Source organism: Mytilus californianus, unplaced genomic scaffold (assembly GCF_021869535.1).
Source record: "Mytilus californianus isolate M0D057914Y unplaced genomic scaffold, xbMytCali1.0.p SCAF_4, whole genome shotgun sequence".
NCBI lineage: Eukaryota > Metazoa > Mollusca > Bivalvia > Mytilida > Mytilidae > Mytilus > Mytilus californianus.
Genome location: NW_026262690.1, coordinates 122,341,099 through 122,629,456, shown reverse-complemented (window position 1 = coordinate 122,629,456; position 288,358 = coordinate 122,341,099). Strand labels below are relative to the sequence as shown.

General features: G+C 32.4%; 7 protein-coding genes and 1 long non-coding RNA gene across 9 annotated transcripts; 3 read left to right on the top strand and 5 right to left on the bottom strand.

Moving 5' to 3' along the window:
- Positions 1-33,621: 33,621 nt before the first annotated feature.
- Positions 33,622-39,906, bottom strand: LOC127737216 (peroxidase-like protein). The gene is made up of 5 exons (XM_052247751.1): positions 39,852-39,906; positions 39,135-39,221; positions 38,116-38,830; positions 34,365-34,534; positions 33,622-33,728 (listed from the first exon to the last, which is right to left on the bottom strand). The coding sequence occupies exons 1-5, from the start codon at positions 39,904-39,906 to the stop codon at positions 33,622-33,624; spliced, it is 1,134 nt and encodes a 377-aa protein (XP_052103711.1).
- A 69,688-nt stretch (positions 39,907-109,594) lies between these two features.
- On the top strand, positions 109,595-209,266 carry LOC127739295 (uncharacterized). The gene is made up of 10 exons (XM_052250963.1): positions 109,595-109,817; positions 113,145-113,376; positions 114,175-114,426; positions 116,813-117,217; positions 120,801-120,916; positions 199,220-200,467; positions 200,847-200,883; positions 201,852-202,123; positions 205,476-205,503; positions 205,916-209,266. The coding sequence occupies exons 2-10, from the start codon at positions 113,172-113,174 to the stop codon at positions 206,203-206,205; spliced, it is 2,853 nt and encodes a 950-aa protein (XP_052106923.1). The 5' UTR covers positions 109,595-109,817; positions 113,145-113,171; the 3' UTR covers positions 206,206-209,266.
- On the bottom strand, positions 156,178-158,331 carry LOC127739298 (uncharacterized). The gene is made up of 2 exons (XR_008000382.1): positions 158,247-158,331; positions 156,178-156,644 (listed from the first exon to the last, which is right to left on the bottom strand). It is a non-coding gene; the product is annotated as an uncharacterized LOC127739298 (long non-coding RNA).
- Positions 167,494-170,805, bottom strand: LOC127739296 (E3 SUMO-protein ligase KIAA1586-like). Its single transcript, XM_052250964.1, has one exon. It carries the CDS (start codon positions 169,418-169,420, stop codon positions 167,579-167,581), a length of 1,842 nt encoding a protein of 613 aa, XP_052106924.1. The 5' UTR covers positions 169,421-170,805; the 3' UTR covers positions 167,494-167,578.
- Positions 176,347-181,121, bottom strand: LOC127739297 (uncharacterized). Of its 2 annotated transcripts, none has more exons than XR_008000381.1 (2): positions 179,404-179,902; positions 176,347-177,697 (listed from the first exon to the last, which is right to left on the bottom strand). XR_008000381.1 is itself a non-coding variant. In XM_052250965.1 (2 exons), exons 1-2 carry the CDS (start codon positions 181,114-181,116, stop codon positions 177,693-177,695), a joined length of 813 nt encoding a protein of 270 aa, XP_052106925.1. In that variant the 5' UTR covers positions 181,117-181,121; the 3' UTR covers positions 176,347-177,692. The 2 variants fall into 2 exon arrangements, 1 of the variants encoding a protein (XP_052106925.1); XM_052250965.1 differs by lacking the exon at positions 179,404-179,902 and adding an exon at positions 180,309-181,121.
- An 8,643-nt stretch (positions 209,267-217,909) lies between the features above and the next one.
- Positions 217,910-250,593, top strand: LOC127739294 (BTB/POZ domain-containing protein KCTD3-like). Its single transcript, XM_052250962.1, has 18 exons — positions 217,910-218,013; positions 219,547-219,600; positions 222,211-222,256; positions 222,665-222,738; positions 230,652-230,710; positions 233,771-233,851; positions 234,270-234,366; positions 235,059-235,195; positions 235,673-235,760; positions 236,182-236,372; positions 237,405-237,520; positions 238,147-238,234; positions 238,652-238,768; positions 239,605-239,775; positions 241,191-241,346; positions 242,862-242,958; positions 244,676-244,808; positions 248,318-250,593. The coding sequence occupies exons 1-18, from the start codon at positions 217,973-217,975 to the stop codon at positions 248,597-248,599; spliced, it is 2,028 nt and encodes a 675-aa protein (XP_052106922.1). The 5' UTR covers positions 217,910-217,972; the 3' UTR covers positions 248,600-250,593.
- A 1,623-nt stretch (positions 250,594-252,216) lies between these two features.
- On the bottom strand, positions 252,217-271,338 carry LOC127739293 (signal recognition particle 54 kDa protein). Its single transcript, XM_052250961.1, has 15 exons — positions 270,975-271,338; positions 267,851-267,942; positions 267,020-267,104; positions 265,741-265,845; positions 265,198-265,322; positions 264,256-264,406; positions 263,512-263,571; positions 262,903-262,991; positions 261,509-261,609; positions 260,845-260,931; positions 259,041-259,114; positions 256,971-257,079; positions 255,577-255,747; positions 254,526-254,621; positions 252,217-253,152 (listed from the first exon to the last, which is right to left on the bottom strand). The coding sequence occupies exons 1-15, from the start codon at positions 271,050-271,052 to the stop codon at positions 253,067-253,069; spliced, it is 1,509 nt and encodes a 502-aa protein (XP_052106921.1). The 5' UTR covers positions 271,053-271,338; the 3' UTR covers positions 252,217-253,066.
- Positions 271,339-271,555: 217 nt separating this feature from the next.
- Positions 271,556-282,983, top strand: LOC127739292 (acyl-CoA:lysophosphatidylglycerol acyltransferase 1-like). Its single transcript, XM_052250960.1, has 6 exons — positions 271,556-271,648; positions 272,983-273,202; positions 274,581-274,795; positions 275,680-275,816; positions 278,117-278,235; positions 282,088-282,983. The coding sequence occupies exons 1-6, from the start codon at positions 271,646-271,648 to the stop codon at positions 282,519-282,521; spliced, it is 1,128 nt and encodes a 375-aa protein (XP_052106920.1). The 5' UTR covers positions 271,556-271,645; the 3' UTR covers positions 282,522-282,983.
- The last annotated feature ends 5,375 nt before the right edge of the window (positions 282,984-288,358 follow it).

Sequence of the window (288,358 nt, the reverse complement as noted above, 5' to 3'; positions counted from 1 at the left end):
CACCCTGTCCGTGCATCTAGCATAAATCCGCTCAAGGCAGTGTATGGCGATTCATTTATAATAGTGTATGTTTGTATGTTTGGAAAGCTCTTCTTTAACGATATACATTACGAATTAATGCATATATTTCTTTTATATTAAAGTATGACAATGCACATTCCAAAAAGTAAAAAATATATATCCAGCTAGTATCTCAATTGTTTGTAAGACAATTGAAGGGTATTTCCCTTAAAAGTCTGAATTTTGAGTTTTTGCACTTAATAACCCCATCCAACTTATTTTTGGAGAGACAGGAATTTTATATTTGAAATGCACACATTACGACCTTTCATTTGATATGAGACAACCTCACCTTCTAAGACAATTGATTTGGTGTGTACTCAATGACCCCACCCTAGCCATTTTCTTGGGGGACAGAAATTATTTTTTATTTTTGCACTGTATGATCTTTGACCTTGGGAACAATTGAAAGGTCACATGAAATAAAAATTATTGGTGAAGATATCATGTCTCTAAGACTTTCGGTTCTCCAAATAAAAAGAAATTGTGTATAATATTTCAAGGGAAACAACTCTTTTAAAAGTCGATACCAAATAATTGTTAATGTTTATTAACATTGACATCAGTTACTGTATATGTTGTCATTTTCAGATCAATTCTATCTGTAACAATATCTAAGATATATGCAAATAAAAGAAATTGGTTCAAGGGGCTATAAATAAAGGCAACAGTAGTATACCGCTGTTCGAAACTCATAAATCGATAGAGATAAAAACAAATCCGGGTTACAAACTAAAACTGAGGGAAACGCATCAAATATAAGAGAACAACGACACAACAAAAACACAACATTAAAATGTAACACACACAGAAACGAACTATAATATAACAATGGCCATTTTCCTTACTTAGTACCGGACATTTTAAGAAAAAAATGGTGGGTTGAACCTGGTTTTGTGGCATGCCAAACCTCCCGCTTTTATGGCAACGTCAAACACAACACCAAAACGACAACATCACATGACAGGACCACAATACAAATAAATGGGAGAACATATAGGACAAAGAAACACACGAATAATAGCTAGCAGAAGGTACTAGGCTTAAAATTCAATACGCCAGACGTGCGTCTTGTCCACACAAGTCTAACCAGTGACGCTCAGATAAAAAAAGTTTGAAAGCCAAAACAAGTACAAAGCTGAAGAGCACCGAGGACCAAAACTTCCAAAAAGTTGCGCCTAACATGGCCAGGATTTTCTGCCTGGGACAAGAACATCCTTATTATTTAGAATAATTTATAATTTTGCAAACAGTGAATATTATAAAATGACTATATAATAGATATACATGATAAAACCAAAGTGGGGACTAACTACAGAATAAAAACGGATACATTACATAAAACAACTTAATCCAACATATAAAAATACACAGCCGAGTTAGCTAAAGCCTCAACGCACAAAGTGACGTCACATTTGAAATTCTAAAAAAACACACAAAGTGACGTCACATATGAATTTGTAAAAATATTTCCCAAAAATAAGATAGGATTAGGATTGATTCAAGATAGATTTATAACTTTTACAATAAAAAGAACAGGCTTCTTTAATTGGATCAAATTGATTACTAAGTATTGAGCACAATTAAACATCAACGGATAATGCACAATAAAGAGATCAACTAATTGTTATCGAAATTAATTTTATTTTTTTTCAGTTTATTTTAACACCTCTTAATTTTAAAGTTATTTCAATGTCAGAAATAATTCTTTTGATTTCAACACTGAAGATATTTTTTTCTTCTATTATTCCAGGAAAGCAGAATACTCAGTTCGTCGTGTGAATCTTATAGTCTTATATGTCCACTTTTTATAAAAATGGAAATAGCTATATATTTGAGAGTCAAGTGCAATGGTCTATCTCCCTATACAACTATAACATAAGATTTCTACACCTCACAAGTTTTTGTCAGAACTTCACTGTTCTATCACCACATTCCCATTTGCTTATTCATCTTGTTATTTCAGACACAAATATTTTTATAGTGTTATATCTCTATTATTTTTCGGGTATTTTTCCTGTAAAATAATTGTTTTCAAAATTATCTAAGTAGTGCTATGCTTCTTTCTATGAATAAAACTCAATCTATGAGCAAATTCCTAACAAATCGAGCAGTCCAGAATTGGGAATATTACAGACTCAGTTAAAAAATCCATGGTCTGTTCCCTTTAGAAAGAAAAGGAATAAATTTCTAAAACAAAGTTTGTTTTAGTGAAATGTTCTATCTCTAGAAAAGGGTATGCTTTATTTATCTTAGTTGCTTCTCTATTAAAAACACAATCGAACAAAGAGTAAGTCTTCATGTACGTAAACTCGATTCCCATATAACATGTATAATTTTTTATGTCTTACACGATGAACTATTTCTACTTGTCATTGATAATTGTAATTCATCAAAGTGATTTGTGCATTTCCGTTCACTCATGTGACAAGCAGAGAGAAACGTAGAGGGTTATAAATTGCACCAAAAGGTTCATTTTTACATAATGCTAACTACCTATTATCTTGTAATTTGATATTGATATATAGGGCACTTGGTCCGTGTAACACTTATCAATTCGAAATTTTAAAAAGTTTTCAAATTTTAGATTTTTGGATTTTTGATCAAAGTTTTAAAATATCAAAATTCCAAATTTTTGAAATTTTTGAAAAATGGAAATTTTCACCAAATAATTAAAATTTTAAAACTCTAAAAATCATTTGAGAATTTGATAGTTTAGATATTTTTATCAAACTTTAAAAGTACTAAACTTAAAATGCAGTTTTGATTATTTCGCTTTTTGAAAGTTTTATTTTTTATATTTTTGATTAAGATATTAAAAAAAGAAAACGGGCGAAAAGAGAACATACGTATCAGTATTGCGCATCGGGTACCTGTAAAGTGCGAAATGGAATAAAGTGGAACGAATCGAACGAAACAAAAAGAAAAGAAACGAAACAAAATGAAATGAACAGTTACTGTTACTCAAAATGTAATGTATAAGATAAAACAAGAGACAGATAGTTGTAAGCGGAGAAAAATTGAATAACAAAATAAATATTTCTCAAAAGTAGAGAATCATTTTTAAAACAAGAAACACGGCTCTGATTATGATCATTCCAGTTAGGAATAAAAAACACGAAATATATCCAATTATTTTCAATTGTAGAAAATGAATAATTTAAAGATGTCGTTTTTCTTTATACAAACTGGAAACCACTAATTCATAGCCCATTGCTTTCTGTGTTGAATTTTTCAAGCATTAATGGCTACTTTGTCCTAAATTTAAATAAAGTGTTAGCCATTTCTGACTTGTGCTGAAAAATTTAACATACCTTTAATTACATATTAGAGCGTAATGGTTCACGGAAGTTTGATGATACAAAACATGTACTTCTGGTCAGAACAACAGGGCAAATGTGCCCTCATATGATAATTGTATATACTTTTTTTATCTATTCAAAAAAAACTTTCAACAAAAGTTGTACATTGATCCCAAGTCCCCATACTTTCATTTGATACCAAACCGACTTATATTTCACATATTGACAAAGATACAGCTATGCGAAGGAACTATTTTGTTTAAAAATTGTACTATGTTAATACATGTTCTTTCTGACCTGGCTCGAATTAGGGGTTCTATTACTATAGGAGATAAACTATGGATTTTTTAACTGTGTAATATTTCAAATTATGGACTATTGGATTTCCTATAAGCTTAGAATTTGCTCATAGATTGAGTTTTAAACAATGCAAACAATTTAAGCATAGTACTATTGAGATAATTTTGATAACAATTATTTTACATCAAAAATACCCGAAAAATAGTGGAGATACAACACTATAAAAATCTGGTTAAACTTATTTGTCTGCCACAAATATGAAAATAAGAAGATGTGGTATGATTGCCAATGAAACAACTCTCCACAAGACACCAAATGACACATAACAATTTACAACTACAGGTCACCGTACGGCCTTCAACAATGAGTAAAACCCGTACCGCATAGTCCGCTATAAAAGGCCCCGAAATGACAAATTATGTAAAACAATTCAAACAGGAAAACTAACGGCCTAACAAAGCAGGTGTCATGCATACTATCATGTTATCCTAAATATGCATACTATTTGCCATTTGATGTATAGATCATCAATCATTTAATCAGAAAGTTGAACATGTCATTGGCTTGTATTTGGAATTTGGAATGCACATTACCTTCAATAAAATAACATGGATGCCACATCAAAGTGTAATCATAATCACAAGATACAAGATTACAGATATTTTCTATCTTGTCTGTGTAACCAATTGGAAAATTACGATAACAAGCTAACATTATAATATTTCATTAGAAAACCCTTTTGATTATTTTTGTTGTGCTCCCCATATGACCCCAAGATGTATTTGAATTAGTGTCACGATAATCCAATCTAGCATAAAAGAAATTATGCATAAACATGATAAACAAAAGTGGACATGCCGAAATGTCTCGCCTGCTTTACAATATATTTTGAAAGTCTGTGTTATGAAAGTTGTATTACAAGTATCACATAATTGATTGACTAATGAACCCTGAAAATGAGATTAAGTCAGATGAGTCATGTCAGATACACATGTACAGCTTACAATAATTCCATACACCAAATATAGTAGACCTTAATGCATTTTTTATAGTATACAATAAATATACAAAACCATGAAAACGTATCTTTACCAATGAACAATGAAAACGAGGTCAAGGTCAGATGAAAACTGTCAGTCAAGCATGTACACCTTACAATCATGCCATATACCAAATATAGTTAACCTACATATATTGCTTATAGTGTCTGGGATATGGACTTGACCATGGAAACTTAATCTTGATCTCTCATTCCATGAAATGAGGTCGAGGTCAGGTGATCTCTGTCTGATGGCCACGTTCACCTTGCAAGGATCTTACATACCGAACACACAGTTATCTTATTTTCATAGTAAGTGAGTATTTCACATGATAAAAGAAGCTAAATTAATATTTCAACAAGTCGCTGAACCATAAAAATGAGGTCATGGATATGCGACAGGTAGAAACTAGGTAACATAAGACATCTGCAAACAAGGTATAAAGCATCTAAAAATTCTACATTCTGAAATATTAAGCTTTATACAAGTAGTGTACGCCACTGGCTCCGGATAGTAATAAATGTTTTTGTATTCAGTGGCTTCCTTGCAGGCGAGACAAAAACTGATTCAAAGAAGAAAACCAGTGACTGCCAGTGTTGATAGAGATCACTATGTGGCGTCCTAAAATAACATTTGAAAATTAAATCAATTAAGGCTATGATCCAATAATTCGTAGATGGTCATGAATCCCATTTTTATGGCCCCGCCACAACAGTTATACAGACTTTTAACGACTTCACCTATATTGAGCTGATTTTTAGGAAAGAGTCTACTATGATTAGTTACAGATCGAGTTTATTGTTAGTTCCGTTCCACTGATTTATGCTGAAACTACGGGACTTCGATTTCGTGCAAAAACAGTTTTACGGACTTTCATTCCAAAATTTCTATTCTCCCAAAAATGGCTTCAAGCTTTCTTGCGAGCGAGGCCATTTGTGTTGTTCTGACACATCTAGTTTATTTCATTTTTTAAGGACAAAAGCACATTTTATTTTCAATTTTTGTCATTACCTGAGAAAGTCTCTATGGCAAAAGAAAGCAAATACCAAAAGTAATGATCTTTAAAAAAAAACGCCTCAATAAGTATGAGACCGTAAAAAGGAGTTAACTCCTTGATATCCTTGGTGAATAAAGCTTATAATATACACAAAGACTATAAATATGATAACAAAAGGATATATCGAGTATGCTAGCCTACTATGATGAGACATCAACCCAACAACTAAATAAAAATAAACGTCATCTAGAGGTCAACATATACGAGGGTTTAGATGGGATTTACAGAACGAAGAATAATGGTACAATACTGCAGAAAATTTGCCACAAAATTAAGTATAACAAAAATGAGCAAAGAAAAAAATAAACATTAGAGAAAAATGGCCCAAAAATTTCAAGAATATAGAAATGAAGAACCCCACTTCAAGACCCCCAAATACATATAGTGTTCAACAACAAAAACTAAATGTCTTTATGTTTTCAATGTCATAAAAGATAAGAAGATGCGGTTGCAAATGAGACAACTTTCCACAAGAGACCAAATAACGCATAAATGGTAGAAATTATCACTCATAGGTCGACGTACGGACTTCCCATACCGCATAGGAAGCTTTCGGCTAATAATCAGCAATCAATATAACCTAATAAAATTGTAGCGCTATACATTATGAGTAAATAAAACTTCATGCATGTACGTTTGTTATTTTCTCATTAAGGGTGTATAAACTGTGGGAATGGAAAAAATAGTATGTCCTACATAAACTTTACGGTTTTTGCATTAAAAAATCGTATTTTTTGTCCCGGTTTCTTGTTCTGTCTTTTTGTTGGTTATAAAATTAAAAACAAAATGCATTTTTGCCTTGTTATTCGTTCCTCATAATTTCTGACCAATATAGCCAAAAAAACTAAACTATTTACAAATTCATGCGTGTAATATCCCCATTTGAGTATCATTTCTACGAATTACAGCAGTGTATAATTGAAATTTAGAAGCAAAGCATGTACATGCAGAAACATTCTCTTTTAAAAGAATAATATCAAATAATTTGTCTTTGTTTGTGGAAAACAGAGTATTTGAAACAGGAGGCCAATACCTCACACCTGGTCGCGCTTGACCTACACAATATATACTAGTATTACACATGCAGATATGATAAATGATTTGACGACAAAATTAATGGGTGTCATCTATTGAGGTGGGAAAACGAAATTGGTATTATTTAGACATGAAATCGTATTGGATGATTAAGCAATAGCACAATATCAAAGGCAACGGCTTTACTTATATCCTAGATTCATCATTATATTGTGTCACAGTTGTATGACAATACGAGGTAGCAGATTCACCTGTCATGGTCGCGACAGTCATAGTCATAGATCTACAGATGTGTGATATGCCAAGCATAAAAATACAATAAATACTAGAATAGTATACATGAAAAACAATATTCAACTTTTAAGACAATTTTGTTATCTAATATGGTCTTTTGGAATATTTCTATAGACATGGAGTCATGAAGTGTGTAAATTCTATATTGTAAGTCGGCACTTATATGCTGTTTGTAGTCAGTTTGTCTTTGACTTGTAAGTTTGAATATCACTTTGGTAACTAAATTCCGCCTTTTTTTTTACAATACTCATGAGCTTTAAAGACGATAAGTTTTAAGGTTATACTATAGAATAAACCGTATACACATCCGTATAATGTTATGGGGGTCTTGAACGGGGGTAGGGAATTTTTCATTTCTATATTTGTCAACTTTATTAGGTCAAAATTCTCTTTTCTACACTTTAGCGCACAATGTATTTTTCGACAGCTAGGAGAGTCAGTCGTTCCATCAATAAACATTGTTTTGAATCGATCTTGAATAGGCGTGTTTCACTCGAGGCGAACATGCTACCGCTGAATCATTTTTGTAAAAATAAACATTTTAGATAAAATATCATTGCCTCGGTAAAACCTATGAAATGAAACATATATATATACGGCTGTTTCAACAAAGTATTTTAAGTTAAGGAATGCTCTGATTTTAAAATTGTATACTAACTTTCTGTTATCATTTCGATATATGTCACACGGTATAGCAAGTGATATTGGTGGCTCAATGTTAGTAGGGTCACAGCAGACATAGTACCAATAATTTTTTTTTCAGGTTATATTAACAACTCATCATTTTAAAGTTATTTCAATCTTAAAATTTAATTTTTCAGTTTTAACACTAATATAAAATTGAGAATGGAAATGGGGAATGTGTCAAAGAGACAACAACCCGACCATAGAGCAGACAACAGCCGAAGGCCACCAATGGGTCTTCAATGCAGCGAGAAACTCTCGCACCCGGAGGCGTCCTTCCCTTCTATTAGATATACCATTACTTGTTTTAAATTTCTTAAACCAATGCATATACGTAAATTCGATTCTTATATATCTTTGTATGTCTAAGTCAAATATTTAAGATATAGCGCTTTTAACCTTTAATCGAAATTTTTACCACTATTACCAAATGGGAAAAACATCATTATTTTATTCACACGATGAAATTTTTTTTTAATTTTGATTGATGATTATAATTTATCAAAGTGATTGGGACATTTCGTTTTACTATGTGACAAGCTAAGAAAAAACTTAGAGGGTAATAAACTGCAGTAAAAGGTTCATTTTAACATAGTGCTAATTATCTATTATCTTGTAATTTGATAATGATATATAGGGCACGTGTCATTTCAGATAACAATCAGACAATTGTGCAACACAACTTTTTTCAAAATATAACATCAAGAATGTTTTTATAATTTTTTAGAATATATTATTACTATACATTCAATTTTGTGTATTTACATCTAACATATGTAAAAAGTCATGACATCTTGAATCTTAACATAATACTTCCATGATTATAGAAAAAAAAATATAAACACTTACAATACTGGAAGACAATACTGGAATAAGATTTCGTTGTTCATGTTGTTAACAATTCTAGTATATCAGTATTGTGATATCTAAAGTCAGATGATCTATATTATGTAATGATGTTTTAATTCAACTAAAATAAATATTAAATTAGATTAATGAAAACATTTAAACAGAAAATACCTATTGCATTTTATGGCAATATTTCCTTTAATATCTAAATGTTTTGAACAAGATATGTTCTGCTGGATATAAATAAAGAGGACCATACGATATTACTTTAATTATGGTTTGAGTGCGAACTCTGACCCGAGTCGGCTTTCATGTTCGTCAATTAAACTCTGGTAGATAGTTGTCTCACTGGCAATTAAACCTCATCTCCCTATTTTAATATGAAATAGAAATTAGATTACCTCTTGCAATATTTCCAGCGGTCTGTCATACTTGTTGATATTGGCCCACTAGTTGCAAAAGAGAAGCGAAAGATACCAAAGGGACATTCAAACTCATAGGTCGACAATAAACTGACAACGCCATGGCTAAAAAAGGAAACGACCAACAGACAAACAATAGTACACACAACACAACATAGAAAACTAAAGACTGAGTAACTAGAACCCCACCAAAAACTGGAGTTGACTTCAGGTGCTCTGGAAGGGTAAGCAGATATTGCTCAACATGTGGCACCCGTCGTGTTGCTCCTGTTAGTACAAACCCGGTAATAAGTCTAATTCGGTAGGTCACATTCAGGGAAAAGGGGACGGGATTGTATTGACGACATTTGGAATATATCCGCTATCATCTGTAAAACTTATATTCCATAACGGTCAACCAACTCGTGATGGCGTCCATAAAATTTATGAACGGGTGATTTCAACTTCACCACTTGAAACTCTTGGTTTAATAGCTTTCTTTTGAGCAGCAACCCTCTATCAAGGAAATCAAGATAGGAAATACAAGCCCTGGAATATCGTATCAACTGGGAGATATATACTCCGTATGCAGGCGCTGCTGGAATGTTGCTACATAGAAATGAAAAGTTCACAATTGAGAAACTGAAATAATCTCTTTTGTCGTAAAGTTTTGTTTTCAACCGACCTTCATTGTCAATTTCTAGATGTAGTTCAAGATATGAAGCAGACATAACTGTATCTGTTGTATCCTTTATCTCAAGTTCGATGGGATAGATGCGTTCAACATAATAACTAAATTTTGAATTATTTAGTGAGAGAACATCATCTATATAGCGGAAAGTAAATGTTAAAGGATACTGCTAACTTCTTTTCTTTCTTCCTAAGAAGTTCCTGTAGGAAGTCAGCCTCATAAGAATAAAGGAACAAGTCAGCCAGAAGAGGGGCACAGTTGGTTCCCATCGGAATGCCGATTGTTTGTTAAAAAACACGTCATCCAAACGTAACAAATATGTCGTCAATCAAGAAATCAAGTATCTTGATAATGTAAGTTTTAGAGAATTTTTTTGTTTGGATCAGAGTGATTTTTTTTACAAAGTACGATTTATCCCTCCCTTAGACAAGATACTTGTTTCAATGTTGGTCATTCTTTTTTATGAAACAAAGGAGGACCAACTCTTTCAATTAGTCTTTTAGTTTGGAATGGGGAATACTTGTGTAAAGTGTAGAAAAGTCAAATGTTTTAATACTATTGCAAGGTGAAAAAAGTCTTAGATTGTATGTACTCTAAAGGATCTTTTTTTCCACATCTGATTTCCACCTCTAGAATAGGTAGTTTCACAATAACTTTGAAGCCCGGTTTTGATTGCTGATAAAATTTATGTTAATAATTTAGAAAGAGGTTTTGTGGAGCATTTGGAAGACCCAGCAATACAACGTTGTTTGTAAGGAAACTTATGTAGTTTAGGTATCCAATACAGTGATGGAAGATCCAGTTCTTTATCTTTGGTTAAAATTCCAAAGGAACATAGAACAGACCTATGATTATCCTGAATTTCCTCTTTGGTAAGAGTCTAGAGGGTACATGCTGAGTTTTCAAGTGAATTGTCAATACCTAATTCATTTATCAAGCAGTTTATGTAAAGTGATTTACACACAAAACAATGTTGTTTGGGGCTTTATCTGCGGGGACAACAACATATTTATCATGGAGGTAGGAAAAGTGTATTGCAACTTTTGGATCTTTAAAGATTGATGTAGCATGGGTATTCATAGACCCATTCAGTTTCTTATTCTGATTTGTATCAACGACCTCGCAGCATTAATCAATTCGGAAATAGTATCTACGTCTTCTTGCTCAACCCATTACTTGGCATAATCCTCGACTGAATCCATCAGTATTTTGAAGTTGTGTTTCCAATTGATGGATTTAGGCTCACGATATTTCGGGACTTTGGAGAACATATTTCGCAGAGAAGTGTTATTGACAATATTGAGGTCTCCAGTAATAACGTGGCCAGGCGGATTATATATGAATAGGAAACTACAACAGGTGCAATCAGGAGGTTTAGACTTGAAGTCGTCAATATTGAGAAACAGCAACACGTGTTTGTAATTGAAAATTTTAATTCTTAATCGACTGAATTTACCGCAAGTAATAAACGTCAAAATTTTTTCAGACTATCAGACGCCATTCCGATCAATAATCACCATAGGTAAGACAGTCCGTTCGGGCATGTCAAGATAAACAAGACGGAATGTTCTAACGATCGATTAAGATCTGTTAAGACGGGTTAAGACCAAATTAGACCAAACCTAAACAAAATACGTTCAAATTTGTCAGATCGTTTTCAGATCCGTTCAGTATGCTAGTTATATTACTACGAGTTACGCCCCTTCTACTTGATGATATTTTTTTAATTTATATATATTAGTATAAGTACCGAAACAGTTGAAGAGCTATATGACAAAAATACATAAAAAAATAGCAAAATTCATCTAAGATCAACTTTGGCTGAGGGAGTTGAAACCTTAGTTTCTTTATAATTTCAAAATTTATAAACGGACAATTTTAGAAAGGTTTGTTATAAATCATGTCAGTACCGAAGTACTGACTACTGAGCTGATGATACCCTCGGGGATTGATAGTCCACCAGCAGAGGTATCGACCCAGTAATGTAAAAAATTGAAAACAACACGTTTAATAATTTCATGCGTCAGAAGGGCTTTTCTGGATTTACCTTCATCAGGAACGCTCAAAGCCAAACATTTGAAATCCAAAGGATGTATAAGTACCGAAACAGTTGAAGAGCTATATGACAAAAATACATAAAACAAATAGCCAAATTCATCTAAGATCAACTTTGCCTGAGGGAGTTGAAACCTTAGTTTCTTTATAATTTCAAAATTTATAAACGGACAATTTTAGAAAGGTTTGTTATAAATAATGTCAGTACCGAAGTACTGACTACTGAGCTGATGATACCCTCGGGGACTGATAGTCAACCAGCAGAGATATCGACCCAGTGATGTAACAAATTGAAAACAACACGTTTAATAATTTCATGCGTCCGAGGTATAGGTTTAACCATAGATATAATGGCTATTATAGCTTTGGTTTAACTTTGTCATTGTAGTGTTTAGAAAGAAGCCATTCAAATATTTTTAGAACCTTAAAATACACATACTGCTATGATACTATGAAAGGTGTAATTGTAACATAGTCACACACGTAACTGCCATCTCTAGTTTATACGTAATGGATCATTGATTTTATTTTCTGTTGACCAGGTTGATTACTATCGCGTGCCGTTGAAATCAATCTTTAAAAACATAAAATATTGAATTACTCAAAACTACTATGGGTACTGAAATAAAAAAAAAGATAAAGTGTTTTATTGAAAAGCTCTATCCGATGGTATTTTATTTATAATTTTGACACTGTCTCATCACGGATAAGTTGCAGGTCAGAAGATTAATGCATTACCAACTATTAAGGCGGCCTTTGTGGTGAACAGATGCACCACTGTGTGAAGTAAATAATTGTTCAGGAATATACATTGTACAATACAAAGCTAAGAAAATAGAAGATTACCATATTCAATTCACAGAAAACCTCGTACGACAATACCAAATAAATACTCCAAAATAACGAGGAAAGTATCGACAGAAAACGAATTGAACTTAATACGTGTGAACTTGCTTACAGCAACTTCAGGTTAACATCATTTTAGGTTTAAGTGTATAACATACATGTTTTGTGAGTAACAATAGCATAGGAAACCGATTTCTCCAATACAATACAATTCCCGTTTATTGCAAATCTGTTGTAATACGATAACTTTAATATCCTTAGTAAATATAGATATAACAAGATGTGGTATGAGTGCCAATGAGACAACTCTCCTACCTAGTCACAATTTGTAAAAGTAAACCATTATAGGTCAAAGTACGGCCTTTAACTAGGAGCCTTTGCTCACACCGAACAGCAAGCTATAAAGAGCCACACAAATGACTAGCGTAAAACCATTCAAACAGGAAAACCAACGGTCTAATCTATATAAAAAACTAGAAACAAGAAACACTTATGAACCACATCAACAAACGACAACCACTGAACATCAGGTTCCTGACTTAGGACAGGTGCAAACAAATGCAGCGGGTTTAAACGTTTTAATAGGCGCCAACCTTCATCCTAACCTGAAACAATAGTGTAACATCGCAACATAGAAATATACATGTATAAATTCTTTAATATGAATTACAAGTTTCAGCAAAATTTGAAAAATCCCTGAAGAGACATTAATTGTCGAAATCCGGATATGGTGTACAAATTTTTGGACCTCATGTGTGCGGTATACCATCTTTTTCGCAAGTTTATTGTTTTCTGTTTGGTATTAAATTATAATTAAGATCCATTTTATTACATCTTGTGATCCGTTTATTTGGCAATCGCCAATGGCAGTCAGCAGGGTTTAAGAACATCAGTTGTTCGACCTGTTAGTCAAATGCGTTTTGTTAAAATATACTTTTTCACTCATTTGGTCTTTTGGAAAATGTTGTTTGTGCTGTATTTAGACCCCTCTACCAAGAAATTTGTTTTGCATGCACCCAACAATGTCAGATCTGTAAACTTGCGGAAGCTACAGATCTAACATTGTTGGGCTGTTATTTAGACGAATTGTGTATACAGAATGTGTTTTAAGCATTGTATCACCATCACTGGTGATCCGATGGATAAAATCTGTCGTAGAGTTGTCACTGGTTCAGACGTACTTATAATATAATTATTTCTGTGACTGCATCCTACATTAATTTGTAAGGTCCTCTAAGATAGATAATTCAGCTGATCTGTAATATTCCATCTTTATGCCTTATATATCATGTACTGTGTTACGACGCTAGATAAAAACTGACGAGAAAAGGAAACACCCGGCCACCGAAAGCTGGATTTTTGTCGAGCCTTGGTGGTCGAGTAGTCTAACGCGTCGGGCATAGTGCAAGGCGATTTGGTGCCACGGTGTCTCAGTAGCATGAATTCGAATCCCGGACAGGGAAGAACAAAAAAATTGCTTTCGCAAATTTACAGATCTAACATTGTTGGGCTGTTATTAAGAAGAATTTTATATATAAATAATATATATATATATTCAATAAATATCACCAAGTAGACTCGTAGTAATATAACTAGCATACTGAACGGATCTGAAAACGATCTGACAAATTTGAATGTATTTTGTTTAGGTTTAGTCTGATTTGGTCTTAACCCGTCTTAACAGATCTTAATCGCTCGTTAGAACATTCCGTCTTGATATCTCGACATGCCTGAAGGACTGTCTTACCTGTGGTGATTATTGATCGGAATGGCGTCTGAAAGTTTGTAAAAGTTTTGACGTTTATTACTTGCGGTAAATTCAGTGGATTAAGAATTAAATTTTTCAATTACAAACACGTGTTGCAATTTTTTAAATATTGACGACTTCAAGTCTAAACTTCCTGATTGCACCTGTGTTAGTTTTCCCATTCATATATAATCCGGTTGGCCACGTTATTAGTGGTGACCTCAATATTGTCAATAACACTTCTCTGCGAAATATGTTCTCCAAAGTCCCGAAATATTGTGAGCCTAAATCCATCAATTGGAAACACAACTTTAAAATACTGATGGATTCAGTCGAGGATTATGCCAAGTAATGGGTTGAGCAAGAAGACGTAGATACTATTTCCGAATTGATTAATGTTGATGAAAATCAGAATAAGAAACTGAATGGGTCTATGAATACCCATGCTACATCAATCTTTAAAGACCCAAAAGTTGCAATACACTTTTCCTACCTCCATGACAAATATGTTGTTGTCCCCGCAGATAAAGCCCCAAACAACATTGTTTTGTGTGTAAATCACATTAAATAAACTGCTTGATAAATGAATTAGGTATTGACAATTCACTTGAAAACTCAGCATGTACCCCCTAGACTCTTACCAAAGAGGAAATTCAGGATAATCATAGGTCTGTTCTATGTTCCTTTGGAATTTTAACCAAAGATAAAGAACTGGATCTTCCATCACTGTATTGGATACCTAAACTACATAAGTGTCCTTACAAACAACGTTATATTGCTGTGTCTTCCAAATGCTCCACGAAACCTTCTTCTAAATTATTAACATAAATTTTATCAGCAATCAAAACCGGGCTTCAAAGTTATTGTGAAACTCTTATTCTAGAGGTGGCGTGAATCAGATATGGAAAAATCTTTTAGAGTACATACAATCTAAGACTTTTTTCACCTTGCAATAGTATTATAACATTTGACTCTTCTACGCTTTACACAAGTATTCCCCATTCCAAACTAAAAGAAAAATTGAAAGAGTTGGTCTTCCTTTGTTTCATAAAAAAGAATGACCAACATTGATACAAGTATCTTGTCTAAGGGAGGGATAAATCGTATTAATCGGACATTATCAAGATGCTTGATTTTTTGATTGACGACATATTTGTTACGTTTGGATGACGAGTTTTTTTAACAAACAATCGGCATTCCGATGGGAACCAACTGTGCCCCTCTTCTTGCCGACTTGTTCCTTTATTCTTATGAGGCTGACTTCATACAGGAACTTCTTAGGAAGAAAAAAAAGAAGTTAGCAGTATTCTTAAACATTTACTTTCCGCTATATAGATGATGTTCTCTCACTAAATAATTCAAAATTTAGTTATTATGTTGAACGCATCTATCCCATCGAACTTGAGATAAAGGATACAACAGATACAGTTAAGGTTGCCTCATATCTTGACTTACATTTAGAAATTGACAATGAAGGTGGGTTGAAAACAAAACTTTACGACAAAAGATATGATTTCAGCTTCCCAATTGTGATTTTTTCATTTCTATGTAGCAACATTCCTACAAATTATAGATCATCTGACTTTAGCTATCACAATACTGATACACCAGTATTGTTAACAACATGAACAATACTTGTGTGAAATTTTATTCCAGTATTGTCTTCCAGTATTGTAAGTTTTTATATTTTGTATTCTATAATCATGGAAGTGTTATGTTAAGATTCAAGATGTCATGACTTTTTTCCATATGTTAAAAGTAAAAACACAAAATTGAATGTACAGTAATAGTTTTATTCTAAAGAAATTGTAAAAACATTCTTGATGTTATATTTTCAAAAAAGTTGTGTTGCACAATTGTCTGATTGATATCTGAAATGACACGTGCCCTATATATCACTATCAAATTACAAAATAATAGAAAATAAGCACTATGTTGAAATGAACCTTTTACTGCAATTTATTACCTTCTATGTTTTTTCTTAGCTTGTCACATAGTAAAACGAAATGTCCAAATCACTTTGATGAATTATAATCATCAATCAAAATTAAAAAACAAACTTCATCGTGTGAATCCAATAATGATGTATTTCCCATTTGGTAATAGTGGCAAAAATGTCAGTTAAAGGTTAAAAGCGCTATATCTTAAATATTTGACTGAGACATACAAAGTTATATAGGAATCGAATTTACGTATATGCATTGATTTGAGAAATTTGAAACAAGTAATGGTATATCTAATAGAAGGAAAAATATTAGTGTTAAAAAATGAGAAATTAAATTTTAACGTTGAAATAACTTTAAAATTAAGAGTTGTTAATATAACCTGAAAAAAAAATTAATTTTGATAATTATTAGTTGATCTCTTTAATCTGCATTATACTATGATTTTTAATTGTGCTCAATACTTATTACATTTTGTAGTCGTAAATTTAATCCAATTCAAGAAGCCTCTTCAGTTCATTAATTGAATAAGCACAAGCTTGAAGTCCAATAAATAAGGCCCCTTAACTTGATCTCTTCAGTTATTCATAACATGGCTAACTTCTACACGCACTTAGCACCACAGATTATTTTCAACAAAGATCTTTCAACAGTCATGGCTACTTTAGAGAATTTAAACTGTATATATTCCTTGGTGATAAAGTAAAATAGATTGAAAACATAAGAATTAAATGCTATAGAAATCAAGATCTTTCCCATACGTTGGGAAAGACCTTATTGCCTTGGGTCTTCCAAGTACTCCACGAAACCTATTTCTAAATTATTAACATAAATTTTATCAGCAATCAAAACCGGGCTTCAAAGATATTGTGAAACTTCCTATTAAAGAGGTGGCGTGAATCAGATGTTGATACTAAAAAAAATCAAAAGATCTTTTAGAGTACATACAATCTAAGACTTTTTCATCTCGCAATAGCATTAAAACATTTGACTTTTCTACACTTTACGTAAGTATTACCCATTCCAAGCTAAAAGACAAATTGAAAGAGTTGGTCCTGCTTTGTTTCATAAAAAATAGTGACCAACATAGATACAAGTATCTTGTCTTAGGGAGGGATAAATCATACTTTGTAAAAAAAATCGATCTGATTCAAACAAAAAATTCTCTCAAACTGACATTATCAAGATGCTTGATTTCTTGATTGACAATATATTTGTTACGTTTGGATGACGTGTTTTTTAACAAACAGACGGCATTCCAATGGGAACCAACTGTGCCCTTGTTCTTTCCGATTTGTTTCTTTATTCTTATGAGGCTGATTTCATACAGGAACTTCTTAGGAAGAAAGAAAAGAAGTTAGCAGTATCCTTTAACATTTACTTTCCGCTATATAGATGATGTTCTTTCACTAAATAATTCAAAACTTAGTGATTATGTTGAACGCATCTATTCCATCGAACTTGAGATAAAGGATACAGAAGATACAGTTAAAGTTGCATCATATCTTGACTTACATTTAGAAATTGACAATGAAGGTGGGTTGAAAACAAAACTTTACGACAAAAGATATGATCTCAGCTTCCCAATTGTGATTTTTTCATTTCTATGTAGCAACATTCCTACAAATTATAGATCATCTGACTTTAGCTATCACAATACTGATAAACCAGTATTGTTAACAACATGAACAATACTTGTGTGAAATTTTATTCCAGTATTGTCTTCCAGTATTGTAAGTTTTTATATTTTGTATTCTATAATCATGGAAGTGTTATGTTAAGATTCAAGATGTCATGACTTTTTTCCATATGTTAAAAGTAAAAACACAAAATTGAATGTACAGTAATAGTTTTCTTCTAAAGAAATTGTAAAACATTCTTGATGTTATATTTTCAAAAAAGTTGTGTTGCACAATTGTCTGATTGATATCTGAAATGACACGTGCCCTATATATCACTATCAAATTACAAGATAATAGAAAATAAGCACTATGTTGAAATGAACCTTTTACTGCAATTTATTACCTTTTATGTTTTTTCTAAGCTTGTCACATAGTAAAACGAAATGTCCCAATCACTTTGATAAATTATAATCATCAATCAAAATTAAAAAACAAACTTCATCGTGTGAATCCAATAATGATGTATTTCCCATTTGGTAATAGTGGCAAAAATGTCAGTTAAAGGTTAAAAGCGCTATATCTTAAATATTTGACTGAGACATACAAAGTTATATAGGAATCGAATTTACGTATATGCATTGGTTTGAGAAATTTGAAACAAGTAATGGTATATCTAATAGAAGGAAAAATATTAGTGTTAAAAAATGAGAAATTAAATTTTAACGTTGAAATAACTTTAAAATTAAGAGTTGTTAATATAACCTGAAAAAAAAATAATTTTGATAATTATTAGTTGATCTCTTTAATCTGCATTATACTATGATTTTTAACTGTGCTCAATAATTATTACATTTTGTAGTCGTAAATTTAATCCAATTCAAGAAGCCTCTTCAGTTCATTAATTGAATAAGCACAAGCTTGAAGTCCAATAAATAAGGCCCCTTAACTTGATCTCTTCAGTTATTCATAACATGGCTAACTTCTACACGCACTTAGCACCACAGAATACTTTCAACAAAGATCTTTCAACAGTCATGGCTACTTTAGAGAATTTAAACTGTATATATTCCTTGGTGATAAAGTAAAATAGATTGAAAACATAAGAATTAAATGCTATAGAAATCAAGATCTTTCCCATACGTTGGGAAAGACCTTATTGCCTTGGGTCTTCCAAGTACTCCACGAAACCTATTTCTAAATTATTAACATAAATTTTATCAGCAATCAAAACCGGGCTTCAAAGATATTGTGAAACTTCCTATTAAAGAGGTGGCGTGAATCAGATGTTGATACTAAAAAAAATCAAAAGATCTTTTAGAGTACATACAATCTAAGACTTTTTCATCTCGCAATAGCATTAAAACATTTGACTTTTCTACACTTTACATAAGTATTACCCATTCCAAGCTAAATGACAAATTGAAAGAGTTGGTCCTGCTTTGTTTCATAAAAAATAGTGACCAACATAGATACATGTATCTTGTCTTAGGGAGGGATAAATCATACTTTGTAAAAAAAATCACTCTGATTCAAACCAAAAATTCTTTCAAACTGACATTATCAAGATGCCTGATTTCTTGATTGACAATATATTTGTTACGTTTGGATGACGTGTTTTTTAACAAACAATCGGCATTCCAATGGTAACCAACTGTGCCATTGTTCTTTCCGATTTGTTTCTTTATTCTTATGAGGCTGATTTCATACAGGAACTTCTTAGGAAGAAAGAAAAGAAGTTAGCAGTATCCTTTAACATTTACTTTCCGCTATATAGATGATGTTCTTTCACTAAACAATTCAAAACTTAGTGATTATGTTGAACGCATCTATTCCATCGAACTTGAGATAAAGGATACAGAAGATACAGTTAAAGTTGCCTCATATCTTGACTTACATTTAGAAGTTGACAATGAAGGTGGGTTGAAAACAAAACTTTACGACAAAAGATATGATTTCAGCTTCCCAATTGTGATTTTTTCATTTCTATGTAGCAACATTCCTACAAATTATAGATCATCTGACTTTAGCTATCACAATACTGATAAACCAGTATTGTTAACAACATGAACAATACTTGTGTGAAATTTTATTCCAGTATTGTCTTCCAGTATTGTTAATTTTTATATTTTGTATTCTATAATCATGGAAGTATTTTGTTAAGATTCAAGATGTCATGACTTTTTTCCATATGTTAAAAGTAAATACACAAAATTGAATGTACAGTAATAGTTTTATTCTAAAGAAATTGTAAAACATTCTTGATGTTATATTTTCAAAAAAGTTGTGTTGCACAATTGTCTGATTGATATCTGAAATGACACGTGCCCTATATATCACTATCAAATTACAAGATAATAGAAAATAAGCACTATGTTGAAATGAACCTTTTACTGCAATTTATTACCTTTTATGTTTTTTCTAAGCTTGTCACATAGTAAAACGAAATGTCCCAATCACTTTGATAAATTATAATCATCAATCAAAATTAAAAAACAAACTTCATCGTGTGAATCCAATAATGATGTATTTCCCATTTGGTAATAGTGGCAAAAATGTCAGTTAAAGTCTAAAAGCGCTATATCTTAAATATTTGACTGAGACATACAAAGTTATATAGGAATCGAATTTACGTATATGCATTGGTTTGAGAAATTTAAAACAAGTAATGGTATATCTAAAAGAAGGAAAAATATTAGTGTTAAAACTGAAAAATTAAATTTTAACATTGAAATAACTTTAAAATTTAGAGTTGTTAATATAACCTGAAAAAAAATAATTTCGATAATTATTAGTTGATCTCTCTAGTCTGCATTATACTATGATTAATGAAAAACCCTTTAACTTGATCTTTTCAGTTATTCTTACCATGGCTAACTTCTACACGCACTTAGCACCAAAGATTATTTTCAACAAAGATCCTTCAGCAGTCATTGCTTACTTTAGAGAATTTAGACTTTATCGATTCCTTGGTGATAAAGTAAAATAGATTGAACACATAAGAATTAAATGCTATAGAAATCCCATACGTTGGGAAAGACCTTATTGTTGTTCTTAAATTTTTTGACATGGCCTTCCCCCGTTTCTATTAATGCAATCATGACCAAATTTAGACCTTCGATATACCTCATCATGAAGTATTACCAGATGACCCTGTGTAGGATTTCATCATCCCATCCCCTTTTGTTTGTTTGTTTCGACTGCCCCTTCCCCCATACCCCACTACCCTCGTTGTTTCGGAAGATATCAAGACCTTATTTGGACAATAGGTAGATGTCATTATGAAATACTACCAGATGAGACTGCGTAGGTTTTCCGTATCCCCTTTGAGAGTTATATCCCCTTGAACCAATTTCTTTTATATATATCTTAAATATTGTTTAAAAACGATCTGAAAATGGCAAAATTTACAGTAACAGATATCAATGTTAATAAACAGAAACAGTTATTTTGTTATCGACCCTTATAAGATTTGTTTCCCTTGAAATATTATACACAATTTTTGAAAAATTATATTTCGAAAACCGAAAGTCATAGAGAAATGGGACCTTCAATAATAATCTTTAGTTCATGTGACCTTTTTAATTTGCACCAAGGTCAAAGGTCATATCGTGCAAAAAAAAATGTATGCTTTCATATCAAGTCTGATTAAGAAGAAAATGAAAAGAGATAGCTGTAACACAAAGCGTAATAAATGTTCCATTCGAAGAGCTCTACATTTTATACACATGAATAAAAACTGTCCGATCATCTGTTCAAAAGTTACGACGAGATAATTCTTTATGTGTTTTTGTGTATATCTTTGAAATGGTAACAGATAAGAATCTACTATAAACTGCAAAATTGATCATTATTTTAAGACCTTCAATGTCAAGGTCATGAGGAAATTTCACCTTAACCTTTTAAGGGTACTATAATCTTGACCTTGTGATCTTTTTGAAGGTCAAGTGGTCTTGAGTTGAATGGTTGTAGTCCCATGTCTCTACGACTTCCGATTCTCAATTTCGGTATTGCATCATATATTTAATTATTCATTATGCCCTTAATGAACTATGGAATAGCCCTAATTTATTGTGACAGTGTTGTACTTCATCTGCACATCATCTCACACTAAGCAGATTTGAGATATCTGTTGTCAACCGCCTCGGTGGTCTCGTGATAGCTTGTTCGCCTCGAGTGCGGGAAGTCGTTGGCTCGAACCCCGTCCTGGTCACACCAAAGACCTTAAAAATGGTATTTACTGCTTCTCCATTAGGCACGCGGTGTTAAGGAATGACAGCAAGGAGTGGTTGGTTCGGAGCCAGAATAATGTGTCCGGGTACCTATTGAGCTGATTTTCAGAATAGAGTCTACTAAGATGAGTTACAGACCGAGTTTACGTTTGGTTCTGCTCCACTAATTTGTGCCGAAGTTACGGGTTTTATACTCCGATTTCGTGAAAAATAACAGTTTTACGAACTCTCATTCTCAAATTCCCACTCATAAAAATGGGTTCAAACATTTTTGCGAGCGGAGCCATTTGTGTCGTTCCGACAAATCTAGTTTATTTTATTCTTTAGGGCAGAAATTATCAATTATATTTTATGTTTGGACCATCATATTTATATTCAATGAACAATCTCTGGTTAAAATAAGACATGAAGGGAAAATCATTATTATTTGAGTAGCTATTAACAATAAGAAATGGTAAATATTGAAAAAAAAAACATATTGGTCATTATCCTTTTCTTGTATAACGCATATGTTACTACCAGTCCAATTCATATCAAATGAAAGCTTGGGGACTTGGGATCACTGTAAAACCCTTTTTGAAAGTTTCTTTCGAATAATAAAAAAAGTATACAGAATTATAATAGGAGGGCACCTTTGCCCTGTTGTTTGATCATGAGTACCTTTTTTGTACTATCATACTTCCGGGAACCAGTACGCTCTAATATGCAATCAAAGGTATGATGAATTTTTCAGCACAAGTCAGGATAATGTATAGTTTTACTTGAAATGGCTAACACTTTATTTGCACTTAAGACAAAGTAGCCATTAATGCTTGAAATTGCAGAATTTAACATAGAAAGCGATGGGGCTATGAATTTGTGGTTTTATTCCTATAAAAATTTAGGGATAAATTTCTAAAACAGCATTGTTTGTAGTTAAATGTTCTACCTCCAGAAAAGGGGAAGCTTTATTTATCTAAATTGCTTGCTTATTAAAACAAAACAATCAAACAAAGGGTTACTCTTTATGTGCGAAAATCTGATTCCTATATTACTCTTTATGTCCCATTCCTATATAACGTGTTTATGTCCCATTCAAATATTTAAGATATTGCGCTTTTAACCTTTAATTAAAATGTTTACACCTATTACCAAATGGGAAATACATCGTTATTTGATTCACACGATGAACTGTTTTCGATTTTTATTGATGATTATAATACATCAAAGTATTTGGCGCATTTCTTTTCACGTATGTGACCAGCTGAGAAAAACATGGAGGGTTATAAATTGTATTACACCCCAGTTCTATTGTTATTCTTCATAGTTTCTATTTCTGAAACAAGTGTAAATTGAATAGATCTATTGTTACGAATAACAAAGGATTTTGACCACAGGGTGTGACGAGCGGGGTTTCTGGAAACCCCTGCTTCTACATCCCGCAAACAAAGTCCATTGTTATTCGTAACAATAGAAATTGATTATTTTTTAAATAGCATGAACATAAGAAATTACTAATAGTGTTCACTACAAATTGTTTCAAGATATTAAAAAAACACATTTTATGAAATTCCAATAGCGAAAAAAAAAATTAAGCATCTATTTTGAATACAAAAATAATCCTTTAAATACTACTTAGCTTGAAGGTAATTTTTTTTTAATCCCAGTCATATGTCTCTATTCTAAAGCATTAAAGCATTGGTCTTTAAAAAAAAATAGGGATTCTAACTCCCGGGACCCCCCCCCCCCCCCCCCGGTTACCCATTGGCCGATCTGGGGGTGGGGGTTCCGCGGTTTGGACCCGACTTTTATTTAAAAGATCAATGCATTTAAATGGTTAGACCCCCCCCTTTTTTTCTCTTGAGTTGGGAACCCCCAGCTGGATCAGCTACTGTTTGCCCCCAAAAAGAGAGTTCCTAAATATTAAATCTGTATCTTTGTATGTTGAGCGTGTCTGATAGTCGGGTCACACATATCCCTTAGTATGTCCGAATATGAATGTTTGTTTATTCTCGAGAAGATGGGGGGGGGGGGGGGGTTATAAAATCGTCAGATATAAAATACAGTTATGATTACCTTTATTAAACTGATACAGGTAAATACTTTGGTTATAATATTGCCTTTATCTTAATTCTCTTCTACCAAACCCAACGCTTGCCACAAAATGTCGTCCGTCTTATACCCGTCCATATTGACAACTGTATACAAGGAGCATGATGTATTTTTTGTTTGTAATAAGAATACACGAAACGGTCAACCTTGACCCGCTGATCCATTTTAGCACATGGATTTAACGGGAATATGCAAAACAACTTTGACATTTGTAAAATATACTCACTTGTCAAAGTTTGAACCAAGATACCTTAAGAAAGGTTACTAGTGGGGTTTCATTTAAAAAAAAAATTCTTATAAATCATGGTTTGATATTGTCAATAAATATGCTATCGTTTTTTTTTTTTTTTTTAATAATCAATGTTAACAAATGTAGGGTTTAGAATGGGGTGTAAGTTAGTTATACACCTCGGGATACGGCGTGTCTGGATAAGAAACCCCTCCGGCCTCCGGCCGACGGGGTTTCTTATTCAGACACACCTATCCCTCGGTGTATAACTATTACTTGAAAGGTTCATTTTTATATAGTGCTAATTATCTCTTATATTGTGATTTGAAAGTGATATATAGGGCACTTGTTTTTTCAGTTAATACGCCAGACAATAGTGCAGCACAAAGTTTTTAAAAATATAACATCAAGAATGTTTATACAATATTTTAGAATAAACTTATTACTGTTTATTCAATTTTGTTTATTAATTTTCAACACATGTAAAAAAGTTATACATAATAATTCCATTTTATAGAATACAAAATTTAAAAACCAACAATGCTGGAAGAAAAAACTGGAATAAAATTATATGCCCGTATCGTTAACAATACTGGTATACCAGTATTGTGATCGCCAAAGTCAGGTCATCCATATTATGTTATGATGTTTTTCAACTAACACAAATACAAAATTAGATTAATTAAATAAATTAAACAGAAATGACCTATTGCATGTTATGGCAATATTTCCTTTAATATCTAATCGTTTTGAACAAGATATGTTCTGCTGAATATGAACAAAGATGACTATACGGTATGGCTTTTTTTTTTCATTGTTTAAGGTCGTATGGTGAACTGTAATTGCTTTTATCTTCGTCTAGTAGACTGTTGTATCAGTGGCAATTATACCACATCTCCCTTTTCTAATATGAAATATGAATTAAATTACCTCTTGTAATATTTCCAGCGAACTGTCATACTAGTTGATATTGACCCACAAGTAGCAAGATTTCAGTCTAAAACGGTCATTTTTGTCTGATCAAGTCTTAATCGACTGAATTCACCGCAAGAAATAAACGTCAAGACTTTTTTAGACTTTAAGACGCTGTTCCGATCCATAGGCACAACAGGTAATTAAGTCCGTTCAGGCATGTCAAGATAAACAAGACGGAATGTTCTATAGAGCGAATAAGATCTGTTAAGACGGTTTAAGACAAAATCAGTCCAAATAGTCCAAATCTAAAACAATTACGTTCAACTTTGTCAGATCGGTTTCAGATCCGTTTAGTATCCTAGATATGATAATACGAGTTACGCCCCTTCTGCTTGATGATACATTTTAAATTTACTGATTGCCAATGAGTCAACTATCCAACAGAGACTAATGGACGAGGAAGTAAACATCATTAAACGGCATTCAAAAGTGAATAACACGTATACTGTAAGTTATACAAGGCCCCGGCAGGAAAAAATCGAAAACAATTAAAAAATGAAACCAATGACTAGATTTATGCTAAATGCAAAATGAAACATATTTGACAAAATTACATTAACTTGTTCTTGCCCTGAATATTCATATTAATTTGCCGCTGGACGTTAAGCAGCCATCCATCATCATCATTATTATATCTGTTGTCGTTTTAGAGATATTGAAATTGTGTGTGTGTGGAGGGGGGGGGGGGGCATATATTTCTGAATCAACAACAGCTAGCCATCTATGTGTTCTACATTCTGAAATATAAAGCTTTATAGTGTACGCCACTGGCGCCGGGTAGTAATAGATGTGTTTGCATGCAGTTGCTTTCTTTGCAGGCGAGACAAAAACTGATTCAAAGAAGAAAACCAGTGACTACCAGTGTTAATAGAGGTCACCATGTGGCTCCTCAAGTCAAATTTTTATAAAAATTAAGTCAGTTAAGGCTATGATCCAATAGTTCGTAGATGGTCATGTCTTCCATTTTTATGACCCCACAACAACAGTTATACAGACTTTTTCTCTAAACGACTTTACCTATTCAGCTGATTTTCAGAATAGAGTCTACTAAGATGAGTTACAGACCGAGTTTACGTTTGGTTCTGCTCCACTAATTTGTGCCGAAGTTACGGGTTTTGTACTCCGATTTCGTGAAAAATAACAGTTTTACGAACTCTCATTCTCAAATTCCCACTCTTAAAAATGGCTTCAAACATTTTTGCGAGCGGAGCCATTTGTGTCGTTCCGACAAATCTAGTTTATTTTATTCTTTAGGGCAGAAATTATCAATTATATTTTATGTTTGGACCATCATATTTATATTCAATGAACAATCTCTGGTTAAAATAAGACCTGAAGGGAAAATCACTATTATTTGAGTAGCTATTAACAATAAGAACTGGTAAAAATTGAAAACAACCATATTGGTCATTATCTATATAGTGTTTTTCTTGTATAACGCATATGTAACTACCAGTCCAATTTGAGCTTGAATTCAGTGATATTGTGTTTCGACAAAAGCTTTATGTGTTTTGCTTTGCTAACAATAGATCATAAGAGAAAATCAAGTAACGTAGAAATCAATATAACAAGTTTAGTGCTATTAAAGGTATAGAACCATTAATTCGGTCCCGGTCAGAAAGAACATACAAGAAAGTAGTACATGTTTTAAACAAATTAGCTCCTATGCATAGCTGTATCTTTGTCAATAGGTGAATTATTTGAGTAGTTTTGGTATCAAATGAAAGCTTGGGGACTTGGGATCACTGTAAAAAAATTTTTGAAATTTCTTTTGAATAATGAAAAAGTATACAGAATTATAATAGGAGGGAACCTTTGCCCTGTTGTCAGATCAGGAGTACCTGTTTTTGTACTATCGAACTTCAGGGAACCAGTACGCTCTAATATGCAATTAAAGGTATGATGAATTTTTCAGCACAAGTCAGGATAAGGTATAGTTTTACAAGAAATGGCTAACACTTTATTTGAACTTAAGACAAAGTAGCAATTAATGCTTGAAATTGCAGAATTTACCATAGAAAGCAACATTAGCAATGGGGCTATGAATTAGTAGTTTTATTCCTATAGAAATGTAGGGATAAATATCTAAAGCAGCATTGTTTGTAGTGAAATGTTCTACCTCCAGAAAAGGGTAAGCTTTGTTTATCTAAGTTGCTTGCTTATTAAAAAAACCAATCAAAGAAAGGGTTACTCTTTATGTGCGAAAATCCGATTCCTATATAACTTTTTATGTCCTATTCCTATATAACGTGTTTATGTCCCATTCAAATATTTAAGATATTGCGCTTTTAACCTTTAATTAAAATGTTAACCCCTATTACCAAATGGGAAATACATCATTATTTGATTCACACGATGAACTGTTTTCGATTTTTATTGATGATTATAATACATCAAAGTATTTGGCGCATTTCTTTTCACGCATGTGACCAGCTGAGAAAAACATGGAGGGTTATAAATTGTATTAAAAGGTTCATTTTTATATAGTGCTAATTATCTCTTATATTGTGATTTGAAAGTGATATATAGGGCACTTGTTTTTTCAGTTAACACGCCAGACAATAGTGCAGCACAAAGTTTTTGAAAATATAACATCAAGAATGTTTATACAATATTTTAAAATAAACCTATTACTGTATATCTGTATATTCAATTTTGTTTATTTATTTTCAACACATGTAAAAAAGTTATACATAATAATTCCATTTTATAGAATTTAAAAACCAACAATGCTAGAAGGAAACACTGGAATAAAATTATATGCCCGTATCGTTAAAGTCAGGTCATCAATATTATATTATGATGTTTTTCAACTAACATAAATAAAAAATTAGATTAATTAAATAAATTAAACAGAAATGACCTTTTGCATTTTATGGCAATATTTCCTTTAATATCTAATTGTTTTGAATAAGATATGTTCTTCTGAATATTAACAAAGATGACTATACGGTATGGCTTTTTTTTTTCATTGTTTAAGGTCGTATGGTGACCTGTAATTGCTTTTATCTTCGTCTAGTAGATTGTTGTCTCAGTGGCAATTATACCACATCTCCCTTTTCTAATATGAAATATGAATTAAATTACCTCTTGTAATATTTCCAGCGAACTGTCATACTTGTTGATATTGGCCCACAAGTAGCAAGATTTCAGTCTGAAACGGTCATTTTTGTCTGATCAAGTCTTAATCGACTGAAGTTACCGCAAGAAATAAACGTGAAGACTTTTTTAGACTTTAAGACGCTGTTCCGATCCATAGGCACAACAGGTAATTCAGTCCGTTCAGGCATGTCAAGATAAACAAGACGGAATGTTCTATAGCGCGATTAAGATCTGTTAAGACGGTTTAAGACAAAATCAGTCCGTATAGTCCAAATCTAAAACAATTACTTTCAACTTTGTCAGATCGGTTTCAGATCCGTTTAGTATGCTAGATATGATACTACGAGTTACGCCCCTTCTGCTTGATGATACATTTTAAATTTACTGATTGCCAATGAGACAACTATCCAACAGAGACTAATGGACGAGGAAGTAAACACCATCGAACGGCATTCAACAGTGAATAACACGTATACCGTAAGCTATACAAGGCCCCGGCAGGAAAAAATCAAAAACAATTCAAAAATGAAACCAATGACCAGATTTATTCTAAATGCAAAATGAAACATATTTGATAAACAGAAACCAACGATTACTACTGAATAACAGACTCCTTACTTGGAACAGGAACATAAACAAAGTGGTGGAATTTAACATTTCAGTTAAATCAGTTGAAAAGGGCGTGTCTCATCATATATAAACAAGGCACAACAACAAAAACCATAAAGACGAAAAAACACAAGGTAAAACTTTTAGAGTACTTGCAGTTAGTACAAGCTAGTTAAAAGCCAATTTCAACTTAAAAAATAAACTTATAAACATAAACACAAACACACATAGTTATTTTTTAACAAACATCAATGCGCATTATCAAACATCCTGCACTCATAACCTGTCATTTATCATTGACACAGTGTTATTCACTACACTTTGATTGTCCTTTCATTTAGACAAAATACATCTCTACACAAACAGGATATGACAACTTCGTTTTCAATTACATGGATACAAAGAATTAAGGCATAAACAAATGTCGACAAAATATATTTTACAATAAATACTCAAAGAAAAAATAAATGTAGTTCAGTTTTACAAAGAAAAATCCATTACAAAAATTTACCACATGAGATGTTTTGTTTCCTATTTTTAAATTCTTTTTTTTTATTGTGATTTGTCATTTGCCCCTTTTTACCTTGTGTATTTATATTGACAAACTCGTTCGCTATGTCCGTGTCTGAAGTGACGTTTTTTAATTTCAATGAATGTAATCTGGCCTGTAATGGCGTTTATGTTCGTCATTTTAGGTTTAACTGGTTATTTAAAAAGACAGTGATTTCATTACACAAAATATATTTAAAACATTTACTAAATTCTTTCATAGATACAAAAATTTGGTTTAGAAGTTTGACTGTACCTGTAGAGATGGGATGTTACATCCTAGTTTGCTATGATGTTGTTTATTTAGCCTGTAAATGTGAATACGACCCATCATTTGAATACTCTTACAGGTTGGAAAATTAAAAAAGTGCTTAAATGTAGTCTTTATCGGTACACAAATAATGATTATGATATTAATCAATTAAAACATCACTAAATATATATTGATATACAGTTATTAACAATTTTGGATTATATCCTGCCGGTACTTATATTTTAGCATTGCGCAAGGTCAATCTTTTCTCATACTGTTTTATAACGTCTGTAAGTTCAGTACTGATTAATATTCTAGTGTGGGAAATCTTGGTGTATTCATAATTTGTAATTGACTTCAACTAGCTTTCAGTAACTGCGAGTACACTTTAATTGGTATTTTTGTTTTTCTTGCTGCTAGATTTCATTCCTGGTGCAAATATAACAAAGAAAGTCTTTAAAAACCATTTTTTGCCATTTGGTTCCTAATTTGAACTGTTACATCAATGTCCACGTTAGGCGTTGAGCTCTCAGAAACATATTTAACCCCGCCACTCTATGTTTAGGTCCAAAGTCAGGACCCTGTAATTCAGGGTTTGTCATTTGTCGCTGTCTGTCATAATTATTTTTCATTGATTGTTTTATTATAAATCAGATTTTGTGTTTTCTTGTATGAATTGTTTTACAATTTGTCACATGGGATTCTGTAAATGCTCTTTGTACGGTATGTGTTTTGCGCTATGTTTAAGGCCGTACTTGTTCAAATAAGTGTTCATCCTGTATAAGACTGAATTGTGCGTATTTTATTGTGTTTTAATTTTACGATTTCATTGTTTATATAAGCACAAGGGGAGGTTTGTGAACATACAACTGGTATATTCCGAACACATTTGGGTGTACAAGTCCATTTTATCTGAACTTTATGTTGTTTGTGGTTGATAATATTTCCCCATGGTGTCCTTAGATGGTGTTCTGTGTTGTTGTTTGTACTGTTGATGTTTTGGTAGATCAAATTATCTTGTACCATTAACACATTTGTCACAATGATGAATATTATTTGATTTAAACATTATAAATTGTAGGTATTATATTTTTGGCTACTCAATGTCAAGTATTTTATTCAGTAATATTTTTTCAAAAATTGCTTTTATCATCAATATTTCCTTTATAGACGATAGTTATTTATAATGAAGCTACAACACAAAGGATTCATATCGGTAAAGGTGACCCATCTCTTACACGTCCCATCATGACCGTTAACGCAAATCTATTACACAATTGACAACGGATATATAATACCAGATTTGACTAGTCAAAAACAAAGCGACGCTTGCCACTAGTTCCACAGGAAGTCAACTAACAGTTTTTTGATCGTGTTAGTGTTGCTGAATCCTTGATTTACTGTATATTTGTTCAGTTGGTTTGGTTTTGTTTTCTCTATTATAATGAAAAATAGAATTTAAAAAAGCAAATAACAAATTATATTTTGAAACCCTTTATTATGATTTTTTTCCAACTTCTGTTTCTTTTATCCCTATCTCTTTGTTAACCGGAATGGTTTATTTTACTCCATGGTCTTAGATCTAGTCTAGAAAAATCTTGACAAGGTAAACGTGGAGCTCTAAAAAAAACATAAAAAAATATATTTAATGAAATGATTATTTCTCATACATGTGTAACATCAAAACAAAAATTGTTTCTCAAAATCATGTAATTAGTCCCTAACCGAGGACGTGATTGAAGGTCAGAAACTTATGACAACAAATTTTACGAAGGCAGTGTATTTTGAACCGGATATTGTGGTATATACACTAGACTAGTTTGATCCAGCTTAAAGCATGAAATGCATAAGATGGTGTTTTAATTCTTGGCACAAAATTCCTCTACACAATCGACAAATACATATTCTAATGAATAGCGCAAACTTACTGCTGTTCACTATCTAATGTAATATTGACGCTTTTATCACTAAAAAAAAAACTCACACCTCACAGTAATCTCAGGTGCTCCGAAAGGGTAAGCAGATCCTGCTCCACATGTGGCCAAACTCACTCCTCACAGTAAGGTTCTTAATAGATTTGATATTGATTCATCTTTGAATTGAAGCTAACATATGTTGTTTTATATCTCTAATTTTTAAGACAATAACGAGCAAAGAAATGTATCAATGTTCGATTAATCTACATTTTCATTTATAAGATATACGTATATTACAGACACAATACAAATATGAAATCAACAATCGGACATTTAAAGATTATATCTGGCAAATAATTCGAATTGATCGCATAACAATGTCGATAAACATGCATATCTAAAGTAAAAGTGCAGCAATACATATAGAAGCTGTTGTTTCAAAATTAAATACGTACTACTGAAAAATATAAGAGCATAAGATTTCCTGTTGAAAAAATAGTATAATTTTATATGAAGAGAAAAAGAACAAACATATACAGTGAAACTTGTAAAAATCGAACTCTGATTAAAAGAGTTAAAATAACAGAAATATCGAACTCCAAGGAAAATTCAAAACGGAAAGTCCCTTATCAAATGTCAAACTAAAAAGCTCAAACGAATAGAAAACAACTGTCATATTCCTGACATGATACAGGCATTTCCTTATGTAGAAAAAAATTCACTTTAAATCGAACAATTTCCAAAGTCCCATGAAATCTCCCTATAAATTAATGTTAATTCAAACTGAAAAAACCGAACCCTCCCGATACCGAATTCCATACGCCTTATGAAGACTCGTTAGTGAATGTATATTGAATGTTTACCTGTCAAAATTGATCGATAGTAAGCAAAACATTGAAACTATTTGATATTGTTTGCATAATCGATTAAACACACATACGCTGGCAAAGAATTCCGGAGGATACTTAAAGTGCAATATAATGATTAGTTGTTTTATAAAATAATTAGCTTGTAATTAATTGAGTTTAAATGATAAATAAATGTACATGTATACAGTAGTTAAATTGCAGTTCATAACAAGAAACTGAAATTGATAAAAAGGATTAACATTTGCATAGCCGAAAAGGGACAGGGCAAAAATGGGACTTTCTCTTTAACTAAAATTGGAATTAATTCAAGATTCGGAGCCAATTTCAAATTATTCACAAAATCATTTTATTTTGAAATATGGGTCGGTGAAAGCTACTGCTTGTGACAATCTTAAATGAAAAGATTCCCTTTAGAGACCCCATTGAATGCAAAATGAAGCTGAAGCTCCTGATAATGACGTTTCGTTATCCGATTTATTTCAATATGAATGTCTGGGGTTCAACATTTTGAGGGACCTGAGTGTGCAGATAATTGAAACCCGATTTTGATGAAAATTAAACGATGGAATCAGAATTTGACAGGGATTGGGAAACACTCAAGCCTTTTTTTCTTTTAAGAAAGGTCCAGTTGAGTTGCAAATTCTTATCATTATGGCCATTTGACAAAACATGGTTGATAAACACGTTGCTGTTTAGTCGATTTCGTTCAAATTGTTTGCCGGCTTTTTGACTTGATTTTCAACTGTTCCATGAAGCTTAAGACCTTTAGACTTATATCATCTATATAAATGCCATAACAGGACTGATAAAATCTTCTGACGTTTTCAGTTCTCTATATGCATAATAGAATCAATAAAAGACTACAATCTAGTATTACCCAGTTAACGGAGACACAAACGGATTTGAAGGCATTAAATTCACACCCAGAGTCCTACAATAAAGTGCTGACAATGACTGTCTTTTGATCTGTTGCAATTGAGCTGAAATAAAAAAAAAAATAAAACGTTTGTGTATACCTCAATTTGGCTCCATGTAATTCTTGTACTTGATGATTGACAGTTTACGTATATCTTAACTGTTTACACTTAGCAATTCCCTTTATTGACAAATTAATGCATTCATTTCTTTTAGAATATAAAATAATCGATTGTAAAGAAAGTTTAAGGACGGTTTTGTAAAATGATATTAGAAAACGTTTTTACTTGCATTTTTTTTTATTCAAATGTGCATCAAAAATAATTCACATATAAGGATTAAACGTTTATTTAAGTACTAATTTTTTTCTCCATTTTAATTTAACAGGGTAATGTACAAAAATTTAATTGAGAAGTAAAACAGTTAAATTTTCCATCAACTTTCAAAAAAGTTATTTGTTTGTTTAAACATATTTTATTGTTAAACAAACCAAATGGACCATATAATGTTCATGTAAATTCGACATAGTATTGTTATTTAAAAGGAATAATAAAAAGAAATATAATTCCCGTAAGAGAAATAAATCGTCATTTTCAGCTGTTCTTGTCATATTTGCTATTGCAATATTATTTTAAAAGTTAAATTGTATTAACAAATAATGACAAGACATAATTTGTGATTAATACAACATATATACTAACCAGCAGTAAAACCAGTGGAAGCAAATTCGTTTTCATAAAAGAAACGGTCACCAATCTTAAAAAACTTGAACTGAAGTCCAATTATACATCTGAATGTTGGTCCCACCAAGGCACCTGCTACTGGTGTCTCTGACAGTCCACCAGCAAATAAATCAATATCATCAGGGTGGCTAAAAGAAATGAAACGTGATTTCGACTACGATTGATAATATTCTGTCACACTTATCATGCATATTGTTGCAGTGTAACATTGACTTTTGTCAGGAATGCAAACTTCAAATACTGCTTTACCTGAAAATGTATTTCCTAATATCCACATGATGAAATTGAATATAAAAGTTCAATCTTCCCATTCATTGTCTATGTACCTTTTCTAGATTAGGTATTCTGACTTTAATGTCCTGCTTGGAGGTAAAAAAAAAAGAAAACTGATAATGAATTGGGATTAATGTGGTTGCCACAATATAAATAGTATAGACCGTACATATGAACTATAAACATGCATGTGTATAGACTCCTTGGTAGATAAAAAATACTGCCATATCAATTTTTATCGGCTTGGTCTGACATTAATGCTTCCCAATGAAGACAGTGATGTTAAATAGGGATACCCTTGTATCAAATATGACTGTTAAGTCTGACAAACCAGAAAATTATCAAAGTCATAAGCGAGTCTACATTCACCATGTTCACCAATCCCAACCACGGTATAAAATTTGTAGTAATTTGACCAAGGAATACTAAAGCTACTAGCTAGTGCATGGCATTTAAAGAGTGCATTTATTTGTATGACGGTCAAAGTCCCAACACTCTGAAATGACATATCAGAATGTTTTTGATAATCGAACAACGCGTTATGTTCATTAATTTAACCAACTATATAAAGTTTCAAGTAAATCAAACCAGGTAACTCGATTTATTGTATAACATGTGAACAAAATCTGAAAATTAAACTCCTTTAACTAGGACAATATCGAAATTTAAAAAAAAACAAGAGCTTCCTTTAATCAATCCCAACAATAACGTTAGGTGGTCACAAATTGTCAAAAGACAGGGTTACACGATTACTTCTTATCAACAGACAGTTTATTTAAAATTTGATGAAAACACATTGTTTTATAATTACAATACATATATGTTTTCATAAGAATCGGTAGGGTTGATTGGCTGACAACAATCTCAAGGCACTCCAATATAATATTCTATGTCCTCATAAATACAACAGGTATAACTCAGGTGTCAACCCCGAAAATGTTAAATTTATGCATTGAAAAACAAACAAAAAGCTTGATAAAACTCTTAATTTCATGATTGTAGCATAGAAATGTAATTATAACAATTGAATGCTCCGGTTTGGAATAGTATAGGGTTGTTAAAGCGTTTATCGCGTGCTTCATACAAAATGTGCTTCGGTCAACGCTTTTAAACCTCAATAAAATTATAAAAAGAAGCATTCAATTTTTTTAATGTATTTCTTTACTTGGCAAATTATTGTAATGCATTACTATTTCTTTTTAATGCTATTGTTTAGCAACGTATATTACCGCTTTTCTATCTTTAGTCATTAACGTTTTAAAGACTGTATGGTCGATTTGAAGTAGTCTCTTGTCGTCTTTCCGTTTCATTCAGATATTACATATATTCTCCTTCGGAATTTAATGTTACATCTGTTCATTTTGTATTGCTAAATCAGTTTGCTAGATTTGTCAATTTTTAATCAAAATACGATGTATGTGATCTTTCAACCTTAGAATATACACAAATTATGATAATATTTAATAGAACCATGGTTATCAATTTGCATTCATCTATGAATCAAATTTCGCAATTCTTTACATTTTAGGCTTTATAAGAGATTTGAAGCACATTCACCTTTCGGCAAGGTATTCAAATCTATTAACTTGGTTTATACTCCCAATACTACCTTAGGGAAACTACACAATCAAAATAATTCACCTGTAGACGGATACTAATGCTCTGGCAGTAGAAACACAATAATTGGTTAAACCTAAGTGTCCTGATTCAAAATGTAAAGCAGGCTGTAGTCCACAGAACTGTCGCCATCTGTTATATGATGGAATGCCATGGTCTCTACCACGCTGAATGTTAGGTGAATCAAGGTCAAAAGCCGTTTCCTGGCATTGTCTGAAATAGTCTGTTCCTTATTGCAGGAGTCAGAAAACGGTCTGATCTGCTCTTGAACTGTGTGGTCATCCATCTGGCTATTGCATCTGAGAATGAGGTGGGATTAATGTGGTTGCCACAATATCAATAGTATAGACCGTACATATGAACTATAATCGTGCATGTGTATGGACTCCCTGGTAGATAAAAAATATTGCCATATCAATTTCGATCGGCTTGGTCTGACATTAATGCTTCCCAAAGAAGACAGTGATGTTAAATAGGGATACCCTTGTATCAAATATGACTGTTAAGTCTGACAAACCAGAAAATTATCAAAGTCATAAGCGAGTCTACATTCACCAATCCCTACAACGGTATTAAATTTGTAGTAATTCAATCAAGGCATACTAAAGCTACTAGCTAGTGCATGGCATTTAAATAGTGCATTTATTTGTATGACGGTCAAAGTCCCAACACTCTGAAATGACATATCAGAATGTTTTTGTTAATCGAACAACGCGTTATGTTCATTAATTCAACCAACTATATAAAGTTTCAAGTAAATCAAACCAGCAAACTCGAGTTATTGTATAACATGTGAACAAAATTATTCAAATCTGACAATTAAACTCCTATAACTAGGACAATATAGAAATTTAAAAAAAAAACAAGAGCTTCCTTTAATCAATCCCAACAATAACGTTTGGTGGTCACAAATTGTCAACAGACAGGGTTACACGATTACTTCTTATCAACAGACAGTTTATTTAAAATTTGATGAAAACATATTGTTTTATAATTACAATACATGTGTTTTCATTAGAATCGGTAAGGTTGATTGGCTGACAACAATCTCGAGGCACTCCGATATAATATTCTATGTCTTCACAAATACAACAGCTATAACTACAGGTGTCAACCGCGAGAATGTTAAAATTATGCATTGAAAAACAAACGAAAAGCTTGATAAAACTCTTAATTTCATGATTGTAGCATAGAAATGTAATTATAAGAATTGAATGCTCCGGTTTATAATTTTATAGGGTTGTTAAAGCGTTTATTGCTTGCTTCATACAAAATGTGCTTCGGTCAACGCTTTTAAACCTCAATAAAATTATAAAAAGAAGCATTCATTTCTTAAATGTATTTCTTTACTTGGCAAATAATTGTAATGCATTACTATTTCTTTTTAATGCTATTGTTTAGCGACGTATATTACCGCTTCTCTAACTTTAGTCATTAACGTTTACAGACTGTATGGTCGATTTGAAGTAGTCTCTTGTCCGTTTCATTCAGATATTACATATATTCTCCTTCGGAATTTAATGTTACACCTGTTCATTTTGTATTGCTAAATCAGTTTGCTAGATTTGTCAATTTTTAATCAAAATAAGATGTATGTGATCTTACAACCTTAGAATATACACAAATTATGATAATATTTAATAGAACCACGGTTATGAATTTGCATTCACCTATAAATCAAATTTCGCAATACTTCAAATGTTAGGCTTAATAAGAGATTTGAAGCACACTCACCTTTCGGCAAGTTATTCAAATCTATTAACTTGGTTTATACTCCCAATACTACCTTAGGGAAACTACACAATCAAAAATAATTCACCTGTAGACGGATGCTAATGCTCTGGCAGTAGAAACACATTGATTGGTTAAACCTAAGTGTCCTGATTCAAAATGTAAAGCAGGCTGTAGTCCACAGAACTGTCGCCATCTGTTATATGATGGAATGCCATGGTCTCTACCACGCTGAATGTTAAGTGAACCAAGGTCAAAGCCGTTTCCTGGCATTGTTTGAAATAGTCTGTTCCTTATTGCAGGAGTCAGAAAACGGTCTGATCTGCTCTTGAACTGTGTGGTCATCCATCTGGCTATTGCATCTGGACCAAAGGTAGAAAAGTCTCTTATCAAACGAGTACTGAAGAAATGGTTTTTCATAGGTTCCCTGGCGCGTGGTGTGAAGTCTTGGTTAAACGATTCAACAAAAGAACCAACAAGAGAATGACCAAATCGATACGCTGCGGCTCCAAATGCATTTCTCGTAGATGGATTTGCAGAAGAATTATACAATGTATTAAACCCAAATCGATTACTTCGTAGCCCGTACATGTTCATACCTTCTTCCCCAAGTACTACAGGAAGATATTCAGTGTAAATAATGTGCTGATAAATTCCTGTGAGAATTTTTTTGGCTTCTTGATACAATTCTTCTCCATCATTCCACCCAAGTGCTCTCAACCTTTCAACAATATTGTTATGCTCACGCAGAAATGCAGTATGCACGACTGTCAGCATTGGAACTTCTGCTGGTCTATTGTCCCCTAGAAAAGAAATATTCCTCTGTTTCTATTCACAAAGGTAAAATGTACTATTTCTCGTTCGTGTATATACAAAAGACTAGAAGACAACTTAATAGTAGCAAGGCTGATTTTACATTTTACTTTTCGTGTACAAGAATTTCATACGTCTGAAAATATCTCGACAAGGAATGACGAAAACTCAAATGTAATACACTAATATTCAGACGATCATATCTCATTAAATTTTGTGTGCGCTTCAATAATTCGCTTACTATAAGAAACAGAATACCAGGGGAAAGAAGTAAAAACTGCAGTCATTGCGTACCAGATTTGAAACACTCTTCCCCTAATAAACATTCAGATCCTGGGGGACCATTAGGCAGAAGTCTGTTAATGCCTTCTTGAAGTCTGCCTATAAAATAAATATAAAAAAACAACTATACAAACATAAATACAATAATATTACCTTTCCAAAAATAGTTCAGACATAATTGAGAATGCTTAAAGTTTTATAACTGGTAATGGGTTAAATTATAAAAATAAGAAGATGTGGTATAATTGCCAACGAGAAAACTCTCCACAAGAGACAAAATGACACAGAAATTAACAACTATAGGTCACCGTACGGCCTTCAACAATGAGTAAAACCCATACCGAATAGTCAACTATAAAAAGCCCCGAAATGACAAAATATAAATCAATTTAAACAAGAAAATTAACGGCCTAATTCATGTACAAAATAATGAACGAAAAACAAATATGAAACAGAAACAAACGACAACCACTGAATTATAGGCTTCTGAATTGGGACAGGCACATACAGAATGTGGCGGGGTTAAAGATGTTAGCGGGCGTCCAACCCTCCGCCTACACTATTTTACTTTCAATTCAATTTCCTCTCGATCTAATCATAGTTGCGCAAGTTAGAAGTTGATAAGAGCTTAAGAACAAGTCCTCTTTTTTGTCACGATGCATACACTTTACAGTAACTATGAAGACTAAGAACGTTGGAATCATTGTACTGGTCTGAAGTATGAACTACATGAATTATCTACTTCCTTATTGTTTTCGTTTAGTTTGAAGTTGACATTTTTCATGCTTTAAAGCGTCGAAATAAAAATAGCATTACATTATGTATATACCTGTTCCCAATTCGCGTAGGTCATTTTGTCCATCGAGTGTGTTTCCATACGTCACAGACAGATCAAGAAAAGATGTCCTCTGATTAATTTGATTTCTAGATTCTGATGAAAATGTAAAAGGTTTATTATGTTAAGTTAGTGTTTTTCTTTATAACATGTTAGTCGATACATTTTCACAATTCTGGTTTATTAACACGACCCCTTTTTGCAGATTTGCTAAAACTATGTTGAGCTATGTAAATGAAAACATATTAAAGAAGAGGCGAAAGATCCCAAAGGGAAATTCAAACTCATAAGTTTAAAATTAGAAATTAGAATTAAAATAAAAAAGAAATTCTTTAAAACAATTTATTCAGATTCAATCACAAGTTAGGGTGATTATATATACACATTGTAATCTTTTCTCGATAATAAATATATGAAAATATGATGTGGTACAATGTATGATGTGACAACTATCCACCAAAGAACAAGAAACGAATGTGTAATCAATTACAAGTAACCATACGACTTTCAATGATGAGAAAAACTGATCAAGTATGGTGAGCAATAAAAGTCCCATGACAAGCAGAATGTAAAACAATTCAAAATGAACAATTACATGTACCGATATGATTCAATCGAATAACCAAAAAAAATGTATTTTGCTATTTGTAACCTTTACAAATCCTTTTGGCATCAGATATGATAGGAGATAGATAATGCTATAAGGAAAGAAAAAAAATCTATGAATGTTTCATCGAAATGCGAACTACAGTTATAAAGGTGTTGCAGAAAAAGGGCTGGCAACTATAAAAATGTTTGTAAGAACGAGTTCATCAATCATTATCAACCTTTTAAATCTTTAAGCATAAGAGGATTCACTTTACTACTGTGATGCGCCCAGCATTATAATTTTTCTTTTCATATCCAAATGTTTACAAATTGTGGGTACCATATAAAAACGACCAGCAGAAGTAATTTGCAATATTGTTCACAAAGTGCAATTTAAGGAGTCTAATTTGACGTCATTTAACTATTTAAAAATGGCTTGTTTATTGAATGTTTCGAAAATTTTAAAGATCTATTCTGATGTTCTAGTGCATGTTCTAATGACATCATACCATTCATATTTTACAAAAATAAAGCGATAATTATATCAGAAAGAACCACTTTAGTTTAGATTTCTTCACAAGTTGGATGGTCTCCATCACAGATTGGTAAATCAGTAGAGGGTCTGTGTATCTTAGATTGCAAGAGTTGTGTTGTTTTTTTAAATTTCAAATGGAAAGTTCTTTGTTGTACATGAAACGGATTTATCCAGAAAATGCATAATATGGAAGACCACCATTCTAAAATGGAGAAGAAGAAGAAGGACAACAACAACAACAACAACAACATATTTAACATGCATAAATCTCATGATGGAAACATGTTCGTGTGATAAGAATATGGACCTTGCTTTGTACTAGACCCGCATGCAGATTTTAACGGCTTATTCATAAAGTAATCTCCCGCACTCGAAGCGAGCACACTCCCACAAAACCAAAGTGGCGGTTCCGATACGTATTTAGAAATACGTATATGTTTGTAAGATTGCCAAGTATAACCTTTGAATTCTTTAGTCAAAAAGTCAAAATGGTTTATTTTGTTTATACTTTATTAACAAAACTTTGAATTTAAAAAATCCTTACCTGGTGGACATCCTGGGTTAACACCAAAGTCCGATCTTACAAAATGCATACAAGTAGTCTTGAAATCCCCTGGCGGCGTTCTAAAGGGAAAACACTCTGGTCTACAAAACAAAGACAAAAAACAAATATGTGAATACAGAGATGTCTTTGTTTTTAAACAATGTGTCTACTTTTGTTCACATTCTATGTACACGAGATATATGCAGACAGAATTGTCGCAAGCTCTCAAAATAGATTAAAAAAACTCGAATATTTACATGGTTCATGAGAGAAATAGCAAACTATTCAAATGTTGTAAAAAATTATTTACACAAAACATTCTAGTTTCCCATGTTGATCTCCAATTAAAACGGTATTTATATATCCAACATTCATGTATTTAGTTATGATGTTTCTTTTGTAAGTCCGGTTAGATATTTGGTTATGTCTTTTGTTCGCTGTTGGAGACGACGTGGTTCGGTATTTATATATCCCGCTTTCGAACATGTTGTTGTTATTTTCTTATACGTGTGGTCCTGCTGAGTTGTTGTCTGTTTATTTAATTTTTGGTTTGAATTCTATATTTTCGGTACATTTCACATATGTCTCATTTGTCAGTATAGTCGAGTTACTCGTGGTTCGTCTACAGGGTTTTTGTTTTATGTTGTTTGTTTTCGTGTGTGTTTACTGTTTGGTCTTACATGATCTTGCATTGTATTACAGTTATTTTATTTTTATTTTTATTTTCTATATGTATGTTAAAGTTAAGATAAAAAATCAGCTACTCCATTTATATGATTTTAAGTTTAAAACAACTATATGCACAGAATTTTTTTTTTTTTTTATACAAAGTTTTGATTTAGAAGAAAAACAACATGGTTAGAAAATACAAATAATAACACCATTACAAACACAATTTCATTTTAATATTCCTGTCATGGTTAAAAAATACATAAAATAACACCATTACAAACTCAATCCCAATTTATATTCTTGTACGGGTCTATAAATTAAACAAATCTCTTTTAGTTTTAGAAAGCGAGCTGTAATAATATAAAATTCACAAAAAATACGTCACCTTTTGTGACGTTGATCCATTCATGTGACGCGCAGTTTATATTTCGTTTGTGGTGTCCTGGTGTGCTGTCGTAAATTCATGGGAGGTGTCCGTTGTTATTCTGCGGTTTACATGTTGTTATGTACTATTATATTATTTATTTGTGTATTTCTCTGTGCTGAGTGTTCTTGCGTTTGTTTCTACTGTATTCCTGTCACGTAGTGTTGTCATTTTAGCTGTATTTTTAACATTGCCATATAAGCGGAAGGTTTGGCTAGCCATAAAACCAGGTTCAACCCACCATTTTTTCTAAAAAGGTCCTGTACCAAGTCAGGAATATGGCAGTTGTCATCACAAAGTCCGTTTCTAAGTATGTTGGCGTTTGCTTTTGTTTTAGTTCAGTTTTTCTGTTGTTCCGTTGTTTTCCTCTTATAGTTGATGTGTTTCCTTCGGTTTTAGTTTGTAACCCGGATTTGTTTTTGCTTAATTGAATTATGACTATTGAACAGCGGTATACTACTGTTGCCTTTATTCATTGAAGTCTATTATTAATTACCCCTAAAATAATAATGTAGATTGTTGTGTTTTTACAACTTTTGTTAATTTGACATGTTAGCATAATGTAATTACATAGTAAAGTGTAATCTAATATACCTAAAATGTTCAATCATAGCTTTTAGGTATCTTAGTGCGATACGAAATCTCGAAACTTCCAAGTTGGAACTGAAAGATGTCAGGTTGGATGTGAGAAATGTCGTTCTACTATGATTAAGATACTATTGCAAATCGTTCCCTATTTCAAGAAAGTTGTTAAATCCCAATAAGTATTTTCATACATTAACTGGGAAAAATTTATATTTCTGCATTGATATTACACTTGATAACACGAATCATGTTGTAGTCGGATGTAACTGAACTAAAGAAATTGAGATATGCAATTATTTCAATTTGATTAACACATAATTGGAAAAATTAAGAAAAATGCAAAATGCCGTTATAGTACTTATTATTTGAATTTCATCCAAACCAAATGGTTTGTTTACATGCTTGCTCTTTACACTGAAATTACCTGACAACCGGAACATCTCCGTTGCAGCAAAATATATCTTGGTCACCATCTACAAAATAATAGTAAAAACAAAATTTCAATTACGCAAACAATTATGATATCTAAACATACGTTAACATTAACCTTTGGGTATATATGTGGGATATATGTTTCTTATACGAGTTTGATTTGCCAGTTTGTAGAGGGAATTCGTAAACACCAAGTGTTTATTTCCATTATTTTTGCACACAAAAAAACAGGAAATTTGGAAACCCTAAAGTAGCAGTGCTGTCTTAAAATTATCTGTTCAGGTTGTCTAGACGTAAATTACTTGAGTAACTTGTTCATATTACTACCAAAAAAATAAGGTTATAGAGCAAAAAAAAATTTCGCTTGAAATATTATACGTCTTTTATACCGAAACAATATTAGAATTTACCTTTAAGTAAAGGTGTTGATATAAAATCGTGGTCGACAAATTGTCCAAAATGAGTTAAGGATACACTAAAAATTGTACTTCTAGGAGGAGATACACCACCATCCAGGACAGCGTTAGATACGTCACGTGGACTAGGAAGGAGGGGTCCAATCACACTGCGTATACGTGGAACAGAGCCAGTGTTATATGCTACAATGAAAAAGATAGGTCAAAACTGTGTTCTGCATGTATATCAATTTACATGTATACATGTTTCAAATCGCATTGAAAACAAGAGTCAGAAAAGTAAACAATTCATAAAAGAATATAAAGCTAAACTCAATACTAAGCAAGACATTACTAGTAAATATTTGAAATATTATCGATGAAATATTGATTACTTATTTTATATCCTTCAATTTTTCAACCCCGTTGAAATAATTAACTTACGATCACCGTATGAAGGGGAGAGAAATCTTGCTTGATTTGTTATAGAGGCTCCCCATAAGGGATTGTTTAAGTTGTTGCAAGAGCCATCTGCTGTTCGGTAGCGGTCGTTAGGATTACATACAGGGCAACGAACAGCACAGTATGGAGCCATCTGTCTGATGAATTCAGCTGCGTCAGGTGCAACACCTCCAGATCTGTAATTTATTATATTTTACATGCGACAGAAGGAGACAGATAGGATGTTGGGGGTTTGGGGTTTGATGTAGGAGTAAACTTTTTTTGATTATCTCGAAATTACTTTTTTTTGTGTCTTTGTATTGCTGTCTCATTTTCACATACCAAATATCTTTGTTATGGTCATTCTGGTATGAATGAAGCGGATTTAAAGTGTCTAATATTCTTTGAATATTTATATGAAATTATAGGTTCTCAGATAATAAATTTGATTTGATTTTCAAATTAGAAATATTTTATTCAAACGGTAAAGGTTATCATTGTTCCATTCATTTGCTCATTTATCATTTTGTTATGAAATAAGCAAGTCTGAAATTAAACATACCCTCTTGTAAGTTAAACTTTGTGTCATTAAAGAAGACTAGGGGTATACATCAATGAGGTAGCAACATTGCGACAATTGAAACCAAAGAATAGACATCTATAGATCAAAGTACATTCCTCAACAATAGACAGGTGTCTAAACAACATGTCAAGCAATAATGTATGTATGTACTGGTTGATTTCTCTGTTATTCGGAGCACCCTTCGAGAGATGCGAGGATACAGTGGAATCCGTGTATACTCTCTATCGGGATTGATGGAAATGTGTCACTAACATATTTACAACAGTATTATTTACAAGAACAATCCCTACCCAACTATCTACACAAAGGGAGTGCTAGGACACCGCTCTTAATCCTCCCGAGTTTAATAATAAGTTGTGAATACATTAAAGGAGACATGACACGATTTTTAATTTTTGTTCCAAAATGTTTATTTATACATAACTTTCCCCAATTATACATCAATAGCAGTATAAGTGTCACATATTTGCAACGATCTATCGACCTTATAAATATGCTTATTTCCATCCCGGAAGTCAATCAGAACAAGGCTGCTACGTCAAGGGTTTCAAATTCTTCATAGTGACATAGCCTGGCATCCTGACCCAATCTAATACTTCAGCTAGAGCTCTGTACTTCAGCGTTAGCAATTAGTGAGCCAGGACCCCAGGCTACATAACAGTAAGGAATAGCGCAAATTTATATTTGATTATTATCCAACAAAACGCATGACAGTGATAAATAATGATTCTGTGTGATGCCAATGGATTCAACAATATAATAAAAAAGAATAGTGATATGATATTTCCGTTTTTCGAATGACCCGCAGACTCAGAAGGCGTGAAGATGGGACTTTGTACCAACCCTAAACTACACTTTGTTCCGCCCACTTTTCCAAGGAATCCACAGTTGGGGGGTCTCGAGTGCCATGCCATGAGTTCACCATAGGTCACAGGTGTGCGGTACGGGTGATTCGCAATTTCGGGTCTTGTTTGAAGTTGAAAGCTGCAGGTGTCACGCCACAGTTGGTGATTGATAAGACATGTTTATTACGCAATATTAATTGATTTTGCCATTTGGTTAGGGACTTTCCGTTTTTAATTTTCCTCGGAGTTCAGTATTTTTGTGATTTAACTTTTAACTTCATATGCTCTGACTTTGTGTACATCCTTGAAGTAGGTTTTGCCGAGTGCACAGGTAAGGTAGGAATGTATTATTTTTACAGTAATACAGGTATAACTACCTGCTGTTTAATGCATACCTGTATGGCCACACAATGCCCTAAGCCACAGGGATTTAAAACCCCTACCGGTTCTGATAACTAATACACAACATGTATATAGATCTCATTTTTTGATATGTATGTCTCTGCTGAAAAGAATATGCAGATATCAAAAGGTTTATTGCAGTATGCACTTTTTAGAATTGATTTCTTTAGATAGAAAAAATAATGTCCTGTATGCATGCAAGACTATAATTTCAAAAGAAAATCTCTGTCTGCCCCCATCCCCTTTTCAAATAGGAAATGATAGGAGAATGTGAATCATATATCTTTCACATTCTAAAATTGAACATCTGATATAAATATTGACAACAAGATAAGTGAACACCCACTTTTAGTTAGATTTGGCAGATATATTAAAATATGAAAAAAGATCCGATATGTCTAGTTGGTATAGAATTAAATGATTAAAACCATTTCTTTTTAAAATGGAAATTTAATATTAAAGAAAATGTCGTTTGAACCAATTATTTGGTATAACCGTACTGCCTTCAACAATGAGTAAACCCCATACAGAATTTTCGGCTAGACAAAGGCCCCACAGGAAAAATGTAAAGCAATTTAAACGAGAAAAATAACGGCACGATTTATAACAACATAATTTCCGAAGAACAAAAATACAGACATGAACAATCGACAACCACTGAACTGCAGCCTCCTGGCTAGGGACAGGCACATACAGAAGATGGCAGGGTTAAACATGTTTGTGAGCGCTCAGCCCTTCCCCTTACGTGGGACAGTAGTCTAACAGCACAACATGAGAACAAACTATTAAAATTAGTTGCAATTGGCTTAACTCACAAGATTGGTACTAACATAAAAACAATAGACACAAAGCACCGAGATAAGAGTACTCGCAGTTACCGAAAACTAGTCCAAAGCCAATTACAACTAATAAATAAGTCATGATCTACCAGACTGAAGCATTTTACATGTATACATTTTCATGTTCAGTCCCGATTGGTAAAATGACCCATATATGAAGAAAAGATTTTTCGCATATATCAAAAAGGGAATCATGTGTCGCAAATATTTCCGGAACTCAAGCATTTTTTTGGTAGCAATAAACAAATTAAATACTAATAGTTATTTGGGAGAGGGTGTGAATATGTGAATTTACTTTTTTTTTCTATAATTTGGAGTCAGATTCATAAAGATCTGAGTTGAAAACTTTGAATTTTTCAAATAACTACGGATTTTCTTATCCCAGGAATAGATTATCTTAGCCGTATTTGGCACAACTTTTTGGAATTTTGGGTCCTTAATGCTCTTCAACTTTGTACTTTATAACTATTTTGATCTGAGCGTCACTGATGAGTCTTATGTAGACGAAACGCGCGTCTGGCGTATTAAATTATAATCCTGGTACCTTTGATAACTATTGAAATGCATAGTTTAGAAAATGTAGTATGACAATATGAATTGTTTTAAGACATTTGTCTTTAAAGTGTATGGTTTTTATAGGTAAATAACATTACACGTGACTAAATTACGCTTCAGGTGCCTTATAACCTTTCTCTGGTCAAGTATGCTATAGGTGTGAAAAAGTAATTACTAAAACAACAGCCTCCAATAAATGTTGACATAATGGGGAAAAGGTAATAAAATTGTTATTTGAAGACTCCTCAAAGCAATAAAAATGTGTCCTGTCTATTCAACTGTGAGACAAAGACAGAGAAAAAACGGACTATTTGATCATCAATAATTAGAAATGTATACTATCGATCATGACGGATTGTACTTTTATTTGGAAAAAAAAAACGGCAGAAAGCGCTCTTTCAAGTTTATTCGTCAGACGAATCCATATGTATGGTAACAAACCGATCGGTATTGACTGAAAAATCGACGAGGTTGGACTCTTCGCATGACGAATTAATGTCTTTTTCTTGGTTATTTTCCGCACTCAATGGCTCAAATTGATGAGGTCAATTGTCTTCAGTTTGCCAGTAATCGGCACAACAGTTGTCAATACCGTCCATCGTGTAATTGTGCAAAAAAAGTGATCCACATCGTCCAGTTTGAGATATTTTCTCAGCTTGTAACATATGACGTAAGCACGATCACGTGATCGTTATCTAATTACAAGTCATTGATTATGGCAAGCGCTAGATTCTTTGACCTAAAAAATGCTGATTGATCAGGTTTTGACCAGCAAAATTGTACGAAATATATTTTAAGACTTATATTTATTGATTTAGTAAAAAAAAACAAAAAAAACAAAAAATCATGTCACGTCCCCCCCCCCTTTAAACAGTGACTATTAAGGATCTGCCATCGATGCCTATTCAGATCAAGAGAAACATAAGAGAACTACCGAAATGGCTCAAGACATTACACAGTAGCGTGACCATATGTCAGGTTCAACCACTTTTAATGACCTCAACCAACCCAAATTTTGATTTCGAACAGTAGAATATGGAGATTTACATAAAAGAATGTACAACAAAAATAAGAGAACTTTAAAAGATCGTAACTTTCCCTTATTACGTTACAATAGACAATAAAATGACAAGTGCATGCGCAAAAATGATAATTGTAACAAGAATGCTATTTTTTCCTTTGATCTTTGAGAAAGTTAATTTCTGTTATTTTAGAGGAGTTCATTTACCGGACGATTTTTTTAAATTATTACAATAGACAGGTGCAATAATGCAGCCCCTCCGTTGACCACTTGTCATAGGAAATGTAAAGAATGGGAAGTGCTTAGACCAGGGTATCGTTTAACAAAAATTCGTAAGATCTATACATTGTCATTGCACTGCCTGACTCCGCCTTCTTACTTAGACTAGTAAACAATGAAAGAGTAAAACAAAATGTAAATTCAATGACCATAACATTTTGCAATACATTTAAATAGAATAAAAAAGAAATACAACAAATTCGGGGAAAAAAGGAGATGGATCTTATACTAACTCGTACCTTAATGCCGGTTAAACTTCTAAACCTAACACTAAATTTCATAACCACCTAAATAAAGATAAATAGGGCGCACGTACCTATAAAGAATGTTTAAGGGAGACCATATCCTCGTTTTCCTCTCGCTTTCCTAGCGACACTGTCCAGTGTATTAAAAGGGAAAATAAGAAAATTCCAGCCTTTTTGGTTGGATATATACCTGTTTTCATGGTGAGAGAATAAATATTCCTATAATATAGATCACTGGATGTTCATTTATTTCTTTTTCTCCACTTTATAAAGATCTTTCTTCGAGAATTTGCACATGCTTAATATATTTATCCTTTGACCTTACTCAATCAACGACCACTCAATTAATTGATGTTCCTCTTATGTTGGCAATGATTGATTGATTGATTAATTGTTGTTAAACGCCACTACTAGCACTATTGTGCTATTTCGTGGCGGTCAGTTTGTATTTGTGTAGGAAGCCGGAATGCCCGGAGAGAACTATAGACCTTCGGTTGGAAAACTGACAATCCTCATCAACTAAGATTCAAGTCGAATGCACCTGTCACATGCGGGATTCGAACTCACAACCTCAGTGTTGACAGGCTAGTGATACAGTAGTTTGACCACTCGGTCACCGAGGCCCCTGTTGGGAAACAGGGGAAAGGAAGAATACCTTTGCTCTGGGTTTAAATGTTTCCTTCTTCTCACAACGTTTAACTCCTTTAAAACCTATGAAACTACACGTCCTATTATTTTTAAAACAGGCAATATGGTATACATCGAACGAGATTATGCATCTATACCCTTAAGAATTTTCGGAGAGGGAACACTATTATAGAAACATAAATTGCTCTCGGGTCTAGAATCATTAATGAAAATCTTCCGGCAACGATTCATTTACATGTAACAGTAAAACAAGTCGAACCGAAAACATTCAATCATTTGAACAAATGTTTATTTTCTGAAAATTTTGCTGTCTCATTGCACATTTAATATTAGAAATCATATGCTTTTCTTGCATTAAATATGTAAAAGGCGGGCTATTTATATAACATACTAAAGTATTCAAGAATGTTACTGTCAGTAAACTCGAAGTAATCAGTTTGCAGACATGAAATCGCCTAAAGCTGAGTTGGTAGCTGTACTTATCAACTAGTAAATTTCATAAAGCATGTTATAAAAAGGTCAGAAATAAACGAACTTTTATTTCAATGCAATTAAGGAATTAGACGAGGCGATTCATTGACTGCATGGTTTTAAGCAGGTGAACATTTGTTCGTGGCCTTCAACAATGAGAAAAACCCATACCGTATGGTCAGCTATAAAAGGCCCTTACATGAAAAATATGAAACAATTCAATTGAGAAAACTAACGGCCTAATTTTAGAATTACAATTTACGAAAAACAAACATGACAGACATGAACCAACGACAACAACTAAACTACAGGCTCCGGACTTGGAACAGGCACATAAAGAATATGGCGGGGTTTGTTTGTGAGCGCTCAACACTCCCCCTAACCTGGGACAGTGGTGTAACAGTACAACATAAGAACAAACTATTAAAATCAATTGAAAAAGGCTTAACTCATCAGATGGATACAAATAGAAATACATCTAACAAAAACACAGATTGGACGTGGATGGGAACTAATATATCCCCACAACAAAAAGACAATCAGTACAGGTCTGAGAGTACTCGCAGTTACTGACAACTAGTTCAAAGCCAATAACAACTAATAAAAAAATCATGTATCTAAGACTAAAATATCGATCAGTACACATCCATCATCCAATGGATTTAGTGTAAAGACGTCATTAACAGTCAGAGAAAACATGACCTTGTGCAATGCCAAACTATAGGTATCGACAGATTGTAGTACCATGAAAGTAAATTTGTGTAATATTTAGTATGGTTTTAATTTACTGATAACAAATCAATATTTATACCAATAAAACAATATTCAAAGATTTAATTACAGTGTTCAATAGGTAACCTTTTAGAATAAATTTATTTAAAGGATTGATAAGTTAACCCGGATCGTATCTAAATTTCCGGGTTCGGTTTACAACATCACCGTAAAATTTAGGATGTGCTATACCGCTTGAAATAATTTTCCTACAGGTACAACCAAACTTGCAGACCAAATCTTTTTATCTATGGAAGAATTTAGTAAAGGTTTTAAGTAATTTGTGGTAACGAAATCCCTGACTTAATTGGTCGTATTCAAGAATTCGTTTCAATGTCAATGCAAGTTTATAATTAATGCATGACTCCCTTTGTAGGCATTTCGTTTCATTTATGGATTAGTTTGAGTGATGTAAGGACTTTGATATAATTTTGGAAATTAAAATAAATTGTGGTTTAGACATTAAATGACACAACAGTACGATGAAATGGTAAAAATTGTATAAGTTTTCTAATTGTGAGTGTGAATGTAAATCATTATAGAACATAATCAACTTATTTTGATTGTGTTGTTTGTTTTAAAATTAAACTTTGTCAGTTTCCATCACAAATCATTTCAAGATGATAAGTGTGTTTCGTGGTATTTGTAATTCATTTATAGAAACTCTTTGTTTTGAACTGTATATAGACCTAAACAATAAGATAATCCCTTACTAAGAACATGATTCACATTCATTCTTCACAAATAAGAAACGCCAAATCCTACAATTTCATTGGTCGAGAGCACTTTGCTATATTCTAATCTTGTTTTGAAAAGTTTGAAAATGTTTAGAACCAAAATAGAGAACCTCTGAGATTTATATATATATATAGTATTTAGCTACTAAATTCATTAAATCATCTGAGGACTGGCTATCAGTCCATCTGTAGGAAAGCCGAGCTTTTCCACACTAAGGTTAGTGCATCTGTCACAAACCTACAATTCCGTTATTGCTCCATTTCGATTAAATAGGAAGTTGATAAGATAAAAGTTGTATATGGCAATTAAATTATATATGTTGTTTACATTGTTTTTGTTTCATTAACTTTAGATTATTACTTTAGCGTTATTACGTTTGGCATTAGTTTTCAATCGGTAAATAATCTAGCATAAGCTATGGTCCCTTTCCCCGAAACCCCAACAGAACTGTTCCTGCTACATTTTGTTCCCGCAAGGAGGATGCGAAATTTGAAAGCAACGTTGCTAGTTTATTACTGAAAACTGAAATGTAGTTATATAAGGATATCATAAAAGTTTATAGTCATGCTTTAATTCGAGGAAACCTATATTCATTTAAATCAAAGGTTTTTTTCAACCGCATAAAAACGAAAATAATTCTAATATGCCATAAATCTAATTCTTGGGTTTTCTTGCACATTAAGTATTCTTAAATTCTTTACTGATGTGTTAGATTAGTTTCAATATACGATTTTATTTATTAAAATGCAAGTTTTAGCTGCATGAAGTTAAAAATTGTCTGCTTTATGTAGTATTATAACATGCGTTTGAAATTATATTATTCGGACTTGCTGGCGATTTTGCAATTTCCAGTTGATAAGTTTTAGTGTAAACGTATATCATTGAAGAATTCGTTATGTATAGCTGTCTCATATACGACCATCCCATATCGCCTTTATATTCAGTAGCAATCAAAAACTTAGTTACATCTCATAAAATGTACAGTTATCGATACAACAATGTTGCTTAGCGTGATACTTGAAATTTGATTCATGATTTGGTCGTCGCAAACGAAGTTGCTATATTCAAATTTTGCATTTTGTTCTTATGTATTTTCAAATCATGTGATATGGAATACTTCATAATTATTTTCTACAAGGTTTATATATTAGTTTTCAATATTAAGGCCATTGAAAATTCAGTCAACAATTACATTTGAAACATCTAAATCAAACATATAAGAACCTTGTGGCATAATTAGCGGTTGCAGTAGTTGATATATCTCCCGCGTAGCTAAAAGCTGCAACTGCCCCAGGGGCTTCTTTTCTTCTATTGAACAAAGCATACATAGATACAGGGTTATCTGCTACAGATCCCGGTCCTGGTGCGGCAACTCCTTCAAGTTCATCACCGGCACCACAAAGTCTACCGACAGTACCATCAAAGCCAGCACCTAAATTAATATGAGAATGTTATATCTGAAATTAATGCTAGAATACATAATAAAAATATCAAATGTAGTTTTAGATATATACTTTGAATATGAATTAATTATTATTGTATTATTGCATAAAAGATTAAAAGCATTTATTTATTTGTTACTTAATTCGTCAACATATTAATCTATCAATAAATTAATTACCAGATGCTAGTGCAGGTCCACCATGTCGTCTACCACTCACTTCCGTTACAGCATCAGCGATTGCTGCTTAAATGTCTTCTGGACCTTGGGCGCGAGCAAATAGTGTTGTCTGAACAAGAACATATAGAAGAACATACCAGAGGCTACCCATTGCAAGTTCCCAAGAAATGGTTTAAATTTCTGTAAAATAAAGTTTTAACATATATCTATTCAAAACCGGCTTTTTTTTAATTGTAAATCACTTGCTATTAATCACAGTAACCACAACATGCACATCAAAACACTTAATGGATGTCGACTTGCACTTTATATTGCTGATTATGCAATATATATGTCCCGATTTATCTTCGTTTTTTTCTGATCAAAATTGGGTTAATGACCTGAGTGTTAAAAAAATGGAGAAGACGTTAATTAGTCGTAAAAATTTGTATCTGACCCATTTGTCATTTTGAGCAATAGAGCCTAGGTTGGAAAACATATTTTCATAATCAAGATCTAAACAGTATATGGAGACCCTCAGTACCATGACAAATTTATATTTAGTTTTCAGAAGTATTGAACTGGTGTGCTCTAGTTTACAAAATCATATGTCAGATTTTCAAACTCGTTCGCAATACTTTTAAATTGATGTCCATGACTTTTTGTTAGGTGCATACGAAATTCAAACTAGTGCGAACGACTTTCAATGTAGTACGCAAAACTTAAACCTTGTTCGCATGACTTCTGATTTGGTGCAAACCAATTCATATTAGGTGCACAAGGATATCAAACTCGTGAGCACGATTTCAAAATCTTGCGCACACAACTTTAAACTTATGTGCACGACTTTGAAACTTATCCGCATTACTTTGTAACTGGTCCACACAACTTTGAAGCTGTTGCGCTCGACTTTTAACATGCTGTGAACGACTTTGAAACTGGTGTTGAGGACATTTATCTGGGACGATCTACTTCCCAATAAAAATGTAATGTTGTCTTCAAATATTGATATGATTCAAATATGTTTGTTTTGTGTGTTGGAATACGGATTAGCGTTGGTATTGTGACATTTGATATCAATTTATAACAAACTAGGTTGGAAACGTTTATTTCACTTTGTTTTTTGTTCTCTCACGAAATAATTCAAAATTTGAATGCATCTAGCCCATCGAACTTGAGATAAAGGATACAACAGATACGGTTAAGTCTGCTTCATATCTTGACTTACATCTAGAAATTGACAATGAGGGTCGGTTGAAAACAAAATATTACGACACATGAGATGATTTCAGCTTCCCAATTTTGAACGTTCCATTTCTATGTAGCAACATTCCAGCAGGGCCTGCATACGGAGCATATATCTCTAAGTTGATACGATATATTCCAGGGCTTGTATTTCCTATTATGATTTTCATGCTAGAGGGTTGCTGCTCACAAGGAAGCTATTAAACTAAGAGTTCCAAGTGGTGAAGTTGAAATGATCCCTTCGTAAATTTTACGGACGCTATCACGAGTTGGTTGACCGTTATGGAATATCCATTTTACAGATGATAGCGGATATGTTCCAAATGTCGTAACTACAATCCCGTCCCTTTTCCCCGAATTTGACCTACCAAATTAGACTTATTACCGGGTATGTACTTACAATAGCAACACCACGGGTGCTGCATATGGTGCAGGATCTGCTAACCCTTCCGGAGCACCTGAGATCACCCCCAGTTTTTGGTGGGGTTCATGTTGCTCAATCTTGTTGTGTTTTATGTTCTTTTGTTTGTCTGTTAGTGTTTTTTCTTTTTTAACCATGGCGTTGTCAGTTTATTTTCAATTGATGAGTTTGAATGTTCGTTTGGTATCTTCCACCTCTTGTTTAGAGGAATAAATGTAAATATTATAATGTATAGTTGGTATTGTCAATGATAATTTAAGTAATCTTCTAAGACACTTTCTTTATCATTACAATATTATTACAAATGAATAAATAACTATTTCTTGATAGAACAAATCTCAACTGAGATATGAATCAAATTAACATCCCAAGCAGGTCAACATTTATTATATAACTTTGGACAAAATATAAACATCTGTTCATAAACAACTTACGTTAGTATGACATCAACTGAAACGACAAAAACCACAAATAAACATCTTGAGGGCAGCATATAGAATTCAACAAAAGACTGGGGTCTATAAAATACAAGAAGCCAAAGTCTAGACCTATACAAGTGTGAATATATTAAACAAAATTAATACAAGGTCTAATCTCCATGTTTGAAACAATGTCTTCTAGTTTGAAAAAGTTTTACTTGTGTCAAAATCACTAACCAGTGTTATTTTGTCGGTCATATAAATCATGTCCACCCGTGCAGGGTATAATTACATATGCTAAAACATTAGAACAGTCACAAGTGTATCTTTAAAATCATACCAAAATACTTTTCTTATATTGTGTGAGAAAAGCGGAGTGTCCTTTACTAATATACTTGCTTTAAGAGATAACTATATTGTATTTAAAGCTTTGCGGACGTTCATTGGTAGTTTTACTGTCGCAAATTCAGTTTACCTGGCGACGCGGAGCGTTTAAATGGCAAAGACGATGTAACAGTTTACGGACTTTTTTATTTATGACATTTTTCAGCCAAAATATTGACTAAAATGGAATTAATTTTAATACGTGGCATTAGAATGGAGATAACTGTATTGTATTTTTAGCTTATCCTTCGTAAATTTTGATTAAACTGACGCAAATATCCCTATCTCTGCTAAGCGTCGCTAGGTAAACTCAATTTCCGTAGGTCAAGCTTAAAATACAATACAATTATCTCCTAAATAACACCCCTAGCCCTCCTCCCCTCCCCAGATTAACTTGATTTGACAGAGAAGGTAACAAAAAGGTTGAAACAACTGATAGTGATTAATATAAGAACATGGATAATGCATTTTTAAGGGAAAGTGATTTATGAAGTGCCTGTTTTAAGTGCAAAAATATAGAACGATTCCCGTTTATTGCTTGTTGTTGAAAATGTATTGTGTCTCTCTCGAGAGAGAAAAGATGGTGAAGTATGGAATGGTATAGGGATTAGCTGTGCAGATTAAAATCTGCTTAGAAATTGTAAATTTGAAACCTACAAGCAACTCCATCAGTTGACTGTCCCTCTGGTATCTTTTGTCCCTCTTTTGTTGTATCATTTAAAACACCAATGTCCAGCGCAGTTGTGTAGACTTCGTGTGCTGTAAAATTCACAGCCGTCTATTGTTGATCAGCGTCTGACTCTTCCCTGTTATTTTCTTCAGATACATGTACATCACTCGACTCTAAACCTTCCAGTACATCTGCTTCTAAGTTAAAATTTGTTATTAATGGTCCCAAAAGATCCAGGTCATTGAGATCTGACATGTCAAAATCGTCATCTGCTGTAGCCATTGTTATTGTTATGCAAAGTATTTATGTCACAATATTCATACGCGATAAATTTTGTGAAGCGGCTCTGACGGGTTCATTGTAAATTTTACGCTTGACCAGAGCCAATAAGAAAGCTTGTTGCATAAAGATTGCATTAGAATTGTTATCAAATGATCTGAATGGAAACGTTAAACTCACGGGCACTTTTAGAAATATCTATACATGTATACCTTAATATAATACTAAGATACATGGATATTTTTTTCAGAGACGAGTGCATGTAGTTAAACTTGACACACCGGCTAGCAAAAAACAGTGTTTAGTATTTAACAACCCTTTGCCAAAAATCTTTTGAAGGTGCTTGCTTGATTTGTTTCAGGGCACTTCCCTCATTACATGACGGATGACGGTTAAGTATCCGCCCTTCCTCCCGGTCGACTTTCGTTGCAAAACCTTCTTTTTTATTTGTTCGATCTTGTCCAAAAATATATTTGTCACTGGACATTCAGCAACTACAATACAGTCTCTCTGAATTGGTACCAGTAATAACTAGAAACTGAAATTTCTTTTTCTTAGATATGAATATCAAGGACGGTAAAAAGTTAGATATGTCGATTGATAAAAAAACTGACAAAAATGTGTTAATATATATACCGAGTGTTTTTGTTTCAACGAAACAGGTTTCCGTGATTATTAAGGTTAAAAGGTACAACCATATTATGAATGACACAAATAGTCAGGATACTGTTGTTCATCTTGCTAGAAGTTGATGCAAACAATATCTTGATTTTTTTCTACTATTTCATTCTTTTTCTTTATTAAAAAAAACATTTCCTTAATAGGTGTTAGTGGATTCCGGCTTGTCTATGCAACGATAATAAATGGTTGCAGAGAATCTATTGTGAAAAGATACTTCATATAAATTTATAACACACTAGGTCAGAAACCATTATTTCACTTTTAGAGAAATCAATGTCAATATTATAACGTATTGTTAGGTATTGTCAATAATAATTTAATTGATCTGCTAAGACACTTTCTTTATCATTACAATATTAATACAAATGCATAATTAACTATTTCTTGATAGAACAAATCTCTACTGAGACATGAATCAAATTAACATCCCAAGCAGGTCAACATTTATTATATACATTTGGACATAATATGAACATCTGTTAGTATACAACTTGGACAGTTCGATATTTGGCTAAAGCAACCAAGAAAGTTACGTTGCTATAGCATCAACGAATACTACTACATAAGCTTGAAATAAACCTTGCCAAAATGAGAACCTCTCCCTTATAGGTAAGTTCATGACTTTAAAACTTTGAAATGTTGAATAAAGCTTTAATAATTAATATAATTAACTTCATATCAATAAAAATCATGCTAAATGCTTGTCTAATTTTTTTATTATTGCTCTTTAATTTGTATTAAAGTTCAGATTGTATTTTATCTTGTATTGCTACTACTTTTTCTTTCCTTTTTTATTCAAAAGATGCAAACCTCTCCTTAATATATGTCAGTCAATATCGGCCAGTCTCTACAATGACAGGCACATTGTGGAGACAGGCCGGAATTGAGTGACATGTATTAAGGAGAGGTTCGCATCTTTTTAATAAAGAAGAGAAAAGAAAAAGTTCTTCTGTTGAGAGACATAGAGAAAATTCAATTGCAGAACATGTTAAATTATAACAATCATTCTCATTTTTTTACTACAATAAATGGTAGCGGAGAATCTACTGTGATATACATTTATAACAAACTAAGTCAAAAACTATTATTTTACTTTTAGAGGAATCAATGTCAATATTATAACGTATAGTTGGGTATTGTCAATGATAACCTAAGTAATCTGCTAAGATACTTTCTTTTTATCGTTACAATATTGATAAAAATGAATAATTTTAAAACACTTTCTTTATACAACAAATCTCTAATGAGATATAAATCAATTAACATCAGGCAGTCTAACAGTAGTAAAGGGGGAAGGGGGGCTGACATTCTGGGTGGGTGTATAGTTCAACATATATTAAGATGGGGTTATACACATCCATGTTGTAATACATGGGGGTACCCCAACATATACATTTTTTTATAATATTACACTAGAACAAAACAGAGTGGAACAAGAAATGAAGAAAAAGAAGTCCAACAAGGTGTAGAAATAAGTAAGGAAATTAAAATATACGTGTCCAGAAAGCGAAATACATTGTGAAAAAAAACATTGTTCATAATATATAATTCCCAGTGTGATAATTTGATGTTAAAAAAAAATTATATTTAAGATCTTTTCAAATTCAACAGAAAAGTCCAGAAAATGAATGTTTAAAATATGTATTCTGTGACAAAAATAACAGTCGACACATCCGACAGCATAATGTTTTATTTAAAAAGATGATGTAAACTAAAGAATATCATCGCAAGAAACAGCATTATACTAACATATTGTGTTTAAAATGTTATCTTTATTCGTTAGTTTGATGATTATAAAAAGAAAACGATTATTTTAACACAATTTAATCAATTTGTTGCATCTTTACTGTTAAAAATTTACGTAATCTACAGCTTCAATTAAGTATCCCTATATATATGTTATTGAAGATCCAGTGAAAATATTCAATAATAAAAGTAGATCTGTAAAGTTAGATATATTTATACATTAAAACAGTTTTACATAATCAAGTATTTACCGGAGTATGAAACGTTTCTTCACATTATATTGTTTATAAATTTATTACACTGAACCGCATAATTGATGACCTTTTGATAGCATGCATGTGTCTTGATCAGTTGATTTTTTGCAACGATAGCTAATCTTGAAAGACTACAGTGTAAAAAAATCTAAATTGATGAGATACGAATGTTTTTGTTTTTTGACATTTTATGTATACTACTTCATTTTTTTTTTAATTAGTACTGTTTATTTATCTGTTAAGATCAAGTATCGAAAATACACGTGATCTTCAATACAAGTATGCAAAAACGTTACATCAAGGTGTGTAATCTACTTTATCACCTGCTTGTTATAGGTTTACGTAGTGAACATGAATAAACATATTTAATACAAAACTGGTTCCGTGTAGCTGTAATAAATTTTTTAAAGAGATCAAAATAAAATTGGATTCCAGTTAATACACACGAAACTGACTGGAAAAATATACATGATATACAGTCGTGTACAAAAAGCTTGTATAAACGTAGTCACATCTATTGAACAACAGTACATGTACATACTGTATCTGATAACTATCATTTAACTACACTAGAGGGATTCGAAATATTCCCATGTGTTAAGTATTATTCTCTTGTGTTTATATGATTTGTGATTTTATTTATGTTAATAATGTCCCAGATTTCATTTTTAAAGATTTTAATGATATCAATGACTTTCTCTTTCTTGTCAGACATATACTATGCGTTATAGATGGAAAACAAATGATGGTTACTAAATAGTTCAAAATAAGCTACATCTTCAATTTTATAGGATGTTACTAAACTTTCAAGACTTAGTATATGCTTCTCAATTTTTAGAAATGCTAATAGTTGGTCATTTGTATGCCAATAATGAAAATTATATGAACAGGTAAAATAGAAATGTTTATAATCATCATGTTGCTTACACTGGAAGCAAGAACTACTTTTTTATCATTTATGAAGTAATTCATTACAGGCTTATATATATGGTATAATTTTACATTTAAACGTTTTAAATCTGTTGATTTCAAGGAAGTTAGAAATAAAGTTAAATGTGGACTGAAATTTTGTAGTCATTTTTACAAAGAATTCTTTCCCACATACAAGCTCCTATCTATTTATCGTGTGTATATTTCTTTTTTGCTTATATCTAACAAAATTTCAGATAAGGGTGAAGGTTTGGTACCATTAAAACGTTTAAACTCGATGCAATTGTTTGCACCTGTCCTAAGTCAGTAATCTGATGTTCAGTAGTTGTTGTTTGTTGATGTGGTTCATAAGTGTTTCTCGTTTCTCGTTTTTTATATAGATTAGACCGTTGGTTTTCCCGTTTGAATGGTTTTACACTAGAAATTTTTGGAGTCCTTTATAGCTTGCTGTTCGGTGTGAGCAAAGGCTCCGTGTTGAAGACCGTACTTTGACCTAGAATGGTTTACTTCTATTAAATTTTGACTTGGATGGAGAGTTGTCTCATTGGCACTAATACCACATCTTCTTATATCTATTTAGTAGTATTTCTAACTTTCCCCAATTTTTTGTATTGACAGTAGTTTTGTAAGAGCTTTCTAGTTTTAAAACATTTGCCAGTGCTTTGGTATAACTTTGTTAACTAAAGGAAATTCTCTTTTCCAGTCTTATTTGTTCTTTAAATTTCTTAGTACAGTTTCTGAAGAGAAGTATCCGTGTTCGTCTTTTATGTTATCAATGAACAAAATATTACTATCAATCCTTTTTTGAAAGAACAGAAATTTCCCATGTTCTGTTATGAAATAGTTTCCCCATATAAGTTATTTTCTAATCTCAAGAAAGTTTTTGATCTGATTGTTTGACCTCTTTTTACCTCTATCAATGTTTTAATATTGTTTATAGATTTCTTGTGCAGATCAAAATTTATTTTGTTAGATATGTTAATATTTGTTAGATTCATTCTGAATAAAAGAGTCTTTATCAAATTCATTAAGGTAAAATCTTTGGATAATTTTCTAGCTATCATTTTCTTTTTTTATAAGTTTTAAAACCGACCTGGTATGTAATGATTTAAGATAGCGTTCTAAATCAATCATTTGTAATCCTCCGTCACGATATGGTTAACACAATGTAATACGTTTAGCTTTGGTTTTTTTTCCTACTCCATATAGAATTTTATGTACATTTTTTTGAACTTTCGCATTATTCCATTTGTTAATATCACACTCGATGCAATGTATGTTAGGTTTGGTAAAATTAAAATCTTTACTACAATAATCTTTCCTGTTAATGTAACGATTCGTTTATTCCATTCTTGAATCAATTTTTCACATTTAGCATTTTGCTTTTCTTCGATTAATTTTTGACATTCTTGATAATTATGTCCAAAATATATTCCAAGACTTTTAATGGGGTCTCCAGTTTTATATTTTCAAATTTATCTTTTGAACGTTTAAGTTTCCTAAGCCACAAACCTTCTGTTTTATTTTCATTCAGTTTAAGTCCAGAAAGATTTCCAAAAGTTTCAATAAAATTAAAGGCTAGACTTATATCTTTGCGTGTCTTTAAAAACAATTGATAATCATCTGCTAATTTGCATATTTTTAGCGAGCAAGATTTTCTATCTAATTTGTTTTTTAATCCTTTAGTAGCATATTTTTCCTTAATTTAATTGCCATTATTTCAATCGATAAAACAAGAATTAAAATGGATAACGGATAACGGACACCCTGGTCTAATCCCACGAAACGTATCGAATGGGATGGACACTCATCCATTATTTAAAATACACCCTTTTATATCTGTATACAAAGCTTCAACCCCTATAATGATTATTTTTAAATCCATTTTTTAAAGATTCAAACATAAAATACCACGAAAGCCTTTTTAAAATCTAAAAATAAAGTTGCACCATCTGCTTTAAACTTTTCAACGTAATCAACGATGTCTTGAATTTGTCTAATATTGAATCCTTTTCATCTGTTTTTGATGTTACCTTTTTGATCAAAATGAATGATTTCCGGAAGTACTGATGTTAATCTTTGTGCTAAAGCATAGACTAATAATTTTATTATAATGGGGTAGGTCTAAAGTTGTCAAGTGAAAGGAGGTACAAAATAGATATAGCTCCAAATTTTTAAGAGTTGGTTAATTCACCTTTTAAGGCAATCATTAAAAACGAGTACTATGATATCTTTAATTTCTTCTAAAATTTTCTATAAAACTCAACATTTAGTCCATCCAACCCCCTTGTTCAATTTCATTTTAAATATATCCTCGGTGTATTCACTTATAGTAATTTTTCATTCACATGTATTACTTTTATTTTCAGTATTTATTTTTTACATTCTTTGATACTGTCAATGTATTTGTTTACCTATTCTGTGGCTGGTTTTGTTGAACTATATAATTTAGTATAATAAATAACTTCTTAATTTAGTATTTTGTTTTGGTCATAAGTTACTTGTTTGTTTTCCTCGTACATTATTTTTATGCCAATAAAATAAGATTTGTTTTTCTCTCTTTCTTCTAGCCATTACACTCGTGATCTAATTTGATTTCCTTTATTTTTTTTTCATTATATAAGCTGCCTATTATTTCTTTTTTTATTATTTTTTGGTTTAAAATGATAGTTGATTTATTAGTCTATAGCTACTACAATTACCTTATTGCTACCGCTTTCACGAACAAGATCTGATAACTTGATTTCTGTTTTATTCCTTCTAATAGACTTTTCGTTATTATAAACTCGGGTTTTACAGAGTCATTTGTTTTTAGGATATCTATCCAACTTCTTGGTATAGTTTTGATCATTCCGCTATCCAGTTGTGTTTTATTTCTAACTGTCACAGTATGGTCATTTCATCGATTTGACTGTTTTCGTTAATTAGTTCATTAATCTAATTATATTGCTTTTAATCCAGCATAACATCATACTGGTTTACTTTTTTATTTTTATGTTTTTATTTCCCCATATAATTTCATTGCGAATTTCTCTAAAATTTGAGTGCGATTATGTTTGAACTCCACCTTTAAGTATCCGGCATTTTACAATATCTTGATAAAATTCTAGTAACTCAATTGTAATTTCAAGTGGTTTCAGATTGTTAATTTCTAAATTCATCTTAAAGATAAGAAAGTTTGTGCCGTATTCATCAAAAAAGAAGCTTGGAATAATTGACCAATTTTCATCTTTTGACTCTATCAATCATGATACCCATTTGATTTTAAATGTGTTAAAGAAACTGTCGATATCAATTATATTGAGTCCCCCTTTACTGTAATCTGATATCAGAGTTGATCATTTTACTTTATCTTGTTTCCCGTCCCAAATGGAGTTAATCAAAGAGCTGATTGTTCTAAGGTGGAAGAAAATGCATAAAAGGTAACTTGAATTACCATAAGAGCAGCCCCACCATACCAGTCTGCTTTGTCCCATTATTGCTTTTGACGTATTTTTTTCTTCAAAAAATAGTTAGACTCATAACTCAACCAAAACTCACTATACTTAACATAAAAATCTGAAAATACTGTTGATTCAAATTAATTTTTCTATAACTAGATTCCATACATTCGTCTCGGAAAGGTCAACTTGATGCAATGCAAATTCGCCAAGCAATTATAACATTAAAGAAAAGTTTTCTGTCAAAGGTAGATAGTTGATCTTAAAAAAAACTGGCTACCAAGATTTTAGTCAAGTTTGCATAAACTAGGGTTTTCATTATAAACAGATATTGAAAAATTCTAAATATATCCAATGCAGATATGCGTCAGGCCAAGAATTGGGTTTTGGGCACTAATCAGCATTTCAAATTGGTTCCGTACTCGAGCCTCGATAATGGGTGTACCTAAATGACGAATAACGTTAAAGAGCTGGACTATTTAGTTGTTAAGATCCCGTTTTTGGTCACTTATAAAACTTTGAATCGTAAGGGAATAAAGACAATCATTGGGGACATTTCGACAATACACCTTATCGCTATTTGTCCGCCATTACTGGACATCACAAAAGTTCCCGTAAAATTTTGACGTCATAATAGAAAATAGAAAATATCTGACGCCACAATGGAAAAGTGATTGTTGTACGACGTCAGAAGTTCAAGCGGGACAGATTCTCGGGTCAAGCGGGAATAGCGATAAGGGGTGTATGACCGACGGTGCATCGTTTGATGTGCAACACACCAGCAGATTCACGTGTGCGCTTGACTCTTTATTATCGCCATAACATACTAAAATATTCTAACTTTCGTATTACAAAACACATGTTGTCTAAAACTGGAATATGACTTGATTGCATTAAATATCTAAACGTAGACGGAACAACCATATCCGTGTATTTTTTCAAGCATCATTGATTTGAAGTCGTACTCTCCACGAAGATACTTGACTTTAACACAAGATGGATTGTATGAATATATGCAATTCTGTTTATCAATATTTTGAAACTTTCGTACGCACAAATTATCAATTAAATTTCCCATTTGTACACATGCGCAGATATGTGACCAACATAGTTTAGATTAACCGCAATAATCCAGTTGTTTTATTCCGATAGTTCCAATCATTAATCTACAAAAGACAATTATAACAACAATCAGAGAATTATTATCATGACCTATTTATGCTACAAGACAAGCCATCAAATTTTAATTATTTTTTTTCATTTGTTTTCATGAATTTCGAGAATTTATACCATATAAATATCTGAATAATTTTATTAAAATTGAATACCCTTAATATTAATATTTTTCAATAAATGAAAGGACGTATAAAACGTCATTGATAAAAGTAAGTAGAAGGAACTTAGGGCGAACGTACTCTATGGGCGAAAGAACTTAGGACGAACAGACCAGGGGCGAACATTTAAAAAGGGCGAACCGAGCAACCGAGCCGATACCAAATTCACGCATGCGTACTACAATAACCTACATTAAAAACATCCAGTTACAAGTAAACAAATAACTTTCATGTAAAGGTTTAAAATTAGTCTATTCGAAAAACTCAACAAAAATAAAAACACCTCAAAAGTTACTAAGCCTTACAACTGTACTAAGTCAAACATCTATACACAAACACTGATACAAATCTATATTCTTATTTACAAAATTTTAAAAAATGCAAAATTTTTCAAATTCATTGTCAGTAGTCAGGTGGGGGGGGGGGGGTTGAGGAAAAGGGAGCGCAAATTGACTTATCGAGGTGAAAATTGAATAGTTAAACTGCTGAATGATAAGTATTACAAAAAAAAAGTTTGTAAAAGTTAACTTGTATGTTGTGTCAAACTTTGATTTTGATATATTAAAACTTCTTAAGAATTGGTTGTTCCGCTATTTTTTCTCCAAATCGACTACGGGTGATGTATGAAAGAAATTTATTATTCTTAAGTTTGACAGACGGTCAGATTAAAGAAAAATATCATATGCAATTGAAATTCTTCCAATTCACTCAATATGTATTTTCATATGACATTTAAGTTTGATATCAAATGAAAGTTGATACATTACTTATTCATTCTATAGCAAGTAGTTGCTGTTCTCTTGTAACAACCTCCATATTGTATTAAAAGAACTTCACTCCAAAATACTAGACTCATGTAGGTCACATAATGATAAAAAAAATTTAATAATGTATGCTCTTGAAAACCCATGAAAAGAGAATAACTCACTGTTGTAGTATGAAGAATACAATAACTCATGATTAAGTGTAAAGCTACACGACAACGCGTATGTATACATATATATACTGCACACAACATAATACCAAAACGAAAAACATCCCTCCAGTCATGTCAATCTTATCTTATTAATAATAAAAATGGGGAATTCATTATATAAAAATTTACCAAGTAATTTTATTACCGATCGCTTTGGCGCTGTCGTGCTGAATGACCGAAAATCCCGTTTCGGCGGGAAACTAATCGGTAAGTAATTATAAGCGTTCCCGTGTTAAATAATGAAAATGAAATTAATCGGAAAGTCACACTTTATCGTGATTTTACAAAAGACTGACCCGTGGAATAACTCTACGACAGGGCTTAAATGATAGTATAAGGTTTACTCTATCATCATGTTGATTTTAAGCCGTGAGGTGTGTCTGTCCATTAAACTTTTAAAATAAGCGACTGTTTCTTGATTTTTCACTACACTATTATATCTTCGAACCAACTTTGAAATTAATTTCTTTAATTATAAAACTAATCTGAAATAATGTTCTTGGTGCATATTTTACGTTTCATTCATATTCTTACTGCAGTATTTATGAATTCGTCAAACTTTAGTGGATTCAACCATCACTGTGATAACTGGACACATTACACAAAAGTCGGCGCGTGCCACGTAAATATTAATAACTCTTTTATTTCTAAATATATTTACACCAAAATTTCAATGTATGCTCTTTACTTAAAACTTTATAGTACTGAATATCCTTGGTGCTTATATGACTGCTCCATCATGGATTTTAGTGCAGTTTCCGGAGCTTAGTGCATCAAGGCGGCCTAGGTGGTGTTTGGACGTACCGATTTGAAATAGCAATTTGGATGAACAAGCATTCGTAATTTCAGTTATAATGCATCATTTCTGAATGTCATGAATACCTTGGATATTTATTCATTTAACATACATTGTAGCAATTTAGAATAATAAAAAGTCATAGTTTCAGTGAATATTTATAGTGCATCGTATCTCAATTTCATGAATACCTTCATGGATAATTCTTCATTTAGAGTAGCAATTTGGAATATTGAGAATTCATAGTTTCAGTGGAATTTTCGATATTTATTGTGCACACATTAATGGGTTAGTGTCTAATGACTGCTTACTGCACTTTAAGTCAAAATGTATATTCATCATGTTCAAGATAGTCTTAATTACTGTTTAAAGCCAAATTGGCATTTTAAACTGGTCATGCATATCAAACAATACTTCAAAGTACATGTATATCATTGTTCAAAATAGTCAGACAACTATAAACATTCAGTTAGTTATATGGTGGTCTTGTATTTTATGTAAAATAAGGAGATGCCGCATGCATTCCAATGAGACAACAATTACATCGTAGCCCAATGATGTAGATGTTGCATCACAGCCACAGTACATCCTTCAACAATGAGCAAATCCCATACCGCTAAGCAAGTAAAGGCAAACCTAACGGGAAACCTAACAGTGAGTAATATACAATAGCAAGAAACCAACAAATATGAAATACAGCAACAAACAAAAACCACTAAAAATAAGCCTGTATCACGGTGGTCCAATCCACCTTAAAAACAATTGAAAAGAAGCAAACCCTATGACTACTAGTGTTTATAGAGGTCACCAAGTATAACCTCTTCAAAGTTGCATTTTAAAAAAATTTGGGTCAGTTAAGAGTGAAACAATAATTCCTCTATGGTCATGTCTGATGTCTCCAATTCTCATACGCCCATCGATGACAGACGTATTATGGTATACCAATGTCCGTCCCTCCATCAACACTACATACAGTGTATGATTACTCAAACTTTTTTAACCAATTCTCATGTTCTTTAATTACAACATTAGAATTGACGAAAGAAAGCTCGCTTTCAATTTTTTTTTCATGTGGATTTGTTGTTTCGGAGTATATGAAATTATTCCGACCGTGCAAGACCCTCATGGGTAGTCAAGATCATTAACCCCCACCCCACCCTAGTAGTAGTAGAGTTTATACAGGACTTTAACAGTAAGGCATATTTCATTTATCACACTAACTCCAGTATTCCTAGATGAATGTCCTCCAAACTTTATATTATTGTTAGGATTGATAAAAGAAAGCTTCCTATCATTTTTTTTCTATTTTCTGGTTTGTCATTCCATAGTTATGGGACATTAATTGTCAGATTTGAGTAAATTTTCTTATATAGTACGATAACTTGAGTTTGCATAGATTGATTTACTGGAAACTTTACATAATTGTTAGAATTTGAGAACATAACAAACTGTTTGATTTAAACAGAAGTAAACTCTTGTGTCATTATAGTTATAATGGTTTATATGGGACTTACTTTGAACGTCAGAAAAAAAAGCTTTTTTACAATATAATGCGCTAGCTCTAGTTTGCGGGAATCAAGTTAGTACTAACTTGACACTGTTGTCAGGATTGGTACTACAAACCTGACACTGTTATCAGGATTGGTGAATGTAAATTCCCTTTTGATTTGGAAAATTTTATGATTTGTCTTTCCAGAGTTATAAGACTTTTAACAGTCATTTTTGACACAATATTTATACGCCTCAGGCATGGTTGTCTACGGATCAATTTTCATCGAGCCTGCGACATTTACGTCGCGAAAGTGAGACATAGCGATTCTAATTTCCTTCGTCGGCGTTGGCGTCGGCGGCGTCAACATATAGGTTCAGTCTGTGGTTGAAGTTTCTTTGGACATCAATAACTTTGTCTAACCTTAATGGAATTTTATTAAATTTTAACAGAAGCTTGTTTATGACCAAATACAGTATTTAAAATATTTTCATTTTAGTAATGTGCCTTCTTTTTTTTACAGTTAACAATCAGATTGAGTCAGAGGTTAAAGTTTTTCGGTCATCAATAACTTTGTCAAACCTTCATGTTTATGACCAAAAGACAGTATCCAGGGCGAAATTTTGAAAATATTTATTTTCATTATTCCATATTGTAACTGATAAATGGACTTAGTTTTTTTAACAGTTAATATCAGGCTCAAAGTTTCTCTGTCATCAATAAATTTTTCATACCTTCATGGAATTTAATGAATTTGGACAGAAGGTTTTTAACGACCAAAATACAGTATCCAGAGCAAAATTTTGAAAATATTTATTTTCGTTTTTCCGTATTTTACTGATAAATGGAATTTTTCTTACAGTTACATGTAACAAGTATATACAGTCTAAGGTTAAAGTTTGTTACACATCAATTACTTTGTCAAACCTTCATGCATGCAGAATTTTATGAAATTTTGGCAGATGCTTTTTTATGATTAAGAGATAATGTCGGAAGCAAATTTTTGAAAATATGTTTTTTTTTCATTTTCAGTATTTCTCTGATAAATAGACATAGTTTTTTACAGTTAACATTTACAGACAGTCTGGAATTAAATATGTTTGAAATGATAAATTTGTAAACCTGTTCTTTTATTCAGTCTCAGACACATGACATACACATGATACAAATACCTATATCTCCCTTTTCAACGGAAAACTTTCTGACATTCTCCAGGGGACATTTCTGTATGTAAACGACTTAACCGGCAATCACATTAGATCTAACCTTCTTACCTACAGATTAAAATGAAGTAATTATTTACATAGGCGACAATGGCAGCCTTTTTGGGTTCTGCGTTTTCACTACAAAGGATCCGTTGAAAAACCTGTCAAATTCTGAATTCTATGGTCGGGTTGTTCATGTTGTTGTCTCTTTGACACATTCCCCATTTCCATTCTCAATTTTACCTTATTTTGCATTGAATCACAAATCAATATAAAACAACAGTTGATTAGTTTCAAGAACATCATTTTTGATGGCTTCTGCCTTCGCTCGATTTTTTCTTCAGAAAACTATAATCCACGAATTTAAGAACCCATGAACATATAGCTTTTGCTCAAACCATGAAAATTAGTACCCACTAATAAAAGTACTTTCACAGTAAAGTAGTAGAGACCTAGGGTCTTGTGATTTGAGGTCCTTACTTTATGACCTTGGAATTTAGGTCAAGGTCAGAGTTTAATTTGATGCTCTAGATTTTGACCTTTATTATAACTTACTTTTTATATAAAGTTGTATGGTTTTTTGCATTAGGCTTTAGAACATATGACCTTGAAAGGTCAACTGGAAATGGCCTTGTATAAACCTGAAGTAGCTATTTTTTTAATTATCTTAATGAAAAATTTACTACAACTTTATATTTTAGGAATCATTGTGGATTAAGGTTCATTTGAAACCGGAAGTGGAATTTTGTAAACCGGAAGTACCTAGTTGTTTGTGTAAATTAAACTGCAAAACACATATAGTGCCGCTGCTTTTTTGATAGAAAATAACATTTTTAAGGGCACTGTATGGTTCCGGAACTTTCGAAATATTATGAATGAAAAACCCCCCTTGCTTAATGTTGCATAGAAAATTTTGCTCATCACAGAGAGTTGCCTCAAAATTTCTCGCTATTTCTACACCAATAGCCAACACTCATTTCTCACTATTTCAATTTTGTTTTTTTAATTAACAGGGCAACAGAAAATAAATGTACTTCTACCTATTATCTTGGATGTAAAAAATAGGTGGCGCCAGTCATCTTTAATTACTTCCTTTTAACCTACAAGCGCCAACAAAATACAATATTATGTACCACTGAACGATTTCAATGTTATTTTAAACATGTTTGGGTATATTTTTCCTCCGAAATTTTAATAAAATAATACTTTGTAAATATCTGTTATTATCTCCTTGCCAACCACTAAAACTTGCCATCAAAAACACAACAAAAATGTAATAAACTCAGTTTTTTTTATAATTTTTTACAAACAATGTATGTCTCATGTGTACGATTATTTACATAGATTCCCTTCGTTAAAATCAAATACGTTCTGACATACACAAGCGAAAAGAATAAGTTGAGATATATAAACACCATACGAAGGTGACAAAGGAACGTCACCAACTAAAAATTGATAATTAACAATAGGAAATGAAAAATCATCTCTTTTATCGTATATTTTGGTATTAAGCTTCCCGTTAAAGATATAGATATCAAGATCCAGGAAAGGGTAGTGTTCATTGTTAGTATTAGCTTTATTTAAAGTCAGTTCAGCAGGATAAATCTCTTTAGTGTACATAGTGAAGTCGTCATTATTGAGAGCCAATATATCATCCAAATATCTAAAAGTGTTATTAAATTTTTGTATCAGATGTTGTTTTGATGGGTCTTTGCTGATTTTAGTCATACATTGTAACTCATAACAATACAGAAACAGGTCCGCAATAAGTGGTGCACAGTTAGTTCCCATTGGAAGTATTATTTGTTTATATATATATATATATATATATATATATATATATGGTCATAATGTGTACAGGCGGAATTTAGGTTTTCGTATATCCTATATTTTCTATAAATTACTGTTGTTATCCATGTGATTCGAAGTGAAACAATATGGGGAAAAATGACAAGATCAGTTGTGTGAGTTCTCTCTCGCCGCCTCTTTTGTTTTTTAAAAGGACAAACAATAGATGAACCAATTCTAACATTTTTCTTTATTTAGTAAATGACATTTTGATAATTACCTGATCTTTGATGCTTGGAGTCGTTTACATTATTGAACATCCTGTCCTTGTGTTATTTCAAAAACAGTTGTGTATTAACCAGGAAAAAATGTATTTGTCGGCATGTACAGTGGATAATGGAAATAGTCATAAATTATAATTCTAGCTTATCAAATGCCCGATAGATACCTAAAAACTCCAATGTGCAAATTCTTGATGAAATCCTAATAATTATGATTAGACGACAGGTATAAATAGTCAATGTACAGGTAATTTTAAATTGTCATTCTAACAAGTTATTGATGATCTAAAAATTCAATATTTCTTCTTCCGTACATAAATGTTCAATATTAATGTTATTGTCTATGGTGGCTGTTGACTACAGACAAGAACTCATGGATATTTCATAACAAAATGATAAAATTTGTTGTGCTCAGATTTTTATCTAATAAATAGAAAAGAACTCGATTACCATCAGACCATTATTTGAACATCAGTAAACTACAATTGCTTTTTAAAATTTCCTCGGAACAAATTTCGAAAAAGAAAAATTACTGGCAATTACGATTCCATTACCTTCTATGGTTCCTAAGAAATTAAAAAACTTAAGAATTGACAGACGGCAGAGTTATGGCAATCAATCACATTGGCCCAAGCCTGGGTGAGCTTGAACCGTACAAATAAGAGGGATAGTCAGGTCTAAAACATATTAAATCAATTTGTATTTATCGGCTTTTACTTGTTTTCCTCAGTTCACCGCGATGTTTAAAATACAGTTTGTAAACAAAAATGTATAAATCTGTTTATTCACGATGTAATATGATTATGTTTCTTCAATTTTCTGTATATGTTGAACTCTATTCTATTTATCTATTTTACCTATTTCCAATATTAAAATTCTTTGTGTGTTGTGTAAGTTGTTTGTTCAAACACACACCACAAGGTAAGTAATACCAGCAGCTGTTCATGTACATCCCCGGAGACCACGTTGAAACTATTTAACACTAGGTTTTAATTATTGCCATTGTCATGTTAATTTGGTTAATGGTTTCTTGTATTAAACTACAATTTATTGATTCTTGAAGCTTAATGAAGACCAAAATAAACGTAATGTTTGAAAACCAAAGGTAATTTTAGAAAGTGCACTACCACACTGTAATAGGTTATTGGAATCCCTGATTATTAACAATAAATCTTTTTAATTGCTCATTAACATGCATTGAAGAATATCCCAGATTGTATTCTGTAGATGTAAACCCACAATGTACATGATGTATCTGCTTGCAGATTAAACTCAAAATTATTTCCGACTAAAAACAAAAACATCAATTGTTTGTGATTTACACTAACCTACTTAACTTTATTTTCTATGTTATAAATCCTCAATTGGTGCATGCTAAATAATACTGTAAGTTATTTTCTATCTGAAAAATGAATTTTCCAATATGATGTGTTTGCATGGGTTTTAGAGAACAATCAAGGTGTATTTTTCTAAACAAATAACGTTATTCTTCTAGTATATCTTTTTGAGTTCCTCACCAAATGGTATCAATATAACAGAACTATAAACAACAATTGGGAGGGTAAGCTTATTAAAATAAACCAGGTTTTACCGACCATTTTCTTCGGAAATGCCTGTACCAAGTCAGGAATATGGCAGTTGTTTTTAACAAGTACCGTTGATTAATAGCGTTTGATTTTGTCAGCCGGTATGGATTTCCCCTTTTTGAATTTGCCTTGAAGTTCGGTATTTTTGTTATATTTTCTACATACATGTCATTATATAGCCTTACAATAAACACTGTTAAATTATTTCATGATACTATAAGTCTTTTTTTTTATATTTCATTGTATCAAGTAATATAATCATAGATTCATTTGTTTTGATTGTTGAGCTCAGATAACTGGACACTTTATTGGTTTTGACAAACTTGTCTTGTCTTGTCTTAAAAATGAATGATTATCAATGTTCGCTAAAACATAACTGATTTTTTATATGTTACGACAGATGTGCTCAGTGGACTATTATGAAAGTATTATGACCTGCTGTTGGTTATTAAAGTATACATTTTTTAATGTAATCCATGGTAATTTATCGCCACTCACCAAATATGCATCCTGTTAAAATGTGCAGAAAACAATACATGATTACTTCAAAGGATTTCAATCACAAGATAATATTATAGACTTTTACCCTCAAGTCCTAATAGTTTGAACATGCACGAGCGTAACGTAATAACTGAAGCATAGGGTATGTAACTGCTTTGAAATAGGAAGTTGAAAATTGGAAATTTGAAATCATCACGCTTGTCCTAGATAAAAAAAGTAAGATACAATCTTAAATTTGGTGTGTTGAAACTGTATTGAGAAACATTCAACTTGTGTGTTATGTTTATAACTATATTGAGATATATTAAATTCACATGAGATTACCACAGTCTTTTGTGTTCTATTATTTTTTCGACGACTGTGGTGTGTCTTTTCGTCCCTTTTCATATGTCCCTTTTGTGTTTCTACCTCTTTTGTCTCTCACTATTACATTTGAAAGAAATCTTTTTTGATGATTTTTTTTTTCAAAATGACTAAAACGATCTTAAGGTAAAGTTCTTTGTAATTAAACGCATTATTATATTTGCAATACGTTTCATGCAATTCTTGCTAAAAAGAATATCAATATGGTAGAAATGATAGATCAAATGATAGATAATATTTTCAATTTCGATTTGGAATAAAGCCGTTAACTTAGTGAACTTAAAATCCGATAAGTATCCTGTCGTCAAATGAAATTAGTTATTTACCGAAACAGGCCACCATTTACAATCAAACGTTAACTTGACATTTATTTTCAATAACATCCTTTCTGCTTTGACAGATATAATTTTTAGTTTAAATTATCACATAAATATTATGTCTAAAGTTGTCAATAAAACCATGATATAACAGGTATTTGTTTCCTTTTAAACTGGAATGGTAAGTTGAATTTCTGTAAAACTGTACTTACTATCATACTTGTTTTTCAAAAAAACTTTCTATCATCATAAAGCACATCACTTATATTTTTAACCCATATATTATGTACAACAAATTAAAATTATTGATTTCCTGAATGAAAGTTCATACATGTTTCCACAATATTTAAAAGAATCATTTGATGTCTTTTTAACTTTGTTCATGGCTACTTATAACCGAAGATTGAATGATCTCTTTTGTCCGTATTTGAGTGATATATACTACTAAGAAAGCAGACATTAAAACAACGAAAAGTTGACAGTAGAAAGTATTCACGTCATTGGTGTATTGGCGGTCCTAACGTTCACCTTAGTATTTTATTTCACATTTGCAATACCACTGACTGATTTAAAAAAAATGAACAGAGATAAACTGATAAAGTATTTTATCAGATTCCTTATGACCACTAATTGTAACGTTTAATTTGAATAGGTTTGTAATATCTGTTTTAAACTAATACAAATAGGTCACCTAACTTGACTAACCATCTGTTTATCAATTAAGGACAAACGAAATAGGTGCAACCTTATAATTAGAGCAAGAGGTTAAAAGTACAATACTTGCTGATCCGTAGTCTTGTAATTCACGTTCATTTACAGCATTGTACAGTGTTTCGATTGAAATGGGTCTTTTCAGATCAATTTTGTTGTAAGAGTAATTATCTTTCAAACCTTTTGTGAAATTTTTATATATTATATTACTATCATTTAAAAATGTATTCATTAATTTTTTTAATTTTAGTTCATTTATATGTTTCGGAGTTTAGTCTGACGTCCATTTTCACTGAACTAGTACACACGAAGCCCGCCTCCGGTTGTGGGATTTTCTCGCTGTGTTGAAGACCCATTGGTTGCCTTGGGTTATGTTCTGCTCTTTGGTCGGGTTGTTGTCTTTTTGACACATTCCCCATTTCCATTCTCAATTTTATTCATGCTATATACGTTGTTATATTCAGACCTTCAGATATGATTACCTATTCTAAGGTAAAGACGTATTTGGATTTCTCCTATCCTGGAGGGAAAAAAACATGATGAAGGTTCGCCTGTCGACTGTACTAGATGTCTAAATACGCAGTAATTTTGCGAGAATGGCATGTTCCTATTACTTTAAAGAACTGTTTGAAAACATATGAAGGGTACTTGAAGGTCATTGCCCTATGCAAAGGAAAACCGGCCCCTATTCAGCATACTCTCAAATTCAAGTAGCAGTCCGAATTTCTCACTCTTCATCATGTACGACCAACTTTGCAGAAAATACCTTTTTGGTATATTGTTATTGTTAAAACAGACATCCTGCATACCCTTAGCGCTTCTTCCCTTAACAGTCTACATACATTCTTCACGGAGCGTGGGTATACTGATTGACTTTGATTTAACATGCAAAACACATCAAGAACAATAAAAACTTAAGCTAAATCATGTTTCCATTTATTTTAAATGATAATTCAAGTAATTAATAATTACCGATTTTTTCTTCCAATTATATCCTGACGATTACTGTTATCTCTGTACTCAAATGATGTTCTTACTTTGATATTTCGGGAAAGAAAAACAAATATATGGCTTTTTTATAAATACTTATGAAATAAAAGACAAACTTTTACTGGAAAAAACAGATAAAAAGTTAGATGTTTTACCGTGTACTATTAATCGTGTAAAAGTGTAACTTTTTGTCAAATAAAACACAGGTAATTATTTGTTATATTCCCTACTACAAGATAACTTCAAGTGTGAACCATTCGAACTATGTATTTAGGATCGTACACCATCCTGTAATCTGAAATTGACCTTTTGAGCATGAAATTTTGGTAAAAAAAATATTAAACATTCAGACATTTATATAGTTTTTGTAGCCAATATTCTTAACGAATATAATTTGACCTATATAAAACTATCGGACTCATTTGCTTGATATTTTTGTTTAATGATCCCAGAATGTGTACAAAATTGATATAAGAAGATGTGGTATGAGTGCCAATGAGACAACTCTCAATCCAAGTCAAAATTTAAAAAGGTAAACCATTATAGGTCAAAGTACGGTCTTCAACACGAAGCCTTGGCTCACACCGAACAGTAAGCTATAAAGGGCCCCAAAAATTACTAGTGTAAAACCATTCAAACGGGAAAACCAACGGTCTGATCTATATAAAAAACGAGAAACGAGAAACACTTATGAACCACATCAACAAACAACAACTACTGAACATCAGATTCCTGACTTAGGACAGGTGCAAACAAATGCAGCGGGTTTAAACGTTTTAATGGTACCAAACCTTCACTTTTTTTCTGAAACAATAGTGTAACATCACAACATAGAAAGACACACTATAAAATATCAACTGAAATAGCTTAACTCAATCAAAGGACATATTAACACCAATGAACATACAATGAACAAATACATTTGACCTATGATACAATGCAAATACAAAATAAATAAACTAAGGGAAGAATAATAAAAGTAACAAATTATATCGGTATGAAATGTTCAACAATTTAAGAAAAACAATATGCTCGAACAAATGTATCAGCCATTTGCAATTATTTTAAACACAGGTAAATGAAAATAATTTTGTTGTTAGGTATACGTGTACAGTTCCAATAGAGAAAGGAAATATTTTTACAAAATAAATAATTTTGATGTTCATAGTACGAAGTGAAAATTTATAGTAATACCAAACACTTATCAAAGCTGGTATATAGACTAGATATAACCCTGAATAACATTAAATAACAAAAATACATTACAATTAGTATCAACAGGTCAAATCAACAAGAAAGTACGATTTGAGAGTACTCGCAGTTACTGACAGCTAGTTAAAAGCCAAAACAATTAATAATAAAAAATCATGCATCAGAGACTAAAATCAACTAAAACACATCCCAGGGATTTAGTATTTTAACGTCATGGACAGTCAAAGAAGACATGACTTGTGCAATGCCAAAAATAAATGTATCGACAGACAGTAAGATAGTTAGGAGTTTAACCTCTTTATAGATCAAAATGAACGTGGGTGTGTCTTTATTCATCCCGTTTGAAAAGAATACAAATTTAGTTATGTTTTAATTTGCTGATGACAAAATCGATATTAGTGCCAATGTAAACTATAATCAAAGATCTAATTACAACATTGATAAGATAACCTATACTAATAAGTTTGTTTAAAGGTTCGATGAGTTTACACGGATCACATAGTGATTTCCGCGCTTTAAGTACAATATTACCGTAAAATTTAGGATGTGAAATACCAATTTTAATCAGTTTTCTACAGGTACAGCCAAATTTACTAATCAAATCTTTGTATCTATGAAAGAATTTAGTAAAAGTTTTTCGTAATTTATGGTAACGAAATCCCTGACTTAATAATTTACCAGTGATGCATTGATTATGTTCGTTAAAATCTATGACATTACTTTACACACAGGCATAACGAACGAGTTTGGATATATAAGCACCGTATGATGGAGCCAAAGGAACATCGCTGTCTAAAAAAGAAAAATTAACAATAGGGAATGAAAAGTCGTCTCTTTTGTCGTAAAATTTAGTATGGAAGTTGTGAGCCGAATGTAAAATTCTGGCCATAATCGAATTTGAAGAAGACTAATTGATTATCATAGCCAGAGTTGATAGTTTATATCGTTGCAAACGTTTGTTTCTAACAAACCTGCATTGTGTGCTTTTTCACTTGTTATAATTCATTGACATTGCACTTTTTTTTTTTCAGAGGCCGTCTACATTTTCAAACCTTCATCAGGCCGGTCAAACCTTTTTGTAAAACCAACCTTTTTTATAACTGGTCAATTTGGTGTTGTCCTGATTATGCATTATAAGTTTTGCCATCGAAAGTAAAGCAAACAACAATTTTTCAATCTTATAATACGTATAAAACAATAACAGGTAAACTTGTCATGTTTTTCTCTGACTGTTAATGACGTCTTTACACTAAATCCATTGGATGTTGGATGTGTACTGATTGATATTTTCGTCTTAGGTGCATGAGTTTTGTATTAGTTGTTATTGGTTTGAACTAGCTTTCAGTAACTGCGAGTACTCTCAGATCTGTACTTGTTTTTTTTTTTTTTTTTTTTTGTGGGGATGTATAAGTACCTTGCCACATCATGTCTGTGTGTTTGTTAAATGTATTTCTGATGAGTTAAGTCCTTTTCAACTGATTTTTATAGTTTGTTCTTATGTTGTACTGTTACAGCACTGTTCCAGGTTAGGGGAGGGTTGGCGCCTTCAAACTAGTTTAACCTCGTCACATTCTGTGTGTGCTTGTCCCAAGTCAGGAGCCTGTAATTCAGTGGTTTTCGTTTGTTGCTGTATATCATATTTGTTTTTCGTTCATTATTTTGTACATAAATCACGCCGTTAGTTTTCTTGTTTGATTTGTTTTACATTTGTCATTTCTGGGCCTTTAATAGTTGACTTTGCGGTATGGATTTTACTCATTGTTGCAGGCCGCACGGTGACTTATATCTGTTAACTTCTATGTCATTTTGGACTTTGGTGGAGAGTTGTCTCATTATCAATTATACTGCATCTTCTTATTTTTATAGACAACAAGAGAAAAATAAACACAAACATCTTCACATATAAATGTCTCGCGAAAATCCTACATCCTCCCCCCCCCCCCCCCTTATCAAATGGATAGCTGCCATCAAAGAACACATTCATAGTAAACAGTATTGCTCATGCTCAACATTTAACAGGCTTTTACAACTTTCTTTATTCAAAAAAATCTGAATCAAACTTAAATTAACATTCGAGAGTCTTGTTCGGTTAATATTTATGTCTCTGCCATTTTTTTTCTTTTCAAGCAATGAGTTATATGATTTGTTACGTAAGTTTCAGTCTTTATCCTCATTTAATTGCTCCGAGGTAATCGTACACATTTACATGTTGTTAAAAATGGTAGGTTAATGAATATTTTCAAATCATGGATTACGGCGAACTTATGTCACTCGTGGTATGCGAAATACGAGAATTTTATTTCAGTTTACGTTAATCTGTGTACATAAAAACGAATGGCTTGGATATACTCTTTCGTCAGATGTGTAAGTTAAAAATCTTCAAACTTTTGTAAAATTCAAAATAAGTTTAAATATAGATTAACAAAGGTAAACCATTACCGGTTTTACGGCGAATATTTGTTTTTGTACTTCCCTACACGTCAACTCGTCATGCCTCACATGGTGTTTAGTAATATATCTTTAAACTTTATTGTTCACATAGAGATATGAAGATAATTTGATATTAGTTATTTCTTTAATTTGTAAGGTCAGTTTCAGGGTCAGAACTATTTCATTATTTTACGAGCCCACAGAGTCTAATTTCAAATAAGTACAAAACATGGGGAATCTGATTACAGCCTGTTCATTTATTATGATCATAAACAAAATTTACCAATGACGCATTGAACATTTCAAATTGGACATAATATTTAATAAAGGATTTAGCAATTCATCAAGTTGTCGTTCGATTCATGAAGACATTATATGATCTACGAATTCAAGTAAGTAGTTGAAAGTAATGAACTAAGTTGTTTCTGATTGTTTCATGATCATTATATGTATGTGTTATTGTCTAAACTAATCTGTATGCTGTTTTCTTTTAATAGAACGGTTGCATTTACTCATTTACATGATTTCTGTCTAATACAGAAAGTAGGTGTGCATTATAGATGAAACATATTGAACTCCATTTCGCCAGCAACATTGCAATAAGTTGTACGTGTTTTAAGTAAGCTGTCTGTTTCTTCAAACATTTCCAGATATGACGAAGTATCTATGATAATTGATAAGTTGAAGTTAGAGATATCAAAATTCTATGTAACACCATATTTTTTTACACTGTATGGTAAACATTGCTATCAAATCTATATACGCCAGCATTGGTGTAAAAAATAGTTTCGTTGTTTCTCATCGCAGATAAAAGAATAAGTTAAACTTTGTAACTCGATAAAACACGAGATTTTCTTATAATTTTGAATTAAATAAAACACGGTAATGAGGAAAAAAAAAGAAATATGTGGTTGAACTTCCTCCCCCTTTTCTTATATCGTTTTAGATTAATTGAAATTCAAATGTTGGCTAATGTATGCTCCATTTCTATTATTAATTTTTATGTAGTGTTTTGAAAACTTTTCTTGTCTTTTCATCCTTTTTCGGTTATGGTTATGGCTTTGTCGATTTTTCTTGGACGTCTTACTTTACAAACTTTCATCTTTTTAACTTTCGAAAAATAAATCGACATTATGTAAGAAAAATTTAAAAAAAAAGATTTACAATATCATGTTGCTCACACTGCATTTGAAATCGTACAATGAACTAATGATATCCGTTTTGCGTGTTACGTGTACATACCGATGTTGTTCTCTCTTCGTGCCAGTTATCGATTTTATATGATTATATACATTTTACTTTATCCAATTACCATATATTTTCAATTTTTAAAGAAGAACAGCCACATAACATAATATGGGGGGGAGGCTATACCATGCTACTCAACTTTTGAAGAAAAATTTACATTACCAGATACAATTATGCTGAATAGTTCGTATGAAGTTTTTGTAAAATTTATCTGATTTTCCGCAGTAAAAATATCATGAAACAAAAGGAAAAAGCATATTACCCCCTTTTTATGAAGTTAATATAATAAATTACTTACAGCGGTATACTACTGTTACCTTTATTTACCAAGTAACTTGTAGTTTTCATACACCGTTAATAATAATTTGTTTCTTGCTTCATGCAATTACAGATTTTTTTTTATTGTAACTGTACATTGATATATAATTTGTATCTGATTGATAAGGTACTTTTATTTCACCTTATAGATGAACCCATGGGCATGATTATACATTAACGCTTAAGAAAAAATAAATCCTGCTTCAATGTGATTGGTAAACTGGAATACAATTTCCTGCAAATCTGTTAAGAAAATTATATTTGTTGACGGTACATACGTCAGATGATGTGAGTTTTAAGTAAAGGCAACAGTAGTATACCACTTTTTAAAAGTCATAAATCAATTGAGAGAAAACAAATCCGGGTTACAAACTAAAACCGAGGGAAACACATCAACTATAAGAAGAAAACAAAGAGACAACAGGAACACTGAAGTGCAACAAAAACAAAAGCCAACATACATAGAAACGAACTATTTGATAACAACTGCTATATTCCTGATTTGGTACAGGACATTTAAAAAAAATGGTGGATTGAACCTGGTTTTATGGCTAGCCAAACCTCCCGCTTATATAGCAATGTTAAAAAAATATCGCTTAAATGACAACACCACGTGACAGAAATACATCATTAACACACGCAAGAACACTCATCACAGAGAAACGCACAAATAAATAATATAATAGTCGACACAAACCGCAGAACAACAACGAACATTTTCATCAACGACAGACAGCACAGGACACCACAAACAGTGAAGCACTTACGTAACGAACATGTAATCGTGAAATTCATACAATTATTTTTACAATACCAGTCCAAACAATTTTCATGACAATGACGGTATTGAAAGGCTATTTTATAATTATTTGTACTACAAACGATAAGACATAACACATTATCCAACCGAAACAATAACAGAAACATCATAAATAAATACATGAATGTTGGATTACAAAATACCGAGACACGTCGTATAGCAATGCAAACTCAAACTCGGTATAACAGTCATATTCGGGAATAGGTCACGTTCGGTACTTAGCAGACAGACGACATAGATGTTAAACCACAATCTAAGACGTGGTAAAAATGTCATTAAATAGTTAAGACACAACTCGTATAGATCCACCAATTTGTGATGGTGTCCATAAAATTTTCGGAGTGTCATTTTTAATCTTTCCTCCTCATAACTCTGTTGTAGTTTCTGCATAAGGCGCACACTCTTGTATATGAAGTCAGTATAGTGTGAACATGCACGAGCATAACGTATCAATTGAGATATGTAAGCACCATACGACGGAGCAAAGGGTATGTTACTGCTGAGAAATGGGAAATTGATAATTTTGAAGTTGAAATCACCCCGTTTGTCATAGATTTTAGTGTGAAGTCGTCCATCTGTGTCAATATTGAGGAAAAGATCAAGGTATGAAGCAGTCCTGTTGTATCAGTAGTATCCTTAATTTCAAGTTCACTGGGATATATGAGATGCAAGTACTGACTGTAATATGGATTATTCGGTGATAGGACATCATCAATATATCTGAAAGTAAAATTAAAGAATTTTGCAAGGTGCTTTTTCTTTTTGTCTTTTAGATGGTTCTGAATGAATTCTGCTTCATACGAGTACAAAAACAAGTCGGCCAGAAGGGGTGCTCAATTAGTACCCATTGGAATACCGACTGTCTGTTGAAATATCAATCCTCCAAACTCAACAAATATATTGTCGATTAAAAAGTCCAGCATTTTTATAATATCATCTTCATTGTATTTTCTGATAGGATTAGTGTGGTATTTCACAAAATAAGAATTATTATAACCCAAAACAAGAAATTTATATCTATGATTCTCATTTCTTTAGAAAAAAGCTCTGTTTAATGAGATGGTGAAGTCGATCTTTCAATTTAGCATGGAGAATAGTAGTGTAAAGCATAGAAAAATCAGAGGTCTTAATGTTTCTGCAAAATTGCAGAGATTGTGATCTAAGATTTAGCAGTAGATCTTTAGAATTTTTGAGAATCCACATCTGATTGACACCACTGGTTGAATATATCTCATCACAATATTTTTGAAGGCCTTCTTTTACTGTAGAAAGAATAGTATTCAACACTTTAGAAAGATGTTTAGTCGAACATCTTGATGATCCAGCTATGTATCGTTCTTTATACGGAGTTTTGTGAAGTTTTGTATCCAGTATAATGACGGTAGATTTTCTTCGTTTTCTTTGATGTTAATACCAATTGAAAGAAGGACAGATTTGTGATTTTGTAAAATTTCATACTGAGTAAATAATGTTAAGAATATGTAGGATTACCAGTTGTGCTGTTTATTCCAAGCTCTTTTGTCAGACATTGCAAATAATGGTTTTTACATACGAAGACAATATTATTTGAGGCTTTATCTGCTTGTACAACGACATGTTTGTCATGCAAAGAGGATAAGTCATCCACAACCTCCGTGGTTCTTGAATGGGTGAGAAACTATTGTGTTCATAGTACATTGTAGTTTCTGAATGCGCTCCTAAATGCATGATCGAATACCTTTGGTCTATTCAGACAAAGTGTCCAGTTCTGGTTCATCTGGTTCGCGCTTTATCCATTTTCTAGCATAGTCCTCAACTGCATCTATCAGTAACCTAAAGTTCTTTTTCCAGATGATGGGCTGGGGATTTCTATATTTTGGCCCATTGGCTAACAAATCTTATAGTTGTTCATTGGTAACGATGCCAAGTTCGCCAGTAATAATATGACCAGCAGGACTATAATTGTATTTTTAACCATGCACATGTGAATAATGCCCACATTGGAAGGTCAAAGATAAACACAAAAACGAAGAGAATATAAAGAAGAAATGGTGATTAAGACAACTGTTTAAGCATTTTCGCTCGAGTTTGCATTTACATCATTCGTATACTCAAAAAAACAAAACAAAAGAAAAGAGATACATAAAAATCGTGCCAGTATGTCCAGCAGCGCTAGTAAAAAATATCGTGATACTACAAACACTTAATATCTTGATCCTTTCCTTTATTTGTACAGACGGACAACTTCAAAATAATATCTATGAAAAACCTAATGAGTTCAGCTTTCCCAGTGTAAAAGTCCTATTGCTCAGCAGTAACATACCCTCTGTCCCATCGTATTGCGTTTGCATATCTCAACTGATGCGTAAAGTACGTTTTTAGATCTTTCCAATTTTCTGTGGAAAGACCAATTGCATTTGTTTTAATTATTAGGTCTATGAACTTTTCCGTGGAAAGACCTATTGCTTTTGTTCTGATTATTATTATTTTTTTCTTCAGCCACAATTATTTCTTGCGTGTATTTTTTGTTTTGCAAGATGTCGCTTAGATGTTTCGTTTCTGATATCGCACCGTTTATGCGCCTTTGCCATAAGTGATTAATGTATCGCATGAAGTGGTAGAGACCTTAGGTATTTTGATTTGGTCCTTGGTGCACAAAAATGAATTTGAGGTCAAAGTTATATTCTCAATTTTGACTTTTCCTTGTTTTAATATCTTCTCTGACACTTTTAAAGATATATATTGAAGAACTAGTGAAAAATGTTTGCCTTAATGTGATAAAGATATTACACATTTGGTCTGAAACAATCCAAAGACATCTTATAGGAGTTATTATCCTTTTTTTTTTTTTTAATTTAAGGTTAACTGATTTGAGGTCCGTGGTTCGGAAATGAATTTGAGGTTAAGGTCAAAGGTCAAGGGCATATTCTAAATTTTGACTTTTGATTGTTTTATTATCTCTTCTGACACTTTTAACATGGTACAAAGCCTTGGAAAATGACATCCGGCAGTGACCTTGAGTAAACCGGAAGTAGCCATTTTTTCACTTTTTTCATGGAAAAGTACCTAGAAACCATATATATATTTTTTTTAAATAGGCATACATAAACCTATTATTTGAGACCGGAAATGACCTTCAATAAAATTGCAGTAGCTAATTATCTCCCTTATTGAAGGCAAAAGTATATAGAAACCAGATATTTTTGGAATCAGTGTAAATTAAGCTATCAAATATGACCGAAAGTGACAATTTCTTAACCTGAAGATGCAAATTATCTCCCTTTTTCAGGCAAAAGTATAAAAAGAAACCATATATTTTTAGAATCTGTGCTAATAAAGCTATCATATGAGACAGGAAGTGACATTTACTAAAATATTTTTTGTTTTAACTGTAAATATTAAGAACTTATTCTTCTTGTTTTATATGCTTTTTTGAAATTATCTTAATGCTCGGGTACTTTTATACTTTGTCAGTATTTTGATACTTTATGCATATATCTTTTATTGCAGTGCACTTTTATGCATAATAGTTGATAGATGTTTTTAAATTTAAATTTTTTTATTTTAATAATTGGACGTGATACTCAAAGGCATGTGTTTTCATATGATTTTTTTTTGTCTAGTCAGTAATTCAATCAAATCTTTCTTTAACATTCCAGTATTTAAGGAAATCCATTCACATTTGCCAACTTTTATACTGTTATGGTACTCAGGAGAAAAATATATGTTTTGATATTGTTTGTAAAAGTTTAGTGACATTTTATTGTGCTTTGGAACAAAGTGACATATTTTATTACTACTAAACTGAATTAACTTGGTGCTTTGTTTGTGCTAAAAAATGCAACACTGTGTTAAACTCAAGATATAAGTTTTCAGAAATATTTGGTGTTTCATTGTTTAGGTAGACTTTTTATAGTATTCTGACATCTGTTGATATAAACTCTGAACAAGGTATTAAATAAAATTGGAAATCAACATCAAGTTTAGAAAACCTCTATTTCTTCTTACCCTTTAATTTCATGATGTTAGTTAGATTATTTTTTTAATTTGATGCTACTTTCATTTTTTTCTTCTTAGTTGTTTTTTTCATATTTAACCTATTTATTATGCTTTAACGACATATTGTGCATTATAACTTACCTTAAGAAATAAATTGCAAACACTTGATAGTATGACTAAATCTTTTCTTGTTATTTAAACATGAAAACTTTGGAACTAAGCTTAATCCATGCATGCATGGACGAAGGCAACTAATGTTAACTTAGTCCATACTTGCATGGACTAAGTCTGCTTGAATAATTGAATAATTTCAAATTTCTATACAAAGTTAGTTTAGCTCATGCATGCATGGACTAAGTCTATTGTGTTAGTCCATGCATGCATGGACTACGTACGTTATTTGCCTTCGTTCATGCATGCATGGACTAAGTCTATTGTGTTAGTCCATGCATGCATGGACTACGTTCACGTTAGTTGCCTTTGTCCATGCATGCATGGACTAAGTCTATTGTGTTAGTCCATGCATGCATGGACTACATTAACGTTAGTTGCCTTCGTTCATGCATGCATGGACTAAGTCTATTGTGTTAGTCCATGCATAAAATACATTAACGTAAGTTGCCTTCGTCCATGCATGCATGGACTACATTAACGTTAGTTGCCTTCGTCCATGTATGCATGGACTAAGTCTATTGTGTTAGTCCATCCATGCATATTTTTGTTACCAAGCTTCTATTTAAAACCAACTTCGCCAGTCTATAGGTTGAATTTCTGTAAATATTGACAATGCAATTTCCAATAGGATCTCCTTTTACGGCTAAAACTGTACCACTTTTGCTATGAAGTTTTGAAAAAAATCATATCCTAGAATGGAAAGTTCATATGCACTACAATTTTTTTCAAAGGTCAAAATATAGGGCTGCGCGGCATATTTTCAACGTTTATATGCCCCGAACTTCTAAGAGTATAAACTAACACTAAATTTCTTAACTATCCTTACCTTGACTGTAGGATTACCACAGATTTCAATATAAAACAATATGCATATGTATATTTACTGGTAACATTCCCAACTTGTGTCTCTATGAGATGAAACCTAGAGATCATAACTGGGAACCAGTATGTAAACCAAAATAATTATCTATGAATATTCTATATCCCCCCAAAAGAGGCGTGGTTTGAGAAACAGCTGTATTTACAAAGTGCAACCTATACAAACATTTATTCCAATAGAAAACTCTCTAAAAACACTTTTCTCACATTAATACTTATTTATCAGAATTATAGCCTTAAAGAAATCACTGCATAAACTCTAAGTTTTCTTTTACTGTACATTTTATACCCCCTCCCCTGTTTCAATTTTTTCAAGAATTTGAAAACAAGACTTTAATTATTGCCAGCTTACCCTATTTGCATGTTTTCTGACATGAAATGCCTAGAACCTGTTTAAAACTGTTCTGATAACATATTGAAAGCATTTCAGAATACTGTAAATATAATGTTTAGCAGTCAATCATTCCAACATTCAAGATTATATAAAGTATCCAATCCTGCCTGTGTCTCCAGTCTACATTTTACTGTATGCTTATTTGTCAATGAAAGTTCACAATTTCTGCCTCAAATGGTCACTTTAGAATTCTTGTCACAAGAGTATAATCTCTAACCATATATCTGACATAATTTAGCTAATATATGAGCTAGAAGTGCTAAAACAAAGCCATATTTGCAATATTTGTATGTATGCAGATACCAGTCTGATGTATAAATTCACTTAAAATTTTATAGAAATGACTGCTAACATCTAATTTTTGCATAACTTCCAAGCACAGTTATTGTTTTCTTTATAAAGACCTTTAAAATCATAAAATCATAGCATTTGCAAGTTAAATTATTTGTTTTATGACCCAGGGGGGAGGCAATTTTCTCTGATTTTTGCCCCTGGGGCCTCAAACTTCCTAAATTATTCTGCTGTTTCTAGCAATATGGAATATTTAGTACATATTCAGGATAGAACACACTATTTAAGTTTTATTGAGATATTTTTTGGTATTTCTAGCTTGTATTTTTTATGCCGCGGTGACAAAAAAGCAGATTTAGGCATTACGGCTTACTTTTGGGTTATCGACAGGACAAAAACACCCCACCGATAATATTCAGGAAGGATCTATGAGTTTCAATGACTGCAAAGAGTCAATATAAGCACTTCTAAACAATTTAACTTACAAATATGCATATATTATAATTTTATTTTGCATTCAGGGCTTTAAGTAAACTATGCATACTGTAAACTGTGAATTTATGCTGAGTCATCATAGTTAAGGCCCAGGATTTTCTCAATCTTCATGAAATATTTATAAAATACATATTTGAGTTAATTTCTTTAAAATCTGTGAGATCAACCAAATTTGGTTAAATTCTGTATGTTCTCTCAATATAGGCTGCATTACTGTAAATATTGACAATGCAATTTCCCATAGGAACTCCTTTTACGGCTAAAACTGTACCACTTTTACTATGAAGTTTTGAAAAAAATCATATCCTAGAATGGAAAGTTCATATGCACTACAATTTTTTTCAAAGGTCAAAATATAGGGCTGTGCGGCATATTTTCAACGTTTATATGCCCCGAACTTCTAAGAGTATAAACTAACAATAAATTTCTTAACTATCCCTACCTTGACTGTAGGATTACCACAGATTTCAATATAAACAATATGCATATGTATATTTACTGGTAACATTCCCAAGTTATGTCTCTATATGATGAAACCTAGAGATCATAACTGGGAACCAGAATGTAAACAAAATTAATTATATATGAATATTCTATATCTCCCTAAAAGAGGCGTGGTTTGAGAAACAGCTGTATTTACAAAGTGCAACCTATTAGAGGTTAACCATCCAAAAAGTATTTTCATTTTGAACTTTAACATATATCTGAATTTCAACACTTGAATAAATAGGTTCTGTAAAGTGGAGACAAAATGGACAACACCATCAAACATACCCTTGTCACCAACCAAATGTCTCTCGTACTAACTGACCTTGACCAATTTGGCTAATTAAGAAAGCACCAATGTTTGTTGTTGATACACATTTTTTTTTTAATTTAAGGTTTATTGATTAATACTTCAACTTGAAATATGATAATGCCATAGGGTCTTTTGCAAAATAGTGGATTGTCATATGACCTTGTAAAATGTCAAACGGAAGTGACATTGAGTAATCCGGAAGTAGCATTTTTTGCACTTTTTTCATGGATGTACTTAAAATCGTTTATTATTTTAATAGGCATACATAAATATATCATTAGTGACCGGAAGTGACCATCTATACACCAGAAGTACATTTTTTGTAGCTAATCATATCAGAGTTTTACCCCTTCTGTATTTTTCATAAGTAATATATTAATGTATTGTGTGAATGGTAAGTGACAGAAACTTTAAGTATTTTGATTTGAGGTCCTTGGTTCAGAAATAAATCTAAGGTTTAGGTCAAAGGTCAAGGGCATATTCTAAATTTTGACTTTTGATTGTTTTATTATCTCTTCTGACACTTTTAACATGGTACAAAGCCTTGAAAAATGACATCCGACAATGACCTTGAGTAAACCGGAAGTAGCCATTTTTTCACTTTTTTCATGGAAAAGTACCTAGAAACCATATATATATTTTTTTTTAAATAAGCATACATAAACCTATTATTTGAGACCGGAAATGACCTTCAATAGAATTGCAGTAGCTAATTATCTCCCTTATTATAGGCAAAAGTATATAGAAACCAGATATTTTTGGAATCAGTGTAAATTAAGCAATCAAATATGACCGGAAGTGACAATTTCTTAACCTGAAGATTCAAATTATCTCCCTTTTTCAGGCAAAAGTATAAAAAGAAACCATATATATTTTAGAATCTGTGCTAATAAAGCTATCATATGAGACCGGAAGTGACATTTACTAAAATATTTTTTGTTTTAACTGTAAATATTAAGAACTTATTCTTCTTGTTTTATTTGCTTTTTTGAAATTATCTTAATGCTGGGGTACTTTTATACTTTGTCAGTATTTTGATATTTTATACATAAGAAATGTCTTTTATTGCAATGCACTTTTATGCATAATAGTTGGTAAATGTTTTTAAATTGTAATTTTTTTTTATTTTGATAATTGGACGTGATACTCGAAGGCATATGTTTTGATATGATTTTTTTTTTTTTTTTTTTTTGTCTAGTCAGTAATTCAATCGAATCTTTCTTTAACATTCCAGTATTTAAGGAAATCCATTCACATTTGCCAACTTTTATACTGTTATGGTACTCAGGAGAAATATATATGTTTTGATATTGTTTGTAAAAGTTTAGTGACATTTTATTGTGTTTTGGAACAAAGTGACATATTTTATTACTACTAAACTGAATTAACTTGGTGCTTTGTTTGTGCTAAAAAAATGCAACACTGTGTTAAACTCAAGATATAAGTTTTCAAAAATATTTGGTGTTTCGTTGTTTAGGTAGACTTTTTATAGTATTCTGACATCTATTGATATATACTCTGTTACTTTACAGACATGGTGGTGCTGAGAATGTATAATAAAGTTTATATAATATGCTATTCCCAGTTGTCGTTATATGGAAAATACTGAGAGGTGGAATAATTGTCAATGAGACAACGATTTTCAACAAAACAACAAAATACAAAATCTCATACAAAGAACGTCTAGCATCTTGATGTATAATAATCCTTTTATATCAAAGAGAAAATATGTGGAATTATTTTCCATGAGACAACGATACAACAAAGCAGCAAAATATAAAGTCCCACATATAGAACGACTAGCAGCTTGGAATATAGTCATCCTTTAATGATAAAGTGAAGTAATGTGGTGGGTTTTAATGGAAAACACTGGGATGTGGAATAGTTGTGCATGAGACAACGTATTATCAAATAAAATGAATGCTCTATCAACTGATCAATTTCATGCATACCCTTGTCACCAATCAACCCGTCTTGAACTAACTGACTTCAGTCAAATTCCACTATAGTCAAGAAACCAGCCATTTTTCATCTCTGCCAGAACTCGGTGAATTTCAACACTTAAATACTATTTAATGGCAATCTGCTTAACCTTGTCAGCAGTTAGCTATATAGGTCGTGATGAAAATGAAAATTCTGTTTTTAATTAAATGTTTTTTCCGGTTTTCTTTTTATGGAAGAAACTGAGATGTTGAATAAATGTGCATGATACAACGTATCTATAATACTAAAATAACGAGTTCCAATTTGTGATCCGGCATGACGTAAAAACGGCGAATCAAAGAATTTAACTTTATATAACACTAATATAGGCCAATGGTGTTGATTAAAAATTACACCATTCCAGGCCCTTTTGTTTTCCACATAATTAATAATACATAGAATTAACAAGTTCCGGGTCGAATCCGATACCAATACTAATAGTACCCGATACCTGTTACTGTACCTAATCTGTAGGTTCCGCCTCTGTCAGACACACCACCAAACGGTGTGTTTGAGATTTGCTATATACAGGGGTCATAATCACACCTGAACTTCGCCATTCTACAGGGATTTACACTACTTAATTCAATCATTGACCAAAAAATATGTCTACAAGTAGTTTCCGGTTGTAGTAAGAAAATCAGGAGGGATTCAAACAGAAAAATTTTGAAAGCAGAGAAAACTGTGCACCTTATAATCAGCATGACTTTATAAAATGACAATACAATAACTAAACATCCAGGCTGAAAATAAGGCGTAGGTACTTTCATTCAGTCACGGGTCCGCGATGTCGCGGGTGTGTTCTAGTTTACATATAAAATGGCTGCTCTATCTACTAATAAATTTTATGCATATTTTTGTTACCAAGCTTCTATTTATAACCAACTTTGCCAGTCTATAGGTTGAATTTCTGTAGATATTGACAATGCAATTTCCCATTGGAACTCCTTTTACGGCTAAAACTGTACCACTTTTACTATGAAGTTTTGAAAAAAAATCATATCCTAGAATGGAAAGTTCATATGAACCACAATTTTTTTCAAAGGTCAAAATATAGGGCTGTGCGGCATATTTTCAACGTTTATATGCCCCAAACTTCTAAGAGTATAAACTAACACTAAATTTCTTAACTGTCTCTACATTGACTAGGATTACCACAGATTTCAATATCAACAAAATGCATATGTATATTTACTGGTAACATTCCCAACTTATGTCTCTATGAGATGAAACCTAGAGATCATAACTGGGAACCAGTATGTAAACAAAATTAATTATCTATGAATATTCTATATCTTCCCAAAAGAGGTGTGGTTTGAGAAACAGCTGTATTTACAAAGTGCAACCTATGCAAACATTTATTCCAATAGAAAACTCTCTAAAACACTTTTCTCACATTAATACTTATTTATCAGAATTATAGCCTTAAAGAAATCACTGCATAAACTCTCAGTTTTCTTTTACTGTACATTTATATCCCCTCCCCTGTTTCAATTTTTTAAAGAATTTGAAAATAAGATTTTAATTCTTGCCAGCTTACCCTATTTGCATGTTTTCTGACATGAAATGCCTAGAACCTGTTTAAAACTGTTCTGATAACATATTGAAAGCATTTCAGAATACTGTAAATGTAATGTTTAGCAGTCAATTATTCCAACATTCAAAATTATATAAAGTATCCAATCCTGCCTGTGTCTCCAGTCTACATTTTACTGTATGCCTATTTGTCAATGAAAGTTCACAATTTCTGCCTCAAATGGTCACTTTAGAATTCTTGTCACAAGAGTATAATCTCTAACCACATATCTGACATAATTTAGCTAATATATGAACTAGAAGTGTTAAAACAAAGCCATATTTGCAATATTTGTATGTATGCAGATACCAGTCTGATGTATAAATTCACTTAAAATTTTATAGAAATGACTGCTAACATCTAATTTTTGCATAACTTCCAAGCACAGTTATTGTTTTCTATATAAAGACCTTTAAAATCATAAAATCATAGCATTTGCAAGTTAAATTATTTGTTTTATGACCCAGGGGGGAGGCAATTTTCTCTGTTTTTTGCCCCTGGGGCCTCAAATTTCCAAAATTATTCTGATGTTTCTAGCAATATGGAATATTTAGTACATATTCAGGATAGAACACACTTTTTAAGTTTTATTGAGATATTTTTTTGTATTTCTAGCTTGTATTTTTTATGCCGCGGTGACAAAAAAGCAGATTTAGGCATTACGGCTTACTTTTGGGTTATCGACAGGACAAAAACACCCCACCGATAATATTCAGGAAGGATCTATGAGTTTCAATGACTGCAAAGAGTCAATATAAGCACTTCTAAACAATTTAACTTACAAATATGCATATATTATGAATTTATTTTTGCATTCAGGGCTTTAAGTAAACTATGCATACTGTAAACTGTGAATTTATGCTGAGTCATCAGAGTTAAGGCACAGGATTTTCTCAATCTTCATGAAATATTTATAAAACTTCATATTTGAGTTAATTTCTTTAAAATCTGTGAGATTAACCATATTTTTGGTTAAATTCTGTATGTTCTCTCAATATAGGCTGCATTACTGTAAATATTGACAATGCAATTTCCCATAGGAACTCCTTTTACGGCTAAAACTGTACCACTTTTACTATGAAGTTTTGAAAAAAATCATATCCTAAAATGGAAAGTTCATATGCACTACAATTTTTTTCAAAGGTCAAAATATAGGGCTGTGTGGCATATTTTTTAACGTTTATATGCCCCGAACTTCTAAGAGTATAAACTAACACTAAATTTCTTAACTATCCCTATCTTGACTATAGGATTACCACAGATTTCAATATTAACAATATGCATATGTATATTTACTGGTAACATTCCCAAGTTATGTCTCTATGAGATGAAACCTAGAGATCATAACTGGGAACTAGAATGTAAACAAAATTAATTATATATTAATATTCTATATCTCCCAAAAAGAGGCGTGGTTTGAGAAACAGCTGTATTCACAAAGTGCAACCTATAAGAGGTTAACCATCCAAAAAGTACTTTCATTTTGAACTTTTACATATATCTGAATGTCAACACTTGAATAAATAGGTACTGTAAAGTGGAGACAAAATGAACACCACCATCAAACATACCCTTGTCACCAACCAACTGTCTCTCGTACTAACTGACCTTGACCAAGTTGGCTAATTAAGAAAGCACCAATGTTTGTTGTTGATACACAATTTTTTTTTTTAGTGAATTTTTCGTGTTTTCGTGAGTTTATTCTTCTTGAAATAGGGGCATTTTAACTTTACGTGGGAACCAGTTCAACGACTACACATACAAGGTTTGGACTTGCTTATTCTTTGGACATTCAAGTTTCAAGTTTCATCCCCGCAACCTGTTTTTGTAATGACCTTGTCAGCCAATTTTCAACACGAAGTTTGCAAATTTGACGTTTCAGCCATTTTAGCCTGTATTTTATACGGCAATGTTAAAAGCCTCTCGCTTCGATTTTTAAAATAGCTCAGGAACCTTGATTTTTGCAACGAGAGTCATTATATTTCGTTTAAATGGTGTATATTGTTGTGTATATTTATTTTCTGTCCCCGCAACCTGTCTATCACTTAAATTAACGTTAAAACAGACATTTTTTTTCAAAATTCCTTATCATTTCAATACAATTTCCGTGACCCGTATCCGATTTCTTTAGAATAATATTCAAATAATCAAAGTGGCGTTGATTTCTGGATATGGTAAGTGACAGAAACTTTATGTATTTTGATTTGAGGTCCTTGGTTCGGAAATGAATCTAAGGTTAAGGTCAAAGGTCAAGGGCATATTCTAAATTTTGACTTTTGATTGTTTTATTATCTCTTCTGACACTTTTAACATGGTACCATGCCTTGAAAAATGACATCCGGCAGTGACCTTGAGTAAACCGGAAGTAGCCATTTTTTCACTTTTTTTATGGAAAAGTACCTAGAAACCATATATATTTTTTTTTAAATAGGCATACATAAACCTATTATTTGAGACCGGAAATGACCTTCAATAGAATTGCAGTAGCTAATTATCTCCCTTATTATAGGCAAACGTACATAGAAACCAGATATTTTTGGAATAAGTGTAAAATTAAGCTATCAAATATGACCGGAAGTGACAATTTCTTAACCTGAAGATTCAAATTATCTCTTTTTCTCAGGCAAAAGTATAAAAAGAAACCATATATTTTTAGAATCTGTGCTAATAAAGCTATCATATGAGACAGGAAGTGACATTTACTAAAATATTTTTTGTTTTAACTGTAAATATTAAGAACTTATTCTTCTTGTTTTATTTGCTTTTTTGAAATTATCTTTATGCTCGGGTACTTTTATACTTTGTCAGTATTTTGATACTTTATACATAAGAAATGTCTTTTATTGCAGTGCACTTTTATGCATAATAGTTGATAGATGTTTTTAAATTTAAATTTTTTTATTTTGATAATTGGACGTGATACTCAAAGGCATGTGTTTTCATATGATTTTTTTTTGTCTAGTCAGTAATTCAATCAAATCTTTCTTTAACATTCCAGTATTTAAGGAAATCCATTCACATTTGCCAACTTTTATACTGTTATGGTACTCAGGAGAAATATATATGTTTTGATATTGTTTGTAAAAGTTTAGTGACATTTTATTGTGTTTTGGAACAAAGTGACATATCTTATTACTACTAAACTGAATTAACTTGGTGCTTTGTTTGTGCAAAAAAAAAATGCAACACGGTGTTAAACTCAAGATATAAGTTTTTAAAAATATTTGGTGTTTCATTGTTTAGGTAGACTCTTTTATAGTATTCTGACATCTGTTGATATATACTCTGTTACTTTACTGACATGGTGGTGCTGAGAATGTATATAAAGTTTATATTATGCTATTCCCAGTTGTCGTTATATGGAAAATACTGAGAGGTGGAATAATTGTCAATGAGACAATGGTTTTCAACAAAACAACAAAATACAAAATCTCATACAAAGAACGTCTAGCATCTTGATATATAATAATCCTTTTATATCAAAGAGAAAATATGTGGAATAATTTTCCATGAGACAACGATACAACAAAGCAGTAAAATATAAAATCCCACATAGAGAACGACTAGCAGCTTGGAATATAGTCATCCTTTAATGATAAAGTGAAGTAATGTGGTGGGTTTTAATGGAAAATACTGGTGGGATGTGGAATAAATGTACATGAGACAACGTAGTATCAAATAAAATGACTGCTCTATCTACTGATCAATTTCATGCATACCCTTGTCACCAATCAACCCGTCTTGAACTAACTCTCTTCAGTCAAATTCCACTATACCAGTTCATTGTTCAATGAATCAAAAACTACACAATTATAATCATGATATTATTGACCAAACATTTACATGGCAACTAAGCAAACAAACAAAATGTAAGTATATTTTGTTTGAAATTGTTTTGTTTGAGAACTAAACCATATAAGACGGCTCTCACGGGAAATTTTTATTTTTTAAACTTGAATATAGAAATACAACATTATTCAAAGTAAATAAGAACGCGAAAGTTTTTATTCATCTGGGTTTGTTTTTAAATATATGTGAGTTGAATTCGATTTGTCACTGTATCGGTTATAATTAGGTTAAAGGATAAAATCGTGCATTCTTGATATCAATACATCGAATGTTCATTGTTGACAAATGATGATAATCCGTCAACCTATAAAGATTTATTTATGAGCAGAAAAAGGAGAATAGATAATTAGATAATTTTCAAAATTGAAATAAAAAATAGTGTAATTTATATGAAAAAACTTATGACTATCCTCAAACCATCATAAGACACCTCTCGTGTAGTCCTAACTTTATTGCCAACTTTAAGAGATATCCTAACTTAGAACCACTTTGTGAAAACCACTTAGGACTAAGATATGTCGTAAGACCATCCTAAGACATGTCTTAGTCCTAAAACAGCTTTGTGAAACTGGTCCCAGGTTTTAATGAAAGTCGCCTACATCTATGACGTCACAAATGCATCGCTTATGAATGACGCAGTTGGTGAAAATCTTCTCTTACTGAAACAATTGGGCATTTTAACACACGTTTTCATCAAGGGCCAAAAATATGGGATAGTGCATGGACTCCTTTATTTAGTCGATTTGGTGTTCACACGATCCGATTTCAGTCAAAAAGTCGAATGAAAATAGCATACGTTTCATTTTCAAAACACGTTTAAACTTGACATTCGACTTCCGATTTTAGTGTTCACACGGTACGATTTTAGTCGATAGCAGGTGCATAGGTAATAATCGAATGGAAAATTGTACCGTGTGAACGCACCTTTACGGTTTATTTTCTTTGTTACAATAATGTATGTATTGTTATTTTTAGAAAAATTTATCATTTTTTATTTTAAAATATGCAACTAAAACTATATTTGTAATTGTTGCCAAACTTGTTTCACTCAGTATGAATTTTAATAGTAAAAAACTTATTCATTTTGCTTCTGAAACATATTGTCATAAAATGTATTAAAATTTTACTGCATATACAGTGCCATGTCTTTTTCTTCACTGCGTTTGTTGTAACATTTGAATGCTTGCTGAACAAAACGGATTTGTTCTTCTCCTCTTCATTAAATAGAATTTGAACTTCTGTATCTGTAAAATTCGGACTTCTCTTCTTACTCATTGTTTAAGGTTACGGTAAAGCAATACAAAATAAATAATTTATGTCGTGAGTTTTTATACCAAGATTAGGCTACACGAGATTCCCCTTTGAACTCAAAAATCTTAACAGTATGGCACTTTGAGTTCGTCTTATCTAATTATTTATAACTAAACATATATTTTATCGTATATGCATGTGTACACAATTTAACGGTATAAATTGTATTTATTTTAAATGACATTTTCTTCCTTTTACTTGATTAAAAATATTTTTAAACTTATATTTTGAATATAAGATTTAAGTTTAAGCATAATATGTGTGCAAACCTAATAAAGCATACAGAAATCCTACTATTTTTGTATATTCTTGTTAAAATAATTGCATCATTAAACGCCAACGAGAAAATTGCACTTAGGACTACGATAGGACATCTTTGTTGAGATTATCTTATGATACCTTCGATGAACAGTCTGAGATATATCATAAGACAGTCCTAAGACTGTCCTATAATTTGTCCTACGATATGTCGTAAGACAAATATTAGGACACTTTCGATGACACGGCCCCAGAACTCTATTTTCAAAAACAAATTATGTTACATGAAAATAATTAAATTTATGTCACCGTAATAGTTTATCAAAACAGTGTTTACAATATTTACTATAATTTGCACATTCATTCATTTAATGACGGATTATACGAAAAAGATTTTACTCTTACAATTTGCCAACATTAACGAACTATGTTGCAAATGACTAGTTTCCAAAGCCATGATCATTTTGATTTTGGCGAAGATTGTGATTGTACAAGTATGTATAACTCAACAACCTTTACTATGATGTAAAAACAGAGACATATAAAATAATGGTTAATAGACTGACGAGTGCTATCCCCTGACATAAATATCAAACGCAAATTTCTTAACGAATAAAACCTTTCTGCAAACGGGGGTAACATAAATCACTGACTTATTGGTAGACACATACATCAATAGAATCGAGTAGTTACTAAAAATATTGACGTGATCAAGGATTTATCAGGTTCAGTTCCAGGATTTTGAAAAAGGGGGGGGGGGGGGGGGGGGGGGGGGTCAAGGCTGGTAGACTAACTTTTGGATTGATACTTTGAAAAAGTCTATGCATTTATCATATGCATGTATGAAGCTCAATAAAGAGAGCGGCCCCATAAATCCGCCTCTGTTTCTATACTACATAAATCCTTGATGTGGAAAAATCAAGACGATGTCTGACAGAAAGTCACATTCCTTTATGGAAAAAAACTGATAGTTTGGGGGCAATCATTTGATATTTTCAGTAGGGGAGGGGTAGGAGGATAATCTGACATTGCAACTACACATGCAATGACTGTTTTGAAGAAATTTTCGTAAGATATTTTGTTTTTATGAAGGATTCTTAGCGTGTAAATCTGTCTCAAATCTGATCGATTGAGCATAGGTATCGAGTCGGGGGACAGCACCCGTCAATCTATGAGGAATTATCGTTGTAATAAACGCATCAACCATGAAGTTTCCGAATGACAGAGTTATCTCCCATTTCCTTTATGTTATTGAAAAACGACACGTTTGCCAGTTACGTTGCTTCGCCGGGAAATTTGAATATTTTGACCTGAATGAATCGATAGCCGAGTAAGGGTGTCGTTGATCGGAAAATTAATGCATGCTTCTGATAGAGGAATCATTTAGGAAGAAAACGAGTGTCTTTGTAAGGTATGAAGTCACATAGAAATATTTTTAATTATTTTTTATTTAAAGATGGGTAAGCAATTCAAAATGGCGACTTAGATCCCTTTAGGATTTTTCAGTATACGGATATGGATAATAAACTGCACGTTGCTAGAAAACAAAGAAATATTGATGCCAACGTTAAAAACGTTAATAATGTAATACAAATAGACAGGAAATACGAAAAAAAGATTTGAAAAACATTAATAAACGAAATTTTAATCTGCTAACCGAGTCCCTGTGGGATTTCCCAGTATTTTATGATACAATCCATTTGTGCCTTTTTCATCTGGTCACAACTGAATTTATCTAAGGAATATCCTGGTAAGAATATCTGCTCGCGTATTATTAGTTCAGTTTAGGGGCAGGGTTAGATTATGGTTTGTTAAATTATTAATAGGTTGATTAGCAAATTTAGGACGCAGGGCATTATACAATTACATCAATCATGAAGGTGTTAATTATGCATTAACAGGTTAACAATTTTTTATTTTGCTCGAAAAGAATAACAGTAAATTTAAAATACTGATAACCGATACCAGCAATTTGAATTATCTTAAATAAGAAAGCAGAAAACAGTGAATTCAAAAATCCAAAAACAAGAAGTTAACAGGGGTCATTTTTTTCACAATAACAGTTAACAACAATGTCAATGTTAAGAAAAGAGATAACAGCTAATTAGTCAATAACAGTTATCAGCCTACATATTTTCAAAATAACAGTTAACAAAAGTTTAAAAAATGCCTATAACACTTTAACAGAAAAGATCTTGTTCCCTCTCAGTATTTGTTCCTAACGGAATAAAGATTAATAGAATATTTATTCTAACAGGCACAGATATTATGGGATTGTTTATAACAAAGTTTAAAATGGATTTTCTGTTAGGAGGAATAAATAAACATCTACATTGTCACTGTTCTTAATAGTACAAAAAGGAAAGCATATGGCTATTATATCATAGAATATCTTTATTGTCATATTAACATTTTTAGTTTGTGACATAAAAACAAAAACAAAAACAAACATAATACAGTAAAGAAATAACAATTCTAAACGAAATGAAAACTTGGAAAAAAATTATAAGACATAATTCTGCCCTCAGTTCTAATGACTGTTTTATAAAGAAGCCAATATTTTAACATGTTCCATGATAGAGGGGTTTAGCATTTCTATTACTCTTTGTTCTTGGATAAGGGACATAAAATTATGAGAAGGTAAACAATTTTCAAATCGATTATCCCTTATTTTTTTTGTTAATTTTACATTCAAGGAGGAAGTGTTTTTCATCCTCCAGGAAGTGACACGGTTTACATATTCTATCCTGTCTAGGAATTTTATAATAGCGACCCCTTTCTATTTCTAAGTTATGGTGACTAATTCTCAACTTAGTGAAGCCTTTTCTTATAGAAAAGTCATTGGAAGCTAAATAAAATTCCCTATCCAAGCTAAGTTTCAAATTTTTATAAAGTAACAGTTTACTTTTTCCACCAGAACTATTTATTCTATTTTCCAAAATATTTTTAAATTTTTCTTTAAATTCACTTTTAATCAAGGACTTTAAATACTTTATTTCATTCAAGTCCCTACAATTATCAACTTTATCTAAATGGTCTGGGTCTGGTGAAATATTTTTTTGCATATGTATACCAAGAATAAGTACCATGGGAGTCTAGCAGTTTTGACAATATAAATGTTTCTTTTAGCAAAGGATTTTTTTTTTCAGAATTCAGTCTTGCTAGGTAAGATAGAGACTGTGAAAAAATAAAATGTTCAAGTGGGATTCTTGTTAGTTCTGCTCGGACTGCTATATTTGATGCTTTTTTTCTGGTGCCAAGCAAAAATTTAGAAAAATTAATGTGAACCTTATCAAATTGAGTTTTATCAATAAATGAAATTTGATCAAAGTTTTTATTATTTCGATCAGCTCTTATCTTAGCTCTGTATCGTGTTAAATAGCAGAACTAGTTTATCAAAAAAATTGAAAGAAATTTCTTTTGTGAGATTTCCCAATGAAGCTACCTCAGCTTTAACCGAAAACATGACTTGTCTTGCTTTTTCCATAGGTCTTCTAAACTTGAAATAAGGCTATCATTGCTCTTTATAAGAGTTCATAGGAATTTATAGTCTAGTACATTGTTTATCATATTACCATTGTAGTTAAAAAATAAAACTACACTTTTGGCAATATGTTGCTGTAAAATCATGGTTTTAGTTTTATTTATATTTAGAATAAGTTGCCAATTTTCACAGAAACTCTAAATTTATGTAAACTGTTCTGTAGACCTTCTTTACTCTCTGGTATCTAAAATAGATCATCTGCAAAAGTTAGTGATCCAAGGGTTGAGTCTACTAGTTTTGGATAACAAAACATTATTATCACACATTGAGTAAACCAATTCTAGATAACTCTAAATACATGTACATAGAAAATGAAATTTATTACAAAGGATTATAATAAGAAATGCTGGACTGGTCCTGGACCCGACTGATTTTAATATTTCATTTACTGTTATCTGTTTTTATCCCTTTTTTATTCCTTGTTATCTGTTTTAAGCCAAATTAAGTTGCTGTTTTGCTGTTATTGGATCCCCCTTCCCCCCCCCCCCCTCTTTTAAGATCCACTTGTAAAGTCTGTCGTCAAGGGTTTTCAATATAAATTAATGTGTTGTTATGACCCATTAGAAAGGTATTTTTCTTTAACCATATATTTAAATGATATTACATCAACCTGTAGCCTAAATTTATAAAAAATAATAGAATCTGAAGCAAAAGAATGAATCGAATATTTTTGATTTATATGTTTTTAAGACAAAATAGTCAACTCAAACACGCCTGAACATAAAAAGGTGTACTGGACTTAATTATTGCCTATTGTAAGGATTTTTTCCAAAAAAAACTGTACACAGGGGCAGAAATGAAAATTAATGCTTTAAAAAGATTAAACTTTTATCTTTCTGTGGAATTTGTATCTGCGGAATTTACGCTTATGCACAAAAAAGATCCACATGTATTTACACCTACCACAATCGACTGTTTTGTAAAAATTTGTCTTTAATTTAAAAGTTAACAAATATCTCAAAGCTCCGTGCTGTAGTTTAAGTAAAAACATGTATATAAGATGCATAAAATCCTAAATTATGCACCTACATTAAACTTTTAAAACTTATTGAAACAGATATAAACAATTCAGATATACCAACTTGGCCTTTTTTACCTTCTCTAAATAAAAAGATCCATTTCTCTTTATACCTATAGTTGTTATGACTTTGGTAAATAAACATTATTATATTTCAAGGTAAATTTTCTATGTATAGTATTTAAAATCTCTTTAAATTTGATTTGACGGACATTGAAAGAGACAATCTTAAACAATAAATTGAAGAAAGACGACTTCGGTGCCAAATAACAATGTGAATGAAAGGATATGCGAGGTTTACATCACTGAGAAAGCTACAGACGCAAAACCAAAAAAAAATCTTATGCAATACTAAACATTTTTAAAAATATTTACTTACAATTAAGCAACATTTATTTCCCATAATACAAACTGGTGATGAACACATGTGCTCTGGAAGGTTAACCAGTTTCTGCTACATTAATTAAAAAAAAACTTTGTATTGCTAATTTTATATAGAAGTAATACCTACCCCTACTTGGTGATTAGGCATCAAATAAAAGCAGTATTATTTTCAAATATTTCAAAATTCTAGAACTGTAGGACATGACTTAAGGTGAGAGTCGTGTTGGTCCAAGTGAGCTAATAACAATCCAAAGCTCATCTAAATATTTATTATCACGAAAATAGTAATTAAGAGTTATTAATGTGAGATGTTTCAGATTTTTCATATATTTGGGGAGATTTTTCATATTGGCCCTCTGCAATCATTTCCATACTTACTTTTTCAGGACATATTCCACATGTTATTAAAGATATCTTCATAAAAGGTGCAGCAATCTTGATTTTTGTCTTCATGAAAGCCGCATTTAAATCAGTAACTGATAACAATTAAAGTATCGACTATTGCGATGACAGTCACCTGCTCAAAAGAAAGCAGTCTATACATTTGTGGAAGTGTATTCCTCTGATTGCTCATTCACATAGTCCAGCAAGATGCCATCTCTTTCTCAAGAGGAAGAAAACTATGTAAGAATGACTTTGTTACTATCAGGAGTTTGTCCACGTGCAGCACGAGCCTTGTTTGATATGGAATTTCCGCCATCATTTTTAGAATCTTCACTGAAGAAAGAATATAAAAAATTGAAGGACTTGCAAAGGCAACGCATAATTAACCAATCACAGATGAATCTCCTTATCCCAAGATTTCCTGGTAAGTACAGAAAGAAAAATTATATAACCTCTGTTCTTTTAGAAGACTCCCAGTAAGAGCATACAGAAATAATTGTACAATCTCCTTGTCATAGCTCCCTGGTAAGTTCAGAAATACACAAATTATATTAAAAATAAGGTCAACATTTATTGTTGAAATTTGCATCTGGTGCAGTAGATTGGGTGCCAGTTAAGAAATAATTCATGGAAGCCATCAATTTACAACAAATCAATGGCTTCCATGAATTATTTCGATTCTAATAGGACAAATACAGTCATTAAAAAACTGAAGCGAGGGTGGGTTTGCCATTTGTGTGGCTGTTCTATTTTACTCCCTGTTAGATAAAGCTGAAACATTCTAATAAATCTGTAACTTGCACAAATTATTTCTTAAATAAACGCTATAAAAAAATGTTTTTAATTCTTTTAATTCTCAAACCCAACATTTGCCATTTTAATTTTACTTTTTTTTTTTTCGTAAGCTACCGTCAAATCCTCAGTTGACATTTGGTAACTAAGGAGCCGCCATGTTGACTTGCTGAAATCAGTAAATATGCGAATAATGCAATAGAATAGAAAATTAAACAACACCTACCTCAAAAATCCACTTTAATGCTATATTATCCGAATTTCTATGGTTCACGTAACGAAAAAACCTTCAGCTTTAGCGTTTTCATTTGTATGACGTCATGTTTTGAAATGACTTAAATGCGCCAAAAGCATTAATGGGGTTACACTAAAGACCTGAACGTGGACCTGAAAAGACCTGAATAGACCTGATGATATACTACTGGATTTATTCAAATTGCAAATACTTTTCTATTATTCAAAGGATTTTCTTCAAGTTGAAATTTCATTAAAAGTAAAGATCCACCTGATATTAAAAATAAAATGTTTTAAATAAAAAACAAGTTTTTGATGCCAAAACTCGGACCTGGACGAAGAAATAAAAAGACTTGAAATTCTACGATCAGACTTATTCAATCTTCAATAACTGTTTTATTTTCAATGGATTTTCTTCACGTTAAGTTTTTTTGAAACGAAAAATTCAAAATATATTAATAATATTCAAAAAGAAATTATGAAAAATATTTTTGGGGCGTCAAAACTCGGACCTGCACGGGAAATTAAATTACCTGAATTGACCTGAAAATCTCCGGTGAGATTTATACAAGTTCTATAGATATAGGAAGATGTGATATGAGTGCCAATGAGACAACTCTCCATCCAAGTTACAATTTATAAAAGTAAACCGTTATAGGTCAAGATACGGCCTTCAACACGGAGCATTGGCTCACATCGAACAGCAAGCTATAAAGGGCCCCAAAAAATTACTAGTGTAAAACCATTCAAACGGAAAAACCAACGGTCTAATCTATATAAAAAACAAGAAAACGAGAAACACGTATGAACTACATAAACAGACGACAACTACTGTAATCAGATTCCTGACTTAGGACAGGTGCAAACATTTGCAGCGGGATTAAACGTTTTAATGGTACCAAACCTTCTCCCTTTTCTGAAACAATAGTATAACATCACAACATAGAAAAACACACTATAAAATATCAATTGGAAGGCTTAACTCAATCAAAAAACGTAAATTAACACACAATGAACGAATAGAGGTGACCTGTGACACCTGAATGCAAATACACAGTTAATAAAAAATTACAAGGGATAAATAATTAAGTCAAAAGTAAATAAACAGGTTTAAACAAAGTTAAAGTATGATAGCACTGTGAAATGTCAAACAATTTTTAGAAAATCATCACTTTTGAAGAAACCTGCGTCATATAATACACAGGTAAATGAAAATAATTTTGTTGTTAAGTATACTTAATCTTCTGTGTGAATAAAATCTTCCGTTTAGGAATACCAAGAAATTTCTTTAATATCAATAAAACTAATCTAACACTTGGTACATATGGGGTGAATATCAACAATAAAACTATACAATTAGTGCTAGAGAAAACTTCCTGTTTAGGTCCAAGAACAGCATCTAAAGAAAAATGAAATAATTTTGATGTTCATAGTACGAAGAAGTGAAAATTTGTAGTAATACCAAATAATCAAAGCTGGTATATAGACCAGATCCATGTTAACATTAAATAACAAAAAAGCATTACAAATAGTATCAACAGGTCAAATTAAAAAGAAAATACGATTTGAGAGTACTCACAGTTACTGACAGCTAGTTAAAAGCCAAAACAATTAATAATAAAAAATCATGCATCAGAGACTAAAATCAACTAAAATACATCCCAGGGATTTAGTATTTTAACGTCATGAACAGTCAAAGAAGACATGACTTGTGCAATGCCAAAAATAAATGTATCGACAGGTAGTAGGATAGTTAGGAGTGACTTCTTTAGACATAAAAATGAACGTGTGTGTGTCTCTATACATCCCGTTTGAAAAGAAAATACAAATTTAGTAATGTTTTAATTTGCTAATGACAAAATCGATATTAGTGCCAATGTAAACTATATTCAGAGATCTAATTACAACATTGGTACGATAACACTAACTAATAAGTTTGTTTAAAGGTTCGATGAGTTTACACGGATCACATAATGATTTCCGCGCTTTAAGTACAATATTACCATTAAATTTAAGATGTGAAATACCATTTTTAATACGTTTTCTACAAGGTACAGCCAAATATACTTATCAAATCTTTGTATCTATGAAAGAATTTAGTAAAAGTTTTAAGTAATTTAAAGTAACGAAATCCCTGACTTAATAATTTACCAGTGATTCATTGATTACGTTTGTTAAAATCTATGGCATCACTACACACACGGGCATACCAAACGAGTTGGGATATATAAACACCGTATGATGGAGCCAAAGGCACATCGCCGTCTAAAAAAGGAAAATTAACAATAGGGAATGAAAAATTGTCTCTTTTGTCGTAAATTTTAGTATGGAGTTTCACTTTAGAAATTGAAATGTCTAAATCTAGAAAAGGATATAACTGTTTTAGTTTTCAATCAATCTCCTTGTAATTTGAATTTTGTTATAGATAATGTACATGTATAGTATCTTATTGAAATGATAGAGAACTTTATGAAAACTATTTTTTTGGTTCCAAAAATCGGACCTTACCAGGGAAATATAAAAGTCCTAAACGGACCTAAAAAATACGGGTAGGCGTATTTAAACTGACAAGACTTTTTTTTAGTTAATTGATTTATTCTAAATTAAATTATATGGAAGAGAAAGACTGATTTTATGTGTACAGGAAAATTTTTAAATAACAAATACTTGTTGGTGTTGAAACCTGAACCTGAAGGGAACACAGGATTGTCAGTGGAAAATTATTCAAACTAATTAACTATCTATATAAACTTCTATAAAAACAGGTTTTAAATTAAATTGTTATATTTATATATTGAAAATAAAAGTATCATAAACCATGTAATCTAAAGACGTGTGTTCGTTGATTGGAATGTATTAATTACATGAACGTGTGCCAGCTGTAATTCACACCTTGTATTAGGTGATAACTGGGTCATTGGTCTAAATAAACATTTCATTTTGATCTTTTAATTGGATTATCTTTATCTTTATGACCCAAGGGTTTGAATCTACAGATTTAGTGAATATATCAAATGCCAAAGAATTTTCCGTAGAAACTATATGTAATATATAATGAAAATTGGGTTTGCTGTTTCAAAGATCAAAGGAAAGTTAAGAAGCAGTACCAAATAATGCACTTATCATAGTGGCAGGTGGAGCATTCTCCCCGAGGGTATAAACAGCCCAGTAGATAGCACTTCTGTGTTGACATGAATCATCATTGATATGGTCATAGTTATAAAAATAACTGTTCATAAAACATTAAATTTTTATACGACCGCAACATTTTTGCATTAGTATCATGTTATGGCGATGTCCGTGTCGTCGACGCTCGAAGATATTGTCGTCCAAACACATTTTGGTTTCTGGACAATAACTTGAATATAAGTTTTGTGGATCTCTATGAAATGGTACCACAATGTTCCATACCTCAAAAAAAAAAGGTTGGGATTCATTTTGTGGTTATGGCCGAAACTGTTATGGAATTATGGGGCCAGAAAGGGGCAAAAAATCTTTCTGGTTTCCGGACAATAAATTGAGTATAAGTCTATGGATCTATATGAAATTGTATTTCAAGGTTCCATACCATAAAAGGAAGGTTTTGGATTGATTTTAGGGGTTATGACCATAACCTTTTAGGAAAAAGGGGCCAAAACAATACTGTTCTAAAACTTTGTCTAAATTTCTTATTTCTTGACCGATTTCAATGGGGTTTAATTCAAAGTCTTGAATTCTTGAGGTTCTCTAATATGCTAAATCTAACCGTGTATTCAGATTTTAAAATGTTGGGCTCTGTTTTTGAATTGGTTCATATTAAGTTTCAAAGGGCCAAACATTTAACTTTGTTTGATTTCTCTTGTATTACATAATTTACCTCAATAATATCTTAGATGGTTGATATATAGAAAGGGTAAATCTACCGATATAATTACATTTCATCTACACTTTACGAAATAAGTCTGTAAATTATGTGTCAAAGATGAAAGATTACGGATTAAAAAGATGTGTATTTTCAAAAAAGGCAAATAATTAAATCAGTATAACAAATGGAAGCAGGCCCCTTTTACTTGTAAAAATAGTGTCATAATCATCTGACACAAGTCAATAATTTAGGTTAATTTGAGTTGCTTTTATCATTGACTTGCTTGCAAGCGAAAACAAAATTGACTACCTTTATCTGGGCAATTTCCGCAATACTTGTTTAACATTCCCAATTAGCAACACGACGGGTGCCACATGTGGAGCAGGATCTGCTTACCCTTCCGGAGCACATCCGATCACCCCCAGTTTTTGGTGGGGTTCGTGTTGCTTAGTCTTTATTTTTCTATGTTGTGTTTTGTGTACTATTGTTTGTCTGTTTGTCTTTTTCTTTTTTAGCCATGGCGTTGTCAGTTTATTTTCGATTTATGAGTTTGAATGTCCCTCTGGTATCTTTCGCCCCTCTTTTATTGTTATTTATACTTTATAGTATTTGTAAATGTATACTTGAAACAAGAAATGTATCTTTTCCATTGAAGAATGACCACAAAATTGACGAAAATTCATTTGCTTAATATTTTTTTCATATAAGCACAATAGTGGCGAAAGTGGCGTTAACCACTAATTAATACATACTACATCTCCCGTTACATATTCCTCTTTCCATCCATATCAAAATTATCAAATCGAAAAAATGTCAACAAAAGAAATATAAAAATCAGAGCACCTTCTAAAATAGAAGTATTTAAAGAATGGCCAAACTAGCTAATAAATTGGCTGAATCACAGCACTGATGGTGCTCTAATTTTCAATTGTTTGTGTTGCTCTTATTAAGGTTTATAGTCTTATAGCTAAACTCATTTATATTGAACTTTTGTAGATGTTCCAGATTCCAAGACATTTGACATTTTATTAGTAATAACACTTTTAAGGAACTTAACTAACCTGAACCCTCCTCATAGGGGATATGATCAGTTACCTTACCAGAGTGAAACCACACCAGCATCTGATTTAGCTAGAATTAAATATTATAGGAACTACCAGGCTCGTGTTGATGATGGAAAAATTGACAATGCATCCTTCGTCAGTGCATGGGACAATCTGTCTGGGGTAGGTATTGTATTTGAGATCTATCTACACCAAAAACTATTAGGACTGTAACATTTGTATGTTTCAGTGGGTGTTTGGTTTGTTCATATTTTTTTTTAGAAAAGATGGTTGACAACATGTTGCCAAGAGATCAGACATTTTCTTCATTTTCATTGAAACCACTAACCCAGTGTGGAATTAGATTTACAGGAATGGTGTTAAGTTTGACTTCTAGTTGTTATTTTTTTAATACATTGTGACTTGGTTGGAGAGTTGTCTCATTGGAACTCATACCACATATTTTAATTTATATTAAGACTCATTTGATTTGGATCGGACAAAAAACGAGCAACAGACAGAGGCAAATATTAATACAATGATATTTAACCACAAAAACTGCCCAGTCCATTACACCAACTTGATATCTCACTGGCTTTAACAGCGTACCTGCCTAGGTCATTCTAGTAGCACATGATATGTGAACGGAAATCTGTATCATATTTTTATATGTAATAACACTATCAGTCCGTCTTAAGTGTGTCTGACCGTAACAATTTTTCTGACCCATTTTTTACAGCAGCTACAAATCATATTCTTAATATATGATGTTTAGCTTCACATTGGTAATTTATACCATGTCATACATTTGTATATCGATTACGTATCTACTTTCTGTTTTTCGCATTGTCCACTTAAAAGAAATTTTCTTTGCATATTTTCAACCACTACAATATAGAGCTTTTGATATTTCTGTCCATGCTTCGTGTGTTAAAAAGCTATACGGTATGACACAAGTTCAGATTTGTAATTTTATATTTTCTTTTTGCCAGATATAAACATGCACTTTACAATGATTTAGCTAGATAAGAAATGTTTATATTACATTCATCTACAAACTACAAATCATAGCTTCTTGATATTTGATACATTGTACCAAATTTTATACTGTTTTTTTCATAATGCATTTTGTGTTTTAACTGAAGATTGCAGGAGCAATCAATGCGACGAGGGTAAGGGTATAACTAGTATATTTTTGATGCCAGAATGTTAAAATGTGGAATTCTAATAATTCTGATATTAATGGCATCTTAAATATACTGGTTATAAAGCTTAAACATGTTCTTAACTACTTCATGATGTCTTCTTCCACATTTGGTTGATGTTTTTTTCCCTTTCACTTAATAAATTGGTGACACAAATCTCCCATTACAACTTGTAACAACTGGAATAGTACAGTCAGGAACCTGATGTTCAGTGGTCGTTATAGAATAGACCGTTGGTTTTCCTGTTTGAAAGGTTTTACACTAGTCATTTTGGGGGCCCTTTATAGCTTGCTGTTCGGTGTGAGACAAGGCTCCGTGTTAAAGGCCGTACTTTGATCTATAATGGTTTACTTTTACAAATTGTGACTTGGATAGAGAGTTGTCTCATTGTCACTCATACCACATCTTCTTATGTCTATGAAAACCATGAAGCTCCAATTGTGCATCGATTGATTTAAAAAGCATTTCTTTTACTAAAACGGTACTTTCTTGGTCTATCATTTAGTGCACTTAAATCAATTTCATGCGTTTTATGTTAAATTCAGTTAAAATCAATGATTAACATAGTAAATTTGTTGGAGACATTTTTCATTTGAAACATTCATGCTGCTTTATTAAAAATAAAAGTGTTATAAAATTACACCCCTGGTTTTTAGTGGGATTGGTTCATGCTGCTCCCTCCTTAGTTTTCTATGTTGTGTTTTGTATACTATTGTTTGTCTTTCGATCGTTTTTCGTTTTTGCAATGGCATTGTCAGTTTGTTTTCGACTTTTGAGTTTGGATATCCGTTTGGTATCTTTCGGATCTCTTTTACCTAGTGATGAATTCAATTTTATTCTAGAAATCAAGCATGTAAAGTAAAGTAAGAACTCTTCCACTTTTCTGATTGCAGCTAAACTTGATCTCAATTATCCAGATAAATTAAAATACATTGGGAGTGTGTCCGATTTTAGGTTAGAGAGCCTCTAAGAGTAGCTGGTCTGAAATACAATCTGTCTAAGATATATTATAATAATTGTTACGTGTTTGGTATTTGCAAACATTTGGTCAGACACATTAAGCTAATGACAGCTTGTGACTTAATACACATTTAACGGGAGTATAGGAACGTTAAACAATTTAGAGAACTCGGCTTATTCAAGAAAAAAACAGTATCCATTTTAATGTTTTCACATTATCATTCTTTTTCCTAGATTTATAAAATAAGACTGTGGCATAACTGTACAACAGTATGATTTTAGTATCATTAATTTTCTTCACACACTTATACATATTATTTTCTTTTATTCAAATTGAACCAAACACATGAATATGTAATGTATGAATACAAAAAAAAACTGTTCCATCTGTCAAAATCTTATAGTGTTTGAATTAATATGCAGTACAAAATTTAACCTGTTTTTGATATTGTTAACCACTGTTGACTTAATTTGTCTAGAGATGTTTTTACAAGGTGACCTTTTTTTCAGAAACAAATGCCATGAATGAGGAAATTGATATAATTCTTTTAATCTTAATTACGTATGATCAATGATTTAGTGCAAATGGCATATATTAATGAAACATAAATATACCTCTCTGGGCTTTATTACTTATTTGAAATAACATATGACAATAATTAACAGTTCTTAAACGAACTAAAACTACACTGGCATACAAAGACTGTACTTTGAAGCTTTTGGCTTAGTTGAATATGTTTACTTCTTGACAAAGAATGAGCCAGACTCAATAACGTATAGCGTATAGCTTAAAGGAGTCAGTCCACTATCAATAAGAATCAAGTAACTGCTGTTCACTCGAAAGTCTCAAGTCATACATGATGATTAAAAGGAAGACTTGGTAATATCATATTTGATACTGTTAATCACAAAAATGATATCTTCACAAGAAATTAAGTTAAAATCTGATGATTTAATAATAAGGTAATCTTTATTATGAATCATTCTTATGTATTCAGTTGTAAATGATGTGCAACTAGTGTGGTGGTGTATTTGGTTTTATTGTGAAATGTAATAATAATACTATAGAATATTGACAGAACAACACATAGATTTGAGAATTTGTATCACACAAGAGGGAATTAAGTGTTTTGTTCTGTTGCATTTTTATATTCTCTATTATTCAAATTCAAGGGGACATATCTGTTTATTTCATTTATAAATTGATATTGGTGAAAAATAAATAATTTTAATTGATTCTTAGGATTTGGACTAAATGTCCTCCTCTGGTACTTCAACTTCTCTTATCTTATATTGACTTTATCAATGACTACCATGGGTTTTTATTTTTATGTCAATGTTTTAGGCCATTGCAAGATTAGGTGGAATACCAATGTCTCAGGAGTGTGATCAACTGAGAACTAAAACTCTAGACCAGAGCAGCCAAGAAATAATGTTAGACATCAAACGTTCTAATGATGAAATTTATGAAATGAAAAAGTCAATGGAAAGTTTGAAAAAAGCCTATGAAGGAATCACAAACGAATTTCTTGAATTTAAGTCTACTCAGAGGAAGAACATCCCTTGGAATGTTGGAGGTAAAATATATCAGATCAACAACGTACGCAATTTCATAATTTTATAGCATAATGCACGGACAGAATATGATATATGAACTAATGAAAGCAACATGAATGATTGTCGTCTTGACCATATTTGATTGACCTTAACACAAGTATGATTGATCAGTGTGCAGATCTCTGTGAATCCTTTACAAAGATTCATTTTTACGTTTTTAAAATACATGACACATGATTTACGTGAAAAAAAGTCATTATACAAGACTTTTTAATTTGTTGGTTTACAGATGTATAGACCCATTTATTTCTATTTTTAAGAAAACAAATAAAAATTTAAGCTCCTGATTTTTATTTCTTGCTGACCCTACAAAATGCATTACCTCTGAATATCAGTCCTCCCTACGGTTGGTCTTTCATTTCACCAATCCTGACCCCCTCGTTGTGTTACACGACAGGAAAAACCTTAAAATATGCATTATCTATAACATTTCTATATTTTTTTTATTTATTTTTACATTTGAATAAATAAGATTTATATGAATCCGTACTATCAAAAATTAGCTAAGCATCATGGTCATTGATGGTCACTCTGTATTATGCTAAGAAGCAATGTTTTGCAATAATTCGTCATTTACAAGACAGCATACTTATTCGAATACTAGTAAGTTATATCGAAACAGTAATGTAATTCATTTTACAAATTGGAGATTAGATCATTCTCTCAGCAGGGGGATTTTTTAGATAGAAAGCAAAGTATAACGATCTTCTATCAGACTTCTTGTAAAACTTGCACTTTTTTTTCTCACTTATTTACAGATAGGCTTCTTCATCTAAATAGAATTAAAAGTACATCTGAATTCAAGATGCTGCTATCGAAAGGAACGTATGCCTCATATGAAAACCGGGTGTATTTAGCAGGATCGGTTAATACAGGCAAGAGTACTCTCGCTAGTGTCCTGATAGGTGACCAAATTCGAGAAGATTGGAAGTCTACAGATGGCCTCATTATACATTTTGGTAGAAATGGGATAGACATAGAGGCAAGGAAAATGATTCCATTAAAAAAAGGTAACCGTCAATTTTTTTTAGCCTGCACTTACTTTATTTATTTTATTTTTTAAAGACTTGTAAGAAATTTTGAAGTGAAAAATTATACTTTTCTGTAAGAAATTATCTAGTTTAGGACTTCAAAGTGAATTAAAATTTATCTAGTTTAAGAACTTTACCAAATAAGTTAACTAGTAAAAAAAAGAGTGAAGTAAAATTATCTGGTTCACAACTTGAAGTCAAGTAAATAACTAGCTTTCCAAACTAGAAAGCTTTGTAATATTTAAAAGTAAAGGAAATACTTAAAGTATATATTATGTACATTGTTGTCTATTTAATAGAATTATATGCGACTGTCATACAAGTGAGAGGTTTAGCTAGCTATAAAACCAGGTTTAATCCACCATTTTCTACATAAGGAAATGCCTGTACCAAGTCAGGAATATGACAGTTGTTTTCCATTTGTTTGATGTGTTTAATTAGTTTGTAACCCGGATGGGTTTTCGCTTAATCGATTTATGACTATTGAACAGCGGTATGCTACTGTTGCTACTGTTGCCTTTATTTGAGATTTTGATTTTCCAATTTGATAAGGGACTTTCCGATTTGAATTTTACTTGGAGTTTGGTTATTTTACTTTTTATAAGTCATGACGATGCCATATTACCTGCGTCACCAGAGGCTAGATCAGTTCTAGAAAATGATTGGCTCCGTTTGTTATTTTGTCCATCATTCCACACTTCCTTCTGTCCGTCAAAATCACATAGAGGACTTCGTATTTGTTTCATTCCCTTACTCTGACATTTTTCCTTCAAAGGTATTTACACCTTGCATAGGGACTGCACACAGCTTGAAAATAAGCACCTATCATTTTGGACAAATTTGAGTATATTTTCTTAGGTTTCCCATCAGTGAAATCATTGAATGTTATAACATACCTTTTTTTATTTCCATATCGATCAAGTTTTGCATTTAGGGTTTGTATATCCATATCATAACTAAATTCAGAAAGGACTAAAAATGGAGAAAAATTCTTCTTGAAATAAAAATGTTAATATTACGAGTTATATTTAACTTTAGTGCTATAAAGATAAAAAAACAAATCCGTTGACTGAGAATTTCTAAAATTTCATGGGAACTACCATACTGATACATCTTGTCTGGATAGACCAAAGTCTTACACTTTGCTGATGTCAATTGGTCTGAAGGCTTTCGTGATGCAGGTTCAGAACCGGTATTTGTCTTATTGACGATATACATGATATACAAGGCGTTTATATTAAATTGTAGAATATAATTTAAACAACCGGTACTGAAGAGTATTGTTATTTGTAGTGTGAAAAATGAGATAAACCAATTTGTTCACCTTTAACGTCATTTGAAAAGGACAAATGATCAAGATCACGTTAGAATTGATCAGGTCTTGTCTTTATCTCCCTTTGTGGTCTTTCAGCTCCAGTTGTTTTTATGTATTTATTATTCCTACCTTTCAAATGTTTTTGTTTTGAGCGTTCCTAATGAAGATAAATCCTGAACAAAAATTAATACGACCAAAGGTGATATTTTCATTTAATGCATACTTAGTTGTATGAATGTTTTATAGTTTAATATGCATGAGGTGCTTTTGTGTCTGTATTTTTTCTTTCTTGCTGTCTGCTTTGTTTTGACAATTTGACTTGATGCAAAATAATTGGAAATAATTTAGATACATCATAGGTTTTTTAGTATGTACGAAGATCAGTAATTAAGTCAGTTTCAAGGTTACTGAAGAAGATCTAAAAATACTTCAACAAGGCCGAAAGTGACTTTTTGACCCATTTAATCGAAAATAATAAAGCATTATACATCTACTTAAAAGTAAAATAACAAAAATACCGAACTCCAAGGAAAATTCAAAACGGAAAGTCCGTAATCAAAAGGCAAAATCAAAAGTTCAAACACATCAAACGAATGGATTACAACTGTCATATTCCTGACTTGGTACAGGCATTTTCTTATGTAGAAAATGGTGGATTAAACTGGTTTTATAACTAGCTAAACCTTTCACTTGTATGACCGTCGCATAAAATTCCATTATATTGACAACGATGTGTGAACAAAACATACTTAAGATGTTCATTAGACATAAGTCTGTCAGACATCAGTATCTATATTTTTCAATTGTCTTACATAGTTGCTTTCAAACTTCTTGCATTTACTGCAAAACAGCAAAAACTGCCAAAATATCATATTCATTTTAACATAATAATGAAATTTGTATACTGATTCTGAAAATAAGATAGCACTTTCCAAAGACAAACCATTTATCTATAGATGTAAGAATACTTTGATAAAGAATACAGTAATACTGTATTTAGATCTTATTCCTTTCAATTTAGGTGAATAAGTATTAAGATTAAAATTGTAGGTAGTGCTGGCCATGATGTTTTTGCAAAACTGCTTCGTGGAAATCCTGAGATAAAGTGTTCAGAAGAACAAACTGATCTGCCCAGCAGTAAATCAGCCCAGGGTGGTACAGAAGTAATCTATAATAGAAATTATGATAATGATCAGACAGAGGAGACAACAGAAGAAGGGTCAATGAGGTTGGAAGTATCGATCCAGGAAGATATGCTGAAAGAAATATTAGAAGGAAATTACAAGATGAATATTGCTCCTTCTGACCTGGTTGATTTTGGAGGGCAAAAGTCTTTTGATATGACACATCAATTATTCATTCAAAGTAAAGGCACCTTTGTGCTGATGTTTGATGGAAGATATGGTTTAAACGATGCTTTGGAAGATTATAAACCAAATGATGTAACAACAGTTTGTAAGTTTAAGTAAATTTGAATAAAAGTATTATTATATACTTTCAGCTCGCCTAACCTTATGGCCTTATTTGTCCGTGGGGTTCTCTTACTAAAAACCTACAAAGAGATGGGTTGGGTTATAATCAAATTATGAAAATGGCAGCTTGCGGTATCATTGTAAAGTCTGTTATAATAACCTTGAACAGGAGTTCAAATCTTAGGAGAATTTTAAGTATGCTTTATTATATCACCTTGTTCTTTGTTGGCTTGACTGTGATTCTTTTCAGCATTTTGTTAAAATTACTGAACACTTGACCAGTTTTATTGATAAAATAATTGGGTCGGAATTATGAATGAACTGCAATAGGAGGAGAGCACCATTACATTGAATCAAGTCAGTCACAGTATAATAAAATATCATGTACGAGTTCATTGTCTTATGGTACACTATTATGATCATTGTAATATGTCCGTCAGTACTTGATGTTAACTGTTCCTCTTTATTCCATTTTAAAATAAAAGATAGTGATAAATGTTTACAGTGACATTAATTCGTGCAATATAATCGAAGTTGAATTTTGATTTCTATTGTACAAGGATGTCCAGGGCATTGTCGATATCTAGCATGCTGTTGCATAAATCAGCCATGCACGTTATGAAATAATATCTGAATTAAGTCCAGGAAATGGTTGATAAAGAAATAAACTTAATAACAAACAGAAACAATTTTAAGGTTTTCTAAAGTTAGTAGGAATTTTATCAAAATTTAAATTCCTCATCGTGTTACCGAATTTTTTATACTATTGAGTTTAGTTTAGACACCTTCTCCTTTTGCCAAAAAGTAACTGAGGCCAAATATCTGAGTTTACGATATCTGACAAAACTAAACAAATGTCATGTAAACGTCTGAAGGAAGGTTATGGATATTAATATGTAACTTCACCTTTTTTAATTTAAGGTTGAAAAATTTGGCCTTATTATAATATCGTATTTTAGCCACTATTTATCATATAACTGTGGAGCAGCGTATCTAAAAATGAAGACTGGACATATCAAAGGCCATTGTTCTAATTGTTGAAATGTTAAAGATTGAAGTCCGTAACTCTTTCATGACAATCAGGAAAAGTCATACTCCTACCAGAATAGAGCAAACTATAGTGCAAATATGTGTAGAAAAGTTTTATTTCAAAGTTAATCTCAATTTCGTAACCCTTCAAAGACAAATCTTCATGTTAATTCAAACAGGAGCTTGCCATAAACAAACTTGGAAGGATCGATAAAGTAAGTAAACCAGAGTTATTGCAAAACTTCGTTGGTTTTCTCTTTTGAATTGTTTCACATTTTGTTATGCCTGAACCTTTCAAAGCTTACTTTACGGTATGGGTTTTGCACAATGTTGAAGACAGTACGGTGAACGTTATTGTTTACCTCTACGTCGTTTGGTATCTTTTGGATAGTTGTCACATTGACTAAAGCTTCGGGTTATTATGAACTCTCATGAAAATGGGAATGATAACAAATGTTTAAGAAGAGTATAAAGTTTCCTGTTATTCATACGTTTAAGTTAAAACGATCACTTTTCTTCAGGGTTTGGTGTCAAAATATTGAGTTTCATGTTTCCATACAATATTTTACTTTCTGATTTGGTTCATGATTATTATTTTTTTCAAATGATTAAATTGCCTACTCAAGTAATTCAAGGTTTCATTCACATGATTTATTATAAAAAAAAATTGTGACATTTTCACTATAAGTGTTGTTTTGATGGTTGTGATGCCTGAAAAGCATGAAACAATTACTCTGTCGTACACACTCCGCCTCGCTCCTTTTTGAGTGCATGTGATTCCCTGAGATGATGATGACGAATGGCTTTTTAACGTCCAGTGGCTAATTTAATGCATATTCAGAACGAGAACATGTTGATGAAATGTAAACAATTAATCATGTTTTGTACTACACCGACATGCAGAGCCGAATTGTTACCGTGCTATTTCACACGGTAATAGTCTGCAGGAAGATATGGGTCATCCTACTTGGACACATTATTCTTACTACTCCGTACCGAACAGTCTTTGCTCTTTTTGGCTAAATAAATGCCACGGCTCACAAATTTGTCAAACAGTATCAAAAATCAAGATGAAACATTCATATGATCAAGAATCACAAATGATCAAAATTAACACATAAGAGTAGATTGCTGTTGGCGTTGTGTCGTTTTCCCGCCGATTTGCCTCAGATGGTCTTTCAAAACATTTGTTGTATTCTAAGAGAATGAAAATTGATCCAACGCTTCTGTGTCATTATATTTAACGAGTAAGTTCATTAGAAAATGAGTAAAAAGTTCATTTTAAGAATAACGCTCAAAATTTGAACGGAATATTGCAAATAAGTTTCTTCTTGAATTCTCTTGGAATTTCTACACGCTTGGCGAGCCATGACGAATCATCATACAACATTGGGTACAACAGAAATACTGTTTTGACCATACAATCCGAAAAATTAATCAAAACAGCAGCAGTTTCTCAATATAATACACACATTTTAAAATCAAGAGGTGAGAAGATGGGTTTTTCTCACATTACATAGAAATATGTATACAAAAACCTAGAATTTTACCCTGCCGAAAAATGTCTGCTTGATTCTGAATGCTAACACAGACTATAGACTGACGTCACAAACGTTATTAGTTCAATGGGCTAATTTTCCGAGAAGTGAAGTTTCATTTTCTAAAAATCGCAGAGCTTCCTATGTAGAAACTGTATCAAGAAAGGTAACTTGAATACCAACTGCGACTGCAACTTCAAAAAGTTAAAACAATCTACCCCCTATACGGATAGATTGAACTATCTATGTCAATATACAACGTCTTAATCCAGCTAACAAACGAATATATTGAATCCAACAGATTGATAGTTTGATATATGAATCACAATTTTAAAATATATTGAAAATTCCAAACATCTTCTTAAAATAGCGATAGCAAAAATCATTATCATGTTCAAATTTATTTCAGACGATAAAAACAAACAGACCTATAATTAAATTTTGATCCTAACTGTTTATCAATGGGTATGTCGTGTTTAGTTTGACTTACAAAAACAAGCGGATGAGAAAAAAAATGTATGCAAAATAATATTTAATGTATTGATAGTAAACAAAGCATCGGCAGTGGTATAAAACATTCATTTCCCTTTGCCTCGGGAGATATGAAGATTTTCTCACCCTCGAAAAATCATATTTCCCTCGGGCAGAGCCCTTGTGAAATATGAATACTCTTGGGTGAACAAATCTTCATATCTCCCTCCGGCACGGGAAATAAATGTATAATATTTCAAAAACTTAAAACAATTATTCTGCAAATGTTTAAGAGCTAATCAATTCATAAATAAAAAGCCTCATACACATTGGTTCACATTTTAATCTTATATGATAAAGTTCTTGGCAAAAAGTCATTGACATGTAATTAGTGTAATTGACAATGTTATTGTAATGTAATTAATTACATTTTGAAAATCGATGTATTTGAAAGGTAATTAATTGGCTCTTTCATATTATATTTCATGTAGTTGTAACAAAAGTTTTAAATTATCACATTTTTTACAGCAATTCTGACGCATTGGATCGACTCCATTTTGACCTACTGTGTAGACACATCAGTTGATGAATCCAAACTACCAAAGATATTGTTTGCAGCAACACATGGCGACTTTTATAATCAAGTAAGTGAAATAGGAAAAGAGTAGAATCTAGTGGTTTATTTTCTAATAAAAGAAGATGACGGTAAAATACGAATGAACTGACAACAACCAAAATATAGCCAGAAGCCCAGCCATGTTAATCCCATATTTTAGGTTCTCTGCAGGTGGAGTGATAATTACTTTTAAAAATATGTATGTAAGCCTCAAATATATGTTCTGTCCTCAACTCTGTGTCCTATATTATATTGCGTCATAGTAGACGCAAATCTATGTCCTTTCTGTCCTCAAATCCGTGTCTTTTTCAACAAGGTATGCACTGTCCTATGAGTTGACGTCATAATTATCAAAACATACCTTCGAGTAATATTTTTGTTACTATTATTTGCAATGTCTCACAACAGAGCTTGGAATAAATAGAACTACTGGTAACCCTACATATTTTTTAACATCATTTACCAAGGACGAAATTTTACAAAATCAAAAATCTGTCCTTTCTTTTGGTATCAACATCAAAGAAAACGAAGAAAATTTACAATCATTATACTGGATACCAAAACTACACAAAACTCCATATAAAGAACGATACATAGCTGGGTCATCAAAATGTTCGACTAAACATCTTTCTAAAGTACTGACTACTATTCTTTCTACAGTTAAAGATGGGCTTCAAAAATTTTGTGATGAGATATATTCTACCAGTGGTGTTAACCAGATGTGGATTCTCAAAAATTCTAAAGATCTACTGCTTAATCTTCGATCACAATCTTTGCAATTTTGCAACAACATAAAGACTTTTGATTTTTCTACGCTTTACACTACCATTCCCCATGCTCAGTTGAAAGATCGACTTCACCATCTCATCAAACAGATCTTTTTCTATAAAAATGGGAATCGTAGATACAAATTTCTTGTTTTGGGTTACAATAATTCGTATTTTGTGAAAAACCACACTAAAACTACCAGAAAATATACTGAAGATGATATTATCAAAATGCTGGACTTTTTGATCGACAATATATTTGTTGAGTTTGGAGGATTTATATTTCAACAGACAGTCGGCATTCCAATGGGAACTAATTGTGCACCCCTACTGGCAGATTTGTTTTTGTACTCGTATGAAGCAGAATTCATTCAGAACCCTCTAAAAGACAAAAATAACCCATAATTCAGCCAATACTTACATCTCATTTATCCCAGTGAACTTGAAATTAAGGATACTACCGATACTAGAAGGACTGCTTCATACCTTGATCTTTTTTCTCAATATTGACACAGATGGACGACTTCACACGAAAATCTATGATAAACGGGACGATTTCAACTTCCCAATTATCAATTTCCCATTTCTCAGCAGTAACATACCCTCTGCCTCTTCGTATGGTGTTTACATATCTCAATTGATACGTTATTCTCGTGCTTGTTCACACTATACGGACTTCATATATAGGAGTGTGCTCCTTACGCAGAAACTGCTCATACAAAGTTATGAGGAGGAAAGATTAAAAATGACACTCCGTACATTTTACGGACACCATCACGAATTGGTTGATCCATACGATGTGTCTTTGTCCAAACTAACTAAGGACATTTTTACCACGTGTTAGATTGTTGTTTGTCATTACGTCGTCTGATCTTTTAATTACCGAACGTGACTTATTCCCGATTGTGACTGTTTTGCTGAGTGTGAAACCGCATTGCTAGAAGACGTGTCACGGTACTTTTCTATCCCAAATTCATGTATTTAATTTTGATGTTATATTTGTTATTCTCGTCGGATTTTGTCAAATGTCTTAACGTCTTTTTTGTTATATTCGTGTGTTATGGTAAAGATAATGAATCACCCCCTTCATTTATTAGATTTTAGTTTGGTTCAACGAAATTTATACGATATATTTGGTTTACAGTTTGATTCAGAAGAAACACCGACATAGCTAGATAATACAATTAATTATCTAATTACTACCACAATTTGATATTAATAAGTATTGTAATTTTCATTGTTATTAATAAATGTAATGTCAGTATTACAAATATAATCTTGAATCAATCCTAATCCTATCTTATTTTTGGGCAATATTTTTACAAACTCAAATGTGACGTCACTTTGTGTGTTTTTTTAGAATTTCAAATGTGACGTCACTTTGTGCGTTGAGGCTTTGGCTAACTCGGCTGTGTATTTTTATGTGTTGGAGTAAGTTGTTTTATGTAATGTATCCGATTTTATTCTGTAGTTAGTCCCCACTTCGGTTTTATCATGTATATCTATTATATAGTCATTTTATAAAATTCACTGTTTGCAAAATTATAAATTATTCTAAATAATAAGGATGTTCTTGTCCCAGACAGAAAACCCTGGCCGTGTTAGGCGCAACTTTCTGGAAGTTTTGGTCCTCGGTGCTCTTCAGCTTTGTACTTGTTTTGGCTTTCAAACTTTTTTCATCTGAGCGTCACTGGTTGGTCTTGTGTGGACGAGACGCACGTCTGGCGTATTGAATTTTAAGCCTAGTACCTTTTTTTAGCTATTATTCGTGTGGTTTTTTTTGTCCTATATGTTCTCCCATTTATTTGTATTGTGGTCCTGTCATGTGATGTTATCATTTTGGTGTTTTGTTTGACGTTGCCATAAAAGCGGGAGGTTTGGCATGCCACAAAACCAGGTTCAACCCACCATTTTTTTCTTAAAATGTCCTGTACCAAGTCAGGAAAATGGCCATTGTTATATCATAGTTCGTTTCTGTGTGTGTTACATTTTTAATGTTGTGTTTTTGTTGTGTCCTTGTTCTCCTCTTATATTTGATGCGTTTCCCTCAGTTTTAGTTTGTAACCCGGATTTGTTCTTATCTCTATCGATCTATGAGTTTCGAACAGCGGTATACTACTGTTGCCTTTATTTGTTGTCAACGACATAACGTGAGGGTACCCAAATTGCACCTATTTTGGCAGTTTTTTGTGCACCGGAGGGGGCATTATGTGTTATCCTTGTCCGTCCGTCCGTACGTACGGCCCAAAATTGGTTTTCGTTCTCTAACCTAAGGTTTCCTAAACCAAATGGGTATCCCATGGACACATTCTCTATTTATTGACCAATGTTTATATTAGATCCAGACAAAAGTTTCCATTCTGTGTTTATGTTATAGATGTATCCTTGATTACTATATAGTTCCACAAAATTAATTTTGAATAAATATTGAATTATAGAAAATAGGTTTTGAACCGACCTCTAAACGACTTACGATTCTGTAATGAGGAGTACCTAAATTGCATCCCTGATTAATAAACAGCTGTACAAATCGAAAAACTGACGTTTTGTTTATTTTTTCCACATTTTTAGCTCACCTGGCCAAAAGGGTTTTGAAAACCGCTATGAATAGAGAAAATTTTAGAATGTTGAGATCTTCCTGCTGTGCATTTATATCAAAACTGTCAGACGACTTTTGATAGGAGTTCTTGCCCTTCAATGTCAAATTTTACCGATTTTTTCATCTTTGCCTATTATTTTAAAAACTACAATATAAAAGAAAGAAGCTTTAATTGGAAAAAAAAATTATCAGACAGACAAGATCTACAAATAAGTCAACATGGAAGAAATCGTCAGAAGACTTCTTATTTGAGTTGTTGCCCTTTTTTTGACGACTTTTACCGTTTTTCTGCTTTCTTGATTAATTTCTTACACACATCTTCTCCTCTGAAACCACTAGGTCAAATTTAACCAAACTTAGCTACAATCATTTTTTGGGTATATTGTTTAAAACATGTGTCTGAAGTCCCTGTTTGTAAACAAACATTGCCGACATGGCTAAAATTATAAGGTTTGTCTGTTATCTTGAAAACCGCTATGAATAGAGAAAATTTAACAGGGGCAGAAATGTTAAGAATATTAAGATCTACCTGCTGTCGTTTTACGTTAAAACTGTCGGACGACTACTTGTGGGAGTTATTGCCCTTAAATGTAAAATTTTGCCATTTTTTTCATTTTTGCTGATTACTTCGAAAACTATAATCGATAGAAAGAATATTTATATAGGAAAAGTGATCAGCAAGACAAGATCCACAAATAAGGTATATGACTGAAATCATCTGGCGACTTTTTATTGGAGTTTTTGCTCTTAAACGATTTTTACCATTTTTGGGCGTTTTTCCATAATATCTTAGAAACTGCAATAGAAATATAGAATCTTTAAATAACCTAAATGATCAACAAGACAAGATCTACAAATAAGTCTAACTGACCAAAATCGCCTGTTGACTCCTTTATATAACATGTTTCAGACCAAATAAAATTGACATCAAGCGTACGATCTAAAGTCAATACCGACATGGCAGACCAAAGCCAATTAACTAATCAAACTTCAGTGCGTTGACCTTAGACCAATTGATAAGAGAATTACTGGCGTGACCATCGATTAGACGTATACAAATAAATTATAAATAACCTTGACCGCAGATAACTGATAGCTATTGATGACCGCTCTTATGAGAACGATTACAGACACTATACCCCGTAATTACAAAGTAGTTATTGTTGATATAAAGCCTTAAACGTCCAACAGGAAGTATTTCAAGATACCAAGTCTAATATTGTTGAAGTATTAAAATAATATAAACCATGATAATATAATTATTTGTATTATGCAAATATTTGGGCTGAAGGGCAACACGTTATGTTACAGAAAACTTCCTTGGCGTCATTGAATGAAAAGCGATGAATGTAAAACTAATTTACGCCAACATTATACTTAACTATCCGAGCAGGGTGTGCGGCACACTGTGTGAATGCTTGAAGATATTTTTTTCTCTAGTATGTAATACACTCAGTTCTGTCATATTGTGAATCAAGAACAAAACAAATTGTATGCTACCTGCAGTTGACACGAAACACACAGTTTGTACATAAAATGATAATGTGTTCTCAGATAATTAAGGATAATGTGCCGCTAAAATACTGTCCCTGAGCTAGCCACATATCTTTGCACAGAAATGCGTCACCATAGGGGTATTTGCATACACTTGTGTGTACGACTACCAGTCTACTTGTCTTTTACTTTTGTTAACCCCAAAATTTGAAGATGTTGTGCCTGATGAAGCTTTGTGTCTTGTTAAAGTTTAAAGTTGATCTAAAGAAAAATAAATGTCAATATAAAAAAAACCTTCAACACAATATTGAGATCAACGTGAAAAAGAAAAGACACAAGGCTAGGACGAAGGACATGTTTAAAAGTGATAACCGATTGTAAAATACGTTTGACTGAATTGCTATCTGTATTATTAATCTTTTTCAGCGTGGATTTAATATCCAATTTAGAAATTCTAATATAGCGTTTAAAACAATCTGATTTTCAACGTCCCAGTGTTTGTATCATGCTGTCCTCAATACCCTGAGAACTAGCGCTAGTGGCCGCACCTGATCGAAAGGAATGTCCGCTGTAATCCTTTTCACTATATCCTAATGCCATGAGTATTATTTTAAGCTTGTTTATAAAATAGTTCCGGGAAAGCGGTTTTCTAGTTTCTTCAACGAAAAACGATTCATTGTGCTTTGCGTTTAGATTTCGTTTTTCACTCAGCAGCTCGAATAGCAATTTATACGGACAAGCGATGCCATCAATCTTGAACAATGAAATTATAATACCTTGTCGGAAAATATCTGTCTTTGTAGCTTTAAATTTATAGTTACTTCGTTTTCTGAAACGAAGCATCTGGTATAGCAATTTATACGGACAAGCGAAGCCATCATTCTTGAGCAATGAAGTTATAAATGCTGGTAGCTGCGCTTGATTGAAAGGAGTGTCCGTTAAAATCGTTTCGTCTAATTGTGTGACTGGACAAAATATCTCTATGCAGTCTAAATGGACTTCGGTTGGACAATAAATGCTATTCTTGTAGTTGATACAATGTATTTAAAACATTTACGTCGATGAAATAGTAAGCTATCAATATAAACAGTGATGTAGTTAATTATCGGCAAAAGTTATAAATCGTAGTTTTTTCACGCGATCGTATGTATTTAGACCTCTTCAATAACTTCAGTTGATGTCAGTTTTTCACATAAATACGCTATAAGTGTCACTGATCAAATTGGTTGTATGAATAATAGACAAAAAGCTTCCCCTCCATATTCCAAATATGAAATTAAGAAAAACGAATGTAACTATGTGGTCAATATCTAATATTATTTAACATACTAAACCTTACTCTGTAATAATCAACCAAAAAATAATAAAAAAAACAAAACAAATATACACACTTTGAGCACTACTAGTAAGTAAATGAATAATAGTTTCAATCAATCAAACCATTACATACACATGTATCGAGACATCAATAATATTTTATTCATTTAAACCGATGCTAAGGGTCGTCTGAACTTGTCGTGAGTTAGGTGTTTGCCCTGTGTTGAAGTGTCAGTGTGACTTTGAGATGAAGGACGGCAATAAAAGCATATAGTGATATTGTGTCATGATTTGATATATACCATATCCTTTCTAACTTGCTCATAGTATGTAATCGTTATCGGGGACAAATGTATATATATTAGGATAAAACGTTAAGTTGCATGAATTGTCTATCATTGTGTCATGGAACCTTAATTTCGTTAATTTCCTAATCTGTAATCAGATTGACGTGAGTAAATTGATAAGGTCGTCGTTGTTGAGTAATTGAATGTTAATTGTTTGATGAACTGTAACAGACAGTCTGAATAACCGTTAATTTAATGTATAAGCAGCTGTGTTTTTCTTCCACCACTTCTCATTTCAAGCCGTAGATTTTTATTACTTGTTGCTTATAAGTGTCCCAATAGTTGTGTGGACTTGAGGTAAATGATATTTTTGATGGTGTCGAATGCTTTCGTGAAGTGAATATAAAACTATGAGAATGTTGACATGCCGTAGAGTCGAGTATGAATAGTTATAGCGAATGGACATGTATCTGCTTAACCATGTAATTATAGAAAAGTGTATATACACATGTATGTACATAAATTTGTAAATTTGTAAATGTGAAATTGCAATCATAGGAAGATCTCCGTGACTAATATATGTATTGCAAAAAAAAACAAATACCATATAATAAATGTGTTGTAATCTGTGGATTTCATTTCATTCTCATGATTCTTGTGCAGTGTAAACAATATACGTTGCTGAAGCTGCTCTCTCAATAACATAATAGGTATACATAAGATGTGCATTATCGACAAATCGACAAATTTTTATTAGGTACACCTGAAGCTACTAGTCGATAGTGATAGTTTACAAACCAAGTAAGAGCCTCTATGCAGAACGTAGTCTTGTTGAGTGTCATGACTTAACAATAATAATATATCATGATCTAAAGAGTATTGTGTAACGTTTACTAAATACAACCTGGTATAACATCTCTGTAATCATAGTTCCATATGTACTTGATAAACAAAAATCTGAAGTATATGTGCACGTGCTAAATCAGGTGATCACTGTAAACATGTCAATGATAAAACAAATAAGAATAGAAAATTTCACATTCAAGATTAATCTATGCACTTGCGAACTTTGTGTAACACAATAAGTTCTTTAAAAATAAAAGATATATATATAAATGAAGTAATTGTTTACTGTCTCTTGACTACACGCGTACGTTCTATGAATGTAGAAAATATATATACGACGTCGTGAACTGTTACAATCAGGATATGTAGAATATTAGGTGCAATTTATGCTCTTATCCCCGGCTTAGTATATTTCTAGGAGTTTGATTGTTTAATGCACGACGTTACAAAACCCATAGCCCCTAGTGTTGCTAACCCATATACCCGGACGTTGCTACCCATTACACCGGGGAACTCCACGCACATTTTCCTTAGTTCCATGGTTGTTTCTTGTGAAATATTGAATTCTGTAAATTATCCATGATGTCTGTAATTAAATATTTAATCCACCAACGATTTTATCCTATTATGCCGATCATTTGCACTCATTTTAGTAAATGCATCACTTGGCTGTCTCATTTTCAATGAATGGGACTACTGACCTAGCTACGCAAATGACCCACGTTGACGTCACACCCTCTATGACGTAACTCACAACATCTAGTGCCAAATTTGACCCAATCCAGTTTCTCTGTCTCTGAATTAAAAACGTTTTATATTTGGATATCTGTAGGATACTACTTTTTAAAAATATGTCAAATTCCTAAATTTCAATAAAACTTTTTCAAATAATGAAAAAAACGTTGCTTTCACGTTACACTTTGTGGTCGAATTTCTATAAAAATCGCCATATTTGGACTATGACCGGGGATAAATTCGTTATCTAGGTTCATGTCTGTAGATATGGATATGAACGTAGATAACTTATATTCTGTAGATCTTATATCGAGTGAATGTGAAGTAATTTAAATGATCATGCTTAATTGTTGCTCGTCAGTTTCAAACTGCACGCATAAGTTGTTGTATGACCAAAATATGAATTGAGATGACTTGTCTATCGATTATTGACCATTAAATAGTATCTATGTTAACGATAGCTTTCAGAAACAATGAGAAATCTAGAAAATAAAATAAATTACAATAAACTAACCTGTGTAGAAGATAAATTTGTACCAGATTCTACAGAAACGTCTAAGACTACTGGTATACCAGTGCAATCATATCTGCAAGCCAATATCCACTCCAAGTCATTAGCAGAAAATATCAAAATAACAAATAGTGAAATATTCAGACGTACGTTAAGTGTTGTATACTAGATATATTAAAACGTTTAAACCCACTGCATTTGTTTGCACCTGTCCTAAGTCAGGAATCTGATGTTCAGTAGTTGTCGTTTGTTGATGTGGTTCATAAGTGTTTCTCGTTTCTCATTTTTTATATACATTAGACCGTTGGTTTTCCCATTTGAATGGTTTTACACTAGTAATTTTTGGGTCCTTTATAGCTTACTGTTCGATGTGAGCCAAGGCTCCGTGTTGAAGACCGTACTTTGACCTATAATGGTTTACTTTTTTAAATTTTGACTTGGATGGAGAGTTGTCTCATTGGCACTCATACCACATCTTCTTATATCTATATACATATACATAGTTTGCTACCATCTGAAATTTAGCATCCATTTTTATATGACCAAATAATTGCATAACGTCTAACAGAACACTGCACTATTTGATCAGCCTACTCGTTCCTAAGGAAATGTAAGCTTGCAAATTAAAGCATTTAGTCCCATTCGGATCCCTTTCGACACAATCTAAAGTGTCAAATATCGAGTATAATTCTGATGTTTATCAAAGTTAGAAGTTGATGTCTTAATTCATACCTCTTGTTGAAATGTTGCGGATGCATTATATTCAACTGATTACAATTTTGCACTGCTACTGCTACTAACTTAATTCAACTGACTGCAATAAGCCAGACAAAGATTGAAAATAAACACGTGCACCAAAGTTCATGAGACGGTTAAGAAAACATTGCCTGCCATACCACAGACATCATAAATCTAGTAATAAAATGAGTATCGTCCACATGAATAAAAAAACGGTATTAAAAAGTAACTTTGAAACACAGGGAACAGTTTCACAGTAAAAACTAAAAACGGATAATAACAGTCGGAAAGCTGACCCCGGTTTGACCACATTTCTAAAGACAACAACGGATGTCATGTGACTACTATATTTTGGTATATTTTTAGTCATAATTATTCAACTAAAATGAGTCTGTTTTCTTCAAAAAATCCTATTAAATGACATAAAAGCATACTGTATGTTATAAAAGACAACTGTTATAAAAATTGGTTTGATTAAACGTGCTGAATTTATAGAATACGAAGCTTTCAAACCCGAGCTCATCACCCGTCGCGTCAATTTTTTTCAACAAAGAAGTTGAAATTTCTTTTTTAACTTCTGGGGAACCTATGCTGAATTTAAAGTATGTGATGGTGTTTTTTATGCACTTGCCTGTGAGTTTGTGCCACTTAATATTCTGTATTACGCAATGTGCCATTTCGATATGTCAAAATTTGGGACGATCGGTTCCAATAGTATCTTACGAGCTACGTCCCTTTGTTGACTTTGCACTATTATTAATTCAGCACCATATGCTGTTATTTACAAGTGAACATAATTGTAAAATTAAATGAGGCTTAGTTATAAGACGATATTTGATTAAAATTTTTATAAACCAATAGTTATGCTAAGAGTTAACATGAGAAGCGCATGCGCAGATAGAGGTCACTATTCAGAGATATTCAAGTATAATTGAATAAATTTCTGGGTGGGTAATGATGAAAAAGGGTGGGCATGTTAACTCTTAGCATAACTATTGGTTTATAAAAATTTTAATCAAATATCGTCTTATAACTAAGCCTCATTTAATTTTACAATTTTTATAAACCAATATTATGCAAGAGTTCCCATGAGATTTGAGAGCCAATTTACTTGAATAATGTAATGTATACATGTTTTGTAAGATTACAATAATGTATTGGATTCCGAAATTACTATAAAATTATTTAAAGTTTGGCACAAGAGTATTATATTGAATCATACTCTCAGTAACAATTAGTTATATATATCCATAATTGTTTCAATGACATACAGATACCATAATAAACTGTAGGCAACAAAGCCATACCATAATATGGACTTTTGGTAATGATAAACACATTTTCAAATAATATTGTATTAACTTATATACATCTTGAACATAGTTACATTATAAGCAAAAACAAAACTATTTTCCACGAATTAAGTACTCGTACACTATAGTTATCATTGTACTCTTGAACAGTAACTGGTCTATTGTAAAATTGCCTAAAAGTAGACTCATTTGTCCATCCTGCCGATTTAAGAATAGAATTTACTGACACTCAAGCTCTAAGTGCTGCTGATGTACTAGCTCCCCTAGTACTGTGTGTTTTAAAAATAGAAGTATTTACACCTGCAAGTTTTAAAACCAATTTAATCCAATTACAAATGTTGACTTTGTAGGATGATGGTATGGTTTTACAAATGTAACAAAAAGTTTTTGAGATGTACGTATTGCAGATGTTCTTTCGATATAGGCATTTAAAACAGTTACAATAAACAGTCTTGAGTCTTCAACAAATGCTGGCAAACATATTGGTGATAAATGTTTTCCTGGTTTTGAAGTTTTCAAAATCTCATTAATTTCAATTATAACATTGTCTTTTGTGATTTTCATAAAATCTAAATCTACACAATGTAAAGTCTGTATTCTCTGTCCAGTAACTAGTGCTAATAACATAACTAATTTCAAAGTTAAACATCTCAATGACAAAACCTTTACAGGCGATAAAGTAAGCAAAAATTCTAATACAACATTAACATCCCATGTTTGCTGATATCTAGGAAACATTGGTCGCTTATCATAAACTCCTCTGAGGAACCTTTTAACTAAAGGCCACTGACCAATTGGCAGGGTTTTCCCCAATGTCAAATATGATGATAACGCAGATCGTGCTGTGTTAATAGAACTATATCCTACGCCTGACTCATATAAAACTGTCAAAAATTCCACTACATCCACCTCAGTTGGCGTAAAAATATCAATCTTTCATTCACAACAAAATGTACACCATTTTTTGAGATATGTCCAATACTGTTTTTGTGTACTTTGTCTCCAGGATGAGATGACAATTTCTACAGCCTTTTTTGATAGTCCTGTATTTTGCACAATTTGCCCGACAATCTGAAGACACCCAAAATCAGTTTTTTCAACGAATGTTTCTTTTGAGGGTCTGTTGGCAGTATCAACAACTGTTGTCCTTTTTTCCTGGGTATTATGTAAGAGTCCTGAACAATTTGAAGCAGTATTTGAAGGAACCGATGATGAGTGCTCCACAAGGGTGCTATTAAGGTTAATTCTGCTTCTTCCAAAATCACTTTTTGGATTACTTTTCCTACCATGCTAAAAGGAGGAAAAACAAATGAGTTAAAGTTAGTCCATCTAATAGTAAAAGCATCTACTGCTTCAGCATTTGGATCAGGTAAGTATGAAATATACCTTGATAACTGATGATTTATCCTTGAAGCAAATAAATCAATATCATGCGGACCATATATTGAATTAATGCACATAAAAACATTAATGTTAAGTTTCCATTCTAGATCTGTATTGTTGGAACGTGACAATTTGTCTGCTTCAACATTGGTTTTTCCGGTGTGTGACAAGCACTTAACCAAATGTTTCTTTGTATTCACCACTGCCATATTTCCCTTGTTAAGTTATTGAGAGACTGGATTCTACCTCCCATTTTGTCTATATAGGTCACAGCTACCATATTATCCATGTATAATCTAACATGTTTATCGGATTTTGTTGAACAAAAACAGTTTAATGTTAAAAATGCTGCTTTTAGTTCTAAATAATTTATGTGTAATTTCTGCTCTTCATATGACCAAAAACCCTTGGTTTGAAGTTGTGTATTGTCAACAACACCACCCCAACCAGTTTTTGAACTGTCTGTTTTTAAAATTATCTCAGGATCTGTCCGTACTAACGGATTGAAACTAGACTCAACATGAGAAATCCACCAATTTAACACATCTTCTGATTCATTTGAAATGATAATTTTATTGTCAAAATCTCCATTGTTTTGTTTTAAAAACTTGTCTTTTTCTATTTCTAAAGATTTAATATATATAAGCGCATGTTCAACTCCTAGTTCGGCAGCAATCAATTTGCCTATAATTTGTGCAAACTGCCTGATTGACATTTGTCTGTTTTTAACATATTTACAGCATAAAAGTTTTATTGCTTGCGCTTTTTCAGTTGTAAGTTTAATTGTCATTGTAATGGAATTCAACACAAATCCTAAAAATGTAATTGTTTGTGTCGGTTCAAATACAGATTTGACTGGGTGAATAGTAAAGCCTAATTTATCCAATAAGGTGACTGTATCAGAAATATTAATTGTACATTGTGAATAACTATCACTGATCAAAAGACTATCATCAATGTAAGCTACATTTTTGTGTCCAATTTTTCTTAGATGTGAAAATGGCACTTTTAAAACTTTTGTATATATCCTAGGCGCAGTTGTCAGCCCATTAGGCAAAATATGTATACTCATACAACTGATCATTCCAATAGAACCGCAAATATTTTCGGTATTTGTGATCAATAGAAATAGAATAATATGCGTCTTTCAAATCAATAGAAGCAAACCAGCAGTTTTTTGACACACATTGGATTGCTGACTTTAATGTCTCCATTTTAAAATGGTGTTTTTCAATAACATTGTTGAGAACTATTAAATTTAAAATCACTCTACATGTACCATCCTTGTGTTTGGTCTTATAAAAATATTTGAAACATATTGATTTTTATACGACCGCAAACAAATTTTTGTGGTCGTATATTGGTATGACGTTGGCGTCGTCGTCATCGTCGTCAGGCATCGTTGTCGTCCGAAGACACATTAGTTTTCACACTCTAACTTTAGTTTAAGTGAATGGATCTCAATGAAATTTTACCATAAGGTTCAATACCTCAAAAGGAAGGTGGGGATTGATTTTGGGGGTTATGGTACCCACAGTTAAGGAATTAGGGGCCAAAAATAAGCATTTTTGTAACTTCCAGACATAACTTGTGTGTAAGTGTATGGATCTCTCTGACATTGTACCACAAGGTTCCATATTACAAAGGGAATGCTGAGATTGATTTTGGGGGTAATTGCCTCCAAATTTTAGGAATTAGGGGACAAAAAGGGGGAGAAAACAAGTATTATCTAGTTTCATGACAATAACTTGTGTGTAAGTGTATGGATCTCTCTGACATTGTATCACAAGGTTCCATATCACAAAGGGAATGCTGGGATTGATTTTGGGGGTAATTGCCTCCAAATTTTAGGAATTAGGGGCCAAAAAGGGGCAAAAAACAAGCATTTTTCTAGTTTCATGACAATAACTTGTGTGTAAGGGTATGGATCTTCCTGACATTGTATCACAAGGTTCCATATCACAAAGGGAATGCTGGGATTGATTTTGGGGCTAATTGCCCAAAAAGTTTAGGAATTAGGGGCCAAAAAGGGGCAAAAAACAAGCATTTTTCTAGTTTCATGACAATAACTTGTGTGTAAGTGTATGGATCTTTATGAAATTGTACTACAAGGTTCCATATCACAAAGGGAAAGCTGGAATTGAGTTTGGGGCTAATTGCCGAAAAAGTTAAGGAATAAGGGGCCAAAAAGGGGCCAAAAATAAGCATTTTTCTAGTTTCCAGACAATAACTTGTGTTCAAACGTATGGATCTCTCTGAAATTGTACTGCAAGGTACCATACCACAAAGGGAAGGCTGGGATTTATTTCGGGGTAATTCCCTCAAAATTGTAGTAATAAGGGGCCATAAAAGGGCAAAAAAACAAGCATTTTTCTAGTTTCAGGACAATAACTTGTGTGTAAGTGTATGGATCTTTATGAAATTGTACTGCAAGGTTCCATATCACAAAGGGAAAGCTGGGTTTGAGTTTGGGGGTAATTGCCCTAAACGTTGAGGAATTTGGGGCCAAAAAGGGGCCAAAAAACAAGCATTTTTCTAGTTTCCAGACAATAACTTGTGTTCAAGTGTATGGATCTCTCTGAAATTGTACTGCAAGGTACCATACCTCAAAGGGAAAGCTGGGATTGAGTTTGGGGGTGATGAATCATAAGGGGTTTCAAAAAATTGGGGGGGGGGATTTTTTTTTAATTTTTTTTCTTTAAAATTTTCGATTTTAAATTGGTTATTTCTGATTTATATATAAAAGCAAATAATAATGATATGGTTTGAATAGGTAAATTAAAAAAATTTAAGTTCTTAGACCACTTTCATTCTGTGTGAGAAACATATGCTGTGTCAAATATTTAATTACAATCCAAATTCAGTGCTGTATCAAGCTTGAATGTTGTGTCCATACTTGCCCCAACTGTTCAGGGTTCGACCTCTGCGGTCGTATCAAGCTGCGCCCCAGCGGAGCATTTTATTAATATATGTCACTGGTTTTATAATTTGTTTGTGTAAAAATTTATCTATTTCTAACTGCACCATATTTGTTTCATCTGTATTAAATTGTAACATATTTGGTTCCTTGTTTTGTGATGGAATTTGTTCAAACTTAATTTGATACCCTTTTACAACATTTAAAACCCAGTTATCTGAAGATAAACTCATCCAATTCTCTTGGAATTTTATCACTTTCCCACCAATGAAATTGTCTGGTGTGTTTATAAATGTAAATTGTGTATTCAATTGCTGAACTGAAGTACTCACAGGCAAACTATTTTGCTTTGGCAATTTTATAGGAACTTCTAGTCCTGCTCTTGGAGCTTCTTTTTGAACTTTTTCTTTTTGTAAGTTGGTTTCCCTAAAAAATCTTTCTTGTTTGATGCTTTGTCAAAATGACGTTTTGGTACATGTACATATGGTTTCTTAAAAGTTTTCTTGTCATCATGTGATTTCTTTCCAATTTTAAAATTGGTTTTGCCCAGTTTCTTTCCAACTGTATATTCAGCATCCATTTCTTTGACTTTATCTTTGATGTCATTTCCAAAGAGAAAATCAGTTACTGGAACATCATCCTTGCACAAAGCTTTATATTTGGGTTGAATTTCAGCTTGTATCAAAGCTCTTCTTCTGAAAGTCATGTCTGCATAAGTCACTTGTGTCATCTGATATGCGTCTTTACAAAGTTGCGTTGCAGACTGTACTTCTTCTCTAGACAGTTCATCATTAGTTTGTGATTTAGACAGAAACAAGTCCATTAAGTAAAGCATAGGACACGCTGCTTTACCCAATAAGTTTTGAATTTTTTTAAGTTTAACGTCATTCATTCTGTTAGGTACTGACATCTGTGACCATATACCTGAAAAGGAAATGAATTCCTGTAATTTTTATAATTCTACAATTTGATAAATTGTGCCTGCCACAATCAACTAATTTATATTGGTTTGAATAAATTTTCAAAATACAATTTACTTTTTTTCAAATAAATTGAATTTTAATTTTGTTTAACCATGTACATGTATCATGTGTATAATTTCATATTTGCATTATATATATACACTCACCCAAATTAATTTTTGGGACTGTCAAACTGTGTACATTTTCTGGCTTTTCATACTTTTTGGTTAGCTCATCAACTTTGTTTTGCTTGGCCTTCTTTCTCAAGCCATCATTGACAACAGATGCCAGTTCATCATTTATCTTTGGACCAGCTTTCTCTTCAGTTACCATGAAGCCTTTCATATCTTCAATAACAGACATAGTGTCATTCTTTGTATTAGAAGTATGAGTACTTGGAGTGTGACTGTGAACTTCTGGTTGTTCTTGTTCGTCAAGTTCAATGTCTGAATTTGAGCTTTCTGACTCATCTTCACTCGATACATCAGAATAAGGGCTTATTTCCCTTTGGTTCTGTTTGTGGTTTTGAGACTGACACAGTTATTCTAGTTCTTTTACGTAATTTTGTGGTAAAGACTCAGATTGTACTTGTGATCCCTGTCCGTGACCACTTTCACATCTTTGTTTTTTGGAACTTGACGGTCTTACATGTACGTCATCACCGGCAGTGACAGTACATGTACGTTTGCCATGTGTCTTTTTCTGCACTGGTGTGTCAGTTCTTTGGTTGTTCAACAAAGCTTGCGTAAGTAATTGTGTCTGTATCAGCAGTTGATACATATCCGGACATTGTTTGTCAACATCCGATGTTTGGTTGATTGACACATGTGACAATGGAGCTCCGCCCCATACGGACAAATTGTCTACATTTTCAAGTCTAGCTTCATAAACTATTTCATCATTGGAAGCTTTATCATTGTTGCAGTGTTGTTGATTTACTTCATAAAAATGAAGCAATCTATTGTCATTTGAAGAATGTCTTTCCATTTTGGAATGTTCTTCCTTTTCATCCGCCATTACGGTCGGACATTTATACAGTCACACTGTGGTCAGTGTCAAGAACGACCTCGACCGCAGTCGTCAGTCATAATATTGTTCAAGGACCTATAACAGCAAACGTTGCTGATCACTGTTCATCCATTGAACATAATAATAAATCCAATTAAAGAAGAATAGAATCAAAACTTTCAATAATAAGTTTCTAAAATTTTCCACGTATTAACCTCTTAAAATCTGCTAACGCAGTGACCTCTATCTGCGCATGTGCTTCTCATGGGAACTCTTGCATAATATTGGTTTATAAAAATTATTTAAAATTATTAATTAACTTTTAGATAAATACAATTGATTTTATTTATATACTACAGAAATATATATATATATATATATATATGCAGTCAGCAGGGTTAAAGAACATCAGTTGTTCGACCTGTTAGTCAAATGCGATTTGTTAAAATATACTTTTCACTTTTTTTATCTTTTGGAAAATGTTGTTTGTGCTGTAAGACCCCTCTACCAAGAAATTTGTTTTACATGCACAGGTATAAAAATTGCGGTTTTTATCCAACGCAATCATAGGTTTGAACGTTGTTTTCAATTTAGACTTGTTTATATATTTTCGTTTGGGCTTGTATTATATTTTCCTTCGGGTTTATATGATCCGTTCATCCTATTTCGACTCTTTAAAATTCAAGAGTCTATCCTAAATTGAGATAAATTTATTTGGCAATCGTCAATGGCAGTCAGCAGGGTTTAAGAACATCCATCGTTCGACCTGCTAGTCAAATGCGTTTTGTTAAAATATACTTTTTCACTTTTTTGGTCTTTTGGAAAATGTTGTTTGTGCTGTATTTAGACCCCTCTACCAAGAAATTTGTTTTGCATGCACACGTATAAAAATTGCGGTTTTTATCCAACGCAATCATAGGTTTGAACGTTGTTTTCAATTTAGACTTGTATATATATTATATGTAAAACATTTAGTTAAACATATTTTAATTTGTCCTACCTGTCTCGGGTAAATATGCGGAAGCACAAAAAATAGTAAACTGAGAAAAACTGTTTTGATTGATGTTGATTTGGTAAAGATCGATCAAGAAATAAGAAAGTTACACCTCTGTTAAAAGAGCAAAATCATGAAATCATGTGAAACTGACTTGAAACAGGTATGGCGATTTAAATTGCCAAAGCACTTGCATCAGTGGCACTCGGGAAACAGGACTTATATGATTGACAACAAGTGAAATTGCATTAGCTGACGACAGGCGCTGTTACGGGATAGAACCGAGTCGGATTATGCTATGGCGATTTGAAGAACAACGTTCTTATCGAGTATCATTTTATTAATCTTGCAAAATATGAAATAATATTTTTCCCAGTAATGAATAAACTAAAGATTTGAGCAGAATGACTTAATTATTGCCATTAAAAGATTTGTTTTGTAAATGAAGAAAAAGGTAAAATATAAATAGTAGTAGATAAGCTACTGTGATACTAAGATATGGTTTATCCTTCCTACTTTCTTTTGAATATATTTAGAAATGCAAACCATACTTAATACCATAATGTAATGCTATATAAATTGCAGCACTGGTTCGATACCGAGTCTCAACTAAATTTGCGAAATAGGAGAAAAGCGGAAACTAGAAAATTGAAACTTTTTAAATATGAAGTACTTTTATAGATAGAACCTAGGTGCCGTCTATGTACCATCAATGTAAAAAGTGAAAGTTTTTTTTCATATTTGCAAGAACTCACTACTTAATTTTTTTTTCTCTCTCTATTTTATAAATTTTATAAATAGTCGTGTCCATGAACCAATCCCAACAAAACTTACTAAATTGTCTATGGGAGATTTAATTTCTTGTCCTTATATACTTTTCAAGTCTAGCTAGAAGTTATCTTCATTTATATGTTTGTCTCCAATTATAGGTTTATTCTATAATTGTTTTGTTAATGCACGATAAGGTGATCCATATGGATATGTAGCATGTTTCGCTTTATATATTCACATCACTTTCCTAAATGATTGAGACCTGATTTGACCTTTCTTCGGTACATTGTTCTGTGATGAATTATAAAATTTTACACATCTATATATTTGAAAGATAAAGGCAACAGTACACAGCTACTTTAGTACAAGTAATCTTGATGTACAGTTCTAAAGCTGTATATCAAATGTACAACTGTAAAGCTGTATATAAACTGTACATCTATAAAACTGTATATCAACTGTACATTTTTAAAGCTGTATATAAACTGCAACTCTTTAAAAATCTACATTACCTGCACATTTAAAATCCGTGTATAAGCTAAACATATAGATTCTACTACTGTATCTTGTGTGATACGATATTTATCCACAGTTTATATACAGTTTTATACACATGTAGAGTTTATATACACCTTACAGCTGTACAGTTGATATACAGCTTTATAGATGTACAGTTTATATACAGCTTTACAGTTGTACATTTGATATACAGCTTTAGAACTGTACATCAAGATTACTTGTACTAAAGTAGCTGTGTAGTATACCGCTGTTCGAAACTCATAAATCGATAGAGATAAAAACTAATCCAGGTTACAAACTAAAACTGAGGGAAAAGCATCAAATATAAGAGGAGAACAACGACACAACAAAAACACAACATTAAAATGTAACACACACAGAAACGAATTATAATATAATAATGGCCATTTTCCTGACTTGTTACAGGACATTTTAAGAAAAAAATTATGGGTTGAACCTGGTTTTGTGGCATGCCAAACCTCTCGCTTTTATGGCAATGTTAAATATAACATTAAAATGACAACATTACATGACATGACTACAATACAAATAAATGGGAGAACATATAGGACAAAGAAACACACGAATAATAGCTAACAAAAGGTACTAGGTTTAGAATTTAATACGGATTTTCCCAAAGTAATGATCTGTGGTAATCAACTAATCTACTAGAAATTTCTATGATTTGATTATATTACTCCTGGTGTTTCGAATATGATTTAGGTCATATTCGACCAAGGCCGTACATCCTTATCAGGTACCCTAGCCTAATTTAATATTTAATTATAATTACTTTTTAATTATAATCAATATGTTATTTTCGTGTAACGTATCAAATGCATTTACATTTTTAGGGCACTACACCTGGTGAATCTGTAATACACTTATAGTTTTATGTCCCATTCCTTATCTAATTACTAAATATAATTTTGCTGAGGTCAAGTACTCTTTCACATTCTTGTGTTTACAATAAGCAACTATATAGGCGGTCTGGGAAATAGATGTTTAGCGGTTTCGTCATCTTCAATCTAATGCTTGTGTTTTCTTGTTCGTCTTCCCAACTGCTTGAATAAAGGATTAAATTTCGTTGCTATGACTAGTGGTGGACTTTTCTGTTTATTTTTTGTTTTATGACATGATGTATTTTGCCTATTTTTTCGTAGAGCTCTATTAACTAGTGGATTAATTTCATTTTCTTGTGTCCCCTGAGTATTAGCTTGTGTTTGAATAGTTTGATCTGTGTGTCAAGGTCATCTTTGTTATTACACGATCGAATAAACCGTGTAACTTCACCAATTATAAATCCCTTAAATACAGAGGCGGGATGAGCCGATGATTTGTTGTCTCGCCTTGACGGAGTCAAAAAGCGAGACATAGGTATGCTGTTTCCGGCGTCAGTGGGGGCGGCGTTTACATGTATTAGTTTGTGATTAGGTCAATTTATGGGGAACCACTAGTGGTATGTCAATGATATTTGGTATGCAGTTGTATAAGCATTGGCATATCTCATTTCCGTGGAGATTTTTTGGCTCCGCTCCTTTAGTCATGGTCTATAGACTTTGAAAATTTTGCTAAGTTAACATGTATTAGTTTGTGATTAGATCAGTTCAAGGGGAACCATTAGTGGTAGGCCAATGTTAATTGGTGTTCAGTTGTATAAGCATTAGCACATCTCATTTCCATGTAGAATATTTGGCCCCACCCCCTCAGTCATGGTCTATTTACTTTGAAACTTTTGCTTAGTTTACATTTATTAGTTTGTGATTAGATAAGTTTAAGATGAACTGCTAATGTTAAGTCAATGATATTTGGTATGCAAATTTATTGGCATTTGCAAGTATATTTTCCATGGAGATTATATAGCCCCACCCCTGATCATGGTTCATTGACTTTGAAACTTTTACATAGTTTACAAGTTAATGTTTGTGTTTAGGTTTGTTTAAAGGGAACGACTTATAATAACTTTCATGTCAAACAGTTAAAGTATTGCTATTTTAATTTCAACATTTGCATTATCAAAATTACAAAAAGGCGAGACATATCTCTGTGATAACAGTTTATCATGGAGAATATTTGGTCCCTACCCCTCAGTCATGGTCTATTAAACTTGAAACTTTTGCTTAGTTTACATGTATTAGTTTGTGATTATTTCAGTTTAAGATGAACCACTAATGTTAAGTCAATGATATTCGGTATGCAAATGTATTGGCATTTGCAAGTTTCATTTCCATGGAGATTATATAACCCCACCCCCTAATTATGGTTCATTGACTTTGAAACTTTTACATAGTTTACAAGTTAATGTATGTGTTTAGGTTTGTTTAAAGGGAACGACTTATGAAAAGTCAATGGTATTTGGTTTGCAGTTGTATTAGTATTGGCACATCTCATTTCCATGGAGATTGTTTAGCCCTGTACCTTCAGTCATGGTTCATTGACTTTGAATATTTGCATAACTTACATGTTAAAATATTGCTATTTTAATTTCAACATTTGCATTTATATCAAAAATAACAAATAGGCGAGACATATCTCTGTGTTAACAGTTTATCTAAATATTGGTAGTTATCCGTAGGTTTGCGATATAATTTGATATCTTATATTTGTTCTGTTTTAAATTTATCTCCTTTAAAAATTGTTACATCCAAAAATTGTAGTTAATAGAAATTTCATATGTTAATTTTAACAACGGATGAACACTATTTGCAATTTGGTAAATAAATTATAAAAAAACGTCATCTCTCTAGACAGATAGAAGAGAAATTTCGGATGATTGTGAGAACCGTTTCAATATTTCAAAAACGATTTCATATATTCTAATATCAGTTAAACTAGGAGACATTGGGGACCCCATCGGTACTCCCACTCTTTGTTTAAAAATCTTCCCGTTGAATTCAAATTCATTGTTTTCAAGGGCAATTTTCAGTAATTCCAACATATTCTTTTTAGGAGGCACTGGGATGTCAAATTCACATTGCATTATTAGCGGCCATTGTCGATTGCGTTTATAATTTTAGTATGATTTAGATTGGTATACATATAAGAAATGTCAAATGAACTCATTAATATATCAGGAGACGCTCTTATTTTTTTCCAATTTTTTAATAAACGAAGTTGTATCTTGTGTGTATGTCCAAAATTGGTTGACAACTGGTTTAATAAAATAATCGATATATTGTGCAATTCTTTCTGGGGGCTATTACATAAAGATACAATGGGCCTTCCTGGAACGTCTATACTCTGTAAATAGTTCTTATCAACTTTGATCTTTTCTCTATCATTTTGATTAATTTTATGAAGTTTTGGGAGGAAATATAGTCTACCCAATCTTTTCTCATCGCCATTTTTTAGGAACTTTATGTGACATCATCAATGTAGGAGTCCCTGTGTAAACTAGAAATGATTGTGTTGATACTGTTCAGGATCTCCGTTGTGTGAAATTCATTAATTGTTTCATAGAGTATATTGTCATTTAACTGATTCATTGCTACTTTATATAGAGGTCTTTGTCAAGAACAACTGTTGAAGAGTTTTTTATCTGCCTTCTTTACTATATAATACGATCATTTTTACGTAAGGATTGCAATGCCATTCTTTCATTTTTAGCTCACCATTCCGAAGGAACTGTGAGCTTTTGCCATCACTACCCGTATGAAATTATAAGGCGTATTACGCCTGGAAATAAGGCGTAAACCAGGCGTAAGTGGTAGTTACGTGTCTAGATCCAGGGGTAAGGGAGCAGGAAACGTAAATTTGTAGTCTTTACGGGCGTAGAAAAAAGTGGTAAACCTGGCGTAAATTGAAATAAGCAAGGCGTAAATTTTCTTACGGGCGTAAAACTCTTGGTATGGCATAAATCATAATACCCATAATGCTTTGTTTAAAGGATCATGGGAATTTTTTTCAAAATTTGGCTCTTTGGTTTTAGTTTGCAAGAGTTGGACTTATGGCAGCTTCATACGTTCAGGGATAATTAGCTTGTTTTGTGCTTTTTGGAAGAATTTGAAATTGGAAATATGGAATCAAATTGATTAATAAAAATTGTGAAAAAAATGGAAAGTAAAACATGGTAAATAATAATTATGTGAGTATAATCTAAGTTATTAAGTTTTAAGTTCTAACAGTAATTTTGAAATCCCAAAACTTTTATCCTTGGATAATAACATTAAAATCTTTTACATGAAGTTAAATTGCAGTATTATCATTATATTTTAAAGGACATTAATTTATAAAAAACTTAGTTAATTAAAATGCTTAAGTTTTATTTCAAGAAAAATTAATTGTCATAATTCTTATTTAAACTTTAAACTTATTTGAGCAAGTGTCTGTCTAAAATGTATTTATTAATATATTAGCTTCTTCAATGGTTAATATTTCCAGTTTTATGTCAAACAATGAGAAATTAAAGTAACAGTACAGAAGTTTGTATTAAATACACAAAAGTACACAGCTAGGGTAATACACTGATTTGAAATAAGTGTAGTATTATGTAAGGATATTACGCCTGGTTTATTTATTGACCAGGCGTACTCATTTGCATATTACGCCTGGTTTTCTCTGGACCAGGCGTACTCATTTAAATATTACGCCTAATTTTCCGCCTGGTTTCCGCCTCAGTTACGCTTGGTTGACGCCTGGTTGACGCCTGGACATGCATTCCTTAAACACTGCAATGACGCCTATATAAAGTATGATTTTTACGCCTGGTTTCCGTGTCATATACGGGCGTCACAACTCGTACAGGTTGGCATCCATCGTCGTCTGTCGCAGTCCGTCGTCCTCCGTCTGGTGTAAACTATTTCAAACATCTTCTCCTCTGAAACTACTGAACCAATTCCAACCAAACTTAAGCTGAATGATGCTGAGGGTATCTAGAATAAAGTTTGTGTTTTATTTGCTGTTTCGTCAAATAACATGGCCGCCATGGCTTAAAATATAACATAGGGGTAAAATGCAGTTTTTACACGCACGTTTACGGGACGTATTATGGTATACCGTTGTCCGTCTGTCCGTCCGTCTGTCCATCTGTCCGTCCGTCCCTCGTCAACATGTCGGACAATAACTCAAAAAACGCTTTAATCAATTCGCATGAAACTTTAATGAAATGTTTATATTTATTGACGTGAGCTCCCTTTCGTTTTTTGTAAATTTTAGATTTTCAGTTTCCTAGTATTGGGTTTTTTTTCAATTAAAAAAGGGGGATTTTCCAGTTTTCGGACATTAACTCAAAAACAATTTAACCAACTGCAATATGCATGAAACTTTTGTGAATTGTTTATATATATTGACGTGAGCCCTCTTTCGTTTTTTTATCAATTTCAGATTTACCGTTTCGGAGTTTTTGGGTTTTATTCATTAAAAAAGGGGGGATTTTCCAGTTTTCAGAAAATAACTCAAAAACCATTTCACCAATTTGCAAGAAACTTTGGTGAATTGTTTATTTCTATCGACATGAGCTCCCTTTTGATTTTTATAAATTTAAGACTATAAGTTTACGATTTATGGGGTTTTATTCATTAATATGATAGGATTTTCCAGTTTTTGAACAATATCATTAAAGTGCTTAGAGCAGTTTTCATTAAACTTTGATTACTGATTTATATCTATTAAGATAACCTCCCTTTAGTTTTTTTTTATAAATTTCGGATATAACATTGAGAAGTTATTGAACTTTATTTGTTTATAGTCTGACAACAGATTTACTAAGTATTGAGCAACAGCACAGTGTATTGCACAAGAAGAAGAAATCTTTATTTGAATATAAATTCAATTCATATAACCAATTTCAAGTTCTTTGACTACATTTATTCAGAAACCTATAATATGTCAATTATTTAATTACAATCCAAATTCAGACCTGTATCAAGCTTGAATATTGTGTCAATTTTTGCCCCAACTGTTCAGGGTTGGACCTCTGCGGGCGTATCCAGCTGCGCTCAGCGAAGCAGTTTATTGGCTTATATCTCTAAAACCAAAGCATTTAGAGCAAATCTGACATGGGGTTAAAGTGTTCATTAGGTGAAGTTCTATCAGCCCTGAAATTTTCAGTTGAATCTGATAACCCATTGTTGGGTTGCTGCCACTAAATTGGTAATTTTAAGGAAATTTTGCAGTTTTTGGTTTTTATCTTGAATATTATTAATGATAAAGATAAACTGTCAACAGCAAAAATGTTCAGCAAGGTAAGATCTACAAATAAGTTCATATGATCGAAATTGTCAATTGACCCCTTCAGGAGTTATTGCCCTTTAAGGACAATTTTACACAATTTGTTTATCATTTTTTCTAACTTTAAAAAATCTTCTTCTCTGAAACTACTGAACTAATTCCAACCAAACTAAAGCTGAATGATTCTAAGGGTATCTAGAATAAAGTTTGTGTTTTATTTTCTGTTTCGTAAAAAAACATGGCCGCCGTGGCTAAAAATAGAACGTAGGGGTAAAATACAATTTTTGGCTTATATCTCAAAAACCAAAGCATTTAGAGCTAATCTGATGAGAGGTAAAAATGTTTATTAGGCCAAGCTCTGTCAGCCCTGAAATTTTCAGATGAATCTAACAACCCATTGTTGGATTGCTGCCACTTAATTGGTAATTTTAAGGAAATTTTGCAGATTTTGGTTATTATCTTGAATATTATGATAAAGATAAACTGTAAACAGCAAAAATGTTCAGCAAAGTAAGATCTACAAATAAGTTCGTCTGACCAAAATTGTCAATTGTCCCCTTAAGGAGTTATTGCCCTTTAAAATCAATTTTTCACAATTTGTTCTTTTAGTTTTCTTACTTTAAAAAATCTTCTCCTTTACAACTGCTGAATCAATTTCAGCCAAACTTGGGCTGAATGAGTTTCAGAGTATCTAGTATAAATTTTGTATTTTATTTTCTTGTACGTCAAGAAACATAGCCACTATGGCTAAAATGAAACATAGGGGTAAAATGCATTTCTTTGATTTTTGAACAAAATATGACAGATACAAAGAACATTTCAATGGAAGTTTTAAGCCATGATTCATTAATATATATTGAAAAGCAAAAATAATCATTGATGAAAGATTTAAGCAAAAAATTACAGGTGAGCGATTCAGGCTCTTGAGAGCATCTTGTTTAATAGGTTGTCCTTAAATGTATTAATTTGAATTTTCTCAAGTTCAATTCTTGTTGAAAATAAGTAGTTTTCAATTGCATTATTTGCCAAGCTTGGTTTATACCCACTTTTTAAAAGAAACGGATGATGGTTGTAGTGTTAGACCCGTCATTAAAGTGATATTTACATCTCATTTTATGGGCTAGTTCTTTTCAGTCATTTATGAGAGTTTTCTTTGCATTTTGAAGTCTTGGACTATTGAAGTCTTGGACTAGGAATGAATATAAGTCCTTTCGCTAGAACAAGTATTTCAGCATTAACATAGTTTTTCTTTTGTAAATATTTCAACACAGTTTTTAGCCTTTTGTACATTTTCCGCGTGTTTATATTGTCTTTTATGTTGTCTGCATATATTGTATTGTTTTCTTTTTTATACACCCGTTTACGGGACGTATTATGGTATACCGTTGACCGTCTGTCCGTCCGTCTGTCCGTCCGTCCGTCGTCAACATGTCGGACATTAACTCAAAAACGCTTTAACCAATATGCATGAAACTTTGGTGAATTGTTTATATCTATTAACGTGAGCTCCCTTTCGTTTTTTATAAATTTCGGATTTACCGTTTCCGAGTTTTGGGGTTTTATTCATTAAAAAAGGGGGGATATTTTCCAGTTTGTGGACAATAACTCAAAAACAATTTCACCAATTTGCAAGAAACTTTGGTGAATTGTTTATATTTATCGACATGAGCTCCCTTTTGATTTTTTTAAATTTTAGACTATACGTTTACGATTTATGGGGTTTTATTCATTACAAAAAGGGGGATTTTCCAGTTTTCGGACTATAACTCAAAAATGCTTTCAGCATTTTTTATGAAACTTTGGTAAATTGTTTATATCTATTGTTGTAAGCTCCCTTTTGATTTTTATAAATTTAAGATTTTACTTTTCCAAGTTATAAGATTTTATTCATGAAAAAAGGGTTGATTTATATCTATTAAGATAACCTCCCTTTAGTTTTTATACGGCCGCAAAAAAAATTTTTGCGGTCGTATATTGGTATGACGTTGGCGTCGTTGTAGTCGTCGTCCGAAGACACATTGGTTTTCGCACTATTACTTTAGTTTAAGTGAATGGATCTCTATAAAATTTTACCATAAGGTTAAATACCACAAAAGGAAGGTTGGGATTGATTTTTGATGTTATGGTACCAACAGTTAAGGAATTAGGGGCCAAAAATAAGCATATTCTAGTTTCCAGACAATAACTTGTGGAACGGTGTATGGATCTCTCTGAAATTATACCACAAGTTTCCATACCACAAAGGGATGGTTAGGATTTGCTTTGGGGGGTTATGGCTCAAACCGTTTAGGAATTAGGGGCAAAAAAGGGGGAAAAACAAGGTTGTCCTGGTTAATGGACAAATACTTTAGTACAAAACATAATTTAAAGCAGTGTAAGGGAGATAAATCAAATACATCATTTGAATTACCTCCCTTACACTGCTTTTAAATTATGTATAAAGTAATGGTTAATGAACAATTAAGACAATTTAAAACAGTGTAAGGGAGGTAATCCAAATACAACGTTTTGATTACTTCCCTTACACTGCTTTTAAATTATGTTTAAAGAAATGCATATTTATAAAGGAAGACCAGTAAAAATATATGCAAATGTTGCATCTTTTTTTTTTTACAAAAAAATCCATATGAAAGATTTGACACCATATTTTAAATTCTATTATAAAATAGATTAAGTTAGCACTATGGTAAATTTAAATGGGTAATTATGGTTGCAAACTCCATTGGATATTTGAATTGAGATTATGACCATATCTTGAGGGAAAGAATTTTTTTGGGGAAAAAGGAGGGGGGGGGATAAAAAGAAATTCTTCTTCAAATATATTTTTTTTTTCAAATTTCAAATATTGAAAAATTTCAAGAAGTAATCTTTAATTGCACAGTATGGCGCATTAGATTTGTAAAATCTTTGACCAAATTTATTTATTTGTTATGCCGAATCTGACCGTGTATTTAGATTTTTAATTTTTGGTCCAGTTTTAAAATTGGTCTACATTAAGGTCCAAAGGGTCCAAATTAAACTTAGTTTGATTTTAACAAAAATTGAATATATGGGGTTCTTTGATATGCTGAATCTAAACATGTATTTAAATTTTTGATTTTGGGCCCAGTTTTTAAGTTGGTCCAATTTGGGGTCCAACAAAATTAAACTTTGTTTGATTTCAACAAAAATTGAATATATGGGGTTTTTTGATATGCTGAATCTAACCATACATTTAGATTTTTTATTTGTGGGCCCCGCTATCAAATTGGTTCATATTGAGGTCAAAAGGGTCCAAAATTAAACTTTGTTTGATTTCATCAAAAATTGAATTATTGGGGTTCTTTGATATGCCAAATCTAACCGTGTATTCAGATTTTTAATTTTGGGTCCCGCTTTTTAAATTGGTCTACATTAAGGTCCAAAGGGTCCAAAATTAAACTTAGTTTGATTTTAACAAAAATTGAATTCTTGGGGTTCTTTGATATGCTGAATCTAAAAATGTGTTTAGATTTTTGATTATGGGCAATTTTTCAAGTTAGTCCAAGTTGGGGTCCAAAATTAAACTTTGTTTGATTTCAACAAAAATTGAATATATGGGATTCTTTGATATGCTGAATTTAACCATGTATTTTGATTTTTGGGCCCCGTTATCAAATTGGTCCACATTGAGGTCAAAAGGGTCCAAAATTAAACTTTGTTTGATTTCATCAAAAATTGAATTCTTTTGATTCTTTGATATGCTGAATCTAACCATGTATTTAGATTTTGGATATTGAACCATAATAGGTAAATTAAAAATTTTAAGTTCTTAGACCACATTCATTCTGTGTCAGAAATCTATGCTGTGTCAAATATTTAATCACAATCCAAATTCAGAGCTGTATCAAGCTTGAATGTTGTGTCCATACTTGCCCCAACTGTTCAGGGTTCGACCTCTGCGGTCGTATCAAGCTGCGCCCAGCGGAGCATTTTTTTATAAATTTCTGATATAACATTGAGAAGTTGATGTTTGTTTATAGTCTGACAACAGATTTACTAAGTATTGCGCAACAGCACAGAGTATTGCACAACAGCAAGAAATCTTTAATTGAATATAAATTCAATTCATATAACCAATTTCAAGTTCTTTGACTACATTTATTCAGAAACCTATAATATGTCAAATATTTAATTACAATCCAAATTCAGACCTGTATCAAGCTTGAATATTGCGTCCATTTTTGCCCCAACTGTTCAGGGTTGGACCTCTGCGGGCGTATCCAGCTGCGCTCAGCGAAGCAGTTTATTCTTTATTGTGTGCAATTCAATAAATAATTCAAAATTTGGTGACTATGTTGAACGCATCTATCCCATCGAACTTGAGATAAAGGATACAACAGATACAGTTAAGTCTGCCTCTTCCATCTCAAAGTTGACAATGAGGGTCGGTTGAAAACAAAACTTTATGACAAAAGCGATGATTTCAGCTTCCCAATTGTTAACATTCCATTTTTATGTAGTAACATTCCAACACCGATTGCATACGGAGTATATGTCTCCTAGTTGATATGATATTCCAGTGCTTGTATTTCCTATCATGATCTGTTTTATAGAGGGTTCTGCTCACAAGGAGGCTATAAGTTTCAAGTGGTGAAGTTGAAATCATCCCTCCATAAATATTACGGACGCCATCACGAGTTGTATGACCTCTATGGAATATCTGTTTCACAGATGATGACGAATATGTACAAATTGTCGTAACTACAATCCCGTTCCCTTTTCCCCGAATGTGGCCTACAAAATTACACTTATCACTGGGTTTGTACTTACATGAGCAACACGACGGTGCCACATGTGGAGCAGGATCTGCGTAACTTTCCGGACAACCTGAGATCACCCCCAGTTTTTGGTGGAGTTCGTGGTGCTCAGTCTTTAGTTTTCTATGATGTGTTCTGTGTTCTGTTAATTGCTTGCTGGTCTTTTTCTTTTTTAGCCATGGCATTGTCAGTTTATTTTCGACTTCTGAGTTTGAATGTCCCTTTGGTATCTTTCTCCTCTCTTTTATATACACAAGAAAACTTCCGAAGTGACAGATCTACATTCACGATGTAACTTTAAATACATTGGGTATTAAATTAAGAAAAAAATCATCAATTTCTTCTCAGGTAAATCCAGTTTCTTCGTATCAGACATACAAGGCAAAATAAAAATGGTTCGTCAAAATTTAATGAGAATAAACTGGGACAATTATCTAATGTCAGTGCAATAGTCACATGCAGGAATAAAAAAACTCAAATAAGATAGTAGAAGAGTTACGGTAAAATTTTAACTAGAATATACCCCTCATAATCATAAAACACGCTTCCTATTGGCAATTTATTGATATCGACTGACAGCAAATACCAATTATGGATGATCAATACCAACCGTGACATGTCCATAGTAAGTGGGTGATAAAAATCCGACGAGTATCATATCATCTGCTTTAGATCAGGGGTCAGTGCTTTATCTGTGCATGGCTATCGTATCTATGCTCTTGGACATAATATATTATTCCAATAGTTACTTTAATATTTTGGTATATATTTTTACTGCTCTAACCGAATAATACTAACACAGAAATAAATTTCTACTTCACAAAAGCAATTGATATACAAAATATGTAAAAAACGACCTAGACAGGGTTAAAATTTCGAATCTAAATAGATAGTGAATTCCTTGCAATATTTGTTTTTATATATTTGTTCATATTTCTATCAGATGAAATAATAATCAGAGCTATCTCAATGTTAACTATTCATAATTTAAAATAAAAGCAAATTGGTTTGCTTTCGTGTGTATGTTTATTAATTAAACTAAATAACTATAAATTTTGTCTCATTCTATCTTATTCAACTTCGTACTTTATTTGGCCTTTTAGACTTTTTAATCTCACCTGGCCCAATGGGCCAAGTAAGTTTTTCTCATCACTTGGCGTCCGTCGTCGTCGTCCTTGTCGTCGTCCGTAGTCGTTAACTTTCACATAAATCTTCTCTGCTGAAACTACTGGGCCAAATTTAACCAAACTTGGCCACAATCATCATTGGGGTATGAAGTTTAAAAAATGTGCCCGATGACCCCGCCTGCCAACCAAGATGGCCGACATGACTAAGGATATAACATAGGGGTAAAATGCAAGTTTTGTGTATTATTTTGAAAACCGTTATAAATAGAGAAAATCTGAGAGGTGCAAAAATGTTCAGAAGTTAAGCTCTACCAATTGTTCATATACGTCAACACTGTCAGACGACTTTTTATAGGAGTTATTGCCCTTAAATGACAAATTTTACCATTTTTTCCATTTTTGTCTATTATCTTGAAAACTATAGTAAATAGAGACAAACTTTAAATAGCACAACTGATCAGCAAGCCAAGTTCTACAAATAAGTCTGTATGGTCGAAATCCATCAACTCCTTATTTTTGTAATTGCCCTTTGATGACGATTTTTGCAAATTTTTTGCGTTCTTGCCTTATATCTTAAAAATTATAATAGATAGATAGAAACTAAATTAATCAAAATGATCAGCAAGACAAGATCTACAATTAAAACAACATGGAGGAAATTGTCCGACAACTCCTTATTGGGGTTATTGCCCTTTAATGATGATTTTTTATACGCCCGTCAAATTTTTGACGGGACGTATTATGGTATACAAATGTCCGGCGTCCGTCCGTCTGTCTGTCCGTCTGTCTGTCCGGCGTAAACATGTCGCACCGTAACTTGAGAATGACTTATCCAAATTTCATGAAACTTAACATAGTTGTTTCTTATGATAGTCAAACGATCTGTATACTTTTTGGTGAAAATAAGATTAAAACTTTTTGAGTTACGGGACTTAGTAACTAAAACAGGTGTGTGTTTTTTTTCACATGTGCCGCTGTATCTCAAAAATAATTTATGATTATTGCTTAAAACTTTACACACTTCTTAGTTATATTAATCTTAAGATCTGTATACTTTTTGGTGATGATTCAAAATTTTATTTTAGAGATATTGAGTATTTTGTTAAAAAAGGGGGAGGGGTTTTTCACATGTCGCGCCGTATCTCAAAAACTATTTATGATTTTTGCTTAAAATTTTACACACTTCTTAGTTATATTTATCTGAAGATCTGTATACTTTTTGGTTTTGATTCAAAATTTTATTTTAGAGATATTGAGTTTTTGTAAAAAAAAAAGGGGGTTTTCGCATGTCACGCCGTATGTCAGAAACTATTTATGCTTATTGCATAAAAATTCACACACAAGACGACGGGCGTATCATGCGCTCATGGTGCAGCTGTTTATTACCATTTGTTTTGCGTTTTGCCTTATATGTTAAGTGCCAGTCTGCCTAAGGATCAGGCAGTGACCAAAACATGATAGTCTCAGATTTTGATGAAAACTTGCACAAATCATCTCAATAACAAGTTTTAAAGAAAAAAATACTTTTTGGACCATTAAAATATGGTTGCTATGGTAACCAAGCCATTTGATTTATACAAAGCAAGGCTTATTGAGATTAGCATAAAACTCACAGTATTTTTCACTATTTCAGTCTCATGAAAACTGCTGATAATGTCAAATCTAGTATTTCTCCATTGTACTGCAACTTTTTCAACTATTGAATATTCTTGAAGAACAGCTGTTATGATGAAATTCTATTTCATTCTAGAAATTTTGGGGTTAGGATGGTCTCCATGGACCATAATGTCCAAAATAGCCAAAAGAGGCCAGAAATCAAGTTCAAATATTTTCTATTACCAGAACAGCACATACATGGTGTTACTTAATATGGAACAAGTAGTGGTCAAACTATCATTATTTAATAAAAGCTCGGTGGGTTTTTTCCAAATATTGAGTAACCATAGCAACAAAGTTAACCCTATAGCAAAAAAGCTAAAAAACAAATTGTAACAAATGTATTCAATATTAAAGTCTAAATGCATATATATGGACTAAATATGATTTATTTAAGCTAGTCACATTCGAGTGTTGTCAATTGTTCCCATTTTTGACCAGAAAGTATTACATAGCAACCAAAAAATGTCCTTAGCAACCAAAATGAACAAACCTAAAATTTAGTTTTTTTTAAACAAAAATATTCTCCAGTGCAAAAAGTGACGTTTTTGTGATCAGATATGAATCATTTCTATATAGAATAACTAAATTAAACAATATCTACATTACATTAGCAACAACTAAAAACCTCCCAGTAACAAAATAGATTCTTTCCATGCCAATAATTAAAATAAAAAAAGATAATAAAAAATACTATCAACATGTATTTTTTTTTATCTAAATAGCTGTTTTTTAATAAAAATCTAGGAAAAGCCATTATAAATATTGTGATGGGTTCTCATTACCCCCTTACTTATAACTGATAAACAGTTGTATGCATACATGTATAACTATAAAGGAGGATATTTTCAAAGGTTTCCCATTTTTGGTGTGAGCTTACTTCTTATACCAGATTCATATTGGTTTGAGACCTATCATTATAGTCACCGACACTATCATGCTTTAATTTTTTTTATTACAACCTGGATCTGCATAACAACCATGAATACTCCTTAGCAACAGTTAAGTATGCATATTCCACCTTCATTCTATCAAAATTATAGGCTATTATTAAAATTATGCAATGTTTTATGTTAAATGCTTCAATATTGAATTGCTATTAATACTTGAAAACTGACCGGAACTAAAAAAAACCTTAACGTTGACCTTTGAATCTTAAAAATGAGGTAAAGGTCAGATAACACCGACTTCTTAGACATATACACCTTGCAATCGTTCTATACACCAAATATAGTTTAAGCTATTACTTGAAAAACAGACCAAAACACACTAAAAAAAAGTTGACCAATGAACCCTGAAAATGAGGTCAATGTCATATGAAACCTGCCAGACTGACATGTTCTTATAATTATTCCATACACCAAATAAAGTTAACCTATTGCTTAAAGTACTTGTAAGATGGACCAAAACACAAAAACTTAACATTGACTAATGAACCATCAAGGTCAGGTGGAACCTGCCAGATCTAGACTGACATCTATCCCTTACAATCATTCAATACACCACACATAGTTGACCTGCTTATAGTATAAGAGAAATGAACCTATTCATACATGCATGTTACTTTGACCTTAATCACTGATCCATGAAATGAGGTTGAGGTCAGGTGAACCCTGTCTGACCAACATGTAGACATAGCCAGTAACCCATATACCAAATATAGTTATCCTAATATTACTCATAATAAGTGAGAAATTCACATGACCAAAAAACTAAAAAAAAATCAAGCAGTGGCTGAACCATGAAAATGAGGTCCAGGAAATTGGACATATGACAGACGGAAACTTTGTATCATAAGGTATCTGCAAACAAGCTCTTCTTATTTATATGAACAAGCATTCTGAGAGTATTGCATGGCAATACATAGTCCCCTACCGGTTAAAAATTAATTGTCCTGGAACAAAATGCTAACTTGATCTATAACTTGTCATGGTGTAAACTATATAACAAAAATATCAAGTCAATATCTTCAAGCATGACGAAAAAAAGTGCTAAAAACTGATAATTTAAGTGAATTTTCTAAGTCCAAGGACCATAACTCTGCACAAAATCATCAGACCGGAACAAAATTCGAACTTGATCTGTAACTTGTCATGATAAAACAATATACCAAATATCAAATCAATATCTTCAAGCATGAAGAAAAAAAGTGTGGAAAACTGATTTGCCGGACTGACAGAAGGACAGACAGACAAGACAGACAGACGAAGTGCAAACCTAAAGTCCCCTTTGACTTCGTAGGGGACTAAAAATGCAGGTCTTTTACCATCTAAAATATAATACATGTAGTTGGCCCTGCAACTGTCAGATAGTAATGCCTTTGTGTGGCATACTGCGAGACAAAAATGTATGTCATAATAAACATGCAACATTTTTCAAAAAGAAAACAGTAAATTACACAAATTATTGCATTCATTTATTATAATGTTTTAAAAAATAACTGACCAAAATTAGAGATTAATGTATGCTAGTACAGGAAAAGCTCATCCAAATTCTGATTTCAGAATGCAAGTTCTTATCATCGAGATACTCAACCAATCTCAACATTCAAATGTTTTTAAAAAATTTACAGTATTCAGATTGTTCAGAGTCTTCTAATATTTATCATGTCTTATTATTTTATCTGTCATTCAGATTTGGTATATCTGTTCTTTAGGTTCAAACATGACTATGCAATCTCCATGAATAGAGGCTATAAGTTGTCATCCTTCACTTCAGAAATGTTGGTCAATTTGAAGGCATGCTATTTCCTTATGTCCATTCGCAACAAACATTTTGATCTTCCTACTCCAGTGCGCAATATTGGCATCACAATATGATGAGCCTCATTGAACTTTGCTGTAGTCGAATCTTTTAATCATCAATCCTGCAATCATATGAAATTTCAGTAAAAATCAAAATAAATATATTAGCAATTTATTTACAGTTCATATTGATAATTTCAAGTTCAATGGATCATTTTGGTTGAATGAAATGATTGAAGTTTAAAAAACGAATACTCAGGAAACGGCCATGAATTTTGGTACATGTATGTGGACAATGGGACCAATATATAAATTTATGTGCAAGACCCAGGTGGAAGATTGTTTTTTCTTGCTTACCAGTGATTTCGCAATCACTTGTCATTTTTCCCTTTATAAATATCAAAAGTATTTCTTCATTTTTTGTCACTAAAATATGTAAAAGTTAGTTAAATAATAAACTTGACACAGTCTGTATGTTAATTTGATAGAAAAATTCAAATGATGAAATCAAATAGTTATACTCTGAAATGTAAAAATATGCCAAATATTCAAAGTGAATGAACCATTACTGAAAGTAAAGGGCCTTAAAATGTTTGTAGAACTAAGAAATGCCATTAATGCTAAATACAACTGCATACCAAATAGGAGGGTGGTAATGGGGGTACCATCATGACAAAAAACGATAAAAATTCTTGCTAAATGACGTTAACGGTAATTTTAGGTCCATGACAATAAAATGTACACTTTCTTATAGACGATAAAAAAATCTACTGATTTTGACGAATCACGTTAAATTTTTTCCAAAATTAACAGTAACAATAATTTTTTGAGGCCTCTGACGAATCACGATAAGGATATTTTGATGAATCACGGTACAATTTTAACCAATTTGACGCTAAAGGTAGCCGAAAATGACCGTTTGACGCCTGATGGTAAAAGGCATTCCTACCTTCAAATAAAACATGTAAAACTGACTTATTATAAGTGGTTCTTTGTTAACTGATCTATACATGAAATCACAAACTTTAAAATGTAAACTTTGCTAAAATGACAAGATCAATATACCATGACTTGGGGCTGCGGTAAGGGGACAGGGCCAAATAATCTCCATGGATAGAAGATGCATCAAATTGAATGATAATACAACTTTATATCAAATAATATTTATTTATTATTAGTAGTTTCACTTAAACTTTGACCTAATCAAAATTTTTTAAACACCAATATGTTTTGAGTAGGGAAAGGAAATGCATGATTTTTGTACATGCAAAAAAACTCTCGATGTTGTTGACAATATATGTGTAGGTGATCTCGGCTAAACTCTTAGCATTGTCAAAATTTTACTCAAGTAGCTCCAGCAGAAAATGTAGGTCATGTTGACCTAGTTCTTGTTGTAACATATATATATATACATGTATATCTTATATCATAAGATGAATTCACCACTTGCTCAACACTGAACCAATATGCAAAAATCATTTTGTAAATCAGCATTTGCATACCAACGGGGAAATCTATGAGCTGTCCCGTTGTGGATGGGGATCATCCCGATGCAAAAAACATCTTGTAGCTAAAGCAATTCTTATCTATTTCTAAAATCACAAAATAATGTATAAAAAGATATTTCACCTAAAAATATGGACCCAGTGGGGATAGGTTGAAGTAAACAATCAATTACTGGAATTTACTGGTATATAAAATATTTGAATTCAAATAATTTTTACCTCTTCAGTGCAACATGTGCAATAGTCTTTTCAAATATTAAAGGTATGTGTGTTTACAAATCTCCTCTGCAATTCAGCAAATCCTGAAGAAAAAGTTTCAAATTTGTTAAGTCTGATAAAAATATATACATGTATATGAATGAATGATATAATTTATTAAGACAATACAAATTTCTTTGAAGCTCTTACTTTAGACCAATTTAATAAGTTGCAAATAATATTAACTGAGACAAATCATTTCCCTAAGTACAGGTTATGCAGAATACAATGCATGTTTTAACCCCTGAGAGCTAGAGTTTCAAGGACTGGGTTCATTTTTTTTTTATACATTCAAAAATTATAAATATGGTAATGGGCCTAAGGCAAACCAAAAATGTGTACATGTGTGTTTGAAGTACTAAAAATACTGACCTTTATTTTATGATTAAAATTGCCTACAGTACAGGATACCGGAAAGATTTTCTTGTCATATTTTAATAGCACCGATAAAAACAATATATTCCTCCCATTAAGCCAATAAGGTACGGTTTAATAAATCAACCAATAAAAAATATTTCTGTAATTTGTTGGCCTATTTAAAAAAAAATAGTTGTTCCTTCGATAACCTAACCAAGTATAAACATTTCTGTAAGCTTTGAAAAAGCCCTATTTCAGTCAGGGGTACTACTTGTACAAGTTATCTTTATTTACTTGAAGAAGTAAAAAAAAATATACTTATATAAGTTAATTATAATGTTTGAATAATCTCCCCTTAATTTTCCCAAAAATTTACTTGTATAAGTAAATTTTTTTACAATCCCACAAAAATACTCAAGTTTTGAGATGTAAAAACATGCCTTTAATGATTTTTCCCAGGTTAGCTCATAATTTTTGATTAGAGTTCAATGTTTCATCTCATTAATTCAACAAAGAAAATGATTGCGCAAAGATCTTAAGTATTTGCGCAAGGCCTTCAAAAATTGCCCCTTGGGGGCTTGTAAATGAGCAGTGCTCTGAAGATAACAGACAAATGAGATTTTCATTGTCCATGAAATTACACTAAATTAATAAATAAAGACATCTGCAAAGGACAGACAATTTAAAATTCTATTAGAGCAAAGAAGTCCTAAGAATTCAAGAAAAGAAGATAGGATGACTTTTTTACTTATTTAAGTAAAAAAATCTGAATGTCTAAGGGACATAACTAAGCCAAAAAATTATTTACCTATACAAGTGAATAAAATACACTTGTATAAGTACCGGGTAACCTAAAAATTTACTTATATAAGTATATTTATATTTACTTCTTCAAGTAAATAAAAATTACTTGTATAAGTAGTACCCTGACTGTATTTATGTTGCGTCAAATAATTTCCCCTTTTTAAACCAGTCAAAAACTTTTAAAAACAATAATTTTCCTACATGTACATGTACCTATCTAACCTAATTCTTTTCAGCTGTTGTAGAAACACTGGTGCTATCTTTTTAGGCCTAAATGCATCATAATGTATCAAACCTTAAAAATTTGCTAAAGAATTGCATGTGAACCTTCCTTTGGAAGGGCAATAATCCATTTTTCAGGGGTCTCCTTCAGTTTAGTACACACTCATATTTTTGGCTAGCTGCGGAACCGTAGCTCTTAGGTCCTTATGTTATTTTTTTACTATTTGCGGATGGTCCGCAAATAGTCAAAAAATAACATACATGTAAGGACCTAAGAGCTACGGTTCCGCAGCTTATGTTTGGCAATATCAAAATATTTTCTAAACATCCTTTATAAAGTATGAGAAAAGAAACCAGCTTACATGTCAATCTACAAGAAAAAAACAGCCAAAAAACAAAATATGAGTCTGATAATGAGCCCCCCCTTTTTTTATATTCATGTTGAACCTAAACCATTTTCAATACAATATATAATGGGGGAGGAGAATGGAGTATGACCAAAATAATCTTTTGAATATATATGTAAATAGTGTACCCTGTGTTTCTGTAGAACAGAGAAAAAAGGCCCTGCTCATCTGGATGGGCACTGCTCTGTCTGGCTTTGATCCTTCTTTTGTGAGACGGTTGTGCACAACCAACATTCCTTCTTATAATCTCATGCATATTCCTAGGGTTTGTTGGTGTTTTAGACAAAGTATGAATGTACATGTAATTGGGAAAAGATCCCAATATTGTAAAAAATTGTTGTGATTCCGAGTATATCTAAATACCAATAGATACCTTGGATGGTCGTTCCTGCAGTCAGGAACGGCCGGATTGCTCTTCAGTGATATATGTCGTCTGTATAGCCATTACAAGTAATAGCTTTTCTAAAAAGCTTGCCGTATTTTAGCTGCTTATACATGTATTGAGATCGGTGGTTTGTGGGTATAGGGTTTTTTATTGGAATCTTGCACTCCAAGCATAAGAATATATAGTGTCTTTTTTCTCCTGGTTTTTGATTTTAGTTGTAGTATTGGTGAATCAGGGTTATTATTGAAGGAGGCTTGATAGTCACATATGATAATATATATATATGGTTTGTAATAGCTAAAGTAACGATACAAACACTTTTTTGTTTGTTTTGTGGAATATGATTGTTTACTCTTTATGACAATGCAAGTAGTTTTAACATGCATACTGTGTCTTGACAGTTATGTAATAGTTAGCAAGGTTATAATCAAGTTGATAAGAAAAACGTATTATTTACTTTTGAGGATTACTGCTAGACAAAATGGACTACCAGTGGCAGATCTAAAAATTTTCATAAGAGGGGGCCAGCTCCAGTCATGCTTCAGTGATTCACTACATGTATATGATCAACCAAAGTTTTCCCACGAAAGGGGGGAGGGGGTCCCTGAAAAACTCTAAATCCGCCTCTGACTACTGTAGTTGGCCGTTCGAATATGAGAATATTACCTTTTATATGTATAGAAGACAGTGGTCTCTTTAGCCCAAATAAGAAAGGCGCCGCACCCTGGGTGCCCTTAGCCACGCCCTGGGTGCCTTCAATTGCGCCCCTCTCTGACGCCTTTTTCCAAGGGGGGGAGAATAGTAAGTTTATTTCGCTTCTTTTGGTTAATAGTGATCTGATGTATGAATGTGTATTGCCATGTTTTATGAACATGTAGTATGAATGACTTTTCTAAGGCAAATTTGATAGAGTAAATAATCAAAACAACAACTTATGCATCTTTATTAACAACATATACAGTAAAAAAAAAGTGAACTCGTGATACACACAGAAACGTAGACAAAAGAAATGAAAAGTGCCTTTTCCTATCAAAAAAAAAGTGCCCTGCCCTTCACTGGCACCCTGTCCCTTTCTATTTCTAGCTGGGGCACTTCAAGTGATGAATATCTCATCTGGCTTTTGTCTTAGAAGAAGCAATTAGTTTTGAAGGTACAGGTTAAGTGTTGTTATTACTAATTTCCAGATGTAGTATAACTGTAAGAAGATGTTTTGTGGTAATGGATTTGGAATGAAATATTAGTTGCAAATAATTTTCTAGAACATGTTGTCAGCTGGCTTCTAATTTTTTTTATTATTTTGTTGCGGTTTGTAATCTTGACATTTTTTTTTTAAGTTCTCTAGATGAGAGCTTCATATTGGTATTATCTTTTAGTGCTTTATATTTGGTTGCATTTGTAAGCATATGCTTTTGTTAGTTGGAATATATATATTTTCATTTCTGATGGCAACAAGTTCATGTAATACATATAGTCAGGATTATTAGTAAGCGATAGTTGTTTTGTTTGTTTATGTTTATTGTCATGATTGATATGGACTATATAACTTGCTGTTTGGTGTGAACCAAGGCTTCATGTTGAAGACCGTACTTCAACCTATAATGGTTTACTTTTACAAATTGTGACTTGGATGGAGAGTTGTCTTTGGTACTGATATGACATTCTGTTATATCTATCGACAAGATTGAGAACACATTTTTTTTGTAATAAAACATATTTAATTCTACGATATCATATTTAACAATTTATCGGTAATTTGTGCATTTTTCCTTTGATGTGTACTCTCTGATAATGTCAGTATCAGTTGACTGGTCGTGATATATAAGTTATTGGGTCAGTTCGCAATTGACATGCTCAGGTGCGCTGTGTCAGGATCTTCTTTCCCCTTTCATTCACAAAATCATGCATGATTTTTTTTTTGCAGAATCGCAAGAGTGTTTTGGTGAATGAAACACTTCTCATATTGTTTGAAATTTTTAGTAAAGTTAGTTTTGCCTTTTTGACAGATTGTGTGAAAATTCGAACAGAATATGAATAAAAAACCCAATACACTTTAAAATCAAAGCGCGAAAGCGCTGTAAAGGCAGTTAATTACAGGTTGTGTTTATTTTTAGTCCAGTTATATCAATATCTTGCAAAGTACAGTGTACTTATCAGAGGTGGCTTTCAGTATTTAAGATTTAGAGTTCTCTAATGATATTGAACAAGTTATATGAATGTCATATTCTGAGCACTATATGAAGGTGATTGTTCTCACTTGTTTATGAACTAGTGCATGATGTCCAGTTTGTACCTTTTTTATCTATGTTTATAGTCAAATTAGTTATCAAAGGTACCAGGATTATAATTTAATACGCCAGACGCGCGTTTCGTCTACATAAGACTCATCAGTGACGCTCAGATCAAAATGGTTATAAAGCCAAACAAGTACAAAGTTGAAGAGCATTGAGGACCCAAAATTCCAAAAAGTTGTGCCAAATACGGCTAAGGTAATCTATTCTTGGATAAGAAAATCCTTAGTTTTTCGAAAAATTCAAAGTTTTGTAACAGGAAGTTTATAAAAATGACCATATAATTGATATTCAAATACTAGTTAAAATAGTTAGGCATTTTCTTTTTAGTAATAAGTAAATGTTATCAACTGTATTTTATTCAACTCTGCAAATATGGTTTGTTACTGTTAAGTATGGATGATAGTTGTTTCATTGGCAATCATAACACATCTCCTTATTTATATAATGATCTATATTCAACGACCTCAGGTACAAAAAAAATGTATGTAACTTAACTATGATGGGAAACCTTTGACTTCTTTCTTTTATATAAACTTTTGATTTGGTACCATAGAACTATGTAGAATAAATGTACATTCCAACATGTCAACTCTTTCAATGACAATACTTTTTTAAGAAACTATAACTCCAAGCAAAATTATATTTCCAAGTTTAAAGTAATTTATGAATGAAAAAAGGAGTTCTTAATTAAGAAATAAACTGATTCGCTGAGCGCAGCTGGATACACCCGCAGAGGTCCAACCCTGAACAGTTGGGGCAAAAATGGACACAATATTCAAGCTTGATACAGGTCTGAATTTGGATTGTAATTAAATATTTGACATATTATAGTTTCTGAATAAATGTAGTCAAAGAACTTGAAATCGGTTATATGAATTGAATTTATATTCAATTAAAGATTTCTTGCTGTTGTGCAATACACTGTGCTGTTGCGCAATACTTAATGAATCTGTTGCCAGACTATAAACAAATAAAGTTCAATTTCTTCTCAATGTCATATTTGAAATTTATGAAAATCTATAGGGAGATTACATCAATAGCTATAAATAATTCACCAAAGTTTCATGCGAACTGCTTAAAGCATTTTTGAGTTGTTGTCCAACAAGAGTGCACACGCTGAAATGTCTCGCCTTCTTTACTAATCACTAATATCATGTTGATAGTCCTTAATATAAAGCTTCATTACAACTGTCACATAAACTTAACATTAACCAAGAAAACTAAACATTGACCAATGAACCATGAAAATGAGGTCAAGGTCAGATGAACCATGCCAGGCAGACATGTACAGCTAACAATTCTTCCATACAACAAATATAGTTGATATATTGCTTATAGTTTAAGAAAAACAGACCAAAACACAAAAACTTAACACTGAGCAATGAACTGTGAAAATGAGGTCAAGGTCAAATAAAACCTGCGCGACTGACATATAGATCATAAAATATTTCCATACACCAAATATAGTTGACCTATTGCATATAGTATTAGAAAAAAAGACCAAAACTCAAAAACTTAACTTTGACCACTGAACCATGAAAATGAGGTCAAGGTCAAATGAGACATGCCAGCTAGACATGTACACCTTACAATCATTCCATACACCAAATATAGTAGACCTGTTGCATACAGTATAAGAAAACAGACCAAAACACAAAAACTTAACTATAACCACTGAACCATGAAAATGAGGTCAAGGTCAGATGACACCTGCCAGTTGGACATGTACGCCTTACAGTCCTTCCATACACCAAATATATACTTGACCTATTGCTTATAGTATCTGAGATATGGACTTGACCACCAAAACTTAACCTTGTTCACTGATCCATGACATGAGGTCGAGGTCAAGTGAAAACTGTCTGACGGGCATGAGGACCTTGCAAGGTACGCACATACCAAATATAGTTATCCTACTACTTATAATAAGAGAGAATTTAACATTACAAAAAATGTTAACTTTTTTTTCAAGTAGTCACTGAACCATGAAAATGAGGTCAAGGACATTGGACATGTGGCTGACGGAAACTTCGTAACATGAGGCATCCATATACAAAGTATGAAGCATCTAGGTCTTCCACCTTCTAAAATATAAAGCTTTTAAGAAGTTAGCTAACGCCGCCGCCACATCACTATCCCAATGTCGAGCTTTCTGCGACAAAAGTCGCAGGCTCGACAAAAACTGGAAAATCCCCCCTTTTTTAATGAATAAAACCCCATAACTCAGAAATGTAAAATCTAAAATTTATAAAATTCTAAAGGGAGCTTACGGATTGATAATTTAGTCTTAGATGCAAGATTTTTTTATCAGTTGTTAGTGGCTTTGAACTAGCTGTCAGTAACTTTGAGTACTCTCAGATCTGTACTTAGTGTCTTTTTGTTGTTTGGATTTACAACTACCCGACCACGTCCACTTGTATTTGTATTTATCCATCTGATAAGTTAAGCCTCTTTCAACTGATTTTTATAGTTCGTTCTTATATTGTACTGTTACACCACTGTCCCAGGTTAGGGGGAGGGTTGGGATCTCACTAACATGTTTAACCCCGACACATTCTGTATGTACATGTATGTGGCGTGCCTGTCCCAAGTCAGGAGCCTGTAATTCAGTGGTTGTTGTTTGTTTATGTGTTGCATATTTGTTATATTCGTTCATTTTTTGTACATAAATTAGGCCGTTAGTTTTCTTGTTTAAATTGTTTTACATTGTCATTTCGGGGCCTTTTATAGCTGACTGTGCGGTATGGGCTTTGTTCATTGTTGAAGGCCGTACTGTGACCTATAGCTGTTAATTTCTGTGTCATTTGGTCTCTTGTGGAGAGTTGTCTCATTGGCAATCATACCACATCTTCTTTTTTATATTTACATCAACAGATATAAACAATTCACCAAAGTCAAGGTGAGACAACAAAACTTAGTGGTAAGATCTCTGAAATGTTTTACATGGTACAAGTTTTTCTCATTGTTGGAGATTGTACGGTGACAGTAACACCTGTAACTGCTTAAACCCATTTCTTATGCACTTTAGTTCGATAAACTCACTGAATATCATACCACATCTCCTTATTTTTATATGCATTACAATTTACATGTGCATGTAATTATAAATACATGTATATATATATCAGAACAAAATTCATTGCGTCACTTTTATTTATGCATCCTTTGGCACAATACAAGTTCTAAAATTACACAACATAGTACAACTAAATGTTATTTCAGATGAAAGTTTTGTTTTAGTTCCATTCATAGGATTTATTAGAATTTTGTATGTTTTGCCAAGTCCAATAATTCGCTCTATGTGCACATGTTAATTGGAGACTTTTCTATCCCGTATAAGAGTTTTGGAACTAATTCTGTTTCTTTTTTTGAAAAAAGTTAGCAAACAAATCTTGCACATTTAAACCTTTGTCTGCCATCACACTGTCACCTGGATCACATAATTGAACTATTCTACATCTTTCAACTATTTCATAGTCACTGGTAGAACCAACATATGCATTAGAGACATCGTTGACTAAACCACCAGGTGTCGAACATACAAGTATTTTCAGTGTTTCTGTTTTTATATGATGAAAAGGTTGCCTGAGCTCTAGGAGCTTTAGGTTTTATCACGGGATATTCTGTGCTGTCAATAATAATCCAAGTCGTAGGAAACTTTAATTTGAAGTTGGATGGTGAAAAATACCTGACTAAACCACTAGATGGCCAAGTGTTAGCCTCACACCACTGTTTAGACATAAAAACAATCCATGTATACACAATATTCTTAACACTAGATTCAATCTAGAATCTAGAAAGTTCAAAGTTGGTTGTATAATGCCTCAATTTCATCAAAGTCATAAAAAAACTGATTTTCAACTGACACCCTATCAATTTGAAAATATATGTATCTCAAACAATGTGCTGCTGGACCAAGTGTGGTCAAAACAAATAAAAATTTAGTATACAACTCTAAACCGGTATAAAAATGCATGGCTGTGTCACATGTCTTCATTTCAAAATTCTCTGCTGAAAACATAGGCATTGATGGTGTTTGCATAATTCCATCTGTGAAGCTCAACATTTGCTCGGCAGTTGGTGGTGGACAGTCATAAATCCTTTCTGCAGTATGAATGACTTCTTCAGGAAAACCAACTTTACAATCAAAACTTTCCTCTAGATTTCTACTACAATATTCATCAAGTTTGGTTCTTTTGTTTTCACAGGAAACTGCCCTGATTTTTCTTTTTGCGGACGATTCAGTCTCTTGCTTGGTCCAGGAAAATAGGCTGGGAATGGCAGTAGACTTAAGTCTCTGAATGGTGGGTTTGCGCCCTGAAAAAGGTTATAAAACATTAGTTTTTTGATAATTAAATGAACTTCCATTAGCAATGTATACTTTGTATTACCTGGCGAAATATTAACTAGATTTATTCATTACAATCTGGATAAAACTATGTTTGCCTAATTCAATGTATGTTATGTAAATCCAAAGGACAAACAATGAGAGACTTATGCAACAAATGTACATTGTTTATACCTAAATAACTACAGTGTTCCAGCTAGGATTTGAAAATAGAGGGGCGCGTTTTTAAAAAAGGGCACTTTAGCGCGTTCTCACTGAAAAAAATCAAATACTTAATATTACCACATAATGACATATTTTTAGCAAGCATGTAGCTAAGTTAAATACTCTATACTATTATATACAAGTTTAAAAATCATTTATTTAGAACATATAAGTTAAAAACAAACTGAGAGCACTAACAGTCATTACTTTATTCATTTCTCTTTCAGAACTACAGTCCAGATTTTTTCAAAGAAGAGTTCAAATGCAAATAAATATTATACAACATTGACAAGTCTTCTGTTTTTCTTTTTGAAGAAGGTTGTCACACATTGGTCAAGAATTTTTTCAAATTTAGTTTCATCACAGTTTAATTTTACAGTTAATATTTTTGTTAATGTCTGTGTTTTCAAGTTTGCCCTGTGACTTGTCTTTATCAATTTGACCTGAGAGAATATTCTCTCCACCTCTGCTGTACTGAGTGGTTGTATTATTGCAACACTGAATAGTTTTGCAACAAGAGGGTACATAGATAATAGGTTTTTATCCTTATGACAAGGTGAATGAAATAGTTCTAGCAGACTAGGTAAGGAACGATCTGTAAGTTCTGCTGATGACACAAGAGCTATAAAGTCCTGCCATTGAATAAGGAGAGTTTCAGGGTCCATGTCAAATGTATTTGCCAGAGCTTCTATCTCTGTATAACCATACATTGTTTCAATGTTGTCTGTTCCTGTAAGATCTAAAATGGCCAACTGATCGATTGTGTCAGCATCCTTAAATCTAACTGTTATATTTTCAATTAATCCATTGAGAAAGCACTCTCTGACTTTAGTGTCAAAATCTACTGGGGGTGGGTCAGTAATGTTACATGTGCTTCTTAAATGTTCCTCTTTTTGAAGCCATGGGCCATTCTGGGTCTTTCTTGTTGTCAACAAATTGACAGTTTTCTCCACACTTGTTTTAATGTTGCCAAGATGAACATCCCTCTTCTGAAAAACAAGTGAGAGGCTACAAATGTGTGGCAGCACATCTGCAAGTAGCAAAACAGCTTTCAGCATGGCAGGATCTTTAAGATTTTTAAGCAAGCCATTTCCCACTGGATCAGTTCGAATTTCTGCAGACTCTAAATGAACAACAAGAGACCTGTATGATCGTGCAATTGAGGATATTGCTTGGTCATGACTTAGCCAGCGATGATGTTTTGCTAGTTTAATAGCTAAAGGTGCCTGATCAAAAGCTTTCTGTATTTCTTTAAGTCTATCAGTGTTGCAGCAGCTATATTTATAATACTTATATAAAGCTTCAAGCACCTGGTCAAGCTTCTTCATGAGTAGGATTTGCTTAAAACTGTCTCTACAGGCAAGGGCTAAACGGTGATCTCTGCAATGATGTGTCAAAAGGTGAGGGTTAAGGTCCTTCAGTTGTTTGGAAACACCATTAATGCGGCCTGTAAAAACGGCTGCACCATCTGATGCAAATCCTGCCATATCTTGAATTGAAAGTTCACGGCTACTTAATTCATCTGTTATAGCTTCAGTTATGTTATCTGCTTTTGCATTTGGCAATTCAATGTCTGTTAAGAATCCATTTTGAACTTTACCATCCTTGCTAATGTAACGTGTACAAATAGCTAAATGCTTAATTGTCCTGTTATCGGTAACTTCATCTACCATTGTAGCATAACATGGACTGGCTTTCATATCATCCAACAGCAGTTGATGTACTTTTGAACTTAATATTTCCAACAACTCATGAACTGTATCCCAGCTTGAATAAGTAGCATTTTTAGCTAAACGAAGTTTAGATAAATCTGTTGCTCCAACATCAATGCAGAGATCAACTGTTGATCCAAATAAGTCAAGTGGCAAGTGATGGCGCAGAATAAAAAATAGAACTTTCAGAGCATCCTTCACTGCTTTTTGTGCACCAGTAGATATATTAGAAGCCATGTCATCAATGGTGTGTGCCATATCTAAAGTTATTGCATATTTATGTTGTTCACTGTCTTGATGGATTTGTATCTTATCTTTGCGCAACAGTTTATAACCTACAGTAGACCATGTCTGACTACCATTACTTCCGTGTGATTGATGCTTGTTACAAAGTTTGCAAAGCATGACATCAACTAATGTTCCATCCTCACTAAAGTCTTTGTCAAAATATAACCAGGAATACTGTTTCAACCAATTATTATTTATACCAACTTTGTGTTTCCCACTAGGATTTCTTGTTCGTGTGGAGGAAGGAAGTGTAGGGTTAGGATTTTCTTGAGCTGCTTCATTTGCTTGTATTTGTGGTTGTATAGGAGTTTTGGTTGTCTCAATTACAATTTCAGGGGTCTGATTTCCATCATTACTGAAAGAAGATAGGGAGAGTGGGGTAAACTTTACATTGAAAATTGTGTAGGTTTGGTTGGGAATTTAAATAAGAGTGCCAATGAGACAATTGTCTTTATTTCGATCTTGAGAAATAGAGTAATTCAACAAATAAGTTTGTTAATTCAACTTTGAAAGTTTATTATCAATTCAACAGGCATATCCGTATTTTTCATGTTGAGCGTATCAATATCAATAAGTTTGTCAAAACGGATTTCAATAAGAAAATTGATACAAAAATCGGACTTTCGAGAGCTCCGTAATCGGCACAATGATAAATTAATTCAACTTTGAAAGTTTATTATCAATTCAACAAGCATCTCCGTATGTTTCATGTTGAGCGTATCTAATAATATCAATATTAAAGTTAGTCAAAACGGATTTCAATTTAAGAAAAATGATATAAAAATCGGACTTTCGAGTGCTCCGTAATCGGCGGAATTTACAATAGAAGAACAATTGCGATAGCTGATAGAAACCTTTCTTCTTCTCAATTTTTCATAAAGTAAAGAATTAAATTATTTTTTTACCTTTGATGGTCATTATTCTTGAAAAAAGATGTAATAGACTGGCAAGTCTTTGATATTTTCTTCTTGTCATTTTCGAGTTGGTCAATTTTTCTTTTTTTCGTCGGCATTTTGCGTGTTGACGATTTACAATATACTATTGGAATGATTCTTTTTTAATGAACGTTATTTTATAAATAACAAATACAATAGAAATGAACATCGTTCACATTTATTTTATAAATTCTATTTTGCATCGTCAGGTGTTAAAAAATCAACTCATTTAACTTGGATGTTTGGTGCTTCAGGGCAAAGGGATTAGACAGGGTCGTAAATTTCACCTGATTAAGTAATTGACTCTAATCAAATAGGTGATTATATACAGGTAACAAGTGTCAACAATATTAATCTGTTGTCTTAATGAAGTGTGTGTATAAAGAACTCAACAAAATGGCGACGACATGAGGAAAAAAGATCGTTTTTTAAACTTTTTTCAAAAGGGCACAGAGGGGCGCACCAGAAGGGCAGAGGGGCAGAGGGGCGCTTAAAAAAGGCAGAGGGGCGCAAAATTTCGGGGGCGGGGCGCGGCGCCCCTCCATTTCATGCTAGCTGGAACACTGAACTATAATATAGATGAGAGCATGTCATTGTTTTGTTCCTGTTAACATTGTCATTGATATTTTTCAAGAAAGTCTATGAGGCATAGCTTATGCATTCCTGTCATTACTACATTAGCATAATTACTGCTAAAATAATTCTCAGTATGATATACCTCTTGTAAGAAATCATTAAAATTGTAGCAATCACCAAAAAATCTCAAACAGATCATATTGAATCGTAATCCAAAAAATTATGACCGTCTTGAATGAACCACCCCCTTTTATTCTAAAACGATAATTGCGGTTGTAAACAGACTTTGGTTTATTCGCATGGCGATTACATATATAACTATATATTTCAAAAAGAAAATAGAGTTTTACCATGGATAGTTTCCTGCACGTAGTCTATTTCAGTAAAATGTGCCTTGCAAACAACAGCTGATTGAGATGGACTCCACTGTTTCATCGTGTTCTCGTCCAATCTGCGTATGGGCCATGGCGTTGATCCAACTTTTCCTTCTTTTTAAGTCATTTGGAAATGCATGTCCTCCTCTTAAATGACACCCAGGTACACAACAAGTACTTGGCATCGTTAATTTAAAATGTAACTGAAATAGTTGCACAGTGCAGAAACCGGAAATTGAGGAACAGGATCGGCTTCCACGGCGCCACCTATTCAGGAACGATAATTTGCTACTTTATATAACTGCGAAATAACAATAACGTTAGACGGGTTCACGTGCATAAACAGAAATGCGCTTTAAATTGTATAATATAATTCATGTTCAGTCGACCTTTAATTATTATATCAACGACTGAAATGATTTATAAACATATAGATTGCAGATAACACTCGAAATTAACCCGAGCTCTTTCCACACGGAATTCAAATAATTCTAGTTTGTCAATCGGTTGACTGCTTATAATGCAAAATACAAATATATTTAAAGTTTTTAAAACTAACAAAACACAATGATCGTTTCTCTATTTCCCAATGTAAATGAAATGAAACAAAAAACATTTTATATCGCAATAAGAAGAGGAGAGAATTCAACATTTCCGGATCTACTTGGAGCCTAACGACCCCCCACGTAGATAAGATGGATATCGCGGAAGGAAGGATTAACCCGTCAACTAGAAAGGCATTAAAGCACTGCCTTTAAAAATGCACCATTATTAATAGCTTTCCTTGCTTATTCACAATGATGTACAAAATGTATAAATATATCATCCATGCTATTCCGATCTGAGTTTTTATTCATACATAGTCTTGTGCTGTTCCAAGTAGTCTTCTTTTTCTGTTTCTTGAGAAGTATTTGTTTTACCTGTTCAGTCACTTTAAAGTGTTACAATTAATATTTAGACGCAACACAGAATAGTGACCAAAAAGGTACTGCTATCATATGAGAGGAGCTAGAAAAAAAAATGAAATGTACACATTATTAACATTTTTGTGGGACCATCAAGATGTGGTTTCACTGACTTTTTTGTCAATATATAGACAGATATTCATAGACCAAATAACAAATAAGCAACAAATTCAAAAGTAGATGTAGGATGAATTATAGAAAGAAGGGGTACCCAGGGGCCCGAAACTTGACAAGGTTTGGTTTGGAACAAGTAATATGTCTGCATTAACATAAAATGTAGGTTTTAAAAGGGGGACCCAGATCGCTTTTCCCTAAATCCTTTTCTGAAATTAAAGGTAACCGCATATTTCTGGGCGCAGTTGAAAATAAATGAACATGAATTTGAAAAAGCAAGAATATTAAGCTAAAAGAAATAGACCAAATTTGGATTGATTGATTGATTGTTGGTTGCTTAACGTCCAGTGGCAAATATTTCATGCATATTCAGGACGAGAACAAGTTAACAATAAATACAATAGGTAGGTTCTGTAATAGGGGCTTCCAGGATTAAGGTAGGAGAAATTTAGACTGCCACGGAAAAAGAGGGTATATTGGATAGGGACAGAAATTTAGCCTTGCAACAGGTCATCTACTGACCCCTCAAAGAGTTGTTGCAAGGGTTCTTAACGTGCATAGAGCGTGGCACTCTCTATACACGAAGCATCGGATTTAACGTCCCCATTCTGACCGGACGTGGCTGCAAATTTGTACATCCCGCACAGCCAAACGGATGCCCCACTTTGACAAGGGTTCTACTGCCGGTTGGAAGAAGACCAATTGTGACTATACTTCTATTCCCCAGTCACCCTTGGGGGTGACCAAATTTGGATGACATCTATTAACATGTTTGAAATAATTATGAAGTTGACAAGAATAGAACTTGTTCAGATAATATACAGTCAGCCTACAGATTTGTTGCTTCCTGAAATGTCTGCTTACACAGTGCTTTCCTAAAATGATTTGTAATGTGATCGTTTTCATGATGAATGATGAGCAAACATAGATTATGCCGTTGGTTTTCACGTTTGAATTGTTTTACATTGTTATTTCGGGGCCTTTTATAGCTGACTATGCAGTATGGGCTTTGCTCATTGTTGAAGGCCATAAGGTGACCTATAGTTGTTTATTTCTGTGTCACTTTGGTCTTTTTTGGAGAGTTGTCTCATTGGCAATCATACCACATCTTTTTTTATATTATAATGACAAGATAAATGTTATGTTACCCACCCAACTAAGTAAAATATATAACTTCTCGTTGAACTTCTAAAACGATAAATCTGCTGATTCATATCGTATCATTCAATGCTGTCAGATGCTATGTGAAAAATAAAGAAATATACCTTAATGTATGCTTCCATTATATTTGGCATTGTTATTCAGTTATGTCCAAAGCAGAACTTATGAAAGGCATGCAATAATTTATTTTCAATAGATGCATTTGAAAAATTTATTTTCGGCACTAGTAAAGCGACGTCTATGTTCATGATGTCATGTGATCATCTATATATATAAGAATATTTCAATAGAGTTGATTTATTAAAGATGGCTTTGAATCCTACTTATTGCTATTTGTCTGCAATTACTGGCCATCACAAAGGTTCACGTAAAAATGTTGACGTCATAATACAAAATATCTGACGCCACAATGGAAAAGTGATTGTAGTATGATGTCCATGGTTGAAGCGGGACAGATTCTCAGGTCAGCTGGGACAGAATTCCATAAAGAGATTAGGTGTATGGTTATTATATATGGGTACTATGTTCAGGAGGATGAATTCTAATATATATACATGTATGTAAAAGGTATCCGGTCGTTCCGTCCCCAAACCGATCCGGCCCCAAGTCGATCCATCCCAAGTCGATCCGGCCCACGTCGATCCGTCCCTACGTCGATCCGGCCCCATAATAAAATATGAATAAACTATGTTGACTTTGGAGGATTTTGTGACAAATTTTAACAGTATAAATGGAATTTGTAAAAAGTATCGTTGATGGATGAAAACAGGTAAGTGAAGTATTGGAGTACCAGTCAAAGAATTATTTTACATCGATACGAAAATGAGTGTGATTGTGTTTGTTTGTATAGCAGCTTCAACATATTTTAATATGAAGTTATTTTCCATGATAACTTTGAATGTCATGGCGATTTTTATCTTATTTAACTCATCATAATGACTTGTTTAATCAAATCATTAGTCTATAATTGGTTTGTTTATTCAGCAATTGTCTAATGAATGTGAACTAAGGTAATGCCACTCGTAATCACTTAATTCAATCAAATCCTGATTGATTAAAGTTACGTAATCAACAAGGTCTTTATAGTTTGATCTTTTGTTTGGTGTTATGTGTTATAATAATTAATTGTATTTTTTTAAGGTAACATCAGAGGCTTCTATAATACATGTTTTTTTTTTTGTAATATCGAATATAGTCAATATATGTTTTTAAAGTTGACAATATTTTGAATAGTTGTGTGTAGATTAAAAAAACAAGTTATATGAGTATCCATTATTCTTTATTGCAAGATAATAACAAAATAATTACACTGAATGCACATTTTCACTCTCTAAAATATAATATCAGCATTACTGTAATGCTGAATTTACTATAATATAACAATAAATTCATACACACTAACAAACACACTATCTCTGACACTCACATAAATATATATAACTCTTAAATCGTTTACACTAACAGTTACACTGTCACTTACATAATATAAAAGGGGTCACACTTGCAGCACTACAATAACATATACAGTAACTACCATACGCAGTACGTATACATATATAATATATATCCATTAATCTTGAAAACTTATAATGAAAACATAATCAACATAGTTGTTTTAAACTCATCTGAAGAAAATATTTGTCAAAGGCCAATTTTTTTTTACCGTACACCTTTTACATTATAATAAAATTCATAAACATTTATGAATTACAATTAATATATATCTTTAGTTTTATTCCTTATAAATATATTTTTTTATTGGGCCGGATCGACTTTAAATATGGGCCGGATCGACGTTGGGCCGGATCGACGAAAAAGCTATGTAAAATACCTGTTGGGTTTTGGATTAACATCCTGGATCTGGATTTCCTTATCAACCACCATCATTGTTAACGCATCCAAGTCATAAACTAGAGCCTTTACATACATGTAGTCAGTTCGATCTGCCAATATCACATATTACAAATACTTATACAATTATACAGCCGATAGATTAAACTCAGCACCATTGTATATTGATGATTATACATGATAGTATCAGCTCATTCAGATTTGAAAAGGTTAGCAAAATAGCAGCACCATCTGAAAATGGGAAACCTTGATTATCTCGAGCATGTGAATCAAAGCAAATAGTAATTATCATCACGACGAAATATACTTATTGTAAGACCTGATACATTGTACATTGTAATGTGAACAAATTAGAATTGGATTTATCTATATCAACCATTTGTCAAATGCAGTTCTCAGTGCTGTTGATATATCAATTAACAATGACTGCTGAGCGCCACTGTGTTCAGTGGCAGATCCAGAACTTTTCATAAAGGGGGGGCCTATATAATCAACCAAGGGGAGGGGTGGCCACAGCCCCCCCCCCCTCCCCCCCCCCCTCTGCCTGGGGTGTACAACGACTCCAAAGAATAAATCATCATGTACGAGTACATTAAACTGTCTACCCCACACGCGAACATCATTTGGGACCTCGCTGTGTTGCAAGTATCTTGGGTTTTCAGGCATATTAATTGTACAATTAAATGAGACTTACCTTAAGTCGAAATTTGATTGTAATTTTGTTGAATCTATTTATGCTGAGAGTTAACATGAGATGCGCACGCAGATCGTAGAGGTCACTTTTCAGAGAATGTAACAGAGCACATAAGCACATGATACACCAAAAGAAAACTGGGTGGGAATACGAGTGATAGGGAGGGCATGTTAACTCTCAGCATAAATAGGTTCAACAAAATTACAATCAAATTTCGACTTAAGGTAAGTCTCATTTAATTGTACAATTTTATTGAACCTATATGCTGAGAGTACCATGAGATTTCAGAGATATGTGATCTGTTACTCATGTTCACTGATTTATTACAGCCTCATCAATCATGATTTATTTTCAGGCTTTAAAAAACAAAATGTTGTATCAACTTTGTATTCTATCAAAGTACAAAAGTAAAGTAAATCAAACATACATTGACATATGCACATGTTATGTTAAACTTTAAAATGTCATTGATTGTAAATCTAACATATGTATTATCATTATTCATGTTATACATGAGACTTATCAGAATTTGATAAAATATGACTTCTCAAAACCTTCACACTATAATTATCATTATAATTTTGTTTAGATACAGGTTTATCATAAAATTTTCTGAATGTTGATTCATTTGACCAACCTGCCGCTTTTAAAATAGTATCTACTGAAGTAGCACACCGTAGTGCTGCAGATGTACTTGCTGATCTAGTACTATGTGGTTTGTATATAGTTATGTCTACACCAGACGTTTGCAAAACAATCTTAACCCAACGCCCAAGAGTGTCTTTAGACACATGAGAATATGGTTTTATACAGCTCAAGATTAATTTTTAGGTTTTCCGAAAACATGATGTTCTAACTAAATACTCTTTTAGAACAGTTACAATACACAGACTATTATCGTCAATAAAAGCTGGCAACTCTATTGGTTGTAAATGCCTCCCTGGCTTTGAACATTTTAATAAACTTCTCACATCTATATATATGTTACTATCTGTAACAGTTATATCATCTAAATCTAAGCTATGAATGGTTTGTAACCTTTGACCTGTTAACAATAATAGCAGTGTAACTAGCTTATATGATAAAACACGTAAAGATAACATATAAACTGGTGTTAATGTCTTCAAATATTTAAGCACGACTTCAACATCCCAGGTTCTTTGATATCTGGGTAATGATGGCTTAAGATTGAATATGCCTTTTAGAAAGCGCTTCACCAATGGCCATTGCCCAACAGTTTTCTCTTGATTTACAGACATAAATGAAGATAACATACTTCTGGCAGTATTAATAGCACTGTAACCTAAACCTATTTTATATAACGAAGTTAAAAATTCTAAAACATTTAACTCAGTGGCTTTAAATGAATTAATTTTTCGTTCACTGCAAAATAACAACCATCTTTTGAAATATGTCCAATATTGTTGTCGAGTAGCTGGTTTCCAAGATGCAATGATGATTTCGGAAGATTCTTTTGATAATCCATAATTTTGCAAGATTTCCCCGATATCCTGAAAACTGCTAATCGTAATTTCACTAAATGATGCTCTTTTGTTGGATTCTGGGGTTGATAAAGAAGATTTTTTCGACTGTTTATTATAAATGACTGTGCCACAATCCGATGAAGTATTTGTGGAAACCAGTTCTGAGTGTTCCACAATGGTGCCACTAATGTCATGTCCGCTTGATCCTGGTCCACCTTTTGCAATATCTTCCCTATCAGACTGAAAGGTGAAAAACAATAACAATTAATGTTACTCCATTTTACAGAAAAAGCATCTACTGCTTTAGCATATTTATCCGGAAAGTAAGAGAAATAACGTGGTAATTGATGATTAAATTTTGATGCAAACAAATCTACATCATGTGGTCCAAATAAAAAATCAATAATATTAAAAACATCATCATGCAATTTCCACTCAATATCCACATTTATTGATCTCGATAGTCTATCTGCTTCTATATTAGCAACTCCTGGCAAATGACAAGCAGTAACCCAAATTTGTCTTTGTATACACCAAATCCACAATTCCTTTGTCAAATTGTTTAACTTTACAATGCGGCCACCCATTTTATTAATATAATTCACTGCGACCATGTTATCTAGATACACTTTTACATGAATGTTGTTTCTTGACAAACAAAACCAAATTAATGCTAAAAAAGCTGCCTTAAGCTCTAGAAAATTAATATGGTTTTTCTGTTCTTCATATGACCAAAACCCTTTGGTTTCGAACAATGTATCTTGCACAACTGCACCCCAACCAGTGTTTGAACTATCAGTGTTAAGAATAAACTTCGGATCTATTAAAGTCATTGGTTTGAAACTACTATTTATATTATTAACCCACCAATTTAAATCTGAAATATTTCCATCTGACAAAGACATTTTTGCATCAAAATTTCCATAATTTTGTTTTAATAATATATCTTTTGTAATTTCTAAAGACTTTATATATAATGGTGCATACTGTACACCTGGTTCCGTTGCTACTAATTTTCCAATAACTTGTGCAAACTCTCTTATTGTAATCTCTTTTTTGAGAATTAACCGACTACATAATTTAATTATATTGTCTGCCTTTTCTTCTGTTACTCTAATACACATTGTTATTGAATTAATCACAAAACCCAAAAATACAATAATTTGAGTAGGTTGAAGTACAGATTTATCTGGATGTATGGTAAAACCAAGATGATCTAATAATTGTACTGTGTCAATTATATTACTTTGACATCCAGAAAAGGTCTTGCTCACAAGTAAACTATCATCAATATATGGTGTGTTGCAATGTCCTTTACTTCTCAGTTTTGAAAAAACAACTTTTAAAATTTTTGTGAAAATTCGCGGTGCTGTTGTTAATCCATTTGGCAAACAAGTGTATTCATACAAAACCTCATTCCAATAAAATCTAAGATATTTCCTATCTTTTTCATTGATGCTAACAGAATAATATGCATCTTTTAAATCAACAGAACCAAACCAGCAATTTTGTGTAATGTTTGTTATTGCTGTTTTAAAAGTTTCCATTTTAAAATGAATTTGTTCAATATCAAGATTTAACTGTTTTAAATTTAAAATTACTCGATAAGTGCCATCTTTCTTGGGTCTCACAAAAATATTTGAAACATACTGATCCTTAATTGGAGTAACAGGTTGAATAATTGTTTTTGAAATAAACTTATCTATTTCTTTTTGTACATATTCATTTTCTTCACTGCTGAATACAAGTGGGTATGGCTTTATAAGCTGTGTAGGAATGTTTTCAAATTCTAACTGATAACCTTTAATAATATTTAAGATCCAATAGTCAGATGTTAATTCCTTCCATCGATGAAAAAACTTTGAAATTTTCCCCCCAATAAAATTATTAGGAATATTTTGAAGTTTTATAGCAGTTAAGTCAATCAAGTGATCATTTGTACTTACATCACTATCAGAAATAACATGATCTACTTTTTGTCTTTGTTTTTCTTCTTGTTGAATGTCTTGCTGCGGTCTAAAAAACCATCATCATCATATTTCCTTATTCTTTTGATTGGTTTTCCTCCATCAATGTGGCGTTTTCTTTTCCCAAATTTATGAGGAAATCCACGCCCTCCATGGCCATGATGGCTACGTCCCCTGTTAGAAGACTGATATGAGTTCTTGGGATTATCATACGTATAATTATGGTCCTTCCCAACTTTTTTACACACACTATGCTCCGCATCTAGCTCTTTGATTTTTTCCTTAATATCGTCCCCAAACAGCATGTCAGTGACTGGTGTGGTATCATCACACAGACCTTTATACTGGGGTTGAATGTCCCCCTTAATGAAACTCCTTCGTCTGAAGGTTATTTCGCTATAACAAGCTTGAAATAGCTGGTACGTATCTCTGCACGTAACTGCATATGCTTGCAGTTCCTCTCTAGACATTCCTTCTTTCTTTGAAGATTTATCCACAAACATATCCATCATATACATCAATGGGCAAGCTGTTTTAGACAAAAGATTCTGTAAACGTTGTAATTTTACATCCACATCTTTATTCCGTGGTGTCATTTGTTTCCAAATACCTACAATTATAATATAAATTTAGTATATACACTAAAAGTTTATAATGTGTATATTATTATTACATGTAAAGGATTTTTACGCAATATTTATACGTGTACACATTTCGCATAATCATGTTAATTATTGTGAGTTTTTAATTATATTTATAATACTATATTATTTATTACCATGTAAATTATGGTTTGTATTATAAAAAATTTATTTGCAGATACACTTGATTTTTCACAAGATAAAATTTTTATTAAAATGCAATTTAATTGCATAAATCCTCACCTATGTTGACTCGTGGGACTTTTAGACTGCTCACATTAGCAGGCTTATCATATTTCTTTGTGAGATCTTTGTATTTTTCTTCATTGACTCGTGTCCTCAGTCCCTGGTTCATGTATGAGGCTAAACCAGAATTAATTTTTGGACCTGTCTTTTCATCTGTACTAATGAAGTCTTTCATGGATTCTAAGACATTTTCATTTTCTGCCTTTTCAATATCATTATCTACTTCATTCTCAGAACATGCTTCATCATCGCTATCGTAACTTTCGTCACTAGAAATATCTGAATATAATTCAGACGGTGCAGATATGTTTTTAGTTTGGTTATTGTTCATATCATTATCAAACAAACTGTCCAGTTGCGATTGGTAATCATCCTTTGTGGGTTTATTTTTCACGACCTTTCTTGGTCCGGCCATTGTTGCCGATTGTCTAGGATTTACCTTTGTGGAACTTTGTGTAGTATCAGTTCTTGAATTCTGATTTTTCATCAAAGTTTGGATATACAATTGATTTTGCAGTAGCATATTGTAGATATCCGGTGTGACTACTTCCGGAGTGTGAGTGACAGGAGCATTGCTCATGGCTCCTCCTCCTACATTAATGTTTTCAATGCTTGCTTGAAACCCACTAATATTGTTATCATAACCTGGCGAAATAAGTTGCCTGTGGTCATTCATAATGCTAAAAATATTGTCACTTTTTGAACTAGTCTTGGCCGTGCCAGTTAGTTCCGATACCGAGTCAATGCTCGAATGTTCAGCCATGTCATTAACAAATGTATGCTGACAACGTGACAAATTATCCATCACAAGCTACATCGTTAGAATATTAATCCATCAAAAAACTATATCAAATCGTAAAGTTTGTATTCCAAATGTCACAAATATATTAATTTCCAGTTAAAAACAATTAAGATATCCATTATTTTCAAATAACCATAAGAGGGATAAATTCCATGACTTGACCTCATAAGACCTAATACGCTAGTGACCTCTACGATCTGCGTGCGCATCTCATGGTACTCTCAGCATATAGGTTCAATAAAATTCAAATTGCTCATTGCTGCCTTTTTTAATATCATCTATCTATAGTCGTAGACGTCCAGCTAGAGGGGTCATTAAACAAACTATAGTGCACTGAAACCCTTGCCCATAACTAAACCGTGATGCTTGGTGTTTGCTTCCTTGCACACACGCAACCATATTACTCACCTTGTTTGTTTTCTATTCTTCTAATCAGCTGTTTATGCAATTGTCTGTTTTGTTTACATCAGAAATCAATGAAGCGGTGAATGCGCGGGGAAACGAAAGGACATCTTCGTATCAATACGGTAAATGCCGTGATTTGAATATTTTCTAATCAATATGTTCAAGCAATGAAAAATATGAGGATAACATTTTTAATCATAGAGCACACGTTCTGTATTTACTATTTAAAATTATAGTTTATGAAGAAATATAGCAAAATATGTTTCAATACGCACTATAAAGTGAAGATTAGATGTATTATTGTTTTGTTTTTGAAAGAACATTAATAATCCATAAATACACACCTTTGTACCAAAATTGCAACAAAATTTGAAGATAACATAAATTTCATCATCACAGAATGATATTATTTGCTCAAATTGACAGGGCTTCGTGAACTAAATTTGGCTAAAATTATGATAGCAGTTGAACACTTCATTATAGTTTCTACCGATGACCTACTATCATGATTTTTATCCGACCCCACTTACGGACGCGTTGACATATAATGCATACAACTCAATAATAGCCAATCAGACGTTAAGATATCCTTCACTTCCCCCAGAAGCAGTCCGGAAGCAGCTGAGATGCAGCCATTTAATGTTATTTATAACCAATGAGATACCGTTAACAGATTAACCACATTCCAGACGTCCAGCCTCTGACTAATCAGACCGTATCACCATGGTGATACGGTAATTAGCCTGGCTAATCTTGTCAGTATAGCCAGGCGTGTATCAATGTCCTGCCTGTCAATGATTGGTTAATACTAATTTTGTCGCGCAATGTTTGTTTTACATCTGTATCCAATCAATTTTTATTTAACATCAATTAGTAAAAATTAGACTTTTTATTTTTCTTTATGAATTGATGTACAGTGTTATCATATCTAATTATTAGTATGATGATAATTAGTAAGCAGAAAAGGGTTAATTCTTATCAGCAATCAACTGGTGAGAAAGTTAAAAGTTTAACATTTCACATGACCACGGTGTGAATTGGATTTCACTTTTACGACCTAATTTACATGTACACATGTATCTCAAAGGGCAAAATATATATGGAAAAAACCATAAAAAGTAAAGGCCAACACAAATTGCAGTTATTTTTTTTTGGGGGGGGTTACATTTCAAATGATGTGTACATGTGCGAAGATACACCATCGTACATCTATTTTAAGGGCATACGATACAGTAGAGATCCCTCGTTGATTTTTTCTTGAAATTTTGGTAGAAGGTCAAGTTTAATGTGTACTTTTGAAATGTGCAAAGAAAAATATACCTTCATGACTTACTTTTTGAGATAATTTGGTTCGAAATTTGCATATTTGAAGGAAAACCACTGAAATTGCATAAATAAGGACTTTTAAGGAAAGTAACAATACTTTTGAACGAACAGTCATAATTTAACCGGGTTTTTTGTAAAATGTTCCTTTGAACCACGGCATCAAAATGCTGTAACAAGTTTAAGGTTTTACTTAATTTTTGTTTTTTTAAATTATATATCTATTAGTGAAATAAAGAAATTGACAACATTTTTGCGTCTATTCAGAAGTGCAGAAAAAATTTGATCGTTGATTTTTTCTTAGAATTTTGGCGGAGCGTCCCTGAAACATTCCTTGATTGATTGCAAAAGAAAAAAATGGGTGTCCATGTGCTTGTTTTTTCAATAAAAGCAATAAACCATGATTTTTAATGACAAACGGGACGTTTGCCAATAAGGCGCTAAATTACGTTAAAATAAGTTTTAATCGCAACAACGTCGTGAAATCTTTCCCGTCGTTCACGACGCTTTCATGTCGATCCGGCCCCACGTCGATCCGGCCCACGTCTATCCGTCCCACGTCGATCCGGCCCAACGTCGATCCGGCCCATATTTAAAGTCGATCCGGCCCCAATAAAAAAATATATTTATAAGGAATAAAAATAAAGATATATATTAATTGTAATTCATAAATGTTTATGAATTTTATTATAATGTAAAAGGTGTACGGTAAAAAAAATGGCCTTTGACAAATATTTTCTTTAGATGAGTATAAAACAAGTAGGTTGATTATGTTTTCATTACAAGTTTTCAAGATTATTGGGTATAATTATAATAAAAACGTATATAACAGAATTTAGTACAATCAACAGACATCAACATTAATCAGCAGTAATTATCATTTTCTTTCAATTGACTGTGATCTTAACAAGTCTTTCATCATTTGTTTTTGTTGAATAAACAAACCAAGTATAGACTAATGATTTGATGAAACAAGTCATTATATTATGAGTTAAATTTTATAGGTTCCATTGGACTGTTAATATTTATTTAGCTATTATGTGTGTGAATTGAATAAAATAAAAATCGCCATGACATTCAAAGTTATCATGGAAAATAACTTCATATTAAAATGTTGAAGCTGCTATACAAACAGACACAATCACACTCAGTTTCGTATCGATTTAAAATAATTCTTTGACTGGTACACCAATACTTCACTTACCTGTTGTCATCCATCATCGATACTTTTTGCAAAATCCATTTATACTGTTAAAATCCTCCAAAGTCAATATAGTTTATTCATATTTTATTATGGGGCCGGATCGACTTTGGGCCGGATCGACGTGGGCCGGATCGACTTGGGACGGATCGACTTTGGGCCGGATCGACTTGGGGCCGGATCGGTTTGGGGACGGAACGACCGGATACCGTTCAGGACTACGCTGTCAAGTTCAGTGGTATACCCAAGGTTTTTTTTTTCGAAATCAATGATATTTATCATCAATATTTATAAAGATAGTTACTCGTAAAGTAGCATAAACTATTTGCCAAACATTTATGAATTGTTACGAAACTTGGATAGAAAAAGTATTTTAGTAAATTACTTTTAGAAAAGAAATGACCGGAAACAAAAAAAAATAAATCTAATGAAAAAAAATAATTTGCATCTGTGTCCGAAATTAGTCCTACATTTCATGTAGACAACACAGCTTGGGCATAGTTTTAATTATTCAAAGGGCCCCGGCATGACAAACAATTATAAATTACAAAAAAAAGTAAATGGGATGACATAAAATAAGGACATTTGGTACATGTATGAGACAACTTTATCAATCATAGTTCAAATGACGAAGATAAACACAATTAAAGGTCACCGTACGGCTTCGACACACAAAAAAGCCACATTTATTTCGTACTTTTCTCAATATATATAGTCCATTGCGGTGTAGTATATCATTTCATAGGAAGTACAGCAGTCGATATTAGAGCATACCATAGCATGATTCTGTATCAATAGATAGGTTACCTTAGCTTGTAATCAGGCAGGGTATTTTTTATTACGGTACATATTTGTCTGTATTATACCGGCCTCCAATCTAGGATTGGGTGCAACACCATTGTTTGTCCGTCCGTCCGGTGGTCCAACAAATTTTTGTTTCTTATCTGATAAACTACCTTACAAAAAGACTTTGTATTTGGTCAGTAGCTTAACGACAGTGAGTTGCAACTTGTAAACACTTTTCTTGTCTGTCAGATACCTAATTCTGGTGTGCCGATACTTCGATTGTTTTCTCTCAATATGTACATAGGGGATAAGCTTAGTGCATGAACGGGTGCGTTTTTGTTTTGGTCTGTAATACGTACGGGGCTCATAACTGTGTTTACTTAACTAAGAGTTATTCTTCATACACATTTAAATATTCAACTGGGTTACTTCTAAAAATGTCGTTAAACTTTTTAATGTAATTTTCAAAGTCAGGTACAGTATGAGGCATTGATAGTCTGGTTAATTTATCCGTACAATTGTCATTCGATTTAGAGCTTGCCAAATGGTGTATATATAGATACTATATTATGGTCAAGACAGAACGTTGAATTATTTATTGGGCTTTTTGTGTAGTTGGGTTTCTGTCTCCTCAACGTATTATTTTATTTACATATCTTTTATTCATTTCCTATATGAAATAAAACACATACAAAACTATGACTGTGGATTTGATTTTTTTTCACATTTCAAGTAAATACTGTTGACTCCATTACTAATGAATAAATATTACAATTTTCGTGATATGGTCAATTTTTTTAGCAGGTATCTTTTTCAAATTCGCGCAATCGGATTATGACGTCAGTGGATATTTCCGCAAATGTGACTACATCTAAAGCGACGTCGCAAAATGTAATCATTCTTTTAAGAAACATCGCGAAATTACAACGTTCTGATTAACAACATCGCGAAAACAACACGAAAAGTTTTGAATACGTTATTATCTGCCCTTGCTACTGTATCGTATGTCCTTAAATTATAATTACATTCGACAATTACAATATTTATTAAGTTTGATTTTTTTTTATTATAAAGAGTTGTTTCGTTGACTCTTACCCCATATAATCCTTCCTGATAAAACATATATTAAATGTACAACATTTTTCAAAGTTTCTTTTGATTACACATACTAGTATTTATTTATACCAGAGACATATATGTCTCTGTTTATACTGTTTAATATATATTTATTTTATTATATTACTGACAATGGGGACTCGTCAATCCGGCTGAGAGCAAAGTTTATTGAATCAGAAGCAATGTTTCTTAATCATTGGTTTGAAATCGCTGGTTTACATCAAACATCAAAATTTATGCAAATATTTATTCAGCCTCACTTTAGATTCAGAGTCAACTGGCACTGAATCGATCATGTGGTATTTGTTACCCACCTGGCCCTTGCGACGCGCAGCTAGATCGGGCCGGGATGCCAGGCTAAGCCATTATTCATTACCGGAAGAGAGGGATTTCTGGGTAGTTCTTCGGACATCTCTAGATGGTCTGTCTGATGACCTCAAACTAACCCTACGAATACTACACTCCCCCAGTTTTATCAATGAGGCCCCCTCTACTGAGGTGGGCCCTGTGAATTTCGCCAAAAATTAACAAAATACGGAAATCATACCCAATTTAGAGAAAATATGCATCAATTTATAATACACAGTATACACCCTATCCCCCCAACAATTTCAAAAAAGTATACAACCTACCCCCCAAACAGACCCTATTCACGGGTCTACTGATACACTAAAAAGTTAGTGCAATGGGTTCCCAACAAATTGGGAATCCAGCCAACTGTGAATTGTTCTCTGAATCGTATGCCAACTCTCCCCTTCCTTTATACAAACTATGCCCTGGACACTAAGTGGCTGCAAGTCTTCTATATAGTTGGACCCAGGAGGTTGTGCTGATCCCGTCTCCATTGTGAAGAGTTTGGTCTCATTTTTCCTCCCTTGCACTGTAAATATATCTTTGTTAAGGTAGGGAATTCCAGGGTCCCACTGTCTTCTGGTGGGACCCAATCTAACTGTGGCAATGGTCACACGTAAGACTGGTGTCCCACTGTCTACTGGGGGCGGCTGCAGATTAAAATAATTAGTGCCCACATCATCTGCTTTCAAAAGTGACCCCAAACTCAAACTTGGATTGTCTGGATTAAAGTATGCAGATTCTTTGTCTAATAAAGATTCTACAGTAATAACTTTTTCTTTGTTGAGCGGACTGTTGCTTTCAGTTGCGGCCTTTCTGTCAGTTTCTCCCGTTGAGGAAGGGTCCTCAAAAGTGAGAGATGTATGACTGTTTTCAGTATTGTCAGTCATTCCTCCGTCAACAATAGGAGTAGGACATGTCGAATCCTGGTATTGCGAACAAACTGTGACTATCTTCTCATCACTGGCCCCTTCTACCTCATCGTCTGAGGTGGAGTCCCAACTTTCTTGGGCCTCCTCATCACTTGCCAAAGTTGTCTCTGTTTGGGCAGCAACCTTGTGAATGCTACTGCTATTCTCAATTGCCAAGATAGCTCCTATGGGTTCCCTCATAATATTGGCTACTGGACCCTCCAGGTCCCCTGTGAGCAATGCTGGAGCAACTAAGTTGCTTTGGGGCACCTCACATTTCTCTACTAATGGTATGGCTGGGGTATCCACCATCAAGGAATACCCCTGGTTGGCCCTTATTTTCCAACAACCACTGTCTGTGTCCTTTATTAAAGTGAACCTCCTGTCCTCATCAACCTTGATCAGTTTATGAATATCCGGTAAAGAGTACCCGGCAAAGCCTGGGTGCCTTTTAAGGATTTCCTCCACCAACAAATACCCACCTGGGAGGAGGCTTTGGACCAACTCCAGTGCACCATGCCTCAATATGTCCGCAAGACATTTAAATAAGTAGCAGTCCAATCCGCCTGAAGGAGTTGCCTCTTTGTCAGAATTGGAGCACTGCTCTGACTCAATCTCTGCTCTAACCTTCACCGACACACTCGGTTCTCTGTTCCCCTCCCTGTCCCTGGCACATACCCCTGGGCCCACTATAGCTACCTCCGCTACTCTGGCTTGGGGTACAGACGCAACTTCTGAGAGGCCTAACTTCATTTGCGGGGACTCACTCCGGCCTCCTGAGTACTCCCGTTGAAGTTTAATGGTCCAGTTGCAGTTCTGCTTGACTGATTTATGAAGGTAACAGTTTTATCCCTCCCCTGGAAATCTAGACAGTCCTTCCTTACATGTCCAGGCTTAAAACAGTGGTAGCACACTCCCTCCCATGGAGGCCCTCTATGAGTGGAGGGACTCCCTGAGATGGACTTACCTCCCAAGTTTGGACAATCCGTTTTTAAATGGCCCCTCTCCCCACAGTGGTGGCAACCTTCCGCCCCTGTCTGTCTGCCCGGTGAGGGGCTTCCTGCAATGGGGCTTGTGAGTAGTTTCTTAAATTGGTCCATCATGTCGTCCAGTTTTTCATGGACCTGACCAAGTTTTTTGTCAAACTTCTTATTGGACTTTTCAAACTCCGCTTCCCATGCACTGTCTGGGGCCCTCTCAGGAGCCATGGTAGCCCTTACATGGGGCACCTGATACTCATGGAAGGCCTCAGGGTGATCTTCATACCGCCCACCCATTACCTGCCTGACCTCACGCCTATTTGGCTTGCCATATATTGCCTTGGTGTTATGTTGGAATAGCCGTATTTTATCTACTGCTTCCTCAATACTTTGGGGTTGGAGGTTAGAGACTTGCACTCCCAACTCTTTGTTTTCAATGCCCTGGCACAGCCGTGTTACGGCTTGCTCATACATATACTCATCAGGGAGGTTACTAAATGCCCTGGTCGCCAAGGACAACACACGGTCAGCCCAGTCCTCAAGAGACTCCTCAGGGGCTTGCCGGGCATTGTTGAACTGGACCCGGGCAGTCTCAGGGAGCGCCTTGAAACCAAAACGCTTGTGCAGTTTTTCAACTAGCTCCCTATAACTCACCTTCCTGTCTCTTTCCGTAATGAGGGCATAATATTCACTTGCCTTTCCCTCAAGGCACCAGCAAAGTTGATCTTTGCACTCTTGTGGGCCCCACTCACAAACCTCTGCATACCTTGCAAATTTTGTGAAGAAAGCCTGCCAGTTGCTCTTCCCTTCATACTTAATATTTTTCGGGGCGTTGCTGATTTTTGAGGCGTTACTTGAAACTCCTCGTGACCCACCTCTGCTGTCGGGTCCCCTTGTATTTTCCCTAGGCCTATCCTCATTATATGCTACTGGGTAGGCCTGCTGCCCATAGCTCCCCCCGGTGGTGACCCCTTGTCGGGGCACCGGTGTATACCCTTGGTTGTACAGATTATGGGATTGCCTATCCCCATAGGCACAGGCAGGGGTCCGCCTTTGGTCCTCTCCCCTGTTGTTTGGTCTTTCTTCATACATTGGGGCTGGAGCTTGTCTGGAGTCCTCGCCCCTATTGTCTTGCCACTTGCCATACCTACTGCGGGGTGTTTCATACTGTCCCCCACCAGTGTGAGCTGGTTGGGTACAGGGTGCTGACCCCTGACCTGCATAGTTGCTTGTGTGACCCATGGGGTATGAAGGTGCGCCCCCTTTTGGTTGGGACGGTTTTGTCCCATGCACTGGCTTCCCCTGGCCAGTGCTGTTTGGTCTTAATACTACTCCCTTGATGTTGGGGATTACCTTGGTTTGGGTCACCCATAATGGGTTGACTCCACTCATTTTTTGTAATTTGTTCCCTGTATCCCCCATCCCAATTTTCGGGGGTCTTAGGTCTAGCTCCAGCATCCCCGGGATATGGGCTACACTCAAGAAAGGCAGAGTCCATCTGACTGGGCCCACCCCAGGGCCCGGGACTTTGCCCCTGATGCCATGCCTCTTGCTTAAATGCTGATTGGACATGTACCCGTGATGGGGTGCTTTGTGAGGCAACGTGTCCCCCATCTATTAGTGTGTTAACCCTGCTCAACATTTCATTATGCCTGCCTTGGGCCTCAGGTGGTGGCCCACTATTTTGGCCACCCCCATTTTGATTGAAGTCAAGTCTGGACAAGAGGGCCATTGTCACTCGTAGATGGGAAATTGTGGCTAGGTCTGACTCAGTCACGAAGCCCTTGCCCTCCCTTATGTCCATAATTTGCTCCAAGTCGTCTTGAAAATACGAAAAAACAACAAATACTCAATACTACACAAAAAACAGGGGTTCTACCGCGCTGCAAAACCCCTGTAATGTTATGTAATATTCTCTCCCAGAGTATTACACAACAAAAACGATCGGCAAAGGTTTCCCCCGAATCCTTTACCGCGGGAAACTCTGTTGAAGCGAACGGCGCCTCAACTCACAAAATGAGCCCTAAATTGCAAATCACCACGCAAATTAGTGCTCGCAGCGCCAATGTTGTGATTCCGAGTATATCTAAATACCAATAGATACCTTGGATGGTCGTTCCTGCAGTCAGGAACGGCCGGATTGCTCTTCAGTGATATATGTCGTCTGTATAGCCATTATTCATTACCGGAAGAGAGGGATTTCTGGGTAGTTCTTCGGACATCTCTAGATGGTCTGTCTGATGACCTAAAACTAACCCTACGAATACTACAAAATCAAATGTCCCTCCGACTTGATTTTTGCATATTTTAATCCTAGGGAAGTGGTTCAACAGTTCTATTACATTGTCCAATTGGCGTGTTGTCTTTTAATCCTTAGAATATTGTGAATTTCCACATTCATCGTCAGAAAAGATTGAAAAACTACAGTTCAACATTGTCTGCCACATGCATGACATCAGTATTGTTTACATCAAAAGAGTTCCGCTAGGGGAAGTAACTCTGTAAATTGTGTTCTTACATGAACAAAGCAACAGAATCTTTGGAATGGAATTTTGACAAGCAGACGAAAAAACCCACGAGACGAAGGCTTAAACCTGAAATTTCTATTTGCTTAGTATTTATATTTGCAATCATTGTGATTGTACGATTCTGGTAATAAAAATATTTTGAATTGAAATTGCCTGAATTTACATAGGATAATAGTAAAACATATAGAACTTCGAAGTGCTAATACATAATACTGCAATTGATTTTCTAAAATTTGATTATACAGTTCTATTTTGATTGACTAAAGGTAACATATTTTGTGGAAGAGATGAATATTTGAAATATGTCAGGTTTTGAAATTTTTAGAATTTGCCTAAATCTTAGGCAGACTGGCACAAATAAAATAATTATAATAGATAAGTAGACCCTTTAAATCACAAAAATGATCAGCAAGGCAAGATCTACTAACAAGTCAAAATTTGATGATATAGTTAGTAGACTGTCACTCTTGATAGGAGTGCTTGCCCTTAAATGATTCTTTGTTTTTTACCCTCTTTTATGTTTTGAGCAAAAACTAAACAGACTAAAATTAATGATCAGCAATACAAGATCAACAAAACAGAGATTTTTGTCATGAATTCTATTCTCGTCTACAATGTTGGAGAGTGTCCTTTGTTGAATACGCACATAGACCAAACAGACTTGGGGTAATTGTAATTGTAATCATTAATCAGCTGTAATTGATTACAATTTTTCAAGAAATCACTGTAATCATTAATCAGCCAAAAAGCTGATTACATGTAATTAAATTTAATTAATTACTTTTCAAAATACCAAGGTGAGCGACACACGCTCTTTGGTGCCTCGAGTTTATTCCAGCGTCACTGATGAGTCTTATGTAGACGAAACACGACTGTGGCGTTCAAAATTGTAATACTGGAATCAATGATGAGTTTATTTACTATCCAGGTTCTTCTGAATGAACTTCTATTGTAAAAAAGAAGCCTATACAACTTCAAAATGGCGGGCTTTTATATCAGTCCCATTGTTGTCTTTATAAAGTAGAAAGTCGTTTCTAAGGGTTTTCTTTCCGAATTATAATTACTGACACTGTTAGCAACATTGGGAAAATTTAGCTGCTCAGGAAGTTTTTTTGGAAACACCCATCTTAATAAGCTAATCGTCTTCCGAATTTTTTACACGGACATAGAGTTGTGGATGACGTAACGACTAGACACAGATTTGAGAAAAGGGCACATATTTGAGGCTGTACTTTTGTACATATTCATCAGACAGGGTTCATTTGACCTTGACGTCTTTTCATGGAAGAGTTATCAAGTCCGTATCTCAGATTCTATAAACAATAGGAACATTTTATGTGTTTGTTGTTAGGAATGATTCTAAGGTGTATATGTTTATGGCCGGCTGGCAGGTTTAATGTGACATTGACCTCATTTTTTAATGTCCATTTGTAAATTTTAAGTTTTCGTGGTGTGGTTTTTTTTTTTTTTAGATACAATAAGCAATAGGTTTATTACATTTGGTGTATAGAATAATTGTGAGCTGTACATTTCCGTCTGTTAGGGTTTATCTAACCTTGACCTTGTTTACATGGTTCATTGGTCAATGTTGAATTTTCATGGTTTGGTCATCTTCTTTCTCAGACACTATAAGCAACAGGTCAACTAAATATGTAGCATAAAATGATTGTAAGGTGTACATTTCCTTAATGGCAGGGTTTACCTGTCCTTGACCTTAATAACTTTGAACCATTTATTGTATTAAATGTATATGATACTTGTTGTTACTCTTTCATCTTAAAGACTTTCAACATCAATGCAATTATTATTGGTAAAGTAGGTGAGATATTTCAGCATGTGCACTCTTGTGTCTCATCCAATCATGTTTTCCATTCGTTTGTTGTGTTTGAGCTTTTGATTTTGCCATTTGATAAGGGACTTTCCGTTTTGAATTTTCCTTGTAGATCGGTATTTTTGTTACTTTTTGCATAATCTTTTTATTTAGCTGCTGTCAATGTGACGCATACCATTTGTCACTTTTATTCACTTTTATTATTGTGTATCCCTCGATAACTATGTCTTCTCATTATCCAATTCTCAGACACTTATCAACAAATATGTATTATATCGCCTCTTTAAATGAAGGATGAAATATTTTTTTTACTTTTTATTCCCTCGTTAGGTTCTGGATTTTGATAATCCTCGTCTTGTTTTTTTATCCAGCAATGCTGGATCTATGTGATCACTCTGGATTTTAAGATGGTGCAGAATTCTGAGTTGAAGACATATCCTGAAACTAATGATGTCTACACTCTTTTAGTCATCTACTGTTATTTGACATGTTATTTGGCTTTAAATTTAGCAAGGCGAGGTTGAACAGCTACTAAATTTTAGATATACGCCACCAAATAATACCTTTGTTTATCATTAGATTTAATCATTACTATTTATGAATTTATGTGAAAAGGTAATACATCAAATTTAAGCAGTGTATAAGAATTATTAAATTATTTTAATAGTACCTTATGCTTGTGTAAGTAATTGAATAAAAATTATTACACACTGTGTATTGATGTCAAAGTTGATTCCTTCACTATTTTTAAGTACTGTTATTCCAATAGGTTCTGGGGGTCTCGATGTCCGCATGGTCTAAGTAGTCGAACTACTGTATCACTAGCCTTTCAACACAGAAGTTGTGGCAGGTGCGATCGATTCCAATCTTAACCTTTTCCTACCGAAGGTCGGTGGTTCTCTCCGGGCACTCCGGCTTCCTCCACTAATAAAAACTATTAAAAAAACTGACAGCCACGAATTAGCACGGTAGTGCTGAAAATGGCGTTAAACATCAACCAATCAATCAATCCAATACCTTCTTAAGTTTTATCTCTGTTGTGTGGATTACTGTTGTTTGCCTTTCGGTCGTATTTTTCGTTTTTTGCGATGACTTTGTCAGTATATTTTCGACTTATGAGCTTGAATTTCACTTTGGATCTTTCGCCTCCCTTACATAGGCAAGTGAGAGTACTGATACAATACCAGTATTGTTGATAACTCATGATTTGCAAACAAATATACTCATAGGTGTGAGTATTCAGAATCACCTCCGCGTTAATACCAATTTTAACTGAGCACAGTTAAGGTCTTGTATAACATAATCAAATAGACACTTTATTATACAGCTTAATTTCCAACTTAATGGACAATGCTTGACCTAAATAGTATACTTATAATTACATTTGATCTACACTACATAAAATTATTCTGTAATTTACATGTCTTAAGATGAATGATTAAATATTATTAAGATGTATGATTTTCAAAGAAAAGACAATAAAATAAATTTGCAAGCATTAGTTAAATTAGTATCAGAATTATCTAATATAAGTCAATGATTTATGTTAATTTAAGTTACAGTTTCGGTTTGAATTCTGCAATAAAAATTATTTGTTTATTTCCGATTATATTGCTATTTAAACCTATAAGGTATTTGTACATTCGAATCATATGTGGATGCAATGCCATTTTTTTCTAAATGCAGAAAGCAGACCCACTTATATAAAAACAAATTACTTGATATTGTGTTGTTATTGAAAAATAGCTTCTCTGTGCCTCTTTGTAGAAATACTTCAACGAAAATTGACTACAACTGCAGTTGAAGATTCTTCTTGCCATCCATATCAAAACATTTAAAAACTGAAAAATGATTGACAAAATGAAGATGTAAAAAATAAATACGCCTTCTAAAATTTAAATATCAAATGAACTTGCATCAATATAGAAAACTTTGGACAACAAGATCAAGCTATATAATAAGATTATGGAAATAGGAGTACACCTATAAACCATTCATGTTCAGTGTCATATAGTTTTTATAAAAAAATCACTAAACAATCCAGAATGAGTTCGAAAAATAGTATAGAAATTGGTACATAACATGAAGACTATGTGTACCATACCGTTTAGTGTGACCTTTGACATCGACTTTTGACATGAAGGTCAACTTTATATCATTGATATGTGTCGTCGTTTCGCCAAGACTAGATAATTCATTATCGTTTGATTATGTTTGAGATTCTATCTGTTGCATATATACCAGTATGTCTGACAGATGACCTTGGTTTAATTTTTTTTTTCTTTTTCAGATACTATACTAAAACGTATATCCGTGTATTTTTGTCTAGACGTCATCTTATTACTGGAATTGTACTTATTTTTGCTGTGTATTTATTTTCACGAACTTTGCGGTTGGTATATTATCGCGAAAATAAAAGCATGTGAATTTAAATCCAACCTTTCATCTATGCATGCAAACTTGACCTTACATCGTTGACATGACATGAGTTACAAACGGGTAGACATGATTAATAACAAACCTTTCTAAAATTGTTCGTTAATAAATTTTGAAATTATTTAGAAACTAAGGTTTCAACTCTCTCAGGCAAAGTTGACGTTAGATGGATTTGGCTATTTTTTAGGTCCATTTTGGTCGTATAGTTCTTCAACTATTTCGGTTCTTATACAACCTTGGCTTTCAAATATTTGGCATTGAGCGTTCCTGGTGAAGGTAAATCCAGAAAAAACGCTTCAGATGCATGTAATTTTTATACGACCGCAAAAAAATTTTGCGGTTGTATATTGGTATGACGTTGGCGTCGTCGTCGTCCGAAGACACATTGGTGTTCGCACTCTAACTTTAGTTTAAGTGAATGGATCTCTATGAAATTTTACCATAAGGTTCAATACCACAAAAGGAAGGTTGGGATTGATTTTGGGGGTTATGGTACCAACAGTTAAGGAATAAGGGGCCAAAAAGGGGCCAAAAATAAGCATTTGTTAGTCTTGTATTATTTTTAATTTTAGTTTCTTGTGTACAATTTGGAGTTTAGTATGGCGTTCATTATCACTGAACTAGTATATATATTTGTTTAGGGGCCAGCTGAAGGACGCCTCCGGGTGCGGGAATTTCTCGCTGCATTGAAGACCTGTTGGTGGCCTTCTGCTGTTGTCTGTTCTGTGGTCGGGTTGTTGTCTCTTTGACACATTCCCCATTTCCATTCTCAATTTTATTTTTGTAACTTCCAGACATAACTTGTGTGTTAGTGTATGGATCTCTCTGACATTGTACCACAAGGTTCCATATCACAAAGGGAATGCTGGGATTGATTTTGGGGGTAATTGCCTCAAAATTTTAGGAAGTAGGGGCCAAAAAGGGGCCAAAAATAAGCATTTTTCTAGTTTCATGATAATAACTTGTAAGTGTATGGATCTTTCTGAAATTGTACTACAAGGTTCCATATCACAAAGGGAAAGCTGGAATTGAGTTTGGGGGTAATTGCCCAAAATGTTTAGGATTTAGGGGCCAAAAAGGGTAAAAAAACAAGCATTTTTCTAGTTTCAGGACAATAACTTGTGTTCAAGTGTATGGCTCTCTCTGAAATTGTACTGTAAGGTACCATACCACAAAGGGAAGGCTGGGATTGATTTTAGGGGTAATTGCCTCAAAATTTTTTTTTCATTAAAATTTTCCATTTTAAATTGGTTATTTCTGATTTAAATATAAAAGCAAATAATAATGATATGGTTTGAATAGGTAAATTAAAAAAAATTTAGTTCTTAGACCACATTCATTCTGTGTCAGAAACCTATGCTGTGTCAAATATATAATCACAATCCAAATTCAGTGCTGTATCAAGCTTGAATGTTGTGTCCATACTTGCCCCAACTGTTCAGGGTTTGACCATTGTGGTTGTATCAAGCTGCGCCCAGCGGAGCATTTTATTAACATGTTGTTTTCATTTTTTAATCCGTAATAAATAAACTAGATTAATATCAACAGGTGACAAGTAGAAACCAATTAAAGATCAAAGAAACAATAATGACTCAGATTACCTTGAACCATATGACTTTCTATTGTACATGTTGTAGATGTTATCGATTGATATACAAACATGTGTGTATAGTAGAGACAATACTTATGAAAGCTTTAATGTCATCATTTGATAACAAACAAAATTATAATTATATTCAGATTTTATGAAAAGAAAACCAGCACAAATAAATACCGGTACACAAGAAGATTATTTGCAAATAACCAAAGTTACTAAATTTTCACAATGTATGTCATTTACTGACGGCGACTTCTGCTTTATCGGTTTTAACCCATACTCTTTATAAACTTTCATCTTTTACATTCTGAAATGCAGTTAGCTGACACGACCATTTCAGCTTTCTCTGGCGTAGAAGTCTCATGAGGATCAGGCAGAAACGGACGAAAAGGTGGTTGATGTGGTTCATAGGTGTTTCTCGTTTCTCGTTTTCTTATAGATAAGAAAGTTTGATTTCCTGTTTGAATTGTTTTTCACTAGTCATTTTTGGGGGCCTTTATAGCTTGCTGTTCGATGTGAGCCAATTGGCTCCGTGTTGAAGGCCGTACTTTGACCTATAATTGATAACTTTGTACATATTGTGACTTGGATGGAGAGTTGCCTCATTGGCAGTCATACTACATCTTCTTATTTATACTGGTCCTTTTCATGAATTAACCAACGTTTTTAAATATTGAATTACAAATGAAGAATGACAAACGAATGAATTAAAATTGAAATTAGTTCAGTTATTTCGGTATTCTTACTACTAACATTTTACCCGTTGGCTATTAACGCTTTTACTTTATATTTAATACAGTATTCCAACGGCTATTTACGCATTTACTTTTAAAACAGTTCATATTGACACACGAGACAATAATTAAACCGAGTTTTTAATTTTATTTTCGAAACAAAAATCGCGAAAATAAATACCCGCAAACTTGTTTGTAATGCACAGTTCGCGAAAATAAGTACCCACGTAAAAAAAGTACAATATCCATCGAGATGACCTCCGAAGACTGCCGACGTTAATATGCCCCGATATAGAAATAGATATAATTATAAATAGATAGCGACCACGTGCAATTGGATTTTTCTAGTTCTGTTTTATTTCATATTATAGGTTAAAAGTATGTTTATCAGTTTTTACCTGTATAAGAATATTTTTTTTGTGGATAGAATCAGTCAACCAAATAGTTCAGCCTCGTTTCACTTTCAATGCTGACATTCTTTTCTTTTTAATAGCTGAATACGTGCGTAACCCATCTCTAGCTAAGGGGGTTGAATTGAAGATCGCATGAATAAGGATTCAATGCGGTCGAATTATTCACTTGCAAGTGAATAATTCATTATAGATGTTTTTAAGCTTATTTTGACAAAACTGGACTAAATTGGCTGATAAAAGTGAATTATTTTTTCACGATTTCACCTTTTTATACGACCGCAATAACATTTTGCGGTCGTATATTGGTATGACGTTGGCGTCGTCGTCGTCCGGCGTCGTCGTCGTCCGAAGACACATTGGTGTTCGCATTCTAACTTTAGTTTAAGTGAATGGATCTTTATGAAATTTAATTATAAGGTTCAATACCACAAAAGGAAGGTTGGGATTGATTTTGGGGGTTATGGTACCAACAGTTAAGGAATTAGGGGCCAAAAATAAGCATTTTTGTAACTTCCAGACATAACTTGTGTGTTAGTGTATGGATCTCTCTGACATTGTACCACAAGGTTCCATATCACAAAGGGAATGCTGGGATTGATTTTGGGGGTAATTGTCTCCAAATTTTAGGAATTAGGGGCCAAAAAAGGGGCAAAAAACAAGCATTTTTCTAGTTTCATGACAATAACTTGTGTGCAAGTGTATGGATCTTTCTGAAATTGTACCTCAAGGTTCCATATTACAAAAGGAAGGCTGGAATTGATTTTGGGGGTAATTGCCTCAAAATTTTCGGAATTAGGGGCCAAAAAAGTTGCAAAAAACAAGCATTTCTCTAGTTTCATGACAATAACTTGTGTGTAAGTGTATGGATCTTTCTGAAATTGTACTACAAGGTTCCATATCACAAAGGGAAAGCTGGAATTGAGTTTGGGGGTAATTGCCCAAAATGTTTAGGAATAAGGGACCAAAAAGGGGCCAAAAATAAGCATTTTTCTAGTTTCCAGACAAAAACTTGTGTTCAAGTGTATGGATCTCTCTGAAATTGTACTGCAAGGTACCATACCACAAAGGCTGTGATTGATTTTGGGGGTAATTGTCTCAAAATTTTAGGAATTAGGGGCCAAAAAGGAGCAAAAAACAAGCATTTTTCTAGTTTCAGGACAATAACTTGTGTGTAAGTGTATGGATCTTTATGAAATTGTACTACAAGGTTCCATATCACAAAGGGAAAGCTGGGTTTGAGTTTCGGGGTTATTGCCTTAAATGTTTAGGAATTTGGGGCCAAAAAGGGATGTTGTGTCCACACTTGCCCCAACTGTTCAGGGTTGACCTCTGCGGTCGTATCAAGCTGCACCCAGTGGAGCATTTTATTTAATGATTGTACAAAAAAAAATTTTTTTTTATTTTTTGATATATCGTAGCTAATGCCTTATAATAAAAATCTTGAGTAAACCACTATACTTGGGGAAAAAACGCAGTTGATTTGTCTCATTGCAGGATGAGCTTGAAATGAGGAAGGCGATGTACATTGGAGAGTTGACGAAGCTGTTTTCTTCAAATGATCTCAAAGAACATATAATCTACCAAACTCTCTTTTTTATTGATGCAAGAAACAAAGATGACCCTGAAATACATCAACTTACCACGCATTTGGTGGATATTGCATTTAAGCAACCATCTTGGGGTCAGCCAATGCCGGTCGCATGGGTTCCTTTGGAGATACAGTTATCAGAGATGAAAAGCGCCAGGATCTGTAAAAACTTTGTAAAAAAGTCTGAATTACAGGGTTACAACTTACAGAATGATGATTTCGTTCTTACGGATTCTCAGTTTGAGAATTTTCTTAAAAAACAGCATTCCCTTGGGAAACTTCTGTACTTTGGAGAGCATGGTATCGATGATTTTATAGTTATTCAGCCATCAGCTCTTGTAAATGTGTTGAGATCCTTTGTAACTGATGAAATGTTTTGGCCAAAAGACAAAGAAATTATTGACATTTTGCCAAATTTAAGTAAGACGGGAGTGATCGATAGAACTGATCTATATAAATTATGGGAACAAAAGCATTTTAAAAAACTCATACCAACTGAGGACCTGAGGAAGTTTATCATTGAAGTCCTCATTCATCTTGACATACTTGTGGAACCAAAGCATTATAGTGGAGCAGAACGATCAGCTGATTTTTTCTTAGTACCTTGTATGATAAAGGAAAAGGCACCTAGCTCCTTCCTTCGTACGGAGGAAATGAACGAAAAAGCGATATGTCTGTGTTATCGCCTGAAAAAGTCATCTGTTCCAGCAGCGCTGTTTTTCAAGCTTATAGGTTCAGCATTAAATGTACTGCCAATCAAAGAAACCGATGGACGTCCATGCCTTTACTACAAAGCTGCTGTATTATCTGTTGATAATGATAATGAGTGCAGAATACACATGGAAGGCAGCAGAATAGTTGTAAATCTGATAAATAGGGCATCAAGATTACAAATATTACCAGATATAGCAGCAAGTATCCAAGAATGTCTTACTTTGACACTAACAAACGTACTACACTTTTATTATACCTGCATGGGAAAGGATATAAAACAATTTGACATTTTGAAGTTATTTGACAAAGAAGTTGGCACTCCTTGCGGCAAGGGATTTTGTTTTATTCCTTTAAATGAAGCAATGAAAAAGAAAACATGGACTTGTGAAAATAAAACAGTCCATACTACAGACCTGCTATTGAACTGGATGTTGGATGAGGTTTGTACTTTCAGTCCTTTCTTTATTCTTTATATAATATTTAACTTTAATTTAATGTCCCAATTTTAGACAAATTTCATTCAGTATTAATGTTACATTGACATTGTGAAATCGGCTCTTTAATGGATGTCATTACATATTTATGATCGCTTATGTGCCGTAGTGGCTATTAAAACAATGAATTTGTAAAAAAAATATTGAAATAATACTTGGAAAAGAAAACAACATATATCATGTATATGGACCAAGGGCAAAAACAAACATGGTATTTAAGATATATAGAAAGAAATCATGTTGGTAAGATTTTACAATAATCTTTTCTTAGAACCATGCTTTAAGACACATTTAGTATTATTATAATTACTCCGTCTTTTTTCAGACTATTTGTAAAGAAGAATGCCCACCTGACTGTAGTGGTAAGTAAAAAATTTTTAAACAGATTTAAGAATGTACATAATTGATTTATGTTCATCGTTATCATTTTGCTAAGTTTCTTCTGTTTCCTTATTTAACATCTGACTCGGACTTCTTTTTAACTGAGTTTGACTGTGCGTATTGCTGTGTGTTCTTTTATTCCACATTGGCTAGAGGTATAGGGGAGGGTTGAAATCTCACAAAACATGTTTAACCATGCCACATTTTGCGCTTGTCCCAAGTCAGGAACCCCTGGCCTTTGTTAGTCCATTAGTTTGTTTCCATTCTCAATTTTATGTATCTAGAGATAGTGGATATAATACTTGAATTTGTTTTGTTATTTACTTGTATTTCTCCGGTTAAGCAATTAATAGCAAGTAAGCTTTTATCATTTAAATTGTAATCACTTTTGTTAACAATATAAGGTATACAACATGTACAAGGTAAAACATCTTTACTGAATTAAAATAATCGGAAGCTCATGGACATATTATTTTACCCTTAAATCTGACAGTAGCAATTCGCTTGAATTTCTTGATAAAAATATTAGCCTTTACTACGTTTTTGCATTTCAAATAATTACGAAACTAATGATTCTCTTTGGGTTTTGTTGTTCTTTATAGGTCTTTTTTGTCAAATAGGTCCTAAATAATTTAAATAAACTTGGCGTTCAAAATTTTGGATTTGATCTGATAAAGGTACATCCAGAAAAATGCTTCGGATATGCCTAATTCATGAAGTGTTATTTTGATTTTACAACGGTATGGATCTCTCCAATAAATAACATAATACATTTCTAATGTACTTTTATTTGTCAGTTGCTTCATTGAGATTGTGAGCTATACACATGACTCCTATATTGCCATTAACATAACAGACCGCTACTTGAAAATTGCAATACCGTTATTACATTATTGGAGAACACACGTTGCCTCTTCTTTCATTTAATATCATATACACATGTTTGTAGGAATACCGACAGCAGTCTTAATTGAAAGTCCTAGTGAAAAACATCTCATAAGACTAGCTTCAGTATTGGATATCACAATGTTCCATCATTTCTTCCTGCATCTTGGAATGGAGACAAAAGACTGGCACAACATTCAGTATACATACTGGCAGCCTGTGGATGCTATGTTTATGGCATTAATGACATGGAGAGACAAAGGTTCGATGGTAACATTCAAGAAGATCTTAGATGCCTTTGAAAAGGTGGAGGACAATCAGCATCATTTATGCAAGGTACATCGAGGCTGTGAATTGTATATATAATCTAATCATTTTAGCGGTATTTTAAACAAAGCCATATAAGCGGGAGATTTAGCTAGCCATAAAACCAGGTTCAACCCACCATTTGTTCTTGGAATTCCCTGTGTCAAATCAGGAATATGGCAGTTGTTGTTAGATGGTTCGATTCTATGTGCGTTAGCGTTTGTTTTTGTTGTATTTTAATGTTTCAGTTGTTCCGTTGTTTTCCTCTTATAGATAATGTGTTTCCCTCGGTTTTGGTTTGTGACCCGGAATTGTTTTCGCTTGGTCAATTTATGACTATTGAACAGCGGCATACTACTGTTGCCTTTCTTTATATAAATTACACAGCATTTGAGTTGTCAAAATTAATTTACTATAATGTAATTTTCACTACCTTGGTTTCAACCCATTAGGGTTGGTTTGCTTTCGAAGGACGGTATCACACCATAAGAATTTTTAAAGAAGAGTACCAAATATGTAATAGGTAAATTACTATATCAATGATGCTTAAATTATCCCTTCATGAATTTTGTGATCATGTTTTGGTGTTGTGTTTGACGTTGTTATAAAAGCGGGAGGTTTGGCATGCCACAAAACCAGGTTCAACCCACCATTTTTTCTTAAAATGTCCTGTACCAAGTCAGGAAAATGGCCATTTTTATATTATAGTTCGTTTCTGTGTGTGTTACATTTTAATGTTGTGTTTTTGTTGTGTCGTTGTTCTCCTCTTATATTTGATGCGTTTCCCTCAGTTTTAGTTTGTAACCCGGATTTGTTTTTATCTCTATCGATTTATGAGTTTCGAACAGCGGTATACTACTGTTGCCTTTATCTAGATTCAAATAGCAGATATAATTTATCCACTTTTAATCCAAATCGTTTTATTAACCCGTCTTGGAAGAGGCTTATTATGGTACACTGTGTCAGCCATTCTTTAACACTACATACGATAACTCATTTGCTTGAACCAATTATTATGAAATTTTAACACAGCATTTGGCATGACGGCAGAAAAAAATGAAGACAACACGTTATTAATTAAATGCGTCCGAAGCGCTTTTCTGGATTAACCTTCATCAGGAACTCGCAAAGCCGAATAATTGAAAGCCAAGGATGTATATATATAAGAATCGAATCTTTTGAAGAGCTATATGAATAGCCAAATTCATATAAAGTCAACTTTGCCTCAGGGAGTTCAAACCTCAGTTTCTTTATAATTTCAAAATTTATAAACGGATAATTTTAGAAAGGTTTGTTATAAATCATGTCAGTCCCGAAGTACTCACTAATGGGCTGATGATACCCTCGAGGACTAGTAGTCCACCAGCAGAGGTATCGACCCAGTGATGTAAAAAAATGAAGACAACACGTTATAAATTTAACGCGTCCGAAGCGATTTTCTGGATTTACCTTCATCGGGAACGCTCAAAGCCGAATAAATGAAAGCCAAGGATGTATTAGAATCGAATCTTTTGAAGGGCTATATGAGCAAAAGTACCTAGAAAAATAGCTAAATCCATCTAATAATAAGTCTCTTCGCCTGAGGAAGTTTCCCTTAGATATTTTAAATTTGTGGTGTCGTTCAAGAATTTAAGGACTCCAACGGTCAAATTTAAGTATTTTTTTCACATATTGCACACTTACTCCAGTATGCTTGTATTTATTTCCTCAAAACTTTGCCTATTTTTTTTTTTGAATGATAAAAGAAAGCCTCTTTTTGATTTTTAAATTTCTGGTTTTTCGTTCAATAGTTACGGGACTTTTAGTGTCAGATTGAGAATTTGTTTTACATGTTGAACCATAACTTGAGTATACTTGGAAATAATTGATGGAAAACTTTACATAATTGGTGTAATTGGTTAAAGTAAGGTACTTTATTTGCCAAGACTCACTTTTAAGCTCTAAAAGTGTTAAGTAGAATTTGTTTTGAATTTGATATGAAGAACATTTAAATTTTTCCTTTGCCGTTTCTGAATTAGAACTTTGGATTTTTGTCATATAAAGGAAAGTTCATGTTTATTATTAAGTCAAAAGTTTTTAGAATAGTTTAAATAGTTTACCTAACACTCTACCTAATTAAAAAAAAATGGAATCATTTCAAGGTAAGCAAGGCTTCACATGACCTTGGGCTCATTTTGATGGTCATTGATCAGTTTATTTTTTTTGTGATTAATTACGTTCCCGAATTACTGTAAGCAAAAGAGAGGCGAAGGATACCAAAGGGATATTCAAATTCATAAGTCGAAAATAAACTGACAACGCTATGGCTAAATAAAGAAAAAGACAAACAGCTAACAACAATACACAAAACACAACATAGAAAACCAAAGACTGAGCAACACGAACCCCACCGAAAGCTGGTGGACTATGCTTATTGTATGTAATAATGGTATGGTGCACATGTCCGTCTATCAAGGTTTATATAACCTTAGCCAAATTTTAAAGAATCATTGATAATTTCATGTTTATTCAAAATCTGTATTTAATCTTTGATCTTACATACTTCATCATTGAATTTAATCATACTCAGTAAAGCATTTTAGCTAATACTCTTGATACACTTGACTGCATGGGGTTTAACCGGTTCACTTATCATAGACCAGTCCATTTATATACAGGTTTTGTGGGATAGAGTCAACAATGGAGTGCCCAGTTATGGCCATTGATCCGGTTAAAATATGTAAACACTATATGTGTATTCGCAAAGTAAGTAGTGAGACACAGCCGTTGATTTTCTTGTAAAATGGAGTTTTAAAACATGTAGAAATTGTCACATTTTGGAAATTGTGGATATTAAAGTATAACTATGACGACGGCTGTTGCAAAATATGATATGTTGTTTTTTTGAGAGGAAAGTATCTTCATACGCTATGCTATAAATCAGTAATAATAATTACAATAACAATCATCCTTATCCCACACATCTTCAACTAGACTGTCCTTATGCAAATTAAAACGTTAGCTCTGCCTGATCAGTTAAAATACATCGGTAATAGTTATTGGAAACAAGCAGGAAATGATTCTCAAGTAGGTTTGAATTTTTCAATAATGTTGTAAAAGTTTATTTGTTTCAATTGGTTAAATATAGCGCCAATAAAGAAACTAAAAAAAAATTTCTTTTTAGTCCATCAAAATTATATTCTATTTCGTAGTAATTGATTTGATAATGTGCTTCCTGTACAAAAATGGGAAAAAGTGTTGTCTTTTTTTTTGTTTTTTTTTTATATATATATAAATATATATTTCATACGAAGACGTCATGTAATCCATGTTGTATGAGTGCACTCAATTACTTGCATTGTTTTAACTCTTCATTACAAGATGAAAAACAATCATTTTTCAGGTATTGAAAGAACAGCCAGGATTACCAGGTGAGAAGTTTCCTCCTATTTTATACTAATTTGAATTACATTCTAAACATTTATTTTTATGACCAAATCTATTCATATACTTACTGAATTGATGATGTAAACTTTGAAGAAAAAAACATTCGATTACTTTGCATTCACCAAATTCTTGTGTTTTATGCACGCATGTTACATTATTCTGTGCAACTTCATTTAAACCTCTTACTATTTAACTTTACTCTTTATCTTACTGAGCTATACTGTGATACTGTATAATTTTTCATCATATTAATGTTGAAAATGTACCCTCACCTGTTTAATGTTTGTTTTTATGAAATTTACCTTTAGTAATATGTTATTTATTTCAAATGAAGATTTTGGAGAAATATTGCAGATCATGTTATCCTATTTCATATTTGTTGTTTTGACTTTTTAGAAATAGCTGGCTTTGGATTTGAAGATACTCCTTCAGAAAGTTTTCTGTCAACACTGCCATACAAGTTAGGATATTGTGTGCTTCCTCTAGGCATTGAATTGGGTTTAAGAATTGCTGATATAGAGTCAGTATTCGTTAGACATCAAAAGCAATTGTTTTCGCAGGTATATGAGGTCCTGAAAATATGGAAACAGAAAACTCCAGAGAATACTTATTCAAATTTAATGCTTGCAATTCAGCGTGTTAGAGGAAAACAATTTCTAAAACGAAATTTTGGTTGTGATAACTGAGATTTGCGAAGCAGTCGTACGGATATGATGATGTAAGAGGACTGTGTGAAGATATATATGGACTAAGTAGTCAGCTATTTTTTTTTTACAATTTTTAACTATCATTGAATTGGCAAACTTAAACGAAACGAAACAATTAAAGCTAGAATTAGAGTAAAGCTATATTACTCAACTATAATCTACTTTCTTTAATAATTTTCTTTGTTTATTTTTTCCGCTTTCTGATATCTTTTTGTATGGTTTATGATGTATGTAACATGAAATGATTACTTTGTAACTGGTAAATACCATCAACTGATTGGCTCACAAGGCAAAACAGTTATACAAGAGAGATTTCATTGTAGATATGACAAATCAAAAGATGTAATCAGAGTAGACAATGAGCAGAGTTGAAAATGTCAAATATTAATTAATTATCCTGCTGAATTAATTTGTATTAGAAATCCTTTTTAAACTATTTGATCAAAATTTTGTATTGTTTATAAAATGAACAGTTGATTACTAAATTTATCATGTGAAATGTGATGAAATGTTTTTGTTGTAAGCTCAACTGGTCTAAAGGCCAGTGTTATCTTTTCCCATCACTCGGTTTCTGTCGTCCGTTAACTTTTACAAAAATCTTCTCCTTTGAAACTACTGGGTGAATTGGAAATAAAATTGGCCAAACTCATCATTTGGGTATATTTGTTTCAAAGATGCGTTTGATGATCTCACCTGCCAGCTAACTTGGTCGATATCTCTAAAATTTGAACATACGGGACAAATGCATGTTTGCCTATTGTCTACAGTTAAAGAAAATCTGACGTGCCAAACGTTTAGAATATCAAGATGTACCGTACATTCTATCCAATTTGTCGAAACATGAATGTCGACTCCTTAAAGGACTTTATGCCTTTAGAAATTGTTTAGGTAGCAATAAAAATAAATTCAATTCAATTTTATGGAAAAATGAAGTGAAATGCATATGTTTTTTTTTTATTTAGTCTACTGATAGATAAATGTCTATGGTTTCAAAAACTATATAATTCAAATGGATTGAAATTCTACTTTGAACCAAATTTTAGTCTATTTGTGACATTTTCATCCCACCCCTCTTTTTGCAATATTGTGCATCAAATATATGCAGAGTGTTGCAGAATGTATTTCTCCATTTTAACTATTTGAAATCAAATATATAGAAGATGCTGTTTCCATGGGAAAAATGGTGCGCAATATAAATTCAGCAAAAAAGAGATTGAAGTCATGAATTAGTTAACGATAATACAGATAATGAAAGTGCACATGGAAGTAGATGAGCGATATATGCTCTTTAGAGCATTTTAGTCCTTTTTATGTACAAAAAGAACTAACTAAAAGAAAAAATGTGTATAGATACTGTTCTAGCTTTGTTATTAGCATATGACTAATCACAATATGTTAAATAATATTAACTGCAAAAATTTTACAGCACCATTTGTGCATTTATTTAACATTGACGATGTCGAAAAAGTGTGATTTATGAGTTTGTTATTAGGTCAGTTTCAGGGCAACGACTAAACTTCAGATATGCTCGAGGCAAACTATTTGAAAATCCAAACCATGATCAAATTTTCAAAAGCTGAACCTATGAATATATTTTATAAAGTTTCAAAGATATTTTCTCCTGCCAGAAACAAGGAACAGGAGCTTCTCATACTACTGGTCAAATATATTAATGCGCAGGGTAAGTAGATTAATTGATTTGATCACTGCTTGGTCAAACCGAAGCCGTTACAAGGCCTACTTTTTTACTGACTTCTTAACTTTGATTTATTGTGTATTATGTTTGTAGTTTAAAAGTCCCATGACGTCACAATAAATGCATTTTTTGTCGGACCCCTCTTCACCTTTCTTGAAAAACATAGGTTTTTGGTCAATTTTCAGGGAGATGCAAGTACCAACTAATAATTTATCGCAATGTTGGTAAATATGTTAAATGTTTTTGTTAAACTTGAATAGAAGCAATATATCTAACTAACAAATACACGTGTATAAAATATGCAATGTGTTTGTTATGTTTGTAGAAATATAGGTATGCCTTCTTCCTACCGTATAATCTGAATCTTCATAATATTTCAAAGATCCTACAGTTTTAATTTGTACATACTTTTTAATCTAACATCTCTTGATTTTGTAATACTTAAAATTAATGTATGTCATTAACTTACTAATTTTCCTCAGTAGATGTGACATATTTGCCGATGAAACTATGCTGACATCCCGCAAACAATATAGAATCGACAGCAACAAGAGTTCATCTTTTCTTGTCCACCAATTATTGCCATGACTTTGTGAATTAGTTTCCATTGTTGGATCCAAGATGTGTTCCAGGTGTTGTATCCCTCCCACTCTTTTTTCGATTGTGTGAACGTTTCATGGTGTTCCGGGGGGTTGGACCCCCGCCCTTTTCAAAATGACTGGATCCGCACCTGGTTTTGGACGTCCTGTGGCCGTATTCGTCTTATGTGTGTAATCTAAATAAAAATCTTCCCATCTGACTATACTGGGTCAATTGAAACTGCATTAATTTGATACGGTGATTACAATTATTCTTTGGGTATCTAGGATATTTGATCATGGTGTTCCCGAAGATCGAAGATGTACCAACAAAGGTTGCCTTAAATAAATTGTTCGGGGTTTAAGAGACAAAATGGTAATATCGTTTGGCTTCAATTTAAATGTGTAGCTTGAATTTAGTGCAATAATTAGTCACAAATAAACTGAAAATATTGGTCAGGTAACTTGAATTTGTCCTAAATACAGCTGTTGTTGTCAGAGTAATAAGTGCAGTGTCCGTTTTCCGCTTTTGCTGTTGATAATGTAGTGAAATTTAGAGTATAATGAAGAGTTACAAATTGCTTGAGACTTTTGTTCCTGATGAACTACATTTGACTTCAAACATTTCTGTAAATAATGCTTACAAAACTCATGAAAATGTCGACTTTCTCCGTCAAGGTCACTTAAGTTAATGCCTTGAAATTTGAAACATAACATACATCTTGCAATAATAATGATTACATATTTAATTAATACAATTGAAAGCTCAGAAATCGATTGGTCATTTATCTTTCTGATGGATTTTCGTTAATAGAAGTACATATTAATAAAGTTTTTCATTATGTAAAGCAAGTATTATGTCTGGTAAAAGTGAGGCAAAAGATACCAAAGGGACAATCATACTCATAAGTCGAAAATAAACTGACTAAAAAAAACCAAACAAACAACAGTACAAAAAACACAACATAGAAAGTTGCTCATGTATATACAAACCCATGCAGTGATCAGTCTGCTTCGGTAGGTTACATTCGGAGGGAAAGGAGACGGGACTGTAGATACGACAATTGGAACATATCCGTCTCCATCTGTGAAACAGATATCCCATAACGGTCAACCAACTCGTGATGGCGTCTGTAAACAATTAATAGCTTCCCTGTGAGCAGCAATCCTCTTTTAGGGAAATCGTGATAGGAAATACAAGCCCTTGAATATCGTATCAACTGGGAGATGTATACTCCGTATGCAGTCGCTGCTGGGCGGTTTCTACATAGAAATGAAAAGTTCACAATAGGGAAGCTGAAATCATCTCTTTTGTCGTAAAGTTTTGTTTTCAACCGACCATTATTGTCAATTTCTAGATGTTAGTCAGGATATGAGTCAGACTTAACTGTATCTGCATGCTGTATACCTTACTTTAAGTTCTATGGGATACTAGTAGATGCGTTCAACAAAGTCACCAAATTTTGATTTATTTAGTGAGAGAACATCCTCTATTTAGCGGAAAGTGAAGTTAAAGGATACTGCCAACTTCTTTTCTTTCTTCCTCAGAAGTTCTTGTATGAAGTCAGCCTCATATGAATAAAGGAACAAGTCGACAAGAAGAGGAACACAGTTGGTTCTTATGGGAATGTCGATTGATTTTGTAAAAACAACTCCTTCAAACGTAACATATTTATTGTCAATCACGAAATCAAGTATCTTCATACTGTCAGTGTCGGAATTTTTCGTTTGAATCAGAGGGATTTAATTACAAAGTCCAGTTTATCCCTTCCGAGGCCGGACAAGATACTTGTATATTTGTATATACGTTATACTTGTATCTACGTTGGCCATTATTTTTAACGAAACAAAGCAGGACCAACTCTTTCAATATGTCTTTTAGTTTGAAATGGGGAATACGTGTGTGAAGTGAAGAACAGTCAAATGTTTCAATACTATTGCAAGATGAAAGAGTCTTAGATTGCATGCACTCTAAAGGATCTTTGAATTGTTTAATTATCCACATCTGATTCACGCCACCTCCAGAATTTTAAGTTTTACGATAACTTTGGAGACCAGCTTTGATTACTGATCAAATTGATGTTAATAATTTAGATAGAGGTTTCGTAGAGCACTTGGAAGACCCAGCAATAAACTAGTAGCGTTGTTTGAAAGAACAATTATGTAGTTTAGGTATCCAATACAGTGAAGGAAGATCCGGTTCTTCATCTTTGGTTGAAATTCCAAAGGAAGATAAAATAGACCTATATGTATCCTAGATTTCCTCCTTGGTAAGTGTCATGGGGGATATAATTCAAATATATTTTGTCAATTAAACAGATATTAAATATATAGATTACATCACTGCAACAAGTGTGTTACGATATTTATCCACTCGAGACAGTTAAGTTTTATTCTCTTATGGTTGTGGCCTGTTATCTATTTCTTGCATGAATAGATATTTCTCGTAAATTGGATATCGCTTGATATCAACTCTCGTTATTTAATTAAATAGTAATAATAAACTCACCGAAGGCTCGTTTATTATTATATTGAAATTAAATAACTCGAGTTGATATCAAGCGATATCCCATTCTCACACGTTATGAAACCTATAAATATTTAAAGCGCGAGGCTTGCCGAGCTTTTAAAATAATTAAAATTTAACTGTTGAGAGTGGAGAAATATCATAATACACGAGTTATAGTGGTGGAATCTGTTTCTCTAATGATTTTTATCCTTCATTTTCAAAACAAATTGTGTTCTTTATATAAATGTGACGTCATCAGGCATGGTCGCCTTTTTTCATGACGTCACAATAGGAAATCAAGAAAATTTAACGTAAAAATTAAATTTCGACCAATCATTTGCTGAGAACAGATATTTCACTAGTGAGGATAAATTGTTTTCTCACATCGCTCAAGAAATGTGAAAATAGCACAAAATTAGAGAAACTTTCAGTTCCCAAGTGAATTGTCAATACCAAAATCGTTTAACAAGCAGTTTTTGTAATGTGATTACTTTAGTAACACACAAAAACTATGTTGCATTGGGGCTTTATCTGCGCATACAACAACATACATGTATTTGTTATGAAGGAAGGACAGGTGTTTTGCAACATTTAGGATATAAAGATTGAACATGCATTGGAATTCATAGAGCCATTTAGTTTTTAAATTCTGATTTGTATCAACGACCGCACAGCTTTCATCCATTTGGAAATAGTATCTATGTCTTCTTTCACGTGTTTAACCAATTGCCTGTCATAATCCTCGATCGACTGAATCAATCAGTATTTTGAAGTTATGAGTGAACTGATTTATGATGACGATATGAGAAGGGTGCGCATATCCTACTCCACAAGTGACATCCGTCGTGTTGCTAATGTAGGTGTATATTCGGCGATGTCACATTTGAGGAAAAGAGGACGGGATTGTAGTTACGATATTGGTACAAATCCGTCTTCATCTATGAAACAGATATTCCATAAAAGTCACCAACTCGTGATGGCGTCCGTACAATTTCCGAAGGGATGACTTCAATAACTTGGAAACCTTGGTTTTATAGCTGCTCTGAAATCAGCAACCCTCTGTCAAAGACGTCATGATAGGAAATGCAAGCTCCAGAATATCGCATCAACTGGGAACTATATTAAATTATATAAAAATAAGAAGATGTGGTATGATTGTCAATGAGACAACTCTCAACACGAGACCATCTAACAACTATAGGTCACCGAACGGCCTTCAGAAATGAGTTAATATCTTACCGCATAGTCATCAATTAAAGGCCACGAAATAACAAATGTAAAACAATTCAAACGAGAAAACTATAACGGCCTGATTTATTTACAAAATAATGAACGAATATTAAAACAAATATGATGTACAGCAACAAACGACAACAACTGAAGTACAGGCTCCTGACTTGGGACAGGCACATACAGAATGTGGCAGGGTTAAACTAGATTGAAGGTGCGCCAATCCTCCCCTCACCTGGGACAGTGGTGTTACAGTATAACATAAGAACAAACTATAAAAACCCGTTGCAAAGGGCTTAACTCATCAGATCGATACAAAGCAGAAATACATCTAACAAAAACAGAGTGGACGTGGCAGGATACTTATACATCCGCACAACAATTAGACACTAAATGTAAAAAAGAAGATGTGGTATGATTGCCAATGAGACAACTCTTCACAAGAGACCAAATGACACAGAAATTAACAACTATAGATCACCGTACGGCCTTCAACAATGAGAAAAGCCCATACAGCATAGTCAGCTAAACAGATCTTAGATTACTCGCAGTTACTGGCAGCTAGTTCAAAGCAAATAACAACTAATAAAAAAATCATGCATTTAGACTAATATATCAATCAGTTCACATCCAACATCCAATGGACTTTGTGTAAAGACGTCGTTTACAGTCAGAGAAAACATGACCTTGTGCAATGCAAAGATACAGGTATCGACAGATTGTAGAGCAATGAATGTGCATAGGTATGTCAGGTATATAAAATTTCAAAACTTGGATTTCATTTTATTAATCTAAACCCTTTTGATATTAAAATTTATTTAAAACACATTCAAGAGAGAATCAAAGATACAGCCTTTCAAACGCAAGGACTGACATCAATCAAAATAAAAAAATAAACTTCGTTAATATGCTGGTGGAGTTTTTATTCCCCGAGGGTATCACCATCCCAGTAGTCAGCACTTCTGTGTTGACATGAATTATCATTGATATGGTCATAATTATAAATTAACTGTTGAATTTTTGAAATCCTAAGACTTTTCTACCTCAGGAATAGATTACCTTAGCTGTATTTGGCAAAATTTTTAGGAATTCTTGGTCCTCAATTCTGTTCAACTTCGTACTTTATTTCGCCTTTTTAACTTTTTTTTATTCGAGCGTCACTGATGAGTCTTTTGTAGACGAAACGCGCGTCTGGCCCAAATACAAAATTTCAATCCTGTTATCTATGATGAGTTTATATACTATATAAACCAAATATAAGACCCTCATACGTTGATCAATACAAATCCAAATGTGTTAGATCAACATTATGTAAACTAAGGATAAGTGCTCATACTTTATCATGTGAGAGATAACCTCATTAAAAAATTAAATTAAAAATTAAAACAAAGTACCTTCTTTGTCATATAACTTGCCTATACCAATTCTAAATAGTAATTCCTAAACAGTATTAAAAATTGTTGTGAACTATTTGAATGAATGTTTGTTGGTGAGAAACTCATTATTAAAAGGTACTTGATTTCTTTTTTTTTTTAATAATTTATATATTTTTATATATTTTTCTCATACTTATCCACTTATCCAATATTGATACCAATAAAACAATATTCAAAGATCTAATTATAGTGCTGAATCGGTAAGCTTTTAGAATAAGTTTATTCAAAGGATCGATAAGTTTACACGGATTGTATCTAAATTTCCGGTATCGGGTAAACGACATCTCCGTAAAAATAAGAATGTGCTATAAGTTTTCTACAGGTACAACCAAACGTCCAAGCCAAATATTTATCTATGGAGGAATTTTGAGGTTTTAAGTAATTTGAGGTAACGAAATCCCTGACTTCATAATTTACCAGTAATACATAGATTACGTTCTTTGAAATCCGAAACGTCACAACAGACACGGGCATAGCGAACAAGTTGAGATAAATAAACACCGTAAGATGGTGTTAAAGGAGAATCACCGTCCAAAAAAGGAAAATTAACAATAGGAACGAAAATCCTTCCTTTTGTCGTAAATTCTAATGTAGAGTTTCCCGTGTAAAACTGAAATATCTAAATCTAGGAAAGGAAAGTTATTATCTTTTATATCTGATCTATTTAATATAAGTTCCTTTGGGTAAATTTCAGCAGTATATTTAGAAAATTATTGATTATTTAATGAAAAATATTAATTTTGGCCATAAGCAGTGATTCATTACAGTACAAGAACAGGTCTGCTAATAAAGGGGCGTAATTGGTGCCTATAGGAATAACTACAACCTGTCGGTAATACTCCATTTTCTGGCGCTACTGGGATGTTGCTACATAGTAATGGAAATTTCACAAATCGGAAGCTTACATTATCTCTCTTATCGAAATGTTTAGATGTAAATCAAGATATATGTTGTATACTTTGTATCAATAAAGTTGAGAATGGAAATGGGGAATGTGTCAAAGAGACAACAACCCGACCATAGAGCAGACAACAGCCGAATGCCACCAATGGGTCTTCAATGCAGCGAGAAACTCCCGCACCCGGAGGCGTCCTTCAGCTGGCCCCTAAACAAATATTTATACTAGTTCAGTGATAATGGACGTCATACTAAACTCCAAATTATACACAGGAAACTAAAATTAAAAATGATACAAGACTAACAAAGGCCAGAGGCTCCTGACTTGGGACAGGCGCAAAAAATGCGGCGGGGTTAAACATGTTTTTTGAGATCTCAACCCTCCCCTATACCTCTAGCCAATGTAGAAAAAACAAACGCACAACAGTACGCACAGTAAAACTCAGTATAAGAGAAGTCCGAGTCCGATGTCAGAATAGGAAACAAAAGAAAATAAACAAAATGACAATAATACATAAATAACAACAGACTTCTATAGCAGTTACTGACATGCCAGCTCCAGACCTGAGTCACCTCAATTAAACTGATTGAAAGATTATGTCTTCATCATATGAATATCAGGCACAATCCCTACTGTTAGGGGTTTAGTATTATACCGTAATAAAATATATGAGAAGAATAATCAAGTTCTATTTGATAGAATGCGTTTAACAGTCATCAAACATTTGGATTATTTAGTGACAGGGCATCATCTATATAGCGGAACGTGAAGTTAAATGATAATGGTTTATTTCGTGCTTAAAAGTTCTTATATGAGATCTGCCTCGTGTGAATCAAGGAACAAGTCGGCGCAAAGATGAGCACAGTTAGTTCCCATAGAGAATATTGTTTGTTGAAAAACACGTCCTCTAAACGTAAAAATATGTTGTCTATCAAGAAATCCTTTATCTTGATAGAGTCAATTTAAGAGATTTGTTTTGTTTTAATCAGTGTTTTTTTATAAAGTTGAATGTATCCCTTTCTAAAACAAGATATCTGTGTCTACTTTGGCTTTTTTCAGTGAGACAAATTAGGACAAAACGTAACAAACATGTTGTCAGTCAAGAAATCAAGAATCTTGGTGGTGTCAATTCAAGAGATTCTTTGTTTTGTTTTAATCCGTGATTTTTTTACAAAGTATGGTTTATCACTCTCTCACTGCCCCTAAAATACAGATTAATTCTGAAGCCCGGCTTTTATTGCTGATAAAATTGATGTTAATAGTTTAGAATGAGGTTTAGTGGAGCACTTGGAAGACTCAGCAATATAACATTGTGTGTATTGACATTTATGTACTTTATACATGTATCCTCGTTGGTTGATTTCTAAGGAACAGAGAACAGGCTTATGATTGATCATGATTTCTTTTTTTGGCAAGTGTTGTGGGCGTACATGTTCAGTTTCCAATTGAATTTCAATACCTTATTCTTTCATCTAGCAGTTTATGTTATGTGATTTACACTCCAAAAGGATGTTGTATGTGGCTTTATCTGCGGGGACTTAACCATATTTGTCATTAAAGATAGATGAAGCTTGTGTATTAAACACCTAATTTTAACTAACTTTCATATCCGTGGTATACTTTTTCAAAAATCTTCTACCCTAAAACGTATGAGCCGATTTCAACAAAGCTTATGGTGAATAGTCCTTGGCGTATGTAGTATAAAAGTGTGTATTTTTTCCCGGGCAGGCAACAAACAAGACAGTATTTATTGAAATAAAATATGATATTGCTGATTGAAGTCGGAAAAACTGTTTGTTTCGAGGAATAATAGTCCCCAAAGAGCCTGATTCGTTCACCTGCATGGTAATATATGTCTTTTTGATATTTATAGTTTTCGTTTGTTGCAATCAGTTACGTTTGCTGTTTGCTGTTTACAGTTTATATCTAGCTATTCAAGTTAAGTTTTGGAGCTAAAAATGTAATTTAATGGCATTAATAAATCCTATAAAATAGTGCGATAATTTAGCAATGTTGACTAACTTGTAGATCCAATTCTGCCTAGCTTTTTTTATTTTAGTTTTTTCGCCTTTTTAAAGTTTCTCTCTTACTCCTATTTTTTTTTTTTACAAAAATGCCAAAAATAGACTTAAATCATCAATCAGGGGAAATAACTTCTATAAGCAGTTGGATGGCAATTTTGGCCATGATGACTTAGTTGCAGATCTTAATTTGCTGTATAGTTTTGCTCTTTAAAATTACTGTCTATATTTAATACAGTGTTTGCAAATACTGAGAAAATTAGTCTTTCAAGGGCAATACCTCTTATAAGAGGTCAATTGACGATTCGTCCATATTGACTTATTTGTAGCTCATATTTTGTTGAACCTTTTTACTATTGAAAGATTCTCTCTATGAACTGTACAGTAGTTTCCTTTAAAAAAACAAAAGGGTAAAATCCTCATCTAAAGGCAATAGCTCCTATAAGTTGATATATTTGTAGATCTTATACAGTCTTGTGGTTCAAAAGTGTTTCACCTTTCGAAGATTCCCCTATTATTTAATATAGAAACGAATTTTTGATAAAAATTCTTCCAAAAGACAATTCTTGTCCAAATGGAATGATTGTTTTCCCATCAAATACAGAAATGTCTGCAGTTTCTTGCAATAGTTATGAAATATATGTATGATTTATATTTTTAGGAAGATCTCTGTTATATATAAAGACAGATGCGAATTTCTGCACAAAAAAAACTTATAGCCTGTTTGAATTGTTTTACACTAGTCAGTTTGGGGTCCTTTATAGCTTGCTGTTCGGTGTGAGCCCAGTGTTGGAGGCCGTACTTTGATCTATAATTGTTAACTTTTTATACATTTTGACTTGGATGGAGAGTAGTCGCATATTGGTACTCATACCACATCTCCTTATTTATATATAGGAAAAATGACAAATAATTTCAATATAATTTCTATACAAGTAATGATTTCTCAGTAATGACATGTTATAAAAATATTTCATTATACCCAGAAAAAAACTGCAGACATTTACGAGTTTCTCATTAAAAATTTCATCAAAATCCTGGGACTATTATACTTAGTATAATAGTCCCAGTCAAAATCGGACCTCAAATTAATTTTCGACAAAGTTTAAAAAAAAAAAATATACGAAATTTCGGAACAGCGAAACACTTTTTACCACAGGAGATAGAAACCTGAGACATAGTATGCCCTATGAATAACTTACTTACGGTGACACCTAAGTAATTTATAGGAACGTTTTGGTTCTCTTTATCTTTGACTTTCTATTTGTTACTTAGTTACATTTTGATCCGTTGTTGAGATTTACGTTAACCGGAAATCAGGCAAAACATCAACAACTTTTACTTTAGCAGCGAATTGCCCAACTCATTCAATTTGTCAATGCCAGGAGACGTTATTCATTTAAATGTCGGCGGAACCAGGTAGATATAGTAAAAGATACTGCTGTGACCAGTGTAACCATTCTCATGTAGCAGCTACAAATTCTGATATGTTGATTTTAGGACATATTTCTGGACATATAATTCCATATATGTCTAGAAATCTGTCCTAAAATCAACGTCAGAATTTGTAACTGCTACAGGAGAATACACCTTATCGCTATTTGTCCGCCATTACTTGACATCACACAGGTTCCCGTAAAATTTTGACGTCATAATACAAAATATCTGACGCCACAATGGAAAAGTGAATGTTGTATGACGTCAATAGTTCAAGGTGGACAGATTCTCGGGTCAGCCGGGAATAGCGATAAGGTGTATGGTTACACTGGTGACAACAGTAACATTCACCATTTTAAGTTTTTTATATATATGTAAGGTACAGAGTTTGGTTACATTCTCTTTTTACAAGCGTTTTTTTTTTTCTCACTTTGAATTAAAATCTAGAAGTTTCTGAGTTATATTTTATTTTACGTTTGTTCCTCCTATCGAATCTTGTTATGTCAGAGATTATCATTAAATCAGCTACAAAATGGAGTATAACACACCTCTAACTGTAGCAAGCCTTCCAAGTAGGTCAACCATAGATTATTTAGCTTTTCAGAGCCAAGCAGCAATGTTAATCTTATTAGTCTCAAGCAGACAAGTTTTGTACTAAATTTTTGGCATTTCATGACGTCAATGAATTTCATCTAAGTGTTGTCAAATATACATTGTAAATAACTGTCAGGCACCAAACTTCGTCTTCATTTAATTAATACATGTAGCTGCCAAATTTTTAAACTAAGAATAAATCAAAGCTACATGTATGTAATGACCTTAATAAACATGATGAATAACCAACAATAAGAACATGTAGATGTCTATATTCATTACTTTTGACATTCTTCTGAAGTTCACATAGCTTAGAGACAAACTATAAAAAAAAAAAGCGTTTGGTGAACAATGACAAATGAATGGTGTATAGATTTATAACATAAAAACCATTAAGCATGCATCAAAAACCCTTAAGGCCAGTACAGTGTGCCTCAGTGAGGGCTTAAACATGTACATGTAGCAAAAACTCTCACAGTATCATTCAGGTTGACTGCTTAACAATGTCAACAAAATAAACATGATAAACAAACTGTTCAAAAGCCGAAAAATGGTGTGGCTGAGCCTGGCTCACAAAGGAAAACAATTTTTAATGCTTTAATATTTCCGTTAAAATAGATGTGCATGAAGGAAATCATCCAAACTAGCTGCATGAGTAGTGATCTTTGTAGAAAATTAAACAGCAAGTTCTTGTTTTATTGAAATAACTTTAATACTGTTTAATAGTTGCCTAAATTCAAGAGAAATCAAAAACCGGTATGTATAATTTTAGTATTGTATTTTTTCATCTTCTGTTCAGTTGTATCATGAAATGGTAAAATTAATTACTGAACATTTTTTAAGTGTACATGATCAGGGTACTGTGTTATCAATTTTTTTAATTTGTTCATCAGCATACATTAAGGTATGGTTATCTTTCAGATTCTCTACATCTCGCCAGACTTTAACATGGATACAAGACTCATTTTTTACCAGGTAAGTAAGTTTAGAAAAAAACTGTTTTATGCTGCAAGAAGAGAATATATAGAATTAGTAAGACATATCAGATATACAAATATATAGAATTAGTAAGACATATCAGATATACAAATATATAGAATTAGTAAGACATATCAGATATACAAATATATAGAATTAGTAAGACATATCAGATATACAAATATATAGAATTAGTAAGACATATCAGATATACAAATATATAGAATTAGTAAGACATATCAGATATATAAATATTTGAAAGTTTTTGTGTTTGTTCTGAAAAAAAAATCCACCAAATATTTGAAAATAAGAACAGCATAGATAATAAATTTTCATTAAGTTGTCATTACAAAGAATTGTTACATGGAAAACAAGTTACAAACAAACAAATCAAATGAATTGACATAATGAATTATGAATTGGTAGTACACGTGCTCCTGACATAGATTTCTGGAATAATCATCAAGATCATAAAGAATTTTCAAATTATGGAAGTTAGAAAACCAAACACATCAAATCTGGTATCAAAACAAAAAGGACATGATCAGAACAGTGAAAACACACATGATCAGAACAGTTAAAATGCACATGATCAGAACAGTCAAAACACACATGATCAGAACAGTTAAAACACATATGATCAGAACAATCAAAATACACATGATCAGAACAGTTAAAACACACATGATCAGAACAATCAAAATACACATGATCAAAACAGTTAAAATGCACATTATCAAAACAGTTAAAACACACATGATCAGAACAGTCAAAATACACATGATCAGAACAGTTAAAACACACATGATCAGAACAATCAAAATACACATGATCAAAACAGTTAAAATTCACATCATCAAAACAGTTAAAATTTATATGATCAGAACAGTCAAAATACACATGCTCAGAACAGTCAAAACACACATGATCAGAACAGTTAATATATATATATGATCAGAACAGTTAATATATATATATGATCAGAACTGTCAAAACACGCATGATGAGAACAGTCAAAATACAAATGATCAGTACAGTTAAAATTTTTATGATCAGAACAATCAAAATACAAATGATCATAACAGTCAAAATACACATGATCAAAACAGTCAAAATGCACATGATTAGAACAGTCAAGATACATTACAGCTCACATTGGTTTTGCCATTTTAACCTGGTTTCTCTGAATTATATATATAAGAATTTGCCTCTGCAAATTTGCAGATTTAACATTGTTGTGCTGATATTTAGAGTAATTATGAATATAATATGTGTTTTCAGCCAAATATTACCTTCACTGGTGATCCAATGGATATTGGATCTGTCTTAGAATTGTCACTTGTTAAGACCTACTTATCAAATAATTATTTCTGTGACTGCATCTTATGATTCTTTATGATAGATAATTAAGCTAATCTGCAATCAATTCCATCTTCATGCCTAATATATCCTGTATTGTGTTACAACTCTAGATTCTACTGACGAGGAAAGGTAACACTAGCCCACCGAAAGCTGAATGTTTTGTTCAGTCTAGGTGGCAGAGTGGTCTAGAGCGCTGGACACAGTGCAGGCGGTGTTGTCTCTATATCCCAATAGCATGAGTTCGAATCCCGGCGAGGAAAGAACAAAAATTTGCAAAAAATATTTGGCACAGAAATTTACAGAAAAACTAAAGAATCCTTTTGGATCAAAAAATTAAAAACTTTACAGCCTGATGGACTCAACACTATGTACCAACAAAAGTGAAAATATTTATAGAAAGAGAAAAAAACGCGGCAAATGAACGTCATAGCAGTAATTATAACGTAATGTATCCAAGCGATGTAATCGTTTGTTTTTATGTTGTAATATATTCCAATGAAGAAGGCTGTAATGGCCGAAACGTATGGAAAATTGTGTTCTTTATCAATTATGGACTTTTGACGAGGTTGATACGTTATATATGGACCTGTTCAGATTATATTGACCGAGGACGAAGTATTGAAAATATTAATAAATAAGATTAACTTGTTTTATTGTAAACAAAACACAACATTTTTTTTAACAAATAAGAATTCAAATGTAACTCATTTCAGTCTACTTGCAAATTTTCTTTTCATACTCTGCTGCGCTTCCGCCATGATTGTTATGTTTGACGTCACAGATTTTTAATATTGACCGTCAATATACGTATAAATAGAAACATAGTGCCAATATACTTAAAAATAGAAACAAGGCTTCAGATACATGAAATATTATTGAAACACGTGATCGTAATATCCAATGAAAACAGGAGAATGCTACACCATATGTAATATAGTTTTATTTATATATCATAAACACTCAAAAATTAAAAATAAAATACAAGGGTTTGGAACATAATTCACCGATAAGGAGTGGGTATAATTATGTTTTTTCCAAAAAAAAAAAACAAAATGGCAATTATTTTAAAACACATATTGATACAGTCATGACAGTTTGTGAGTTTTATTTGTAGTCATATAGAGCACTGTTTTCCATGTATATAATTATCTTCAGTGATGTAAGAATGAAGTGAAAATATCATTGTTTTGATCAGTTAACACTGGTAGTATTATACTAGTATACAAAAGTTTTATTTCGTTTCAGTCTGTTAAGTGGAAGGATTTTATCACTGAAAGATGAGACTGGCGCTGTAAGTTTTTACAGATTATATCACTAATGTCTTTCACCAAATATTGGGCTTCATCATTTTCTGCTTATATCATTTTATAGATAACCTGCAAGCCCTTCAAATGGCAAAGCCAAAATTCAACCAAACTTGAACTGGAGGTGAAGCTGTACACCTGCTATTTTGATTTGAATGATTTTTGGGGTTTTCCCTACCATACCATGGACTTTGCAATGTCAGCTTACAGTATGTTATTTTGTAACAGCAGGAAAGATACATCTTTCATGGAAGACCCCTTAATTTTGTAACAAAAAAAGTTTATTTATTTGTAAAATATAAATAAAAAAAGATGCATTGATTATGCAATAAGTATAATATGATTTTTTTTATTTTATCAATTTATAACATTGACAAATGTCTTGTTTCTTGTAGATATTTATTGACAGAGATCCAAAATTGTTTTCTGTCATTTTAAACTTTCTTCGAAGTAAAGATGTTGATTTAAGGTAAGTACATGTAACCACCTTCTTTGTTGTGTAAAAACCATACAGAAAGTTTCAGTAGACATAATACATTGACATAGTTAACTATGCAATTTCATAGTATTTTTTATATTTTAGAAATCAATGAAGACTAAAAAAAAAATTAGCATAGGAATATAAGTGACTTAGCACATTTTGCATGAACTAGAAAGGCGAATTGCTTGAACATTTGGCCCAACATCATTATTTTTTATGCCCCCGCCGTAGCGGAGGGGGCATTAAGTTTTATCCTTGTCCGTCCGTACGTATGTACGTCCCAAATTGGTTTCCGTTCTCTAACTTTATAACATGTATATATGTTTTAGATACACAAATAACCTGTAAATGTTTTAGATACACAGATAACCTGTAAATGTTTAAGATACACAGATAACCTGTAAATGTTTTAGATACACAGATAACCTGTAAATGTTTTAGATACACAGATAACCTGTAAATGTTTTAGATACACAGATTTAGATACACAAATAACCTGTAAATGTTTTAGATACACAAATAACCTGTAAATGTTTTAGATACACAAGTAACCTGTAAATGTTTTAGATACACAGATAACCTGTAAATGTTTTAGATACACAGATAACCTGTAAATGTTTTAGATACACAGATAACCTGTAAATGTTTTAGATACACAAATAACCTGTAAATGTTTTAGATACACAAGTAACCTGTAAATGTTTTAGATACACAAATAACCTGTAAATGTTTTAGATACACAAGTAACCTGTAAATGTTTTAGATACACAGATAACCTGTAAATGTTTTAGATACACAAGTAACCTGTAAATGTTTTAGATACACAAACAACCTGTAAATGTTTTAGATACACAAGTAACCTGTAAATGTTTTAGATACACAGATAACCTGTAAATGTTTTAGATACACAAGTAACCTGTAAATGTTTTAGATACACAAGTAACCTGTAAATGTTTTAGATACACAAATAACCTGTAAATGTTTTAGATACACAGATAACCTGTAAATGTTTTAGATACACAGATAACCTGTAAATGTTTTAGATACACAAATAACCTGTAAATGTTTTAGATACACAAGTAACCTGTAAATGTTTTAGATACACAAATAACCTGTAAATGTTTTAGATACACAAGTAACCTGTAAATGTTTTAGATACACAGATAACCTGTAAATGTTTTAGATACACAGATTTAGATACACAAATAACCTGTAAATGTTTTAGATACACAGATAACATAACCTGTAAATGTTTTAGATACACAGATAACCTGTAAATGTTTTAGATACACAAATAACCTGTAAATGTTTTAGATACACAGATAACCTGTAAATGTTTTAGATACACAGATAACCTGTAAATGTTTTAGATACACAGATAACCTGTAAATGTTTTAGATACACAGGTAACCTGTAAATGTTTTAGATACACAGGTAACCTGTAAATGTTTTAGATACACAAGTAACCTGTAAATATTAGATACACAAGTAACCTGTAAATGTTTTAGATACACAAGTAACCTGTAAATGTTTTAGATACACAGATAACCTGTAAATGTTTTAGATACACAGATAACCTGTAAATGTTTTAGATACACAAGTAACCTGTAAATGTTTTAGATACACAAGTAACCTGTAAATGTTTTAGATACACAGATAACCTGTAAATGTTTTAGATACACAAGTAACCTGTAAATGTTTTAGATACACAGATAACCTGTAAATGTTTTAGATACACAAGTAACCTGTAAATGTTTTAGATACACAGATAACCTGTAAATGTTTTAGATACACAAGTAACCTGTAAATGTTTTAGATACACAAATAACCTGTAAATGTTTTAGATACACAGATAACCTGTAAATGTTTTAGATACACAGATAACCTGTAAATGTTTTAGATACACAAATAACCTGTAAATGTTTTAGATACACAGATAACCTGTAAATGTTTTAGATACACAGATAACCTGTAAATGTTTTAGATACACAAATTTAGATACACAAATAACCTGTAAATGTTTTAGATACACAAGTAACCTGTAAATGTTTTAGATACACAGATAACCTGTAAATGTTTTAGATACACAGATAACCTGTAAATATTTTAGATACACAGATAACCTGTAAATGTTTTAGATACACAGATAACCTGTAAATGTTTTAGATACACAAATTTAGATACACAAATAACCTGTAAATGTTTTAGATACACAAATAACCTGTAAATGTTTTAGATACACAAATAACCTGTAAATGTTTTAGATACACAGATAACCTGTAAATGTTTTAGATACACAGGTAACCTGTAAATGTTTTAGATACACAAGTAACCTGTAAATGTTTTAGATACACAGATAACCTGTAAATGTTTTAGATACACAGATAACATAACCTGTAAATGTTTTAGATACACAGATAACCTGTAAATGTTTTAGATACACAGATAACCTGTAAATGTTTTAGATACACAGATAACCTGTAAATGTTTTAGATACACAGATAACCTGTAAATGTTTTAGATACACAAATAACCTGTAAATGTTTTAGATACACAGATAACCTGTAAATGTTTTAGATACACAGATAACCTGTAAATGTTTTAGATACACAAGTAACCTGTAAATGTTTTAGATACACAGATAACCTGTAAATGTTTTAGATACACAAGTAACCTGTAAATGTTTTAGATACACAAATAACCTGTAAATGTTTTAGATACACAGATAACCTGTAAATGTTTTAGATACACAAATTTAGACACACAAATAACCTGTAAATGTTTTAGATACACAAATAACCTGTAAATGTTTTAGATACACAAATAACCTGTAAATGTTTTAGATACACAAATTTAGATACACAAATAACCTGTAAATGTTTTAGATACACAAATTTAGATACACAAATAACATGTAAATGTTTTAGATACACAAATAACCTGTAAATGTTTTAGATACACAAATAACCTGTAAATGTTTTAGATACACAGATAACCTGTCAATGTTTTAGATACACAGATAACATAACCTGTAAATGTTTTAGATACACAAATAACCTGTAAATGTTTTAGATACACAGATAACCTGTAAATGTTTTAGATACACAAATTTAGATACACAAATAACCTGTAAATGTTTTAGATACACAAGTAACCTGTAAATGTTTTAGATACACAAATAACCTGTAAATGTTTTAGATACACAAATAACCTGTAAATGTTTTAGATACACAAATAACCTGTAAATGTTTTAGATACACAAATAACCTGTAAATGTTTTAGATACACAAATAACCTGTAAATGTTTTAGATACACAAGTAACCTGTAAATGTTTTAGATACACAGATAACCTGTAAATGTTTTAGATACACAAATTTAGATACACAAATAACCTGTAAATGTTTTAGATACACAAATAACCTGTAAATGTTTTAGATACACAAATAACCTGTAAATGTTTTAGATACACAGATAACCTGTAAATGTTTTAGATACACAGATAACCTGTAAATGTTTTAGATACACAGATAACCTGTAAATGTTTTAGATACACAAGTAACCTGTAAATGTTTTAGATACACAAGTAACCTGTAAATGTTTTAGATACACAGATAACCTGTAAATGTTTTAGATACACAAATAACCTGTAAATGTTTTAGATACACAAGTAACCTGTAAATGTTTTAGATACACAAATAACCTGTAAATGTTTTAGATACACAAGTAACCTGTAAATGTTTTAGATACACAGATAACCTGTAAATGTTTTAGATACACAAGTAACCTGTAAATGTTTTAGATACACAAACAACCTGTAAATGTTTTAGATACACAAGTAACCTGTAAATGTTTTAGATACACAGATAACCTGTAAATGTTTTAGATACACAAGTAACCTGTAAATGTTTTAGATACACAAATAACCTGTAAATGTTTTAGATACACAGATAACCTGTAAATGTTTTAGATACACAGATAACCTGTAAATGTTTTAGATACACAAATAACCTGTAAATGTTTTAGATACACAAGTAACCTGTAAATGTTTTAGATACACAAATAACCTGTAAATGTTTTAGATACACAAGTAACCTGTAAATGTTTTAGATACACAGATAACCTGTAAATGTTTTAGATACACAGATTTAGATACACAAATAACCTGTAAATGTATTAGATACACAGATAACATAACCTGTAAATGTTTTAGATACACAGATAACCTGTAAATGTTTTAGATACACAAATAACCTGTAAATGTTTTAGATACACAGATAACCTGTAAATGTTTTAGATACACAGATAACCTGTAAATGTTTTAGATACACAAGTAACCTGTAAATGTTTTAGATACACAGATAACCTGTAAATGTTTTAGATACACAGATAACCTGTAAATGTTTTAGATACACAAATAACCTGTAAATGTTTTAGATACACAAGTTACCTGTAAATGTTTTAGATACACAAATAACCTGTAAATGTTTTAGATACACAAATAACCTGTAAATGTTTTAGATACACAAATAACCTGTAAATGTTTTAGATACACAAGTAACCTGTAAATGTTTTAGATACACAGATAACCTGTAAATGTTTTAGATACACAAATTTAGATACACAAATAACCTGTAAATGTTTTAGATACACAAATAACCTGTAAATGTTTTAGATACACAGATAACCTGTAAATGTTTTAGATACACAGATAACCTGTAAATGTTTTAGATACACAAATAACCTGTAAATGTTTTAGATACACAAATAACCTGTAAATGTTTTAGATACACAAATTTAGATACACAAATAACCTGTAAATGTTTTAGATACACAAATAACCTGTAAATGTTTTAGATACACAGATAACCTGTAAATGTTTTAGATACACAGATAACCTGTAAATGTTTTAGATACACAAATAACCTGTAAATGTTTTAGATACACAAATAACCTGTAAATGTTTTAGATACACAAATTTAGATACACAAATAACCTGTAAATGTTTTAGATACACAAATAACCTGTAAATGTTTTAGATACACAAATAACCTGTAAATGTTTTAGATACACAAGTAACCTGTAAATGTTTTAGATACACAGATAACCTGTAAATGTTTTAGATACACAAATTTAGATACACAAATAACCTGTAAATGTTTTAGATACACAAATAACCTGTAAATGTTTTAGATACACAGATAACCTGTAAATGTTTTAGATACACAGATAACCTGTAAATGTTTTAGATACACAAATAACCTGTAAATGTTTTAGATACACAAATAACCTGTAAATGTTTTAGATACACAAATTTAGATACACAAATAACCTGTAAATGTTTTAGATACACAAATAACCTGTAAATGTTTTAGATACACAGATAACCTGTAAATGTTTTAGATACACAGATAACCTGTAAATGTTTTAGATACACAGATAACCTGTAAATGTTTTAGATACACAAATAACCTGTAAATGTTTTAGATACACAAATAACCTGTAAATGTTTTAGATACACAGATAACCTGTAAATGTTTTAGATACACAAATAACCTGTAAATGTTTTAGATACACAAATAACCTGTAAATGTTTTAGATACACAAATAACCTGTAAATGTTTTAAATACACAAATTTAGATACACAAATAACCTGTAAATGTTTTAGATACACAAATAACCTGTAAATGTTTTAGATACACAAATAACCTGTAAATGTTTTAGATACACAGATAACCTGTAAATGTTTTAGATACACAGATAACCTGTAAATGTTTTAGATACACAGATAACCTGTAAATGTTTTAGATACACAGGTAACCTGTAAATGTTTTAGATACACAAGTAACCTGTAAATGTTTTAGATACACAGATAACATAACCTGTAAATGTTTTAGATACACAGATAACATAACCTGTAAATGTTTTAGATACACAAATAACCTGTAAATGTTTTAGATACACAAATAACCTGTAAATGTTTTAGATACACAGATAACCTGTAAATGTTTTAGATACACAAATAACCTGTAAATGTTTTAGATACACAAATAACCTGTAAATGTTTTAGATACACAGATAACCTGTAAATGTTTTAGATACACAGATAACCTGTAAATGTTTTAGATACACAGATAACCTGTAAATGTTTTAGATACACAAGTAACCTGTAAATGTTTTAGATACACAAGTAACCTGTAAATGTTTTAGATACACAAATAACCTGTAAATGTTTTAGATACACAGATAACCTGTAAATGTTTTAGATACACAGGTAACCTGTAAATGTTTTAGATACACAGATAACCTGTAAATGTTTTAGATACACAAACAACCTGTAAATGTTTTAGATACACAGATAACCTGTAAATGTTTTAGATACACAGATAACCTGTAAATGTTTTAGATACACAGATAACCTGTAAATGTTTTAGATACACAGGTAACCTGTAAAAGTTTTAGATACACAGATAACCTGTAAATGTTTTAGATACACAAACAACCTGTAAATGTTTTAGATACACAGATAACCTGTAAATGTTTTAGATACACAGATAACATAACCTGTAAATGTTTTAGATACACAGATAACCTGTCAATGTTTTAGATACACAAACAACCTGTAAATGTTTTAGATACACAGATAACCTGTAAATGTTTTAGATACACAGATAACCTGTAAATGTTTTAGATACACAAATAACCTGTAAATGTTTTAGATACACAGATAACCTGTAAATGTTTTAGATACACAAGTAACCTGTAAATGTTTTAGATACACAAGTAACCTGTAAATGTTTTAGATACGCTTGCATATAATGTTATATGAATGAATCTTTATTGCAAAAGCATAAACATGCTATGGCAAAATTAACAACATATATTACATAATATAAAACATGAATAGACAGCAGAGAACAATAGTATAATACAATGACATATAAAGTTATGAGACTATATTAGATCGAATATTCCATGCAGCTTTTACATAATTACATAATTTGATCGTAAGAGACTTACTAGAAGCTTGTAGTATATTTAATAGTTTGCGATTATTAGGCCAAGAACAATAATACTTTGGTAAAAATTGTGTTCGTACAGATCGATAAGCTGGACAAACAAGAACAAAATGGTATTCATCTTCAATAACACACATTTTACAACATTCACATAAACGATTTTCTCTAGAAATATTATTATAACGACCAACTTCAATATTTAACTTTAATGTTCCACTACGTAACTTTGTTAGCAGACTAACATTATTGCTATAAAAAAGATATTTTTCAATATAAAAAGTTAATTTAAATCTACAATAAAAAGACAGTTTACTACATTCCTGAATAGTTGTTGTTGTTATAAAGAGACATAACTCAAGAACTGTAAAAGTGACGCTACCCAAATTTGTACTTGATTAGAGTTTTGTGGTAATTAGCATTGTGTATATGTTTCATAAAATTTAGTTGAGGCAAACTTAAGTTAGAGAACGGAAACAAAAAATCCAGCAATGTTTTAGATACACAAATAACCTATACATGTTTTAGATACACAAATAACCTATATATGTTTTAGATACACAGATAACCTATAAATGTTTTAGATATACAAATAACCTATAAATGTTTTAGATATACAAATAACCTATAAATGTTTTAGATACACAAATAACCTATAAATGTTTTAGATACACAAATAACCTATACATGTTTTAGATACACAAATAACCTATAAATGTTTTAGATATATTCAAACAACCAAATCTGCATCCAGTTCTTATATTTACTGTGGAGTTTGATTAGAATAACATCAAAATAGAAAAGTTAAGATAAATAATTGTTAATTATTTAAATGTAAACCTCCTGTAAATACATATGCATACTGTATTATTTATTATTTTTCCAGTGGAATAAGTTTATCTGCACTAAAGCATGAAGCAGAGTATTTTGGAATAACACCTTTAGGTAAGTTTGAATTTTTAACATTTGGTCACATGATGGAGATTTGAAATCTTACACCTGAATCATGTGACATAGTATTTTGAAACCTATACTTGATTCATTTGACTTTTTGTGATGTTTTTATACGACCGCAAAAAAATTTTTGTGGTCGTATATTGGTATGACGTTGGCGTCGTCGTCGTCGTCGTCGTCGTCGTCCGGCGTCGTCGTCCGAATACACATTAGTTTTCGCACTCTAACTTTAGTTTAAGTGAATGGATCTCAATGAAATTTTACCATAAGGTTCAATACCACAAAAGGAAGGTGGGGATTGATTTTGGGGGTTATGGTACTAACAGTTTAGGAATTAGGGGCCAAAAAGGGGCCAAAAATAAGCATTTTTGTAACTTCCAGACATAACTTGTGTGTAAGTATATGGATCTCTCTGACATTGTACCACAAGGTTCCATATCACAAAGGGAATGCTGGGATTGATTTTGGGGGTAATTGCCTCCAAATTTTAGGAATTAGGGGCCAAAAAGGGGCAAAAAACAAGCATTTTTCTAGTTTCATGACAATAACTTGTGTGTTAGTGTATGGATCTCTCTGACATTGTATCACAAGATTCCATATCACAAAGGGAATACTGGGATTGATTTTTGGGGGTAATTTCCTCCAAATTTGGGGAATTAGGGGCCAAAAAGGGGCAAAAAACAAGCATTTTTCTAGTTTCAGGACAATAACTTGTGTGTTAGTGTATGGATCTTTATGAAATTGTACTGCAAGGTTCCATATCACAAAGGGAAAGCTGGGTTGGAGTTTGGGGGTAATTGCCCTAAACGTTTAGGAATTAGGGGCCAAAAAGGGACAAAAAAACAAGCATTTTTCTAGTTTCCAGACAATAACTTGTGTTCAAGTGAATGGATCTCTCTAAAATTGTACTGCAAGGTACCATACCACAAAGGGAAAGCTGGGATTGAGTGTGGGGGCGATGAATCATAAGGGGGTTCAAAAAATTTGGGGGGGGGGATTTTTTTTTCCTTTTTTTTCTTTAAAATTTTCCATTTTAAATTGGTTATTTCTGATTTATATATAAAAGCAAATAATAATGATATGGTTTGAATAGCATACATGTGAACCTCCCGACAGGAGTACAATAATCCTGTTTTCAGGAGTCTCCTCCCGACCTCCGGTTGAAGAGGAAAATTATAATCCCGTGTATGAAATTTTTCATGAATGAAAAATTTCTGCCCAACATATCATCTCAGGCATCTGGTGTACCTCACATTACCTGAAGTTATATTTTACCTGTAAATCAATTAACATGCATAATTATATGGCTTCACTTGTCAGCTTGGGTGTCAAACATACTGGTAATCAACGATTTTTTACCTCAGGCTAACTGCCGTTGTGTAACAAAAACTGTGTATTTATTGGGTTACTTCCCTTGATTTATCCTGTTTTAAGTTACTTTCCTTTTAATAATGAAAATTTTTAAAAGAATATAAATAAAATATAAATTGAACAAATAATCATAAAAGGATGGTAAATAAATGATTTTAAATGTCTTAGGACAAATAAAAAAATAATAATTTGAAAATTATTTGAGGATTTTATACTTCCTTTCAAGGCTTAAATTGAAATTTATATTATAACTATGACCCATGTTTGTATGATTTTCTGAGTATGCAAACATAAGCTATTTGCAGATAGTTAAACAAATGTTCTGGTTGCAATAAATGTTTTATAGAATTTGAAGTAAAAAATTTAAAGAACATACTGAAAAAAAAAAAATGTTAGATTGAACATGTAAAATATAAAGATGGAGAAACTTTATAAGTACAAGGGTACTATAAACATAATAAATTGGATGGAAAGTTGAAGAAAACACAATTTAAAAGACCATTTTTACAGCACACGGTTACATTTACGACAAAATTTATGTCGATTAAAAACCTCCTGATCTGAGTCCTAATCTCCTGACCAAAATTTCCCAATCTCCTGATCTGAGTTTCACAGTCCATCACATATATGAATAGGTAAATTAAAAAATTATAAGTTCTTAGACCACTTTCATTCTGTGTCAGAAACCTATGCTGTGTCAAATATTTAATTACAATCCAAATTCAGTGCTGTATCAAGCTTGAATGTTGTGTCCATACTTGCCCCAACTGTTCAGGGTTTGACCTCTGCGGTCGTATCAAGCTGCGCCCCAGCGGAGCATTTTATTATCATTGCAATAATTGTGATGGGATAGATTTTCAAAATAAAAAGTCCCATTTTAAATTTTGATAGTATTATTTGTATGCAGCATTCCCTGAAATCACAGTAAATAATCTTGATTATTACAATAATAAATGCACATGAAAATTTATGAGTTTACAGTATTTTGAAATCCTACACTTGAGTCATGTGTTTTAAAATTTTTCCACCATAATCATGTGACAGCACATTTTGAATCCTACACTCGAGTCATGTGATAGAGAATTTTGAAATCTTATTCATAAAAAATGTGAAAAGACATAATTTTGAAGGTAAGTTAAAATATTCTATACCTAAATCATATTACAATGTATTGAAAACATTTTTACTTGAGTTTAATAAGTTTTACACAATACATTTATTCTGTTTAACATATCATATTTATACTAACACCAGTTAATTACATCAAATAAGTAATGAAAGTATCTTTAATACAAGACTAAAGACATATTTTGAAAGTAGCTGACATAACTTCCTGTCAGCTATTAAGTCTTTCATGCATACATAGGAGAATTAGTCTACATTTTATCTCTTCTTCAAAATAACTTCTTCATAATACACTATCATGTTGGAAAGCTTTGAAACTCATTAATTTCTCAGGTTCAACTCTAGCATATCCTCAAAAAATGTCAAAAGGTATAGAAATATTGATTGACATTTTTGATAATCTCAAAATTTTGCTTTTTGCTTGAAATGGAATTTACAAAATCTGTTATTAAGTCACAAATGTTTTTAATGTACAGAAGCTGAATGCTGTAATTTTACATACAGACCTATTTGTGTCATTAAAAAGTGTGAAGATTTACATTATTTTTTTTACAGTTCGGAGATTAGTTCTGTGTGAAGATTTGGACCATTCATCATGTGGAGATGTATTATTTCATGGGTCCTTAGGACCACCATGTAAGTTCACAGACCCTATGACAGATGTCAGTTTTCCTAAACAGAGATTTTTCTGTTTCAAGATTTGGCAGTATCATGTACAAATTGTGTATGTACAGCATGGGTTATTGTGTTTTGATAATTCAATCCTGTGTAGATGTAAAGTCTGTATAGAATTTGTTTCTAATTAATCCAGTGGAAACACTTTGTCTATTAGATCACATTGTTTGTTCAAGACTTTCCTCTACCCTATTCATGTCAAAAGTGTACGAGTCATGTATAGTTATTAAGTAATTAATTCTGTGATATATTCTGACCGTATTAATTTATGCTTATTTCCTTTTGATATAACATGGCATATATGATTTTTCTTTGTACTGCTTATACCAAAATATCTTTGTAGATTATAGATAATTACCATTTGTACTTTTAATTACAGGTCCACCTATGCCAGAGATTTTAGAGAAGAAACCAGTCAGTCAATCAACAAGTAATATAACCAGATCTCCCCAACATACAACACAGGCTCATGCAAGGTAAGTTGGGTCAAAGGTCAATCAACAAGTCATAACAGATCTCAGCATCGTACAACACAGGCTTATACAAGATACGAGGCATTAGAGGATGAAGCAATATGTAATGGTAAGCAGATCTCCATGAAAATAGCACTGGGTCTTGTAAGTTTAATGGGGTTACTACTGGATGATCTTTTCAGCACATATCAGGTCAAATTGTTATGTTAAATCTGATGCCCTGTATTTAGTTTAATTGGAGAGTGTCATGTCCTCCCCACATCAAAAAACCAATTTTATAATCTCTTCCAGGATTATCAACTTTTCCCAATTTATAAAAAAAAAGTATATTGAAGAATTAAAATCTTTTTAAATTTAATTATTTACCACAAAAAAATGTTGATTTGGTGTGAAAGTTTCATTCATATTTAAAGGAAATGTGTTTTACTGTGCACATGACAGATTGAAATGAAATAAGGAAATGCTTCAAATATTTTTTCACATAACTGTCAGGTGGTAATAAATGAATAATAAGTGGTAAAATTGCCAATGAGAAAACTATCCACCAGAGACCAAATGATGTAGATATAAGTTCATTTTTAGAGTGTACCACAATATAGTCATCACATGCTAAGATGGCATTGAGAAACTATCAATCAATCATGTTATAGCATGGCTCATTCATTAAGTAAACAGTAAACATTTTATTATTGTAGGAGCCAATCAATGCATGTAAACCCAGTTCCCACCAGGCAAGATGCTGCTGCTAGAGTAACGTCATGTTTCGGATGTGTAGAATCAAGAACTTCATTTCGTAATGTACAAGTAGACAAACACAGATCTGATGTATTAGGTAAGATAAGTGTACACAATATTCAAATTCATAATGCCTTTATATTTATATGCACATACATGGTATTAATATAACTTTTCATGACATTTTCCTGCAACACTAAAAATATATAATCTAGACAATTCATGTTTTTGATCTGAAATAACAAAACAATGAACTTTGGCATTGAACTTTTATGGGGAATTTCTTATATAGCGTATTTGATTTAGTTTCAATGTAACATTTTAAATCAGGCAGCAGAGTATGTGATTTATATTTATAGATAAAATCAACTGGGAAAGATACAAATCGGCTAAACATTAAAGAAATTTGATTTGTAATACCTTTACAAGGCTGTAAGAAGCTATGACTTACGGAAATTTGGCCCTGTTCTTCACAGTATATATATTGAAGGTGCCTCTAAAACCCAGCTTTATATTCAGATGTTCTAACTGGATGATATTTTCTATCACTATAACAAATTCACTTTTTTTTCAGGATATTTGAATCCACTGAAAGTGACCATGGTCCAAGGCCATCATAATTGGATTTGTATTTCATATCCACATTTTGTTTGTTGTTTCAGGTAAATCAACAAATATATTTAATACTTTAGAGTGATAAAATTGTATTATTTTAGAAAGATGATAATTGAGACAGAGATAAATAAAATATAAAACAAATGTTATGAAATGGGACTTCCTTTTAGTTTAATTTAAGCCGTCAACTTTTGGGAATCATTCAATAATTCCTGAAATTCTCTCAAAGTTGTCTCTGTCTCCCAAAAATATTACCATTCAAAAATGAACATTTTTGCATGGAACTTCAGTGTAATGTTATAACTTTATTTACTATTTGATTGATTACTCCAATTTGTTAAGAAAACAAATCTTTAAGTGCATGTGCTTTATATAGTCAATTTATTTATTAAAGTACAATTGTACATGCATCACCTTGAAAAATGATTTCTATGAGAAAAATTAATGATAAAATATAATGCTTTGCAGAATGAAGGATTCAACAGGGTGGCATCATATATGGAGTAGTCCTTACATGGAGAATGCTGTGGATAGAGTGGCATTAAATGCTAAGGTTGTGGCACAGAACCAGGAGAATACAAATAAAATGGTGGCAGCTTCCATGGGAAGTTTTGTTCAACTGTGGTTAATCATGGATGATGGCAGTAGCAGAGAAATAGGTAACATATAATAGGTCTTTCACATTTAGTCGTGTCTGGACACTTTTAAGCTGACCAGTAGCAGAGAAAAAGGTAACATAGAACAGGCCTTCATTTGAATTGTTTTACATTAAGTTGTGCCTGGACATTTTTAGGCTGATCATACAGTATGGGCTTTGCTCATTGTTGGATGCAGAATAGTGACCTATAGTCGCTGACATGCACATCCTTTGGTTTCTGTTAGATACTTGTCTCATTTGTAATGCATCTCCTTTTATTTGTATATTTACAAGAAAAAGAGTAGATTGTTAAAAATTTTCCCTTATTTGTCTCTGCAATTCTTCAAAAATCATTAGACCAGTGAAAAGAACCAAAAAACACACCCACACACTGTTTTTGGCTAATTTGAAGAAAAAAATTAACACATGAGGCATGCCAAATGTTTTCAAACTTTATAGGAATGAATATTTAGATATCAAGAAAAAGACGACTAAATTTTTGCTGATCAGATGGAGTGAATATTGGCGAAAGTGACAGGTCTTTGTATATATTGTAATAACATTTAAATAGTTGATCAAGTTGTAGCTTAATTTAAGGTCACATGAATTGAAACAATTTAAGGTCACACATTCAAATTGGAAAGTCCCTTATAAAATGGCAAAATTAAAAGCTCAAACACATCAAACGAATGGAAAACAACTGTCATATTCCTGACTTGGTACAGGCATTTCCTTATGTAGAAAATGGTGGATTAAACCTGGTTTTATAGCTAGCTAAACCTCTCACTTGTATTTCAATGGTGATCCAGCCAAGAAAAGTCCTTTGGGTTGAGAGACTAGATGATCTGTTCATTTTTATTTTTCTAGGCAATGAGGTTGGCTTATGATGTCATCATATTCTCACTCTACTCAACTGAGAAAAGCTATTATTAGTCAAGCGGTTTAAGACGAAAAATTATCGCACATAAAGATAAAGGCAAAATTGAAGAAAAAAGCAAATAAATCGGGAAAATAAATTGGTTTACAGTAATGATATTTATACATTTTTTTGTAGGAATGTTTGATTTGAGTGTATCAGTGGACTCTTTGTTCTTTATTGGAAGTCAGCTTGTGGCATTGAGTCAGTATGGTAAAATAGGTGTGTGGCATTCCATGACTCAGCATTGGCAGGTTAGTATTATGGAAGTAGACTGACAGCAAGGGAGATAACTCTTAAAAATTACTGGTATGTTTGTGTCAACCTTTTTAGAAATATATTCTAAGCTTCTAAGAAACACAGACTATTTTATCTTCTGTTTCTCATGAATGCTTAAAAATCTTTGATGAAACAGATTATTACAAACACATTACTGATTTAAAAAAGTATCTCCTTAAACTAGTTCAACTCTTAAATAGAGATAATACATTCTGACATTTGTTTTAAGTCTACATCAGAATAATTTTTAGTGGGTTGACATCTTCATTAGGCCTGTTACCTTATGAATTAGCATGTAACAAATCTGGCTGTTGGTCAAGTGCATACAGGTTCATATTACATTTACATGTTATCATCAACTGTATACATGCACTAGTTGCAGCTGCGCTTTAAAACACTAAGCATGTGATAATTCAAATGAGGAGAAGTTTTTGAAATTCTGTATAAGGTTCTCATACTGTTTATAAGGATGCAAAAGTGTTGATGTAAAAGAATAGTCACAACTTTTGAACAATTAAATGAAAAATTGAAAACATTGCTGTACAAATTATATGAAAACAAAAGTTACCATCCTCACTCGAGTTTACTGTATGTTTTCTAGATACAAGATGTGATACCAATTACCAGTTATGATACAGCAGGCTCATTTCTTCTGTTAGGCTGTCAGAATGGATCTATCTATTATATTGGTAAGTCTTATAACAATTAGCAAAACAAATTTATCTACTTGCAGTTATGTTTCACTTTAATGATAATTAATGGAATTAAACTTACCTGCCATATTCCAGGACATACCAACCAATATTGACCTACCAGGACTTGATTCAGTAAGAACTGCTTGACCTGTACTAAATTTTGAATTTCTGAATTTTTCTACTTTTTTGTACTACAAGAAAAATTCTTCCCAAAAGAAAATGTGCTAAAAGTCCATTAAAAACATTATTTTTATTTAGAAAAATGACCTTTTTTGTTATTTGAAAAAGAAAGTAACCAAGATAAGACAACATACATATAAATATATACATATATACAATATATATTTTGATTGCATTTTCATTTCCACTTTGGTTTTTGTTTTAATAATGGAATATTTTTATTTCCCACAGATATGCAGAAATTTCCTTTGAGAATGAAAGATAACGATCTACTAGTAACAGAGTTATACAAAGATCCTTCAGAAGACATGGTTACAGCTCTCAGTGTTTACCTTACACCTAAAACAAGTAAGTATGAAAATCTGTAACACTCTCAGTACTTTAATTGTTCTACAAAAGACATCAAAGTGACTGCATTTTTTGTTTATCGCAGACCAAAAACTTATTAGTGTGATGAGGGACCAGTACTGTCAGTACTTTGATTGATGTACAAATATTCTTTAGCTGAAACAGTGTAACTTGTTTTGTTTATCTCAGACCTGTAACTTGTAAGTATGATGAGGGGCCAGTACTGTGAGTGATTTACAATGATACAACAGATAAGATAGTCACTGAAGTTTTTCTTCATCATGTAATTTTGACAAAGGATCAGTTACGTCATTACTTTTATTGTCGTACAAAGATAAATCAAATGTTGAGACAGTGTCTGCACTTTTTGTTACCTCAGTTTTAACCTACCGTGTAGCAACAAAAGTATAAGAACAGGAAGGTTATATACAGTACCAAATTAATACTTAGATCTGTGGTAAAGATGTACCTACTGTTTAAGTTAATAGTATGATGAGTTATCCATGTAGTCAGTAAATTTGATTTGATTTACTGTATATGAAAATGAATTGAGTGGAGGGTGAATTTACAGTACTGACAATGCTTTGATTTGTTAATATACAATTCTAAAATCTAGATTCATTAAGAAGTGAGAAATTTAGTGCTTTTCATTCAAGTTTTACCTTGACACCAAGATTTGTAAGGAAGATGAATTACTAGTTCTTTTGATAGCTTCCAGAGCATCAGTTTATCGATCTATGAGTTTGACTATCCCTCTGGTATCTTTCTTCCCTCTTTTATAGACTATGATTTCATGTAAAATCCTTAATCATTGATTTAAACACTTTGTATTTAAGGTTTGAGTGGTAACTGGATAGAGATAGCTTATGGTACCAGTTCAGGGACTGTAAGAGTTATAGTCCAACATCCAGAGACTGTGGGACATGGACCACAGTTGTTCCAGACATTTACAGTACATAGAAGTCCAGTCACAAAGGTCATGTTGTCAGAAAAACACCTTGTATCAGGTACTGCTATAATTTAGAATGTTTTTTTCAAAGAGTTTTAAAAGAAGGAGATGAAGATAAAGTATTGTGGATTTTTTACTACACAAATTTAAGTGTTTAGCATAATACAAATATTGTAAGGCTTGTCTGTAGAATTTTTCAAAACTACAAAATCAAATATCCATGAAAATAGTATATTCCTCAATTCATAAAACCAACAAAAAGATGAATGCACAATATAAACATGCTTGAAAGATTATATAACATGTTGCCGGAAATAGTTTTAATACAAAAATAGAGAATTTCTTGTCATTTACATAAAACAGAAGGAGTTATGGTCCATCACTTAAACAAACACAACAACATGCGAAACATTCTTTGCTTATTTTGATGAATGTTTCAATATGATGCTTTCACGTTTATTTCAAAATAACGACTTAAACTTCATTTCAAATTTAACAAACAATGTGAATAAATGTGGAGTATTTGTCATTGAGTCCCATTAAGAATTTGAAAGATCAACATATTGTCAGGTATCTGTATCAACATATTGTCAGGTATATGTATCAACATAGTGTCAGGTATCTGTATCAACATATTGTCAGGTATCTGTATCAACATATTGTCAGGTATCTGTACCAAGGTATCTGTATCAGCATATTGTCAGGTATCTGTATCAACATATTGTCAGGTATCTGTACAATATGACAAGCTCTAAATATTGTCAGGTGTATGTATCAACATATTGTCAGGTATCTGTACCAAGGTATCTGTATCAACATATTGTCAGGTATCTGTACAATATGACAAGCTCTAAATATTGTCAGGTGTATGTATCAACATATTGTCAGGTATCTGTACCAACATATTGTCAAGTATCTGTACAATATGACAAGCTTTAAATCATCCCTATTCTAAAATAGTCATAAAATAATTAAACAGAAACTTTCAGAGATCTGTTATCAAGACCAAATTCAAATTACAAAAATCATGTAAGATATGACATATGAAAACCACTGATGTCATAATTGTATTTTATAATTTAGTACAACATAAGACTACCACTGACAAGGCTCTGGACTTATGTTCTGTTGCTCTATTGACAAACCACTGATGTCATAATTGTATTTTATAATTTAGTACGACATAATTAGATATAAGAAGATGTGGTATGAGTGCCAATGAGACAACTCTCCATCCAAGTCACAAATTTTGTTACTCTATTGACAAATCACTGATGTCCTGATTGTAGTTTATAATTTAGTACGACATAAGCCTAGCACTGAGGAGGCTCTGGACTTGCATTTTGTTACTCTATTGACAAACCACTGATGTCATAACTCTATTTTATAATTTAGTACAGCTAAACTACCACTGACGAGGCTATGAAATTGCATTTTGTGACTCTATTGTCATAATTTTGTTGTATAATTCAGTATGTAGTGAATACAATCACGTGAGGACTTGGAGTGTAACAAGATTTAGAGGCATGATATCTACACAGCCTGGATCAACACCATTAGCATCATTTAAGATCGTCTCATTAGATGAAGTAGAAGAACAAGCTAGCTGTTCTACAGGAAATGACTTTGGTAACAAAAATACTATTGTTTTATTTTGCATGTTAATGTAAATAAAGGAGTGGTTTTTGTATATGCCAATGGAACAGCAGCCCAAAAACATGTACAGCTAAGTTATATATAAAGGGCTATATACAGTCTTCCACATTAGACAGGTGTATATTCAATATAACAACCTTTAAATCAGCAGGAGTATGAACAATTTATAAATGAATTAACCAGAAAATATTGTATGTTTTCTGTAAATTTATAACATTCCATATTATTAGTTTAACTATGATGAAAAATTGCTGTTTTTGATCAGGAATTAAATGACATATTTTGTATACTTTATAAAAGATGTGTAAATATTAAAATGTGCTGGTGCTATCTAAATTTTCTTTTCTTTTTTCTGATACTTGTAAGATCTTAAAAACTAATGATGGAGAGAGGGTTCTTTATTATTGTATTGATAATTTTGAAGACATCAACTTTTACTATTTAGACTCTTTATATATTAAATAAGTATAAAAAAAAATAGATGATAACAAGGGGCAATAAAAAATCACTTAGGTCAAAGAAGGTCGAACAAGGCCATGGCAAGTAGAAAAAGACCAAAGACAAAATAGAAGTCCACAAAACATTACATAGAAAACAAAAGATTGTGTATTTGAGCAATACAAATCAAACAGAAAACAATGGAAAACTGTGGGTGTATGGGTTCTATGTTTTTATTAGTAAACTAACAGTCTGATGATTATGCTGTTTGTGAAAACAAGATATTTGATGTGACCTTTCACCTATTTGATCACATATTGATATTCACCACAGTAATTAAAGTGACACACATTTAAAGAAAATAATAATTTTTCGATAGATCCATTCGTTTGTTTTTAGTTACAAAAAATGTTATTGCCTTTAAAAAATTTTAATTTAATAGGCTTGTTACTGGTTAGCATTTTAGTTTAATACTTTTCATTTTTTTTTAAAGCAGGTGCTAAATTTTCATGAATAAGTGACATGTCAAGCGTAAATTATTGATTTAAGATGTAAACCAATAACCCTGAAAAAATGTCCCCATTTGATAGATGGTTACTTATTTGGGGATCCTTTCCTCATTTGTTGAATTGCATCAATCTGTTTAATTTCTTGCCCTGCTCACTATTTCTTTGACTGTTGTCAGATCTTATAAATTTTAGAATAGATTTCAATATTGAAATATCTACCAAAAAAAAAAGTTCAAGGATTTTACTAACAATTGACCTCCTTTAAGATTATCTCTCTTTGACCTATTTAGAAGGCTCTAACATTTGAAGTGTTGCCATCTTTATAATACACATTTTATGTTGCAAAAATACTATCTAGCAAGCAACCAATTCTTGTTGATTTGGCTGTATCTGAGAACCGAAATATGTATTTGCCTTGCTTTTTTGAAGGGAAATAATGGTTAAGAATTCGGTCACTAGTGACTTGAAACCAAAGTCTTTGTATAAAAAATAACTGCACAAGATATGTAATTTTACTTACTAACTAAAAGTTTTGTTATAGGACCTTACGGTGAACAAGATGACCAACAAGTGTTTATACAGAAAACTGTTCCAGAAACAGATAAATTGTTTATTAGGCTATCTTCTAATGGTCAGAGGTATGTGGTCATAGAAACTGATAAATTGTTTATTAGGCTATCTTCTAATGGTCAGAGGTATGTGGTCATAGAAACAGATAAATTGTTTATTAGGCTATCTTCTAATGGTCAGAGGTATGTAGTCATAGAAACAGATAAATTGTTTATTAGGCTATCTTCTAATGGTCAGAGGTATGTGGTCATAGAAACTGATAAATTGTTTATTAGGCTATTTTCTAATGGTCAGAGGTATGTGGTTATAGAAACTGATAAATTGTTCATTAGGCTATCTTCTAATGGTCAGAGGTATGTGGTCATAGAAACAGATAAATTGTTTATTAGGCTATCTTCTAATGGTCAGAGGTATGTAGTCATAGAAACAGATACATTGTTTATTAGGCTATCTTCTAATGGTCAGAGGTATGTAGTCATAGAAACAGATAAATTGTTTATTAGGCTATCTTCTAATGGTCAGAGGTATGTGGTCATAGAAACAGATAAATTGTTTATTAGGCTATCTTCTAATGGTCAGAGGTATGTGGTCATAGAAACAGATAAATTGTGGTAGGGCTATATTATGATGGCCCATGGTATGTTATCATGAAACAAATTTTGTAAGGCTAATTTTTTGTGGTCCAAGGTGTGTTGTCATAGAAACAGATAAAATTTGTTTAGGTTATCTTTTGATGATAAGATGGTAGTTGCCATAGAAACATGCAACAATAAAAGTAATAAAATGTGATCTTCTCAATATTAGATTAATGTGATAGGAGTAATTTTCCTAGAAAAAGGTAAGTTTCCAAAACTTGATGCTTATGGGAGAAGATAGGCTGTCATTTGAACAGTCAAAATTTTGATAAATAAATCCATAAAGATATAAATCTTTTGGAAGACAACTTTCTAATCATAAGATGTGTGATGTAATAGAAACAGCTTTATTACTTGAGGCTGTTTTTTAAAGAGCCTGGTTTATTAAATGTTATCATAGAACTAGAAACAGAAAAAAAAATGTATTCCCTCTTTCAGGCATGTAAAATGTAATGTTTAGATGTATTTGGTATGCTTTTAGTTACCATGAGAGATGTGTCTGATACCATAATGCCAAATATGACCTTGACTTGACTTCAAGGTCAAATTGTGAATTGCTTCAACACATAGCTGTGTTTGCACAAGAATGTTCTTTGATGAAGACAGATAATTGTTAAGTGTTTTTATTTGTAAGTCGTTGTGTCACATACTATCATGACTGAATTGACTTGACATTTGATCTGAAGGTCAAATTATTTAAATGTTTTGTCTCACCCGTGGAGAAAATGTTTGGGAATGCGAAACTTAAATTTTACTTTGCTGTTAGCAATTATGCAAATGACCTCAATACCTAAATTATACTTTCACCCTGGATGAGAAAACATGATTGTTCATGAAAAGACATTGTCATCCATTAATTTTGACCTCATCTTAACATAAGTTAAAATTTCCAGCCACTACATTTATATTATTCTTTTATATTATTCTTTTGTGTATTCATTTGTAAGATCCTCTGTAGATGTACAGTATTTTTTAAAATATGTGTTATATTATATCCTGCTATATTTTCATAGCATGTGTCATTGTGATGAAAAAAAAAATCATTATATATTTACATCATTTTGTTGTGAATTATTTTCAGAGTGTGTGTGATTGTCATGAAAAAAAAATCATTGTATATTTACATCATTTTGTTGTGAATTATTTTCAGAGTGTGTGTGATATCGTCTGTGGATAATAGCAGTATTGCAGCATTTTGTGTACATGAGTGTGAAGGCTCTAATAGAATGGGTTCCAGACCAAGGAGATATATATTTACTGGTCACACAAATGGTACAATACAGGTAAATAAAAAGTTATTAAGAAACAAAGGGTCCAAATTCCTCAGACAAAGTTGACCTTAAATGAATTTGGATATTCTTTTTTTTATCCCTTTTGATCTTTTAGCTTTTAACATTTCGACATATATACATATACATTCAAAATGTTTAGGTATGAGTGATCAAGAAAGGGCTTTGATTACACATAATTTAACAAGTATTGTTTTCATTTAAATACATTTCTTCCTTCTTAGATAACTGAATATGTAGGGTTACCTCATCCATTAAGGTGTAATACAGTAGACTCCACCTAATCGGATATCGGCTAAACGTATATATCGGCTATTGTAATATTATTTCAAAACACCAAACCCTTCCCTATATGTTTAATGTTAATTTTATCGTGTAATCGAATATCGGATATAAGAATATATCGGCAAATCGGATAAGAATATTCAGGTTATTTTGTTCAAAACCATGCACAATCGGATATTTTCAATGTTTTTCTGACAGGAAATGGACCCGGAAGTTACGAATTTACAATCTTGCAGACAAGAAGATTTTGTTTTTACTAAATAAAAGGAACTATTTCTTAATAAATTGTTGTCTTTAATCATTGTCTTCCTTTGTCATGTGAATTAGATGCCCTTTTACTTCAAATGGTTTGAATTTATTTCTAAAATATGCAAGACTCAGTTGACAAGTTGACGTTGCTGTTTGGAGAATTTTGATTCCAAATGTTCACAGAATCAGAAATATAATCTAAACTGAATGTACCTCCTTCTGAATAATTTATTGCAATATAAATATAAATCCCTTTTGACTAGAGAAGTCTGACTTTTGTCAGATATATTTTTTTCACATGTGCAAAAGTAACCACATGTCATGGACGCCATTTTGGATGTTTACATATTTGTGAGAAAGCCTCTAGAACTATGACCTAAATATAAAAAGTCTTCAGAAAACGTAAACTTTATGCGGATAATATTTTATCAATCATGATTATTTTCATAAATTTAAATTTGATTATTTAAAGAAATAAAATTATAACAAATACGATTTTAGTTTGGAGATTCTACACAGACATGCTTAGATCTATTTATAGCCAAATTAGTTTACCTGTGTGATAATGTAAATAATGGATATTAATTTGCTTATGAAAAACAAATTAAGACAAACTATGGATGGTAGATAATAATTCACATAAATATTTCAGGACATTTGATTTATTTTAATAAATAAAGGATTTAAAAACTGCAAACAAATTTAATAATTACATATTAAACCAGCTGATAATTTTTTACACAAACATCGTGGTGATGGTACACAAACTGATAAAAATCACTCCATCAATCCTCCAGCCCTTTCACATATTTAGCAAGTGTCAGGGTTAGTAACATCTGAGGATTATATCTACTCATTATTGCAGAATATTCAATGAATATACATTCATCGTCTAATTGAATATATCGGGTAATCGGATATTTTTAGCTGACATTTTGGGTATCCGATTTGCCGTAGTCTACTGTACCACCAAATCATAGTATGTCATATCTGGTTGCATACGAAAAAGGGTCGAAAAAAAATATTCCCTTGAATCTGACAGTTGTAGGAAATTAATCCTACATTTCATTGCAGTAAAAAATTTCCAAGTCATAAACATATGTCTTGGGTGTTTCAAAGCACCATTCTTTTTTTATTTGGTGTTTCTATAGAATATTTTGGAAACTTGAGGTTACATGGTTACTAAAGCTTGTACACAGGAAAAAAAGGGGTGAACATTTGATTGGTTAACTTCCAGTGATGGTTATTATCTTAAATATATGCAATGAAATGTTATGTGAAATTTTGTCTGTACTCTATAATACTGGACATGATAAAACTTTACTCATGCCTAGCATTTCTTTAAGAAACAAAGATAAATTCTGCACAATTTTTTGAAAAGTGCTGATTTAACAAAGACTAATAGGGGAAAAACAATGGTGGTATTACTCCTTAAAACAATATGGACATGGGGTTAAACTCCTGAAAAAAAGCAAATATTGTTGATTCTTTAATTTTCCTGTATATAGTTATAGTTGTATTTTTGTAAATACATGATTTCATGGTTTTAACATATTTTGCATGCAAGCCTATAGAAAATTTGTAAAAACCATGAAATCATGTATTTACAAAAATGATCATTTATTAAAATGTGTGGTTTACCTTTACCCATGAAATCTGTGAACACTGGTATCCCACAAATAATAGTGAATCCACAGGATTGCCCATGGAATCCGTAAACACTGGTATCCCACAAATAATAGTGAATCCACAGGATTGCCCATGGAATCCGTAAACACTGGTATCCCACAAATAATAGTGAATCAACAGGATTGCCCATGGAATCTGTAAACACTGGTATCCCACAAATAATAGTGAATCAACAGGATTGCCGATGGAATCCGTTAACACTGGTATCCCACAAATAATAGTGAATCCACAGGATTACCCATGGAATCCGTAAACACTGGTATCCCACAAGTAATAGTGAATCCACAGGATTGCCCATGGAATCCGTGAACACTGGTATCCCACAAATAATAGTGAATCCACAGGATTACCCATGGAATCCGTAAACACTGGTATCCCACAAGTAATAGTGAATCCACAGGATTACCCATGAAATCTGTTAACACTGGTATCCCACAAATAATAGTGAATCCACAGGATTGCCCATGGAATCCGTAAACACTGGTATCCCACAAGTAATAGTGAATCCACAGGATTGCCCATGGAATCCGTAAACACTGGTATCCCACAAATAATAGTGAATCCACAGGATTGCCCATGGAATCCGTAAACACTGGTATCCCACAAGTAATAGTGAATCCACAGGATTGCCCATGGAATCCGTGAACACTGGTATCCCATAAATAATAGTGAATCCACAGGATTACCAATGGAATCCGTAAACACTGGTATCCCATAAATAATAGTGAATCCACAGGATTACCTATGGAATCCATAAACACTGGTATCCCACAAATAATAGTGAATCCACAGGATTACCCATGGAATCCGTAAACACTGGTATCCCACAAGTAATAGTGAATCCACAGGATTGCCCATGGAATCTGTGAACACTGGTATCCCATAAATAATAGTGAATCCACAGGATTACCCATGGAATCCGTAAACACTGGTATCCCACAAATAATAGTGAATCCACAGGATTACCTATGGAATCCATAAACACTGGTATCCCACAAATAATAGTGAATCCACAGGATTACCCATGGAATCCATAAACACTGGTATCCCACAAATAATAGTGAATCCACAGGATAGAAATTGTACACCCATTACATCTTGTTAAGAAAAGATTCAGTCCTCTTATTAAATTATAGTGTTAATTAGATAATTACAAATTAATTAATATCAAGATTTACAACAGCTATCCTCGCCGAAAGAAGGATAATATTCTTGATAAAAGAATAAAACCTTTGAATCTCTGTTTAATGATTCCATTCTTCTCTGTTGATACTTTGTAGATGTGGGATCTGACAACAGCCTTGGAGATGATGAATAAATCTGATGGTGAAGTAAGGAAAGGAGGGCCTACACCAGAGGAACTAATGAAACTTCTGGACCAGTGTGATCTGACTTCCAGAAATACCACACCTAGTATCAGCCCAGCCCCCTCAGTGCTACAGGTCCCCATGGGACCTACGGTCAGTTATCAAAGTTCAAGGCCAAACTCTATAGCCATGGACAGTGATGCAGGAGAGGAGGATGGGAATTATTACCCAGATACAATTGTTACTAAGATATAAACATGTGACAGTCATGTGACTGAGGATAAGATAATACAATTGTTTGTTACAAGGATACAAAAATGTGATAGACTTTTAACTTTTAGAGAATGAGATGTTTTTGCGCCTAGTGACTTTTAAGTTTTAACCAGAAGTTTTTTTTTCTTATAGCTTTAACTTAGCTTTAATCATTTTTGATATATATATGGTGAACCATAAAAAGGTCATCCAAGCTTTACTTAATTGATAAGATTAATCCTTGATGGCATTAATAAGTTGAACTTTGAACTATCCATTAATATAATCATACATCATTTAGAGAGATTAAACTTAATCTAAGTAAGAATGTGATAATTTTTAACAATTTTCTTATTTGCTATACCATGATTACCATGAAACTTGTCCATCACAATTTTTGACCCCCTAAAAAGTTGACTAAAAATCTGAATCTACATTATATTTTAATTATAAGGGCATTTGTATGAAGTCTCCAAGCATTAGAGGTCAGATAGAGTAATGAAAGGGTGATAGAAAATCAGTAGGAAATATGTAAGTGAAATAGGGAAAAGTTGTCTTGTCTGGCCCCTCTTAGTTTGCTTTCTTGCTTCTTGCTTAAAGTTATATACTGTAAATTCAGAAATTATTGCGAGGTTTTTATTAATGGGAATAATGCGACTTGGTGATGATCGCAATAATAAGAACTCGCATTCTGATATTTAGTACATATACATGTATCTGTATACAGATTTTCCCAAAATCGCAATAATTAATCTAGCATGTTTGTTCATTTTTAAAAAATCGCAATAATAAATACACACAATAATTTCTGAATTAACAGTAGTCTGTATAAACAATTTGATTTAACAGTATGTTTTGTAGACATAGTTTGAATAAACTTGTTAATATTTGAAATGATCATCATCACTGATTGAGGGGGTTAGGCATATAAATAATAGAATGCTGAGACTTTGCAGCGTAATTTATGGTTATTGTAGTGGATTATCTGAATTGGTCCATTTTGAAATATTGATAAGTGCTGGAATGGTTATTTATATTCTCATCTCCTGAGAATAAAGAATTTGTAAAGAAAAGTCCAAGCAACCCATCTCCTTTTGTTTATTGTAAGTGATGATTTAAATGTTCATGATTGACATCTCTGTCAGTTTAATGTTTAAGATTTTTAGAAGTGCTTGGTCTTTACCTGCCAATGTCTTGTTAATGGCTATTCCATTTAATTGAATGTGGAGGGTATGAAAGAAATTTTGACCATTTATTGTTGGTCATTTATGATTAAATGTCCATTTAATGATGCAAAATTTTTAAAATAATACTAGAAGAAAGTATTTTGGTTGTGGTGGGATTTGAGTCAATTTCTACCTTCTCATATCCAATTTGAATGGAATGGCCTTCAGAGAATTGATGCAAATATTGATTTATTTTTTAATACGTAATGGAATTATGTTTTTAGTTGTGTTGTTTCTAGAAAATTAATCTGTGATAAATATATTTGTTAATGATTGCAACATTTTTTTATCAAATAAAAGTTCCTGGGGTACTATTAATGAATCCCTGACATTCAGGACCATCAATTTCAAAACCTCTGTTACATTTCCATGGAACTATATTTGTATGTCTTAAAATTTAAGTATTAAAATGTTTACAAAATATCATTTCAAGATTAAAGGGTGGAGGTCCAAGGCAGCGAAGGGAGATAACTCTTTAATCAGTAATGCACTTGTTTGTAGTTTCATCAGTGTCTTAAGCATTCAGGTGAATCAGAATAAAAATACATGTAATCTATGTTACTGAGAAGCTAAAGACTATATACATTAGAATGGTAGTTACAAACGTATCAGTGATTTAAAGAGTTATATCCGTTATCCTTGTCTACCTCCTTAATAGAATTATGTAACCAAATTCTGCTTGATTTAAATATTATATTAATATTTGAATATTTTCTTCCATACATATTTATTTATTAAATTGAGAGATAGTGCAATAAAAATTGTGATTTATAAATTTGTTTTGTCCTTATCTTTTAACACAGAAATCCCAGAAGATTCTTTCTTTAGTGTACAGGTGATACAGTTGAGTGGATTTGTGTAATGTCACACAAAGGATCAATATGAGGTCACTTCAGTTCTTAAATAACCAAGGAGGAACTATTTGGGAAGAGCTCAGACATACAAATGTTAACACTCTGGCTTCCTCCACCAATAAAAAACTGACCTACACGTAATAGCGCAATAGTGCTGAAAGTGGCTTTAAACACCAATCAAAACAAATGTTAATTTTATATTTCATTTAATTATTATTAGAAAATTTTCAAGCTTTTTTTAATCATCAAAGTTTTATTCGCATTACAAATTCATTTTCTTGTTTTTGCAGAAGGAACATCATCCATTTATCTAATATCAATGATTGGCATCGACCTGTGTAAACATTCAAATTTTAATTGTGAACCATATTAAATATAATAAAGACAGAATTTCTTATTCCAGTGGAAAGTATGTCAATCTCCTCAAGAATCCAGAATGCTTGATTTGCTCTGACAGAAAAATATGACTTGTTCAATGCTCATCAACTTCCTATTTTAATACTGTGAATTCATTTATTTTCATGGGTACCAATTTTTGTGGATTAAGGAAAACTTGCATTTCCTTGGGTATTTGATTTCGTGGTTTTGCCAGAGTGCATAAATTCCTATACAAAATTTGTAATTCGTTGGACATTGGAATTCGTGGTTCCCGGGTATCCATGAAATCCATGAAAATTGGTATCCAACGAATAATAATGAATCCACAGTAATTGGAATTGTCTGTCAGTTTCTCAGGAAAGGCAAATCACAAAATTTGGTTTCAGGCTTCAAGTGATCTTTCTTTATGAGTGATGCATTTTCACATCCTGTTTACAGAATATTTTTAATATTCTTACACATGATGGCCATGTATGAATTATCATCATTTTTTTCTCTACAAAGAAAGGAACTACAAATAAAAACGTTCTTATTAAATTTAGTAATAACCTTGAAGTGACAATGTTTTACTGTGTAAAGAATTTTCAGATTCATCACTCATGAACTCCCAGTTTACCAGATACTAATAGCCACAGAATCAAATCTGGTATCAAGCTTTATGTGATCATGCTTAAATCACTTCTTTAACTTCCTGTTAGCCAAATTTTTATGTTTTTTTTGTCACTTTTTTCTCAAGAACTCTATATCAGAGTACCCTGAAATTTGGTATCAGACTTCTTTTGAGCATGCTATACTGTGTGATGCATTTTCACATTCATAGCTCAACTTCCTATTTATGAAATACTTATAGCCTGGGAATCAATAGTTGGCAAGAGCTCACAGTTCATTTGTTAATGGACAAATTTGCCATGAATCTGGTTTCATTGTGTTGTTGAGTATATCTGTATCATTGACATATATATACCACACATCTCTTTAATCATAGAAGTTATGTTAACAATCAACTTACTATTCATTAACAAAGGAGAATTAAATGGGAGGACCTGAGACCCTCAATCAACAAGAAAAAGGTCCTTAACCTTGTAATAGTTCTCTCTATTAGACTAAGATACATTAGTATAGGGTCACAACTTTAATGCCATTAACAAGAAATACAAGTAAAGTGTTTTGATGATACTTTCTTTTATAAATAGTTTTTTTTAACAATTAGTATGACAATTTCTATCATGTAGTACAATATAAAAACCATTCAATGTAGCTGTTTTCTGTTAGTTGCTGACACAACCTTTATGTACAGTCAACAAAATGTTAATCTACTAGATTAAATACAAGATGTATTTAATACAATTACACATATAATAACAAAATCAATGACTTAAAATATGGGAAAATGGAAATGAATTATAGGTACTTCAGATTAGAGATGTTCCATTTAAATCGAAGTGTGAGGGTAAGAAGGGACTTCCCCCACAACCAACATTATAAACTATCTTCAAGTAATTTTGAATACAAATATAAATGACCCAAACCCATGTTCAAAATATGAAACTTCCCTTCCTCTCCCCCCCACTTTTCGCTTTAAAGGAATAGTCCTTAAAATGCATATATAATATCTATCAAATGACTTTAATGCTTTACCTCAAAGTATCTAAAATTCTTATCTTGAATGAGAAAAAAAGGTCCTTCCACTGGTTCCTTGATTTACATACTTCATTGTGACCCTCAATTGTTGAAAAGTGTAATTTTTATATTCTTTTGATTAGGGGGATGATATTAAGTGTATTCTCTTAGGTAGTCTTCTTTATTTTTCTTTTACTTTTACAAACATGAAAAAATATTTTCACAAAATGTCTGATACACATAACATTTAACATGTACAATTATACATTTAAATGTATATACAAAGTCCAAGTACTTCCATTTATTAAATGAAGTTTTGTATCAAATAAATCAGTATGGCATATTCAAATGTTTACAAAATGGTGTTTTTCAATTATAGTGTCTTCAGTTGATTATTTGCCACCAAACATGCTGCCCATTTTTCCTGCTGCACCTTGCTGGAATTGTTTCATCATTCCTTGTAATCCTTGCATTCCACCTGAAAAATAAAGAAATTAATTTAATTTAAAATGACCTCATTTTTCTTCTTTCTATAAGAAGCATTATACATAGATGCTAATCAGAGTAAATATCTATTTCGGTAAGGCTGTTGCCCATAACTTATTGCACAAAAAAATGGTTTAAAAATGGCAATTTGGATCAAATACTTCAATTTTGATATGTTTATCACAAATGACTTTTTGCATTAAAAAGACCAGAATGAATCACCTCTATCTTTTATTTACATATTATTTTATAGACATGATAGACTGAATTTTTTTTTTTTGCAATTTCATAGGCTAAATTATAGCTCTTATCATATTTTCTACAGGATGCCATCATTTAGCCATAGGTTGATTCAGTCATTTGGGCTAGATTTTCTTGACTAACCAAGCAATCCTACAACACATTTTCATCTAATACCTACCCTTTTGCTGCAGTACACAGGGATCCATCATTTTAGCCTATCGTATATCTAATACCTACCCATTTGCTGTAGTACACAGGGATCCATCATTTTAGCCTATCATATAACTAATACCTACCCTTTTGCTGTAGTACACAGGGATCCATCATTTTAGCCTATCATATAACTAATACCTACCCTTTTGCTGTAGTACACAGGGATCCATCATTTTAGCCTATCATATAACTAATACCTACCCTTTTGCTGTAGTACACAGGGATCCATCATTTTAGCCTATCATATAACTAATACCTACCCATTTGCTGTAGTACACAGGGATCCATTATTTTAGCCTATCATATAACTAATACCTACCCTTTTGCTGTGTAACACAGGGATCCATCATTTTAGCCTATCATATAACTAATACCTACCCATTTGCTGTAGTACACAGGGATCCATCATTTTAGCCTATCATATAACTAATACCTACCCTTTTGCTGTAGTACACAGGGATCCATCATTTTAGCCTATCATATAACTAATACCTACCCATTTGCTGTAGTACACAGGGATCCATTATTTTAGCCTATCATATAACTAATACCTACCCATTTGCTGTAGTACACAGGGATCCATTATTTTAGCCTATCATATAACTAATACCTACCCATTTGCTGTAGTACACAGGGATCCATCATTTTAGCCTATCATATAACTAATACCTACCCTTTTGCTGTAGTACACAGGGATCCATTATTTTAGCCTATCATATAACTAATACCTACCCATTTGCTGTAGTACACAGGGATCCATTATTTTAGCCTATCATATAACTAATACCTACCCTTTTGCTGTAGTACACAGGGATCCATCATTTTAGCCTATCGTATATCTAATACCTACCCATTTGCTGATGTACACAGGGATCCAACATTTTAGCCTATCATATAACTAATACCTACCCATTTGCTGCAGTACACGGGGATCCATCATTTTAGCCATCTGTTGATTGAGACGAGCCATCTGTGCTGGGTTAACATTCTTGCTCATATCACCGCCTGAAAAAATAAATTCCATTTTTTGTCTTATGTATAAAATATTTCAGATGTACATGTATAACATTTTAACTGCTGTCTTTATCAGTATAAACTATGGTAGTGCAAGGCAGACTGTCCAATCTCCCTGAATGAAATATGTTCCATAGTACTACACAACAGGCAATGAAAGTCTAACATATATAAAGTTTATTCCTCTCAATTTAAAATTTAAAAGACAATATTAACAGAACATTCATTCTGATAAATTAATTAACACTTAGCTGAGAGAGTGATAGAGCAAATTGTTCTCCCTCGAAAAAATTGTAATACTTGGCATCATCTCAGTTGACAATGTTTTCTCTGTGTGATAATCTGTTCTATCACCCTCTGACCTGTTGACAATGTTTTCTCTGTGTGATAATCTGTTCTATCACCCTCTGACCTGTTGACAATGTTTTCTCTGTGTGATAATCTATTCTATCACCCTCTGACCTGTTGACAATGTTTTCTCTGTGTGATAATCTGTTCTATCACCCTCTGACCTGTTGACAATGTTTTCTCTGTGTAATAATCTGTTCTATCACCCTCTGACCTGTTGACAATGTTTTCTCTGTGTAATAATCTGCTCTATCACCCTCTGACCTGTAGACAATGTTTTCACGGGTAACGATCTACTCTATCACCCTCTTATGTGTTATTTATATGGACAATGTTTTCTCTGTATAACAATCTGCTATATCACCCTCTGATCTATGTATTATTTATATAATATACCTACATGACAAAATCCCTGATACTATAAATCAAAATGCAATGAACATGTTGTTATAAATTATTAAGATGTACTTCTCTAAAATGAAAAAGCATATACATTTCTATTGCAATGTTCATCTAGTCACATTTTTGTCAGAAATAGAATCATTACACTGATTTCTATAAACTTTACAGTATTGTTAATAACTGTTTGATAATGTACCTTTAAATAATCCTTTAATTCCACCCATCTTCTTTACCATTTGAGCAAACTTCTTATATTGAGTAAGTAGCTCATTGACTTCCTTCACAGATACTCCTGCTCCTCGAGCTACTCGGTGGGTTCTACTTGGTTGCCTAGCAAACAGTCTCTCGCCATCTAAACTGTCAAGTTCTGAAGAAAAAAGTATCAAATACAGAGTTTCAAAAATGATTTAATTAATTTTTAGTGGTTTATCAGTAATTGTAAAAAACCAAAAAAAATATAAACTATATGGATGATACAAAATGCTGGATAGTGATCCCTATGTGTCAACCTTGCTAGACAGGCAATAAAATCACAAAATTACTAACAAATGTACTGCAAAAAAATTTAAATTATTTTTTTTTAAGGGGGGGGGGGGGGGGGGGGGGGGGGGGGGGAGAGGGGGTCCTGATTTTCTTGTTTATTATTACACCTTTCAAAACAACCACATACATGCATTTATGATTTGCCTCAAACCACATAATACATCAAGTTAAGTACTAGTTCATAGTATTTCATACACGGGGGGGGGGGGCCTCTTCCTATATGAAGGTATATACATATGTGCTGCTGGAATGGGTCCCTTTTTTGATACGTCAAATATATCAATGGGATGCAATTTTACCGAGAAAATATATCAATAGGTAGTAATTGACCAATTGTGATATATCAATGGGTCATAATTTTTCAGTTTGTTGTGCAATGATCTTCACTGAATTTCCCAAACTCAATTTCCACATCTGCTGAAACAAGTTTTGTTATTGATCAAATTTTATTACACTGTCACAATTAATAATCTTAAATCTGATAAATATATGAATGGGTTATGATTTCGCTGTGAAATATATGTATAGGTAGGGATTTCACAATTATCATGATTATTCAATATATGAATGGGGGGTGTTTTTTAAATCTCAGATGCACAACTGTACCCAAATTCCCATGTTGAGACCCCCCCCCCCCCCCCCCCCCCCCCGTGATTTCATACCTAGGAATGAGAAATCAACAGTGTATCTTGTAGAATGAGAATCTTATAAAATGGAAGATTTATAATAAATATTTTAATTCAAACATAAAACTTTAAAATATCAACTAAATACATAATAAGCAGTCAATTAAAAAAAAGAAGAAATTTCTGATAAAAAAAAAGAAATTATCATGATTATCTTCCATTTGTTGAGTTCTTTAAGAAATAACAATCCTTAAAATTTTATCCCCCCCCCCCCCCCAAACCCTTTTCTAAAAAAGCAAAAAAGGTACTTTTACTCAGAAATTGAAGTAACTTTTAGTTATAAATATTAGAAATAGTCTTAAATCTCTTTTTTTTTTGTGCTTAAAAGTAAAAACGGTAAATAACTTGATATATTTCTTACCCATATCATTCATACTGTCCATCATTGTCATCAACTTCTTTAGACGAGCCATTGATTCCTGTTCTCCTCCTTTTGTTAAGAAATCAGAACTAAATCCAGGTATCATTCCCTAGAAATCATATCGATTAAGAAATTAGAACTTAATCCAGGTATCATTCCCTAGAAATCATATCAATTAAGAAATCAGAACTAAATCCAGGTATCATTCCCTAGAAATCATATCAATTAAGAAATCAGAACTAAATCCAGGTATCATTCCCTAGAAATCATATCAATTAAGAAATCAGAACTAAATCCTGGTATCATTCCCTAGAAATCATATCAATTAAGAAATCAGAACTTAATCCAGGTATCATTCCCTAGAAATCATATCAATTAAGAAATCAGAACTAAATCCTGGTATCATTCCCTAGAAATCATATCAATTAAGAAATCAGAACTAAATCCAGGTATCATTCCCTAGAAATCATATCAATTAAGAAATCAGAACTAAATCCTGGTATCATTCCCTAGAAATCATATCAATTAAGAAATCAGAACTAAATCCTGGTATCATTCCCTAGAAATCATATCAATTAAGAAATCAGAACTAAATCCAGGTATCATTCCCTAGAAATCATATCAATTAAGAAATCAGAACTAAATCCTGGTATCATTCCCTAGAAATCATATCAATTAAGAAATCAGAACTTAATCCAGGTATCATTCCCTAGAAATCATATCAATTAAGAAATCAGAACTAAATCCTGGTATCATTCCCTAGAAATCATATCAATTAAGAAATCAGAACTAAATCCAGGTATCATTCCCTAGAAATCATATCAATTAAGAAATCAGAACTAAATCCAGGTATCATTCCCTAGAAATCATATCAATTAAGAAATCAGAACTAAATCCTGGTATCATTCCCTAGAAATCATATCAATTAAGAAATCAGAACTAAATCCTGGTATCATTCCCTAGAAATCATATCAATTAAGAAATCAGAACTAAATCCAGGTATCATTCCCTAGAAATCATATCAATTAAGAAATCAGAACTAAATCCAGGTATCATTCCCTAGAAATCATATCAATTAAGAAATCAGAACTAAATCCAGGTATCATTCCCTAGAAATCATATCAATTAAGAAATCAGAACTAAATCCAGGTATCATTCCCTAGAAATCATATCAATTAAGAATCAGAACTAAATCCAGGTATCATTCCATAGAAATCATATCAGTTAGGAAATCAGAACTAAATCCTGGTATCATTATTCCCTAGAATTCTTATTGATTGAAAAATCAGAGCTAAATCCAAGTATCATTCCCTAGAAATCTTATCGATTAAGAAATCAGAACTAAATCCAGGTATCATTCCCAAGAAATCATACCAATTTAGAAATCAGAACTAAATCCAGGTATCATTCCCTAGAAATCTTATCGATTAAGAAATCAGAACTAAATCCAGGTATCATTCCCAAGAAATCATACCAATTTAGAAATCAGAGCTAAATCCAGGTATCATTCCCTAGAAATCTTATCGATTAAGAAATCAGAACTAAATCCAGGTATCATTCCCAAGAAATCATACCAATTTAGAAATCAGAACTAAATCCAGGTATCATTCCCTAGAAATCATATCAGTTGAGAAATCAGAACTAAATCCAGGTATCATTCCCTAGAAATCATATCAGTTAGGAAATCAGAACTAAATCCTGGTATCATTCCCTAGAAATCATATCAATGTTATTTAAAAAAAAATCATAGAATAGTATACAACAAAAAACTGACATGTATTATCATTTTGCTAACACCATTATGTTGACAATGTAAGAACTTCTAACAAATGATCACGGCTTAATTAAGTGTTGTTTATAAAAACTGAAAATACAGAGACTTGCAGAAGACCAAGGAGCATGAATTGAAAAACTGGATGAAAGTACAAGGTGAAGAAATAAAAAAACACAAAGCTATTCCAAAACATTTTCTTTCTTCCAATTTTTATTTTTTCGATCACATATTAGAAGTTTTCTATTATCAGAAGAACACCATATTGTAAAATACACAAGTTAAAATATATAAATTACCATTATCTGACTGAAAGGTCCCATTTTCATAATGTTCTGGAACTGTTCATACATATCTCTTAATGTAAACTGACCTGGTAAAAAAAAATTAGGAAATATATAGAGTTATCTCCCCTTACTATATTTCATACAAGCAATACTGTATTGAAAACAAAGTATTAAACTATATATGAAACTACAAATATACACAATAACCATTTCAGTCATTTGTTTAATTGTCAATCAATGTGTCACTGTCATAATTAAATAAATATTTGTTTGTGTAAATTACTCTTTTTCATATGTAAATATCATTAAATTTTTATATGAAATTGACAATTTATAAAAGTATATAAAGAGAACATGACTCTTACTCAGTACATTGTACTTCTCCAATACTTGCTAATTGAGGCTACATACAGAGACCCAGTGTCTCCAAAAGCCTTGGGAAAAGTCCCCAGACCAAGGGCAGAAAGTGTCCAGCAGTAGATCACTGCATCCTGGCCCCAGTCCTCTTTACCAGCCGTGAGGTCCTTGGACTGAGCTGAGGATGGGTCAGGTGTTAGTCATAGCACAGTCATGCAAGTACTACCTAAGGGGTAGGAACTCAATGGGGCTTAGTCAGGGGAAGTGCAACCTTATTTTTAATATCAATATTTTTCATGATTTTCAACAGAAAAAATAATAGTCTAAACACTCAAAAAATGTAAGTATAAAACATTGAAAGTTCTCACAAATTTCCTTGGCTTACTTATGTTGTTGGATTGCTGTCATAAAGGCATATACCCTGCATCTCCTTTTACTCATTTCATAATCATGATAATATACTTTTTATTCATTGTATTACTGTGAAAACAAAATTACACTTATAATTTCTTTCTTTATACATATTTTCTTGCAACTTCCCAAGCATTGATATTATAGATTTCTAAAGGCCACACAGAAAATAATAACAGCCTCTGCAGAAGTAAAAAATAATACAATATCAGGTCAATGTCAGAAAAAATATCAACTTTTTTGTACAAGTTTTAGAAAGTGAGAAGGGCTAGATTTGCTGAGCAGTTTCATGCCAAATACAAAAAAAGTTGATATTTTTCCGACATTGACCTAACATTGTTTTTATACTGCAGCTAAAAACTGCTACACATATATTTATGAAAATGCTAACACAAAAATAAAACTTATCCCTTTGTTACTGGTAGATAAAGACTACAGGAAGTATTCTAGCTGCAGTATAAATAATGAAACTAGTGTTTTGTGAGGGCAATGCAGCAATTTGTTTACACATCTTTGTTCTTTTTCCAGCTTACGTCACGGTAAATTTTTTATCAATAAAATGGAAATTTCAGTATCAGAAAGATATCTTTTTAAAGAAAATTTGTTAGATAGAGCTTCCAAAAAAAATTTTCATTATTCATATTTTGGCATGTGCAAGATGCTTTTAAAATCTCAAAAAATTATGATGTCACAGTAATTTAAAGCAGACGACATGTCAGGTTGCAAGAAAATGTATATACAATTGGAAGATTTCCATTGTAAATTATGTTTGAAAATAAAGAGTACTGTAAATACAGAAATTATTGCGAGGGTTTTATTAATGCGACTGGGTGAGTATTGCAATAATAAGAACTCGCATTCTGATATCTGGTACATATATCTGTATATAGATTTTGCTGAAATCAAAATAATTGATCTCGCATTTTTGTCCATTCTTCAAAAATCGCAATAATAAATGCACCCAATGATTTTTGAATTTACAGTATCTGGATTGTAATCTATTTTCTCCATTATCAATTATAAAATACTCAAATGTTTGTAATCTTACCATGTTTTAACTTTTTCATTAGTTCTTCATTGTCATCAAGTTTTAATTCATTGACTTTGTCGATCAATCCCTCGATATCACCCATACCTATAAAATGCAATATCTTTATTTTAGCCATATATCCTACAGGCTGTAAAACATAGGAAATTAACTGAGGACTAAAATAATATAACAATATACAATAAAAGACCCATTGGTGGCCTTGGGCTGTTTTCTGCTCTTTGGTTGGCTTGTTGTCTTTTTGACACATCCCCCGTTTCCATTCCCTTTTCTATCTCATGTTTAAATAGAGGACATGTAATAAATAAATACGTAAAAGGCCTGCATTTGAAACAAATTCAGATGAAAACTAAGCACTTTAATAAGTGATTTCTCTCTTTTTTCAATTTGTGTCTCCCTGTTCTGAACTTTCTTTGCTACTTTTCTACTTTTATCCATTAAGCATGTTAAGCTTCATATAAAAATGGTCTTATCTATATTAAGTAAGATTTGACCTCTTTATGACCTCTATGAAAGGTAAAACAGTATTTAAAGTGTTTTGACAGTTTGTTTCTATATTTACAATAGCTACTAAAGAATTCATTTTTCAACTATTATAAACAATCAATCAAAACGTGAATGTTGTGCACACCCAACATGCTCAAGTAGTTTAGCTGAAACTCACCTAACAATTTACTGACAAAAGGCTGAACCTTAAATGGTTCAAAGTCATCAATGTGTTCCCCAGTACCTATAAATATCACAGGACTTTTTGTGGCTGCAACTCTGTAAAATAATGATAATACATTTCATGTCACCCATATTAAACACAATTAATCATTATTAGAAAGATCAAAAAATGGATCAATAGCAAATGTAAAATTTATTTTTTACAGGCATAGAAACGGGTAGAATGTGCGCCTCTGCTAAATATTTTTATCCTGTTTCCAGCCTCATACAATTTATACTTCCAGACAACTAATGATTGTTCTCTTTATACTGCAACTCTGTGTAATACAAATGAAATATTATATATTGACGTCATAAATATAACTCTATGGAAACACATTATCAAAGTCACAAACAAGTTTTTGTTATGGTCAGTGACTGTATATCAAATTAATATACAGTCAATGCAATTTGATTGCACAAACAGCACAGTAATATAATAGACAATATGCAATAAGTGATTTAAAACACAATACCATGCATCTACATTATACAATATACTTTACATAAAATTAACTTTCCAAAGATTTAACAAAGAATTTCCGTCACTATATAAAAGCAATAGCAATGTATGTATAATAAAATTGTTTGTGTTAAACCCATGAACCAAGTCAAGATTATCTGGACCATGTGTTGTTTGTGTTAAACCCATGAACCAAGTCAAGATTATCTGGACAATATGTTGTTTGTGTTAAACCCATGAATCAAGTCAAGATTATCTGGACCATGTGTTGTTTGTGTTAAACCCATGAACCAAGTCAAGATTATCTGGACAATATGTTGTTTGTGTTAAACCCATGAATCAAGTCAAGATTATCTGGACAATATGTTGTTTGTGTTAAACCCATGAATCAAGTCAAGATTATCTGGACAATATGTTGTTTGTGTTAAACCCATGAATCAAGTCAAGATTATCTGGACCATGTGTTGTTTGTGTTAAACCCATGAACCAAGTCCAGATTATCTGGACCATGTGTTGTTTGTGTTAAACCCATGAACCAAGTCCAGATTATCTGGACCATGTGTTGTTTGTGTTAAACCCATGAACCAAGTCCAGATTATCTGGACCATGTGTTGTTTGTGTTAAACCCATGAACCAAGTCCAGATTATCTGGACCATGTGTTGTTTGTTTTTATTTGTCTTTCTTTGTTTTCGAAATTTCTGTTTTCTGTTTTTATGTATAACTCGTGCGCAATGATTGGATTGATACCACCCATCTTGTAAACGATGCTGAACAATTATTACTTTCATTCCATATGTTCATTCATTTAATGTTATAAATATCAATGAAATGCACAGCCATATCAGACGAACAAAAATAAACGACTTTTTTTTTTACTGTCACTTACGCACTAAGAGCACCACCTCCTTTAGCATGGCCGTCCAGTTTGGTAATGATCACAGAAGCTACATCTACTTTCTCTTTAAAGGCTCTGGCCTACATAAATAAATTAACTGAATGTTAAAATGGATTTTTTAAATGAACATAATTTTGCTTATACCTTGCCCCCATCAATTTAAATTTCATATTTTATTACAAGCCAGTGGTCATCATGAACAGTGCTTTTTAAATTTGTTTTCCAGTCATGAAATTGAAATCAGGATTGAAGTCATTCAAACAAGAACACAATAAGTTTTTTACTTTTAGGTATTAAGATTTTCCAAAAAATATTTAATGCAAAAAAATGCATTGTCCTGTCAACTGCTTTAGTTAAATTTTGATTTCTCTGTTTTCTTCTTGAAATTTTTGTGCATTCTTACTTTCTATATCAATGTGCCCTGATCGTGTATTCAATGGATCATAAAAATTTATACATAACCAAAGTGTGATAAAATTTACCTGAGATTCACAAGCTTGTATAATGGTGGCATCCATTACAAATATAATATAAAATTTACATGAGATTCACAAGCTTGTCTGATAGTTACATCCATTACAAATATAACATAAAATTTACCTGAGATTCACAAGCTTGTCCAATGGTGGCATCCATTACAAATATAACATTATCAGGATCCTGTAAACAAAAAAAAAATGTATAATATCTTATTTGTAACACAGTAATAAAAGTTATGGTACAAGATTCCATAAAATTAACTTTCTTGATGAATTTCACACAAGCCCTCGATGAAAAATTATGACTTGATGGTAGATGTTTGATACCCTCTGTTAAGATTTAATTACAACTTTACATCCCTTTGGATGATGTAAAAATTTGCATATTTTTAGACACTTAATCTACTGTTGATTGGAATAAAGTGACATCTAGATATCTTTGTGTTGTTGGGCTGCTGTCTCGTACCGGTATACCCACCCATCTCATTTAATTCTTAGTCAATTAAACCCCCTTTGACTTGATCATTAATTAACAGTTTATTTTTAAAATCTCCTATGTTTATTCTCAGCCAAATATTTGCTGTAACGTTTTGTTTGATAAATCATGTGAAGTTTACTTTGTGACAGCTCTTGAAAGATCAATTTCAAACCAGTACATTTTTTTTTACATTATTTGAATTAACTTTTATTCCAAGCTGACCAGTGTTTACTCTTACTTCTAATTGCTGAAAGCATATCTGAGAAACAGAATATACCAATTTTTGTCTTTGGTCAGACATATCCAAACATTAAAACTATAAGCTCACATAATCAAGACTGAAAAATCACTGCAGTATGAAACTTTATTTCTGAATTGAAAACTTACAGTAACATTTGAAACTTGCAACATTTCTTCAAACAATGAATCTTCCTGTTTGTGACGACCACTCGTATCTACAATGATGATCTCAAAATTTTCGTCACGGAATTTATCTACACCTTCCTGTGCTATCACCACTGGGTCAATTTCTGTGTAACTGTAATTACAGAGAGCTTATTAAAACTTGTATTGTTACTATGATTGTATAAATCTCTTTTTGTTGCTTGTACAATTCATTAAATTATTGTTCCAAATCGTAGAGTTAAAGTAATCCCTTCTAAAGTATTATGGACCATAAAATGACTTGGTTGACCGCTATGGGATGTCTGTGTCACCATTTGGCATAGACACAATCACGTTCTCTTTTCTTTGATTGTTAAATCACACAATGTGACTAATCACTGAAGTTTTACTTGTCATGTCAGGTGCAACTAGTCCATCAGATATTGCTTTCCCTTCCGAAGCATTTGAGAGTACCCCTGGTTTTTGGCACATCTTTCCAAATCTTTAGTTTTCAATATAGTGTTTTGTGGATTGTTGTACCTCTGTCTTGTTTTGTTTTTTTGGCCATGATATTGTCTTTTTGACTCATAGTTTTTTTATTTTAAATACAAAATAATTACCTAAAAATGCTGATTTTTATTGTTGTATATTGTTTGTCTCATTTTATCTGTAAACTCTAAACTATTTAGGTGCTCTTCCAACATTCAATGATTTATAGACTTATTAAATTTTTCATTTTTTTAATGTAAGTTTTGTTTTTGAACAAAAGATGAAACAGGGGGTGTTAAATGTACTACATCCAAAATCTTAAAATACTTAGGTTGGATAGAGTTTTAAAGATTATTTTTCATGCCTCCAACATGACCAACCAATCATTGCTCTTTTTTTTTCTGTTTCCAATGGTATTGTAATACTTTTTTCTTATCATCAGTTCATTAAACATACCTTCCATAAAATGGAATCCTTGCTTTTGTAGCATTCTGTTTCAGCTGATCAAAAGCTCCAGCACGAAATGTATCGGCACAAATTAAACATGTCTTCCATCCTTTCTTCTGGTAATAATACGCCAACTGTAACAAATACACTAGGCTTTATCATACAATTGCTAACTGATTGATATTTTCCAAAATTGCAAATTCAAACCTAAAAATTACTGAATGCAACAGAACATGCACTAGACGTTCTAACAATAATAATAAAATATGTGCAATGGGAAGAAAAAAACAAATATCTATTTTATATACATCATGTAAATTGACACTATTTTCTTCCCATTGCAAACATTTTATTATAATTGATAGAACATCTAGTGCTTGTGGCAAAAGGTATAAAAGATTTACAATTGTTATATCCAAAGAAAAATACCACTTTATAAATATCATGCTTCCAAAGAACTTTTCTAGATTTAGATCCAAGTTTACTGGGAAGTTTTGTGGCTTGTGTTTTGTTCTTTTGAAAATTTTAAATAAACAGACCTTAAACACTTACTTTAGAACATGTTGTAGTCTTTCCACTTCCCTGTAAGCCTACAAACATGATGACATTACTACGACCTTTGGTTGGCGTCCATTGTTTCACTCCAGGATCAATCAACTGTAAAAGTAAGCATTAGATGTAATTAAAATCATGTTTAAGATAAACAATTAGCGATAGAGTTCACATAAAATAAATTAATAAATTTTTATAAAATGATGAATATTCAACCAAATACTGATTATACTTTTGGCTTAATTTGGAGATATAATCCACTTCTTATTAGCTAAATCACTTTGACACTAGCCTTAGAGAGATTTTAACAAAATCATTCCATGAGAAAACTACCAATAAAAAACATACATGTACCTTAACATCATTTGAGAACCTTTAACCGCACATTGAACCTAAATGTTGACGACGCTGAAAACAGAATGTAGGATCGTCTCCCTTCCACCAGTCAGGGGACTTACTTAAATGAATGATTTCTAAATCACTGATTCAAGTAACATTTTGTCCACAAATGTTGGAAGTAAGAGTTGTCTTTCTTTAATAATCACCTATTTAAGTAGTACAAATAAATCACTAGACTAAGTGATTCAATTTTATTCTAGCTTTAAATATACAATACTAATGACCAGGGACTAATCGTGTTGCTAAAATTATCAAAACCAACATCTGTGTTGATAGGATGACCGGTAATGTCAGGTGATGACCTTGTACTGAATCTGAGATAATGACATGAAAATCACTTGTTTAAGTATCATACCTCTATTTTCTTACAAAAAATCACTTCTTTAGGTATTATTATTTTAATTACCCCCACTAATTTCAACACCCCCGAACAGTGAAATTTTGATCACGAACAGTAAAATTTTATTACATAATCTGTAAGATGAAACCTTGAATTTTACAGGAAAAATACTCCCACTGCTGGAAAAAATCAGTTAAGAAAGTATCAGTTCATTATGTAAAGCCTTTATTATAGCATTTTTTCAACAAATATAGAATTTACAGCCGAATGATTACATCAAAGGCATAAACCTTGCTACTTAAAAGAAGCAAAAGTTCATTTTTTTCTATTTTATTAATAATAAGATATAATCTAAGCCTATATATGTTTAAAATTTTGGTACTTTCGAATTTGCTACTTAAATAAGTGATTTTATAAATCACTTATTTCAGTAATTTCCCTGACTGTCCACAACTTATGTCGCAGGCTGGACAAAAGACAAAAAACATGTCCCTTAAAAACTGACCTTGATAACATACAAGTATCCCATACAAATCTTACCTTGACAAGTTCCTTATACACAGCAGACTGGATCATTCTTCTTTTGTTTAACCCTCCTGCCATTTCATCAAAATCAATAACAGATCTGAAACATAATATTCCATCAAATCATTTACTCATTTACTAACACGGAGCAATGTTGAGTAAACTGGTAAAAAGGGTGTTTTTGACAAACTTCTGCCAGAGAAAAGATATCAAAATCAGTCTCTGTAATAAATTGTGTGCATACCGACATGACCGATGATTCCAACAATTTGAAAAATCATATACAAGTAAAGGTGAAATAGCAGTGTGTTGAACAGAAAGCTGGTTGCTGGGTTGTTATACAACTACTGTAGATTCATTATTATTTGTTGGATACCAATTTTCGCGGATTTCGTGGTAACCCGGGAACCAAGAATTCAAATGTACAACGAATTACTAATTTTCTATAAGAATGTATGAAGACTTTGGCAAAACCACGAAATCAAATATCAAGGAAAATGCAAGTTTTCCGTAATCCATGAAAATTGGTACCCACGAAAATAAATGAATCCACAGTATATGCCTATCCAACATATATGAATAACTTTGTACATGTATCTGTATATTCTAAATACTCATCAACTGTTATAAAATCTATTGAAATCAATTGTTATTACCATGATAACTTTTTAGTGTTATTGCATTAATATGTGTAGAGATTAATCCATGCTTGTACATGTATGTCATGTGATGTTATTTACAGACTTAAATTTTGGTCTAAAAAATGTCAACATGTATCCTTAAACATGTTAAAGATGTAAATGTAGTCAACAGACCGCTGCAATGGTCAATTGAAAGTTACATTACCTGACATTTTCTCTCAACCGTTTGACTAGGAATATGTTGACATCAGCCTCCAACAGAGCTGCACATATCTCCTTAAGCATGCCATTTAATACCTGAAAACACATGAACATGATGAATGAACAAAAAAAAATTGTTTCTTATTTTTATGGAATTTAAAAATTATCAACAATTATATGAATTTATAACCTTTATTTATCAAATAACTTTTACTTTGTCTGCACCATGACCCAGTTCAAACTAGGTTTCTTATTTATCATGTTTATCTATATATACATGGTAGTGTGATAGCCTCAAGTGCTGGATGTCAAGGGTTGAATCCCTGACCATCATGACCACGTCAAACCAAAGACTTGAAAATTGATATTTGCTGCTTCTATGCTTTAGAAGCACACACCATTAGGGAGTAAGAGCAAAGACTGGTCATTCCAGAGTCAAAATAATGTGTCTGGGTAGGGTGATATGTCTTAATGCAGACTGTTACCTTGTGAACTATATCTATAGCACATAAAAAATTTGGCTCAGCCTTTTAGTCTAGTACAAAGCAGGCCTTGGGTTCAAATTTAATATCATATTGAAATGTTCTAGTCCTGAATGTACATTTAACTTGCCACTGGACATTAAGCACCCATCAACCATCCATTTTCTATATAACCTACATTTTTACCTACATCATATACATGTACCTGTACTCATCTCAATCATTCTGATATAACAATTAATAAATTTGATGTGCCCAAAGCTCTTTTCTGGTTTTATCATGTTTATAGTATACCTTTAACAGTTTAAATGTCAATGATGTATAAGTACTTGATTGCATGAAGAGTGGTACAGATGTCCAGCTGGGGTTTAGAAAACACCCCCATTCATATGGATATCATTCATGATCATTATCATATATTTCATAGGAAAATCACAATCCATTTCAGTGGCGGATCCAGAAATTTTCATAAGGGGGCCTACTGACTGCCATAAGAAGGGCCCCGCTCCAGTCATGCTTCAGTGGTCCCTAAATAATTAACCAATTTTTTCCCCAAAATAAGGGGGGGGGGGGGGGGCGGGCACCCTGGGCCCTCCCCCTAAATCCGCCTCTGCATTTACATATATTTCCTAGCTAACATGACATCTTCAACCTCATGGGATCATTCATATTATTATGTGAAAAGATCAGATCAAAAGTATCTTAAAAGAAGATGAACATTTATTACGGCCATTGACATGTACAAATTCCTACCCATTGCCCATTGATATATTACCTCCGTGAAATTGCACCCCATTGATATAATTGACATTCCAAAAAAGTGAACTATACCAGCGGCACGTCTGTGTATAACTTTTTTACAGGAAGAGACCCCCCACCCCCCTTGTAATTATTTTACTTGTTACTTAACGTCTCTTTCTAAAAACAATTGTATTTTCCTCCCTTTATTATAAGAAAAACTATGGCTGAAACGACTTTACGAAGTATGGCACAACTGACAATGTGGCTGACCATGGATAAAACGTCTTGCATTGAGGATATCGTTGTTTTAGACTTCTACCAATTACAAATGTACCTGTATGCTAAGTATAAGCCTCTTTTCATTAGGAGCACCACCATAAGTTATGGTATAAAGGATGACATTTAGCACACTCTATCGGCACAGATTTAATGTAGCATTTGCCTTCACAGTTCCCCAGCATGGCTGTGACGGGACTAACTTCCCAGTTCCCCAGCATGGCTGTGACGGGACTTACTTCAGAAACCCTTACTTACCAGTTCCCCAGCATGGCTGTGATGGGACTTACTTCCTAATTTCCCAGCATGGCTGTGACGAATTCTAGACAGTTCGGTACCCAGACAAATCGGCATCCGGACAAATCGGCACCCGAGAAAGACATTTCAGCACCCAAACAAATCGGCACCTAGACAAATCGGCACCCAACATAGACAAATCGGCACCTTATAAAGATAAAATCAATTATTTTATCCTTGATCATAATATAGTGAACCAAAAATTAAAATTACCTGGCACTGATATATGTATGTGGGCATGAACTCAATTTACAAGTTTAGTGTTAATATAGCAATTATGTTCGACTGTTTTTACTAATTACCAATTTGATTCCTGCACTATTTATGACATTATTGTCAATATTGTATATGGTATCTTCGAAGAAGTACATGTATCTGATGAAGTGGTTTATTCTTTTTGTAATTTATTTGTGAAGACTGTACTGCTGCATAGTCATTTGGATAGCTGTCTTATTTGTGTGTATTCTTTTTCCTTGTACCTGAACATCTATTTTATAGATTTCACCATTCATGTACTAGTTTTAATGTAAATTAAATGCAGAGTTCTATTCCGATAGTATTCTTAATCAATAAAACACATGTAGCATATTAATAATATTTATTTATTATAATTATGGTAAAAATTGTAATGCACAGATTTATAAGCTGGACAAACAAGAACAATATAATATTCATCTCCAATAAGACACATATTAATGTAACGACCAACTTCAACTTCAACATTTAACTTTTATGGTTCACTACATTATATTGTTAACAGACAAACGTTATTGTTATAAGTGAGATATTTTTCGATACATAAGGTTTATTTTTTAGTTCTACTATATATAGTGTTGTTTTTACAGATGTAAGGATCAAACGAGAACACAAGCTGCAAACGCAAGCTAAACACTTTTGATCTCTATTGAGAAATTATCAGATTTATACATACAATACTGGTTAATGCATAACTACAATTAGTTATGATTTAATTAAATGATGTTTATTCAAACACCAACATATCTAACAATCAATTATGATTTAATTAAATAATGTTCATTCATACACAATCATTTAGGGTTTAATTAAATGATGATTATTTTTTTGTAATGCATATTTTATCTACGGATTATAATATTACTGTAACAATCCTTTTATTTTTCCTAATATATATATAAAATAAAAATGAGGTGCCGAATTGTCTTGGTCCCGAAATGTCCGGATCCCGAAATGTCCAAAATGGATGCCGAAATGTCTTCGGACTTGGGTGCCGATTTGTCTGGGTGCCGAAATGTCATGTTACCGGCTGTGACGGGACTTACTTCCAGAAAGTTAATCATGTTAAAATCTTACCTCTTCATTTATGATTGTAGCATTGCTGAGAGATTTCAGTGCTGAGGTAATTTTCCTCCCTAAATCTGCAAGAACCATGACTGTTTCTTTAACTGTTTAGAAATTTCAAACTGGTATTTTTCTCTGATGTAAGACTTTATTGCACAATATGGAAAGTTTCCAGATATTTCTGCAAAAAATAAATGCACTTCCGAAATATTTGAAAGAAAGCTTTCTTGTAACTTTAAGTTGTATAATAATCTTTATATTTGTGCATCTATATTTTCATCTGAAAACCAATGAATGTTTCATTTGTGTCATTTTGTCCAGTTTTCGTTTCTCTCAGTCTCAATTTTGACACGTTTAGCAACAGTTACTTCCCCTTATCGACCGGTGTCTAATGACTTTTTTTCTTGCTAAAATTAACCACTTAGTAATAAGTTTCTTACACAGTAAATGAGTTTCTAAATAAATAAAAATGATAGAGAGAAACATTAAATCATCAATCATAATAATTTAAATAACCTCAATAATTTTTAATTTTGAAAAGTAGGTGGAATTTCGTTTCCGGTCGAAATTTACGATGCACTAAATAAAGGGGAGAGTACTCAAACTATATGCCATGAGATCAATTTCGAGTACTTGAAAAAATATCCTTGATGAGATTATGAGTCTTTAAACAATAATTCAACATGGTAAATAACAATATTTAGCTTTTTATGATATTTGGTGTCAAAATGGATAAAAGACATGTTTGATTGAAATTTTGCACAATAATTGATAACATCAGTCATTATCAGCTGACTGAGGATGTTGATATTTTTTTATTACATCTCAGACTTAAATCATACAGTTGTATTGACTATCAATAATAGTTATAGTTTCCATCATCATATATTCGTTCTCTTCAAGCATTAGAATAGCTACTGTGATCCAGCGTTCCATAGAATTACACAAAACACCGTATCACATAACTTATACTTATAGGAAGGTGCTCCCTGAAGCGCTCTCTGATGTTTATTGGTTATAATCATGTTTGTTTTACTTGTCAATGTCCTCATACTTTCTACAATCACCGAATCAGATATCTATTATCAAGTTATTAGTCAGATGCTCACCATGTACTTCAATTCAATTTTCAATTTCCATATTATTCTTTTCACAGCAATATACATTGTATATGGATGGATCATTTGTTTTGTGTTGATCCAGCCCAAGTTAGGGTATTTTGAAGTCCATGGAAAATTGCCTTCTCATGTTATCATGGTTATAATAAGCATAGAATATGTCATGAAAGAATTATTTCTTTAGTAGTAATGTTTTTGAGTTTTTGAATAGGATTCAAAAGAAAATGTGGAATAGATATACATTTTAAAGACCCAACAACAAATTTACAAATGTATCTTCTGTAAATTCAAAAATCATGGAATGCATGTATTATTGCGATTTTTGAAGAATGGACAAAAATGTGAGATTAGTTATTGCAATTTCAGGAAAATCTGCATACAGCTATATATGTATCAGATATCAGAATGCAAGTTCTCATTATTGCGATACTCACCCAGTCACATTATTTGCATTATTATAAACCTCACAATAATTTCTAAATTTGCAGTCATTTATTGCTGCACAACTTTAACTATATATGTACACTTTGAAATAGGACATGTAGGATATACTCAACACATGCTCAAGTTTGTACTTAAATCTAACACAAGTACTTTTCATTATTGGAAAACATTATTATTATAACATTAAATATTATAAACTATAATTGTTTAATAACAAACTGTTTGATCTTATAACCACATTTCTAAATAAACAGCTGAAGCCCGCCTCAGGTTGCAGGATTTTCTCGCCGTGTTGAAGACCCATTGATGGCCTTGGGCTGTTTTCTGCTCTTTGGTCAGGTTCTTGTCTTTTTGACGCATTCCCCGTTTCTATTCTCAATTTTATGTTTTCATAATAAATATTGATCATGATATTTGAATCATTTGATAGTTAATTCATTTTGTCCTTCTTTTTTCAGGTTTCTAAGAAAGTTCTTGAGTATATGCGATATTTTTTTCGTATCTTGTTTATCACTATTGCTAACCTGATAGCTATCCCAGCATACATTGTGTATGCCTTGCTTTTGTATCCTATAAAAAAATATTACCCAGAATTCTACTGGACACATGTAGAGCCACGTCTGTTTCAAGCACTGTTGGGAATGGTAGCGAGCTGGTTGTACTCAGGAGGATATAAAGGTATATTTTATAATGATAATTTTTGTAATAAATTGATGTGATTACATTCCATGTTAATTGATTGTAATTTTTTACAATTGCTCAATGGGTTTTTTCTTCCATCAGTTGTGACAAAACAAGGAAAATATTGAATTCATGAGCCGGTGGATTCTTTATTATTTGTGGGATACCAATTTTCGTGGATTTCGTTGGTAAAGGTGAAGGACAAATTTAAATGTTCAAAGTACAAATTTCCTAAAGAGATATAAGAAGATGTGGTATGAGTGCCAATGAGACAACTCTCCATCCAAGTCACAATTTATAAAAGTAAACCATTATAGGTCAAAGTATGGTCTTCAACATGGAGCCTTGGCTCACACCAAACAGCAAGCTACAAAGGGCCCCAAAAATGACTAGTGTAAAACCATTCAAACAGGAAAACCAACGGTCTAATCTATATTAAAAACGAGAAACGAGAAACACTTATGAACCACATCAACAAACGATAACCACTGAACATCAGGTTCCTGACTTAGGACTTATATACATGATGGCAAAACCACGAAATCAAGTAAATATGAAAATACAATTCTTCCTCTATCCACAAAAATTGTTGCTACGAAAATAATTGAATCCAAAGTATTCCATAATTGGCAAAGTAAAGGGTCAATTAAGAATTCATTATTGGGATGTCATTGTTTAGAGACTGGAAGTAATACAACATCAAGGATTGAAGCTGAAGTTTTGAATTGAAATTGAAAGAAGTCAAATTGGATTGACTTACATGAGACCAGAGACCTATGAAATACTAGTAAATTATTAATTTGGTAGGTAACAAGGATTTAGATGTATTAAATGCATGACATGCAGGTGACACAATAACAAAATGGCTGTTCTTCCCAATGCAGAACCTCACCATTATCATTTTGGTCAATTGAAAACTCATTTCATGACTTGCAATTGTAATAATTTCCAAACACTTAATGTTCTCAGTCTCTTGTGGAATTTAGAGGTGATTTATCAATATACTGGTACTTAATTAAGAAGCCTAAGTAATAGTGAATTACCTGTCCACATTAATTTACCATGTTTAATATGGCAATTATGATAACTTTTAAATGAAGTCTTTACCTTTAACCACTACCCCTATGCCGAGACTAGTAACATTGGTTCTTTCTAGTAAAAATGAAATAGCAATTTGTTTAGACTAATTGAAAAACTCTTAAGCTGGGGTTTCAGGCTAGTTTGTTAAAACAGTTTTTAGTGCAGACTGGCTGGTTTTTTTTTGTAAATTTTTTATGCTTTGTTTTTTGTATGTAAATTTTTTATGCTATGTTGTATTTTTGGGAATTTAACAATACTATTTATGATGTTTATATGTTTTTAATGCTGTTTTCAGTGATAGAATCAGGGGATGATTTAACCAGCATACTAGACAAAGAAGCGTTGGTTTTAGTAAATCACCAATCCACGTCTGATGTACCGATTTTAATGAGTAGTATGTACCCAAAAGGTCTGGCATGTGGATCAATGACTTGGGTCATGGACTATATTTTTAAATTTACGAACTTTGGATGGATATCCTACTTCCATGAAGATTTTTTTATATGTCAGGTAAGTTGAATTCATACTTGATCCAGGGGTCTGAGGTTAACAAGTACAATGGATTTTATTTTGGAATATTGGGATCTTATTTTTGTGTGACCACAAATTTTTCAAATGTAATATAATAATGATAGATTGAATGTTTATAATATCTTAGCAAATAATTTCATCCTGTTAGAATTTCTTTCTGATGTTTTTGAAATTTTAGTAGGAAAATCCTATTGTATCTATCTGAAATTTCTGTAGAAAATTTTTGAATTTTTCATCCCCTGATGTGTATGCAGTACACAGACGATGAATAAGTAAAAAAATCAGTAATGTTGGCATGATTTGATTAATGTTACTATAAAGGAGCTTGCTGGGATGGATAATGTAAAAAATAAGAGGATGTGTTATGATGCCAATGAGACAACTGTCCACAAGAGACCAAATGACATATATGTAGGCAACTATAGGTCACAGTAAGGCCTTCAACAATGAGCAAAACCCATATATATGATAGTAAACTTTCTGGTCCAGACAAAATTTTAAACAAATTAAACAAGAAAAATCAAAGATGTCATATATATTCAACATGAATATAGATATTTTCAGTGTGTATCACAACGATCCCCAATATAATGATTTTAAACTGAATAACCTTGATTGTCATGATTGTATTGTATCATACACATCAGGTAAGACCAAGAGGCTATTTAAAATGCTTTGTGTGTTGCCTTGTTACAACTAAATATCATCATTTAGAGGAATTATTAATACACCTGCTACCATTGCTACTGTTCAAAATTATTTTGGATAATTTGGATCAAAGTTTTAAAGAATTAATATATATACCCGAGAAAGATTTAACTCTAACTGAATTAAACTTTATTCCCATATTTCATGTTTTCCAGGGCAAAGATGGTAGAGATAAAGAACTAGTTAAATTAAAGAAGCACATGTTAAATTCTTACCTGCCGACAGGTAAAAAATGGATAGTTGTGTTTCCTGAAGGAGGATTTCTGTACAAACGCAAAAAATCAAGTCAACAGTAAGTATGACATATGACAACAAATGGAATATAAATTAAAAGCTGTCATGTGATTGCCAATGAGACAACTTTCCACTAAAGATTATAGGATGAAGATGGTAAACAACTATATCATGTATATACATTGTAGGTCACTGTACAGCCTTCAACAATGAACAAAACCCATACAGTATAAGTATAGTAAGCTATAAAATGCACACAACATAAGAAAATTTAAAACAATTCAAACATGTCAAAAGAGAAAACTAATGGCTTGATTTATGCTAAAAACAATATAAAAGAAAAACAAATATGGCATTGGATTACAGGCTTGTTTGGCGAATTTTTGTTTCAGGATATTGTTGGTTTTCTAAAATTGTTTAACATTTCACAGCGGTATGATACTGTTACTTTAATTATTCATCCCTTATTTTATTGATTTTGTATTTACATTGTATCATAGATCAAATTTATTTGTTCAGTGTATGTTCACTTGTGTTAATATGTCTTTTGATTGAGTTAAGCCATTTCAATTGATATTTTATTGTGTGTCTTTCTATGTTGTGATGTTAAACTATTGTTTCAGATAAGGGTGAAGGTTTGGTACCATTTAAAAGTTTAAACCTGCTGCAATTGTTTGCACCTGTCCTAAGTCAGGAATCTGATGTTCAGTAGTTGTCGTTTGTTGATGTGGTTCATAATTGTTTCTCTTTTTTATATAGATTAGACCGTTGGTTTTCGTGTTTGAATGGTTTTACACTAGTAATTTTATGAGCTTTGGATAGCTTACTGTGCGGTGTGAGCCAAGGCTCCGTGTTGAAGGCCGTACTGTGACCCATAATGGTTTACTATTATAAATTGTGACTTGGATGGAGAGTTGTCTCATTGGCACTCATACCACATCTTCTTATATCTATTGTGACTGGAGACAGACACATAGAGAAAGTGATGGGTTTAACTTGTCTGTGATCACTCAACCTCCAACTAACCTGGGAAAGTAGTGCAACAGCACAACATGAAAAAAAGTCTATGGGCCACAGATGCCCCTGCTTGTAAATATGCATGAGTCAACTTCCACTTACCGATGCAGGATTCACGTAGTTAAGACCATTTTGTGATAAGAAGCATTGTGTATAAGTGTCATAACATTTGGTTGAGGCAAACTAAAGTTAGAAAACGGAAATAACAGATTTAGCAATTTTTCCATTTATAAAGGGGCATAACTCAAGAACGGTAAAAGTGACACCACCCAATTTCAAACTTGATCTGTGTTTTGTGGTAATTAGCATTGTGTATAAGTTTCATAACATCTGGTTGAGGCAAACTAACATTAGAGCACGGAAACTAAAAATTCAGCAATTTTTTCATTTATAAAGGGGCATGAACGATAATAGTGAACTTGATCTGTGTATTGTGCATTGTGTATAAGTTTTATAACATTTGGTTGAGGCAAAATAAAGTTGGAGAACTGAAACCAATTTTGGGGACGTACACCACTGACGAGACGGACGGACAGACAGGACAGATGGACAAGGGTAACACTTAATGCCCCCTCTGCTACGACAGGGGCATAGAAATTAGAATAAAATTGAGAATGGAAATGGGGAATGTGTCAAAGAGACAACAACCCGACCACAGAACAGACAACAGCAGAAGGCCACCAACAGGTCTTCAATGCAGCGAGAAATTCCCGCACCCGGAGGCGTCCTTCAGCTGGCCCCTAAACAAATATATATACTAGTTCAGTGATAATGAACGCCATACTAAACTCCAAATTGTACACAAGAAACTAAAATTAAAAATAATACAAGACTAACAAAGGCTAGAGGCTCCTGATTTGGGACAGGCGCAAAAATACGGCGGGGTTAAACATGTTTATGAGATCTCAACCCTCCCCCTATACCTCTAGCCAATGTAGAAAAGTAAACGCATAACAATACGCACATTAAAATTCAGTTCAAGAGAAGTCCGAGTCTGATGTCAGAAGATGTAACCAAAGAAAATAAACAAAATGACAATAATACATAAATAACAACAGACTACTAGCAGTTAACTGACATGCCAGCTCCAGACTTCAATTAAACTGATTGAAATCAGTTTTGAAGGAGTTTCTCAGAAGTTTGTTTAATTTCGTGTTAAATGAATTAATCCATCAATGATTATGTGCATGTATTTTCTTTTCTGTATAATTAATATTGATTAATATGCCTTATGCATGTTATGTTGGCCCTATAATTTGGAATACATATATAGAAATTTATATTTGTAATAATAATTCATATGTTTAATTTAATACTGAATGCTTTAATATATAATTACAGGTATGCCAAGAAACATAATTTTCCCGTGTTAGAACATGTGACACTGCCTAGAATTGGAGCAGTCAAGGTCATAACAGATTCATTATATCATGATACTCTACAGAATGGAGTGAAAAAAGGTAATAACAATTCCTTCAATAGTTCACTTAAAATAAGATCAACAAGAAATTAATTTGTTTGTATAGGGTCTTGACACTTAAATTTGTCAGCAGGTTGTAAAAAGTAAAATAAACTCCAAGGGAAATTCAAAATGGAAAGTCCTTTATAAAATGGCAAAATCAAAAGTTCAAACACATCAAACAAATGGAAAACTACGGAAGCCTTTTAGGGCCATGCTAATTTACTTTTTACAACTTGATATAACAAATTATCAATTTGATTTAACAAATTATTAATTTGATATAACAAATTATCTATTTGATATAACAGATTATCAATTTGATATAAGAGTTTATAATTATTTGATATAACAATTTATGAATTTGATATAAGAAAGAAAATTTGATATGTCAAATTTCTTATGCATGGATTGGGGTTATCCCCTTTCTTTATTTGACATAAAGGATATATAAGTGAAACGCTTAAACTGTATAGAGATATAGACCTAAATGTTTTTTGCATTGCTCATGATCTGAAATCCTTATTCTATATATACAACGTTATTAATGTGCTCAGATTATACTCGTGTGGTCTTTTTTAACAGAATTTTGAAAGTCCACAATCATTCAAAATCTCACGCATGTTTCTTTATTTTTAATAAAAAAATCCAAATCAAAAATATATGTTGAAACAAATTTATTTAAGACAAATGCAGTGATGAATTGAAGGATGTTTAATAAATCCAGTCATGTTCCTATTGAAATTATCAAAGCAACATGCCTGGTTTTTTTAAGAAGGAAAAGCATTTTTTTATCCTTGCATGTTCCTATGTTCCTAAAAACACCAACGTAATCTATGTATTACTGGTAAATTATTAAGCCAGGGATTTCGTTACCGCAAATTACTTAAAACATTTACTAAATTCTTCCACAGATATAAAGATTTGGTTTTGATGTTTGGTTGTACCTGTAGAAAACTTATTTCAAACCGGATTGCACATCCTCATTTTTACGGCAATATTGTTTACCGTGCCCGGAAATTTAGAAACGATCCTGGTAAACTTATCGATCCTTTAAATAAACTTATTCTTAAAGGTTACCAATTCAACACTGTAATTAGATCATTAAATATTGTTTTTATTGGTACTAATATTGATTTTGTTATCAGTAAATTAAAAGCAAACTAAATATTATTGTTATATACATATACACATTCATAGATCTACAATCTGTCAATACCTGTATCTTGGCATTGCACAAGGTCATGTTTTTCTCTGACTGTTTATGACGTCTTTACACTAAATCCATTGGATGTTGGATATGTACGGATTGATAATATAAGTTGTTAGTGGCTTTGAACTAGCTGTCAGTAACTACTCTCAGATCTGTACTTAGTGTCTTTTTGTTGTTTGGGTGTACAACTACCCGGCCACGTCCACTTGTGTTTGTAGTATTTGTATTTTATCCATCTGATGAGTTAAGCCTCTTTCAACTGATTTTTATAGTTCGTTCTTATATTGTACTGTTACACCACTGTCCCAGGTTAGGGGGAGGGTTGGGATCCCGCTAACATGTTTAACCCCGCCACATTTTGTATGTATGTGCCTGTCCCCAGTCAGGAGCCTGTAATTCAGTGGTTACATATTTGTTTTTCGTTCATTTTTTGTACATAAATTAGGCCGTTAGTTTTCTCGTTTGAATTGTTTTACATTGTCATTTCGGGGCCTTTTATAGCTGACTGTGCGGTATGGGCTTTGCTCATTGTTGAAGGCCGTACGGTGACCTATAGTTGTTAATTTCTGTGTCATTTGGTCTCTTGTGGAGAGTTGTCTCATTAACAATCATACCACATCTTCTTTTTTTATATATACCAACATCTCAATAGAACTCTTCGTTTCGCTTTGACTTGAAAATATGCAATATAAATTGATCAAAAAGTTCCCCCTTTTCTCTTTTATATTTAATGTTCTAAAGCACCAGATCCCATGTGCGAAATTGAGAAACTAGTCCCGAAAACTGTCTCAAATAAAGGGGAAAGGAGAGGAGGGTTGGTTATAGAAACATTAAACCTGTAAATTAAGTTTTGAAAATGCATTAGATATTTGTCACTGGACGTCAGATAAACAATCAATTAATACACGAAATGCGCCAGTTCGGGTTATGCAACTTTTTATTAATCGTTATTATGATAAAATCATACTATTTGTAGAGAAATTCACAATTTGTTATATCAAATTAATAATTTGTTATATCAAATAAATAATTTGTTATATCAAGTTAATAGTTTGTTATATCAAATTAATAATTTGTTATATCAAATTGATAATCTTTTTTATCAAAATTGAAAATCTGTTATATCAAATTGATAATTTGTTATATCAAATTCATAATTTGTTATATCAAATTCATAATTTGTTATATCAAATTGTAAAAAGTGAATTAACATGGTCCTAAAAGGCTTCCGTAGAAAACAACTGTCATATTCCTGACTTGGTACAGGCATTTCCTTATGTAGAAAATGGTGGATTAATTATAAATAAGAAGATGTGGTATGAATGCCAATGAGACAACTCTCCATCCAAGTCACAATGTGTTAAAAGTAAACAATTATAGGTCAAAGTATGGCCTTCAACACGGAGCCTGGTTTTATAGCTAGCTAAACCTCTTCCATTATATTAACAACAATGTGTGAGCAAAACATACAGACATAATAGGTCAAAATGTCAAAAGTTGGGGTACAGCAGTCAACATTGTACAGTCAGGGGAATTACTTAAATGAGTGATTTCTTAAATCACTGATTCAAGTAATATTTTGTCCAGAAATGTTACTGGACAAATGTTACAAGTAAGAGTTGTCTTTCTTTAATAATCACCTATTTAAGTAGTACAAATAAATCACTGGACTAAGTGATTTAATTTTATTGTAGCTTTAAATATATCATATAATTGATTCTGGGACTAATAATGATGTATCCAACATCTGTGTTTATAGGATGACCCTGTACTGAATCTGGGATAATGACATGAAAATCACTTGTTTAAGTATCATACCTCTATTTTCTTTCAAAAATCGCTTCTTTTAAATATTTATTTAATTAAAATTAATGTAAAATTTTGCTCGCAACCAGTAAAATTTAATTACATAATCTGTAAGCTGAAATCTTGAATTTTACAGGAAAAATACTCCCACTGCTGGGAAAAATCTGTTAAGAAAGTATTAGATCATTATGTAAAGACTTCATTATAGCATTTTTTTCAACAAATTTAGAATTTACAGATGAATGATTGCACCAAAGGTATAAACATCCCTACTTAAAAAGAAGCAAAAGGTCAATTTTTTTTTCAATTTTACTATCATTATTTATAATCTAAACCTGTATGTTTAAAATTAGGTAAAACCGACTGTTGTAATATAATTATTGGTAATATTGACACACTTTGGTTGAATTTATCACAAAAATGGTATCAACTTAAAAAATTTAGCCCAAAATTCAAATTGCTTTTTAGAATCTTGGTGATGCCATTAAGCACAAGAATAATATATAATATGGATGTATGATACTTATTTCATTGCACTGGGGGAGTCAAATATATTGAACACAAGAATACCTAGTCAAAGGTACAATCAACAAGTTTAAAAGATAAATTTAAAAAAACTACAAAGGGGTTTTAACATGACAGACTAAAGCATAAGAATGTTAACAAAACACCATAAAGCATCTCTAAAACATTTTAACTTTTGATTTAGTGCAAAAGAGTTGAAACTTTCAAAAATTAATTTATAAATTGTTGTATAGAGATTAAATTACAAATTCATACATGTATAGGTAGTGCATTGAAAATATGCTTATAATAAATTTTTTTTAAATGTAGAAAGTTCAGTTCCTGCCAAGAGAAAGCTGAAATGGGTAATAGACATAACCATTGGTTACCCTGATCGAGATTCATTAAGTTTCCCGGGAATGATGGTGGGAATATTTTCTCCACGTCATATAAACGTTCACTACCGTGCCTATCCAGTTACAGAAGTACCACACGATTCAAACCATTTACAGACATGGTTATATGACAGATATATTGAAAAAGAAGAATTACTGGAACTGTACTACAACAAAAAGACATCTATGAACCATACAGACAGACAGACACGACATCTCCCAAAATTGTCAGAACAAGAAATAAAAGTAGATTATTATGGAATCGTCTTCATACATATATTTTACTTCATATCTTCTTATGTATTCTGGCATGCTATATATTTACATCTCTTCACAGTCATTGGTTTTTGTTTTAGTTTAATATTTTGAAATGCAGTCATTTGATTGGTTGGTGCTTTATTTTATTGTTATTAATATCTGTGTTGAGTTTTTAGAGATTTATGTAGTTTTTGTTAAATTTGATTTGTTTTGAGTACTTTTCAGGTGCTTAAAGAAAATTTGTTTTTTATGTTACTTTTGTTTTATAGCTATAACAAATTAAACCATTTTATTGAACAATGTAGATTTAATTATGTATGTATAAATGTTTTCATTTGAATTATTTGTTCAAAACTGTACTTGCCAAGTACTTAGTGATTTATTTTTTACCTTATTCTTGCTTTTATATTTGTTAACTTTTTATTTTAAAAATCCCAACTCTAAACATGCTATATTTTGTTGAAGATGAAGGAAGGGGTCCACTGAAAAATATTGCCATAAAAGTCAAAAATCAGGAAAGTACTAAGAACCAAATTTTTTGGCAATAAGGGTGACCCAGTCACCCCTGAAAACAATGGGTAATTTTTTATTTTTTTTTGGGGGGGGGGGGGGGAGGAGGTTGTAATATAAGAGAAATATTTAAAATCATTTTCTTATATTTCCAAAACTTGAGGACGGATATTTGTTTCCCTATATTTTGTCTGTAGCAAGGACAATTTGTAAGAGTTACATGACCCTTTTTTTTTTACTTGGGTGTTATTTTTATTTTAAGAATTAAAATTTGAAATTAAGAATTGAAAAGCCGTTTTTTTTTTCGATTTGATGCACAGCTAAGGTATTAATCCATAGTTTTTTTTAAACATTTAAAAAATTATAAGGGAAGGCATTTTGAAAAAAAAAGGAGAGTGCCTGCTGAAAACTGTTACTGCGGATATTATTATTCGTGGATACCAATTTTCGTGGATTTCGTGGGTGTAGGTAAACCACATACTTATATGTTCAATGAAGTACACATTTTCAATAGATTTGTATGCAGACTTTTTGACAAAACCACAACATCAAATATCCATGAAAATAGAAGTTTTCTCCAATTTACAGTACATTACTATGGTATCAATTTTTTTTTTATTTCACATTTGCATGAAAACTTTTTCAGAAGGGAAGTGAAAAAAAGATTGTTTCCAATAAAAAAAGATAAAATGCTTACTCTAAAAAAAAAATCTTGTTCCTTTGTAAGCTTTTGAAAAAAAATTGTCTGAGAAGAAAACTCATGCCTTTCCAACATAAATGGCAAGTGCCTAATACATTTCTAGTAATATTTCTCATGAATAATCAGAATTATTGGATACTGAGCCTTTCCTGTAAGCCATGTATATTTTAATAATACAGCCAAACCTTACAATAGATCTTATATGAGAAGTTTTTTTCCCTCAAAAAGATAGCTTTATAAATGTGTTCAGTTGGATGTGTAATGATATTTTATCCAAAATGCATTGTTAAAAATGATATTTTTATGAATTGTGTTCTTTTGTATGGTTTAATACTTTCAATCCAAAATGCATTTATTAAAAAAAATAGGGCTTTATCAATTGTGTTGACAGTGTTCTATTCAATGACTTAATATTTTCAATCGAAAATGCATTTAAAAATTGTAATTTTAAGCATATGAAAATATCTGTTATAAGATATTTCCTACATACAGTGAATTATATCTAAACTGAACTTAAAGAGACTGAAGATGTTCTTCAAAATAGAAAGGTATTTGCTTTACACAGGTTAAATTATTAAAGAATATTTATATTATGTCCTGATTCAAGATTTCAGTTTAGACAGGTCAATGGATTATGCAGTGTTAAGTTTCAAAGATTTCACTATGCTATGGAAATTAATGCATGCTTTATGCATGTTAAGCTATAATTAATGGTCATTCAAATCTTTGCAATGAGATTATATACATGTTAATGGGAAATTAATTTTGAAACTATGAACAAGAAATTTTTATTATTGGGCTGTTCCAGATTTATAAACACATATGGGATGGGAGGCTCTTAAATTGATAATTGTGGGTGGTTGCATTTTCTTTAGAAATTTGTAAGAATTATAAGTAAAATGAAAATTTTATATTATTGGTGGATGGGGGTCTAAAATAAGTTCCTACCCTCCCTTTCCATGTATTTAAATCTGGAACAGCCCTAAAATTCATCTTCTTTCATTGTAGTTTAAAAAAACCTGCATATGAATCAGTTCTTAAGTAACATTGTTGTGTAATTGTATATCTTATGAATGCTATCATATTCTTGCCATTACAAATGAAAGCATTAAAAGAAATCCAAATAAGATTAAATCTAGTCAGATGTAGTTGAAGAGTTCATTTCAATTACGGGTAGACATTGCTCTTTAAATTTAGAAGCACTGTTCTCCATCTCAAAGATATTCCTCTTTTACTGCATTAATTATTTATGTTGCTCATTGTTGAAGGCCGTATGGTCATCTAAAGCTGTTAACTTCTATGTCATTTGGTCTTTGGTGGAGAGTTGTCTCATTGACAATCATACCACATCTTTTTATTATACGTTTAGGTAGCTTTATTCACTCAGTTAACTAACCTGACATAAAAAACCTCTGTCCCATTTTTATTCTGTTAATGAAACCATTACCATTTGTATAATATTTGAAAACAGCAAAATTATGTGATTAAAGAAATGTTTGTCATTTTATACATGTATCTTCATTTTGTAATTATCTACATGTAAGAAAGATTGGGATCAAAGTTGGTGATTTCAAAATTGATTATGGAATGTGCATGTGCAAAAATTAATGAAAATTTGTTACACTTATAATCAGGTGCTTAAACTAGGATATTCTAAATACTTAACCAAATTTCCCAATGTACAAGTCTTGTTAATAATTTGGGGTAGTTTAACTGTCCAGCAGGTTGCTCCAATATTTTTTAGTATTGCTTTAATAGGTAAAACTTTACCTTAGATTTACCTGAGTTCCACCTGAGCAATTTTTTTTCAACTCCTGATATTTTTTTAATCTTTTTATAAAACCTTATTCATTTAATTCACAAGAAAACACTTCTACGATTTTTGTTGTAAAAAACAAATAACATTGGTCATACTATCATAGAGTGTATAGTTTAAAGCAGATGAGAGTATATTTGTATAACCAGGAGTTTGTATTAGGAGATACTGTCAAAATACCTTTACAGGGTATAAGGGATTTAGATTTTAATGACTTGATGAAAAATCATTGTTTTATGTAACTTTTTAATTTGTGATTTTAGGCTAGACAATTTATAAAAACAGATATGAATTTTCATTGGATTTTTAATCAACCATAAGATCCATGAAAACTGATGCTCATGTATGAAAGTATTTTTTACAGTAATCTTCAATATACATGTATATATTTTCTTGCTTTTTTATGTTAACAGAAAATATATTCTACACATTTTTTCATTTCATTTTAATTTTATGTCATGCCCATCTTTCTATCTTTCTTGTTACGAAATCCAGGATGTCTGCTTTAACAATTTTCTCCAAATAAATGTTTGCCAAAATATTTAAACAAGTACATATATTTATCATTGCTTGAAATAATTTTTTGTCCTGACACCTTAAGGAAGTTTTGTTGAACTATTTGATGTGCATGCATATATTTTTACAGATCCATATACAGTTCTTATAAACTTTTGATATACATGTACAACCATTCTAAAGAATCTGCTGATGTTACAAATTGAAAATTCAATGACCCATGACCTACATTTCAAGGTTCACTGGCTTGAGTAGGTAAATATGTCAAACATTAAAGATCAATTCTAAGATACTATAATCAGAAATCTTTTGTAAGGATACACCCAAGATTTATGATTTTCTAATTCCAACTTAAGTTTGCATTCCACAGATATTTGATTACTAATAACTTATTACATGGTGAACTTTCTATTTTATTTTGGATGAAAATAATATTTGGGATTCTGTAACCTGCCCATAACTTAACATAGACATTGCCATATCTTTAGAAAGTGTTAGACATTTTGCATCCTCATAAACCAGTGACCTGACCACAATTTAAGGAGTAATACCACCATTGTTTTCCCCCTATTAGTCTTTGTTAAATTGGCACTTTTCAAAAAATTGTGCAGAATTTATCTTTGGTTCAAATAAAGAAATACTTGGCATGAGAAGTTTATCCTGTCCAGTACTACAGACAAAATTTCACATAACATTTCATTACATATAAGATAATAACCATCACTTGAAGTTAACTATCAAATTGTCACCCCCTTAATCCTGTTTACAAGCTCTAGTAACCATGTAACCTCAAGTTTCCAAAATATTTTATAGAAACACCAAATATAAGGAGAATTGTGCTTTGAAACACCCAAGATATATGTTTGTAACTCAGAATTTTTTTTCTGCAACGAAATGCAGGGTTAACTTCCTACAACTGTCACAACTGTCAAATTCAAGGGAATTTTTTTTTAACCCTTTTTTGTGTGAAACTGGATGTGACGTACTATGATTTGGTGGTATTACACCTTAAGGTTCATAAACATTTTCAGTGCCTAATGCATTGTACAACCTCTATTTCTTATTTTTTTATTTGTATATTTTCCAACAGAAAAACATCAACTCTATGATATTGCACTAATTTGTAATGTATGCTCAGTTTTTCTGGTTGTTCATGAAACCAATCGTCTAAAAACCTTCAATCTATTAAGTGAAGAGCATGCATTATTAACAAACTTTTCAGCTGGCGAAGTCGGTTATAAACAATGGTGCTGTTGTACCATTTTCCTATTTGCTTTTACTTTCAAGTATTACTTAATCTATACAATTTTATAACCATTGTTGTTATTTCTATCTGAAGTCTCACAATTGTTATTGATAATAAAAATTAATTAAATCTAGTCGTTCTTTTTTTTTACAATTAACTTTAATCAAATAGCTTTAAATCAATGATTTCTTCTCACCAGTGACAAATATCCCAAGAAACATCCAACTTTTGTTGGCCTCTGAGGAGATCCATTCGAGAACAAGTACTTTGCTGTGTGTTTGTTTATTCCACATTGGCTAGAGGTATCGGGGGAGTGTTGAGATCCCACAAAACATATTTATACCCGCCGAATTTTTGTGCCTGTCCCAAGTCAGGAACCTCTGGCCTTTGTTAGTCTTGTATGTTTTTTAAATTTTGGTTCATTTATATGTTTCGAAGTTTAGTGTGACGTCCATTTTCGCTGAACTAGTATACATTTTCGTTTAGGGACCAGCTGAAGCCTGCCTCCCAGTGCGGGAATTTCTCGCTATGTTGAAGACCCATTGGTAGCCTTGGGCTGTTTTCTGCTCTTTGGTCAGGTTGTTGTCTATTTGACACATTCCCTGTTTCCATTCTCAATTTTATATGTACTTATGATTAGTGAAAACCTGGTTTTTTGGTGACAAATTATACTGAAGTGTTCGTGTAAACTAGTTGCAAGCAGTGAATAAGGCTTTTCTTCTCATAATTGTTTCAATGACTTAAGAATTTTTATGATTTTTAACTGGATTTCCAAAGATAAATATCAATCAATTTTGTGATGTACTGCGGGTAGGCAGGTGGACAGGCAGGCGTCCAACTGCCAAACAGTGTCTGTGCATTAACTTGAAAACACTTTGACAAAATCTTTTCAAATTTAGATATTGTGTTTTCTGTAACTAAATGAAGGCAAAGTTAGATTTTCAGGATATTAACCTTTATCGTTGTTGAGTTGTAGACCTTTAAGAGCGAAAAGTGATACTTAGAGTATTGTCTGTGCAACAACTTGAAAACACCTTAACGAAATCTTTTCAAATTTTGATATATTGTTTCCTGTTACCAATAGAAGGTCAAGTTCATATTTTAAGATTTTAGCTTTTATCATTGATGAGTTATAGACCTTTAAGTAGAGTAAGTCTGTC

What these genes read in the sequence shown, in the direction of transcription:
- LOC127737216 (XM_052247751.1), bottom strand. Translation starts at nt 39,906, where the DNA reads ATGAAAAATGTCAACTTCAAACTAAACGAAAACAATAAGGAAGTAGAT. An exon ending in TAAGGAAGTAGATAATTCAT is followed by an intron (nt 39,222 to 39,851) that starts GTAGTTCATACT and finishes TTTATTTTATAG; the next exon opens with GCAGACTTCAAGAAGGCATT. An exon ending in TTCCACTGGTTTTACTGCTG is followed by an intron (nt 33,729 to 34,364) that starts GTTAGTATATAT and finishes TTTTTATTTCAG; the next exon opens with CTCAATTGCAACAGATCAAA.
- LOC127739295 (XM_052250963.1), top strand. Translation starts at nt 113,172, where the DNA reads ATGTCTCAGGAGTGTGATCAACTGAGAACTAAAACTCTAGACCAGAGC. An exon ending in ATGCCCACCTGACTGTAGTG is followed by an intron (nt 200,884 to 201,851) that starts GTAAGTAAAAAA and finishes ACATGTTTGTAG; the next exon opens with GAATACCGACAGCAGTCTTA. An exon ending in ATCAGCATCATTTATGCAAG is followed by an intron (nt 202,124 to 205,475) that starts GTACATCGAGGC and finishes ATCATTTTTCAG; the next exon opens with GTATTGAAAGAACAGCCAGG.
- LOC127739296 (XM_052250964.1), bottom strand. Translation starts at nt 169,420, where the DNA reads ATGCTTTGCAAACTTTGTAACAAGCATCAATCACACGGAAGTAATGGT.
- LOC127739297 (XM_052250965.1), bottom strand. Translation starts at nt 181,116, where the DNA reads ATGGATAATTTGTCACGTTGTCAGCATACATTTGTTAATGACATGGCT.
- LOC127739294 (XM_052250962.1), top strand. Translation starts at nt 217,973, where the DNA reads ATGCCAGGAGACGTTATTCATTTAAATGTCGGCGGAACCAG. An exon ending in TGAAAGATGAGACTGGCGCT is followed by an intron (nt 222,257 to 222,664) that starts GTAAGTTTTTAC and finishes TGTTTCTTGTAG; the next exon opens with ATATTTATTGACAGAGATCC. An exon ending in AGAAAAACACCTTGTATCAG is followed by an intron (nt 239,776 to 241,190) that starts GTACTGCTATAA and finishes TGTATAATTCAG; the next exon opens with TATGTAGTGAATACAATCAC.
- LOC127739293 (XM_052250961.1), bottom strand. Translation starts at nt 271,052, where the DNA reads ATGGTTCTTGCAGATTTAGGGAGGAAAATTACCTCAGCACTGAAATCT. An exon ending in GGAGGTGGTGCTCTTAGTGC is followed by an intron (nt 261,610 to 262,902) that starts GTAAGTGACAGT and finishes ATTATTTTACAG; the next exon opens with AGTTGCAGCCACAAAAAGTC. An exon ending in AATGAAAAAGTTAAAACATG is followed by an intron (nt 259,115 to 260,844) that starts GTAAGATTACAA and finishes TTTTTTTACCAG; the next exon opens with GTCAGTTTACATTAAGAGAT.
- LOC127739292 (XM_052250960.1), top strand. An exon ending in GTACTCAGGAGGATATAAAG is followed by an intron (nt 273,203 to 274,580) that starts GTATATTTTATA and finishes TGCTGTTTTCAG; the next exon opens with TGATAGAATCAGGGGATGAT. An exon ending in CGCAAAAAATCAAGTCAACA is followed by an intron (nt 275,817 to 278,116) that starts GTAAGTATGACA and finishes ATATAATTACAG; the next exon opens with GTATGCCAAGAAACATAATT.